Source organism: Caretta caretta, chromosome 5, assembly GCF_965140235.1.
Source record: "Caretta caretta isolate rCarCar2 chromosome 5, rCarCar1.hap1, whole genome shotgun sequence".
Lineage (NCBI taxonomy): Eukaryota > Metazoa > Chordata > Testudines > Cheloniidae > Caretta > Caretta caretta.
Window position 1 is genome coordinate 93,313,450 of NC_134210.1, and position 288,358 is coordinate 93,601,807.

Here is a 288,358-nt window from a genome sequence, read left to right on the forward strand (position 1 = left end):
TATAAATAAGTGTGTCAGGAAAGAAGAGCTGAATCTGACTCAGAATTTGAACTGAAGGACAGTTTCCAGTTCTCACTTGGACTGGGGTCACAGTTCTAGCAGCTAAAATAATTAGCTCAACAGGTATATAAGCAGAAGCCAAAATGGTAAATACTTTTTATTAAATAGTTACCGTTTGAACTCTGACCTTTTCTCTTGGTCAGTCTGAAGAACTTTGTCCTCATCTCTTGCACTAACGCTATGAAAGAAATTACACATAAAATTTGTTCATAAAGCAAGCAAACAGTGAAAGACTGCCCTCTAGTGACACCTGACAGTAATCTTTCAGAGGTTGGTCTACTCCTTCACAAGGACCAAGTTATTTCAAATCTGCCAGGGTTGGATTTTTTTTTTTTTTTTTGGATTAAGACATTTTGAAAATCTTCCTCAAAAGTAACAAAAGACTTGGGAACATGGTTGAATCAGAAATGTATAGGTTTACTCATAATTCTTTGAAATTCCCTGGAATCAAATTAGATTTTGTCTTCTGTGGTTCCAGGTAAACAAGCAAGCCATAAACTGAGGGCAGCCAATAATACTTATGAGTCTTCTCCATGGTAAGAATTCCTGATGGTTGTTTTTCTGTTGTTTCTTGGGAGAAGGGGCTTAGAATTGCTTTTCTTCTGGGTTCCCCTCGAAACCTGTTACACCTGTATAATATTTGTTCATTGGCCTTTTACTGCTACAGACCCAACACAATGCCACTTTTTAGGGTGAGTATATTTCTGCCCACAAGTCACAAAGCTTAGCTGGTAGATATCTCATCTTCTAATGATATGTTCCACAGTTTATTAGCAGGGCCATCCGAAAAAGCTAATTTACAAAGCCTACAGCAGCTGGCAAAAAGCATTCATCAACAAACTGGGGAGGATTGGCTAGGCTCTCTATTTTCTGGTTGGGGCCTTTCCCCGTGGCTAAGTGGGTTGTTTAGCCTATTATTTAAGTTTTTTTCCCTGTATTAATCATGCTATGTTTACAGTATTATATGTAGTCCTATATAAAAATGCTTATTTTACATAGCTTTAAAAATTTTAATTTTATGCATAGCCCGCTAGTAAGCAAATAAAAATAAAAAAACTCAAGCAACAAAAATAAGTATTCTCAAAAAAAAAAAATTGTTAAAAACCCCAGGGCATAGCCACTAGTTAAGTCAAAAAAATAAAAGGCCATAAAAGTAAAAAAAAAAGTCTCCCTGCTGTAGGCCTAAGAGCTTCTTTTCAACCCCCCTTAATAAAACTCAGGCCTGGCTGGTTTAAGTAAAGCTCTTTTGCTCTTAAAACAATGTTGCAGTTGTAAATAATGCCTCATAATATAAAGTTTGCTAACGCCAAGTTAAAAATAATAAAAAAAACTGCTACAAAGCTAGACAAAATGTGCTAGTTGTTTAAGTTGCTAAAAATGTTTATTAAAAATTGCAAAAAATAAACATTGTTGTAACCCATATAAAAAAAACCAAAGTATTTGTGCAAAGCTTTAATTAACTAATATGTAGTGCAGTAGCACTGAAAAATATAAATGTGTATATAATAACCTGCTCTGGTGTGCAGGATTTGAGATTTCTCTCCCTGTACCTTTCTTTAAAATTCCAAATGAACTTTTATGCTTCTCCATCCCATTGTGTTTAATAAGTAACGCACATCGGGCAACAAACCCCTGCTGTTGTTTTGCCTCTGGGCACTGGGTGCTGGCAACACTATTTTAACTGCTTGGCAGTTCTAAAAACAAGTATAGAAATAAATCAAATTTTAATATTTTGAAGGTTTTATTAATTGATTGTATTTCATCTTTCCTGTTGGAGCACATCTCCCAGTCTCTTACTGTGAAATTAAATAATACATCTGTGAATGGAAGGATCTCTGTCATGTTATTTTACTCTAAGCCAATGACTTAGATTCTTCCCTGCCATGTGGCAACACTGTGATCCTCTGCTGGTGAAAAGCTGTTTTCAAGCTGGCATAGCCAGCCAGTAGATGATTCTCCCTATGTTAGGAAATTCTAACTAGTGTAGAGCCACCTCCGCCTCCTCCTCGCCCTTGGAGTAGTGGCGGGGGTAAAAGTAACTTAAAGGACTTACTGGTACGCCAGAGTCCTGAGTGGGGGTGTGGCCTCAACCGGAAGAGGTGGGGGCTTTAAATCAAGATTTAAAGGCCCCCGGGCTCCAGCTGTGGCTGGGAGCCCCAGGGCCTTTAAATCACCCTGGAGCTAATAGCTGCAGAAGTGGCTGGGAGCTCAGGGCCCTTAAATCACTGCACAAGTCTTGCCATCGCTACCCCGGGGCTCCGCCAGAGCCCTGTGGCTGCTCGGGTTAGCGGTGGCAGGGCTCCGGTAGTGATTTAAAGGGCCCGGGGCTCCCCGCAGTGCCCGGTGCACCAGGACCTTTAAATACCCTCCCAAGCCCGGCTGCTGGAGCTCCGGGGCTCCAGCAGCTGGGCTCTGGCGGTGATTTAAAGGGCCAGGGCTCCCCACAGTGGCGGGAGCCCCGGGCCTTTAAATCACTGCTGGGGAAGCCGGTCCGGTCTGGCATGGTGTACCGGACCGGTTTACTTTCACCTCTGGGTAGTGGACAAGGTTGATGAAAAGGAGGTATGACTGGGATTTTCCTACACATTGGTCATTCTTAGCTGTTAGAACATCTCCTGGGGGCTGTGGATAGACGGCACAATTTAGAATAGCCCTGAGGTTGCTTTAAATTGCTTAAACTGAGTTTGAGCACAAAAAGCACACAGACTCAAGGGTCCTGTCCCATTTCTGTAATCCAGGTAGGTCTTAAATCTATACTACATTAATTATGGACTGAGATGACAGCAAAATCTATAGTACATAATATTTTTCATTTTAAGGCCCGTTCCTAGTTGCTTATAATTATTCCAAACTGTAACAACTTGGGCTGAAATTTTCCATGCTGCTTCCCTGCCACAGCCTGATTTTGCTAAACTTAAAAATAAAAATAAAAAATGGTTCAGTTGTTTCTGAGAATGGGATTGGGGGGAAATGTAGTTTTCCCAATGTTAAACCAAAACCTTTATTTCTGTGTTTTAGCACCTTCAGACTTTGGAACAGGAACTTGGAAATTTGGCAGGGGAACAGTCTTGGGGCAAGAGAGATGTCTTCTGCTGCCCCTGTGAATAATCTACACAGATTTGGCCAAGTCATCAGACACTGAAAATCACCATTTCTACATATTCACTGGAGTTTGTTAGAGGCTTGCTGCTAAAATCTTTAAACATTCCATCTCCATGGAACATGCCCTCAGGCTCCAAGGAGCTTCCTGCATGGTAGGTGTGAAGTTATTGACATGAACTGTGACCGTACAGATTGTTGTTGCAACCAAGGTCCTATAGGTGCACCAAATCTTGTACAAAGGAAGTCAAGGTTGTAGAAAGGTTGTAATTTGCTGGTTATGATTATGCGGTCTGTATGAGTGTATCATTTTTGTATTTGAAGTTATGAATATTGGCTATGTCAGGGGCGGGCAAACTTTTTGGCCTGAAGGCCGCATTGGGTTTCCAAAATTGTATGGAGGGCCGGTTAGGGGAGGCTGTGCCTCCACAAACAGCCAGGTGTGGCATGGCCCCCGCCCCCATCCGACCCCCCTGCTTCTCACCCCCCCCCGGCCCTTCCCCGGGACTCCTGCCCCATCCAAACCCCCTGTTCCCTGATGGCCCCCCGGGACCCCTGCCCCATCCACCCCCCCCCCTGCTCTCTGTCCCCTGACCATCCCTGGACTCTCTGCCCCTAACTGTGCCCCGCCGCCCCATCCAACCCCTCCTCTCATTCCTGACAGCCCCCACCAGGACCCCTACCCCATCCAACCACTCCTTCTCCCTGATCACCTACAGACCCCCCACCCCTAACTGCCCCCCACTGCCCCATCCAACCCCTCTCCTTCCTGACTGCCCCTCCCCCCCAGGACCCCTGCCCCATGCAACCACCTCTTCTCCCTGTCCCCTGACTGCCCCCCGCTGTCCCATCCAACCCCTCCTCTCATTCCTGACTGCCCACCCGGGACCCCTGCCCTCATTCAACCCCCCTGTTCCCCGCCCTCTGACCACCCCGACCGCTATCCACCCCCCAGCCCCTAACCGCCACCCCGAACTCCCCTGCCCTCTATCCAACCCCCCCTGCTCCCTGCCCCCTTACCACGCTGCCTGGAGCACTGACAGCTGCACCAGGACAGGCAACCGCGCAACGCAGCACAGAGCACCAGGACAGGCCGGGCTCTGCAGCTGCGCTGCCCCAGGAGCTCACAGCCTCACCGCCCAGAGCACTGCACCAGCGGCACAGTGAGCTGAGGCTGCAGGGGGGTGGGGGAAACAGCAGGGGGGCTAGCCTTCCAGGTCAAGAGCTCAGGGGCCGGGCAGGAGGGTCCCACAGGCCTGATGTGGCCCGCAGGCTGTAGTTTGCCCACCTCTGGGCTATGTACTTGTATCTCAATGTGTTTGATTCTAAGTAGCCTCAGTGAAGCATTTGGCCAGCTTCTTGAGAAAGGACCATTCTCTGTAAGCACCCAATCAAGAAATATTTAACTGACAATGGACTTTGGGAGATGCCAGTCTATATCTGAGCTTTCCTGGGAATGTTCAAACTAACATGTAAACAATGGCATCGGCCTGCAAAAAGCTGAATCATTCATGGACATGTGACTTGCCCAGGAGGCTACAAATTCCATCTTGTTGCTGAGACTTTGCACAGAAGAACAAAGGGGTTTCCGCCCACAAGAGAGAGAGAATATAAAAGGGCCTGGAAGCCTCTCCATTTTGTCTTCAGCTGGTTCAAGAAGTGGCCTCTCCACCCCAAAGAGATGCCTGAAAGAAACTGAGACAAAGGACTGTAACTATGGGCGTGTGAGTGATTGCTGGACCCAGGCCATAAGCCACAATGTTGGTCTGAAAAGGATTGGTCCCAGACTAGGAAGGAGTCTAGTCTGTGAAAGAAGCTTATTGGAACATCTCAGAGGGTGAGATTTACCTGTATTCAGTTTCCTACTATATTAGGCTTAGATTTGCGTGTTTTATTTTGCTTGGTAACTTACTTTGTTCTGTCTGTTATTACTTGGAACCACTTAAATCCTACTTTTTATACTTAATAATATCACTTTTGTTTATTATTGAACCCAGATAAGTAATTAATACCTGGGGGAGCAAAGAGCTGGGCATATCTCTCTATCAGTGTTATAGAGGGTGCACAATTTATGAGTTTACCCTGTATAAGCTTTATACAGAGTAAAATGAATTTATTTGGGGTTTGGATCCCATTGGGAGCTGGGTGTCTGGGTGCTAGACAGGAGCGCTTCCTAAGCCATTTTCAGTTAAGTCTGCAGCTTTGGGGGCATGGGTCAGACCCTGAGTCTATGTTGCAGCAGATTAGCATATCTGGCTCAACAAGAAAGGGTTCTGGAGGCGAAAAAGGGCTCAGAGGTAGCCTCAGCACATCAGGTGACAGTCCCAAGGGGGGGTCTGTGAACCAACCCGTCACAGTAGGTACAGAGCTAAAGACTTGGTGGGACATAGTAGCACAATCAGCAGCAGAATATTGTATGACTTAGAGGAAGGTGTGCACGATTGGGAACCTGAAAATAACCTTCAAGTTTTAGCTTTTCTACTGACTTGTGTTGTTAATTTGGTGTACTTCAACCCTCCTACCTTGGGAGACAGGCAAGTATCATTCCCTGCATTGCTGGAGGAGCTGAGAGATTGCACATGGTCATTTCTAATGGAGCTAAGAATAGAACTCAGGTCTCTAAAATAGCAGATACAAAACTCATCTATAGCTGTGGTGCTTTTCAGACACAACATGCCAAATCTGTGTGATTGGGTGTGCTGTCTGTGTTAAGTTTTTGCACAGGTCTGGTCTGATCAAATTGAAATCGGTGTGTGAGCTGTTAATTTCCCTTGAAGAAAAGGATATCAAGGGGGAAAAGAATGGGGATAAAAAGGTTCCAGGTAAGTTGACAGCCTTCTCTTCCCTCCCCCAATAAATCTTCACATGAGGCACCATTCTTTTAGCCCCCACCCCCTCAGCAGAAAAGTTTGGTTGTGGGCAGGGGCACGGGCACAGGACAGGGTGAGGTGGGCTCTGGGTGGCGCTCAACTGGGCGGCTCCCCGGAAACAGCAACATCCCCCTTGCTTAGCTGCTAGGCAGAGGCATGGCCGGGCAGCTCCGCATGCTTCCTCCACACAGGCCACCACCCCCGCAGCTCCCATTGGCTGCATAATATAATGTGTCCTACAGAGGCCTGTGGCTCATTGAAGTAAGATGAGAAACCATTTATCCCCCTGATAATTAGGGTGCATATTATTATTGCACTCCAGTACAAGTGGTGATAGTGATTACCATGAATCAGAGTAGAAGCTAAATGGCACTATTATTACATTAAAACTTCAAGTAGTTTGGTGTCACAACACCACCTCTGTGCTGGGTGTGTGTAGTAGTGTTCACTATTTCCCTGCGTTGCAGTTTTAATGTTTGGAGAGAGAGTGAAAATCATCAAAATCTTGTCCTTGTTAGAAATCGCTATAGACAAACCCTTCCTTGGTGAACATATACATCGGACTTCAGGCGCTAGACATGCTTGCCTTACTCTCCTGAACAGATAGGAGAGCAGAAGAACTATCTGTGCAGGAAGAAAAGGAGTACTTGTGGCACCTTAGAGACTAACCAATTTATTTGAGCATGAGCTTTCGTGAGCTACAGCTCACTTCATCAGATGTATACCGTGGAAACTGCAGCAGACTTTATATACACACAGAGAATATGAAACAATACCTCCTCCCACCCCACTGTCCTGCTGGTAATAGCTTATCTAAAGTGATCAACAGGTGGGCCATTTCCAGCACAAATCCAGGTTTTCTCACCCTCCACCCCCCCCACAAATTCACTCTCCTGCTGGTGCTAGCCCATCCAAAGTGACAACTCTTTACATAATCAAGTCGGGCTATTTCCTGCATAGATCAAGGTTTTCTCACATCCCCCCCACCCCCATACACACACAAACTCACTCTCCTGCTGGTAATAGCTCATCTAAACTGACCACTCTCCAAGTTTAAATCCAAGTTAAACCAGAACATCTGGGGGGGGGGGTAGGAAAAAACAAGAGGAAACAGGCTACCTTGCATAATGACTTAGCCACTCCCAGTCTCTATTTAAGCCTAAATTAATAGTATCCAATTTGCAAATGAATTCCAATTCAGCAGTTTCTCGCTGGAGTCTGGATTTGAAGTTTTTTTGTTTTAAGATAGCAACCTTCATGTCTGTGATTGCGTGACCAGAGAGATTGAAGTGTTCTCCGACTGGTTTATGAATGTTATAATTCTTGACATCTGATTTGTGTCCATTTATTCTTTTACGTAGAGACTGTCCAGTTTGACCAATGTACATGGCAGAGGGGCATTGCTGGCACATGATGGCATATATCACATTCGTGGATGTGCAGGTGAACGAGCCTCCGATAGTGTGGCTGATGTTATTAGGCCCTGTGATGGTGTCCCCTGAATAGATATGTGGGCACAATTGGCAACGGGCTTTGTTGCAAGGATAAGTTCCTGGGTTAGTGAAACCTATCTGTGCAGGATTCTCCTAAAAGTAACCCTTAGTATTTTACCTGCTCACAGAAGCAGGCTAGGGTAACTGCGATCTGCACCTTCATCTAAGGAGAAAACTAGGATGTTTTTGTTGGCTATTCCCTCTGCCGGGCTTCTCAGTGCATCCTATTGGCTCTGTCGCTCTTGGTTAGCCGCTCCCCCTGTTCGCTCCACCTAGCTACGCCAATGCAGCTTGTATGTTCTTTGGGACATTGTTGTATTTTCCCCGGCTAAGGAGCTCAGGGCCTTCTCATGTTCAGCTCCTAACGGAATAGCACGGTGGTTGGTTTTTGTAGGACAGCCCGAAATTTGAACGGTACGCTAAGGCCCCTTGGGGTCAACCTGGAAGATACGCGGCCGGGTTTGATCAACTTCATGCCATAGTCCTCATCTGCCCCACGGTGGCAGCAGCACGAAGCCCAGCAAAGTGCTGTCGTCAGCCCAGACCGGGGGCCGGGCGCAGGAGGGGCGGCTGAAGCCGTGGCCAGGCCAGGCCCGCTGCTCTCCGAGCCCGGGGGGGCCAAGGACGGAGCCTGTGCGCGCGGGGGCGCCCGGCCGGGGGCGCAGAGCGGGAATGGCAGTGGAGGCGGAGGGGGCAGCGCTGCGCAGGCCGGGGCCTGGCGGGCTCGGCGCCAGCGGAGGCGGGAAGGCCGGGGACAGGCCGGCCCCTGGCTTTGGAGCTTGTATATGGCTACGAGGCGGGGGGGAGGGAGGAGCCGGGCAGGCCGGGGCGGGGACCGGCCCCTGCCTCAGCTCCGGGGCACGGGCGGCCGCTTGCTCCTCCCCCTGCCCTGGCGACGGTTTCCACGGGGACAGCGGAGTGGAAGTGCCTGGAGCCGCGCCGGGCAGCCGCCAGCCCCAGCCAGGCTCGCCTCGGCCCCGCAGGCGGCGGGTGTTAGCCGTCGCCCCAGACCCACTCCCGGGGCCCTTCCCGGGCTCTCGTCCCGCGCTCTGCTGGGCTGTGGGCAGGGGTGACTCGCCCAGCCCGACCGGACCCTCCGGCTCCGGCATAAATAACCCCCGTGTGGCCCGGCGCAGGGGCCGCGCCGCAGGCAGAACCCGAAGCCCCGGGGAGTCAGCCGGTCGGCGCCGTGGGCACTGCAGGCAAGGTGGGTGGGGAGTCCGGGGCTGGGCTGGGCTGGGCGCAGGGCTGAACGTTTCACCCGCACACACGAACGCCTGGCCAGCTCCCGCCAGGCAGCCGCCCCTCCCGCCAAACAGTCATGGAACTGCCCGCACTCACCCCAGTCCTGCGCGTTTAACTAGGCAGCCAGCCACTTCTCCAGCTCTACAGCTACCCATCCAACCATTCAACTGCCCACGCAATCGCCCATGCGCCTGTCCCACCATGCAACTGCTGCAGGTTCAACTGTGCAGCCAGGCACGTAGCCACCTGGCCATGCACCTGTACAATCACCCAGCCTTCCAACCAGCCAGCCAGGTGCCCAACCATGCAGCTGTCCAGCCTTCCTATCACCTGCATAGTCAGGCAGTCACTCACCCAGCTTCCAATTGCCTAGCCACCCATCCAACCATGCACCCACACAGCCACCTGTTCTGCCTTCCAATTACTCAGCCACCCTCCCAGCCATAGATGCTAACCACCGAGCCTTCCAACCACCCATTTAGCCGTTCACTCACCCAGCCATATGACCGCCCAACCATCTATCTGCCTACTCATCCATACAGCTATCTATTAATCCACATACCCACCCACTAGGTCAGCCACTCATTTTCCCACTCAGCCACCCACCTGCTCACTCAGTCATCTACCTCTCCATGCACCCGTTCAAGGAGGCGTCCAGCTGCCCATACAACTGCTCACTTCCCCACTTAGAGCCCATGAATGCAGGGGGAGAAACAACCTGATGCTGGGTCCCGGGCTTGTATGGAGTTTCCTTCAAGCCACCCTCCTTCCTTCAGGAGGTGCCAGGAACTCGCCAGCTCCTACTCCCTTCCCTGACAATGTCTTTTGTTTGTGAGCTGGGCTCTGCTGGGTCTAGCTACTCCTTGCGAGGGCCAGCAGCACTGCAGTGCCAGTTCTGTGCAGGGGGGGAAAGGACATTCTGACTACTCCAGTGAAAAAACAGCATTGTTTGTTGGTGTGATATAACTTATCTCTAAAGTCCTAAAGATATCTGAGTTACTATGGTAGCTCCCTGGGGTCATTTCTTCTGGAAAGCGGATTTCTAAAAAGGGTAAAGTGGGCTGGAGTTAGGATAAACTATTAAAAAATTAAGTGAGAGGTTGACCTGAGCCAGAGACGTTTGTTTGACCTTCATGTTAAAGAGAGCACTAAAGCAGCAGTATTTGAGATCTACTCCTGTAGAGACCCACCTGCGTACATGAAGATTGAGGAAGCCTGGTTTAAGGGCCAGAGACTAATTACTGGAAGGGCCAGGTTATTGAGTATATAGGGATGTACCAAAAGTTGTTGGAGAGCTAATGTGTTAAAGAATTCTCTTCTGACTTTAGATAGTATTGTGTTCAGTTGAAATGGACTTCTGTGTATCTAGTAAACATTATTTGTCCTTTTATCATTTGGAAATCATTTAGAAATATTATTTGTTTTATGTTGCTTCATTTGTGTTGCTTTCTAGCAAAAGTTGATAAGATCTGGGCTGTATTCCTATCTGTGCGCCTTTGGGCAAGTCAATCACCCTGTTCTTCTTTTTCTTCCTCTGAGGCAACTGGGATAATATTTACCTAGTAATGTTTGTAAAATCTTTTGAGGTTCTTTAAGGGAAAGTACTGTAGCAGTGAAAAGTATTATTTTTAATTATTAATCTGGTCTACATTAAAGAAAGTTGTATAGAAGAGAACTCAGGGGAGAGATCAGAGATAAGTGTTGGTAAAATCAACAAAAGAAAACTCAATCTCTTGAAAACTTGGATGTTTAACCCTTCTTCTGCATCCAGAATTGTCATATTGTTGAACCAAAGGAGGGCTGTTATTGTATAATTTTCTTGTGGGGTGAGACAAAATGGGGGTAAAATAGGCTATCTGTGAATGGGAACTCTAGGCCAGGCTGGACAAATCAGGGTAGGCTTTGCCTACTTTATTAAGTTACATTCAATATGATTGTTACTCATGTTGTAAATTACCAATGAACATTTCTTTTAGTTTTGCCTAACCATATTCAAATATCACCCGTCTCTACTGGGAAACAAGAAAAACCCTTTCTCTGCATTTTCTCTCCTCTCCTCCTTCTGTTGCCAGTCTTACCATCCATCAGCCTCCTCCTAATTTTCAGTCTCCCCTCCCCACCATGTTGTTTACCAAGTTATTTCCCTGCTGAATTGCCCCACTTGACATAGCTTGTATTTGCAGCATTGTCACTGAAATAAACTAATATTCTGTCTCTCACACTGTACTATTAAAACACAAGTATAATTTATTTATACCTCTAGGTGGCAATTGCAGACTGTAATTTGTTTTAGAGAATCATATGATAACACATTGTTTTCTCAAGGGTTTAATCTGGTGGCATCCAGTTTGCTATGGAACAATGATTACTCCTGTTGGAATTCTGTGCTAAAAAATTAAAAATTCTGCAACAAAAAATTCTGCACACAATATTTTAAAATTCTGCATATTTTATTTGTCAAAATAACAATATAATCACACCAGTTTCAATTATTTTAGGTCATTTATTTCAAAATACCTGTCAGCAAGTATATCTGTAACAATACAGACAACAAAAAAGATTCAGGAAAGGTTTTTTGACAACTAGCTTCCTTACTAGGCATATTAATACAGAACTCTGAGTAATAATTCATTTAAACTACAATACAGAACCGTGTTTCCCGCACCCCTCAGAAGCAGAGCAAAGGCTTGGGGGAGTCAGAGGTAAGGGAGGAGTTGAGGGAGAGGGAAGTAAATTGCTGGGAAGGAGCCTGGGTGTGAATTTGGAGGGCTGTTGGGTATGGGTGGGAAAAGTATGGTATGACATTGCATTCCATGTGCTTTATGAAAATATGCTTATGAATGTGAATATGATATAACTGGAATCTGATTTATGCAAAAGGTCTCTTGTAAGGTATCATTACAAAGCTTATAATCTACTGTGTGTGTTCATCCTATTTGTATGTATGTATCATGCTTGTATCTCAAGCTAGAAATATGAAGTATAACTCTGAGGTCCTAATGTAATTATGCAAACTGTGGGCCATTAATAATGGCTTGGAATCTTGATGGCTTCCATTGAATTGGTTGTGAATGGGTTTATTTATCCGTAAGCCTTTCTGTGTACGTGTGGGCCAGCCCATGGGTAATGAAGAATGAGGTCTTACAGTGACATGTCACCTGAGACTGGAATCCATCTTAAATCTGGTACTTTTACATTTAGAAGGAGGGGTGGGGACCCAGAGAGACAAAAGTTTCCTGCCTTGTGCCAAAGCTATAAAAGGGGGTGAAACAGTACAAAGGAGGCTGCCAGTCATGAGAACACCCTGGGTTACCACCTAAGGCTGCCAGTCATGAGAAAACTCCTAGTTTCCACCTAAGATGTCTGCTGGAACTAACAAGGACAGTACCAGGAAAAGGATTGGGCCCAGACTAGGAAGGAGTCTAGTCTGTGAAAGAAGCTTATTGGAACATCTCTGAGGGTGAGATTTTACCTGTAATCAGTTTCTTAATGTATTAGGCTTAGACTTGTGTGTTTTTGCTTCATTTTGCTTGGTGACTGACTTTGTTATGTCTGTTATTACTTAAAACCACTTAAATTCTATTTTTATACTTAATAAAATCACTTTTGTTTATTAATTAACCCAGAGTAAGTGATTAATATATAGGGGAGCAAACAGCTGTGCATATCTCTTTATCAGTGTTATAGAGGGCAGACAATTTATGAGTTTATCCTGTACAAGCTTTATACTGAGTAAAACGGATTTATTTGGGGTTTGGATCCCATTGGGAGCTGGGTGTCTGGGTGCTGGAGGTAAGTAACCTGCTGAGCTGTTTTCACTTAAAGCCTGCAGCTTTGAGGGTGTGGACCAGACCTGGGTCTGTGTTGCAGCAGGCTAGCATGCCTGGCTCAACAAGGCAGGGTTCTGGAAGTCCCAAGCTGGCAGGGAAAACGGGCTCAAAGGTAATTCCAGTACGTAAGGTGACAGTGTCAAGGATGTCTCTGTGACCGAACCCGTCACATATGGAACAGTTTTTTGGGGGGGGGGGGGGGGCGGACAGGGAGGGATTGTTAGGGAGCTTCCCCCATGCAGACCCTGGGTGACCCCTAGCCTCTCCCATTCAGGTAGGCACATCTGCCCATCCCCATGTGTCTCTGTGCCCTCACCAGCCAATCCCCTGTCCCTATGTCGCCCTGTACCCCGTCCTCATGTGTCTCTGTGCCCTCACTCAGCCACTCCCTGTCCCTGTGTAGCTCTGCCCCCCTCCCCCTGTCCCCATGGGTCTCTGCACCTCCCTCCACCCTTGTCCCTGTGCCTCCACTCCCATTCGGCCCCTGCCCCAGTCTGTCCTGCCCCACTAGCCCTTATGAGCCCTGAGATAATGCTTCTGGTAGATTGAGATAGTGTGCATTTCTTGCAGTTCTTGAGCAGTTTCCAGAGCTGGCCTTAAGAACAAACAAAACAACTGACTGCTTTTGGGTGAAATACTGTCCCCATGAAAGTCAATGGGAGTTTTATTATTCACTTGAGTTGTGCCAGGATTTCACTCCCAGGACTTGGGGACTCCACATAGCTTCAGTAACACTCAACCTGATCACTCTCTAGTAGAAGGATCGCTTGTTTTGTTTTGATCTTGGTTAAACCTTCGCTACTGTTTATGTTTTGTGTCATCCAGAAAGTGACTCTACAGAAATAACATTGTGGGATCCATGTTTGTCTTTCAGTTAGTTCATATGAAATTTGATCAATTTTTTTTATCTGTCAAATGCAGAAACCTGGATCTGGATTCTTTCCTTCTTGAGTATAATTACTGTTATTTCAAATGAAACTGAGGTGTATTATAGGTATAATTAAAGTGGAATGATTGTCCATTTCATCACACCTGTACTAGAGATGTCTTACCGGTTAACTGCTTTAACCATTAATGCCTGGGCTGGCTAGCCAGCCGGCTTCTGCGGCCCCATGCCAGCTGGAGTGGGCCCAGCAGTGCCAGCCAGCCGGAGCAGGCCTAGCCACAGCGCCCAGATGGAGCAGCACTGCCTGGATGGAGTGGGCCCAGCTGCAGAGCTCGACCAGAGCAGTGCCGGGCAGCTGGAGCAGGCCAAGCTGCCACCCCGCCACCCCGGCGGGATGGGCCCCAGCCACTTAAACAGTTAACCATTTAAACAATTACAAATATTTAGTTTAAACAGTTAACTTTCTAAACAGTATTTACATCCTTAACCTGTACACTCCTTTTGGTATCAAAATACGATATATTGTAAGTACATTGGAAGCAGGAAGCCTGCTAAACAACCAGTAGGGTCCCTGGCCCAACGAGATGCAAAAGAGCACTCAAGGAAGATAAGGCCATTGCAGAGAAACTAAATGAATTTTTTGCATCGATCTCCATGGCTGAGGATGTGAGGGAGATTCCCTATCCTCTCCAATCCCAAAGCCATTCTCTTTAGATGACAAATCTGAGGAACTGTCCCAGATTGAGGTGTCATAAGAGGAGGTTTTGGAACAAACTGATCAATTAAACAGCAATAAGTCACCAGGACCAGATGGTATTCACCGAAAAGTTCCTCAAATGTGAAATTGCAGAACTAGTAATTGTGATATGTAACCTATCATTGAAATCAGCTTCTGTACCAGGTGACTGGAGGATAGCTAATGTGACGCTAATTTTTAAAAAGGACCCCAGAGGCGATCCTGGCAATTACAGTTCGGTAAGCCTAACTTCAGTACCAGGCAAATTGGTTGAAATTGTAGGAAAGAAAAGAATTATCAGACACATAGATGAACACGATTTGTTGGGGAAGAGTCAAAATGATTTTTGTAAATGGAAATCATACCTCACCAATCTACTTTGAGTATTCTCAAAGTATCCGACAAAGTATCCAAGAAGCATGTGGACAAGGGTGATCCAATGTATATAGTGTATTTAGATGTTCAAAAAGCCTTTGACAAGGTCCCTCAACAAAGGCTCTTAAACAAAGTAAGCTGTCCTGGGATAGGAGGGAAGGTCCTCCCATGGATCAGTAGCTGATTAAAATATAGGAAACAAAGGATAGGTATAAATGGTCAGTTTTTAGAATGTAGGGGGTAAATAATGGTGTCCCCCAGGGCTCTGTACTGGAACCAGTGCTGTTCAACATATTCATAAATAATCTGGAAAAAGAGATAAACAAAGGTGGCAAAATTTGCAGGTGATACAAAATTACTCAAGATAGTTAAGTCCAAAGCAGACTGTGAAGAGTTACAAAGGGAAGTCACAAAACTGGGTAACTGGGCAACAAAATGGCAGATGAAATTCAATGTTGATAAATGCAAAGTAATGCACATTGGAAAACATAATGTCAACTATACATACAAAATGATGGAGTCTAAATTAGCTGTTACCTCCCAAGAAAGAGATCTTGGAGGCATTGTTGGATGGTTTTCTGAAATCATCCATTCAATGTGTAGGGGCTTTCAAAAAAGCGAGCAGAATGTTGGGCATCAAGAGGAAAGGGATAAATAATAAGACAGAAAATATCATATTGCCTCTATATAAATCCATGGTACACCCACATCTGGAATACTGCGTGCAGATCTGGTTGCTTCACCTGAAAAAAGCTATATTAGAATTGGAAAAGGTTCAGAAAAGGGCAACAAAAATGATTAGGGGTATAGAACAGCTTCCATATGAGGAGAGGTTAATAAGACTGGGACTTTTCAGCTTGGAAAAGAGATGACTAAAGGGGGATATGATTGAGGCCTGTAAAATCATGGCTGGTGTGGAGAAAATAAATAAGGAAGTGTTATTTACTCTTTCTCATAACACAAGAAATAGGGGTCCCCAAATGAAATTAATAGGCAGCAGGTTTAAAACAAACAAAACCAAGTATTTCACACAATGCACAGTCAATCAGTGGAACTCTGTCAGAGGATGTGGTGAAGGCCAAGATATAGGTTCAAAAAAGAACTAGACAAGTTCATGGAGGATAGATCCATCCGTAGCTACTAGCCACGATGGTTAGGGATGCGAAACCATGCTTTGAAGTGTCCCCTAGCTTCATAGAATCATAGAATATCAGGGTTGGAAGGGACCCCTGAAGGTCATCTCGTCCAACCCCCTGCTCGAAGCAGGACCAATTCCCAGTTAAATCATCCCAGCCAGGGCTTTGTCAAGCCTGACCTTAAAAACCTCTAAGGAAGGAGATTCTACCACCTCCCTAGGTAACGCATTCCCGTGTTTCACCACCCTCTTAGTGAAAAAGTTTTTCCTAATATCCAATCTAAACCTCCCCCACTGCAACTTGAGACCATTACTCCTCGTTCTGTCATCTGCTACCATTGAGAACAGTCTAGAGCCATCCTCTTTGGAACCCCCTTTCAGGTAGTTGAAAGCAGCTATCAAATCCCCCCTCATTCTTCTCTTCTGCAGGCTAAACAATCCCAGCTCCCTCAGCCTCTCCTCATAAGTCATGTGTTCTAGACCCCTAATCATTTTTGTTGCCCTTCGCTGGACTCTCTCCAATTTATCCACATCCTTCTTGTAGTGTGGGTCCCAAAACTGGACACAGTACTCCAGATGAGGCCTCACCAATGTCGAATAGAGGGGAACGATCACGTCCCTCGATCTGCTCGCTATGCCCCTACTTATACATCCCAAAATGCCATTGGCCTTCTTGGCAACAAGGGCACACTGCTGACTCATATCCAGCTTCTCGTCCACTGTCACCCCTAGGTCCTTTTCCGCAGAACTGCTGCCTAGCCATTCGGTCCCTAGTCTGTAGCGGTGCATTGGATTCTTCCATCCTAAGTGCAGGACCCTGCACTTATCCTTATTGAACCTCATCAGATTTCTTTTGGCCCAATCCTCCAATTTGTTCTGCTGAGTCAGGGCCTCTTCTGTTTGCCAGAAGCTGGGAATGGGTGACGGGATGGATCACTTGATGATTTCCAGTTCTGTTCATTCCCTCTAGGGCACCTGGCATTGCCCACTTGTGGAAGACAGGATGCTGGGCTAGATGGACCATTGGTCTGACCTAGTATGGCCATTCTTATGTACCATTTATTGTCACATATTCCTTCCCCTAAACCAGGGATGGCCAACCTGAGCCTGAAAAGGAGCCAGAATTTACCAATGTACATTGCCAAAGAGCCACAGTAATACGTCAGCAGCCCCCACCATCAGCTCCTCCACCCCGCTCCCAGCACTTCCCACCCACTGGCAGCCCCGCCAATCAGTGCCTCCTCCTCCCTTCCCGCACCTCCCAATCAGCAGTTTCGTGGCATACAGGAGGTTTGAGGGGGAGGGGGAGGAGGAGCGAGGGCACGGTAGGCTCAGGGGAAGGGGGGGGGAGGAGGAGTGAAGTGGGGCCAGGGCTTGTGGCAGAGCTAAGGGTTGAGCAGTGACCACCCCCCGACACATTGGAAAGTTGGTGCCTGTAGCTCTAGCCCCAGAGTTGGTCCTATGCAAGGAGCTGCATTTTAGTTTCTGAAGAGCCTCATGTGGCTCCAGAGCCACAGGTTGGCCACCCCTGCCCTAAACTCTAGCAAGAAGCTTTGTAATGTGATGAGTATTTTGAAGTTGTTGCTTTAGAAGATAATTGTGTGCTTAAAGCAGCTGTTTGGCCTTAAAGCCAATAAGCTCATGCATCTTTAAAAAGTCTGAACTGAGGCCCTGATTCAGCAAGATACTTAAGGTTGTGCCTAATTTTTAAACTCAGGAGCCATTCTATTGAAGTTAATGGATCTACTCACATGTTTAAAGTTAGACATGCCTAAGTACTTCGCTGAGCTGGATGATTTAACTGGGAATTGGTCCTGCTTCGAGCAGGGGGTTGGACTAGATGACCTTCTGGGGTCCCTTCCAACCCTTATATTCTATGATTCTATGATTCTATAGTGGTCCCACAGCTGGAGCTAGTGCTCCTACAGCTGATTCTGGACCCATGTACATTAATGGGAATTTTTCCATTGACGTCATTCGAGGCAGGATCAAGTTTTTAGCCTCAGAATGGAAAAGTAAAATTGCATCTTGTTTTAATTACTTAATCTAAACTAATATGCATTTTTTTACCTTTTTGCCTATAATTAGTTGCTTCAGTTCTGTAATGCTGCATTGAATATGTTCAGGAATGCCTCAGTTTATCTGTAAGAGTTATATCTGTAGTTCTACTCTTGCTGAAAAATGTCATTTTTGTGTCCATATATTTTTTTGCAGATGGAGCATTTATCTGAAAAAGCAGCTGAACAGCTCCGTGCTGAAATCATTAATGAAACAGATACACCTCGCACCCGCGACCTCAAGCTCTTACGGGCCAAGCGTTTAGCTTACTATGGAAGGAGTGGAAGGACAAAGATTTGCTCTTGTGGTACAGATAATAAACTAAGTTCATCAGCTTCCAGAGGAGCAGTTTTACATTCTGCAGTGAGCACTAAAGAAGAAGAAAATCAGACTTCCACATTAAGTGGCTCTCAGCAACCTAATGATGCAACAAATAGAAGAAAAATTTTAATTCAGAGATCATCTGGAGTAAACCATCAAGGAAAAGAACAAGAAACAATTATCAGAAATCCAGAAACGCATAGCAAGTGTATGAGCCAGACCTGTATTTCAGAATTAGATCATAGACTACTTGAGGATCTGACTGTTCCCGAGACACAAAAACTCCAGCATGTTATGAGTTGGGCACAACTGTTCCTTAGTAAATCTCAGCAAGCAGCTCATATGCCGAAATATTCACAGTTATCTCACGGACTTGCTTTGTCTCAAGACAATGAAAGTGAAATAGCACTAAGTAGGGAAACCAGAAGCTCATATCGTTCTTTGTCACAATCAACAGATGGTTTTAACCTCAATGCACAAGCTAATATTTGCAAGAGTTCCAGCTTTTCTTCAATCTCTGAAGTTAACTCAGAGCATACAGAAAGGTGCATTTCTCTTGACCCTTTAAGAGATAAAACATTATCCCCTGAAAACAAATGTTTTTATAACATTCAGGCTAATAATAATAATAAGAGAAAGACAATAATTAGGATCAAGAGAGAAAGAAGGGACCCTGAGATCTCCCTGGGTATTTTGAGCCAACTTGCACTTGCTGATGAAACCTGGAACAGCAAAGAAAAATCAAATTTTCAAAATATAGGTGAAAAAGATATGTGGTCAGAGATACATAGTGTCCAGCCAGAACCTCAAGTTGTGTGTAAAACTGGCAATTATTCAAGTAAAATGGCAGAGGTTCCATGTGAGGATCCTAGTACTTATTTTTGGGCTCCCCTAGTTGATAGTTCAGATGAGGAATTCACAGACAGAATTGTGAAGACAAAAAGATCAAATAGGTCTGGTGCTGAGATTAAGGAGCACAAAAAATCTTCACACAGCATATTTTCATTTAAAGAAAAAAATATAAAATATTTGAGTTCTGGTGTGTTGGGAGGTAGTATTGCCTCCATGAAGAAGACGTACAAAAATGGAAAACGGTCCATGGGAGAAAAGCACATATTAGAGAACAAAGAAAATTATAAACACAAAGATTTCAATTTGGCCTTAAAGGCTCATGGCTGCAGTGAAGGCAAGGTTATTGCAGGTAGAATCAAGGGAGAGGCTGAAAACAGATGTATCCCCTTCGCTGGTGAATCTGAGGTAGAAAATGATGAATTAGAAGATCTGGTGGTAGATTTTACACCTCTGAAGAGAGATACAGATCAGAGAAATGAATCAAGATTCAAGGATATGGAAGACTCAGATTATGCTGTTGAAGTGAGAAAATGGATTGGAGAAAAGCAAACAGACAGTATCTTCAGTAGCACAAGTTTTGACAAGAGTATGGGTAAAGGAAATAACTACAAGAGAGCTCAAAAAGAAATAGAGCTAAAATGCTCTAAGAAAGATCCAGCCATGCAAAGTAGCAATCCTTTGCTGAATTCATTAGTGAACCCTCCGGAACACACTTTTAAAGTTTGCCCCCCTGACTGTGCATGCCTCAGTTATCCAGATATGACTTGGTGCAGTGGATGTGGTTGTGTTTTATTAGGTATATTAACACAGTCTACTAAAGACAATATGGAACATAAATCCAAAGTATTCCTAGGAGATGTGACTGAGAAGCAGAAGAATGTTTTCAGTCAAGTCATCAAATCTTCACATGTTTCAGAAAGCAGCTCAGAGGAATTCCCCAAACTCAGAGAAAGAAGTGATGATTGCCAAAAGATATGCTGGGATGATAAGCCACTGTTATATTCAGACTGTGATATTAGTGTTTTGGATCAGTTAAATAAGGCCAGATGTCTTCATCCCAAAGAGAGAAACCAGCCATATTCTTTCCAAGAATACCTTGGATACTCTAAAGAGGAAAAGATCGCCAAACATCTTGAGGGTATGGTGATTGAGCAAGAGGAGACTGAAGAAACTCACAGTGACTGTGGAGCCACTGAACTAAGCTCTGTTAGTGACATAAATCCTGATGCCATAAAACAAGAGAATAGCCATCTTGAAGAACAGGACACATCTGAAGGAGAATCTACTTTTATGAAACTTTTGGATAATCTTGAGTTGAACAGTAAAACAGAGCAGAAAAAAAGCCACGTTTCAATAGGTAAAGAATTTTTTCACATTTGCTAAGTTGTTCATTTTTAATTATGTAAAATATATAACCATTTCTAACTATTACTTTAAGGAGAAATGTGGTAATCCTCTGTTGTTGAATATATGCATGATCCTGTTGTTTATTCTTCTCTGACTGTCATAATTATTCTTCTCTATCATAATTTATTTTGGGTGTTTATAAGTAAATCTAAAATTTTATGACCTTTGATATAAAAATAATAATAATAATGGCTCAGCACTGATAAAGTAGCATCCATCTCTCCAGTTCCTAATTTATTGTTAACGGAAATTGATTCATGTGCTCTGAGATGCTTAGTTTTTGCATTAAAAAAGAGCTGTCAAGTAATGACACATAACAACTGATTGTGAAATTCATTGCTTTTATTAGCCCCTTTTTATCACTTGCGTGTAAATAAACAGCTCTGATTAGGCTGTTCTTGGGACTCAATGAGTAAAGATGATATATGTTTTCTAGGAAATGTTTCTTGTGGAATACAGTAGAATGTGGAACTACAGTACTATACTTTATTGTCAGAATTTACTCATAATGAAGTAAGATCACTCCGTATGATTTTAAAAAAATCATAAATTCATTATATGTAAATGTTTGGTAACATTTAGTGTTGTTACATATTTTTAGATAGGAAACTCTCAAAAACCAAAAGCATTCGGACAAAACTGACTGGTTCTAAGAGGTATTGGGAGAAATCCAGCATTGCATGGTCATCTTACACACATGGAGAACTGAAGCCAAGGTTTGCTTATCTTTTTTTTTAATTTTTTGAATTTACAATCCACTAAAAATTATCTGTAATAAATGTTCCAGTTAGGGCTTTAATACCGACATCAACATCCTTAATCTTATTAACCTTGCCAATTTTTTTCTAGCTCTGCAGTATGTTGTTCTAAAGTTACAATTTAATTTGAAACATTCTAATTTTAACTCAAATTAGCCAAACTACGTTAGTCAGAATTGAGACACTAGACTGGCAAAGAATTAAAGTCAAGATTTTTATTATACAACTCTAATTGCTTCTGAAACAAATCAAGCAGTGGGGATTCTCAAGGCAGCTGAGTGGAAAAGAACAAGTCTACTCCTCACATGGTTAGTATCCCCTGGAGTCACAATAAGGTCTGTTTGTTTATAGCGCTCCCCTCTTCCTTCAGGTCAGCTATTAGATGGCAAATGGTTAAAGAAAGGGGTTGGAAAATACAAAACTGTTATGGGAAATAATATTTTTATTGTCTCTTAAGCAGAACATTATTTATTATGGTCTGATTATCCCTTATACTTAGGCCCCTTTAAACCAGTTTAGCAGTGTAAAGGGGCTTAAAATCAGTGTAAATGACATTTACACCTGCTTTAAGGTAAGGAGCCTTAGCATAAGTGAGAATCAGACTCTGTGCTGGGGACACACTACAGAATACTTTTGAATAGAAAAGAATAAGTAGAGGCAGTGGGGAAAAGGGGCACATAAAAGATATCTATATAGCAGATAGGCGGAGTCTGGTGGCAGCAGCCTTCAGATGGCATCTGACAAGAACAGAGAATTGAGTAGGGGGAGAGGGTGGGGCACCATCCATATCAAGTGGAATGAGCTTGAGGATCCTCTCTCTGACTGCCCAGCAATTTTAATTTCTAGAAGCCAGGTAGAGAGTGGCAGGAGCAAGGGTCAAGCGCAGGAGGCGATGCTGGTTTGCTGTGGGAGCTGCTTTGATGCAGCTCACTCCAATGACATTGCTTCCTGGATTTGGAGCCCAGTGGAAAAGGGCCAAGTTCATGAGGCTCGATATTTTCCCCATAATTAAGTTGGAGATAATAATATTTCCCTACATCACAAGAGAAACGAGGATTAATTCATTAGAATTAGCAAAGCGCTTTTAAATTGCTGGTTGAAAGGCACTATAGAAATGCAAAACTGTTTCATTATTGTTATTACGCTAAATTCACCCTGGTGTAAATGCATTGACTTCAATAGAATAACACAGGACTGGATTTGCACCATTGTCTGTTATAGAGCTAATAACAAAGAAATCAGAGCAGCAACAAAAAGATGATAAATTTACATATTTCCAATCTAGTCAGTCAAATTCTTAGTTGTACTGTGTATGTCTAAAAGATGATAATTGTCCCAATTTAGGGACCCAAATTTAGGCACCTATGTTTGAAAAAGTTGTCCTACCATTTCTGTGAAATTTCCAGTTTTAACAAATTCTGTTTCTTACCCATTACACCATTAACCTGATTTATTGCTTCCTGCAATGGATAGTACCAGTAGTAACTAGATAAATCGTAGCTTGGGAAAATCTCATTAACATCTCATATTCCCTGACCCTGGACATGGTTTCACATGGGTGAACCTCTGTATTCATGTGGGGTACCTGAAAGGATTGGGCCCATTTTTGGAGTCCAGCTTATAGTAAGCATCATTTATTTTGAAAGTTTATTTTTATTAATTTATTTTTGTATTTATTTTCTTTTTAGAGAAATAAAATAAGATTTATAAAACATCTAGTTTAATTATCTGAAGAAAGCGTTCACCAAGTACTCACAGCTTATCAGAATTGGTGTGAGCATATTATAAAAAGCATACATCTAAACAGTGGAAAAAATCAAAGTGTACTTAGAATTGGGGAGAATTCAGGCCAAACAGTCAAGAGGGCTAAATTCTTATAATTTCATGGCAGAGAGCTGAAAAAGTTTTTGTGTTAATATTCAGATGCTCTGGGTTGGTTTGTGTAGGACGGCATTTTTTATTTGTAAAAATCCAAGTGTGCTTTCTCCATAATTAATAAACTTCTTAGCACTAGGGACCAATAAAGAAGAGAATTGTTTTAATCTAGATTCAGTTACTATTGGGCCTCTTTTCTTGTTTTCAATTGATTTGTTCTTTGGCGGTAAGAATCTGTGCATGTGCTCTTGCCCACGTCCTCTGTCATGTTTTGCCTCATTTCTGTCCTTGTTAAGGCCCTGACCCTGCTTCCTGTGAAGCCATTGGGATGGATTCTGTGGTCTACTAAAGCCACTTTGCACAAAGGAATCTTAAAGTTGCTGGAAATGGACAGTAGAGAACTCCCCTTACACACAGGAACTCTCCACCACCTCCTGTGCCTGCCGCCCCTGTGCCACACAGCTCTAAGGGGAAACAGAGGGTGTATTGGAGAGATTCAGGGAGATTGGTGGGATGGAGATGGGGTATGGTAGAGTGGAGTTCTGCTGTGCCCTATTCTCCATTGGCTTGTGGTCCCTGGTAGACCTTACACCAGTAGTGAAAGGTAGAGGCGCTTACTGTGAAGCTCTAACTTGCGGTGGTGGTGGATGGCTGAGTATCAGGGAGCTGCAACTAATATTCTGCAGTGGCCTCACTCCACTGCATCTGAACAGAGGTGAAGTATGTGCCCCATTGTTTCTTGAGCCACTGATTTCAATGGGAGAAGGACTGGACCCTAACTGACTGTTTAAAACAGGGCCAGTATGATGCATTCTTCTTCAAACCCCCCCCCCCACTTTTGTCAGTGAATCTTTGTTGGCCAATGGAGTTCTAAAACGTTTCTTCAAAGTAGCTCATTCATGAGCGTAACGAGCAGGTGGCAGCTGCTATTGCTGGTGCTGTCCTCGGGTGGTTCATGAACAAGCCATTGTGTATGAGAGAGTATTTAAAGAGAGTTCACCCCAAGCTGTGAATCATAGAAAAGTAGGACTGGAAGGGATCTTGATAGGTCATCTGGTTCAGTCCCCTGCACTGAGGCAGCACTAAGTGTTATCTAGACCATCCCTGAAAGGTGTTTGTCTAACATGTTCTTAAAAACCAGTGATGGAGATTCCACAATCTCCCTAGGTAATTTGTTCCAGTGCTTGGAACAGCACTTACTGTTAGAAAGTTTGTCCTAATGTCTATCTTAAATCTCCCTTGCTACAATTTAAGCCCATTACTTCTTGTCCTGTCCTCAATGATTAAGGAAAAAAACTGATCACTCTCCTTGTTGTAACATCCTTTTATGTATTCAGTGATTGTTATCAATCATGTTTCCTCCCCTCCCCCCACGTCTTCTCCTTCCCAGACTAACCAAAGCTATTTTTTTCAGTCTTTCCTGGTATGTCCTGTTTTCTAGACCTTTAATCATTTTTGTTTCTCTCATCTGGACGTTCTCCAATTTGTCCACATCTTTCCCAAAGTATGGTGCCCAGAAGTGGACACAGTACTCCAGTTGAAGTCTTATCAGTGCTGAGTAGAGTGAAAGAATTACTTCTTGTGTCTTGCTTACAATACTCCTTTTAATACAACCCAGAATGATGTTCGCTGTTTTAGCAACACTTTTACATTGTTGACTCATATTTAATCTGTGATCCACAGTAGCCCCCAGATCTTTTTCAGCAGTACTCTGTCCTAAGCAGTCATTTTCCATTTTGCATGTGTGCAGTTTAGTATTCCTTCCCAAGTGTAGTACTTTGCATTTGTTCTTATTGAATTTCATCCTGTTTACTTCAGACCATTTCTGCAGTTTGTCAAGCTCATAATGAATCCTGTCCTCCAAAGTGCTTGCAACCCCACTAAGCTTGGCGTCATCCACCAACTTTATGAGTGTTCTCTCTATGCCATTATCCAAATCATTTATGAAAATATTGAATATAACCAGACCCAGGATAGATCCTGGCAGGACCCCACTCAATATGCCCTTCCAGCTTGACTGTGAACCATTGAGAACTACTCCCTGAGTGCGGTTTTCCAATCTGTTGTACACCCATCTTAAGTAGGTTTGTCTCTAGGCTATATTTCCCTAGTTTGCTTATGAGAAGGTCATGTCAGACAGTACCAAAATCCTTACTAAAGTTGAGATATATATCATCTACTGATTCCCCATTACCCGCAAGGCTTGTTATCCTGTCAAAGAAGGATATTAGGTTGGTTTGAAATGATTGGGTCTTTACAAATCCATGTTGACTGTTACTTATCACTCTTATCTTCTAGGTGCTTACAAATTGATTGACTATTTGCTGCATTATGCTTCCAGATAGCGAGGTTAAGTTGACTAGTCTGTAATTCCCTGGGTTGTCTTTATTCTCCTTTTTATAGATAGGTGCTATATTTTACCCCTTTCCAGTCCTCTGGGATCTCCCCTGTCCTCCACAAATTCTCAAAATAATCACTAATGGCTCAGGTATCTCTTCAGCCAGTTCCTTAAGTATTCTAGGATATATTTAATCAGGCCCTGCCTAGTAAGACATCTAACTTGTGTGAGTAATTCTTAACTTGTTCGTTCCTGTTTGAGCCTCAAATCCTACCCCATTTATACTGATGTTCACTATGTTAGTTGTCTAATCACTGCAACGCGGCTCCCAACGGTGGTGCACTGTCTACACTGGTGCTTTACAGTGCTGAAACTTGCTGCGCTCAGGGGGGTGTTCTTTCATGCCCCTAAGCAAGAACGTTGCAGCACTGCAACTTTCGCCAGTGTAGACAAGCCCTCAGACTTGCTTCCCATGGGATCATAGAATCATAGAATATCAGGGTTGGAAGGGACCTCAGGAGATCATCTTGTCCAACCCCCTGCTCAAAGCAGGACCAATCCGCAATCTTTGCCCCAGATCCCTAAATGGCCCCCTCAAGGATTGAACTCACAACCCTGGGTTTAGCAGGCCAATGCTCAAACCACTGAGCTATCCCTCCCCCCCAAATCTTAGCTACAATTCTCTGATTTTGCTAAAGTCTGTCTTCTCGAAGTCCATTGTCTTTATTCTGTTGTTTTCCCTACTACCGTTCCACAGAATCATGCGCTGTGATCATGAAATGATAAAGTTCATAATTCTTTTCACCCAAAGTGCCTACATGTTCCTGTAGAAATTCAAATTCCTTGAATGAAAGAATTTTACTAATTTCAGTTTACTCCCTTTTCTGGATCATTAGAGAGTATTTTAAATATGACAGGACAAAATACTGGATCCCTGTTGTATCCCACTTGATGCCTCCCTCCATTCAGTAATTTGCTGTTTATCTTTACCCTTTGTTTTTGTTCCTTCAGTCAGTTTTCATTCCATGTGACTTTCCTCTAAACCCAAACAAATTTGAATGGACTTTATGTATAATCTGTCATGAGAGAGTACATCAAATGCTTTATTAAAATCTGCATTTTAATATGTATGTGTGTGTTTCCTAATTGACTTCTAAATGAACATTAATGTTTTAAAACAACTCTATTTATACACTGTGGCTCTTGTATTTTTCCCAGTTATTTAACAAGGGCAAGCAGCAACAATTTATACTAACACTGAAGGAATAATGAGTCAATAAGCACGTGTAGTATAATTCCATATATATGAGTAATTTGCTCTACAGTAACTTAATGAGGAAAAATTAAACAAAGTCTCCTCTTGAAATAAAGTTAATGTTATCAGAGTTCATGTGAACACACATGAGAGGTGTGAACATCTGACTCAAGCTCACTGCCTTCATTTGCCAGATTAGCCAAAGGAAAGCTGTTGTTATTAGAAGTGATCTGATTAATAATTTGTGATGGAAGTGTCTGATAATGAAAGGGATGAATTCACACATGACAAGATTCAGATATTCTCCTAATAATACTTTAGTGGGAGGAATCAGCATACAGTTCTTTTTAAGAGCCACTAAAAAATTTCTAAACCCAGACAAGTTAACTGAGAGAATTTTTTTAGAACCTTCCTTGGATATATGTAATAGGTTCTGCAAACTATTTAATTGGTTCATAGCATTTATCATATGGCTGTCACCATGGTTCCATGTTCTTTGATTCAGCTCTGCATCTTATCAAATGTTTATTCTCTCCACATATGTTTTACATTATATATTTAAATAAATGTCTGGTAAGTTTAATAAAATAGCAATGGTATGATTTCAGTTACATGTTTGTCTTCCATTTACCGGGTGCTATAGTGCCAAAGCTATGCACTATGTTTGTCAATCCATAGTATTAAATATATTATTAGCCTCTGATGATGGGCAAGTGGAAATAAATAAATATACTATTCCAACAATTTTTTGTTTGCCTGATCTAGATCACAGTGTGTACAGAGACCAGTCTCAGCTGATGTGGGCAAGAAGATGGTCTATATATCTCAAAATATTCAGCCTTCAGGTATGTGAATCAATAACCAGTAAACATGACCAGATCTATGATATGCCAAAGAAAATTAATATTTTAAATATCATGAAAATATGTATCTGGTTTGATGCATGTATAGCATGTAACTTTTGATAGTGGAGAGGGAGGGGGAGTTTGGCTAGACTCCAGAATCTGAACTTTCTTCTGAAATAGCACATGTAACTGTATTCTAAGGGATCAAATCTATTTCTAATTTTTAATATTTTAATTAAAAGCACAGATGAAAAAAGGGAGAAATGATCTGCTGCTATGGGGATTTAAAGAGCCCCTCTGCCATATCTTTTATCTTTCCTCTTCTCTTCCTTGTGAGAAAAGTGATGTGTTAAATGGATAATAGTCACTAGGGCTGAAATTTGGGTAGCCACCACACCTCTCACCAAAGCCCAAGTAAACAGGCTTTGCACAGGGAGGACGAATATGGAGACTGAGAAAGATGGAATCTTCCCTTCTCCTAGCCACGAGGCTAGACTTGGAGCATTTGCTCAGCCAGCCTGTGTCCATTAGTGTATTTTGTGGTCTAATAGCAGACATAGCTTGCTACAACCTTACTGTGCAGGATCTGTGCACGTTGGATCTGCACAGTTAATGGGTCCATTGACCACTACCACTTACCCAACCACCTACTAAACTTTACCCTCTGCACTTCTATAGGGAGAGCCCCATGAATCTTGACTCCAGCGTGTGCAGAGGCAGCAGCAGACTTTGTGATATTTTTGGTAGTTTTGAAATATCCATGACCATATCTAGAGCCTCCTTGCTTATTCTTTCTTTTGGAATCACACACACAGGGCTTTTCATGGCCCCGTATTAGGTATTGTGAGTTTCACCTGAGAAGAATAATTTAGAAGGCAAATAAAAATGTGGATATCTTACTGTAATACCTTGCATGTCATCTATCCAGTGATTCTCTGCCCTCCCCCACATTGTCCATCTTCTTGGAGACACCTTCATTGGTATAAGCATTTGCTCTTGCTGAAGGCCCTATCCACATTGAGCTGATTTATTTGTGCTTTTCAGTTTGTAGATTTCACATTAAAAACAAATTGTTGTTATCCCATTTATTGGCGAGATCACTCAACGTAAGGATCCTGTACATCACTGAGATGAGCACAAATGAACAAAGAATACGAAGTAGAGCCTTGTCTACTGCTGCAAGAAGGACAGGAGGCAATGGATATAGTTTAATTAGGCTGCAAGTTTATTCTCTTAAAATATCTGGCAATACCTGGCAATGAATTTTACAGTGCAGGACATCATCATTCCTTAATCATTTCTACATGATCTGCAACCTGGTCCCAGCCATCCCAGTGCTGATACCCCACTGCTCACCCATTGTCTGAGCTAAAAGGGGGCTCTAAAAGGAGGGAGTTGGCTCCCTGCCGTACCAAATGTAGAAGTCCCAACCTCCTGTTCCTCAGCTCCTTAAGGGATGCTTTCTTTCAAATCCTTTTCCAGTCCATTTTCTCTGATAACCCTTTATACCTTCCTAAGGAGTACCTGCATTGGACATTTGCCATGGGTTTTATGTACTAAGTTACAATGTTAGAACCTAACCCCCGAGTCCCAGACTTACTGTGAGGAAGCCGACTCCCTTGCAATCCCTAAGGAAAAAAGGGCGACTAGCATAAAGCCCAGAGTGGGTCATGAGGAAAACTGGTCCTTTTGCAAATTTCACAGGTGGGTGTATGGGTGCGTGGTGCCAGCCCAATCTCTGGGCCTGATTGGTGAGTTATAAATATATATAAATATATATATATAAATATATAAGTTCTGGTGAGCAAGAAGGGCAGTGTTCCTCTTCCGCTGACCTCATCCAGCTGCTTCTTGCTCTTTCTTAGGTTCATAGATTCCAAGGTCATAAGAGGGACCATTGTGATCATCTAGTCTGACCTGCCATATAACATAAGCCATAGAAGTTCTCCAAAATAATTCCTAGAGCAGATCTTTTAGAAAAATATCAGATCTGTATCTAAAAATGGTCAGTGATGGAGAATCCTCCACACCTTTGGTAAATTGTTCCAATAGTTAATTACTCTGTTTTATAAATTTATGCCTTGTTTCCAGTCGAAATTTGTCTAGCTCCGGTGGGCAGCCAGTTGATTGTGTTACAGCTTTCTTTGCTAGATTGAAGAGCCCGTTATTAAATGTTTGTTCCCTATGTAGGTATTTATAAACTGTAATCAAGTTACCCCCTTAACCATCTCTTTGTTAAGATAAATAGATTGAGCTCCTTGAGTCTGTCACTATAAGGCATGTGTTCTAATCATTTAATCCTTCTTGTGGCTCTTCTCTGAATCCTTTCCTATATATCAAGAGCCTTCTTGAACTGTGGACACCAGAACTAGACATAGTATTCCATCAGTGGTTGCACCAGTGCCAAGTACAGAGGTAAAATAACCTTTTTACTCCATCTTCTTTATGAAACTGCTATTATTGAATCATTGTATGATGAGCTAAGAAAGGCAAGCTGGCAACTGATTGCACTTCTTGAGCATTCATCCCTTCATGACTCTGAAACATTTCCAGTACAAATAATGAGGAGTCCTTGTGGCACCTTAGAGCAGGGGTCGGCAACCTATGGCACACATGCCAAAGATGGCATGCAAGCTGATTTTTAATGGCACACTGCTGCCTGCCGAGTCCCAGCCACCAGCCCCGCTCAGCCCGCTGCTGAACACAGGCAGCAGCAGTGTGTCATTAAAAATCCTGTCATTAAAAATCCTGAGGGGGCAGGATGAAGAAGCTCGGTTCTGCCGGCTACTGCTGCAGAGCAAGCAAGCTCTCCCCCTCCCCCGCCTCTTCTCCCAGCATGCTGGGTTTCTGCCTCTCCTCCTCTCCCTCCCCGCCGCCAATCAGCTGATGGCCCTTGCGAGGGAGAGGGAGAAGTGGAGCCGCAGCGCACTCGCTGCTCCGGGGAGGAGGTGGAGAAGAGGTGGGGATGGGGCCTGGGGAAGGGGGGCATATCCCCTCCAGCCCCCTGTCTTGAGCCACTCTGGGCGGGGGCTGGGAACACCCCCAAGACCCTAGCTCACACGCCCAGCCCTCTGCCCTTACCCTTACCCCCCCCACACACCTCAGCCCCCTGCCCTGAGCCCTGCATCCCTCACACACACCCCAGCCCCCTGCCCTGAGCCCTGCACCCCCCTCACACTCCCCCAGCCTCCTGCCCTGACCCCTGCACCCCCCACGACCCCAACCCTGACTCCAGTACCCCCCACACATACCCAGCCCCCCATACCCTGACTCCTACACCCCCCTCACATGCCCCCTGCCCTGACTTCTGCACCTCCCACACGTACCCAGCCCCCTCATACCCCATGTCCTGACTCTTGCATCCCCCACATTCCCACCCCCACCCTGAGCACCAAACAGGAGCTCCTGCATCCCCTCTCACCCCCCACATTCCCACCTGCACCCCTTGCACCAAATGGGAGCTGCCCAGGTAAGCACTCCACACCCCACACCCAAACCCCAACTCTGAGCCCCCTCCCTCATTCTAGCTCCTGGCCAGACCCTACACCCCAACCTCAAGCCCGCTCCTTCACCCCCAGCCCTGTGCTCAGTGCACTCCCACCCTCTGTCAGTGCAGAGAGAGAGGAAGACAATGGGCTAGAACCAGGGAGAAGGTACCCACTCTATGTGGGCAGGGCCGGGATCCCAGACTAGCGGCGGGCTGAGTGGGGCTGGCAGCTGGAACCCTGGCTGGCAGGAGCCGGCGGACTGAACCCCAGACCGGCAGCAGGCTAAGTGGCAGCGGGCTGAGACGCTCAGCCCACTGCCAGTCTGGGGTTCTGGCTGCCAGCTCGCCCCTTGCCAGCCAGGGTCCCGGCACAGGCCCTGCTCAGCCTGCTGCCAGCCTAGGTGAATGGAACCCCAGGCTGGCAGCGGGCTAATCGGGCCGGCGGTGTAAGATCAGCATTTTAATTTAATTTTAAATGAAGCTTCTTAAACATTTTGAAAACCTTGTTTACTTTACATACGACAATAGTTTAGCTATATAATATATAGACTTATAGAGAGAGACCTTCTAAAAAACGTTAAAATGTATTATTGGCACGCAAAACCTTAAATTAAAGTGAATAAATGAAGACTCGGCACACCACTTCTGAAAGGTTGCCGACCCCTGTTTTAAGTGAATCAGTCTGATCAATGCAGGGACTAATCTAATCTACACTCTCAAATTTTCATAAAATGCTTTCACCACAGTGAGTGGGTCCAGAAGAAAAAGGGGTTATTGCCCCTTTAAGGGCCCACCCAACAAAGGAGACAGAGGGTAGGAGAGGGAAAGTTTACAGGGATGTAACTGGGAAGAAGTGTTCCATAAATATTTCTGTTCTGTATTTGGGAGGAAAAAATGATGCAGTAATATCATGTGATAACACTTTTTTAATACCACTTGTATCTCAGGAGAATGTTAAACATCAGCTACTAAAGTTAGACATTTTAAAATCAGGAGGTCTGGATAACTTTCACCCAAGAGTTTTAAAAGAGCTGGCTGGGGAGCTCACTGGACCATTACTGCTGATTTTCATTAAGTCTTACAACATGGGGAAGTTCCAGAAGACTGGAAGAAAGCTAAAGTGCCAATATTTAAAAAGGGCAAATGGGCTGACATGGGCAGTTATAGGCCTGTCAGTCTGACATCAATCCAAGCAAGATAATGGAATGGCTGATACAGGACTGTGATGGGGTGTATCAGCCATGCACTGGTACAGCAGGGGTTAACCCTTCTCTCTTAGTCGAGGAGGCCCCACCTCTGTAGAGGCAGTGCACTCTGAAAATAAGAGTTTTTGTCATTAAACAATCTCTTTTTACATTATTTGATTTTCTGTTGTAGGTGATCACAAGCCTTCTGCAGAATGATAGTCTTGCATCATTTCTTGTTATCTCAATAGCTCAGTGAAAGACTCACTGAGAAAATAATACACAGATTTATATGTTGTTAAACTTCTTTCTTGTTGTTCTGCTTGCTTGACTTTTGGTCTGCAGGAAAACTGATTTATGAGACATGATCCTATCAGTAGATATCTGCATAAAATTTGCTTTGGTACATAAGAGTACATAGCCTCATGATAAGCGCACAAATTAGACTTTCAATTTAGATCTGTTACATAAGCTGGTATGGTGCTAGAAATCCATCCCATATTAACTGGAAATGTTTCAGGGTCAAGAGGGGATGAATGCTCAAGAAGTGCAATCAGTTGCCAGCGTGCCTTTCTTAGCTCATCATACAGTGATTCAGTAATAGCAGTTTCATAAAGAAGTACAGTAGTATTTCTCCTAGTCCCTCTGTTGTTTTTTGGCTGTAGTATCTGGTTTCATATGGTGCTTCTCTTCATCTATATTTCTCGTGACTGATATTTAAATTTGGCTTCTTCCTTTCCTAGCAAATCATAACCTAACGTACAAGATACTAATACCTATCTGATTTAGTTAAGGTGATAGAGGAATAAGCTGTCGGGTTTGGGATCAAAAGGTCTATGTTCCCTCATTCTTGTTTGCCATTCTCCCACATTCTATTTTGAGTAGCTATCTAGCTATATATTTCTACTTTGCCTATCAACTAGATATTTTTAATCTGCAGAAGTATCTGGGCAAAGACTAGAGATAGTTACTCCCTAGCCATGCACTCAGATGCTATGAAGATGGGTGCAACTGAGAATCTAGATGGAGAGATAAAGAGTAGCTGATTATTTGTCCTTTTTCCTTCCATTAGTTTGCATCTTTTTGAATGCTTTAGGGAAGACATCTTTGGGCAAAGAAAGCCAGTGAAGCCAAGAAAGCCAGATAGGCCATGTTGAGGCTATTTTATAGGGGGATGGCCTGTGCAAAGAGGTGTGCTTTGCATTGTCATGTAAGGTCCTGAGGCAGCATGGGTCAATTCAGTAGGACTACTTGTTTCCTTAAAATTAGGCATGTGTTCAAGTACTTTGCTTAATCAAGGTCTAATGTATTTGAGGCAAGGACTCATCCCACTCTAGATTTCCAGCTCCTCAGATGTCACTTCTCTTGGGCAGAGACCCACATCTCTCTCCCTTCTAACCAGGGTTTTCCAGGCACAGATCTCTGCCTACACTTTGATATTCTTAGTGAGTCTGACTGCCTAAACAGGCAAGTTCTGCACTTTGCTTTCTCTTCAAAAGGCTATGAGCAATGTAATTGCCAATAGTTATGAGTTACCACACAGCTTGTTTTAAGCAAGCACATTTATTCTTCAGGTGAAAGCATTACAGAGAAAACATATTGAAACAATAAAGAATCTACAGTTTACCAGAGATCACAAAGGCTCTGGTAGGAGTCAGTCATTCAAACTCCATATAGGGTTTTTTTTGTGGTTACCAATTCATAACAGCCTTAGCTCAGAACAAGCACCTGCAGGAATAGATCAGTCTCCTTTATACAGCTTGGGGCCTTGATCTTGACCTCATGTGACAGGTAATCAGCAGACAAAAGCCCACTCCTCAGAGCATAGCTTAGAAAGGCTGGGTGTTTGCATAACCTGGGGTGGAGAATTTGCATGCATCACCTCTTAAATATTTTCCAGGAAATCGACTTCATCTGTATTGTCCCACATCTTGTCTGCCACATTGTTCAGTATAGTCCTTTGATCATCTAGGTCCACAATAATATATAACCTTTGCATTTAATACAATGGATGCCAAAGATACTTAAACTTAATTAAATAAGGTTTTCAAGGATATTGCAGGAAATTGCCATATCTGTCACAGGGAGTTACACCAGAGAATTTTGCCCTGTAGCTGTAGCATCCCTGTGGCATGTAGAGCACTAGGATTGGGGATTTCATAATCTAATAATTAATTTCTACCTCTTACTTCTATAGTATTATCAAAACTTTCCTCCTTTCTGTAGGTTGTGTCAGTTCCAGACAGATGAAGGCATATCCTCTCCCAAAACCTACCACATCTACAAAAGCTCAGCAGAAACCACCTAATTATCAAACCACATCAGTAGCTTTTGTGAAGACTGCTAATGCTTGTAAGTAAAAATGTATGCACATATTTGTTAAGCATGTTAACAGGCCATAAAGCTTTTATTAGGATATGCACAGGAATGATGTGTAAATTGTTTCATGTAATTTTTGTGTTCATGTGTATTCACTATGTTCCTTTTAATCACTTTTGACCTTCGTTCCCATTTACCTACCTTCCTTTTGCATTCTCCAGGTGCTTACTCTATCCAAGGAACTAAAGCTGAGTGATAATCAACAGATGCTGACCTGAAAATTAAAAAGAAACTGTAGCTCGAAGTGTCAATAAACTGTAACAATGCAGATTAGAGAATTTGAAAATAATTTAAATTAGGGATAATTTAAACAGTAGGGAAGAACAGCAAGATAAAAACAAATATTTTAAAAAAATTAACTCCCCAACTGTAATTTGTAAGATCATTACTTCCCCAGTTTCTTTTGTCTTATGTAATATGTGTATGTTCTCTGATCAGATCTAGTGTGAGGACTGATTCTGGAAGGTAACAAACACCTTTTGGAGAGGTACTGAGAGCCCTTGACTCTCATTGCAGTCCCTCTCTTGTGAAAATGCTGAGATCTTTAATAACCAGAAATAGTCAGGACCGTGGGTTTGTATCTCATCTGCAAGACATCAGTGCTATCATCACAATGCTTCTTTACAGTGTGTTTGGACATTGGGACAGTCCTGATTTAGAAGGGAAATGGCTTCTTGTAAATTGCCAGTACCACTTCCTGCAGCACCTTTGGCTTTCCTTGGAGACCTCCAGTAAATATCGTCAGGCCTGACTCTGCCATGGAAATTCTAACAACATCACAGCCTGATATAACATGGTTACATTACATCCTAAATTAACAAAATGATTTCGGAAATTCAAGGTAGAAATCAATGTCTTCCAGAGGATAAACAGATCACCTTCCTTTAAAAATAAGTGGTCACTCTTCAGAGACCCATTCCATGACAATGGCTTTAATAAACACCCTTTAAAATGTTAAAAATAAACAAGAGAATGAATTTACTGGCTGCATAAAGAGCATTTCTTTGGAGTATTAAAAGGCTTTTCTGAGCCTAACTTCTTGGACCTCAATTAAAGGCAAGTGAAATGTAAATAGGCCAGTCAAGAGATCCATAAAACTGAACAAGGGTATGTTACATGCAAGCAGAACAGAAATATCCTGGGGATATTTATGGCTCCACAGATTTATAACTGCAAAACTGAGAGTAAGGGAGTTTCCTGTGCTCATCCAAAGTAGCAGAGAAAATTGCATGTTTTGGTGAATGTTCTTTCTAGTGTGAACATTATTTAACAAACACAGCACTAATCTGTGCAGATGATTACAGTATAAGGAGTGCTTTTTGTGAAGTATTTTTATTTGATTTTTAGCCAGTTGAGGACATCTGAATAAATCAAATCTGTTTTGTCTACTCATAATGCGCTGGGGGTTGCTTCTTCCAGTTCCTGACCAGCCAAAGAAGAGTCTGCCTTCAAAAAATCTATCCGAAGTGGTACATTGAATGATGGAACAAGAGTTTGGGAATTTATTCAATGCTATGTGAATGCTCATTTAGTGTAGATGTGATCCATAAAGCTTTGTCTTGTAACTCACTGTTGAGCATCAGTGCCTAGTATTAAGGTGCTCCCTAGTAATCAGGATAGGCAGCTATTTATGTGTTGGTTGATTGCATAACTATTTACATAACTTGTGTCTAAAATAGAAATATAGCAGACATTTGCACTCTTAATAGTCTCTTGAAATGAATACTTGCAGCTATGGTTCATTTGAATCTCTATCTGATGATATGGTGTTCCACGTACAAAGACAATCAGTGTGTCAGCAGTGGCATTACAGTTTTGGCATTCAACCATTTTTGCTTTTCTAAAAGATGCTAATAATGTATTTAGAATAGTGTATGACATTGCATAGATTAAAAGGCTTTCTAGTGAGTGGCCTTTGTACTGACAAATGTTTGATTATTTTTTTAATGTATAGTGAGTATAAGGCAACTGGTCTGTTAGCAGCTGTAGTGACAGAAAAAATTAATATAATTCAATTAATAATTGTACCACTCACCAAGACAGAAAAAAGTTTGATTTGAATATTTGCCAAAAACACATTATTCCGTTGGAATGCCTGATATATTAGAGATGGAAAAGAGCTGTTAAAGCCACGAAATCTATCCTCCTACTATATGGGAATATCGTTATCTAGTTCTGTGTTTAGGTTAGTTTTAGAGATTAAGTACCAGCATTTGCTTCCTGCCTTCATCAGCCTCTTTTTTTTCACCTGTAAAATTGTCAGCATAGTTACGTTAAGGTTACATGGATGTCTAATGATCGAATTGCTCCTCAGACGTACATATGACAATGTTTGTGCCCAAATAATTACACACACACATAATTATGGCACAAAATTATGCGTGCAACTACTTGCCCCCATAATTTGCAGTCATAAAAAGGGAGGCCAGCTTTTGAAAATCTGGTGCTACTGGCAAGATACTGATACGTAGAACCACCAAATATATTTTTCTATATGTGGCTGCTGCGTTTGTTTGTTTGTTTTACATTAAAGGCAGGTGGGAAGAATCCTGCCCTAACAGGAGGTAAACTAAATACCTTACCAGGTCTTTTTCATCTCTAATTTCTGTCATTCTGATTATTTATAGTATGGCCAAATGGAAATATTGCTTCATCTTTTCCTCATATGTTGCTCTCTATTACCAAACAAACAGACTTTCATGTAGCTCTGGGATTCCAGAATAATTTCTCTTTCACCCAGGCACTGACTCCAAGCAACCTTGCAAAAGTACATTTCAAGGTTTTGAGGAAACAGTAAATTGGGTAAGTGTCTGCATCAGCTCCTTAGCTGTATATGAAACATGCTGGTGTTTCAGAATTTTGAAATCTATTTTTTATACTAACCACAAATCCGGTCTTTACAAATAAAGGATCTTGTCTGCCCAAAATATTCCACCTTCTGGATCAGGCCTTAATAACCCAGAGCCAAATTCATCAAAGCAGTAACTTCTTTATGTATTTATTTACCTTTTTTAGAAAAGTTTGTAGTACTTTATTTAATCTGGTCATTTGAATCTGTTTTCTAATGTGAACAAATTTCTATTAATGATGTATCTGCTGTAAGAACAGCAAAATGGTAATTTTATAACTATATTTTGAAAAAGAGAGAACTGGAGAGCTTTTATGAGACTTGTCTTAAAATTGAGTTGTTAGGTAATAAAAAGACACTCTATTCTGCAGACAAAAAGTCTTATTGGCATTCAGATGGAGAATTTTGTAGAAGAGATGGGGATTGAAGCCCATCTACGGCTACCTTGAATGACAACTCTGGTGAAGTTTTATAAAATAAAAGTAACATGGTGAAGTTTAGTACATTCCTAAGGGAAAAAATTGTTCTTCAGAAGCTCTGTCATCATGGAGGGTGTGGTACCAGAAAGCACTGTTGTTCAGGGGATTTGTGGGCGTATGGAGTCAAATCTCTGCCCACACAGGTCAATGCTGTGTAAATGTTATAAGATTTTTATACATTGAGTTTTCCTGTCTCCTGTACTTTTCCTGTGTAGAGGCCAATCTGGCCCTATGTCTGCAAACCATAGGAAGCACTTAAAAAAATGAGAGGTGGTTGGTCATTTTCTTCATGTGTCCTCAAAGTGGCGTAAGTGTGTTCCAGGCTGTGTTTCCAACTTGGTAGAGCTAAGCAGAACCAACAGATTCCAGATCTGGAATTATTGTTATCATTATTATTATTCAGAGGGTTGTATTGATAAACTGAGCCGGCTAATAAGGGTGTGGCTGATCAGAATGCTAGATCCCCATTCCTTCTGACCAGCAGGCTAAGCCCCAGATTTTGTGGCCAGCTAACCCAAAATCCAGGTGGGTAAAATTAAAAAATACATGGTTCTGATGCCTCAGATTGGAAATGGAAGAGGAGAAATAGACTGTCACCTTGCATTAAAGTCTCCTCTCACTTTGCTTGCCAGTGAAACAGAAGAAAATGTTCTTCTCTTTGGTACCTGAATCTGATTTGTTTATTTTACTGTTTGGCATGGACGGGAGTTAGCTGTCAGCAAGAAAATGCATTGTATTTGTTCGCTGTTCCTTGTAATAGCATGTTACTTTGATTTGTTTTTAGGATAGTAAACGTGAGAGTGACCTCTCACTGTGGCTGCTTCTTCCTGATGAACTGTGGCTATGCATCTTCTCATTGTTTTCCCATAAAGAGCTTTCTCAGGTTGCCCAAGTCTGCCACCATTTCCACCAGCTTGTGAGGGATGAGTCCTTTTGTAAGTACTTTAAAATACCTAGCTAGTAATGGTCAGTAAGCAGAAAGAAAGGAAGGTCCTCCAAGGTAACTAAGAATGCCAGTATAAAGGAAATCTCTAGTGTTATATCAAAAATATCCTAGGGTCCAGGATATAGGCAATAGCAGCAGGAACAGAGATTTCTGTGTTGAACTACACAGAGGAGTAAATCACTAAAATTGTTTATAAAAATGTTTAAAATAAAATAAAAATGATAATTACCAATCAGTTTGGAAGATGTCTGTTTCCTACAAAGTTGAATTGAAAGAATTGCCTTCAGCATTTGAAAATGTTAGCTGATGGTCATCATTTGGTATACATCATCATTTGGTATCAATGGTATACATTTACAAGTATAAAGAAAACTGTGAAGGCACTGGAAATTATGAAGCTTTGGAATTATAAATTAAGATCTATGATTGAAAAGAAAATAGTTGATTTAACAATGATTAAATCAAATGCTAAATTAAACAAATTGTTTAAAAAACTTGATAATTTAGAATAGAGTCAAATTGCTTTCTAATGGGGCTGCTGTCTCTCAAACCTACTGTACTTTGAATTACACTGAATCCTTGCTTTGAAGTGTCATCAAAAAGTGTCATCTCTTCCTGAAAGAGAACAGACTAATTCACTGAATATGTATACTGAAATTAGAGATGGATACTGACCCAAAACCCTGAATTGGAAGAACCCAAACAAGTTCTGAGCCGGATCTAAACTTTGTGGCCCAAACCCATTGCTAAAGAGAAACAGGTATAAGTGTTCCTAAGAACTGTGGTGCATATACTTTTTTTAAAAACGAAAGGAAGTAAGTGTCAAAGTTTAGGTTGCAAACTGTTTCCTTGCTAGCTCAGCATTTTCAAAGGCCATAACTAATTAAAATATTCACCTTAGGGACATACATTTTCCATGTTTTGATCTTTGTACAGAGGTGAATATTTTGGCAAGTTTGAGCAAAAAGACGTTTGACCTTTCAGTTATGAAAAGGAGAAAAGAAAATACGTTTCCTCTATGTGTTTGAAATAACTTGTATGTGTGTGAAATAACTCAAAACAGCTGAATCTTACACATTGAGTTTGGCATGTAACTAGCCCTTAATGTTTAGTATCTGTTCTGGTATATTAAAAAAAACTAGTACTAAAGTGACAAAATGGTGAACATTTGCATATTCTCCCTCATACAAATACCACAGAAATACCATTAAGTTTTAAGGTACAAAATGTTAATTCCTGGAAGCATTTCACATTCTTGTAGCATGATTTAAAGGTAAGATCCAACTCTCATTGTCTTTCCATAGACTTCAAGGAGAGCTGCATCAGCCCCTATCATGATGAGATGTTTAGTCCAATGATCTGCTACAAACCAGCCAGGACCTTACTAGTTGGTAGTGAGGTTGGAGGGGAAAAGAAGCAGGCTTAGTTTTCTGGATGGACATATTCAATCTTCTAGATGGAATAAGTTGTGCAGGGTTTGTGCTGAAGGAGCCTGGCGGAGGTAATATATCTATTTTTGCCAAGACTTTCCCTTTCTCTCTCTGCTGCTCAGCAATGGTAAGGAACAGATGCAGATGGGTTTCAGCTGTTTTCCAAACTAATGTAAATAGGAACTCTGGCCCTTGTTTGTAGAGATGTACTACTTTTCAAGCAATTTTCTTCTCTTTACTGATGTCTGCATGTATGGAGGCCAAAACAAAAATTATCCCATAATGTACATTGGGGAGAGGAGAAGGGAAAAGACCCCTTTTTCCAAGGCAAATATAGTACACATCTTTAAAAAAAGAAGGAGAATCCGGGGAACTACAGACAGGTCAGTTTCACCTCAGTCCCTTGAAAAATCATGGAGCAGGTCCTCAAGGAATCCATTCTGAAGCACTTGGAGGAGAGGAAGGTGATCAGGAACAGTTAACATGGATTCACCAAGGGCAAGTCATGCCTGACCAACCTGATTGACTTCTATGATGAGATACTGGCTCTGTGGATATGGGGAAAGTGGTGGATGTGGTATATCTTGACTTTAGCAAAGCTTTTGGTACGGTCTCCCACAGAATTCTTGCCAGCAAGTTAAAGAAGTATGGATTGGATGAATGGACTATAAGGTGGATAGAAAGCTGGCTAGATTGTCGGGCTCAACGGGTAGTGATCAACGGCTTGATATCTAGTTGGCAGTCGGTATCAAGTGGAGTGTCCCAAGGGTCCGTCCTGGTGCCGGTTTTCTTCAACATCTTCATTAATGATCTGGATGATGGGATGGATTGTACCCTGTGCAAGTTTGCGGATGACACTAAGCTGGGGGGAGAGGTAGATACACTGGAGGGTAGGGATAGGGTCCAGAGTGACCTAGATAAATTGGAGGATTTGGCCAAAAGAAATCTGATGAGGTTCAACAAGGACAAGTGCAGAGTCCTGCACTTAGGACGAAAGAATCCCATGCACTGCTACAGGCTGGGGACCGACGGGCTAAGTGGCAGTTCTTCAGAAAAGGACCTGGGGATTACAGTGGACGAGAAGCTGGATATGAGTTAACAGTGTGCCCTTGTTGCCAAGAAGGCCAACGGCATATTGGGCTGTATTAGTAGGAGCACTGCCAGCAGATCGAGGGAAGTGATTATTCCCCTTTATTCGATGCTGGTGAGGCCATATCTGGAGTATTGCGTCCAGTTTTGGGGCCCCCACTACAGAAATGATGTGGACAAATTGGAGAGAGTCCAGCAGAGGGCAGTGGAAATGATTAGGGGGCTGGGGCACATGACTTACGAGGAGAGGCTGAGGGAACTGGGCTTAATTATTCTGCAGAAGAGAAGAGTGAGGGGGGATTTGATAGCAGCCTTCAACTACCTGAAGGGGGGTTCCAAAGAGGATGGAGCTAGGCTGTTCTCAGTGGTCGTAGATGACAGAACAAGGAGCAATGGTGTCAAGTTGCAGAGGGGGAGGTCTAGATTGGATATTAGGAAAAACTATTTCACTAGGAGGGTGGTAAAGCACTGGAATGGGTTACCTAGGGAGGTGATAGAATCTCCATCCATAGCGGGTTTTAAGGTCTAGCTTGACAAAACTGTGGCTGGGATGATTTTGTTGGGGTTGGTCCTGCTTTGAGCAGAGGGTTCGACTAGATGACTTCCTGAGGTCTCTTCCAACCCTTATCTTCTATGATTCTATACCCTTACTTGCAATTTGTAGTAAAAGTGTAATGATTTCATTTGTGATGTGTAATTGTGGCCCTACCTGTTTGCACCAGTTATCCCTTTTATTTCAGTAGTTTGTGTGCAGAGTAAACCATATATCACACACAAAAGAGACTTTTGACATGCTCTGCTTTGATTTTGGACATTTAAATTCAGCCTTGGCCTGTCAGATGTTCTTAACCACTGTGAAAAAGACAATATCATTCCATAATTCCATTTGGAATTTCTCCAAGCAGAGGGGTAACTATAATGTTACAAGACAAGCTGCTCAATAAAAACACTGGGGGAAATTTTTCAGTTTCACAAAATATTGTAGGTCAAGTCAATGATAACTTGTGATGGAAACTTTGTATGATACTTTTTGTCGCTGTTTTAAAATATATTACTGTTGTATTTTAAAAAACGTTTTTAAAATGTTTTGAAAAGTTATAACAAAAAAGAAAAAAAAAGGCAAAGATTTTCCAAAACCATATTATTATGCCTGATGTCAGCATCTTTGTAATTTATTTTAATTCTCTGACTTAAAAATGACATGTTTTTAATTTTGGGATTATAATTGCCTTTTATTTGTGCTTTGTCCATGTCTGGGTTATAAATTACCCTGCTTGGAATTTTTCAATAGGGTAAGTGCTCAAGAAGTGTTTCTGTAAAGGAAAATTCTGTCATGCTTATCTTTGATAACTTAGTTCCTGCAAGGTGCCCTCTCTATTTCTAAGTTCACCTTGATATGCTGTCCATGTACTTGCTCCAGATACCATCATTATTCCTACATTCAGTGATCCAAGCAAATTGTGGTTGAGTTTATGCTCACACAACAGTGTGAACAAAAATTGATAAAATTGCATCTATTGTTTCAAAAGAACAGACAGCCTGAGCAAAATGTCATTAATAACGGATATTTGTATCCAAGTGGCCTTACTGATTCTGATTACCTGATCACACTGAAAACAAGAAGATACTGGTAGTTAAGTACCAATATATTTTGTAAGATTATACTGTCTCTGGGCTAATTGCTACGGCCCTTACTCCATAAATGGTATGGCCGAATGAGTGCAGTACCTTTAAAGCCTGTTGAGCTGCACCCGTTTCCTCAGTGTAGAATTTGACCCTGTATGATTGCAGAGTGAAATGAGCTTTTTGTGACTTTAGGGAAGTTCCTTTGGTTGGGATCTATGAAGGTCCCAGTTTTAACTCCATTGTGAGCCACAAAACTCTCACTGAACCCTGTAGGAGCCTAAATGCACTTGGCACCTAAGTTTTTAGAATTCAGTTTTCCCTAGGAGCGTAAGTTCCTGCCTCTAGGGATTCGCAGTGCTGCCTCCCTCTATGCAGCTGGATTACTATCTGCTGCCTAAGTGCCATAAACCAGGGAAAGACAGGTAGTTGGCCACCAAAGTCACATGCCCTGGGGGCTTGATCTGGTAGGCTGCCTCTGAGCATGCCTACTGGATTGGGTCTCATTTCAAACTCTAGGAGGAGTAGCAGTATTATGTCCCTTTCAAAATCGAGAAGGTGATAGTGGTATGCACCTTAAAACGTTTAGCTCTGTGGTTAGTGCGCTCACCTTCAATGTGGGAGACCCAGGTTCAGTTTCGCTCTCTGCCAGAGGGGGAGAAATGATTTGACCTGGGGTCTCCTATCTCTCAAGAGAGTGCTTTAACTACTGGGCTATGGCATGTTCTGATATGGGGCTCCCTCAGTCTTTCCTGCTGAAGCTGTTGACCTGTGGATAAATAATGAATGAGTGGTTAAAACAGGGGGTCTGGACAGGGTCTTTAACCTCCCAGGTGAGGTATAACCACTGGGCTAAAAGTAATCAGGTGGGTAGCACCACCACCTTCTCCAACCATTTTGTGTGGTGGAGTGCCTAATTCAGTCCCAAAAAAACACCTTAAGCACTTGAGCGGCCTGACTCCAAATGGGTTCCCATTTGTGGATCATTAAGAAGAGCTAGGTGCCTCCCTGCAGCCCAGACTTAGGGGCCTATCTCTGAAAGAGAGGCAGGGCTTAGTGCGCACACCCATCTCCTCAGCACCTCCCTTTGGGTACAGGCTCCCCGCCTAATGCACTGGCTTTTGTGGATTGCATTCTTAGATGCCTATATCTCCCTGTTCATTGTACAGGGAGCCTAGGCACCTAACTTGGCTTTGTGGATCACAGTGTTGTTCTTGTGATTTTTTTGGTTGCCTAAAAGTTAAGCACCATGAAGCTCAGCATTGCAATGCCTAAATCCTTTTGTGGATCCCATCCATCATGTTTTTGTTTTTCCATCTGAGTAAAGGGGATAATATGTAGGTGTCACTTCCAAAGGTGTTTTGTGTATTAATTAGTTAATCTTTGTAAAGAAGTGCTCCACAGAAATATGATTACTTTTCATTCACTGCTGACTAGGGCCTAATTTGAACCAGTGACCTGGATAGCCATGGAAAATTCTGTATCCTGTTATCAGTAGTAGTAGTTCATATCTGGATTTTTATATCCTTTAAACAAAGGAATCCCAGTCACACTCAGAATTTCCTTCAGGTAAAATAACTGATCCAGCATACTTTTATCCAAAAGCTAACCATAAAGATAGATACATAGTTAAAACAACAACAACAAAAAGCACTGAATGAACTAAATGCCAGACATTTAACAAAGAAAGAGACTTCTAAAAAAAGAACAAACTCAAGGCTGTGACTGGGGAGGCAAACAAAGCTGTAGGTCACCTGCTGTAGACGCCTGTTTCTCGGCTTATGTCACATTCCCACGGTGAACTCCAAGGCAAATACTTACACCTTGAACAAACAAAGGTGGGCCATTAGACGTAGTTGAGTGTTGCGTTTCAGTGATGCTGAACAAATGTTCTAGGAACTAAGTGTATTGTTCTTTTAAAGAAGCAACAGCTGTCATGAATGGTCTTTGCAACTTGATGGAGAAGCTGTGATGTTTATAACTGTTGTGTAGCCATAGGGGCTTGCATTTCCAGATGAAGCCATCAGTACTATCTGTAAAATCTTTGAATTGTATTGTAGGATTTCATGTATGAGGTAACTAAACTAACCAACTAGCCATGAATCAGCTTAGTTTCTACTCAGGGTTTTTCTTCGTGTGTTTGTTTTATCTTATCTCTGCTGTGCATATGGTGTATAGCATCAGGAACTAAACTCTAGAAAGGAAAGTTGGAAAACCTATTAGGAAGATTTTTCAACTCCACATGGCAAACACAAGTTCAGCTCTCATCCCCTAATGCCCCTACTCTACTTACACTACATTGATGACATCTTCATCATCTGGACCCATGGAAAAGAAGCCCTTGAGGAATTCCACCATGATTTCAACAATTTGCATCCCACCATCAACCTCAGCCTGGACCAGTCCATACAAGAGATCCACTTCCTGGACACTACGGTGCTAATGAGCGATGGTCACATAAACACCACCCTATACCGGAAACCTACTGTTCTGGGCCAAGGTGTTCGGAGCACCGCAGGCCGGCAGAGGTACTCTGAGAAAACGAGACCCACACGCAGCTAAGCAGCGAGTTATTGGCTTTATTGAAGGTTAGTGACACACCCGCAACGGGGACTCCAAGCGTTGCTGTCACGGAGGCGGAGAACACAGCACACCGGATCTTTGCCTGGGACGGAGTCCAACGAAGGGGTAAACAGCAAGCCCTAATAAGCAGTACACAGAAACAGCTCATGAATATATAATTAGGTACTTCCCTAAAGGGGCTTTCTGCTACCTGGCAACGGACCATGCAAGGCAGACAAAGTCGTCCTAAAACCAGTTTAAGTTGGTTCTCCATGTTCTACAGTAACCGGGCGGCCTCAAGAAAGCGGAAGTTCCCTAGCTAGGCCGTAACAAAGTCTTCCGCAGTCCCTTACACCTACTGACCTCTATTCCTACCTACATGCCTCCAGCTTTCATCCAGACCACACCACACGATCCACTGTCTACAGCCAAGCTCTACGATACAACCGCATTTGCTTCAACCCCTCAGACAGAGACAAACACCTACAAGATCTATATCAAGCGTTCTTACAACTACAATACCCACCTGGTGAAGTGAAGAAACAGATTGACAGAGCCAGAAGAGTACCCAGAAGTCACCTACTACAGGACAGGCCCAACAAAGAAAATAACAGAACGCCACTAGCCGTCACCTTCAGCCCCCAACTAAAACCTCTCCAACGCATCATCAAGGATCTACAACCTATCCTGAAGGACGACCCATCACTCTCACAGATTTTGGGAGACAGGCGAGTCCTTGCTTACAGACAGCCCCCCAACCTGAAGCAAATACTCACCAGCAACCACACACCACACAACAGAACCACTAACCCAGGAACCTATCCTTGCAAAAAAGCCCATTGCCAACTGTGTCCACATATCTATTCAGGGGACATCATCAAAGGGCCTAATCACATCAGCCACACTATCAGAGGCTCATTCACCTGCACATCTACCAATGTGATATATGCCATCATGTGCCAGCAATGCCCCTCTGCCATGTACATTGGTCAAACTGGACAGTCTGTACGTAAAAGAATAAATGGACACAAATCAGACGTCAAGAATTATAACATTCAAAAACCAGTTGGAGAACACTTCAATCTCTTTGGTCACTCCATTACAGACCTAAAAGTTGCAATTCTTCAACAAAAAAACTTCAGAAACAGACTCCAGCGAGAGACTGCTGAATTGGAATTAATTTGCAAACTGGATACAATTAATTTAGGCTTGAACAGAGACTGGGAGTGGATGGGTCATTACACAAAGTAAAACTATTTCCCCATGTTTATTCCCCCCCTCCACCCTACACTGTTCCTCAGAAGTTCTTGTCAACTGCTGGAAATGGCCCACCTTGATTATCACTACAAAAGGTTCCCACCCCACACACTCTCCTGCTGGTAATAGCTCACTTTAAGTGATCACTCTCTTGTTATAGAGTGTATGGTAACACCCATTGTTTCATGTTCTCTATGTATATAAATCTCCCCACTGTATTTTCCACTGAATGCATCCGATGAAGTGAGCTGTAACTCATGAAAGCTTTTGCTCAAATAAATTGGTTAGTCTCTAAGGTGCCACAAGTACTCCTTTTCTTTTTACAAGTGAGAAAGTGTTTTAGAGGATGTATAGTATATTTCCATACGCCCATGTATTTCAGCTATACTCTAGCATATGGTTTTACAAATATTAAAGCAGTGTAGGCCTTTATCAGTCTGTTTTGGGGACTTTAGCAAGAGGAATTAGGTTGTTTTTCCGAGGCAGAAGCATTTTCTTTTTGAGGCCTAGTCTACACTAGTCTTAACTATATGGGTTTAGAAAATGATATCATATCATGGTAGAACCCCCTACTGTAGATGCAATTATACCTGCATAAAGATGCTTATTTCCATACATTTACAGAAATAAACTGTATGGCTATAAACACCTTTACACTGGTGTAACTGCATTCACACAAGGGGATTGTACCACTTTATCGGTTTCTAAACCAACACAGTTATAGCAGAACAAAAACTGTACATAGACCAGCCCTAAGAGAATTGTTTGTAAGTGTTCACAAGTGCCAAGTTGATATTGATAGAACAGTTTTACAGTAACATGGGAGGTGGCCTTCTTCAGTCCCCCATCCCAATCGGGGGTGGAGGGAAGGGCATACTGTGGATCAGAGGAGTAGTACCCTTATAGCACAGTGCTATGGAGATTCTGAGCTGCTCCACAGCCTATAGGTAAGGCTGCTATACGTTAGTGCGGCCAAAGGGATTGCTTGCTTTTACTAACAAACGTCTTGTATTTAAGGACTTATTCAGTATAGAAATAAGAAAAGCCTAATATAAGGAGTTTTTCATCCAATATCCTAAAAAGAATAGTTATACCTTCTAATCAGGCTCATCAGAAGTAATGAAGTCATTTAGTGCTAAGCGCAAACAACTATGTGTAGCTTTCTATGGACTTCACAATTCATGGGCTGACTCAGTCTCCCTTTGGCAGCAAGAGTGGGAAGCATCCCTCCAGCCAATTTTTCTTCCCAACCCTACAGCTTAGGTCCCTGCAAGTTGTAAATTCTGCCCTGCTCTTAGCTTCAGTTCTCAGTGCCATCTTCATATTTTTATCTGTAATAGTCGTCTTGGATATCACTCTGTGGAGTATTTGTTCTGCCAATATGGTGTGTAGTTTGGATTATGTTTGTGTGTACACAGGTCAGTTTTGGTGTATTTAAGCAACTTTACTGAGGGATAGGATGCTGCTTGGAGTGCCTGAATTTGATAAATTGTTGACTGAATATTTAAAATAGCAGATTCATTTAGTGTGCTTGTATCTTTTCCCTTGGATTCTTTTTAGAACTAGTTGAAAAATGACTGGATACAAAGCTTTGAAAACTTTGTTTATTTTTTTTATAAAGAGCTTCACATGAGCTCTTAGGGTATTTCTACCCTGCAGTTAAAAACCTGCGGCTGGCCCTGCGGCCCTGTGAGTTTGGAGGGTCCAAGAGTTTGGGCTGCAGCTTGAGCCTGAAAGTCTACCTCACAATTAAACAGCCTCTTAGCCTGAGCCCCACGAGCCAGCTAGCACAGGCTAACCGCAGGTGTCTAATTGCAATGTGCACATACTGAGGCTGGATGGGTCACTACAAAAAGTAATCTTCCCTCTGTTGATACTCACCCCTTCTTGTCAACTGTTGAGAATAGGCCACTTCCACCTTAATTGAATTGGCCTCATTAGCACTGACCCCCCCACTTGGTAAGGCAACTCCCATCTTTTCATGTGCTGTAATATATATACTGCTTACTGTATTTTTCCATGCGTCTGATGAAGTGGATTTTAGCCCATGAAAGCTTATGCCCAAATAAATTTGTTAGTCTCTAGGGTGCCACAAGGACTCCTCGTTGTTTATACTGAGGGTAACATTTCATGAGGAATAAATCTTTATCTGTGAGTTAGAAATGTCTGAAAATAAAGAGTTAAGTAATAATAATACTTACACATCCTCTGATTACATTAAAACAGTTGCATATTTCCTTGACGTAGCGGACTGGTAAGTGAATCTTTCAGTTAGCATTGATGTATCATGATTTGCATTTGCTCAGGATTAATATTATCTTTCACGATGAACATTTCATTTGTATAATATTTGTATCCCCTTTACTTGTGTTGGAGCGCTCAGGGCCAAATGTGCTGAGCTCCACCAGCTTCCAAGGAAAGCAATTGGTGCTGAGAGAGATCAGACCCTATATTCACAAGTATGACTCAGATAGAGAGGCTAGAGAAGCTACTGTATATGTCAAAGGGCATTTATATTAGTGCAGTTTTGAATGAGGTACATCATGTATCGCAAGGCATGAAAGGGAGTAAATCAATCTAACGATCCTATGAAGGCTCTTCTGATACTTAACATAGGATCCCATTTGGACTTTCCTTTCTTGTTTTAACAACCACTGTTTAATTTTAAGAAGGTGAAAGATTTTGGTTCAGTGTTGTGTTGCTGTCATCTCAGTCAGACTCTATAGATTAGGGGAGTTTGATAGTTAAATGATGGCTTTTGGCACACAGAGAAAGATTCTGAGCTATTTCACTGAAAGCAACTTGGCATTCCTAGTCTGAAATGGAAGGTTCTTGACCCTTTGTGAACTAACTCTTGAAGTGTATGTTCTAAATTGTTTGTTGGGGTTGTGATTGTTATTTCTACAGCACCAGAGATGGGCATCATACTTTATAGACAAGTGGGGGGTAATGGGGAAGACCCTGCTAGGATATCTTTTCAGTCTAATTGGAATCATATATTAAGCAAAGGGTTTTCAGGGAATGAATGTGGACAGCTGAATTTATGCACATCAGTAGTTCAGTTAGAATTATCATAAGTTACTTCAACATTCAAGCATACATTAAAATATATTATGTCAAATCTGGAGGTCTCTGCATTTGATCTGTTTAGGCAATTGAGTTATGTCAGAGTTTGGGTTGAGTACAAACTAAATAAGGACTCCAGGATTTGGCCCTAAATATATTCCTATCAAGCTTAGAAACTTTCTGTATTCTTGCACTGCTGTTGCTGTGGTCACAAAATTGTTTAAGTGCATAGTAGAAGCTCTACATTTTGTAAACAGTCAGTTCCTCCTACCTGCATCATTAACTAATGACACAGTTGAGGATTTGTGACATCGCAAGTGTTTCTAATGTGATGTCACAAACACTGAGTTATAACTACTAAAAGAAAAAGGCTAACTGTTAAGGACAGCTATTTACATCTCTATTTCTGTGTAATCAATAACGATGGAAAAAGTACAATAGATGCCCATTTTTGGCTCGCTCCCATGAAATACTGGGCACCCTCAGCTCCTGTTGACTTCAGAATCTAATGAGGTTTTGTGAAATTATTAATAAACCTGAGCTGTGGTTATTTAAGTGCACAACAACTAGAAAAAGCATTGGAAACTATATCAATGAATCTTAATGCCAAAGGGTTAAATCAGTAAGACTTTGCTTGGCATATATCAGATGACTGTTTAAAAAAAAAAAAAGTCCAGACTGCCAGCATTTCTGTCATAAAACCCCGCCTACTACTAAAGAAAAGAAAAAGAAAGGGACTTACCTGCTGCCCCAAGACAGCTCAAAAGAAATCTTGTTAGTAATACAGGTAGGATTTAAGAATGCTTTTGCATAAAAATCATAAGGAAAAATAGACCTGTGTTCATGAACCCTAAAGGATTATGTAGGGACAAAGAGATGAAGAAAACACCTGATTCAGTAATGTAATCCAACTGTTATCCTGTATCCCATTTCTTTGGATTCTGTAGCAGAATGTCATTCAGCTTTGACAAGTGAGCCAGTCTTACCAGCTAAAGCCACTGTCTGCAAAAGATTTAAATAACTATGTTATTTACTTAAAGTTGTATCTTCTCTTATCCCTCATACAAAAAGAAAAAAAAGGCTTTATCTTGATCCTTTGTGTCCAGTTTCCTCTGGATTCTTTGGTGCACTTTGAGTCAAGTCATATGTAATCAGTCAGACTATAATGTATTGATCATCTCAGCATACAGAACATGTCAAAGGGGTCATGGGTTTGAGTTCTCTTTTATTTTAGAAGTGCTAAACAGTGCTTATATATCTATGGACAGTTGAGGTTAAAGTAGCCAATTAGATTAGGATTTGAAATGTCTGTTTACAGCAGAGAACTTCTCACTGTTGAGGTGACACCCAAAATAACAGTTTTTTAAAGTCGGTGAAAAGGGAAAGGAATTGCAGTGACCTATATTGTTCTCTTGCCACACTCACTGCTGTGTGGCTAGGGCTATATAAAAGTTTACTCAGCAGCTCAGTTCCATTGTTGCGTTGCTATGGGCATTGCTATGTAATGGTGTATCAAACACAAATAAGGGCTAAACCTTGAGGCCCATTCTTGGAAATAAGTCTCAGTTATTTAAAGAGTCCTGAACCTCTGTAAGTCTAATTTTTCTGACAGTGGAAGTCAAATTACTCTTCATTGTAATAAAGCAATTTCATTTTAAAATGCCTTACCGGTGGTGGTGGTGATTTTATTTCTTGTTTAGAATGCTAAAATCAGCTCAGGTTCTCTAAGGTTTGCTTTCTATTCAGATGTTCCCTTGGCCAAGTCACATGCACAGGTCACAGATCAATCACTCAAATCCTACATATCCTGATGGAATCAGTTTAAGCAGCATCCTGAAACACAAAGAAGAGATCAAGGAAAAAGAAAGGGTCTCAGCTGGAAGGAAAGAAATAAAGTGAAACCATGGGAAACAGGAGTTTTTTAAGACAAGTATTAAAAGCTTCTTAGCAAGGAAAGGCCCTGCTCAGATAAAATTCTTTGATTCTATCAAGGCCGTGTTCAGGAGAGAAGTTGGAATCTATTTGAACAAGGTTACAGGTATAATCTGAGAAAAAATACATTTAAAATCATGAGTTTATTATTGGGATTTTAATACACTCTTTTGTATTAGTCCAGATAAACTGTGTCTTGTTGAACAGGCTCAAGCAGTACAGTACTAATTAGCTGACATCAAAGACATTGCTTTGGTAGTGGATAAAGATGACATGAGCTACCTGAACATTATGATCTAATTCTGGGAACTAAACAGAGCATGACTGAGGGTGAACTGTTCTTTACGCAAAGCCTGACATATCCGAGAGGAAATTGCTAATTTACCTTAAGCTTTAGCTGGACTTACTTTTATCATAGTGTTCTTAGAAACTTTACAACAATAACAATAGCAAATATAGCTATGTTTTTTATGCATAGAGTTTTATCTACAAAGAAGTTTGTCCTCCTGTCAACCAAAAGGGTCTAATTCTTCTCTTACTTACACTGTTGCAAATCAGGAGTAACTCTACTGAATAAAAGGAGTTCTAATGATGTAAAATGGGGGTGAGGTCAGATTAAGCCACAAATTGTTAAATCATTGACATTCCCACTAGTTTTACATTAAATGCTTACATTATGCAAGATACTAAATGCTCTCAACACCTATTGATTTCCCTGGCAGGACAATCTCAAAGTGAGTCCCTGGGTGATTATGTGCACCATTTCTGTGAATAAGTACAATTTAGATGTCCCCCCTTCCTACAAAATAGAGATGGTATAATATATATGTACCCAACACAAGAGAAAAAGTGCTGATACTCCGGCAAAGTGACAAAAAGCAGCCACGATTCTGTATATTATATTATATGCAGTGTTGTTGTAGCCATGTTGGTCCCAGGGTATTATAGAGACCAGGTGGGCGATATTAAAAGAAGTTGGTCCAATAAAATATATTACTTCTCCTACCTTCTCTCTCTACATCAGAAGTTCTCAAACTGTAGTCCGTGGTCCGCGAGCTCCATTCAGGTGGTCTGCAGATACTTCCCTCTAAGGTGTGTGCCTGGGCAGCCGCACACGAGAGAACGAAGGGCCACCCACCTAATTAGTAGAGCTGCGCAGGCGTGACTCCACTAATTAAGTGCCTGGACCCTGGAAAAGACGCATGTAAGGTGAAGTGGTGGCCTTGCGGGGGGAATAGGAGGTAGGTGGGAGGGGGCAGTGGGGTGAAAAGAGGGGGCGGGGGGAATTTGGGATGTGCAGGGCTGCGGCGGCCAGAGAAAGAGGTGACTTTCCCCAGCTCCAGGGCTGTGGCTGCCAGGGAGAGACCCCCCTCCTTCCTACCCCAGCTTGGGGGCTGCCGCAGCAGGGGAGAGACCCCCCCACTCCTTCCCAACCCCAGCTCGGGCGCTACCGTAGCGGGGGAGAGAGGGCACATCCATCGAATTAGAAAGATAAAACTACTGATATTAAAATATGAGTTGTGTGCTTTTATTTGTAGATCAAAAAATGTTAATTATTAAGGTTTTTTTATATAGTGCTTTTATCCAAAGCACTTTACAATTGTTAGCTAATGGTACAAACAACATCTGGAAAGATCATTAAGTGGTCCGCTGAGACCCTCAGCAATTTTCAGGTGGTCGGCGAAAAAAAAGTTTGAGAACCACTGCTCTATACTGTGTTATATGCAGTGTAGTTGTAGCCATGTCAGCCCCAGGATATTAGAGAGACAGGGTGGGTGAGGTAATATCTTTTATAGTACCTACTTTTGTAAGTGAGAAAGACATGCTTTTGAGTCACACAGAGCTCTTTGGGTCTGGGAAAGATATTCCAAAAAAATCTCAGCTCAATACAATATGGAACAGATTGTTTAGCATAAGTAGCTAGCACATATTTTTAAAATCTGGTTGGCATGTTGGAAAGTTTTGCCCATTCTCCACCCCCATCTACCTGGACAAGGGAGGGGGCAGGAAGTATTGAAAGCACAATCCCTGTTCTCCCTATTAGTCTGCAGCAGGGGAGCAAGGAAAGGTTTCTTAATCCTTCTTACACTGCAGTGTAGCAACACAGGATAGCTCACCACTCTGTGTCATCCACAAATGTTATCCGCAGTTATTCTATATTTATTTCCAGATCATTGATGAAAGTGTTGAATAGCATCAGGCCTATTACTGACCCCTTCAGAACGCACTAGAAACCTCCCCATTGGATGATGAGTCCCCACTGACAACTAGTTTTTGCGATCTGTCACTTAGCCAATTCTTTATCCAGTGAATGTGTGCTCTATTGACACTGTATAGTACTGTTTTTTAAATCAGAATGCCATGTGGTACTAACTGAAAAGTCTTACAAAAATCTACTACATCTATGCATTTACCTTTATCAACCAAACTTATACTCTCATCGAAGAAGGAAGTCAAGACCTGTTTTCCATATTGACTGGTATTAATTATATTCCTTTCCCTTAATTCTTTCATTATTCTGCATGGGATTGATGTCATCGTAACCAGCCTTACTTGCTTGGGCATCCCACTTGCCCTTTTTGAAAATTAACACTTTTCTAGTCTTCTGGACTTTCCCTGGTATTCCAAGATGTTTTTTAAAATTTAAATCAGTGGGCCAGAGATCTCCTTAGCCAGCTGTTATAGGACTGTTGGATACAAGTTATTCAGTCCTGCTGATTTAAAAATGTTTATTTCCAGTAGCTATTGTCTAACATACTTCTCCATTACAAATGGTCTGGAAAGTATTTTGTAATCCTCATATGATATTGGTAAATTAACCTTTTATTTTTCCAAATACAAAACAGAAATATTTATTGAACACATCTCTTTTCTGCATCATCATAATAGTTTTACCATCTCCATCTAGAAATGGGCCTATCCCATTGCTAGAATTTCTCATGACACAGGGGCTCATTCATAGTAGACTACATTATGTCAGCAACTCCTATCTCCTGTCTGACCTGTCAAACTCACTACACTTAACGTGTTGCTGTCATAGTATTTTTTTTATGAAGAGTTTCTTGTAAAGTATCAAATGGAAGCTGGGAAAACTTGGGTCATTAGTATCATTGTGAAACCTATATATTAACACTACCTGAGGAATTATGGATACTTACCGGTGTTATATTTTAAAATCTGTAGCCAAACAAAGAGAGAAACAGGTTTTCAAGACAGGAAGGAAGGTAGTTATCTCCCTGCTTCTCATGTAAATTAAGTATTGGGAAACCAACACAAAGGAAGATGCATTGGCATGCAAGTCAACAGGAAAAGCCAGGTTGACTGAAGAAGGTGAAATCAGCATGGAAAGACAGAGATTAAAGCTACAGGGGGTTGGCTTGTCTGTGGGGGGACAAAACAATGAGTTTTGGGGAAATATAAGGTGAAGCAAAAAGACGTTTTGTTATCCATCACTGAGGGAACAAAGAGGTCAGTGCCTTTTTGTATCCATGAATGGTGGATCTCCAGCCATGTGGGTTGGTAATGTTGAGAGGTGGCTTTAGGTGAGAAAATGCCTTAGGCAAGGATTGCAGCCTATTAAGTTTTAGTCACTAGAAAGCATATTATACTTCTGTTTTATTTGTAACTATTTTCTGTTTCTGTTGTCTTTACTTAGTATCACTTAAATCTGTTCACTTGTAATAAACTTATTCTTGGTTTTACTATAACTTCATCTCATTGCTGTTATATTACAATGGGACTCCTTGCCTGCGCTAACAGGCTAGTGTGTATACTCTCTCTTTGGAGATAGTGGACTTGGTAATTTCTGTGAGTGTCCAGTGACACTGGATACTGCAGAACACTCTTCTGGGTGGTTTGGGAACTGGTTTGCACCAAGAAAAGCAGAGTAAGGGCTGGCAGAGTCTAAGGAGTTTGTTTGGCTGACTAATAAACTGGCGTGGCAGGGAGTTGTCACTCAGTTTGGCACCAGCAAATCTCGCTTTTGCTAAGGCAGAGGGTAACAAGGTGACTTGCAGTTCTCGATGCCCTGAGAAAGCATCACATGTCCCTAATGTTTAACTTGGGTGCACCCAAGTTAAACTTCTTAATGTCCTTAGTGCTGCTAGCCATAGGTTTTTCTCTGTTGTCTTTGGCTTCCCTTGGCAACTTTCTGCACCTCATAACTTCCAATGTATATCAGTTGCTATTTATATCTTCCTTTTTCCATTTGTTATATATTACTTTTTTATTTCTAATTGCTGCCTTTGCTACTGAATCAGGATGGGCTTTTAGTCAAAGTGGCCTCTTTCTTGACTGAGGGATTGTGGCTTTCTGGCCATCTGATAAACTCTTCTTAAATAACTCTAAATTTTTATTCACATTGCTCTGTCTGTCTAAATCTTTCCTCCCAATCAATTTTGCTCATAATTTTTCTCAGTTTTGGGAAATTAGTCCTTTTGAAGCATAAAGTATATATGAATGACTGGTTGGGCATGTCTTCTGTTTGCACAGGTCATGATTACTTGTCCCAAGGCAACAACCAATGTCTAGTCCAGTCATTAATTCATGTTTATCTGTCATAATGAGGTCCAAGATAGTTACCTCATGTCAAGTGCACTCCTTCTGCGTTAGAAAATTATCTATAAATTTTAGAACATCTAATGAGTATTTACTGGTAGCTGCATGAGTCCTCCATCATACATCTCCCAAATTGAAGTCTCCGATAACAACACACTTTTTTCCCACACATTTACAGATAAGTGCTTAAAGGGTAACTCATCCTTTGGCTTGATGTGATGGTCTGTAACATGACAGTTTTCCCTCTTAGGCTATGAGGCCTATTGAAAAGCCTGCTGTGTCCACACTGTGGTGTATAGCTCTATGGCAGTGGCGAGAAAGCACGGAAAAGCTTCAACGGCTCCTTGCTGCTGGAGCTTTTCCCTGGCTTGAGGAAAGGCTCGGGCGGAGGGCGGGGGGTGGTGTGGAGGGGAAAAGCTCCAGTAGTTGGGAGCTGGTGGAGCTTGTCCTGGCTGCCTCCCCAGCTGCCAGAACCTCTCCCTGCAGTAGGGCAGGGGTCCATCAGTGAGCAGCTGGCAGAGCCTTTCTCTGCTGCCTCCCACCGACTGGACCATTCCCTTGCTGGGGAAGTCTTTTCCTGCAGAGGATACTACACTGCTAAGCACTGTAGACTGGAGGCATAGTTTGAGTGAGTGTCGAGAGCGAAGGGTATATTCTTGCATACATACCCACACCCTGCAGGGCATGATTCACCGGCAACCCAGCTATTTATATCTGTGCTGTGGGTGCCACTGGGATATGTACTCTGCACGCGACCATTAGTCGATTACATCAGATCCTCTAAGAGAGGATGATGAGAATTCTTTATATCTAGCACAGATTTTAAGAAGTTCTGGTTAAGTTTTGCAGTATCTGCTGCTGTCACTAGCACTGGGTGCTTAGAAATCTTTAGATTTTAACTAGAGTTGGGGAAAAAAGCCTGGAAAACTGGAATAGATTAAAGCAATATAGGTATGTTAATTCAAATAAGAAAATGGATAGCCCTGGCAGAGTAACTGAAAGTTACAGCTCATGCAGTTGTGGTCTAATAATCACATAGCTCATAGCTAGTGAGCTGCACTAATTACTGGATATATCTTGCAAGGTGCTGAGTGCCCTTAGCACCCCAGACAAGATGCTCAGTACCTTGCAGAATCAGCCCTTCTATACCAAATCCAGGAAGATTTAGGGTGGAAACCTGGTACGACCAGGATTTCGTATTTAGGAGCAGATCCTCAGTTGCTGTAGAACCTGCCCTACGTCTATTGAGTATAATGAAGCCAGTGACATCAACAAAACTATGCCAGTTTACATCAGCTGAGAATCTGTGCCTCAGTCTTTACTCAGGCAAAACTATCAGTGACTTCAGAATTTGGGCCTATTTCTCTGCATTTTAAAAGCCAATTATGCCATTTTAAAAACAAAATTTTTTAATTTTAAAATTTTAAAAACGAAAGGCTCCAGGCTAGCAATGATTATTCTTTGACTACAAAGCTACCTGAAAGTGTGGGCTATGTCAATATCACGGTTATGACTAGTATTTACTAATGCTCCCACATCTCATGCTGACAAAATAAATCTCTGAAAGTTATAGTAACATTTAAATGCTTTTATAGAAAATACACACAAGGGAAAAACATATTGACACCTCCACAGTAAGCTTTTCTAGGAATATTTCAAAACAATCCATGTTAAGTGTCAGTGCAATGTTTTCAGATTTTTTTTCTTCACTAGAAAATATTCAGGAAGCATATATGATAGAATCTCCTTTATTTGGAAGAGCACTGGCTTTGTAATCACTTGATATAAAAATACATTTTGCATTTTCAGTTCATATCATGGCTTTTTGAAAGCTGCACTTTCACGATGGATACATTAGTGAAAACATTATGCAAACATACCCTGAAATTGAATTATCCAAATGAGATCAATCAATAATTTATATTCTACCATGTTAATCAAAACAATAGACAATGAATATGGGCTTGTATTTTGTGTTTGATCATTTCGGTAATCTGGCTCTCTTTTTCCAGGGAGGGAGATTCAGATTGTAGACTGCCATTGCTTGAACGATGAGTGGCTGATCCAGCTGGGACTACATCATCCCCAGTGTTTCACTCTTTACCATTGCCGTGATGAAACACAGAGCATTACTCATAAGGGGTTAATGAAGTTCTTTCAGCACTGCAGAGACTCTCTTAAGGTAATGTCATCCTTACAGCTTTACTTTCTGAGACATGTAGTATGAAGCAATACTAATATATTTCAGATTTCTAAACGTGTCCACAGATTTCTAAACATGTGCTCTGTCATATGCACAAAAACTATAAAAGTAGCATCCCAGTAAAGAAGTATTTCATTCAACTGTCTGCTTTTCTTACCAACTTTTCATAGTATTTTTAAAATGTCATGCTTATCATGATGACCAGTAGCGTGTCCTTGATTCCCTGTGCTTCCCCCATCTGTCTGTTGTACCATTCATTTCTCATCTTATTCTTCATTTGTAAGGTCTCTCACCAAAGGCTCTTCAGCAAAGAAAGCAGTCATGGGATAAGAGGGAAGGTCCTCTCATGGATAAGTAACTGGTTAAAAGTCAGGAAACAAAGGGTAGGAATAAAAGGTCAGTTTTCACAGTGGACAAGGATCTGTACCGGAACCAGTTCTGTTCAACATATTCATTAAATGCTCTGGAAAAAGGGATAAACAGTGAGGTGGCTAAATTTGCAGCTGACACAAAATTATTCAGGTTTGTAACTCTTTGCAGTCAATTTTGGACTTAATTAAGGGATCTCACAAAACTGGGAGACTGGGTTACAAAATGGCAGATGAAAGTAGTGCACATTGGAAACCATAATCCCAACTATACATGCAAAATGATCGGGTCTAAATTAGATGTTACTACTCAAGAAAGAGATTGGAGTCATCATGGACAGTTCTCTGAAAACGTCCACTCGGTGTGCTGCAGCAGTTAAATAAGCTAACAATGTTAAAAATCATTAGTAAAGTGTTAGATAATAAGTATGGATACAGTTTTGTCATGGTAAAATTAGGCAAAATTTATGGAACAGTCATGGTAAAAATGTATAAAATGGTCACGACAACAAAAATATGTAACAATTTAATAATAAAATATTACAGTGTAACATTTACACAAAAACAAACAACATTAATGCAATATTTTTCATTTCCTTGTCAAAGTAAACTGTTTCAAAATTATATATGCATATTGTGCAATAATTTTTCAAACAAAAATAATGAAAAACTACAAAAGTAACTGATTCTTTTTAGTAAAGTCCCTTTTGCTAAAATGGTAGAGTGACTAGAGTGAAATCCCTGCAAGCTGCATGGACACTTCTAAAAGACACCATAATAGAGGCCCAACTTAAATTAAATTAAAAAACACAGTAAAAGAACTAAAAAAGAGCCACCGTGGCTTAACAACCATGTAAAAAAGCAGTGAGAGATAAAAAGGCATCTTTTAAAAAGTGGAAGTCAAATCCTAGCGAGGTAAATAGAAAGGAGCATAAACGCTGCCAAATTAAGTATAAAACTGTAATAAGAAAAGCCAAAAAGGAGTTTGAAGAACAGCTAGCCAAAAACTCAAAAGGTAATGATAAAATGTTTTTTAAGTACATAAGAAGCCTGAATCCTGCTAAACAACCAGTGGGGCCCCTGGACGATCAAGATACAAAAGGAGCACTTAAAGACGATAAAGTCATTGCGGAGAAACTAAATGAATTCTTTGCTTCAGTCTTCACGGCTGAGGATGTTAGGGAGATTCCCAAACCTGAGCCATCTTTTGTAGATGACAAATCTGAGGAATTGTCACAGATTGAAGCAAAGAATTCTAGAGGAGGTTTTGGAATTAATTGAGAAACTTAACAGTAACAAGTCACCGGGACCAGATGGCATTCACCCAAGAGTTCTGAAAGAACTCAAATGTGAAATTGCAGAACTATTAACTATGGTTTGTAACCTGTCCACATAAATCAGCTTCTGTACCCAATGACTGGATGATAGCTAATGTCACGCCAATATTTAAGAAGGGCTCTAGTGGTGATCCTGGCAATTACAGACCGGTAAGTCTAACGTCAGTACCGGGCAAATTAGTTGAAACAATAGTAAAGAATAAAATTGTCAGACACATAGAAGAACATAAATTGTTGGGCAAAAGTCAACATGGTTTCTATAAAGGGAAATCATGTCTTACTAATGTATTAGAGTTCTTTTAAGGGGCCAACAAACATGTGGACAAGGGGAATCCAGTGGACATAGTGTACTTAGATTTCCAGAAAGTCTTTGACAAGGTCCCTCACCAAAGGCTCTTATGTAAATTAAGTTGTCATGGGATAAGAGGGAAGATCCTTTCATGGATTGAGAACTGGTTAAAAGACAGGGAACAAAGGGTAGGAATAAATGTCAAATTTTCAGAATGGAGAGGGGTAACTATTGGTGTGCCGCAAGGATCAGTCCTAGGATCAATCCTATTCAACTTATTCATGATCTGGAGAAAGGGGTAAACAGTGAGGTGGCAAAGTTTGCAGATTATACAAAACTGCTCAAGTTAGTTAAGACCAAAGCAGACTGTGAAGACCTTCAAAAGATCTCACAAAACTGAGTGATTGAGCAACAAAATGGCAAATGAAATGTAATGTGGATAAATGTAAAGTAATGCACATTGGAAAAAATAACCCCAATTATACATACAATACGATGGGGGGCTAATTTAGCTACAACTAATCAGGAAAGAGATGTTGAAGTCATCATGGATCGTTCTCTGAAGTCGTTCATGCAGTGTGCAGCGGCAGTCAAAAAAGCAAACAGGATGTTAGGAATCATTAAAAAAGGGATAGAGAATAAGATGGAGAATATCTTATTGCCCTTATATAAATCCATGGTACGCCCACATCTTGATTACTGCGTACAGATGTGGCCTCCTTATCTCAAAAAAGATACACTGGCATTAGAAAAGGATCAGAGAAGGGCAACTAAAATTATTAGGAGTTTGGAACGGGTCCCATATGTGGAGAGATTAAAGAGGCTAGGACTTTTAAGCTTGGAAAAGAGGAGACTAAGGGGGGATATGTTCACGATTCAGGGTGCAAACTCTTTTAGAGCCTGGAGTTCAATAGCTGCTTCATATTGGCAAAGATCAACTATCTCTTGAACACTTGAACTACTGCTATGACCATTCTCTTTTGTAAAAAATGAAACGTAATCCTCAGCTTGTTCAGTGTGATAAAGAGCTGCATTGAACTAGGTGTTCCATCTGGTTATTATGGGAACTGTTGTTGGGATCGAAGGACTGTTCCCTCTTTCTGTTAGAAAAATACAGGGCAGGCAGCAAAATCATGCTTTACAGCCACAACGAATTAATTTACTTTCAAAAGTATCTTCCTCTACAGACTGCCCTCAAAGTTAAGCAAATGTGCCATGCATGTAAGGTGTGCAGCATTTAAAAACAAAGTTTTCAAACCTCGATCCCAAGCTTTCCTCATGTACATGGCATTATTGGTCACAAATGCGGTGTTACGGTCAAATGGTAGGGCAGATTTTTCAACTGTTTCCCATATAGCTTTGTGGACAGTTTTAAAATTGAGAGCTTCCAAAACTTCACAGTGTAACAAAAAAAAACAACCCAGCTTGTGTTTCACTTGCATCAGAAGTGCCTGCATTGTCACTGCTTGTTGGGGTGGGGCGGCGGTGGCAAGAATGTTAAGCACATACCTTGTCTTCAGCATCGGTAGTTTCATCTGCCACAATGCTAATTCCTTCACAGGACTGCAACTTTTCCTTTAATTCTTCAATATAACAGTCAAACACTTTGGAAGGTAACATTTTCTAAGTGATCTGCACTCGGTATAACACCTACCTTGGTCTCTAAAAACCATCTCAGTTTTGGATTGTCAAGGGTATGCAGGGGTATATTTACAGCAGAGTGTTAATTTGAACACTTTATTTCTCCTGTAAAGCTGCTCCTCTGTGTTGGTATTAAACCACTCTGTAACTGTTTTCTGCTTTTTAAAATTTCTATCTGCATTCATTTTTAATGCCTTTCATTTGTGCTTATGAGTTGCACTTTCAAGATGCTTATCACAGCTAGTGTTACTTATAAAATCAACATGTACATTGCATGATGTAGAAAACAACTTTTCTTCACTTTCATAGAATGTTTTAGGATACTGCTCTGCTTGCTGCCTAGTACTTAATTTTGTCATTTCGCTCAATTTTTTTGTTTGCTGTTTTTCTCTGTCTTCTTTCAAATTAATTCCTGTAATCCCTTCTTTTAATGTTTGTTTCCATTCACCACTGTAAACAAAGTGAGAAGTGGTGAATGGAAACAAACATTAGCAAGTTTATTTCATTTCTTCTTTTTTTACTGTGACAAAGTTCCTCCGCTACCTTGGTGGGTCCTGTGCTTATTGGCGGATTTTGTTTGCCTCAGAGATTCACAGTAGCCCTCAGTTTCGCCACTTTTGTGGCTCAAATCTGCCGTTCACTCAGATAACCTCATCACTGGCCAGCATGGGGAAAAGGAAGGAGAACAATCCCCACAGTCTCTGTTGGCCCACCTAGTGGGTCGGGGGACAGGCCAGGGACCTTCCCCTCTGGTGGGACCCACAGTCCAAGTCAACTCCTTCGGTATCCGGAGTTGTGGGGATGGGGGGAACCTGGAACCTCTACTCTGGGTTCCAGCCCAGGGCCCTGTGGATCACAGCTGTCTATAGTATTCTGTGTAACACCTGTGTGACAGCTACAACTCCCTGGGCTACTTCCCCATGGCCTCCTCCCAACACCTTCTGTATCCTCACCACAGGACCTTCCTCATGATGCCAGATAGCATTTGTACTCCTCAGTCCTCCAGCAGCACGCCCTCTCACTCTCAGCTCCTTGCACGCACCTCACTAACTGGAGTTTCAGAGTAGCAGCCATGTTAGTCTGTATTCATAAAAAGAAAAGGAGTACTTGTGGCACCTGAGAGACTAACAAATTTATTTGAGCATAAGCTTTCGTGAGCTACAGCTCACTTCATCGGCTGCATTCAGTGGAAAATACAGTGGGGAGATTTATATACACAGAGAACATGAAACAATGGGTGTTATCATACGCACTGTAACAAGAGAGTGATCAGGTAAGGTGAGCTATTACCAGCAGGAGAGTGTGTGGGATGGGAACCTTTTGTAGTGATAATCAAGGTGGGCCATTTCCAGCAGTTGACAAGAACTTCTGAGGAACAGTGTAGGGTGGAGGTGGGGAATAAACATGGGGAAATAGTTTTACTTTGTGTAATGACCCATCCACTCCCAGTCTCTGTTCAAGCCTAAATTAATTGTATCCAGTTTGCAAATTAATTCCAATTCAGCAGTCTCTCATTGGAATCTGTTTTTGAAGTTTTTTTGTTGAAGAATTGCAACTTTTAGGTCTGTAATGGAGTGACCAAAGAGATTGAAGTGTTCTCCAACTGGTTTTTGAATGTTATAATTCTTGACGTCTGATTTGTGTCCATTTATTCTTTTACATACAGACTGTCCAGTTTGACCAATGTACATGGCAGAGGGGCATTGCTGGCACATGATGGCTTATATCACATTGGTAGATGTGCAGGTGAACGAGCCTCTGATAGTGTGGCTGATGTGATTAGGCGCTATGATGGTGTCCCCTGAATAGATATGTGGACACAGTTGGCAACAGGCTTTGTTGCAAGGATAGGTTCCTGGGTTAGTGGTTCTGTTGTGTGGTGTGTGGTTGCTGGTGAGTATTTGCTTCAGGTTGGGGGGCTGTCTGTAAGCAAGGACTCGCCTGTCTCCCAAGATCTATGAGAGTGATGGGTCGTCCTTCAGGGTAGGTTGTAGATCCTTGATGATGCGTTGGAGAGGTTTTAGTTGGGGGCTGAAGGTGACGGCTAGTGGCATTCTGTTATTTTCTTTGTTGGCCTTTCCTGTAGTAGGTGACTTCTGGGTACTCTTCTGGCTCTGTCAATCTGTTTCTTCACTTCATCAGGTGGGTATTGTAGTTGTAAGATCGCGTGATATAGATCTTGTAGGTGTTTGTCTCTGTCTGAGGAGTTGGAGCAAATGCGGTTGTATCGTAGAGCTTGGCTGTAGACAGTGGATCTTGTGGTGTGGGTCTGGATGAAAGCTGGAGGCATGTAGGTAGGAATAGTGGTCAGTAAGTTTCCGGTATAGGGTGGTGTTTATGTGACCATCGCTTATTAGCACTGTAGTGTCCAGGAAGTGGATGTCTTGTGTGGACTGGACCAGGCTGAGGTTGATGGTGGGATGGAAATTGTTGAAATCATGGTGGAATTCCTCAAGGGCTTCTTTTCCATGGGTCCAGATGATGAAGATGTCATCAATGTAGCGCAAGTAGAGTAGGGGCATTAGGGGACGAGAGCTGAGGAAGCATTGTACTAAGTCAGCCATAAAAATGGCCTGTATTTTCCACTCCATGCATCTGATGAAGTGGGTTCTAGCCCACGAAAGCTTATGCCCAAATAAATGTGTTAGTCTCTACGGTGCCACAAGGACTCCTCGTTGTTTTCTCTCATTCTAGCTATCATTAGTGATCTAATTGTTCAGTGTGTATTGGTATACAGATTCAGTTAAATAGTGGATTTCAAATTTTGTCAGAAATGTATTTGAGAGCTTTCATTTTAAAAATAGAATACTAGGCCTGTGGAAATAAAAAAAAAACAAAAACAAATGTTATCATCAAGGTATTAAAAAGCCCCAGGTGCAGTGCTTTCACATCCTGTTGATCCTTATTGTAGTTCATAAACATCTGTACTGTTCTCCTAAGCATAATGAATCAAATTCTGCTTTCAGTTACACCAGTCTAAATCCCTAGGCGCTCTACTGATGGCTTTGCACCAGTGTAACTGTGTAGAATTTGACCCAATATTTTACGGGTTTTTGGCTGGACAACAGAATATTTGTCTGGTACATGACAGAGGGGGAAGTGTAGTACGCTGGGGGTGAGGGGGAAACAGCTTTTATTCATGTGACCAATATCAAATCCAGAATAACCAAAGCATTACATTGATTTTTTCCCACTTATGTAAACACAATCAATCAGTGCCTTCAGTACAAATGAGTTTTCCTAGGCCAAGTAATCTCTTCCCATAGCAGTATTCACTGGACAGGGGGAGGAAACCTCTGCAAAGATGCATTCTTGGTGATCCAGTTCTGTGCAGTGTGGATGGGAAGCGTTGTGCCCCCCCATGGAATAAGCTGCATGGATAAATTTATGTATTCTCAGGAATATCTGTGGAATATGGAGTAAATACAGTGCATATCCCTACAGATTACCTGGTAATTGTATTTAATTGCCATTTAATGTGTGCCCTTGTTTAAAGATGAACTCTGTAGGAAAGTTGTTGGGTTTTTTCCTGCTTGTTTTTTATATTAGAAATATCATGTGTTGGAGTCACTTGTTTTGCTAAAGGACCTTCTGGAAGACTAGGGAATTAAGTGGGATAGTGATATCACCAGATGTGTTGAAACTTTCCCAACCCTCAGTTTAGGGGAGATTGGGGTTCTCACAGAGACAGCTTGTATCCCAGCTGTTTAATGTTAGGAGCTAGAATTAAAGAAGTTTTAATTAAAACAAAACTTTAAGAGAAGTCTGACTCAATGTCCCCTCCTTCCCTCATCTAAGTCATGGGAAAGCTGTAGCTCAGGTTTTAACCTAATGTGATGTCACTGTTCTTTTCCAGTTCTTCAGGAACAAAGGGTCCTTCAGAAAAACAGGAAAATCAAGGTCTGATGTTTCTGTTTATACAAACAAGCTGTAACAAATCCCTGAACAAAATCCTTTTGTTTGGAAAAACACTAACGGCTTGTCTACATGAACAGTTAGTTCATGACAAGTTGAGATGTGAATATACCCTCACTAGCCTGAGGAGGACTAACTCTCCATATGGATCCCTCTGACATGCATTAACGCTCTTTGATCTAGTTGAAAGCTCTTTGATCTAGTCCTCTTTGAAACAGGCTAGATCACTGCACATTAACGAATTGTTAATGCATATCGGCATGATTTACATGACAGCTAGTCTGCAGCAGGCTAGTGTGGGGTGGATTTACACTCTTGCTTGCAGCAGACTAAATGTGTGTGTAGACAAGCCCTGAGACTTGAATTTTCAAAGGAGTTTAAGGGTATTTGGTGCTGAAATCCCACTAGAATTCAATGGCAGTTTGGCAGCTAACTTTCTTAGGTTCCTTTGAAAATTCCAGCCTAAGATTGACATTATGCATTATAAAGGAGAAGTAGAGAGTACAAACTGTTTGTTTGTTTGTTTGTTTTATTTTGTAGTTCACCTTTGAACCACAAAATAAAATGTATTTACAATGTAATTAACAGTACTTAACCTGTAAACATCAAGTATGTATGTATCCAACCTGTAAACAAGAATTTGACTCAAATGGTCAACAGTTGCCATACTGATAGTTTTACATTACTTTTGTGCCCTGTAAATTAAACCATAATTGCATAGTCTAGAACATACTGGTTCTGATACTCATCAATGACAATAAGATCAGTGTTAGTAAGAAAATGTTTATTAGATTTTGATTTTTGCCAATAAATAGTTAAATTCTAATTCATAATGGTTTATGGCAAAGATTACAGCAGCTTTATGTAAGGGGACTGTTGTCCCCTTACTAAAACTCAGTGAGGGGGGTTTGGTTGCTAGCTCCCAGTACCAAAAGAAAGGGGAAGGGTCGATGGGAAATCAGGAACCTCAGACTGACTGTCCCCAGGAACAATGGGGAGAGGCCAATGCTCCAGGTCAGCCTGATTGACAGGGCGGGCAGGCTAATCAGAAGGCCAGCATGGGTCCTGTCCTCCGTGTAAGCTGGAATTGCCTGAGTCAGACAGAGTGGGGCTGAGCTAAGGAGAAAGAAGGGGCCCAAGCTGAGCTGAGGAGCAGATCCTGTGCTGGGAGCAGAGCTGCAGCCACAGAGCCAGAGACATAGCCCAGGGAGAGCAGATCCTGCGCTGGGAGGAGGGCTGGAGCCGCAGAGCCAGAGGGGTCAAAGAAGCAGCCCAGGGGGCTGGAGGCAGAGCAGCAGCATCACTGCTGAGGCAGAGTGGAGCCGAAGCTAGAACAGTGGAGCTGGAGCTGGAGCTGGAGCAGTCTGGAGTCGGGTGCGGTGAGCAACTGGGGCCAGCCAAGGGGAGACCCTGGGCAAAGGGCCCAGCGCAGAAAGACACCCCCAGCCAAGGGTCCTTGTAGGGCAGACCGGGAGGGGGTTCTTAACCCGACAGGGGTCTGATGCTGGGAAGAAGGGTCCCACCACCCAAAGCCTGGAGGTGTGTGGTCACCACCAGAGCAAGTGTCCAACCCACAGCATCCCTGCAGCACAGCCAGGGCCTGAGAAGGAGGCCTGGGACCTACAAGGAACAAACTGTGAACTGCCCTGTCGTTCCAGAGACACTGTTTGTAATGTTCCCTGCCACAGAGCGGGGTGATGTGTTTTCCTTTCCCATTTTTCCTTATTCTTTTTTAAATTAATTGCTGATTAAATAAATTGTATTTGCTTTAAATTGTACGAAATGATCAGTGGGTCAGGGAAGTGTCCAGTGCAGAGAGAGTACCCCAGAGTGGGGACACCCTAGCCCCTGTCCTAGGTGACCACAGCAAGGTTGGGGGTTGAGCCCCCCAGGAATCCTGGGCCCAGCCTTGTTGGCGTTACGAGGACTCTGCCAGACAGGAGAGTGGAAGGGGAGTCCTCGAGGGCAGGCAGGCCTCTGGGTAAAGAAGTGGGAGCGAGGACTCGGATCCTTCTGCTAGCCCATTTCACCGGGGTAGTGCAGAAGCCAGGAAAGTTCCCCACAATAGCAGGACCATTCCCTCGCTTACATTTACCACAACCATGTGTGGTAGTACAAAAGGAGCCACATAGGCTTTTAAAAGGGGACGACTACTTCAAATACTAGGAAGCTGTAATAGGCTTATAGTATTTGTATTCATTCTGTAAAGTAAGAATCTGAAATCTACTTTCCTCAGGTGGGAATGTTTGACGTCCTAGTTGGTTAGATTTCTGTTCTGTTGGTTTAGTAATACTCCATCTTTACCACATTGGAATAATGATCGTTTTTAGTATTTGTATAGTGCTTTACATTGTAAAAGCAGTCTACAAACATCAATTAATCTACACAATGTCCTTGTAAAGTATTATCTCAGTTTTATAGTGGAGACATAGAGGTAAAATGACTTGTATGAGGCCAAACAGTGGTCCTGATTCATCTCACAATTGTAATTCTACTGACTTTAGTGTGGAGTGTAACTCTACCAACTTCAGTGGAGTTACTCCTAATTTACACCACTGTAAGTGGTAGGAGGATCAAGCTCAAAGAATGAGTGGCAGAGCCAGGATTAGGCTCTCCCCATTGTTCCTGGGGACAGTCAGTCTGCGGTTCCCGATTTCCCATCGATCCTTCCCCTTTCTTTTGGTATTGGGAGCTAGCAACCAAACCCCCCTCACTGAGTTCACTGGTTCACTTGGCTCTTAGTCTGAAGACCCATCGAAGTCCCAAATGCTTGGAAGTGGGACTAATAAAAATGGGTATCTACAGGAATTAATGTTTAAATGCCATAATTTGCACTGAAGATTAATAAAACTTTGGGTCCAAAGTTTAAAAACCCATCTCCCATGTTGCAAGTGCAATCAGTTGATAATGCAAATAATTGAGAGTGCAAATTATGGCTTTTAGGCATCTAATTGCATGATTTGCTGGTGCAGTCAGATAACTTCACATTTGAATGCCATAATTAGTACTTGCAATTGATTACTCTCACAAAATTAGTGTCAGGATTGAAGCCCCTTTTAAACTTTGGTCCATCAATTTACAAATTTTTCAATATGTTGGTATTAAGGTACTGCCTAGGTCACTTTGCAGTTGTTATCAAAGAATACAAAATACATACCTCTATTGAAGTTTCCGTACAGTGATATGTTTAACAACGCAATTCGAAAAAAACCCACATTCTGGAACTATGCTTGGCAAGGTGTCACCATGCCTCTGTGGGTCAAAACTGAGAATACCAAATTCATGACAAACTGCTGAGAAATAGGGCAGACACACCCAAAACTGATGGTTATTCTTTCATGAGATAAACCACACCAGCAACAGAAGTAAACTTCTGTCTCATCACACTGGCTAACAAGAAGTCAGACATGCAGCCTCCTTCAAGATTCCAGTCCTGGATTCAGTACCCAGACACTAGACTTAATGATGAGTGGTTATTTCAAACGAGTTTCATCAAACAAAAGGTTCTTCTGATCCTAAAGAACCAGCTACATACCGGGGTCAATATATAACTCATATCTTACCCAGTAATCATGCTGTTGCCAATCCTTTAATATCTAATATCTAAAGGTTTAGTTCTAAAAAGAAAGAAAGAAAGGTGAGAGTTAAAATTGGTTAAAGGAATCAAATACATACAACAATTGCAAAGTTCTTGGTTCAGGCTTGTAGCAGTGATGGAATAAACTGCTGGTTTATGTCAAGTCTCTGGTTGCTTCCAAATCATTGGAAGGTCCTCAGTCCCTTGGTTAGAATGCTTCCATTAGTATAAGTCCATAGTCCAGGAAAGAGGCAAAATGGAGAGCCTTCCAGGGCCTTTTATAGCTTCTGCCAATCTTTCCTCATAGGTCATGTTTTCTAGACCTTTAATCATTTTTGTTGCTCTTCTCTGGATTTTTTCCAGTTTGTCCACATCTTTCCTGAAATGTGGCACCTAGAGCTGGCCACAATACTCCAGTTGAGGCCTAATCAGCACGGAGTAGAGTGGAAGAACTACTTCTTGTGTCTTGCTTACAATGCTCCTGCTTATGATCCACTATGACCCCCAGATCCCTTTCTGCAGTACTTCTTCCTATGCAGTGCAACTGATTGTTCCTTCTTAAGTGGAGTACTTTGCATTTGTCCTTATTGAATTTCATCCTGTTTACTTTAGACCAGTTTGTCCAGATCATTTTGAATTTTACTCCTATCTTCCAAAGCACTTGCAACCCCTTCCAGCTTGGTATCATCTGCAAATGTTATAAGTGTACTCTCTGTGCCATTATATAAATCATTGATGAAGATATTGAACAGAACCAGACCCAGACCTGATCCCTGTGGGACCCCACTCGTTATGCCTTTCTAGCTTGACTGTGAACCACTGATACTTCTCTCCGGAATGGTTTTCCAACCAGTTATGTACCCACCTATAGTAGCTCCATCTAGGTTGTATTTCCCTAGTTTGTTTATGAGAAGGTTATGCGAGACAGTATAAAAAGCTAATGTCAAGATATATCACATCTACCGCGTCCCCCCTATCCACAAGGCTTGTTACCCTGTCAAAGAAGGCTATTAGGTTTGTTTGGCATGATTTGTTCTTGACAAATCCATGCTGACTGTTACTTATCACCTTATTATCTTCTAGGTGTTTGCAAATTGATTGCTTAGTTATTTGCTCCATTATCTTTCTGGGTCCTGAAGTTAAGCTGACTGATCTATAATTCCCCAGGTTGTCCTTATTTCCCTTTTGTGTAGATGGACACTATATTTGCCATTTTCTAGTTCTCTGGAATCTCTCCCGTCTTCCATGACTTTTAAAAGATAATCGCTAATGGCTCAGATATCTCCTCAGTCAGCTCTTTGAGTATTCTGGGATGCATTTCATCAGGCCCTGGTGACTTGAAGCCATCTAACGTGTCTAAGTAATTTTAACTGGTTCTTTCCCTATTTAAGCTTCTGCTCCTACCTCATTTTCACTGGCATTCACTATGTTAGGTGTCCAATCACTACTAACCTTTTTGGTGAAAACTGAAACAAAAACATCATTTAGCACTTGTTTGATTTCCACATTTTCTGTTATTGTTTCCCCACCACCACCGCCATTACTGAGTAATAGGCCTGCCCTGTCTTTGGTCTTCCTGTTGCTTCTAATGTGTTTGTAGAGCGTTTTCTTGTTACCCTTTATGTCTCTGGCTAGTTTAAACTCATTTTGTGGCTTGGTCTTTCTAATTTTGTCCCTACATACTTGTGTTATTTGTTCATAGTCATCCTTTGTAATTTGACCAATTTCCACTTTTTGTAGGACTTTTTTTTTGAGTTTCAGATCATTGAAGATCTCCTGCTTAAGCCAGGATGGTCTCTTGCCATGTTTCTTATCTTTCTTATGCAGTGGGATAGTTTGCTCTTGTGGCCTTAATAATGTCTCTTTGAAAAACCGCCAACTCTCTTGAACTGTTTTTGCCCCTTAGACTTGCTTCCCATTGGATCTGGCCTATCGACTCACTGAGTTTGCTAAAGTCTGCCTTCTTGAAATCCATTATCTTTATTTTCCTCTTTTACCTCCTATCATTCCTTAGAATTATGAACTCTACCATTTCCTAATCACTTTCACCCAAGCTGCCTTCTATTTTCAAATTCTCAACTAGTTCCTCCCTATTTGTCAAAATCAAATCTAGAACAGGCTTTTCCCTAGTAGCTTTCTCCACCTTCTGAAATGAAAAAAATGGTCTCCAATACCATCCAATAACTTGTTGGATAATCTGTGCCCTGCTGTGTTATTTTCCCAAGAGATGTCTGGATAGTTGTCCCCCATCACCACTAAGTCCTGTACTTTGGATGATTGTTAGTTGTTTTAAAAAAAAAAGCCTCATCCACCTCTTCTCCCTGGTTAGGTGGTCTGTAGTAGACCCCTATTATGACATTACCCTTGTTTTTTTACCTCTTTTATCCTTAACTCGAGACTTTCAACAAGTCTGTCTCCTATTTCCATCTCAATCTCAATGGTCTCTGCATTGTCTTTCTATTGACTTGGCTTGTTCCTGTACTTTGAACACCCAGCTTCGACCACTGGTTTGCATGTGGACTCTGGCTATGATACTGATTCTGGTTTGACGACGGACTCTGATCTCAGTTTTGACCCTGGCCTGTCCCTGGCTCTCACTTCCATTGTCATTGTTGGCCTAGTCCTGACCCTACACCCAGCTTCAACAGCCACACCAACCACTAGGCCTGATTACTGGGAGGCAGCACCTGACATCACTTCTCACCTCATAGGGATGTTGTGAAAATAAATAAATTAATGTTTGTGAAGCACTCATATTATAGTGATGAGAACCAAAGAGAAGTTCATAAGGAAATGAATTCTGTCTTCAGAACAGGGTTTGGATAGTGTGCAGTGAATAAGGCTTGGGAGTCACACATTGAACAAGGACAAAACAAAATATTGACTATGCATCTTGTGCATTGAATGAAGCAGGAAAAATAGTATCAAACAGCTTTTTTTGGAGCTGCCTTATACTTACAGATTTAATATACCCTATTGACTTTAGTTTAAATGAGTCAAGTTTTTCTAACATGTCTGATTATATATAAAAATCATATAGTACAACTTTATATAGATGGGCTGTTTTTGCACCTGTTAATTATTAATGCTCTGATGATGATTTTTTAAAAATAAAAGATAAAGGAAAAATAGATCTGAATAATATATTTTATAATAAAAAACACTATCTTGCTAGGATTTGATTCTATAATTGTCTTTACCAAGGGAGTCCACTTATTCCTAAAGGATGCTCAGTATTTTTGTGAGGGAAAATGAAAAATGCAAGTGAAAAATAACCACCAGAGGGAGCCCATATTACCCCATAAATATGACATAATATTTTTTATACAAGCATAGCAGAGGATATTCCATCTTTATTTCAAGATGCAAACGTATGTGGTCTTCTTGAAAATTATTCCTAATAATTCCATGTATTTTAATTTTCTTCAAAGAGCTAGTGAAAACTTTTAATCAGATGCAGTATATTTTTGAATGCTCATAGCAAAGAGAAGACACTTATTGAATAAAAATGCAACCCTAGTAGGTTTGGGACAGTGTAAAATCCTATCTCCAATGAAGTCTGTGGAAATTTTGCCATCAGCTTCAGAGGAACCAGGATTTTACTCTCAGTGTCTTAAATTCAAGGAAATCATTTTATCCACCAGGCTACAAAATGTATAATTTTTGCCTTGAATATTTTTTAAAAGTTTTCAGGAGTTAACAAAGAAGGTGACGATGTGAACTTTTTGTGGTTTTCAGGAATCTGCAAGGGTCACACAAAGAGTGGAGACCTATATGGTACCTACAAGAAAGAAGTGTAACAACTAGTATTTCCAGAAGGAAAGGTGCAGGCTAGAGATGAGGGGCAAGCTGCTTCTTTGAGGGAGTTGTTAGATTTGAACTTTCTATCATATGGTGATGTGGAAGCAGATAGTTAAATGAGTTTAAGTCAAAGATAAATATATTTTTGGAAACCAAAAATCTAGTTAGGTCTGCTGTCTGAGTAGCAAGATATTGCATAAGGTAGAGAATGGAGTTATATATTTGTTTTTTTTAAATATCTCATGGGATTACTCTTGCTTTGCACAAATGTAAATGGGAGGATAATCAGGGCCAATGTGTCTAATCCCAATACTTTGGCCATCCTAAATTACTGATAAAACTGATGGTTTAGACAATCATCATCCTTAGGGCTCTTATAGAAGGACAATTTCCAGTTAAAGTCTCAGGGTAGTCATGGTAACCAGAGGAAAAAATGCAAGTGTGGATTAAAAAAAATGAGGACTTGATTCTCATTCATTACTTCGCAGTGTAAAGGGGACCAGAGCAATGTAAAGGGGCCTTAGTGTGAATGAGTATCACACCTCAGTGTCATGGAAGTGGTTTGCATTGTGTATGCAAGTGTTGTATGTTCTTGTTATGCTTTTTAACATAGAGGCTATGTTTGATAACAGAGAAACATTTTGAATATAATAGTTACTATGCCACTGTCATGGGGTTCACTCACCAATGCGGCACCTCCTGCTGGCCATCACAGGGCTTCGCTCTGCTAGCTGGTGTGCCTTCCAGGTAAGGTTGGCAAGTTGGGTTGGATGTATTTCTGAAGGTTTCATCACATGACATAGTCTTTAATTAAAGATTCATCTTTAATTCGTGGAGATTCCAGGACAATCCTGAAGGGTTGCCAACCCTACCTCCTGGTGGTGCCTAACCTGTCATCGTCGCCTGCAAACCTGACTCAGTCTCAGTATTGCAGCATCTTCGCCTTCACTCAGCCCTCTGGCCATGTCACTGTCCATATTTTCCTTCTTCCAGGGGGAGGGAGGGGTGGTGGGAAGATCTTAGTTCTAGAGTCTAGCCACTTCCCCAAAGGTGAGTGGGGCGGGGGAGCAGGCCCACCCATTACTCCAGGTCCTGGCCCAGGGATCCTGAAGCTAGCAGCATCCCGCTGCCTCTCCTTAACTTCTCACTTATGTTGCTTCAAATTCCCTGGGCCACAAGAAGATCTCAAAACCCACGACTCTGTGTGACCAGCATGGCTAAAAGGTAGAATTTGTCACACCCGATGATCGTCAAAACTGTGTGCTGCACTACACCAATGCTGCCATTGACACAACTGAAAGATTTCAGTGCTCATCTCCACATAGGAAACTTATCCATTTCTTGAAGAATATACCGCTATCCTAGCTGCTACGGATTCATCAGACTAGTAAGAAAGGAGACTGACTGCCATGTAGTCTTTGCTGTTCTGTTGAACTTAATGAACGGTGAGCTTGAAGTTAAGCGTGCGCCTAACTGTTGAACAGGGGCCTTAATTTTTGTGGTGATCTGTTTTACTATGGCACAAAAAGCTCATTCCTTAAAAAAAAAAAAAGGGCAGGGGGGAACAGAGAACCATGTTTTGGGACACCTAACGCATTACTGGGCAGTGTTTTGCACAGGTTGTGTCTTATTTTTGTAGTAACAATGTATTCACATCCACATAGCAATCCATATAATTATTTTAATACATTCACCAATGTGTGATCTGGTAGATATTAGGCACGTTGGTTCTGATGCATCAAAAGTCTTAATATGGGGATGGTTGTTCCCCCCCGCCATGCATTGTAATGTACTGTGGCTCATAGTTGTTAATACATCATGATTTATTTTAGTGTTTATACGTGTGATGTGTTGAGGACTATGTTGGAATTGCAAGCTATTGCTTTAAGAGCAGGGGGGAAGGGAAATGTTCCCTGGACCTGCTTGCAGACGAAAGGGTTCTTAGAGCAAACCGTACAAGCAGAGGAAGTTTGCAGACAGCCAGCTTAAAGCTGGGTGGCATGAGCTGCACCTCTCTGCCTTAGGGTGCAGCCTGTTTTTCTCTGTTTTTGGGTTTGTGTGTTATTGTTCTGAATTCTCAGAAGTAAAGTAGTGTTATGTTGTAACCTTCCAGCAAGAGAATTTGTTTTTTATTTTACTACTCTGTTTGTATGCCATGAAACATAACAATATGTAAATATTTTGTACCATAAACAGCAATTTTTTGTGTAGGGAGACCTGAGGAAAGTCCTTCACTTGGTTACAAATGGTCTGTTCTGTGGTTCTAAAGAAACAAAAAACATTCTAACCATGGTATTGTATTGGTCCCTTACAAGATGAAAATGGTAAAATTGTCAGTAATAATAGGGAAGAGGCAGAAGTGTTCAATAAACAATGCTATTCTGTATTTGGGAAGAAGACAGAAAATATATTCATATCATAAGATGATAATGAAACATTCCTTTCCAACTCAGGAAGATGTTAAACAGCATCTACTAAAATTAGACATTTTTAAACTAGCAGCTCTGAATAATTTGCATCTGAGAGTTTTAAAAGCACTGGCTGAGGAGCTATCTGGACTGTTAATGTTGATTTTTCAATAAGTCTTGGAACTTGACACACATTAGATTAAAAAGATTGGATTAAAAACTGGCTAACTGACAGGTCTCAAAATGTAATTCTAAATGGAGAATCATCAAATGGTGTGGTTTTAATGGGGTCCTGTAGGGATTGATTCTTGGCCCTACTCTAGTTAACATATTTGTCAATGACCTGGAAGAAACCCTGAAATTGTTACTGATAATTTTACAGATAAGCTTACAAAGAGAAGGTTAAAGGATTACTTGATCACAGTCTATGTGGATACCTACACAACATTTTGAAGCCCATGGGAGCGAACCTTCCAGCCCAGGTTGACAAACTCGAGTTAGTGGGGCTCACACTGGTGCTCTAAAAATAGCTGTGTAGACAGCACTTGGAAGTTGTGGTTTGGGCTGGAGTTGGGCTCTGAAGTCCACCCCACTCCTTCGGCTTTAGAGCCTGAGCTCTAGCCTGAGCCACAACTTTCAAGTGCTGTCTGGTACAGCTGTTTTTAGAGTGTTAGTGCGAGCCCCCCGAGCTCAAATCTGTTGATCCAGGCTGGGAGGCTCACTCCCGTCGGCTGCAAAATGCTGAGTAGACATATCCTATAAGGGTCTACCTGGGGAATAAAACTTTGCTAATGGGCTCTTCAATTTAGCAGACACAGATATAACAAGATCCAATGGCTGAAAGGTGAAGCTAGACAAATTCAGACTGGAAATAAGATGCATATTTTTAACAGTGAGGGTTTTAGCCACTGGAACAATTTACCCAGGATGGTGGTGGATTCTCCATCACTGGACATTTTCAGATAAGGCTGGATGCTTTTCTAAAAGAGACTACTCCGTCAAACAGAAGTTGATTCAGAGAAGTCCTATGGCCTCTGTTATGCAGGAAGTCAGACTAGACGATCACAATTGTCCCTTCTGGCATTTTCTATGGATCTGTGAATGAATAACTGTCACTTGCCTGTGCACAGAATGTATTTTTGCTTTTTGTATGGATTGCTGTCTCACATGCCAGACTTTCTAATATAAGCTCTGATTTAACCTGCAAAAGTGTACACTTTCCTTGTACCATATTTTCTTGTACAGATAGGGCATTTGCACTTGGAAAGGGCGTGAAATCCTGGCCCTGATGCCAATGGGAATACAGAATATCTACATGGGCAAGTGTTTATATACTCACATGAAAAACTTGAATATATGTTTGTGTCAAGCTTCTGAGTTTTGAAATTTTGGCCCTTAAGGATATGGTTTCAGAGTGATCTATACAACTTATTCTTCCCACTTCAGTTTATCAGTAATACTATATATTCTGAAGGAACACATTTCCTCAATCATTTCAATTATATATATATATAAAATCAGGAAAATTTGGATCCATAAAATAGATACACTGTACCATGCATCATCTCAATAATATAAATAAATTCTTCAGAAACAAACATATAAACAAATAAAACTATTCTCCCAAAATAGCGACTAGTAAATAAAAGGTCAGCTGATATGAAATGAATAGTCTTCTTCAGAGACAGAAGTATTGCCGGACTGCTGCCATGTATTCCATAATGAAAACATTGTGTTCTGATATTTTATGCCATTTGATGAGACTGCTGGAAATAATTCAGTTAATTTCTGTAGTAATTCACCTTTTGTGTAATAGTTATTTAATTACATACCCTTTCCCACGAGTTTAAGATTAATTAATAGAACCAAGTCTACTCTTCTAAAGCAAGTCACTGAACATATTTATTTGCATTCAGAAGGTTTTGATTTATTTTAAAGTACAAGAAAATGGCAATAATAAGTAATATTGCCATTTTGTTGAGAAATCTATATTTTGTGAAATTAGGCTATGATTTTTTTTTAGTTTTCTGAAACTTCTGCTTATTGTCAATTTAATGTAATTGCATTTAGGACCCAATCCAGCTCCTACAGAAGTGAATGGAAAGGCTCCTATTGACTTCAGGGGGAGATGGATTGTCCCTTAGGCCTGGAGTACACTACAGATAGGTGAACATAGGTTGCCTTGCATCGACCTACTTGTGTGTTTGTCTATGCTCAAATTTATCACCAGCTAACATAATGGCTTTGTTTCAGCAAAGTAGTAAAACCACCTCCTGGAATGGCGTGAAGCCATGGCTGATCTCCTGAGGTCAATAAGGTGCAAGTGTAGACACTGCATGACCTATGTTGACTCTAACGGTCCTTCAGCAGTTGTCCCACAATGCCCCATTCCCTGCAACAGTGACTGCTTGGGTCACAGTTGGAAACTAAACTGCCCTGGGGTCATGGAGACTGGAAGTCTCTCCCCATGTTAAAACTTCCTGTGTATTTTTGAAATTCCTTTTGCTGATTGCCCACTTGCACATCTAGCAATTCTCCCTTGCTATGTGCAACTGCCCAACCAACCATGCCAGCTCCATGCACTAGACATGCTCCGGCCTGGAGTAGACATGAATTATGGGCTCTCCAGGGACTGTGAGGAGAAGAGGTTGTGCAAGCACAGCTACAGACTAGCCGGAGAAACATGGACATCTATGAAAACATTGAATGGGAAATGCAGGCAAAGGGGTATGATAAAGATCAGCAGCAGACATGCCAAACCTGTGGAAAAAATGCAGAAATTGGGCTTGTTTTTGGCTTAATTGGCTTGTGAGTTGCTCATTGGCTAGTTTTTGGCATGTAGCTTGTTGCTTGTTTGGCTTGTTGCTTGTTGTAGCTTGTTGCTGCTTTTTTTTTGATTGGCTCCCGGCAAATGAGGGCAAGCAGGGGCAACGGGGCGGAAAGAGTCAGGGGTGCACAGTGGCCCACCACAGTCCCAGACAGCACGCCGGCGGGATCTAGTCACATACAGTGATGGGGTCCTAAGGGATTGGCTTGTTTTGGCCTTGTTTTGAAATGAGATTAGCTTGATTTTTGGCATATTGTGAAAGTCTGGGTGCCTATTTACCACATGAAAGTTGGCAACTGTGATCAGTAGTAGTGCCACTCAGACTAAGGATGTGCTAGGCATAAGACGAGGTCAGGAAGGCCAAAAAACTATCTGGTGTTGAGCCGCAGACCTGCTGCTTTTACTACTGCTTGCCATACTTGATGGAGACCCCCACCAACACCCTGCAGATCACCGTGGATACCTTGGAGGAGCTCGAGACAGAGACTCCTGCAGTGAACAGGGAGAAGATTGGGAGGGTGGGGGGCACTAGCCATGTCAGAAGCCAGGACCTGTTTGAGACTCCACCACAGTGCAGCCAGTTCCAGCAGCCAAGCATGGACCAGCCCAATAACAGGAAAGGAAACTCGGGTAAGTGTGTGCATGCAATTTTTCCTTACAATGTTCAAATTTAAAGATGCCTCCAGCCCATCCCCAAGTTAACAAGACACAGGTATTAACTTGTCATTATTTTACTCAACTTTTGTGAAGATACTCTGCAGTTTTCTTCCAACAGTTTCTGGGGTTGGCTGCCTTATGTTTTCCTCCATGTGGGACACTTTCCTGTGCCACTCCATGAGTTCAGCAGGTACCATTGCAGTAAACAGGCTAGCAGCATATGGGCCTGGGCAGCTTCAGGATGTCAGTAGCAGCTGTCTGTGCTTTTGTTACCCTCAGGAGTGAGTTATCTGCCAAAAGCACCACTGCCTGTGGAAAACAGTGCCAATATTCATTGCCCTCTACTGGTATTTGTGGACCAGGGACCAAAATTGTATTGCTTCATGAAATTGAAATTCCTTCCACCCCTTGCCCGTGGTGGGCCATATTCACTGTGGCTGGGCTGGAGGGCGGTGTTGTGCTGAGGTGTTGCAAAGATGAAATGCCAATAAACATGTGTTATTAAATATTTTTATGGAACAAAGGGAAGGGAGTTTTGAAACTTGTCTTTCCCTTTCCTCTGTGACTGGGAACGATAAAATGATACATCTATCTGTTTTTATCAGCTGCTGCTGTTGTGGCCTTAAGGGGTGCTCCTTCCATGACCTCTCTATTCCTACCATTCCATGTTTGTCTATGTGTGAAAAATACTAACTGGGGTGAAAACACAAAAACTGAGAGAGATAGCCAAAATGCAAGAAAGCCAAGCAGCTGTCTGTGAGCACGGTGTATGACCCTGGAAAACACTAGAGAGAGAGTGTGTATTTGGGGTCTGGGGTTGACTAAAGAGAGTTGGAGCTATAAGCTAAAATAATATTCTTTTGTTTCTGGTTCCTCCTATGTTCAGAGAAGCAAAGACTGGCACATTCCTTGTAAATAAACAAAATTGCATCAAAGAAAATACCAGACTTGATCATCAGTTTCTACCCCCTACTGGAAGACAAAGCTCCCAAAATTTGACAAGCCACTTGGGTCGAAAAAGGGGCAACTAAATGACAATCAGGGGTCCCATGACAAGAAGTTGATTTTCCTTTTCACTTCAGAAGGTTCTACAGGAATTACTTGTGGCACTCAGTCAATGGATCCACTGTCATGAAGCTCTTGGCATTTACAATTATTTTTCAGTTATTACTGTGACTGTACTTCAAAGTTGACTGCCTAAAAATAAATTATGAAGGGAACAGAATGTGAAGGGGAGAACAACTGCAATGGGAAATCTAAATAATATTTGTTAGTTGATGGAAAAAATTTATGTTGTATAAAACAGAGGCAAAACCATGCTATTTTCCAGGACAACTACACATATTACAGCTCAAAAGATAATTGCAGGAACTTTAGTAACTTCATGTAGTTCATATCTCTTGGTAAGGATTACAGAGATGTAATGGCAGTAAAGAAAGATTTAACACCTGATTTTGCACTCCCATTGAAGTCAATGGGAGATCAATGAATGTAAGCCTTGCAGAATCCAGGCCCCAGTGCAGCAGAGCACTTAAGCACATACTTAATTTTAAGCATGTGTTGAAATTATTTGTTTAATCTGGAGCAGTACTTAAACTCAGAAAAAGAAATGTTAGGTTAGAATATGTTACAATTGTTACAATCCTAATAGAGCTCTCCCTTGTGGATGCTCACCACTATACCACTATATTAGACCCAAACCTTGGATTTCGCCTGAGTTTAGGCTGGCTAGTTTGGGACAGAGTCCAGTCACTGTCATAAACTCTGTAGTTCTAGACACATTTGTGGGATGCAGATCCTCTGTCTAACACTCCTTCCTGGGACTCTGCAGGCCAACAGCACAGGTCCTAAAATTAATATTGCCCTCCCAAGCCTTCTCATTAGCAATTGCACGCTTCTCAGAGTTCCACTGAAACTGTGGACTCTCTGGATTACTGTTTCATCCTTCAGAGAGTATGGGACAGTTAAACTAAGGGAGAGACAGCTATCACAAAACAATTCCTAAACACTTTACTCATAGACAGTGCTTACTCATAGAGAGTGCTGAAGGAACTGGCGGCTGTGATTGCAGAGCCATTGGCCATTATCTTTGAAAACTCGTGGCGAACCGGGGAAGTCCTGGATGACTGGAAAAAGGCTAATGTAGTGCCAATCTTTAAAAAAGGGAAGAAGGAGGATCCTGGGAACTACAGGCAGTCAGCCTCACTTCAGTCCCTGGAAAAATCATGGAGCAGGTCCTCAAAGAATCAATCCTGAAGCACTTGCATGAGAGGAAAGTGATCAGGAACAGCCAGCATGGATTCACCAAGGGAAGGTCATGCCTGACTAATCTAATCGCCTTTTATGATGAGATTACTGGTTCTGTGGATGAAGGGAAAGCAGTGGATGTATTGTTTCTTGACTTTAGCAAAGCTTTTGACACGGTCTCCCACAGTCTTCTTGTCAGCAAGTTAAGGAAGTATGGGCTGGATGAATGCACTACAAGGTGGGTAGAAAGCTGGCTAGATTGTCGGGCTCAACGGGTAGTGATCAATGGCTCCATATCTAGTTGGCAGCCGCTATCAAGTGGAGTACCCCAAGGGTCAGTCCTGGGGCCGGTTTTGTTCAATATCTTCATAAATGATCTGGAGGATGGTGTGGATTGCACTCTCAGCAAATTTGCGGATGATACTAAACTGGGAGGAGTGGTAGATACGCTGGAGGGGAGGGATAGGATACAGAAAGACCTAGACAAATTGGAGGATTGGGCCAAAAGAAATCTGATGAGGTTCAATAAGGATAAGTGCAGGGTCCTGCACTTAGGACGGAAGAACCCAATGCACAGCTACAGACTAGGGACCGAATGGCTAGGCAGCAGTTCTGCGGAAAAGGACCTAGGGGTGACAGTGGACGAGAAGCTGGATATGAGTCAGCAGTGTGCCCTTGTTGCCAAGAAGGCCAATGGCATTTTGGGATGTATAAGTAGGGGCATAGCGAGCAGATCGAGGGACGTGATCGTTCCCCTATATTCGACATTGGTGAGGCCTCATCTGGAGTACTGTGTCCAGTTTTGGGCCCCACACTTCAAGAAGGATGTGGATAAATTGGAGAGAGTCCAGCGAAGGGCAACAAAAATGATTAGGGGACTGGAACACATGAGTTATGAGGAGAGGCTGAGGGAGCTGGGATTGTTTAGCCTGCAGAAGAGAAGAATGAGGGGGGATTTGATAGCTGCTTTCAACTACCTAAAAGGGGGTTCCAAAGAAGATGGCTCTAGACTGTTCTCAATTGTAGCAGATGACAGAACGAGGAGTAATGGTCTCAAGTTGCAGTGGGGGAGGTTTAGATTGGATATTAGGAAAAACTTTTTCACTAAGAGGGTGGTGAAACACTGGAATGCGTTACCTAGGGAGGTGGTAGAATCTCCTTCCTTAGAGGTTTTTAAGGTCAGGCTTGACAAAGCCCTGGCTGGGATGATTTAACTGGGAATTGGTCCTGCTTTGATCAGGGGGTTGGACTAGATGACCTTCTGGGGTCCCTTCCAACCCTGATATTCTATGATTCTATGATTCTAGACAAAGCAAAAGAGATATACAGATCTATGGAAAAATAACAAACACCTGCATGGAAATTCCTGCTTCCAGTGTCTTCACAACTCCAGGACCCTTTGTGTTTTGGTCCTTTTTTTCAGGGTCCCAGGATCCTCCTCTCTTCCTTCTCTTACCCAGTATTGTCTTCTTGTTTGAGACAGTGAGAGAGTGCCCCTGCTAAAACCAAAACTTGTCCTTCTATAAAATTCTATGCCCCTCTGTGAGGTGACTTTCCAGAGCAGCTTCAAGTCTCTTGTCAGTTGATATGTTGCTTGTTGACAGCCCACCTGAAGTCCAGATTGGAAAAACTTGTCTAAGGTGCTTCCCTTTGAATGGAAGATCATCCAGATTAATAAATCTTGATGCTCGCCGTTGTTAACCTACAGCTAGTGGCACACAGAGACTCTGCTAAAAACTCCTGGTTATCCCAGTCCATTATGGAGATTAAGAGGCAAAAGTGAAGGCACAGTGCAATATACAATCAAAATGGAGTTGCCAACCAATATAGACATGTGCAGACATACAATAATCTGTCACTACAATGTTGCCAATTTTTGTAATTTTCATTTCCAATCTTGCATTTTTTGGTGTTTTTCTTAAAACCGCCTCTTGGGGTCCATTGATTATGTGAGATGTCAGCTCTAATGTAAAAAAGAAAGTAAGTTTATCTTCGTTGCTGAGAAAATCTTGAAAATGGGAACACTAAAGGCTCAGAAACCAGAAAGCAAATATAAAGAATCCCAACTTTATTATTTTTAAAATTTCATTATTTTAAAGCCAGTCATGTTATTTTGGGACCTGATTCTTGATTTTTGAATACTTGAGGTTGACAGTACTCAAGGTATGTAGCAAAATCCATAAACCTATGCCTTGTGAGGCTGCAACATTATCGTTTTTCTTAAATAATGATGACTTAAAGAAAAAATGGATCTTTTCTGCATGTAATTTAAAAGGAATAGTTTTTCTTTAAGACACTGTTTAAAAAAAATCAGGCCAATCAAAAATGAGTGGTATGGACCTCGGCCACTAAGAGACCAACCCTGCAAAGTGTCTGCTATAACATGCTAAATATCTTCAACTCACAATGAAGTTAGTAAAGTGAAAGCAAGCCACTGTCAGTTAAAATTTTGGGTGCTCCACACCTTATGGAGTTGAACCCTGAGTAGCCAAGGTGGACCCTAAAGACTTACCAACAGTATGTTAGGGGCATCCATTCCCCTACAGTTATGTTTGCAAATGCATGCTCCTTGTATATTGCAGGGGCTCTGTTAGAGGCCCATTAAAAACCTGGCCCTCAATATAATAGTCTGTGTGTGTGTGTATGTGTAAGAATATATGAAAATGAGAAGGTATATGGAAAAATAACAATGAAAGAAGACAGAGACTGTACCCAGTTCGTCGTTCGGAAGGCAAACTTCTACAAGCTGTAGTCATTATTTAAAGTTGTTCTGCACTGCAGTTATTTTATTCTTTGTTCACCCAGGAATTGAACATAACAAGCTGCAGTGGTCCTAGATTGCGAGGGGACACAATTCTTCTCCATGCAAGCACCTTTTGCAGCCAGCTGATATCCGTGGATATAAGCTGGACAGGGGCTACTGATTTAGGGGTCATTGCTCTAGCAGAAGCTTCTTTAAGGTAAAACACTTAACACCTCCCCACTTTTCCACCTGCTTGCTTTACAGCAATAGGTATACATTCCTCCTGTGGATCTGCTTATCTGTGCAAAGTAATGAAAAAGATCAATTGTATTCATTGGGCATGATTCACTTCTGTGCCAAAGCTCTGCTCAGTGGGGAGGAATTGAAGGGGGCCAGGAGTGGGTTCCAGCTCTGGTTCCCAGGTCAAGCCACAACCTTGGTAGAGTTAGAGATTCTTCCTAGCAGCTCTAACGTGTGCCACTGATGCAGGCACTATAGGTGTAACAGAACAGAGCTCTGCCATGGACCCCTCCCTGCCTGGCTCCAAAAAGTGCCTGACTGCTCCCTGCATTGGGGGCGAAGAAGGAGACAGTAGGCACAGGGACTGGAGCCAACACACTTGTATAATTTGGGAGTTCCTCTGAGATGGAATTTTTCTGCTGGACAGATGCAGCCAGTTTCCAGCCCCTTTATGTCTCCTAAGTGTCAGAAGGGCAACAGGACAAATACAAGTGTGGTGTAACTTCTTTGAAGCTGATGGATTTAAACTAGGGATGATTTTTTTAAATATAGAGAAATAACTGTCATTTTACATTTCAGCCTCCAGAGCCTTTCTGCTAATGGATGCCAGCTGACAGATGATGCTATAAATGCCGTGGTTGAAAAGCATGGGAAAAGGTAATTTATATTCACACAATGATCCTGCTTTGAGATATTAGCATTTTGTGGTAGTTATGCTATTATTCTTTGGTTTGTTAAAGGCTAACAGTTGTTTCTCTTCTGGCAACATAGTTTTAATAAAGATGCAACACACAGGAGTGCTAGTAAAGAGACTGGTCCTAGTCACCTGACATGGGTCAGAGTTAAGAATGGTTATTTCCCTTGTATCCATTCACTACAGTGGCTCACCTACCCTCCTTGCACTTCCTGCTATGCTCATCCTGAAAAATCAAAATGCAACCTTAACTCTGACCATATTTATATGGTATATGTTCAAACCACCTGAAAACAATGCACCAACACAATACCAGTTACAACATATGTAAAAATACCTGAACATATAACCAATAATCATACTCTTAGATTTAAGACATAGGTCTGCTTGGGGTTTTTGTTCAGGATGAGGGTGGAAATTTATGGGCTGTAAGGAATGTAAGGGAAATAACAGGGTTGAGAAGGGGAGCTGATGAATGGAGCATGGAAGAGAGACTGAATGACGGAATTGCTTCTTTGTGTGCTTTACAGAATTTGTGTTGGTTTATACACAGTCTAACAACCTTAACTCAAAGCTAACAAAGTTTTGTTGTGTGAGAATATGTATTGGGCATCATGCTCAAGCCCTTTGATGGCAGTAGATTGAAAGGAAATAAGAGGAGATTTCATAGTAAGCTTTAAGTAAGCATCGGAGTGAACATGAAGTATGTAGGAGGTAGCACATCATTTTGTGAAGGAGTGAGAGGTAATGGGATAATTCTGTAAATAACTTTCTGAATACAGACTCTTTGCTAAAAATTTGTAATTAAAAATAAAGGTTAGGAATAGATAATAAATCTGTTGGGAACCCATTGCAGCTAATGAAAAATAATTTTTTTACATTACCTATTTCAGCAATAAGGTATAATAAGACATGTGCCACCGAGCGATAAAAGCATATCTTGGCTGTGCAAGAAATAAATAAAAAAGATCCGGGGCATGAATTGTGATAGTTTTTTCCCTACCCAGACAAAGAGGTACTCTGAGACGGTCTTGCTCGCTTGTTATTGGATGTCCTTCTAATACATGGAATCATAAAACATGAAAATCTAGTTTTATTGTGTTTCTGACATTCCATTTGTTATTGCTAATAAGCATGACTCAGAGGATGAATAAACCCAGCCAGCTGATACCTATGGTTTTATTTGCAATCTGTGGGTAGTTCTAATTCCTCCAATGTTTTGCTCAGGGAAGAAATGAAAACAACATGGTGAATGAAGTCAACCGAGATGTTTATGTAGGTTTCTGCTGAATTGTGTTGGAACTGATTTTTAGGTAGAAACTTGGTTTGACTAATCAGGAGGCAGACAACATAATAACCCAGGCAGCCACTCAGATTTTTTTGGGTGAAGTCTAAGGGCTCAGTCCTGAACTGTGAAAAGTGAGTTTACAGTATGTGCAGTTTGATGAAGGAAAGAGTGGAAAGGTAGCCCCATGGTCACTTTCTTCTCACCGATCCTGGGCACTCAAATGGCCCTGGCATAACTTAGAGCAGTCTCAGTGCTGCCTTAAGCTATGCCACCTGTAACCATCAACTGCAGTGGCTGAAAATCTGATGGATTGACTTTTTGCAAAGCCGCTGGATCTGGGGCCTGAGACTGAGTCCTAGTTCTTTAGAGTATGAATTTGCATAAAGAAATTAAATGAAAAGTCAAGTGGATATTGTTTTCCACCTAAGAGCTATGCTGAACCTCAGTCCTAAATTTGGGGCATTGCATAGCAGCACCGTGTCCAGGAGAAACGCCATGAAGATATTAAGTATCAGAGGGGTAGCCGTGTTAGTCTGGATCTGTAAAAGCGGCAAAGAGTCCCGTGGCAACTTATAGACTAACAGACGTATTGCATCCTATGAAGTGGGTATTCGCCCATGAAAGCTTATGCTCCAATACGTCTGTTAGTCTATAAGGTGCCACAGGACGCTTTGCCGTTTTCCTGAAGAAATTGTGATTCAGTGGCTCCCTAGACTCCTCTCTTGCACCTGCAGGCAGGGAGTAATTTACTTCACTCCTTTCTGAGGTGCAACATACTCGCTCCCTCATGCAACAATGACTAGAATTTGGGCACAGAGTCATGGCTCCTCTGTGAATTTGGGTTCACAGCCTCTACTATCCCCTCACACTTGAAAGGGCAACCTGGGAGAGTACTATGCAGGCATGAAGGGGGAGCCTTACTCCACTGTTTAGCTGCATAGGAAAAAGGCACAATCAAGCTTTTCTCAGTTATAGAATTGAAGCATGTCGGACAAGCAGGAGAGAAGCTGTGGAAATAAAGGCCAAACTTTTCAAATGTAGCTGCCTAAATCTGGGCATGTTGAGGCACCGGAATTTATTGTCCTGAGTTCCAGAAATACTGAGTGCAGAGTCTCATTAAAATTAGTGGGAATTGTGGGTACTCATTGCCCCTGAAAGTCAGGTCACTTACAGTATTTAGGACTCTAAATGTGATTTTAGAAGTCGAGTTCTAAGCACCTATGTTTTAATTTTTGACCCAAAGAATTCAGATGGAGTTGAAAATCTTTAGGGAGAGGGTTTGTCATGGACATCTCCCAGAGACATACCCTGTTTACCAGAGAGGAAATAGTCAATGAGCTCTGGAAGTGGCAATGTGTCCTTTGGGAACTGGGGAGAAGATCAGCCTTATTACAGTATAATAAGTCAAAACGGATCCTTCCTCCAAGCATCCCATAATATCCCATCTTTTCTGTGTTTGTCTTTCAGATAGTCAGTTCTTATTGACAAGGACTGTTTTCATTTTGTGTGCTGAGCACACTTCTAGCAGTATTATTACTGTGGAACAGTATAAGGGGGGGTAACTATAAGGTGGCCTATACATCAAGCCTTTGGCATGTTCATTCGTCAAAAGAAATCAGAATACAGGAAGGTTTCAGAGTAGCAGCCGTGTTAGTCTGTATTCGCAAAAAGAGAAGGAGTACTTGTGGCACCTTAGAGACTAACAAATTTATTTGAGCATAAGCTTTCATCGGATGCATGAAGTGAGCTGTAGCTCACGAAAGCTTATGCTCAAATAAATTTGTTAGTTTCTAAGGTGCCACAAGTACTCCTTTTCTTTTTGCGAATACATGAAGAGAGTATTCGAAGTTAATTAAGCAAATGCCTAACTTTCAGAATGTATATAGTCCCACTAAAGTCAAGTTTAGCTCTAAAACTACTGTACAGTTTGGCCACAATGAGTGCAGCCCTGCAATTCTTTACCACTGAGCTTGCTTGCAAAAGAAACCGCATAATGAAATCAATGTTAGTTTAGATAGCTTCAAGTATGCAAAAACCAGTTGACACAGATCTGCTGGTACTGGGTTTTTTGGTTTTTTTTTGTGTGGATCCTCGTAAATCTCATTAAATTTAAGGAAATGATATAAAATCATACCCAGAAAAGAGATATCTAAAGCACTGTGCAGACACAAAATTTGTATCTGCATCCAATCAATGATCCGCAAACATGGTCCACGGATATCTGTGGGTATAAAGCAGATACCTGCAGATTTGCAGGGCTGTAAAAGTATCTTCTATTGCACAAGATCCTTAGCTCACAAAAGATGATTTCTTAAAAGTTTATGGCAATTTGCACTCAGAGTAGAGACTTTTTCTAAGAATTGCCAGCAATGGTCACATTGCGTCAGTTTTCAGCAATTTGAAGCCCAGTGTTAACTGGGCATGTGAGAATACAGCATATGGGTTATTTATTAGTAAGGATGACCTAAATGACACTCTGAAGAAATAGCATTGGATGAGACATAATGCCAGTGCTGCTTCTATTTTCAATGAATACTGATTTTTTTTCATTATTCACGAATTGTGCTCCATGTTGCATGTCTTCAGAGAGATGACTTCAAAAAGTGCTTTCTTTGAGAGCAAAAGATGGTGGTGATTGTCTGCCACATTGGCCACAGAGGAGATCTTCAACATGCTCTGCAAAGTATATGAGCATGAATTAGAATTATGGAAACACAAAAAACCTTGCCCATCTATTTGATTTCCTTCAATGAATAAATCATGCAGTCTCAAAGCTAGCAGGAAGCCTAAATGTTGTCTGTTATTTTAGTCTGTCTGACTGCATTCATACTTAGAATGACATATAAAATGCCTTTAAACAATAAATTGTTAAGCCTTCATGTACCCTTTCTTTCTTGGTATCTCACAGTCCTGTCAATTAGACTAAAACAGCACATATTAAAACACAGGACATAAGTGCAGTCAATCAGAGTTGTGCATAATGGACCATATCCTTAGCTTGTGTGGATTGAAATCAGTGGAACTATCCTGATTTACAATGATGAGGCTCTGGCTCTACAGACTATTTCTGAGGGAAGAACTGAGCTCATGGTATATAGAATTTTGGGGTTTTTAAAGAAATAGGTGTAATTCAGCTGCTAAGAGACATTTTTTGATGTAGTTTCAAAAGCCTCTAGCCCAACTGTTGGTGGAGATGCTAAAGGCAAATATTTGTAATAAGAGTAAACATACAATCCCAATAATAGTCTCTTTCAGACTTGCAGAGTGACAGCAGTATCTTTAATAATAGTTTTAAGAGGATCCTTGTCCAAAATGTTTGAATTTGGGTGCCTAAAGTTTTGCACCTAAAATCCACATTGAAAACCAAACCCCTTTTTGTAAGTGCCTAGAGTTCTGCAGGTCCCATTGATTTCACAGAACAAACTAGTTTTCACAGTCATAGCAGGAGTTGTCTCACTGAGTATTTGTCTACAGCATTCTAGGTGCAGTGCCTGTACATCTAAGGCTGGATGTCTTAGACACTGAGAACAGGTGGTTGCCTAGGGCAACAAAATGTTTAGTTATAAGCCAGCCAGGATCTATATCCTGTAATTAAAGTTTCTTTGCAATCCCTCCTACTCACACCCTCTGCTGCTTCACCACTTTCCAAAGAACACGCAATAAACCCTCCTCTCAGTGTTAACCCCATCTCATCCAAACCACACACATTTGTATTTTAATACTGATCGGAGACATGTCAGTCTCTTTGGACATTTAGAACTGATGGAACATGTTGTATAACATACAGAGAGAGGAGGGGGAATTTTGATGAATGTATTTTGATGAACTCTATGGATGAACCTATAGGGTCAGGATCAGAGGCAGAGAAAGAATAAGATACCGCTCTCCCCAAAAAATATCATGACAAGAAAAAACAGAAATGAGGATTAATGTAGTACAAAAGGAAGCTCAAAAATACATTTCAAAAGTACCAGAGAGAAGGAAAGATGCTGAATGAAACTGAAAGTAGGAACAAAAAATAAAGTGAAAAAAAGAATACTACGGGAAAAAGAATAGGGCCTGATCAAGTGAGGAGCTAAATTCCCAAATGACTTGAGCAGCTGAACATCTCACAAGGTGCTTAGCGTTTTACAGTATCCCAGACCCATACTGAGAGAATCCAGCTATTACTTTATTGTGTGAATGTACCTATACAGTATGAAATGCCTGATCCAGTCTACATGGCCCCTGTGGATTTTATGAAGAATGACTGCATGCTGCAGTTTCTTTAGGAATGAAATAGGCCCCATGCTGTGGCCAAAAATCTCATCAGCAGGTTTCAAACAGTCATATTTTTGGAGCCTGCTTTTTAGGGAGGCTGTGCACCCACAGCCCCCATTAATTAAGACCACATATAATTGTTTCCATAAGACCCAAGCCCCATTCAGTACACAGAGACTGAAGCAGGTCGTCTAGTGAATGAGGTGGTTTTCTGTAGGATCTCTGTGCAGTTGCAGAAGTTGGAAGGTGTGCATCTACTGTGGTTGCGGGGAGATGGCAGGCCTAGGCCTGCCTAAAGCTAAAGGCCCACCCATTCAAATGAGGGAGAGAAAGCCTCGGTCACAAGTAAATACTAAAGAAAATAAATGAAAAAGCAGGGGTGTGAGTTGATGGTTAAAGGTTAAAAATCAGGAATCCAGAGTGGGACACTGAGCAGAGACCTCCCACCCCAACAGCACCCACGACTCAAAGGTGTACAAGCAGTCAGTGTACAACACCCAGAGGAACTCTGTCCAGAGACGTGAGTGGACAAGAGGCTGGAAATAGGCCTCACAGTTGCAGAGCACCCCCACTGTGCAGCCTCCTCCTTCTGGTGTGATGGATGGCCATGTTGGCCAGCACCAGGAGGAGGTTAAGCAGGAGCTGTGCCAACTCTGTGGGGCAGTGGATAGGCTGTGCTAGGATAAACAAGTGAGGGGGCAAGTTCAGGTGGAATTTCAGGATGAGGTTCTGGAAGAGTCGAAGAAGGGCTGCAACCTGATGCACTCTACACAGATGTGTGGCAGGGTCTCCTCATACCACAAAAAGAAGAGGTGTCGGGGGAATTTGTGAACCACACCAAGTACACGCCCATGCTTACAGATCCATGGAGGAGCCACCAGCTAACATTCCTGGTGAGCTGTGGAACCAGAGTGGAATACAGACTGGCCCACAAGGGTTCCACACCCTCCTCATAGAATAATAGAAATATAGGACTGAAAGGGACCTCAGTAGGTCATCTAGTCCAGTCCCTTGCACTCAGACAGGGCTAAGAGTTATCTAGACAATCCCTGGCAACTGTTTGTCTAACCTGTTCTTAAAAACTTCCAATGATGGAGATTCCACAACCTCCTTAGGTAATTTGTTCCAGTGCTTAACTCCCTTTACAGTTAGGAAGGTTTTCCTAATGTCTAACCTTAATCTCCCTTGCTGCAATTTAAGCCCATTACTACTTTCTTTTTTAAAAATCTAGGGAATGCATTTCAGCTTGTCAAGGTGAAAGAAATTTGGAGTAGAGTGAAAGGTATTTTTTTCCACCTTTGGAGTAATAAAACCTCTCTGCATAATGTCTGTTTTCTCCAGTTGTTCGGAATGATCTCATACCACGTATATTTGTGTTCTTAGCAAGTCAACTCATCTCTGTTCCGTTAAGAGGAACATTGATTATCCGTTGCATTGTAGCTACCATAGACAAAGCATTTAGATGAAAGTGGCTCTTCTGTTGTTTATTTCTTTTTATTAGGTAGGACTGAATGTTCAGTGCACTTCATTTTAGGAGCTTCACATATGAATGGAGCTAGTACTCTGGGAATTGCTGTAGCACTCCTTGTCTAATTTGTATTGATTAACTCAGTGCTGTCATCCAAATGGGACTTCAGCATTTTGCTTCGTAGTACTTGAATAATATGTGCTGGGGTGGAAAAATAGTTTTTTTCTTTAAATGAAAGGCCCTTCCTAATGCAGTTTTCAATATACTAATTTCTTACATTTAATACTTAAAAAAGAAGACTTTGTTTCCTTAAGTTAATTAAAATGGTTCCTCCTCGTCCTTTTTTAAAAAATGTATGCCTTGAATGTTGGTACTTATCTTTCCTGATACAGTGTTTATTGCAGTTAATGGATGAAAAATAACCCTAGTTTATTCAGTTAACTTCAGTTGAGTTGTACCCTTGATCCAAATTTGCAGTGGATTCAGGAAGTCTAATTCTGATCTCACCTACACTGACATACTGGAGTAACTCTGTAAACCTTCAGAGATTTTTACTTCTGATGTATACTGATTTAAGTGAGAGCAGAAGAGACCCCAGGCTTCTTTCCCTTTTCATGGATTTGAATCTGTCAGTAGCATTTGTTACATTGATACTTATCTTCAGGTGCCTAATCAATCTGTAATTAGGTGTTGTTCAGAAGGTTTTTGTAATAATTATAATTTCTTGATAACATTTTTCTCATTTATACATTATCAGAGTACAGATGAGCACCATGTCCCTCTGGTGCTTGTGTTTGCACATGGTATGATTTGTAGGCTACTTATTCTCTTTTATAACCTTTAACCATATGTAATAAAATAACATAAAAGAGTGAATTTATATACCAGCATACAGAATAATGATGATTGCAAAATAACCTGCAAAATAATCTGTTTATAATACATAAACATACAGTAACATTTATAAACCTGGTAGGAACAATATGTAATATTGATAATAGCAAAACCAGAATGTGAACCTTCTGAAATTTACTACAGCAGAAAATAAATTATTTTTCTACTACTTTCAAAGAGTGAAATGCGTCTCAAGCAATTTGGTCTTTTCCAGTAATTAGCCTCTTCTAAGACATTCCCTCTTGAATTTCTCATTTTATGCTTTGGCGCTGCAGGATTTTTGTGTTCTTAAATCTTCACTCCTCCTCCTCTTATCTAGTGCCCTCACTGAGCTGCAGACCTCAGCTGTTCCCTACCTCTACTCTGACAGTTTCTGCCTAGTTCTTAGTGGAGAATCAAATACAAAATGGAGGTGGACTGAGGAAATGATGTTCTGGATTAGATTTAGGTTAGGATTTTCAGTTGAAATTTGCATCCACCAAAATCTTGCGATCTTTATTTCTGAGATTATGGCTGAGAATGATGAAAATCTGATGAGATAGTTGTTCTCATGACATTTTCATCACTGGGGGCTGAACAAAAGAGAAGTAGGTTCAGATCAAGGGATTCACATTCAATTCCTTATCTAGGTTTAGATTTGAGGTTCCTGTTTTGCTTGTCTCTACCCAAATTATACCAGAACTGTATTATGGGGAGTCAACAGTCCCTCTATGTTATTGGTTGAAATGTCTGAAGATTGGAGTTTCCTGGTTTTTAGGGCACGTCATCATCAACAATAAGAAAATGAAAGGCTCTTGTGTTTAATGGTGCTTGACAAAGTAGGGATCTCTCTTAATTAGCTTTTGCTAATTAGCAGGCTCCTATCCTTGCTGGGATCAGCCACAAGAGGGAGACATGATCACCTGTGTTATTCCTGTGTATTACACTACTTTGTTGAATGGATGCTATGTGCTCAGCTGGAGTTAGAAAAGTCAGAGTGAATGCTATAGGTTTAAATGTTGAAAGTGGGTTACTTTTAGGGTAATATATGATTATCTGAATTATTTTCAATCTGTTGCTCAATTTTGTAGGGAAAATGAACATTGTTATTAGGTTTTTTTAAGCATTTTATCAGTGATTTTATTTATCAATTTATGTGATAGCCATTCCTAGTTGCTTCTTAAAGTTTTCAAATATAACAGGACTTGATTCAGATCTCACTTTTACACAAGTCTAATTCCAATTACTTCAATAGAGTTATCCAATATTTACACAGGAATGAGATCAGAATCAGGCCCACTATCTTTAGGAGAAGGAAAACTGAAACATCTTATAAGCAAGTTTATGCAAAGCTGTGGTTTTTGTATGTGTTGCACTGTTGATATTGGACTAACTTTTTCATTAATCTCATCTGTCTTCCCCCAGTCTCAGTAAACTAGAAATATTTGGCTGCCATGCTCTTACCACCAAGTGCCTGAGTTCCATGGCTAGAGAGTGTCCAAATCTGCAGACACTGAACATTGGCAGAGTCCCCAAGGTTACTGATGTCTGCTTGGCAAAGATAGTGAATTGTCTGAAAAAGCTAACTATACTCAATATATCTGGGCTCAATGTGGTAAGAACACTTTGATTTCTCACTGTTTTCTCATTGGTTTTAAATCGACTAGAAGCAGATTGATTGATGTCTATGGTATTTGTATCAATAAATGCAACTGGTATGTGTGAGATTCTCTGTTCTTTTCTAGACAAAGTGAAGTAATTGAAGGAAAACAGCATTTTTATATACATGTTATGGTCATTTCACCTAGTTGTGAGACATGCAAATAGCCAATTATTTTGGTTAAAAAATCATAGAATCATAGAATATCAGAGTTGGAAGGGACCTCAGGAGGTCATCTAGTCCAACCCCCTGCTCAAAGCAGGACCAGTCCCCAATGTTTGCCCCAGATCCCTAAATGGCCCCCTCCAGGATTGAACTCACAACCCTGGGTTTAGCAGGCCAGTGCTCAAATCACTGAACTATCCCTCCCCCCATTATCAAATATAATACAAATTCAAAATGAGTTAAACAGTAAGAGAGACAGTAGCTTCTCACACTTGTCCCCTGTACAAAGCCTGAGTAGCTGGGCTTTGCACAGGTAACTTAACTGGAGTTTAGAAGGGACAGATCCTCCCTCTAGTAGTGTCCCAGGGGTCTCTCTACGTCCTGGCCTGGAATAAAAAATCATAGAAGGGAACACTGCACTTGCTAAAACTCATGTCTGTTTTCAAAATACCCACAGCAACTACCATAGCCTTTGGGCTACAGCAGGGTCTGCACTTACAATGACCCTCCTTTCCCATGTTTAGGCTCTGTGTAACTGATGGGTAGCTGACATTGTTCTGTGTAGCTGATGTTGTTCGCTGTCCCCAATTTCCTCTCTGTGGCACATGGTGGGTGCCTGCTGCTGTTTGGCTTTACATGACTACACAAAACTGAGCAGGATTTGACTCAGTTTTTTTCTTAATAACAGAGCTAACCTTAAAAGTATTGGGAAAGTGTCCAACATCTTCTACATTCCTATGCTAAGAACCATAACACTTAATTTGTCACAAGGCGTGTCAGCAGGATCACATTGGTGCTGAGGAGAGGCACTAAAATGGGCAACTCTTATTGAGAGTCCACAGAACCATTCCAGATCAATACATATAGAGATTTTTAAACAATGACCAAGATGGTGAGAAGATGGAGGAAGGACAGAGTTCAGTGAGCAGCTGTTAAATTCAAGTGCAGTAAACTGAAGAAAACCAAAATTAGAAAAAATCATAAAGTAAATAACCCAAGCTGAAATTAGAGTTGGAAAAACTTTCATTAAGAAATATGGTGTCTGGCCATGTAGAACACCCATTTCCTTTATTTGCTACTTGGATCCCCAAATAAATAAAGTATTTAACAACATCCTGCATAAGTGGGCCAAAGCTGCTGTAGTGCTGAGATCCAAGACTTTCTGTATCTTCTCATTCAGCATTGGAGGATTTAGGTCATTCACATTGATAGAGCCCTTCAATCCCACTTGGAACCTTTCGGCTTGGAAAGAAATGCTCTTGAGCAGGGACTGTAATTTGCTCTATGTATATACAGTGCCTAGCTGCCCTAAGGGAAGCCGGTCAGACTGAGGCCACTAGGTGCTACCACAACACAAATGACAAATAAATTACTACTACTACTAAATGAACCTCCCCCAATCTTGTAAAGTTATCATACCATGGGTTTCATAGATGTCCGTGGTTAAATGGATCCAGCTGTGTGATGGAGAACCCATGAATCTGTACAAATTTTCATTATTATTATTATTATTATTATTATTATTTCTGTTGTTTTTCTATTAATTTCCTTTGTTCTATCAGGGCCATGCCCCACAGGAGTTTACAGTCTCCTTCCTCCACATGGGTGAGAGAGAGCACTAAGAGCCAGCCCAGATTCCAGGGACAGGAGTTGGCTATTGGGGCCTCTAGGCCTAGGATCCCACTCACCCTTGAAACTTAGACTAAAGTGGGCATCTTCTGATTGGCTGTTGTTTATTTGTCTCTCTCGCTTGGCCATGTCTCTGTTCTAGGATGGGTTTGGTGGAAGGGGAGGGCAGCTTACTGTATTTACTAGGGGCAATGGAGGAGCAAGGGAGAGAGTGGGCCAGGTTAGGGTACAAAGATAAATGGGAAGAGTGAAGGAAGCCGTTGAGGGTTATGTCAATATATAGAACCACCAGACAGCTACAACAGACAAAGGTTGTGAGAAGGAGATACATTATACAGGCACATCATCTCTATAAACTCAAACTATATATATAATGGAACTAACAAGACATGTGCTTAACGTCAGACTCAAACACTGTGCCTGTATTATTGTATCCTCTTTTGACATGCAAGTTCTCCAAGGAGCAGAGACTATGTCTTCCTAAGTGTCTGCAGTGCCTAGCACATTTTGGAGAATAATGTAAATAATATCACCAATTCTGTTAGCTTACAGCTAATGTTTGATAACATGACTGAAAGAATTAATTTTATTTTTTTAGCTACCACCGAATATCTCTGTGGGCTTTTGACAGACAGTTGCTCATATCTGAAAGAAATTTTTGCATTTCTTTTCCCTTTGTGTGATGCGTCCTAGGTAAGAGACCGTGTTGTCCACTTTATTGTGACCCAGTGTCCTAAACTGGAGAGTCTGGTTCTCAGCTCCTGCTCACAAGTGACTGATATAAGCCTAGTGGAAATTAGCACCTACCTACAAACAATCAGGTACAAGTTTGAAAACTAAAAGGAAACTTTTTGCAAATGAATTAGCATTTGAAAGTTAAAGCATTTCTATCATTTAGAAAGGATGATTTTGGGTTCATTGATATTCCAGCTAACAGAAGCTTTGGTTTGCTCACAGAAAGTATTGCAATGGTGCTGTGTAAGCCACACTGTAATTGCCCTGGATCCAAAGTGCAGCTCCCATTGGATGTTACAGGTGTGGATCAAAGCAAATATGTGGCCTTTTGAGAGTAGATTGCTTAATAAAAACCTATTACTTCTACATACACATGTTACGTGATTTTGATTTACAGAAGGATGTTGTCACTTGCTTTTCAAATGTATAAAACTCATGAGTCAGAATAAGAATAACCTCTTATACTAAAAAGAGAGTACACTTTTCTGCGGTAACCAATCATAGTGCTGTAGTACCCCTATGGCAAGATATGCAGCATTTGAACCAATACTGTAGAATTCTGGAATACTCTACAATAAGAGAAAAAATGTATGTGAATGTGGAATTGCTAGAAAGTTATTCAGTTAATTTGAAATTTATCTTAATTATATATTGTATATCTCCGAATACTCATCTTGTTCTCCAAAAAAAGAACAGGAGTACTTGCGGCACCTTAGAGACTAACATTTATTTGAGCATAAGCTTTTGTGGGCTAAAACCCACTTCATTGGATGCATGCAGTGGAAAATACAGTAGGAAGATATATATATACACAGAGAACATGAAACAATGGGTGTTATCATACACACTATAATGAGAGTGATCAGTTAAGGTGAGCTATTACCAGCAGGAGAGGGGGAAAAAAACAAAAAACCTTTTGTAGTGATAATCAAGATGGGCCATTTCCAGCAGTTGACAAGAACATGTGAGGAACGGTAGGGGGAAAAATAAACCTGGGGAAATAGTTTTACTTTTTGTAATGACACATCCACTCCCACTCTTTATTCAAGCCTAATTTAATGGTGTCCAGTTTGCAAATTAATTCCAATTCAGCAGTTTCTTGTTGGAGCCTGTTTTTGAAGTTTTTTTGTTATAATATTGCGACTTTTAGGTCTGTAATCGAGTGACCAGGGAGATTGAAGTGTTCTTCGACTGGTTTTTGAATGTTATAATTCTTGACGTCTGATTTGTGTCCATTTATTCTTGTTCTAACACTTCAGAAAAGAACTTAAATAAATGAATACAAGTGCAAACCTCGATAAGGATTTTATAGAATTTATTTAGGGCCTGATTGAGTGAATGTAATACCAGAAAATGAATTATTGTGGATTGCAGAATTAGATCTTCCATCCCTGGCATGAAATCCTCACTTCAGTCAGGCCAGGATTTCACCTCTGGTCTCTTTAATCTTCTGAGTGGCTCAGGTATAGGCTAGGTCCATGAAAGAGATGAAACAATGGAAGTGGCTTCTATCCATCTATCTTGGGTATCTCTATTCTGCTCACTGATGAAGTATCTAAGCACTGCTTCTGCAGACCTGTTGACCGTGCTGTTCAATGGGTTGGCTGAACACACAAATCACTGATAAATGTGGACATCAAAGATGAAAGGAAACGTTACTTTTATATTAATCTCTTATAACACTAACATATTCCAGGCTGTTGGCCAAATGAAATCGTAGGACATGTAGATACTACATATGTCTGTAGTCTCCAAATGGTTAATGACAGTTGATTGAACTACAAGGATAATATATTCCTACAATCTTTTTACAAACAACAAGATTTCATGGTACTATTTGATATAGTGATTTGGTATTAAATTAATTCTGACATAGCATATATATTCTAATACAAGACATGCCTTGGTAATTATTCCACAGTTTTACCTCCTAATTGGTCAATTAGTAGCCTAAAATCCCATTCAGCTGAGACATAGTTGAAAGCTCCCCCAGTTTTATTATGTATCCTTGGTGAGATTTCATAAATGAATACGCACCATCAGGTTTTGGTCTTATGGTATAAGATTGACATTCATGGGCCATCTAGGCGTGAAGCTCACAAGCAAGCTGAGTGGTTCTTGCACTTAGAATGCAAATGAGGCAACATGCTTATAGCTTGTTAGATATAACTCTCAATGACACCTAAGTCATTTCATATTCTAGAAATCATTACATTTGTGTTTCTAAAAGTGTTTATATATTAAAAAAAAGGTTGAGGGTAGGGAGAGGAGATTACATTAATACGTGATACTTTTTTGAATCCAGAGGAAAACTGCCATGGTGGAATAAAGAAAACCTTTTAGGTAACAACACTTTTCTTTTAATTTGAGCTTCCTGGGAGTAAAAGGAATGAAATATTAGTGAATTTAGAAAGGGCAGTTTTTTGAATAATCAAGCTGTTTTTTTGTTATGCTTTCTGGAGTTACCTGTATATTTGTTAAAAATAGTATAAATGGGTAAAGCTCTATAAATCATCCCTGAAAATGAAACTTGTTCACCACTTTACACTACTGTGCCAATGTTAGATATTCCTTGGTAGTAATCTGTTCTGAAACCTACAGGTATCTTGATGTCAGTGGCTGTAAAAGGGTGACTGACACAGGAATTCAAGCTTTGGCAGGGAGCTGCCGCCAACTTTATTACCTCGATCTGAGCTCTACAAGAACAAGCAAGAGAGGGTAAGTGTTAGAGAGCTTATTCCTTCACTCTCCCACTTCCCTGGTCCTTCTCGCATGAACAGAGAGCAACAATACCCGAAGTCCGAAGGTGCAAACAATTCGATGTTTATTGGGGTGAACTTCCAGCAAGCTTAAATACAAGTTCCTTTTTCCTTATTTTCGAATCCCAACTTACTTCCTGTTTGCCCCTAATTTATATAGTATTATTCTTAGCTATACCTTAACCAATCATTCTACTGAAATTAAACTAACCAATCCTAACATATTGTAACATGATTAGCTAACCAATTATATCCCACCACCTTAATTAGTTTACACCCGGCAAAATTAATTATACAGCAGACAGAAACAATCACAGAACCAGACAGAGATTATACAGACAAAAAATAGCAAAGTGGGAACTATAATGACAAAACAATACAGAAGTGAGGATTTCACATCCCAGCTATTGATAAGTGAGTTCTTGCCAGACAGGATGCTATCAAACTAAGTTTCCCTTTACATTTTCTAGGCACTTCCCTTTCTCTGGAGGTGATAGGAATACAATCCTGTCCTGATAGTGCCTGACAGCCCAATAGCACCTTATTTCAATGTGACTAGTTTGGAACGTGAGGATGTGACTGTTTGCTTCCTAGCTTATGGCTGCCTCTGCTGCTTAGCCAAAGGCCTTAGCCTAAGAACAGGGCCTCAAACTGACACAGTAAGAGAAGGCCCTTACACCAGCAGACAGTGATTTTGATTCTTTCTTTTATACCTCTAGAACTAGCCAAGTGATAAGAATACCCCTAAATTCTTAAAGTACAGGCCTTTGCAGACAGGCCTGAATATCTATATCCTAACAGTAAGATATAACTTCAGCAGATATCACTTAATACTTGGTATTCTCTCTCTTTTCCCCCCCCTGTCTTCTGTGTAACAACCTCGTTTTGCTTCTTTTGTAGGATTTGCAATATTCAGTATGATCATTCATTAATCATCAAAACAAACATGCTAGTTACCTGTATAGTCCCTTCTGTGTAAAGAATATATAACTGGGCATCACTAAAATAGTGACATATGCTAATCACACTTTGCAATTATCACAGTGTTTGTTATATTCTTCACTGTAATTGCAGGGAATACCACAAATCCACGTGTGAGATAAATACTATATCATGGTGCTGCAAACATTAAGATTGTAATGGCATTTGCAGTGCAGAGATGTACAGGCATTCAGCTATTTTATGCCCATCATTACTTATGTTGGTAACAAAGTATTAAGTACTACAGATGCATAGGGAACATTTTAAAATTTATTGTTTAAAGTGATTGCCTTCATTAAATTGATAGCCACATTTTTTGTTTCAAAATTGGAATTAAAACCCCAGCTGCTTCATAACATCTTGCTGAAATTCTTCATGTATCAAATGGTTTTAAGATTAATCAAAATATTTTTATATTCATTTATGTGTATATATGTATATATGTTTTATATTCTTTTTATAGGGCAGATAAAGATCTGTATATACAAATTGCCCACATACAAACCCACATTGGAGATTCCTTTCTAGACACATAAATTTGGCAGTCACTCTTAGAAATATGTTTTCTCTGTTTGTACATACGTGTCAGATATATAGGAGGAAGGGTGACATGCTTGTGTGTATGTTTGCATGTGCTGGTATGTTGTTCCAGTATCTTCTATTTGCAAAGACTTCCGTCAATGTGAGAGATTTCCTCATAGAGTGTGTGGCAGTCTGTGAAAGGGTGAAAATATGCCACTCCAGCAGAGAGGAAAGGGTTAATAAGTTTCCTTGAGAAGGAGAAGTATCTGCCACACTTCAGACAAACTGTTACTTTTGGCAAGAGTGGCTGGCAGTGATGTCTTTTTAAGGATCTAGGCTGTTTAAAAGAAAAAGTTTGGGCCCTGGCAGGAGCACTTGCTCCTGGGAAAGAACACACTGTGCCTGGACCCTGTCCTGTAGGACTCGCGTGAAGGGCAAGAGACTCTGAACATAGGGTTGGTAGATTTGGTTTTGGTATAAATTCTGCAGCAGACTTTTCACACAGTGCAGTGACACCACTGTAAAAGTCTTGTGGTAGTCAGACACATTGAAGTATAGCCTCTTGAAATACAGATGGCATAAGTCCCATATTTATTTTCTTATTGCTGGGATCTATCTGGATATTGATAGCAGAATAAACCCCTTAGTGCAGGGGTTCTCAAACGAGGTCAGGACTGCTCCTGGGGTCGCGAGGTTATTACATGGGGGTGTCGCGAGCTGTCAGCCTCCACCCCAAACCCCGCTTTGCCTCCAGCATTTATAATAGTGTTAAATATATTTAAAAGTGTTTTTAATTTTATAAGGGGGGTTACTCAGAGGATTGCTATGTGAAAGGGGTCACCAGTACAAAAGTTTGAGAACCACTGCCTTAATGTTTACCAGCAGCATCATTATGTTCCTGGAAAACTATTAATAACATTGTCTCAACCATCTATCTTTTTTATTTTTAAAAAAATGTGTATTGTATGGTTAACTCTGAATCTGTTCTTGGATGAGGTTTTAAAGCACATCCTCACAGCACAGAGACGCTGTGACAACTTAAAGCTTTTGCATATGGGAAGTGTTGGAATTATTAAGTCTCCCTACAACTCTTTTCATTAACAAAATGCCAAATTTTAGTGACTTATTGAAAAACAGAGGGGCAAACCATGAATTCCACAAAAGCAATATGTTTTCATCCTTCAGTTGTTGCCTTGCAGTATATAGGCATGTGCATGTGTTGGCTTTGCAGTACACACATGGGACTCAGGAGATCAGGGGTCTGTGGTTTCTATAAATTGGGGGGTGGGGGACTAAAAAGAAATGAGTGTGGTTTGAAAAGTGGTATATTTTTGTATAATATATTTTTCTCTGTTGTCTAAGTACTATTATAATAAGTACTATGTAAATATGTATAGATTAGATAGAAGTATGACGAATTGCACATAATTACCATATATGTGAGTATGTATTAGTATCCTGTTGAGGAGAGAAAATCAGAACAGAGCTAAATGATACTGCATTATACAGTTATCTGAGGGTGACCAGATGTCCCAATTTTATAGGGACAGTCCCTAGTTTGGGTCTTTCTTACATAGGCTCCTATTACCCCCCACCCCTTGTCCCGATTTTTCACATTTGCTGTCCGGTCACCCTAAGTTGCCTTGCGCATAGAACCCTGACTTAGGCATAACCAACAGTTAATTACAGATGGCTAGAACAAGCTAGATATTAATTGTAACCTGTGACCCACTTAGATTTGTATTTGTTTCTTCTAATTGAAATTTAACCTCTTCTTTGCTGCCTTATCTATCTAGTACATCAGTCAAAAAAAATCTCCAGCGTTACTGCTTGTGTTGCGTATATCATCTTTTGAAGTACTGATATTCCAGTGGAACAAGAGCACTTCAACATAAGTCTGCTCCAGTTTTGCTGCTGTTGATTAAACACCTAAGCAAAACGAGACATTTGATAATTATTGCAGCCATTCATTACAAGTACCCTCCCATTTTAATTTCCTGTGAAGGTTTGAAATTCTTTGCTGCTCCCTTCTCTGGTTTTCAATGTCATCACTTTAGGGACAGGTAAATATTGTTTCAGGGAGTAGTGTGTGAGGAGAACGAGAGATACGATTACATACAGAGGACATTTTTTTTTATAAAGGAGCAAACATGTTCTTGCTTCAACACAGTGGTTGAACTGTACTCTTTAAACATTTGTCCCAGAGTGTCAAGGATTTCATTATTGTGTTAGAGTAGGCGATTTCATTTTCCTAAGCTGTCAATAGCTGAAGAATTTCTCTCTACTATAAATTGCTAATGTTAATCTATTTTGATGTTGTTAAAAGGCAGAGTGTGGAACAGATTTTAATAGAGAGTGTGCCATTCCCAACTGTGCAGAATCCTCCTCCCTCCTTGTCACAATCACAACTTCCTTGTGGCAATTACAGCAACTGCTTATATGGAAAACATTAGGATATTGATTATGTATGTTTAGTTTCTTTTAATGTAATGTTCCAGCCAGAAACAAGGAGGGAAGAAAGAATCATATGACCAATCCCTTCTTCACAGACTAGTCTGTAGCGGAGTGGCTACCCCGCTCCGGCCCTGAAGGGGTTAAAAGCAGCCCTGAAGAGGGCTGTGTCTGGGAACAGCTAAGCTGCTTGGGGGAAGCTGCCACAGCTGGGGCCATGCCCCAATCAGGCCACAGCTGGCCCTTATAAGAGGGCTGTGGGCCAGAAGATGGAGGAGTTTTACTCTAGCCCTAGAGGGAGAAGGGCCGGCTTCCTGGGAGCTGAAGGTGCCTGAGCAGAGCAGAGCAGGGCGGGGCGGGGGAAGGGCAAGGGCAAGGGGAGCTCCCGCCTGGTAAAACCCCAGGCTGGAGGCCTTGGTGAAGGCCTACACAGGTACTGGGGTTGCAGAGGGGCAGCCCAGAGATAGGCAAAGGCAGCAGGTCCTAACCCCTTGCCTGTGATGAGTGGCCATTACAGACTTCAGTCTGCCCCAGTAAGCAGTGGCTAGATGATGACTGGCAGTAGCCACTGAGGCAAGGTGGTTTTAGAGGGTTGGGGGTTCCCCTGGGACGGGAGACCCAGAGTGTGAGGACCCTGCCAGGGGGCAGCACCCCAGGGTGAGGAGGCACCAGGGTCTGGGAGGGACATGGGGCCAGCGGCTGGTGAGACACCGGCCTGCAGAGGGCGCTCCAGAGGCTGGAAAGAGCTAATTCCTGAGACGACCAGCAGGAGGTGCTGCACCGGTGAGTCATCGCCTCGCTACATAGTCTGTGAGCCATTGTTTGGGAATCCCCGGGTAGAGGACCTGGATGCCATAGGGAAGTGGCAATGGGATACAGAGCCTTCCAACTCTAGGCTCTTTGGGCTCTTCATGAAATGAATTTGGCCACTGGCTGTATGGCTATCTTACTTCATGTAACTTACAGTCTAAGAAATTTCCTGATTTGAATCCACCACCTTTGGGTTTTTTCTTTCTTTTGTTCTTTCTTTTAAACTACATTGTTTTAAATTCAGTGAGAAGTTCAGTATATGGGGAAATGTGCAAAAACTGAATAACCTATGACCTCTAAGATCCATTTAAAAAAGAGAATGTTAAAAATTCAAGTTATACTTTAAGCCCAAATGGCTTAATCTTTATTCTTTGTGCGATTTAATCCAGCTATCTCTGAGGGTACCTCTAGACTTTGAGCTGGAGGTGTAAATTCCAGCTCAAGGAGACATACCCATGCAAGCTCCAAACGTGTTAGTGGTAAAAATAGAGAGTAGCCATGGCCACATGAGTGGCTAACGGTCCCAGGTATGTGCCTTGCATCTCCGATGGATACGTACTTGGGACATCTAGCTCCGCCTGTTGCTTAGGCCATGGGGGCTATGAGAGCTAGTGTAGGTGTGTCCTCTCAAATTGGAAGTTACACCTCCAATTCGAAGTCTAGACATATCCTGAGAAAAGAGGGGCATAGAAAAAAAGTCACTGAAAAAGTATGAAGCCCCCTAATTCTGGTAGAAAGGAGATGCCCCCAACAGGACGAACAAGTATGTTAAAAAATATTTATATACATAGTCTTTAGGTTTGTCAGGAATTGGATCTCTGAGCCATTCCCTCATACACAGTTGCAGAGGGAATTTTTTCTAATGCTTATTAAATCTACTGCACAGCCAATACACAGGATTTTGAAAATGCCAGAGAATTGGGTGTTGTAGGATATGGACTTTTCAGCTCCCCTCTTCAACTTTCTCTGTCTTTGTACTGCCTAAAACAAAAGGGCTTTTTTGGCTTTTGTTATTAATGGGTTCTGCTATTGTCAAGTTTGATTCCCCACTCTGGCACTTTGAGCCCAGAAGATGGCGGCTTGCAAGGATTCTAAAAAAATTAATACTGGCCTGGCCACTCCAGGCTGGTATTAAACTCCCAAGGTCACAGCTTCTCTCTGACCTTGGATGTAGATGCTGCCACCACCCAAGTGCAAAAAAACCACTGCCCTTTTGAGAACCCAGGAAGGAACACTTGGGAATTCCTTCCTGTGGAGTACCTTCAAGCCCTTTCACCCCACTTCCTAGGAAGAGCTGAGGGGAAAAAAAAAAAAAGGAAATCAGCTGTTGCCACCAAGTAATTAAACATATGCACAAACCTCTTAAGGACACAAAATCCAATCCTGTTCTTAAAAAAGGTAAATGAATCCTTATGGACGATGAATTTTCATACCTGGTCCAAACTTTACGCGGCATTCCAGCTGCCTCCGTCTCTTCAGCCCAGAGAGAACAACAGAGACAAAGGGAAAGCTTTTCTCCCATTTTAAAAAGTTCTAGCCTTCCCATTGGCTCTTTTGGTCAGGTGCCCACTCCCTTTTCTTTACTTGGGGGACTTTTTAACCCTTTACAGGTAAAGCAAGCAGCCACCAAGAGGGACTTTATAGCTGGCTGGCTGTCTTCATTGATCACAGCTATATACAAACCCTTTCGGCTAACTAGTTGACCCTGGCAAGGCAGCCCATGTTGTAAGATTTTCCACAGTTTGTGTTATGGGGTGGGAAGTCATGGCAAATTGATTCCCTTGATTCTAGACCTGAGGGTGCAAATAATCAAATCTATGTTAAATAATAAGGGAGGAGATTGGGCCCCAGACCCATTGACAGAATTTCCCCTTCCAGAGCATAACTGGGTTAGCAGAGACCAAGGGCAGAGACCAGGTTGTTGGGAGCCGTAAATCCACAAAAGCACAGAGCCTCAACAGGGGTGATCCACAGGGTTAACTGTGTGGGTCATATGTCTCCTTACACAAGGAGGAAGAGGAGGAATAAACCCAGCTTCCCTGATAGTATGATATGGGGGAATCTTCGTGAGGGGATTCCTGTGGATTTTTTCTTCCCTCAGCCCATTCCCTTATGCTTTACCATAGGAAAAGGATCTGGTCCAATCATACATAAGCGTACATAACAGTACAATTTACTTACATAGCACACTTTAAACAAGGCATCTTTTTGTTGTTACATTTATTTTCTCCGGCTGGCTTTCCATGTTTCCATTACACATCTTTGTGTTATTCTGTGGCTAGAAAACCCAGGAACAATAATTTAAATGAAGTGTGTCTCTGTGTGATGGGGTGGGGGGTTACATTTTGTAACAACTGAGAATATGTAACTCATACATGAATACTAGGTTTGTATGATTCAATTATAAAAATTTCTGTTTTTTTTAATACATTTATAGTGAAACAAGGAGCGGCATCTGACTCATTATGGTCATATTTCCTGTATTATAGACATAGACTTTCATATGATTGTAACAAATCAGGTCTGTTTTTTAATTAGAAAAATATCTACATTTAAAAAGAAGATGGCCTCGCTGATGGAGTTGATGTGCGTCAGAGACTACAAAGCTCCATGATAACAGATATTTTGCCAGCAGGTGTAATGTGGGTGCTCTCTTTTCATCACATCTCCATGTTTTCAGAGGTTAAAAGCCTGCTAATTAAAACAGAGAGGAGAATAGGCTAAAGAACTGAAGAGCGTTTTAAGTACATTTTCAATTTCCAGTCCTGAATCATAGATTCAATGCATTAAGATTCTGCATTGTGTTTTCTAGCAATGTCTCCATTTTGTTGGCTTTTATGTTTCTTTAATATAGTTCAGTTCTACAGGAATATCTAGTTTGTTTCTGTCCATTTATATACGACTCTGATATTTTAAATAAAATGTCCAGTTGATTCAGATTTTTAGTATTCTTTCTTCTGTGATCCAAGAGGATTACAGTGCCTTTGTCCTTGTTGCTGGCCTTTTAGTAATTATATGTAGCTTGCTACTGTTGTATAAATTATAGCAGTAATTTTGATGCAACTTCATAGCACTGGGTTCCCTCCACTGTCTGTTGTCGTCCTCCTGCTGTCCATTGACTCTGAGGAAGAGCTCAACACCTAGTAGCGTCAGACCCAAAGAGTACATGTTAGTTAGCTATGCCTCATCAATCAATTATATGGACGGAACATTCCCAACCCTTTAATTACTAACAGAGTTTGTTTTATCATATTAGGCTGTGCTATTTTAATATTGAATGAGGATGAAAGAAAACATTAGTTATTTATAAATAGGTTTAAGTTGCCGTTCCAATATTTTATCCTACAGTGAAACCTGTTTTAAGTAACCATTCGAGACTTACAAAAAAACACATTTGCTTGATAGTAGTCTCCTAATATAGGTGACATGGAATTGTACTGTCTGTGGACTAGCTTTTGACACAATCTGCCCTGACTGAGTTAGAGGGGGCATGTAGTCTAGCAGTGGACCAGTGACAATCTTCCCAAGACTTTCGAAGTCACAGTTCATTCCCTGGTTTCCACCTTGTTCCAGAGGGAAGTATTCCATGCTGTCTGTTTACCAGGCATTGTCCTCCAAACGAGCTTAGCTGTACTTGCTGGTGCATAAGGGAAGAGACTGAGTCACCACTCCACTTTTTCCCTATTTGTGCCAGCCCACTCATTTAGTGTGAGTAGTGGGCCTGCAGAGGTTGATCTCTTCCTTTGCTGTGACCAGCTCCTTTACTCTTCTGCACAAATGCAAAGAACAGATGATGATCTTGCCTTCGTTTAGTGATATTTAGAGTGATCTCTTATGACAAGAAGTTGCCTATGAAGAGTGAGATCTTGCATAGAACAAATTGTCATCACAAGTCAAAATATACAAAGTAAATATCCTTAAATCAAACTCTTAAGTTTAATAAAGCAGTATTTTTTTTACATTGTCTATCTTTTGATAATTTTGGTTATTGATGGAAATATTTTTCGTTGGTTTGTTAGTATAAGGTGAAATCTTACCAACATTTACCGATTAAAAAAAAAAAACAAAAAAACCCCAACCTATTCCTTTCAAACCTAAATGTATAGTATGCAAGATTTTAATCTTCTCATGCTTACATTTGGAAAATAATGAACAAGTAGATGTCATAAATTAACAAGTTGCTCAAAACTGCAGCAGAAATGCCTCTTTTTAGATCAATTAGTGGAATCTAATGGACGATTTTTTGTCTCCTAAGAGGAAAATATCCTTTTACTCAAGATTGTGAAGTTTAGTCTCTGGGGTGGAATCCTGGCTCCATTGAATTCAATGGCAAAACTGCCATTGATTTCTGTGGGCTAGGATTTTACCCCTTGCTTCCACTAGTCATACACACGGGCACAATCTCAGTTACTAAATGCTACTGAGAGTAGAGATGCTAAGAGCACCCAAAACTTTTATTCTCCTGAGGTTTCAATCTATTTTTAGGGGGAGTTTTGGAAGGAAGAGTGAGTTCTTGATCTTCACCCAGGGATTAGTATATTTATACATCTCTAGAATGCATAACAGCTCTTCACCAGGAATGTGCCATTTAACAATCCTTTTTCAGCATTTTGTGCATATATAGATCAAATGGCACCCATCTGTATCAGAAAGGATACCTGCAGCCCAATGTGGAGGAGGGCAGTGTTTGTGCAGCCAGCCTTCTCCAAGGGCTCGTCCAACGGAGGGCAGCTTTAATTTGCAATTGGAATCTGATGATGGATGCTGCTAAGGGATTTATTATTTTTATAGCTGTAGCGCCTAGAGGCCACAGTTAGGACTTGGGGACCAGATATATGCTATGCAGTGTACAAACACATGCAATGAAAAATGGCATGTGCCCTGAAGATCTTGCAGTGTAAGACCCCATCCTGCACTGAAAACCATGTGGGTGCAGGGAGGTTTTGGGCCCAAATATTAGAGGAGACACAGCAGGCATATAGAGCAAACTGACTGGGGGAGCACAAGATAAAAGTGAGACAATTATGACTAGTGTAATACAGAGCAGGCTCCGTCTGTGTGTATCCCAAGTACCCTAGTACTCTCCCCCCCCCCCCCCCCCCCGGCCCTTCCTTGGTCATTGCAGCCTACTTTTCAGGTTACAGTGGCCAGCTGCAGGTCCCCTGGCAGAGCAGGGTTCAGGGCATCTTTCAGAAAATGAGTGAATCATGAGTAAAATTTTAAACTCATAAATGACAGCACTTTACAATTTGAAATGTTCATGCTGGTGGATGCTCTCAGAAGTCTCTCTATGCTTTTTTTTTTATTATTATTTTTTTAAAGACCTACAACTAAGTTGTTTAAACTGGGAGTATGGAGTAGTATCCTTTGCTAATACTGAGAGCTATAATCAGAAGTTTGGCTTCAAGGAGGTTAGAACTCTGTCAACTTCCCTGACAGAGCTTTTAAGCTCCATCAGCTTTATCGGTATGGATGTTTCTTCCTTTTATTTTTCTAAACCAGGGAAAATAAAATATACATCTGAATGTATGTTTTTATATTTCTTTATGCAATATATACTTATATTTTTCTAGCAGTGAGACCACATTTTTCTGAGAATTTATTTATAGGTCTCTGTGTGGAGAACAAAGAGGTGTTTTTCAAGAGCCTGCGCAGAACTTGAAGTTAATCTCTTTTTTTATTCTTGGGTTTAAGGGTCTGCTTGTTGGCCAGCTTCTGCCATATCAGCTTGGAATGTGTGAAGCTCAGTTTCTGCAAGGATGTTACTCTGGAGGCAGTTAAAAAACTCTGCAAAAACTGTAAAAGGTAAGAGTTTTGGCTTTACACAGCTGAGGGGTTATTTATTTATTTCTTTATCCTGTCAGTGCTTGGCTGAAATACTAAGCTATTCTATCAGACATAGACTTTGATCCTGATAAATTAATGGGCAATCTACAGCCAACAGTAAGTTTTTTTTTTATATATGTTTTCCATTCATAATAGGTGCTGTTAAGATATCTGTATTCAAATGTTTTACATGTCCTTTTAAATAGCTTTTAAAAACTGCAGAGGCTGATGCAACTCTCAGTGACTTTTCATACAGTACTTCAGGTGTCTATTTCCATTTACCGTGTTTTTAACACTAATAAGAGAAATGTAATCTGCAGAACATAAGCCTGTATTGTATTTTTTTAAATCAACATTGTTACATCTGAAAACACTCGGGCCTTGTCTACATTATGAAATTACTCCAATTTTACAGAAGTTGATTTTTGGGAACAGATTGTACAAAGTCGAGTGCGTGCGTCCACACTAAGCACGTTAATTTGGCGGTGTGCGTCCACAGTACTGTGGCAAGCGTCAACATTCTGAGTGGTGCACTGTGGGTCACTATCCTGCAGTCCCCGCTGCCCACTGGAATTCTGGGCTGAGCTCCCAATGCCTGATGGGGCCAAAAATTTGTTGTGGGTGGTTATGGGTAAATGTCATCAGTCAACCTTCCCTCTGTGAAAGCAACGGCAGACAATCATTTTGCACCCTTTTCCCTGGATTGCCTGAGCAGACGCCATAGCACGGCAAGCATGGAGCCTGTTCAGCTCACCGCAGCAGTTATGACCATTGTAAACACCTTGCGCATTATCATGCAGTTTATGCAGAACCAGAACCTGAAAAACCAGGCGAGGAGACGACAGCAGCACTGTGACGAGAGTGATGAGGACATGGACACAGATTTCTCTAAAACTGTGGTCCCTGGCAATTTGGAGATCATGGTGTTAATGGGGCAGGCTCATGCCGTGGAGTGCCGATTCTGGGCCCGGGAAACAAGCACAGACTGGTGGGACCGCATAGTGTTGCAGGTTTGGGATGACTCCCAGTGGCTCCAAAACTTTCGCTTGCGTAAGGGCACTTCCATGGAACTTTGTGATGCTTTCTCCTGCCCTGAAGCACGAGAATACCAAGATAAGAGCAGCAATTGGCAATAGCCCTGTGGAAGCTTGCAATGCCAGACCACTACCGGTCAGTCGGTAATCAATTTGGAGTGGGCAAATCTACTGTGGGGGTTGCTGTGATGCAAGTAGCCAACGCAATCATTGAGCTGCTGCTATCAAAGGTAGTGATGCTGGGAAATGTGCAAGTCATAGTAGATGGCTTTGCTGCAGTGGGATTCCCTAACTGTGGTGGGGCTATGGACAGAACACATATCCCCATCTTGGGACCGGACCACCAGGGCAGCCAGTACATAAACCGTAAGGGGTATTTTTCAGTGGTGCTACAAGCACTGGTGGATCACAAGGGACGTTTCACCAACATCAACGTGGGATGGCCGGGAAAGGTTCATGACGCTTGCGCCTTCAGGAACTCTGGTCTGTTTAAACGGCTGCAGGAGGGGATTTACTTTCCAGACCAGAAAATAACTGCTGGGGATGTTGAAATGCCTATAGTTATCCTTGGGGACCCAGCCTACCCCTTAATGCCCTGGCTCATGAAGCCGTACACAGGCACCCTGGACAGTAGTAAGGAGCTGTTCAACTATAGGCTGAGCAAGTGCAGAATGGTGGTAGAGTGTGCATTTGGACATTTAAAGGGTCGCTGGCGCAGTTTACTGACTCGCTCAGACCTCAGCGAAACCAATATTCCCATTATTATTGCTACTTGCTGTGTGCTCCACAATCGCTGTGAGAGTAAGGGGAGGTGTTTATGGCAGGGTGGGAGGTTGAGGCAAATCGCCTGCCACTGAATACGCGCAGCCAGACACTAGGGCAAATAGAAGAGCACAGCAGGAAGCGCTGCGCATCAGAGAAGCTTTGAAAACCAGTTTCATGACTGGCCAGGGTACCGTGTGACACTTCTGTTTGTTTCTCCTTGATGAAAACCCACCCCCTTGGTTGCCTCTAAATTCCCTGTAAGCCACCCGCCCTCCCCTCTTCAATCACAGCTTGCTTGCAAAGGAAATAAAGTCACTATCATTTAAAAACCATGTATTCTTTATTAATTGATTATAAAAATAGGGAGATAACTCACAAGGTAGCTTGGGTGGGGTATGGGAGGAGGTAGGAGGGAAGGAAAAGGCCACTTCAAAACTTGTTGAATGACAGGCTTCTGTTGCTTAGGCTGTCCACTGGGGTGGAGTGGTTGGATTCCCGGAGCCTCCCCCCACTGCGTTCTTGGGTGTCTGGGTGAGGAGGCGGCAGTCTGTGATCCTGCTGCCATTCCTGAACTTCCACCAGACGCTGGAGCATGTCCGTTTGATCCTGCAGTAGCCCTAACATTGCATCCTGCCTCCTCTGATCTTCCTGCCGCCACCTCTCATCTTGATTGTCCCTCCTGTCCTCATGTTCGTTGTCCGCTTTCCTGTACTGTGCTACTGTGTTCCTCCACACATTCTGCTGAGCTCTGTCAGTGCTGGACGACTGCATGAGCTCAGAGAACATTTCACCGCGCATGCGTTTTTTTTTTTTTGCCACCTTATCTGAGATAGCCTTTGGGACGGAGGAGGGAGGCTTGAAACATTTGCAGCTGCAGGAGGAGAAAAAAGTGAGTGAAGTATTTAAAAAGATACATTTTACAGAACAATGGCTATACTCTTTCACGGTGAACAACACTATTCACGTTACATAGCACATGTGATTTCGGTACAAGGTCGCATTTTGCATCTTATATTGAGTGCCTGCAGCTTTGGTGTTAGAGATCACACACGCAGTGCCGGGCAACAGAATTCAGCTTGCAGGCAGCCATGGTAAGCCATAGTCTTTCGGCTTCTGCGACCTTCATAACAGCAGTGCCCTCCTTTCCCATACCAAGCAAAGCCCGTTGAGTTGGTTTTCGTGTTAACGTGCAGCAGCAGAAACCAAATTAACCCCCCCATCCAATTCTCTGGGATGATCGCTTTACCCCTTCCCCCACCGCGTTGCTGGTATCAGGGAAGATCACTGCTAGCCAAACGCAAACAGCTCAGCGCCAATGCCCCCCCCCCACTGCTTGGTTAACTGTGGGGAGGATTTATTTTCAGCCACAGGCAAACAGCCCAGTAGGAACGGCCACCTCTGAATGTCCCCTTAATTAAATTCCCGTATTTCAACCAGGTTACCATGAACGATATCACTCTCCTGAGGATAACACAGAGAGATAAAGAACGGATGTTGCTTGAATGCCAGAAAATACCAGGACCATACGCTGCCAGGCTTTGTCATGCAATGATACCAGATTACTTGCTACTAGCATGGTGTGGTAAAGTGTTCTACCATGGAGGACGGAATAAGGCTGCTCTCCCCAGAAACCTTCTACAAAGGCTTTTAGAGTACCTCCAGGAGAGCTTCATGGAGATGTTCCTGGAGGATTTCTGCTCCATCCCCAGACACGTTAACAGACTTTTCCAGTAGCTGTACTGGCCACGAATGCATCCCAAATCCTCAGGGCAAATTAATCATTAAAAAAGGCTTGCTTTTAAAACATGTATTATATTTTAAAACACGTATTATATTTTAAAAGGTACACTCACCAGAGGTCCCTTCTCCGGCTTGGTTGGGTTGGGAGGGTATTCCAGTCAGGGTGATAAAAAGATCCTGGTTGTCAGAAAGAAGTGTGTGCTGTGTTCTCCTCAAGCTCGTCCTCCTCCTCCTCATCTTCCCCATCCGCAAAATCCTCAGGAATGGCGGAGAGTACCCCATCATCGGAGTCCACAGACAGGGGTGGGGTAGTGGTGGCGCCCCCCCCCCCAGAATTGCATGCAGCTCAGCGTAGAAGCGGCATGTCTGGGGCTCTGTCCTGGAGCGTCCGTTTGATTCTTTGGTTTTCTGGTACGCTTGTCTAAGCTCCTTATGTTTCATGCGGCACTGTGTTGCGTCCCTGCTGTAGCTTCTGTCTATCATGGCCTTGGAAATTTTTTGAAATGTTTTGGCATATCGTCTTTTGGAATGTAGTTCTGATAGCACGGATTCGTCTCCCCATATAGCGATCAGATCCAGTACCTCCCTTTCGGTCCATGCTGCAGCTCTTTTTCGATTCTGGGACTGCATGGTCACATGTGCTGATGAGCTCGCCTGGCCAAACAGGAAATGAGATTCAGAAGTTCCCGGGACTTTTCCTGTACACCTGGCCAGTGCATCCAAGTTCAGAGTGCTGTCCAGAGCGGTCACAATGGTGCACTTTTACCTTTTAAATAGCTCCCGGAGGCCAATACTGTTGAATTGTATCCACACTAACCCTAATTCAAAACGGTGATGTCGATTTCAGTGCTAATCCCCTCGTCGGGGAGGAGTACAGAAATCGATTTTAAGAGCCCTTTATGTTGGAAAAAATGGCTTCGTTGTGTGGACGGGTGCAGGGTTAATTTGATTTAACGCTGCTAAATTCAATATAAACTCATAGTGTAGACCAGGCCTCAGAATAGGTGCAAGTGACCCAGCTTTCTCACTATAGATATGAGCTGATATAATTAACCATGGAAATACAGAACAAAGTGATACTAATCTTTACATCGCTGGTGAAAGAAAGAAAGCAAGCTCTGATGTTGTGTTTATAGTGTATAATGAAAGTGTCACACCTGGAGAGGTGAAACTGAGGTGATAGTCACTTCAGAATTTCAGTATATCTTTAAAGTGGGGCTGCAGTTGTAAGTGACTTCTGTCTTAAAAACCTGTACCTTTCCTGAGTTACTAACCATGATCAAAACATGATCCTGATCCTGCAGTGAGTTATACGCAGGTAGGCACTTGTGCCTGCAAGGATCTCAGGCGCCACATGGCCCCTGAACTGTGCCAAATCCTGGGAGTGAAGAATGCTGGCCAAACAGCACCCCTCTCTCCCAGCTGGCCAATGGGTGCCAGAAAGTCCCAGGGAGAGGAGTTACCTATTGTCCCTTGGCAAATGCCTCCCTCCCTTGCTATTAGGACTGTCCCCTTTTCAGCGCCTGCCCCATCAATGTCCCCCACCTGTTGATGTGGGTGGGTGACACTTTGATTGCAAAATCTTTGATGTAAGAGGTAGGAAAAGGGACAGGTTGATCTTTAGATGCTGTGGTGAGTTTTCGGAGCTGGCATTTACAAAACCTGGACTTGAAAACTCCGTTGCTTTGCTGTGGAAGCCATAGAGAACAGAATAAATGTGTCTCCAAGTCTCATTTACCGTCACTTTTCTTATTATAGCCAAAGTTTAAAAGAAAAGGTTTATTAAAAACAAAAACCAAACTCAGCTCTGTGATTGCTTCATAGTGTATTGTTTAATTAACAAATGTAGCTGCTTTTGTTTTTGGATTGTCTGCAAAGAACTTTCATTGTTCTTAAATTTATTATTATTCAGAATTATTTGCTATGTTGTCATTGCAAATAATAATTGGTTTGTAGTGTGTATATAAACGAGACCATTGTGAGTTTTTGAAATTTGAGCTGTCTTAGTTTTGATTGGACATATATAATCATATAACCTGTTATGATTCAGTTCTGTGACTGAGTAATTATGATGGCCAGTCTATACTACAAAAATAACTGGACAAGCAGAGCTGGCTATAACTTGTTAAATATCATGTAGTTAGAATACAACAGAGGTTACAATATGGACATGTCCAAAAGCCTTAGCACAGTTTCACAACCCCGTTAAAACACTGGGTTAGGCTCTGCTCCTGTCTGTGTTAAAATTCTAACCGTATAGTAACCAAGTCAGTGGAGAACTGTTATATATGGGTCTTGAAACTCAGTTGTTTTTGTAGAATAGGATCATATTTCCATTCCAACTACTCCTGTGTACAGAGTCTAAATTTGCTTTCTGTGTAAATTCTTCAGTATTCACTTAAAATTCACTGTTTAAGCAAACATGAGTATCAGTATCATCTTTGCCAGAATATTTGTGGTAACAGGGTGTGTGCAAAGTCTAAGCAAATATATGTAAATATTTGAACTAATATTTGTTGAAAATAGTTAAGTGTTCTCTAGTTCTAGAACATTATGCTCAACACCTATATCTGCCAGGTTAATGTACAAACTTTAGAGGGAATATTCACTTCATTCATGGAATGGCGGGGGTCACAAGAACACCAGCTTTATTTCATAGTTATTATTGGCGGGGAGTACAGGAAGAACCTAGTAGTAAGAAATTCACTGCATTTTGAGATAAAACCTGTCTGTTAAAAAGAAATGGCACCCCCAACAGAGTTCACATTTTTATTTTTTCTGTCCAATCCTTTATCAATGACATGCATTCTTTATTCTACCATTTATAAAACATTTATAGTGTAAAAATATAAAAGGCCTTTATGGGCCTTGATGGGAAAGGAGGATCTCTTAAAATGGTAGAAATACTGAAAGATTTTTCCAGCTCATTTGTTAAAGAACTATGTGAGCATCTCACGCCTTAATTTACATGCCATGAGTATGTGGTTCTGTATTACAATCCAGAAGAATTCGTGTAGTTTTACAGCTTTGGAAATCTTATTTGGTTTGTCTTACTTTGCTGTTCTGAGTCTTGTAACCTTTTAATCTTCTTTGGTGTAAAAGAACAGATGAACCTCCTTTAACACTTCCTCATTGAGAAGATTCTTGAGAGATACCATAATCACATTCCTGTTCTTTCCTTTTCTGCCCATATTGTACCAACACTGTTTCCTTGTAAACACAAGGAAATAATTATTTGCTGTTTTGAAGGGAACTTTTTCTGTCCTGAATTGGGAGTGCCAAAGAATTGTTTAGGCCTAGAGTACTCAAGTTGCAGGTATTCTACATTTTGCAGCATTTAGATGTAACCAGGCATATGGACACTGTAGAAATTGTTAGGGTACATTTTAATATAGAACAAAAGTACGGCCCTGTTGAGAAGGAACTGTCCTTTTTTCAGTATAGTATATGATCAGTGTAAAAATCTCAGCAAGAATTTGACTTAGATCCTCATTCTGCTCTTATTTTAAGGTACAGTAAGTTTCAAATGCTGTATACGGAAGCAGTTTCAAATGCAGTTCTTAATCATTCTGATTAAATTACATAGGTATGTTAGTCCAGTACAACACAGTACAGCTGGTTTTCGTTCCAGTGTGGTTTTGAGGTCATGAGGAAGAAGTGTTTGCTAGTAACAGAGAAGGAAGTGCACTAAAGGACAAACTTAAGTTATTTTCCCTGGTATTTTATGCAGTCATTCTGTTTGTAGTTCTTTTGCTGAGTTTGGTAGCAGTTTGGTTTGGTAGCAGAAAGAATGTGTGTACAACATGGAGGAGATTCATGCTTCAGATTGGAGAGGAGAATTTTGGTTTAATTTAGGTTTCATTTTTGCCTGTGGAGGAGGAAATAGTAGGTGGTAAGTCAATAGGCAATGTCCTCCTATTTTCAGTTTTCTCTCCACAGATCAGAACTCTCTTGAGAGGCACTCCAATGACCTCCACAGTATGGTCCATAAGAGGTCTTGGCAGGATGAATCCTAGATATGTGTTTTCCAGAAGCTAGCCAGGCCAGATGACAGTGGAAAGACAAAGGATCTCTTCGCAAAAGCATATATTTCCTGCAGATCTTTCTGAATTCTGCAAGTTTGAGGGTGAAAGCTACAGATATACCCAAATAAAAAAAAAAACACAGTAAGAGGGCCAAAAAAGTGCCAGCATGGCTAAACAACAAGATAAAAAGTAGTTAGAGGCAGAAACTTTAAAAAGTGGAAGTTAAATCATATTGAGGAAAATAGAAAGGAGCGTAAACTCTGGCAAGTGAAGTCTAAAAATATATTTAGAAAGGCCAGAAAAGAATTTGAAGAACTGCTAGCCAAAGACTCAAAAATTAACAGCATTTTTTTTTAAGTACATCAGAAGCAGGAAGCCTACTAAACAACCAGTGGGGCCACTGGATGATCAAGATGCTAAGGGAGCACTCAAGGAAGATAAGGCCATTGCGGAGAAACTAAATGAATTATTTGAATCAGTCTTCATGGCTGAGGATGTGAGGGGGATTCTCAAACCTGAGCCATTCTTTTTAGGTGACAAATCTGAGGATCTGTCCCAGATTGAGGTGTCATTAGAGGAGGTTTTGGAACAAAATGATAAATTAAACAGCAATAAGTCACCAGGACCAGATGGTATTCACCCAAGAGTTCTGCAATTTCACATTTGAATTCCTTCAGAACTTCTAACTCTGGAATGTAACCTATCATTTAAATCTGCTTCTGTACCAGATGATGACTGGGGGATAGCTAAGGTGACACCAGTTGTTAAAAAAGCTCCAGAGGTGATCCCAGCAATTACAGGTCAGTAAGCCTGACTTCAGTACCGGGCAAATTGGTTTAAACTAAAGAACAGAATTATCAGATCTATAGATGAACACGATTTGTTGGGGAAGAGTCAATGGTTTTTGTAAAGGGAAATCATGCCTTACCAATCTACTAGAATTCCTTGAGGGGGTCAACAAACATATGGACAAGGGTGATCCAGTGGATATAGCGTACTTAGATTTTCAGAAAGGCTTTTATCCTTTATGGGATAATAGGGAAGGTCCTCTCATGGATCGATAACTGGTAGGAAACAAAGTAGGTAAAAAATTCAGTTTTCAGAATGGAGAGAGGTAAACAGTGGTGTCGCCCAGGGGTCTGAACTGGGACCAGTGCTGTTCAATGTATACATAAATGATCTGGAAAAAGAGGTAAAGAGTGAGGTGGTAAAATTTGCAGATGATACAAAATTACTCAAGATAGTTAAGTCCAAAGCAGACTGTGAAGAGTTACAAAGGGATCTCACTAAACTGGGTGCCTGGTTAACAAAAGGGCAGATTAAATTCAATGTTGATAAATACAAAGTAATGCACATGGGAAAACATAATCCCAACTATACATATAAAATGATGGTCTAAATTAGCTGTTACAACTCAAGAAAGACATCTTGGCGTCATTATCCTTGTCAATATGCAGCGGCAGTCAAAAAAGCTAACAATGTTGGGAATCAATAGGAAAGGGAATGATGATAAGACAGAAAATATCATATTGCCTCTATATAAATCCATGGTACACCCACATATTGAATACTGCTTGCAGGTCTGGTTACTTCATCTCAAAAAGATATATTGGCACTGGAAAAGGTACAGAAAAGGGGCAACAAAAATGATTAAGGGCATGGAACAGCTTCCATATAAGGAGAGATTAATAAGACTAAGACTTTTCAGCTTGGAAAAGAGACGACTAAGGTGGGATATGCTAGCAGTCTATAAAAACATGACTGGTATGGAGAAAGTAAATAAGGAAGTGTTATTTACTCCTCATAATACAAGAACTAGGGGTCACCAAATGAAATTAATAGGCTGCAGGTTTAAACAAAATGAACATAGTTAAAATAAATACTTCCCACAATGCACAGTCAACCTGTGGAACTCTTTGCCAGAGGATGTTGTGAAGACCAAGATTATAACAGTGTTCAAAAAGAGCAAGATAAGTTCATGGAGGATAGGTCCATCAATAGCTATTAGCTATTAGCCAGCATAAGCAGGAATGCAAAACCATTCTCTGAAGTGTCCCTAGCCTCTGTTTGGCAGAAGCTGGGAGGGGTGACAGGGGATGGATCACTTGATGATTACCTCTTCTGTTCATTCCTTCTGAAGCATCCAGCATTGGCCACTGTCGGAAGACAGGATACTGAGCTAGATGGACCATTTGTCTGACCCAGTATGGCCATTCTTATGTTCTTCAATGGGGTAAAAGGGCACACACTCATTACTGATGGAAAAATTCAAAGGAAATGCCCCATGTGGAAGCTTGGAATTTCCAAGCCCCTTCACAGGGTATTCCTTTTAATTGAGAATTGTTGTCATTCTGGGACAAATTCTTCTCTCAGACCATTGTAAATTCAGAAAAGTGAGAATATAATTTGTATCCTTTATATCTAAAAAGCATTTAATAAAATATCTCTCAGTACTTTCCTGTTCTTTTTTTTTTTAATTCTCTCTAAATTTTGGAGCCAAGTATCAGAGGGGTAGCCGTATTAGTCTGTATCCACAAAAACAACAAGGAGGCCGGTGGCACCTTAAAGGGTATGTCTTCACTACCCACCGGATCAGCGGGCAGCGATCAGTCCAGCGGGGATCGATTTATCGCGTCTAGTCTTGACCATGGAAGTCTTTAAGCCATGATTTGAGGACTTCAATAGCTCAGACATAGGTGAGAGGTTTATTGCAGGAGTGGATGGCCTGCATTGTGCAGGAGGTCAGACTAGATGATCATAATGGTCCCTTCTGACCTTAATATTTATGAATCTATGAACCTTTTTACTCTTGTTTAATGGAGCCCTGTGATATATATGGTACCCACTATTGTATGTTAATACACAAAACATTTGCTTTTTTCATATTCATAATTATAAAGCCGGACGGGATTGCTGTGATCATCTAGTCAGACCTCCTGTATAATACAGGCCATAGGACAGCCTGGAATTAATTCCTGTGGGAACTAGAGCATGTCTTTTAGAAAACACCCAATCTTGACTTTTGCCACTAACTCCTTACATTATTAAAAATGAAAAGAATTAAATCTAATTTACTTTTATCATTATAGGTCCCACTCTGCCCTCAGTTACCTAGGGAGATGCACTTGTGTAACTGAGAGCAGAATTGAGGCCTTGATGTTTACTTTTTGTATTTTATATAGCTTGACTGGTAATTTTATAAACCCAGGCTGGTCAATTTCATTTTCTGATTCTCGTACACTGCAAATTGTGTTTGTTTAGGTTTCTAATACTGCACGGGAGAGGGAGAATTATTCTTTTTAAAACGTTTGGGGGGGAGGGATAGTTCAGTGGTTTGAGCATTGGCCTGCTAAACCCAGGGTTGTGAGTTCAATCCTTGAGGGGGCCATTTGGGATCTGGGGCAAAAATTGGGGATTGGTCCTGCTTTGGGCAGGGGGTTGGACTAGATGACCTCCTGAGGCCCCTTCCAACTCTGATATTCTATGATTCTATGATTCTATTGTTTAAAATATAAAAATGTTATGTTAAAATAAAATTCTGAAAATTTTATTGGGAGCCTTTTAATATCAGGGCTTGCAAACCTGCCCTCCCACCCAGTTTTTACATTAACAAAACGTAATGTAAATGTTGGGAATAAACTACTTGAGAGCATCTCCTTAATATATCCTTCTCCTGTCACCTCCTGGCATTCGAATATTTTTGGTTGAGTGGCGTGAGGAAGACTAGAAGGGCTCCCTAGTTAGGACCATGAACTTTTATCGGTCATTCCAGAGGCTCACAAACTCCTGATTGATCAGATAGTCGAGCGGCTTTAAAAGAGATCAGTACAGTGTCAGGGACTCATTCTGCTTTTGCTGCCAAGTATTCTTTTTCCATCTGTGTTTAATTCTGTTCCTAACGGTTTGCTTTCTCTCTTTCAGGTTGAAGTTGCTTCATCTCTATGGCTGCCGCTTCACTCCTGATCTGGAGTCCATTAAAGAAATCAATAAAACAGTGCAAGTGTATCACAACCTCTGTCCCCCACCTGCTAACATTTAGTTGAATGAGGAACTCTGCCTATTGCTATGGACACCTTGGCTTGTAAATATGACAGTGCTTCAGCAAAGAGATGCTATGTCAGTTAATCTTGTACATATTTTTACCTGTAATCTCAGCACAGGACTGGGAACCATGAACTCCTGAACTGTAAGCCTGACACTGACTCAGTTTCTAGTTTTGCACAAGTCACTTACCTTCCCCACAGGGGTGTTGTGAAGATAATGCATGTGATACGTTTTTAAGATGAGAAATACAATCCACATGCTAAATATTGCTAAATGTATTATCCTTGCTATTTGATTGGAAAGAATAAAAACGTGAGTCAAAATCAACAATGAAAAAAGGAGTACAGGGTGTGTACTGCTGCTCAACTTTTAACTTCTTTGTTTTTGTGGAGTTGTGATGGCTATGTTATGTGTGCACAAACATTTTAATCGTTTCACAACAAGATTTTTTGTGTATGTGTTACTGTTTCCTCTTGTACCTGCAATCTGCTTGGTGCTTTGCAAACAAATGGCACAGCTCTGGCCTAAAGAGCTTAAACTGTCAAAAGACAAAACAAATAGGGAACAACAAACAGGTAATGTGGCCATGTAGTGACTGGTCACATGCTGATCATACAAAGTTTTAACGGCAGAATATATATTTACACACAAAACTACACTAAAAGAACATGATTAAGATTGCAAAGCTAAGGACTCAAAAGTTAGGAAATGCCAGAATTAAGGTTGCCTGTGCAATTAATAATTATCACTGTTCCTGCTCTGGGCTATGCTGAGTCCAGTACCTGGCAAGATCAGGGAGATTCTCTCTTCTGTGCTGTAAATGACCGTGCTGCTGCGGCCAGGCAGTGGGGAGGAGAAAGCTGCCTGATTTGAAGGTAGAGTAGAGACCACAAAAGTTGGATCAGTGGTGGGGGAGAGGAACAAGGGGCCGGGAACAGAGGCTGGCAGTGGGGTGGAAAGGGAAACTGGGACGGGATGCTGGGGTAGTAGGGGAGGCTAAGACTTGGATCTGGGAGACTGGCTAGTTAAAGAGACTGGGTCTGGAAGCTGGGGCAAGACTGGGACTGGTAACCTTAATTAGGATGCCCTTGTGCATGCCACTGAGAAGAGAATTTAGCCCCAAGAACTCTGTTTAAATACATCTCTTCTCCTCTTTCTCATTCCTGTTAGACAATGTAATATGACACCAGATATCATCATAACTGTAGCCAAAATTAGTAGGATCCTTGTTTCTCCCCATAATATAACTGATTAACTTATTTGATATGTAGTGGCAAAATGCACAATTTAACATTTCAGAGTGATATTGTTTTATACTGAGTTTAGACTGTGACTAACATAGCACCAGTGAAACTGATTTTATGTCATATGTACACTTCAAGTTCTGTTCAAACAGAATATTTTAGGTTGTGATATTATGTTAGGTATTCTGTATTCACACACAGGCTCATGATTTCATACCATGCTAGTGTCTTATTCAACCATACGTTATCTGGTGCTGAAACTGGTTTTGAAGTGTGGTTGGAGTTATATTTTGTAGTCAGGGGTGAAAGTAAGCCAGGAGGGGCTGGTACGGCATACCAGTAAAAAGTGGCCGCCAGTACCGGCCCGTATGCAGCCGACGTTAAAATGCTGCCGTGGTAACGCTTTAAGCAGGGTCTTTTGCTGTGGCAGCACTTTAATGTTGCTGCCCCTTTTGCCCCCCATGCGCCGCCGACCTGGGGCTGGCGATTTAAAAGGGCCTGGGGCTCCAGCTGCTGTGACTGCAGCAGTGGCTGGAGCCCTGGGCCCTTTAAATCACTGCTGGAGCCCCAGGCGGTGCAGGCCAGGCAGTGCAGATGGGCTGGCTGGGGGATGCTATCCCCAGCCCCGCTGCTTCTGCCTGAGGCCCCACCCCTTCTGAGGGGCAGAGCTGGGCCCCGTACCAGCAAGTGTTGAATGCTATTTTCACCCCTGTTTATAGTGAGACAAAAAGGGACTGAAAATTATCTCTCTGGTATTTCTAAGATGGTTGTAACCTTGGTATCTACCTATTGAATTCATATGACTGCTTCTTTCTGTCTCCGGGGTAAAAGCTACACTTACAGGGCTGTAGAAGTGATATTTTGTTTTTGAATATTAAATTAGGTTAGCGCTGGACTCAAGCAGCACATCTGTCTAACAATAGGGGCATAATTTCAGAACAAAGCCTTGTTTTGCCATTTCCTGCTGGGAATCCTGCCCTCAATATCCACAGTTAGGACTCATAAAATGAATCATCTTTTGTTTTGTTGTATCTGTGTCAGTTTGTTTGAATGGAATGTTTGAACTCTCTGATTAGAAACATGGATGCCAAGCAGGATAGGTTGAAATTGGCTGATTGTATAATACTGTAGGTACCATCTGTTTTGGAGGATATACCTCTTCCATGACAGTGCTAAATGACTGCATACTTCATCTTGTTGCTTGAGTTTAATCTGCCAAATTAAAACTTCTGTAGCAATGGAGGAAAGAAAGGCACAAACACCATATTCTGCACTCAGTTATAACCGCTGACTACAGAGGGGGTTGCAGTCATATAACTAAAGGCAGAATTTGGAGAAAATGTAACAGTTACATATGGCTCTTGCAAATATTGCTTTTACAGGGCCTGCTCCAAAGCCTCCTGAAGTCAGTAGAAAGACTTCCATTGACTTCACAGGGCTTTGGATCAGACACATTGCGGAGTGAGGTGGGAATGTCTTGTATTGCTATTTATTACTTATATCATCTTAGATGTTCAGGGTGCTTTACAAAACAAAGAAAGTAGGAAGCCCTAGTCTAAAAAGTTTAAAACCTAAGGAAGATGAGAATAGGAAAAGGCAACACATGGAAGGATTGAGAACAAGGTGTAAAATCAGGACTAATAAAGGACCAAAGTAATGTCCAGCTATACTCTATGTGATAGCATATCCACGGTAGACCATGCCTCTGGAGACATGTAATAATGAAAGAGTGAATCTGACTATGCCCAAGATACAAGATTACCAAGAAGTATAATCTAGTGAACAGCATATGGCAACAAAGACAAACAAGATAGGGTGTACATGTTGATTATGAGTTTGAGATATCACGGTCTGGTGAGGCAAACTCAACCCACAAATAAAAGTACTTCAGCTCAACAGGTTGTCAACATCAAAAGCCAGTGCCTAAAAATTCCTGTTATCAGAGGGCTGGCAGGCATAAGCAAGATAAATTTGTTTCATTTTGATGAGGGAACAACTGCAGTCTGCTTTAAAGCTCTCCTATGTTAGTCATCATGGGTGTTTTTTATTTATATGGTCTGTTTACTCATCAGGTCAATACTTAGTGGGCCACCTTTCATATAAGAGCATGGAGGAAGCAGGATTTCTTTTGTTCTAGTTAGGAAGATTTTGCTGGAGTACAAAAGGTTAATTCTTAGCTATGTCTACATTATGTGGACTACAGCAGCATAGCTATGCTGGCTTGACCCTGTGTAGAGACAGAGAAAAAACAACAACACACAACTTGTTCCTCCAACCTACTTCTGAGGTCATGTCAGTTTCTTCTGAAGAGACTGAAATTGGTACCCTGAATCCTTTTACAGAGCATAATACTACAATAAATCAGTCAACCTATTATAGTGTTTTGGATCACTCTAGAGTGGCTTCCCAAATGAGATTTATGATAAAGCACAAATTCTGACAGATCCCATAGTTATAGATCATTCCAAGAACATAGCACTTCCTGTGCTGCAGAGTTAAAGTTTTAGTTCAGAACTGTAGCAACACCACCTCCCCAAGGGATGGCAGCTAGGTTGATAGAAGCATTCATCTGTTGACCTAACTGCATCTACACTAGGGGTTAGGATTTTTCACACCACTGAGCACTATGTCCATCTATGTTTTAAGGGTAACTTACCCTCAGTGAAGTTAATAGAGTTTACACTTCAGTGAGATTGGCCATTTCTGGTCTACATTAAACAAGATGATTGGGGGTGGGGGGTGGGGAAATATGGTTCCTGGATCTGTTAGTCTCTTCAGAAGTCAGGCTGTGGAACAACAATATCTTATATTACAACAGGGTCCCCATAAACTTCCACTGATGTCATTTTCTGTTGATTTGACATTTTAATAGGATCCTCTTACATTCCTGTCATTGTATCTGGATCACAATACGCTGGACTATGACATTCTTAATTAACATATTCTAAAGACAACTATTTATTAATACAGGAAGCACTTTTAATAAGAAACATACTTCCACGGACTTCGGACCAGTTCCTTAATGCCCCTTTTCCTTCTTCAAATACTGAGCCATAAAAATGGATGGGGAAATTTCAGTTACCTGGAAAGTTTCCGCTGCAGCAGAGAAGAGGACTGTGGTATGGGGACTAAGCAGAGAATGAATAAACAACTTCTATGGTGTCAGCTTACTAACAGCCTCAAGAGAATCCCAGATTCAATTGGACCACTGGACATAAAATAAGGTGTGTAGGCAGGGTTCCCGTGGCCTGAACACTTGGCAAGGAAACATTTCTAACAGACCGTTTAACGGTTTTTTCCAAAGAAAATATAATGCAAACATATGCAAAAAGGGTCCACTCTTAAAAGCTTCCTGGATAGCTTCCATAACTGAGTGAGTAACTTTACCCCACTATTTGCATTACTTCCTGCGGGGATTTCCTCCAGCAAATAGAAGGGAGCGCCGCAGGTAAGCGCATCACCTGTCTAAGGTGAACCCGGCAAGTTTGTCGGAGCGGCTTGCACCCACGGGCGCGCCCAACGCTGCACCTCCCGCAGCAGCACGTTCCTGCGCCGGGCCCCCGCCTCGCTCGGGCTCCTCCGCCCAGTGAGCGGCTGGGGCGGCGGGGCGCGTCTCGGGGCGGAGGGAGGGGCGGCGCCGCCGGCGGCGGCAGGGAAAGTTGTGCGGCCGGCCGGTTCGCTGCGCTGGCAGCAGGCGGAACGGGAGCGGAGCCCGCGCCCCGGCCCGGAGTGGCCGGCAGGAGGGCGCTTTCCGGGCCGCTGGCGATGGAGCTCGAGGAGGGGGACGAGCTGGCCCGGCTCCGCTCCCTCTTCGTGGCCTGCGACGTGAGGGGCTCCGGGCGCATCGAGCGGGCGGAGTTCGGCTCGCTGTGCGCCGAGCTGCGGGTGCGGCCGGCCGAGGCCGAGGCGATCTTCCGGCGGCTCGACACGGACCGCGACGGGGCCATCACCTTCCAGGAGTTCGCCCGGGGCTTCCGCGGGGCCAGCCAGCGGCCGCTGGGGCAGGACGAGGAGGAGGCGTGGGGCGCGGCGGGGCCGACCCAGCCCTGGCGGGATTTCGAGCTGCGGCTCGGGGGCGAGGCCAGATACATCCCCAGGTAAGAGCCGCGCTGGCGGCGAGGCTGCGCCCCCGCCCGGCCGCCGCTGGCACTGCGGAGAGAGCGGGCCGGGTGTGTGGCCGCAGCAGTTAACCCACCCCTGTCTCCGCGCCTGCCCGCCCCGCACGGGGTTGCTGCCTGCTCTAGGGGGGCCCTCCGTGCGCACAAGGCAGCCTTGGCGCTGTTTGCATCGCTGTCGGGTCAGCTGTGCCAGGCGCTGCGCCAAGTGATGGCCCAAGGACCGCACGACAAGAGGCAGGGACCAGAGGAGGGGGGTGTCACAAGGGAACAGTAGGGCTCAAGATGAAAAGCCACAGTCACAACACGCCTGGGAAGCACAGCAGTGCGTGCTGGAGAGCATGGTCCCGGCTGTAAAATCAGGATAATAGTCGTTTGTGTGAAATAGGGGAAGGTCACTTTTCCTTTCCTTCTCAATCTGCCCCCCTGCCCCCTTTTCATAGAATATCAGGGTTGGAAGGGACTTCAGGAGGTCATCTAGTCCGATCCCCTGCTCAAAGCAGGACCAATCCCCAATTAAATCATCCCAGCCAGGGCTTTGTCAAGCCTGACCTTAAAAATTTCTAAGGAAGGAGATTCTACCACCTCCCTAGGTAACGCATTCCAGTGTTTCACCACCCTCCTAGTGAAAAAGTTTTTCCTAATATCCAACCTAAATCTCCCCCACTGCAACTTGAGACCATTACTCCTCGTTCTGTCATCTGCTACTGCTGAGAACAGTCTAGATCCATCCTCTTTGGAACCCCCTTTCAGGTAGCTGAAAGCAGCTATCAAATCCCCCCTCATTCTTCTCTTCCGCAGACTAAACAATCCCAGTTCCCTCAGCCTCTCCTCATAAGTCATGTATTCCAGTCCCCTAATCATTTTTGTTGCTCTCCGCTGGACGTTTTTCCAATTTTTCCACATCCTTCTTGTAGTGTGGGGCCCAAAACTGGACACAGTAGTCCAGATGAGGCCTCACTAGTGTCAAATAGAGGGGAACGATCATGTCCCTGGATCTGCTGGCAATGCCCCTACTTATACATCCCAAAATGCCATTGGCCTTCTTGGCAACAAGGACACACTGTTGCCTTTTATGCTGGTCTTATATGAGAATTAGTTTTTTGGGTTTTCCATGCTGGTGAAACCATCCCAAGGTGCATCCTGATTAGCCAGAGTAGGCACCTGTGCATGTTGTGAGCTCAGGAGACACCACCTGATTAATTCTCAGGGACCCATCAATGGAAGCACAGCTTAAAGAGTTTCAATGTTTGCTGGAAAGGGTGAGGAGTTCTGCATTGTTTCGGTGGGGCAGGACATGATCTTGCACCCACTCTTCTGTACGTAAGTTAAAATGTACCTGTGGAGTAGAGGACTGCAAGGACTTCTAACCACTTAGGCTATCCAGTGGGCACAGTACCTGCTTGGACTCAGAGGGAGATGAGCCTCCCATGGGCCACACAGAGGGTGGGATCCCAGTTTGCTAGGAAGAGGCTGTGCATAGTGTGTTCTGGACAGGGGCCAGTAACGTAGGTGCGTTGACTCAAAACCTATGTGTGTGAGAGAGGCTTGGAATGCCAGCACCCCCTTTTCCAGCCTATGGGCCTGCTCCAAAGCTCATTGACATCAATGGCAGCTTTAGATCAGGCCCTATATTCTGGAGTTGCAGATGCTTATGGACTGTATTTCATCTCTCCAGTCCTGCATCATTCCCCTTACAAAGGCAGTTGTGAATATCCTGTCCCTCAGCTGCTGAGTACCCACACTTCATTTGAACAAGAGACAAATGATTCAGTACCAAACAAAGCAACAGATGTAAAAGAAAATCACATTAATGGGACACTGCCAACTTGAAATCTTGACACTTATGAGTTAAAAGTAGGTTTAGGTGCTACTTTGCCCCTGAGTCTCCCTGCCAGTTTTTGTGGTCCTTAAAATCACATTTTTTGACTTTTTAAAATGCTTTCCCTCTCCTCCGCGACTGCAAAAGACCCAAACAGGGAAATGACTGACTGTGCAAGTGAAACAGACTATATGCAAAGTATTGTCAAATGCACAATTTAACAAATGAGGGGGGGGAAAGTCCACTCTAATCTCTTTCAGGTATAGTAATCTGTTGTTACCTGTCATTAGAATAGAAGATACACTTTCAGACAGAAGAGATTTTTAAGTTGACTGAATCCCCTTAAATAAGCCAGGAGGCTGTAATTAACTCATTCTGGAAAATACTTCCTGCGCTGTGATCTCAACTGAGACTTCACTACATTGCAAGAATTCTCCCACTTCTCTCTTCATGCTCTGAGCCTTCTGTGTGGGCCCCAATCCTGCTCCCACTGAAGTCAATGAGAATATATTCAGTCCCATAATGGGGAAAATTGACTGGCAGCAGCCTGCTTCACAATGAAAACTGTTTTAAAAAAAAAAACCCTTTTATAATTGTAAAGTTGTTTCCATTTTGAAGGGTTCAAAATGGATCCATTGTCTATTTTTTGACTTTTTATCATTTTTAGCAGAAAATTTCATTAAAACTGATACATTCTATAAAATCAGAAAATTTTGACGTTGACAGTTTTTTTGTGAAGAGTTTTTAAAAGACCATTTTTTGGTGAAATACTTTTTATGCAAAAAATTTTGCCCAGCCATCCTGAGTAAAGCTTCATGTTAGACAGCAAAGGTAACAACCTGGCTTGCTTGTTAAGGTCCCGATCCTGCAAACACATATGCACAGGCAATCACAAGCAATCTAATTAAAACAGACAACTTTTATGTAAAAAGTGAAGCACGGCATAAGCATTCCTAGACTAAAACTGTAGTTGGAAACGTTGAGAAAGAAACAAGGAAGAGATTTTGCAGAAGAACAAATAGGCAAAACCTCTGGTGCAAGTGAACCTGTTAAAGATAGTTGAAAATGTCAGCATGTTTCCAGACCATCAAGTTTTTCATTTTGTTAAACGTTTAGTCTAGATCATACTTTGATCTATTTTATTGAAACAATTGTAAATGGCTCAGGACTTAATATTAAAGAAATGAAAAAAAAAAAATCAAGTCAGATATGATGAATCTCAACTCATTGGGTTATAATTTTAAATCAAGATGTCCAACTATTTAACTTGATTTAAAGGTCTGTATATTAATAAAATAGAATAATCTGTAGTGTTTTAATAAACATCTAAATGTTATACCTTAGTTTAAGTTTAACAACTTCTATTTAAGGCCCTGATTCTGCAAAAACCTGTGCACGTGCTTTGAAATATTTGAAATATGTGAATCATTCCATGTAATTCAGTGGGATTACTTGTGTATAAAATTAAATATGTATGTAAGTCTTTGTAGGAATGAGGCCAGAAAGTTACTTTAAATTAAAGGCTTTTTTTAAATCTACATAATATCCCCCCAAAAAGCATTCAAGAGATGTAGTCTTAATATTTTGGATTATTAAGAATAAAAGCTGTTTTTTACCTGCCAAAACCTTTGTTCAGAGTCTTTGTCTTGTAGCCACACTTTCAGAAGTGTACATTTAGGCTTTAGTGTTGCATGTTAGCTTGCCTAGATTGACCCTTGTGCTCATGCAGAGACCCTGACTTCAGTAGGGCTTTGTGCGTTCACAAGGGTCCATCCATGTAGCTTATCTTCTAGGCTTGGAGACTAATTTTGTGTGAGAGAGTTTTGGGCACCCTGCTTAAGAAAACTTGTGCATATTGTGGACAAAGAGGATGACAACATCACTGCTAGCTCAGTGGAATTTTTCATAGAAGCAATGGACAACATTGCAGCAGAAGATGAATGGGCTGACTGCCAGAAAGCAAATTGGTAATTTATTAATTTTCATTTGGACACTGATGCACAAGCCAGTGAGCTGCCAGAAACAGTGTCGTTAGCACTAAAAGAAAAGCCGTGGGTGGTGAAGGTAAATGGTAGAACCCAGGGCTTACAGTAGTGAGTTTATCCCACTAAAGGAGAATATTAACTAGATATGTGGGTAAATAACAAATTGGAAAGATAAAATTTGTAGTAGTGCCAGGGAAAAGAACACCTGCCGTTGGGTTAAAAGTGTCAAACTCTTGGTCTCATCAAGAGGTACACTCTTTGATGGGGCAGAGAACCAGAACAAATGATTCTCTGCTCCTTGAAGTCTTTAAACCATGATTTGAGGACTTCAATAGCTCAGACATAGGTGAGAGGTTTTTCGCAGGGGTGGGTGGGTGAGATTCTGTGGCCTGCGTTGTGCAAGAGGTCGGACTAGATGATCATAATGGTCCCTCTGACCTTAGTATCTATGAATCTATGATGAGAGTTTGAGGACATCTTCCAGGGGATAGGGAGGCTCTCAAATGAGTACAGAGTATAGCTGAAAGAGCCTAATTGCCCCACTGTTCACACACCTAGGAAAGTTCCTTTGGCCTAAAGCAGAGAGGCACAGGCTTATTGCTGTGGTTATCAGAATGACAAGATAAACCAAAAGAGTGAGTACACTTGTTGATTACTGAAGGGGAAAAAAGATGGACTCCTTCACTTATGTATAGACCTAAAATATATATATATATATAAATGCATAAATAGAGAATATTTTCCACTACTTGCCAGGGGAGAAATTTTGAGGGATATGGCTGATGCCAAATATTTTTCCATGCTGGATGTGTCATAGTCTGGTACCTATCTCTAGAAAACATTGTACATATCTGCAGTGGTGAGCAGGAGCTGGTTGGCACCGGTTCGCTAGAACCGGTTGTTAAATTTAGAAGCCCTTTTAGAACCGATTGTTCCTGGAGGGACAACCGATTCTGAAAGGACTTCTAAATTTAACCGGCCAAAAGCGGTGCCTTAGGTGCCGACTCCGCGGGTGCTCCAGCCCTGGAGCACCCAAGGGGAAAATTTGGTGGGTGCAGAGTACCCACCGGCAGCTCCCTGGCCCCAGCTCACCTCACCTCCACTCCGCCTCCTCCCCTGAACACACCGCCCCGCTCTGCTTCTCCACCCCCTCCCCCCATCAGGCTTCCCGTGAATCAGCTGTTTGCGCGGGAAGCTGGGGCAGGCTGAGAAGCAAGCGGCGGCTTCCGGCTCAGGCCCAGGGCGGCAGAGGTGAGCTGGGGGAGGGCCACCCGCGCCGTAGCAGGTAACCCTGGGAGAGGGGGGGTGCAGGGGAACCGCTCCCCGCCCCAGCTCACCTCTGCCACCCTCAGCCTGAGCAGGAAGCCGCCGCCCTCCCCGGCTTCCCACTGAACAGCTGATTTGTGGGAAGCCGGTGGGGGAGGGCGCGGAGAAGCAGAGCGGAGCGGCTTGTTCAGGGGAGGAGGTGGAGCGGAGATGAACTGGGGCCGGGCACGAGGTGGGGAGCTGCTGGTGATTTGGTAGTTGCAGACACGCTTTCTAGAATATTTGTCTGGGGGAGCAAATTCCAGAGCTAGATTTTTGTGCAGGTCAGTTTGGTAAAATAACCTTTCTGGTCTTAGACAAAATATGGACTGTGATTGCCAGAGCAACAGATCAGGATGAGAAGCTGCAGAAAGTGAATAAGGCTATTTCCATAGGGTAGTCAGAACAGCATGTTCCCAGCTTCTGTGACCAATTAAGAGGGGAGCTCTGAGTTCTAGGTGGCATTTTGTTTGAAGATATCAGAATGAAGATCCCTAAATTGTAATAGAAAAATATGTTAAAAGGGATAAATGATGCTCATGTGGGGATTGAAAAATCTAAGTGGAGAGCTAGAGACATTTTATATTGGCCTCAAAAGAACAGCGACATTAAGGAAGCTGCCAAGGCTTGTTTCATATGCCAGAAGTACTAGCTAAGTCAAGCAAAAGAGCCCATGTTGGTGGCACAGGAAAGACTTTCTGCTTGGAGCAGCGTAGGCATAGATTTGTTTATGATGACAGGGGGGTGGGGGGAACTATGCATTTGTTAAAGACTGTTATTCTCACATCCCTGAGATAGCTTTACTAGAAGATACTACAACTAAACAGGTGATTGTGCTTATCAAGTCTGTTTTTGCTAGCCATGGTATACCTGATGTGAGTATTCCTAATGTGGTTACATCTGACACTGGGCCGCAGTTCAGTGGATATGAGTTTAAGAAGTTTGCAGTGAAGTTTGGGTTTAGGAATGTAATCTCTAGACCCCATTACCCCAATTCAATGGGTTGGTGGAAAATGATGTTAAAATAAGAAAGTGCCTATTGAAAAATGCTGCGGCATCATTGGTGGTGGTCTGTAATTTAACAATACCTTAGTACAGACCTTTACCTTTACATTACAGAATGGCACCAATGAAACATGGTTGGTTACCTGTAGGCATTTTATTTAATAGAAAACTGAGAACTAGAATGCCTGTCATGAAAATGCTGATGTCAGAGGAACTGGAGATTTGCAGAAATTTAAAGAAGCAGATAAAGCTATATAAAAAACTGGATATGTTTTGGGGTTCTGGGAACTATCACTACTTTATGAATATGGCACAGTGAATGTCTCTGATGGAAACCAACGGTTGTAAACAGCAATGTTGTCTTAGGAGGGTGTCACTCGAAATGGACATATACTGAGGAGGAAACAATGGCACTTTCTCCAGCTTTGAGAAAGGAAAGGGGTAAGGGGCACTGAGTTTGCTGTCTTGCCTGAGAAGGTCTCAGTTTGGTAACAGCCACAACAGATCCAGACAACCAGCCCCAGGATATACTACTTCCAGAAAAAATAGACTCACTGCCTCCTGACAACAGCATTACTCATGTTCAAGGGAAACCTGCAAGTCCAAGTGACAGTTGAAGGCTCCTCAGAGATTGATAGAACACTGTTAGTAAATTTAATCAGGTTGGCTATAAGTGTTTGGAATTTTGAGTTATGTAAACATTTAAGAGATGTTATTTTTAAGTTTTGGCTGGCAGAGGAAGGAAGGCTGGTATTGGTATTGTACCTTTAAGTGGTTTCGCTTCCCAGACAGGAAGTCTGAGGAGAGGGAACTGCAGAAGCCCACCTTATGTAATGCAGAGGCAGCTGGGAACTGGCATCACTCAATAAAAAGGATCTCTTTCATGCACTTTGGGCCTACCATGATTACTGATGTAGGAGTCATTCGGAAGGAGATCAAAAAATATTACTTGTGCGCCATGGTGCTTTGTGAAAGCATCCATCTCCTTTCACTAACAAACGTATCCCAGTGTCTTCGTTACTGTGTTTGCAGTAGCAATTTGAATGCTGTCCCATTGCTTGTCTAAGAGGGTAGTAGGAGGGAATGGGGATAGCTTTGTTTGGTATAAATGATGTGGTCTGATTATATTGAGTTGCAATTCTCATACATCAAATTACCAACTGAAAGACATTCAAAATGAAATGGTGGTGATTGAAGTGCATGTGTACTCATATCAAATGAATAATTCTGTACTGTTTCTTCATGCAAACCAGTCCTCTTCCTTTTTAGGTTTCTAAATAACTTTGAAGCTCTCTAATGTATAATCCTTCGCTTCATTTGTTAGGCATGTATCAATTCAAGTTCAGGGCATCCTTTGTTTTCTTTCATTTTTCCTTTCTGTTTACAGTTTTCAAGCACTGGAGGCCGAGATATGCTATAGTTCAATTTCTCCATGCTGGTCCCAGATCTGGCAAATGTTTTAGCAGGTGTTTATCTTTGCTCCTCTGGGTAGTCCTATTGAAATCAATAGGATTACTTATATGAGCAAAGTTATGCAGATACTTAAGTGTTTGAAGGATATGGGCCTTGGACAAAAAAAATGTAAAGTTTGAGATGACTTTATAATATTACATTGTTTTACATTTAACTTTTTTATAAATCCACATTTGCTAAACTTTTCGTAAAGGAAAAGTTAAGCAGGACTGCTGAAATATTTCTGAAATCAAAACTGGAAAAAAAATCTTAAAATGGCAAACTTCTCACCATAATAATTACAGAACTGTTTTTAAGGTATGCAGTTCACTAGCACCTGAAATTTGACATAATAGTTTGTAACTGTTGTTCTCAAAATGGCATTTTGTGTCCCCGCACATGCATTGTTCTTTATTTCTCTGATACAGTATTTCCTGATATATATTTGCACTGAGACCCACAAGCAAAATAATTTAAAACAAGCAAACAAACAAACCCTGGCCATCTCAGATGTGTAATTAGTTAAAATATGAACCATCAATAGAGACGCTAATTTGACTCTGCCTGGATTCTGACCTCAGTTATACAGGTAAACTGGAATAATTCAGCATTCGGTCCTGGAAGGTGTTGAGTACTTGGTAATTTGCCCCAATCCAGCATAGCATTTGAGCATGTGCTTATTAAGTGCCTTGCTGGATTGCTCATAAAAATGCATAGCAGCTTGGAGGAGTGAGCCCTAGAAGATCAGAGTAACAAGACAGAAATGGGACCTGTTTCCCTGTAAGATAGAAAGGACAACTTTTCTCTATTTGTATTGCCATTGGGATTTGCACTTGCATCAAAGGGAACAATTTGCCTTTTATTCTACAAATAAGAAATGATAGAAAATTTCACCATATGATACAAATAGAATGAAACCATTAAAAAATCTGAATCTTGGATTAGAAATTTCTCTTGTGTTTTAATAATGATGAATGCCTGGGTCTTATGTAGTGCTTTTCATCCACAGATCTCAAAGTATTTTTGTATCTCAAAGGAGATCAATATCATTATCCCCATTTTACAGATGAGAAAACTTAGGCACAGAAAGGGACATGACTTGCCCAAGAACACCCAGCAATGTAATGGCAGAGCCAGGGATTGAGCCCAGTTCTCCTGTCCCAGTCCAGCATCCTATCCACTAAGCCCTGCTGCTTAGCTATTAACATTTAAATTATATAAGGTTTGTAATGCATCGGTGTGGCTAAGGCCCTTCATTTTCAGTTTTTATTTTGTTTAAAATATTCCAGGAATTTATCACAACAAGGAGTCCGGTGGCACCCCAAAGACTAATGTTTATTTGGGCATATTCACTTTTTTAAATCAAAACTTGTGTTTTTAACAGAATTCCAGTCATGTTGTCTTTATGTAGGGGTAATGCAAAAGATGCTAAAATCAGTTACTCTTTTAGAAAGCTATAATGCAGGAGCAAAAGTATTATATAGGTTTTAAAAATAATTTTCAAGAGTTAAATACTGACTTTAGTAGAGACAATACACAATTCCTGTGGTATCAGAAATTCCAGCTAGTTAACATTTTTCTGTGTACTTAATTTTGACTTTCTAAAATTGCCTTATGGGTTTTGTCTTGATTAAAATAAAAGGTGTGTTGCTAGAAGGTTAGCTAGCATACTCTTACTAGCACATTCTAACACTCTAGCATAGACAAGCCCATGTAGACTATTAACACATGCCCGCTGGCCAAGATGAAGCCTACTTACAACATCTGTCTAATGATACACCTTTAAATCTTAGTCATGACAAATCCTATCACACCAGCTGAAGGAGAAATCCTTGCTGAACAGCTGTGGTCTCCAATAAGTTATATTGTTTACTGCTGCCTTATCAAACTGTTGATAAGGTGTAAGGAAAGTTTTTGATATCTCCAATATTATATAGGAGTTCAGCAGGGCTGATCACATGTAAAGTTACATGTGTAGGTAATTGCAGGATTGGGGTTTAAGACATGCCTCCTGCTTCAAACAGTTTAAGGTTAATTACCAGGTGGTATTAATATTTTCTAGACTGTGTCATAATTTGCTGTGTTCTCAGGGTGATTATGGCTCATATTCAGTGCCCAAAAATCAGAGAGATTTCAATAAGCAAGGCTCAGGAATTATTTCAGTAAATGTAACTCTAAAAGGCACAAAATAAGCCTTAATTGTTTTCGCTGTTAATGATTCATCTCCCAATCAAATCTGCATTCAGTATAGTGGTAGATGTTAGATATACAGTATCTGTGAGCAGTACTCTGTTTCTGTGTGCTGTATAATGCATATTTTGAAACTAGCTTAATTTTTTAGATAAATGTTATGGGATGTGTCTTGCCTGTCTGCAGTTTGATTTATTGATTGTCCAATTCATTTAATTTAGCTTGCTGTCAGGGTGCCTTCAAAGCATGTGTTATAGCTGCCTCTGTTATCTTTTGAAATTAGATGGGAGAACTAAATTTATCTTTTTTCCTCCAAAGAAAGATTTTCTTCTCACAAATTTCCAGGGATTAGTTTAGTCAGGTTCTTATGTGTGGCATTCACTGTGAGCCAAAGTGTTGTTTGCCAGTTAGTCTTTATACTCAGTGAGCAATTGTGCCAGTAGCACAAAAAGTGGAAAGTGTTTCCAGACTAGTAACCTAGTATAATGCAAGACATCTGATTTTAACTGAATCTTTTTTTTGCTTTCTTTTCATTCAAGAAATAACCATTCTTCCTTTATTATATTAAATCAAATGCAATGAGTAATTAAGCACAAAAAGACAGTAATTTCATTTTATATGCAGTGAACTACCTATTGGAGCATAGTTGCATGAGCCTTAGGAGTTCTCCTTTATTGAGAACTGAGGCACACATCAGATTATACAACTAAAATCTATTTGACTTTATCTGAGTATTCAGTTACCCTCACACCTATTGAAATTTCAATTGCCAACATTAAAAGAAAGCAGCAGAGTATTTTTTAAGTCTGTATAAAAAGGACAGCAGCTTTTTCCTCCCTGAAATTAGAATAAAGTATGATCCAACGCCCACTGACACCTCGAGAAAACTAGTGCTTGCAAATCATGGAACCATTAAATGTGCCAGCAGTTATTGATGTCTGCAAATGGTGGACACCAAACCTGAACTGTGGATAGTGGCTTCTTTTGGATTTTGTCTCCCCCAGACAGGGATTTCATGCCCCTAACAAGAAGTTGGTGGGGTGGGGGAAGGAGGGGATAGGGGTAGGGAAGAGAGAGCTTTTCAGGGCCAGCTCCTGAATCCCACTACCTGGAAAAATTTGATTTCTTTCCCCACCTATCTTACAGGACTCTGAGGTTCAGTCTGAAATATACCCAAGTAAATACAAACTTTTAAAAATGGAAGGAAGTGGTTGCTACGTAAGTAGAAAGGTCATTAAATGTCAGGTTATAAATATTCTCTCTCTGAAAATCCCACCATTTTTTCCTTGCTTTTCGCCACAAAGCTCCACTTCTGTTATCTGTTCCTTTCTTTGTGCCCTACTTCATTCTGCTGCCTGTGTTTACCTGATTGTAGGCTATCATCTCTTCAGGACAAGAGTTTAATTTTATTTCATCTCTATAAAGTTGGAGCTAATAATTTTGTTCATAATAATTCTTATATAGAACTATACAAGTAACTCCTTTTCCATAAAATATCAGTAGATCTTTAAAATGTAATAAACTCAGCATAACATTGGAGTGCACAAAGCTACCAAACCAGCAAAATCTACAAAATAATCAAGACTGAAAAATGTGTATCGGTGTCTACTGCATAAAAAGCTGCATTTCAGGATAACACTCAAGAAAGCAGTGATAGCTAAAAGAGGGCAAAACCTTCCACTGTGCACTCATTCAAAGCACTTGAGACAGATAAACAGGTACTGTCTCGACCTTCCAATTTGTTCCCAGACCTTCAATCACTAGTGCTATTATGAGACAACTGTGTGCCTGAAAAACATGCTGGGCCTGATTCTGATTGCACTAATACCAATGTAAATCAGGAGTAACTCCACAGTTACACAGATGTAAAACTGAAAGATAAAGTTAGAAGGAAGCATGAGATCAGAATCAGGCCTGTCGCATAGTAATATGAAAATGAGTACTCCAAGCATCCTAACTGGCTTCAGAATTCCCATGTCCGTAAGGATTAAAAATTTCTAGGCCCTATTTATACAGGTTTTACAAATGAACTTGACAATTGTACATAAGCACAATTTAAACTTGTTTGTGGTTGAACTGGGTTCCAAGGTGCCTTGATTTGTCAGTGTGCATGGAGTCACACCGCAGAGTCATTTTTAAAAAACAAAACAAAAACAAGAACTCTACCTTAGGTCATCTGTACCTGGCCTCGCTCTAATGCGCTTTAGCTCCATCGATGGTGGCTAGCCAAACTGTGGTAGAGCATGCTTTCCCTACAACTGCATAAAATGGAGATGGGTTTGAGCTGATACGAATCTGAAATTTGGAGTGTTTGGATTTGGGGTTTTGATTTAGGCCAATCTCTATCTTAAACACTGTTGTAAATACCTGTCCAGGCATGACCTTAAGATGAAGCAAGGTGTATTCAGGGCAGGTATACATCAATACCCAGAATGCTTTTCTATTCTACATTTATTGCAAAGCTCTACTTTGGGAGCATACCTTTTGGGAACAACAGCTGGCAGATTGCACAACAGGGATTCAGTCCCTAGTGACAATGAATAGCAATAATTTCTTTCACATTATTTTTAAAACATCCATCCCATGCATTAATATTTATGTGCATCTCTGGGTGTACACATTTTTAAGAGTTAAAAACTTTGCACTTGGAAGTGAAGGAGGCCAAAAAAACCATTCAACAGTCTTAAAGAATTCAAACTGGGCTAATTTTTAAATTGAAAGTTCTGAATTTTCTGAAATTTCTGACATTGAAATACAAACTTGTTAGTCTCCCTCTGTGTCCCATCAAAACAATCTGAGTTTCAAATATTAGATATTCACAATGCACTGCTCTGGAATAAGCTGCAGACCACAAGCTATTTTCAAAGTTTATTCAGCAAATAATTTTGAATAACTAGCACATTTTTGAAAAGTGATCTCTTCATAGAGAGTTGGAAAAAATAGACCGCATTAATCAGTTAGATTATTCAGTACTGTACAATGACTCTGTCTTGCTGTAATTATGCCAGTTAAGTGTCCCAAACTATGTGAAAGCAGAACAGTGGTTGAAAAATATGCAAATGAGCAGTTCAGAAAAATTATTTTCATAACAGTCAAACACTCACTCCACAAGGCCACATCCTTCTAAAATTCTGTGAATTTATAAAGTATTACAGTGAGCTTGCAATTTACAAAATATAGTTTTCAGATACTTGAGGTGATTAAGTCAATGGCTCTACTGATAATTGATGAAAATGTTTTACTTCTTGCTCAAGATGCCAGTGGTCACGTGGAATTATAGCAAATTTGTTACAAATTTTTAATATCTTCTGTGTTTTTCTGTTGCTTCTGTGGGCTATGTTTTTAATTAAGATTTTATGCTAAGCTGTCTCTAACATGCTCAGATAAGTGCCATCAACATCCCCAACTGTCAGTTTCATTTTTTAAAAAAACCTCCCAGTGGCTATTGCAGCTTCCGTTGGGTGTTGCACTACTGTGGTTGTGTGGATTTCGTTTTACCTCTTAGACCTAACTGGCTCTGCATAAAAGTATGTCACTAGGATGTTCTGAATCTAGCTCTGACTGCTGTAACTGAGCCAATGAGGAACAATGAGCAGAGAGAGGTTTTCTGGCGTAAAGTACCATAACAGCTGCCTTATGTTTCTGACATCAACCTCTTAATGCAAAGCTTACCCACATCAGTGCGCAGACAGACACAGTGGTAGTGAAGCACTGCTTTCAACCTTCATTCTTTGTGTGTGTTCATTTGTTTAATCTTTGATGTCAAAATAGAAAACTGAGAGAGGAGTGTTCTTGGAACAGGAACAAAAATGCAAAATGGTAAAAATACAGAACAAAGCTCCACCACAGCCTCCTGAAGCTATTGGCGCAAGGAGCTTGTTGTAGGGAGAGACCAACGTACTTGGTTAATTTTCAGTTGGTCAGCATGAGGCATTGTAGCTGCGTATGCTGTACCGTAAGGAAGAACCCACTGGACAGTGAACTAGAGATGCTTTAGTTGTAATATTTTTTTAGAGTTTTATTGTCAGGAATGTTCATGGAAGCAGCAAATTTAGAACAGATATAAAATATTTGCAAAATGCAAACTTTGAACTCAGCTGTAGGTGCACACCAAAATCCTGATTCTAAAGAGTTGTGCTCATCCATCTCAGGAGGCAGAAACATGCCATGTGACCTGTGTATCCTGTCAAAACTAACCAATGCAATTAGAGTTTTGAATATCAAATGCTCTCAATAAACTGATCACAAACCATCTATGGACCAAGAATTTTTCATTTTTCTGGGGGTGAATAATACCTACTAATGAATAAGAATGGCCCTACTGGGTCAGACCAAACGTCCATCTAGCCCAGTATCCTGTCTTCCGATAGTGGCCGATGCCAGGTGCCCCAGAGGGAATGAACAGAACAGGTAATTATCAAGTAATCCATCCCCTGTCGCCCATTCCCACGTGTCTTATTGATATGTCTTATTGACAATTAACAAAAAGAAAAACAGAAAACTCATTGAATAATGTAGTCACTACAAATTGTTTGCTCAGCTTTAGATTTTACGTTCACATCCCAAAGACCCAAAAGTGCTGATCCGTATCATGTTGAATGTATCTACCTTAGAGGGATGAAGGATTCATTTGACTATGATGGATTTTGATATACAAAGAACACATTTTCTTTTATTTAGGGCCCAATCCTGACTTAAATAAGTAGTCCTTACTCATCTGCGTAGTATTGTTGAGTTAAAAGTGACAGCTAATAATAATACTACATTAATTAATTGATACCTACTTGTGTAAACGTTGGCAGGATCCGGCCCTCAATTTGTTTTTGCAGGGCAAAATCTAAACCATTCCAAACTCTCCTTGTTTTGCCTAAGGAATACTATACGATATGAACCATATCATCTCAACTTTGCCTAGCCCTTGTAATACCGAGACAGAATAATAAGAGGATGGAATTTCAGCCTTTGAATTTCCCTCATTTAAAAATTAATTAAGCATGGTGATAGTTTGTATTTAATGTCAGTGGTTTTAACTTATTGTTAAATGAAAATGCCCTTATCTGTATTTTAAATGTGGGTTATTGACCGAACGGTGTTGTGGGAGTTTTTTAATTGCTGGTTATTCATGCATAGTCATGAGTGGATAAACCTGGTTGGTACCATGTTTGCCTATGCATCATGATATTACTTTAAAACTGTGTTCTGAAACATGCAACTGTGCATATATGAGAGAGAATCTTCAAAGACTAATATAAGTGTTAAAAGAAAAGGAGTACTTCTGGCACCTTAGAGACTAACAAATTTATTTGAGCATAAGCTTTCGATGAAGTGAGCTGTAGCTCACAAAAGCTTATGCTCAAATAAATTTGTTAGTCTCTAAGGTGCCACAAGTACTCCTTTTCTTTTTGCGAATACAGACTAACACGACTGCTACTCTGAAATCTAATATAAGTGTTGAAATTTTAACTTATAGAAATACCTAATATACCTAAAGTACTAGCCTGTATAAAAGACATGATTTCTGAGAAAGATACTTTTGGTGCACAAAAATGCCATGAGCATCAGTAAATCTGTATTTCTTTGTGCCCTTGGTACATTGCCATATATTCAACTTGTACATCGGCGTTTCAGCCTATAAATTTTTATAGTCTCCTGGAAGTTCTGCAGTTGTTTAAAATGGTATGTGAGCTATAGCAACAGTTATGGTACAGCTGTAATAGAATAATGCATACTGCTGGTGGGAAATCATATGGAGACCGTGAGAAGGTATGTTGATAACCTACACAATGGATATACAGTATGAGGTGCTTAAAGTAGATGAAGTGTTAGGTACAGAGAACACGAATCCTCATTCTATAAACAAGTGTCCAAGGAGATGCCAAACCTTTTAAGTTATATTTTAAATAATGTTGTATTTGTAAAAGATTCTTCCTGACTAGAGAACTGCAAGTATAATTTCATTATTGGAAAAGGGTCAAGTATATAATCTTGGGGAAAATCTTAGAAACTTTTCATTTAAAAAACTTCAAACTTTTTTGTAAGAAGGAAAAGAGAAAATGTATACATGGTATATTAGATATGGCACTGGTGTAGGACTCAGAAGACTTTGGTTTCATTCTATTTTCTGCCACTGATCCACTGGATGACCTTGGGCAAAACACATCACCTTCCCATGCCTCAGTTTCCCTTTCCATTTTCTCTGTCTATTTAGGTTGTAACTCTTCAGGGCAGTTTACACACACCCATCTTTGTGTGTACAGTGCCTCACATAATCTGGCTCTGATCTTAGTTGGGGCCTCTAGATCCTACCGTAATAGTATTTCCAGTAATCAGATTTATAATCCAAGTAACAGAAGGATCTAGCATGAAACAAAATACGTTACACAGCTATACTTCCTGATAAGGTCAGAAAATTCAATGAAGAATTCTTCAGTAGTAACCTCTGTAATATTGTCCTCCTTCCTTAAGATGTTGCATGTTTTGTTGCTGTTTTTGTGTTTGCTCTTTTCAAAATTGTTTGATTAGGCAGTCAGGAATTTTTGTATTCTAGTTTATTAAGGTAGTCTGCATTTAAAAAAAAATCAGCATGTTGTTTTTCTGCACTATACCAGAGTTTTTATAAGTGGTTTTTTTTTCTTGTAAAAGTTTTCAGCCACTGTGCGCGCGCGCACACACACGATTTTTTGCTTTCTTTAAGCATCCACTGTTTTTCACGTGAGAATGGTATGTAGGAATGGCATCTTAGAAAGATTCTTTTTATTTTTTGTCAAATAGAGCAGACAAAGTTCCAAGAGTAAAATTATTGTTTTATGCCAGTGATTTTTTACTCAGTGTTCCTTGACAATTTACTTCCTGGTTAAATAAAAAAATCTATAAAGCTGTAAATGGTATGGGCCCCAGATATCTCAGAATTCACCTTATGTATCACTATGACAAATGAAATTCCTGATTCTGGTTTACTAATGTGTTATTCATTGAGTCATCTCTGTCCTCTTTGTCCAAGAAAATATACCCAACTCCTTAACCTTTCATTATAACTTACGTGCTTGAGCCCCCCAACCTGAAGCAAATACTTACCAACAACCACACACCACACAACAGAACCACTAACCCAGGAATCTATCTTTGCAACAAAGCCCATTGCCAACTGTGCCCACATATCTATTCAGGGGACACCATCATAGGGCCTAATCACATCAGCCACACTATCAGAGGCTCGTTCACCTGCACATCTACCAATGTGATACATGCCATCATGTGCCAGCAGTGCCCCTCTGCCATGTACATTGGTCAAACTGGACAGTCTCTACGTAAAAGAATAAATGGACACAAATCAGATGTCAAGAATTATAACATTCATAAACCAGTCGGAGAACACTTCAATCTCTCTGGTCACTCGATTTCTGAAATCAAAGTGTCTATCCTTCAACAAAAAAACTTCAAAAAAAGACTCCAAGGAGAGACTGCTGAATTGGAATTAATTTGCAAATTGGATACAATTAACTTAGGCTTGAATAGAGACTGGGAGTGGTTGAGTCATTATACTAAGTAAAACTATTTCCCCTTGTTTATTCCTCCCCCCGCCCCCACTGTTCCTCAGACGTTCTTGTTAACTCCTGGAAATGGCCCACCTTGATTATCACTTCAAAAGGTTTTCTCTCCCCCCACCCCACTCTCCTGCTGGTAATAGCTCATCTTAAGTGATCACTCTCCTTACAATGTGTATTTTTTCATGGGCTGTGTGTGTATATAAATCTCCTCACTGTATTTTCCACTTTATGCATCCGATGAAGTGAGCTGTAGCTCATGAAAGCTTATGCTCAAATAAATCGGTTAGTTTCTAAGGTGCCACAAGTACTCCTTTTTTTTGTGCTTGAGGTGGTGTCTTCTTTTACTCTATGCAGCAGCCTCCAACAGTGATCATCTCCTTATATAGTATGATTAGCAGTAGAGCACTCAGTGCGACCGATTTACCATTGTGATACTCCAGTTTTACCTTGCACTTTACACAACTAACATAAGTAATATGAAATGATTCAAGTAATACTTCTAGAAGGTTTTTTCTGGGAGAAGAATAGTGCAGTAAAGAGACCGGAAGGATTTAGGTACTTGAGAAAAGGGCAAATGCTGTGCTGCATGTTTCAAATATATATTTGCCTTGTTAAATTTTAAAATCTGAGACACAGGTTGTTTACATTTTGAATAAATTTTGGAAGCCAAATGTAGTGTTTTTGTGTAAGGAAATATGCTTCATTGTGTTTTTGGTTTTGTTTTTTTCCAGACAAGAGCAGGCCAGTGTTCTGTATGCGAACATCAGCTTAGTGGAACCAAGATTAATTCAGCCTTATGAACATGTTATTAAGAACTTCATCCAAGAGATCAAACTTCAAAGCACAGAGATGGAAAACTTGGCCATAGCTGTAAAAAGGTACAGTGGATAGTTCTGAATGTCACACGTGTGCAGTTATAAACTTCACCACTTACGCCTGTAGTACAGTGTGTTGGTTAAAGTTACCTGGTACTATTGGCAAAACATGCTGAACAGAATATTTTCATTTTTAGATATTAAACTGACAAGTTGAAAGAATCCAAGCGTTTTTTTTATACAAACCAGACAATTTGCAAATGACTCTGTATGTAATTACTTACACTTTGGATAAATTCTGGGGCCAGTCTTGGATCCAAAGGCAGGCTAAGATCCCAGATTTTAACGATCTTTCTTTTTTTGGTTGTAACTATGACTTTGAATACACATGACTGTCATTTGCTTTTACAAATATTATTTTTGTATCTCCAGCTTTAAAGAGAGTATTTAGGTAGCATATTTGGGTTTTGTACAGGCAGTCTTCTACTTTACGACGTTCGACTTATGATGAACGACACTCACAATGTTTCTGAATTGACACCCTAATTCGACTTACAACACTTGGTTTCAACTTTACGACACTCTGTCCCGCAATGGAGTGGATTGCAGTTCCGAGTTATGACGTTTTGACTTACGATACAATTTTCAGGAACCAATTGTGTCATAAGTCCGAGGACTGCCTGTTTTGTAACTATATCATATTGGCATATTTTTATACTACATATTAAAATTCCCATATGTAGAGGAAAATAAAAATGATTCCGTTCTAAAAGGTGACTGTGCAAATGTCATCATGATGTTCCCAGTTCATTGTGTCTCAATCTATCCAGTCTAAATTTGCTCAGTTTACAAGTCAGAAACTTTTAATTGCCAGTCTTGCAAACTCAGCCTTGGCTTTGAGAGTCAAGCTGATTTCTTTCCTTCTTGTACATCATCTCCAGTAATATCATAGAAACTTAGGACTGGAAGGGACCTTGAGAGGTCATCTAGTCCAGTCCCCTGCACTCATGGCAGGGCTAAATATTATCTAGACCATACCGGACAGGTGTTTTTCTAACCTGCCCTTAAAAATCTCCAGTGATGGAGATTCGACAACCTCCCTGGGCAATTTATTCCAGTCAGAGCTGTCTCTTGGGTAGCGCGAATAGGGCAACTGCTCTGGGCCCTGCATTTTGGGGGCCGCTGCAGGCCAGTGCAATTGGCTGGCACTGTCGGTCCCAGAAGATATAGGCGCAGGAACTAGTAGTGCGGGGGGGTGCTGAAGCACCCCTGGCCTCCACCCCATGCCCAGGGTCCTGACTGCCCAGCCGCTAATGCAGAGCTAGGCCCCCAAGCCGACGGGGGCTGATTTGTTCCGGGCCCCACACCCCCGTAGGCATGGCCCTGATTCCAGTGTTTATGTAACACCGACAGACCCCCGGTCGTCGGCAGGCAGGATCGAACTTGGGACCTCCGGAAGTTTAATGCATGAGCCTCTACTGCATGAGCTAAAAGCCACATGACTGTTAGAGATTAATGATTTGCTACAGCCTTAGCTAAGTGGTCTCAGTGCCCCACTACATGGGATAGAACACCGCACCCAGGAGGTGTGTGTTACATTTATCCACGCTGACAGGAATTTTTTCCTAATGTCCAACTTAAACCACCCTTGCTGCAATTTAAGCCCCTTGCTTCTTGTCCTAGCTTCAGAGGTTAAGGAGAACAATTTTTCTCCCTCCTCAATGTAACAATCTTTTATGTACTTGAAAACTGTGATCGTGTCCCTTCTCAGTCTTCTCTTCTCCAGATGAAACAAACCCAGTTTATTCAATCTTCCCTCATAGGTTATGTTTCCTAGACCTTTAATAATTTTTGTTGCTCTTCTCTGGACTTTCTCCAGTAAAGGCTCCAATAAAGGTGTTACAAGTCAAGTCTACATATCAGTCCAAATGTATGTATGAATGGTCATCTTCAAATGACTTCTTTGGCTATGTAATCTCAGGCCTTGCCTATACTAAAGGGAAAAGTCGATCTAAGCTACGCAATTTGAGTTACGTGAATAGCGTAACTCAAATCAACGTAGCTTAGATCTACTTACTGCAGGGTCCACACTACGTGACATCGATGGGAGACGCTCTCCCGTTGACTCCCCTTACTCTTCTCGATCTGGTGGAGTACAGGAGTTGACGGGAGAGCTATCGGCGGTCGATCGCCGCAGCATCGATCCTCCGGCAAGTGTAGACAAGCCCTCAGATTGTCAATGGGATGGCACAGCAGTAAATGAAGGCAGAATTTTGTCCCACCACTGAACCTTAAACTTTAAATTAAATTAACGTATTGATATGTGAGAAGGAATTGAATAAGCCTTATCAGTACTGGCGTGATAATATTCGTTAAGTAAGTCAATATGACTAAATGTATATAGGGCTTAGATCTGTTGAGAAGATGGTGTATTTCTTACATATCATTTTTCAGAGGAGAATTTCACTTTAAAGATTTATTTTAAAGGGAAAAATATGAAACCAACTTTCTTCTAAACAGAGCATAAACATCATAGCCTTCTGTCAGTACTGCCGTATCTGTCTTTCAGCCACTAATGAAACTGTCACATAATTGCTTCTCATGTTTGGCCCAGGTTTCAACATTTGCATGTGTATGTTTGAACTAGATAGGTCATGTATTTTTTCTCAAATTTTCTTTGAAGTCAATGGAGGACTCATTAGAGTGTATTCATGTTTAAATCTTAGAGCTCAGGATAAAGCAGCAATACAGCTCAGTGAAATGGAGGACGAGATGGATCAGCGGATACAGGCTGCAGAACACCAGGTCAAGAAGGAAGTGAGTACTAGATATTACCAGCATTTCATAATTATCAGGTTACTCCTGCCCCTATTGAAGTCAATATTGAAGGTGCAGGCTTCAAGCCCCAAGTACAGAATGTTTCTCACCTTGATTTACAAATGTCTAAAAGTTTATGACAGGTTTCAGAGGAACAGCCGTGTTAGTCTGTATTCGCAAAAAGAAAAGGAGTACTTGTGGCACTCATGCTCAAATAAATTGGTTAGTCTCTAAGGTGCCACAAGTACTCCTTTTCTTTTTGTAAAAGTTTATGGTATCACATTTTCCAAATCATCTTATAGGGAAGTATTATTGTTTGGTTTTGATGGGTGGGTCAAGGTCTACAGGCTGTAACTGAGCAATATTTCCATTGAAGGCATTTGCTTGAGTGTGGGCTGTAGAATTTAGGACTGACTTAAGGTTACCAAATGCCTGAATATCATAGAAATGTAGTACTGCCGGGGACCCCAAAAGGTCATCTAGTCCAGCCCCTGTACTGAATTAAATTATCCTTCCTTATCCTTTTCTTTTAAAAGCATACATTTGATGCTAATGAGGAATATAATTCTTAAGGAATGATTTGCACCATGAATGTTCTAAAAGCCATCCATTTCCTCTGTAGAAGTAGGGGGTTTGCATCTCCATTTACATTTGCTGGGCCTAACAAAAATACTTGGATAAAACTCCCATTGAGTTTAAGGAAGGATTGAGGGCTAAATGATTCTCTGGACTTGCATAGGCCTGATGCAAAGCACACTGAAGTCAATGGAAAGACTCTCATTGACTTTAGTGGGCTTTGAATTGGGCCCAGGAAGAGGATAAAACTTCCCAAAGGACATTCTTTCATTTTCCTCACAAAGCAGATTGGCTGCTTATGTGGAAGTAGCAAATTGCAAGATACTGTGCTTCTGTGTTGTTGGGTGGGGAGTGGAAGGGATTGGCCACTGAAGGTGACACAGAATGGAAGAATGACATCCCCCGGGGAAAGGGTCTAATCAGTAGTACCGGTGCCCTAAATTTTTCTATCTTTACAGAGTTATGTACTGATTACTATTTGGGCTTTTTAATCTGCTTAGACTTTCCTTCCCCTGTTCATGCATACTGGTCCCACAATTAATTTGTAGAGATTTCCAGAAGAGGGAGAGAAATCCTGTCCTTATTGTAGTTAATGGGAATTTTGCCATTGTCTTCAGAGATGTCAGGTTTCACCCATTATCTTAATCCAGTTGCAGCCTTGATTGACTGTTGGAACAATCCTTTTCTCTTCATTATTTATGTGAATATATATTAAATTCTAAATGAACTATGTAATAAAAGGTAGAAAATACAATAAACTACATATTCATCTTTGTCTATATAACATAATAAGAAAAGGAGTACTTGTGGCACCTTAGAGACTAACCAATTTATTTGAGCATGAGCTTTCGTGAGCCACAGCTCACTTCATGAGCTGTGGCTCACGAAAGCTCATGCTCAAATAAATTGGTTAGTCTCTAAGGTGCCACAAGTACTCCTTTTCTTTTTGCGAATACAGACTAACACGGCTGTTCCTCTGAAACCTGTCATTATATAACATAATGTTATGTTAAATCACTATTAAATTCAAATGCAAACCTATTTCAGTGTATAATATAATATAAGAACAAAAATAAAGTTAAGATGGTCTAACACATGCCCAATAAATACATCAAATAGTTTTATTTATTTATTTATTTATTTAATTTGTGTAGCCTACACAATATACTAGGACCAGTCTGCATACTGGAAGACACGGCCCCTTTCACCTAAGAGTACATTATTATAATAAACTGCCAAACACGCATTACCACTTACATCATTAATGGTTATTTGATTGGTTAGTAGGTGAGATGGTAAATGGTATTCAGGTAAATATGCGTATGTCATTGTCCTGTAATATGTTTACAGTAAATACTCATTTTGTAATATAATAATCAGTGATTTATGTATCAGTTTCCTAGAGTAGATAGAACACACATGATGACATAAAGGTCTCAGGTGTGAATTCAGTAAAATGGTGTGTCATAATATGTTTGGCAAATGACAGTGTAAATCACAGGAAAATAAGTGGAAGATGGGCACAACTATATTTCCTGCTGGGAAATTATGGAATATTTATACGTAGGAAACAAATACATTACTTATGGAAGAATTTCCTCTTTGCACACAGCAATAAATCGCAGTAATAAAATGTAACACTCAACAACCATTATGTGATCAACAGATGAACAGGAAACATGTATCTGTGTTATCAAAGGCCAGGCACAACAAGCCATTGCAGTTGTGCACTTGTTCTGTCTGCTACATATTTCCAAATGTAGATTGCAATCTTTATCCTAATACAAATCAGTCTGTACCACAGGCTAAAGAGTTCTAACAAATATGAATGGATGGACTAAAAATCGGAGAAATGACAGTCTTTTGGGACCACTAGGGTGAAATCCTGGCAACATCAAACTTAATGGCAAAGCTCCCACTGAGGTCAATGGGAATGTCTACACTTCAATTAAAAACTTGCGGCTGGCCTGTGTCAGCTGGCTTTGGCTCAAGGTAAGGGGCTGTTTAACAGTGGTGCAGACATTTGTGCTCAGGGATCCTGCAAGGGGGCAGGGTCCAAGAGCTTGGGCTCCTGCCTGAGCCCAAATGTCCACACTGCAATTAAAGAACCCCCTAACTTGAGTCCCACAAACCTGAGTCAGGTGACACAGGCCAGTTGCGGGTGTAGGCATACACAATGGAGCCAGAATTTTACCCTTGATACCTATGTACCAATATCAAGGATGGGCTGTAACTTATTTCTCCTATCATTCTTTAAATTAAGTTTCTTTTACATGTTTCTTTCAGTTCATAGCTCCACATATTTTCAAAAAGTAAAACGCCCTGAGAGCAAATGTAACCTGCCGAGATATTTATTTTATGGGATTGTTCTAAGCCATAAAATCTTAATGGCTGCAGTGAGCACACTATTGTTTCAGACAGTGTGCTGACTCACACCAGTGTGACACCTTCCTCCATGTGATATCTGTATTTTTAGTGTTCCCTGCCTTCATGTTTCCACCAGGCAAGCAAGCAATTACTGTACAAGTCATACTTTAGGAATCTGTACAGGTGTCAACAGTAGGAAAATCCTGAACTAGCTGGACAGGTGGTTACCTATGTTGCTATAATTAAAACACACGCATACCAAAGGCTCTTTTATGAAAAGAATTGCACTTGAGTAAAGTTTCAGTCTTTGTTTCTTTCCACAAATCTGGCAGCTCTCTCAAAATCTTCATTTGCTAATGCTGATTTTTGTGACACCTTCTGGTTTGTAGTGCTCAAGTCAGAGAGGAGGCCTTAACACTCCCATCTACAGCTCTGGGAGCCTGTGTAAACCTTATTGATTTAAACAAACAACCCTCCCTCCCCCCCCCGCCCGTAATCCACTTGGACCAATGTTCAATACCTTCCTGAGTCCCCTACAAATTAAGATACTGTCATCATCCTTTCTTATACTCATACCTCCACTTTCCTCCCCTCCAAAATGGGATAATAATAGTATTGTTTTACTTGTATCTAGAGACACTTGGGATAGATGCATTTTTATAACTATATAAATATATAGTTATATCCAGTTATTATACAACAATGCTATACTACTACATTATGTACTGAAGTGTGCATTTGTAGTAGAAGGCTGATTTGAAAAGCATAATCTCTTCCCAGAATATGTGATATTAAAAAAAAAACCAAAACAAAACAGGTGAGCTCTCCTTTTCAGTTTCATTGTGGACACTGGCAACATTGAAACAAGGAAGTATGAAGTGTGATGTTTTCTGAAGGGAGAAGGGGGGGAGAAAGATTATTTACTCTGGGACCGTGTGTGTCTTCTGTGAAATCTAGCTGAGTCCACACGATTGGGTTACGTTTGAATTAAGTAACATTGGAGTAAAACTTCAGGTCAGTTCACCAATCTGTTAAACCCCTCTCTTCTACAAATACTTCATAAATGGGGCTGTAATGGCTTCAATGCCCATTTTAGTCAATTGAAAGGCACCTATTGACTTTGAGTGTTGGGTAAAACCTTAATGGAGAGCTAAAGATACATACTTCAGGTTTAAAGGAAATTGTTTGGCTTTACAATAATGAAATGTTTAATACCTTGGTGACCAAGGTTTTAAAGAAAATGTTTAAATCTGTGTTTTGACTGTTGTTAAAATTCCAAATGTTATAGGAGAAGCGGAAAGCTGAAGAAGCACTAAATGATCTCAAGTGTCAGTATGAGAATGAAGTTGGTGAACTTCAGGTGACCATAAAAAAACTTAAAAAGGTGGGTAGTTTGGACTTGTTGAATTGGACAGAATTCTGTGGATGATATAAGAGGGCCTGACCTGGGGAGATGCTGAGTGCTTCTTCTGAGGTAGCTAATGGGAGGTAAGGGTGCTCTGGCTTTTGCTGTGAAAATTTTCCAGATAATGTGCATCACTAAATGGCAACTTAAAAATAGTTTTTAAAATTGTGTTGACTAAAATACCCATTGTCGTTGTCCTTGAATCCATTTAGTATAGTTTACCAAAATACTTTGCCAAGGGACCTAAATGCTAGCCAAATAATATTACCAAATGATTGCTTATGATTATCAAGAAGCTGGCATTTTGATTACCCAGTAGCAGTCTGGAATTTTATACATTGGAAAGAATCCAATTTATCATTTATAAGTATTTGTAATTAAAAGAATCATAGGAAGGTGAAAAGGACCTAGTATCATAAGTTGTCATATCTGTCCTCTTGGCACTGCAGGAACTGTTCTCTGCAGTATTCGGTTTATCTCTACTATTAATATTTCTATCTCTACGATTAACATTCCTAATACTGCAGAGAACCCCAAATCTGAACTCCCCGTGCATGGACCAGAATCTGAATTTTGCAGTTGATACGTATTTCTGTGATGGGGTAAACCAGAACCCCAGAACTGAATGCTCACTTTGAGTGTTTGAAATTCAGATTTAGGCTTTTGTTGCTGGCCTTTTCTATAGCTGTTAGTAACATTATATGTGTCTTTAAGCAATATGAATCCTGGCTGTGAATTGCACTCCATTTTCCTCTTTATTATCATTAAATCACAGTTACAATTCCACTGATATTAGTGGAAGTTTCTCATGAAAAATAAGAGAACTACTGCGTTTTTGCTCTATGGAGAATTGGGGCTAGATGAGCTGGGTAGATATGCACAGCTCCACTGAAATCAGGGACGCTACCTCTCTTGTTACCAGCAGAGGATCTGACCTTTGGTTGGTTTCTTGTGTTGCAAAATGACTGTTAACATTTCTAGCAATACGAAATTCTGTAGAACACACTTCGAGAAACTTTCAAAATATTTTTTCTAAAAATGAAATGAAATAAATGGGATCATTTGGAAGAGGTGGTTTCTTATGCCTACACCCGGTGAACTCATATATAGTTAGATCTTTCGTTGCTGGAAAATGCACCTAGGTGTCTTTCAGTATAGCCCTTGATCCAAATGACTTTCATTGACTTAAGTGGGCTTTGGATCAGTCAAGAATGTATTTTTAAAATTTGCACATTTTATTTGCTCTTTCAGCTGGAAGAACAATCAAAGAACATAAATCACAGAGAAGATTTGGCTGCATTAAAAAAAAGGATACATGAATTGTCGTTGGTAAGAGCTGATTATAATTTACATACAGAAGATATAGATTCAACCTGCACTTTGTACTTTCTTCAATAGCGATTTGTTTTCCCACTTCAGAACTGGTATTAGAATTATGAGGCTAAGAGATGGTGGGTTTTGTTTTGTTTTTGTAAAAATATTTAAGGTGGTGCGATTGCTTATTCTTGTATAAAGAAGAAATAATTCTGTTTAGATATGAATTCTAGATCTACCATTTATTAATCATTTGAAATAGAACAGTGTCATTTTTGTGTATGACAAACTGAAAAATCTGAAATTAAATTGAGTTTTTGAGTGTTAGAACTATGACTCCAATATGGCTCATGGTATGGAGACCATCTGCACTCAGATATCTATGGAATGTGCTAAACTTTAAACATGTGAGCAGTCCCATTGGGTTAGCTAATCAACATTTCTAAAGTTAAGTGCGTAGTTAAGTGCTTTTGCCTACATCAGAGATTTTGAGTGTCAGTCTTAAAGGTTTACCTTTGTAAATTAGCTTTTCATAACTGGCACTTTTAACAGTTATATTCTTAACTCTATTGAGATTTTATATTGTTACTGTTTTTGATTTGATTTTGATGTTCTTTTATATTTTAGTACTACAGCACTTCATAATTTGTAAAGGCAACTCTGTTGCATAAACTTCATTTTCTGTTTTTCTTTAGGAAAATCAGAAACTTAAAAAAGATCTTTTAGAAGCACAGACAAGTATAGCTTTTCTTCAGAGTGAATTAGATTCTTTGAAAAGTGATTATGCAGATCAAAGTTTGAGCTCAGAAAGGTAAGATACTTCACATTATAAAATTTTTATTTGGGGGGAAAATAAGTTGTTTTGTATATATTGTAGAACTAGTCAGTAACAATTATTTGTAATAGATCATAATTGGCAAGTACATAGGTTAAAACTGATCTATTGCCACATATCTAGTGTTTACTTAGTTGGCTAGAATGGCTCTGATAGAGCGAATTTTGGGCCTGATTTGGAATCCCTTATTCATGCAAGTAGGTTCACTGACTTCACTGGGACCTCAGTAGTGAGTAAGAACTACAGGGTTGGGCCCTTTCTTTATAACTTATTTCAGTGAAAAACCCTTGTCTGTCATGGTAAATAAGGCCATGGAAGCCTTCCAAATCAAGGGTGAACCTGTGAAAACAAAAGCTAGTCTGGCTATTTTGAGACCTTTCACAAGAAATAAAAGTTAGAGCTATTATGCCTCTCATGAGGCTGAGCAACACTGGAGATGGAAGGAGTCATATTGCTCCCGTGATGGTGCTAGAGGCGTTATGCATTTGAAAGGCACAATGGCTAGTGGGTGGTGAGCATGTCTTGCTACACCTATCCAGCAGGGTTAGCCAGTACGGAAGAGGAAGATCCATAAACCCATTTGCATGTCACTCAGAGATGTACCCATTGGACTATCAACACCACTTCCTGTTTTCCTAAGCACCTGCAGCTAAATTATGGCTGGCTGCTGGTGGGAGAATAGGGACTCCCTTCTGTCCTTCACCAGACACAGCATGTTTAAAATAGAGGAGTAGCAATTTAAGCCCAAATCCTTCAAATGGCTCTGCCGTGGCACACTCCTATGTATGGTCAAAGCCCCATCAAAGGCAGTGGGGCTCTTCCTGGGAGCAGGAATATACCCATATGCTATCAATTGTAGGATTGGTCCTTTAACCTTTACAGAACATCGGAGTCAAATTGGCATTAATTTCTTGTGCTAAATCCCCCTGTAAAATACTTGTTGAATTCAAAGTATTTTGTACACATAGCAGGGATATCGACGATTTTTAATCTTTGGGGAAGCTAGAGTTACAAAATTATAAAATAATAGCTGTTGGCTATTGCTTAAATGCGTAGTTTGGTGTCATGACTAAATTTGTCCACTTTTAATAAAGTGAGATAAATGAGCTTCTGTTCCAAATGCAGTGTTTCCATTATTAATGAAACCCCTGGGTTGTAAGAGGATCAGGAGGGAACTGGCAAAAGCCACCCAAGTCCCTGGTTGTCTATGTCCATGCACACTAGCCAGTTTTGAAACTTCCGTACCTTTTGGAATTTCCTTGTGGGTGGAACCCTGGCTGTTCACAAGGTGCTGGCTTCTTGTTTCCAGCTGCTGAATTACATTTAGAACAAGTTAATGATGCATTAAAATCTTTACTAATACTGTTTTTTTTCATATCAGTAATTATCACAGCTGTCAAAGTTGACCACGATTGGGAGAGGAAGTGGTCCATGTGATTGTGAATTGGATGGGAAGCATTTGCAAAACAATCTCTTTTGAGACATGATGAATGTTTGAGAACTCCTGGTCTGTTATCAAACTGCAAAAATATTTTAGCACAAATTTCTTTTTTAATATAAACAAACAAAACAATCAAAACCTGGTGTAACTTAAACACTCAAACCAATTGCTTCCCCCCCCATAAATTTGCACCCCTCTAAATTATTTCTTAGGTTTCTAATTAACTTATTCAAAATCTGTTACAGTTGAATTTTGTTTTCTGCAAGAGTTAATACTCTAGACAATGGAGCAGGGTATGTAGAGAAGTATAACTTCATATTTTGCAGAGACCTGGAAATGGTCCGAGAATACACTGAAGACAGAGAGAGCCTGGAAAGACAAATTGAAATACTTCAGTAAGTTTTTAATAGTTCACTGTTCTATATTTACAAACTTTATTCTGAAGTGTGCACAGCTAAACACATTTCTCTAGTTGTAGGGATATCTTGATGGAATTGGAGAAGAAAATATTATCAAGGGAAAATGTTTTTTTTAGCTGCAATTTAAACTGTTTCTGTTGTAGTAGACTTCACTCTACTACCTGGACTATTTAAGCATAGTTTTAGTATCACATGCAGCAACCTGGGAACACAGTGTAAAAATACTATCTGAATTTTGTATCCCTCCATGTGATCCCTATATAATCTTGTCCTTTCACAAAAGATGAAAGCATATTCTGTCTCAACTCCTCAAAAATTAAGTTGTAATGGCTCAGATATGTTTGGACTGGTACTGGTTGACTACGTCATTTTTATTTTACCACAGAATAACTGCAAACATTATTACCTTTATATATAGCACTAGAATGGTTTGTGAGAGCCTATCCCTGATGTCTCTATTTATGCATCCTACAGTTCTGTCTGCATTTTTTTCTGTAATGCTGTTGAGCAGAGGGATACTGGACCATATCATGCCACTGATTTATAAGCAGAGCTCCCTACTTACTTAAAGGGGCCAAAAATATTAAAGATTTAACCACCACAACTGCCAGCTTCTTCAGTTCAATATTTGGTAGTGTGTGAAACTGCTGAGTCTCTAATACTTTGTGGGATTTTTGTTCTTAGCCTCACTGTCTTTCATTTCTCTATAATAAGCTGAATAAGATCCTTGTCTATCCATGTTATTCTAAATATTATCACTTGGCTCCGTTTTTATTGACTTTACCTCTGCAGTAACTCCCTCTTTTATCATTATCTTTAAAGCACCAACAATGTGTCCAGTGCTGTATGACGTACAAACACCGCTGCCTTCAAGAATCACCCAATGTAAATAAAAAGAAAAGGAGTACTTGTGGCACCTTAGAGACTAACAAATTCATTTGAGCATAAGCTTTCGTGAGCTACAGCTCACTTCATCGGATGCTGTAGCTCACGAAAGCTTGTGCTCAAATAAATTGGTTAGTCTCTAAGGTGCCACAAGTACTCCTTTTCTTTTTGCGGCTACAGACTAACACGGCTGCTACTCTGAAACCAATCTAAATAGTTTTATATCCTCAGCAAGTTTCCTCATTATACTCATGGTTTTTCTTCCAAGTAATTGAACCAAATCTCTCCTTAAAATTATCCCAGTGGCACTCAGAGGCACTCATTTTTTAAAAAAGTATAGTATTTATGATCTTCCTTTTGTGAATTCAAGATAACGTTCTTTATATGTAACTTTCTAACTTTGCAGGTATGCCCCTATTTAATGGTCTTGACTTTACATCCTTAGGCCCTGATTTTGGAAACATACATGTGGTCAACTTTACTACCACGAGTAGTCATATTATTTCAGTGTAGGTTTTTTTAGAATGTAATATATACAATATATAATATTTTAATGATTTCACAGTGGACCAAGTTATTGGGCTTTTCCTCCTGAATTCCTCCCACCATAAAACTTTGTACATCAAAGGCTAGCTATATGTTTGCATATAAAGATAAACAAAATAGTCAAAAGAGAAGAAATACAATGAAGTATGCCGTAAAGATTGCAAAGCAGTCAAATTCCCAGCAGGGGGATTAAAATAACCTATTCTGTTTTTTACATTGTCCAGCCACGTTTGAAGAAAGTTGCGAGGCAATGGATATGGTTTAATTCGGCCACACATTTATTCATCTAAAATAACTGGGAGTTTCTAACATTAAATTCCACAGTTCAGGTCATAATTCTTCCCTTAATCATTTCCACATAATCCCCCAACCTAGTCCCAGCCATCCTTTTGCTGAGACCCTGCCACTCTACCCTTGTATGAGGGCTAAGGGGGCTAGGAAAAGGAGACGGTTGGTTCCCCTCTGTACCAGATATAGGAGCCCCAAGCCTTCCTTTCCCAGCTCCTTTAAGGGATGCTTCCTTCTAAATCCCCTTAAATCACCCTGCAACAGTTCATTTGATGTGATAACTCTATCCCTTTCATAATGAGTACCTACAGTGGACATCTGCCACATGGAGGTGCCAGCAATTAGCTTGGCTGCCTCTCTCTACCTCTGGGTTCTCGGATATTTACCAATTCCTTCCTTAATATTGGACAAAAATATATCCACTCCCCAGTTGGATGTGTGAACCCCTAACTCCCTTCCCTCTAAAGAAAGAGAGGCACCTACACTAAAAAAATCTGTACTGCTTTGTTTGGGCAAATTCCGTTCTCGTCACACTCTTGTAGAAGTATGACTCTCCTTGCTGTTTCTTAATTGGTTTGTTGACACATTAGTCAGGGTGTCAAGTCCTTCCTTCCCCCCCATTGCAGATCAGTTGGAAGGGCAGTGCCCCTCCTGACCTGGTCCAGTGACCACCTGCTCTTTCATGCTCTGTCCAGGTAAACTTTCCCTTCTTCAGCAGAGAGAGCCCTTAAAGCAGTAATAACTCCTTGTCTTCTGGCCAGTCAACTAAGGACCCCCTGTCTACAGTTGCAGTGATGAGCCCAGTCTTAGCTCACAGTTTCCTTGAGAGTAAACCTCCGCAGTTGACAGTTGTTCATCAGAAAATGCTCACATTATTCTTTGAGTACAATAGTGGCTCTGGACCCACACTTTTCAGTAGAGTGCAAGAAAACTTTAATTTTGTTACCTGTTTCATCTTAGATCAGCTAACAGAAAACTACATGACAGCAATGATGGTTTAAGGAGTGCACTAGAAAACAGTTTAAGCAAATGCAACAGATCACTGGTATGTAATATAAAATTATAAGTTATACTAATATGTTTTATATAATGGGCCATATTCTGCTCTCTCTTACATCAGGGTAAGCGGAGAAAACTCCATTGACTTCAGTAGGGTCATTCTGGGTTTACATTCATGTAACTGAGAGCAGATTTTGGTGCAGTGTTACTACATTTTGAAGTTGTCTACTGTCTCTGTGTGTGTAGGTAATTCCTATTAAATATTGGGGTTATACACACATATATCATATACCACTTCCCCACCTCTATGAGGCCACTCATAGTTCCTGTGCTCTGGATTCTCCCTGTTTGCTGTAATTTGAAGGAAGGTATGTCTACACTTTGAGCTGCAAGGTGTAAATTCCAGCTTAAGGAGAAATAGTCGTGTGAGCTCTGAGTGAACCAGTGTGTTAGAAATAGAGTGTAGCTGTAGCAGTGTGAGGAGTTAGCTGCCTCAAGTATGTACCTGTCCAAGATGCTTCGGATGTGCTTGAGGTGGCTAGCCTCTCACGCTGCTTGTGCCGCTGCAGCTACTCTAGTTTTAACATGCTAGCTCTGATCAAGCTACTGTGGGCATGTCTCCTCAAGCTGGGAATTGCACCTCCAGCTCAAAGTGTAAACAACCCCTGAGAGGAGTCAGGTTTGATGAGGACAGGGAAACAGCAAGACACAGTATGGTTAAATGTAGTGGACACAATGTTATTCATTTAAAACTCTTACCTAGCTGGAGTAGCTCCCCCAAACCACCCTGCAGGGTTTTTCTTATGGGAATGTCAACTGGCCCCAATAGTCCCAATGGACTATAAATTTGAGGATGGTTGTGAAGGCCAGGCCCCCTCTATACCGTCTGGCCTGCCGAGGGATCTTGATCGGAAGCTAGAGTCCCAAACAGCTCCCCTCCTCAACGTTGGAGGTAGGTGAGATAAGATGAGAGGAGCTACATGCTGAGATATAGAGGCAACTCCCTCACTGTGTGCTGAGGAGATATGCGCCTAAGCAGTTCACTGAGCTACAGGGACCTGCACTGGACTCCTTCTAACCCATCAACTGCACTGGTACCATCCAACATTGCAATAGTTGTAACATAACCCTCCGCCTCCCCTCAATCAAACATTCTGATTCTAGGTGAAAAAAACACCCAGCAGTTTGCCAGTTTTGCCATATAGGAAAAGACCCTAAAACTTCCAGACCCTAAAACTGGTTGTCAGCCAAGCCCCTGGCTTCACCAGAGATCCAGCAACTAGATGGGTTAGGAAGGGTGAGGCTGAAACAGGAAGCCCACAATGGTTCCCCTGCCTAGATAGCAAACTGTATTAACCCTCCTCCCTTCTCCCCTACCAAATGGGAGCCAATCACCTGGATCCAGCATCATTCCCACCACCCGTGACAGCAGTGGTGGGTGGGCCAGGCCCCCTGAATCCAGGCTCAAATGTATCATGTGACTCCCTCCCTCTCCCCCATACACCCTGCGACACAAGGAAGAGAAAAGCAGCCCTTACATGCTGAAAGCAAAGGGGGAAGGGTAAGAGAGGAAAGGAGAGGGGGTATGTGAAATACTGTCTCAGCTGCTTCTAGCCGGGAACTCCATTCTCTCCCTCCAGCCCACTGCTTCTAGCCCCATCACAGCTGGACCCTGGCTGGAAAGGTGAGCATGTTTTGGTAAAATAGATATTGAGCCTTTAAAATTTGGTATGATGTCTTCCAGGGGCCTGAATGTCTATGACCTGAGGGTATTTGAATCACACTGGAGATTTCACTCTCTCCATCTTGACCACCTACATATTCTAACTGGTGGCTCTTCCAAAATGAGAGAGAAATCGTAGGTCATTCCCCAGAATACTGCTTTTCTAGAAGACTGTATTATAGTTCATGGAATTAGGTCACTTGCTCAAATGACACTGTTATACATACCAGCCACTTCGCTCTCTCAGAAATCCCATTGCTGCTTGATAGTTGAGTAGGCGGCAATAACTCCAGAAGTAGGATGACATTATGGACCCCAAACATTACATATTTGAATGTAATATGTTGGACATATATACATGTTGACATCCAGTCCTGTTCTAAAGGATAAGGAAAAGAAAAGGTTGGATTTACATCATAACATACAGCAGGGTTAGTTGTGATGGCTGTAGTCCCACATGTACAAAAAGACAAACACACATGTACAACAAGATATTTATAGACCTTTCTGCTCCTCTATTACAGCGTCTAACAAACATCTCTCCGGGGAATACAATTACTAGAAACAGCCCCAAATGTAATGGTGGCCAGTCTCCTCAAAATCCACGATATGACAGGTAGGCCTGGTACATTTTTACTTAAATTATAGCATAAGGATGGACAATTATACATGTCTTCAGACAGCCAAATACTTAATACAAAATGACAGAGTTAAACAGCCTGTTCTGTCTTTTCTCAGTTCCAACTCAGGAAACTCAGCAAGACCAAGCCTTACAAAACATGATTCTAATATGGACCATTCTTAACTGGTCCCTTCAGTACTTAAAAGAGACAGCACTGTTTTTTCCAAATCTTTAACCTGTATAGCTGGTGTCCCCTGTGTAATAACTTCTATCAGTGTATGAGGGCCTAGTTCTTAAAGGGGTTAAAAATCCTCATCTCTCAATGAAATCCCAGTTAAGTGAGTGTGCTCAGCACTTTTGCTCAGCACTTTGCAGAATGGGATGTCTAGAGAGGATAAGACCATTTAATTAATTTTCAGCTTCAAAAATTCTTGGGCTAACCTATTAAATGGTCAAAGCAACTAACTGTCTACTTTGTTTTATTGGCTGTAAGTTCTAGATCCAAAACCCACTGAAATCAATGGAAAGACTCCCATTGACCTCACTGGGCTTTGGATCAGGCTGTAGGTCATACCATTTTACTGGCCTGACGCATTCTCTTTGGAGTTAGCCAGAACTGCAGTGAAAAATGTGTTTTCTTTCTTAAATGACAGATTTTTTGCTTTTCTCCCTCCCCGCCCCCCTTTGGTACTCAAACTGCATATAGATCTATATTAGGGCCTTTATATGGTTAAATATATATTTTGGCAGTGAGTTGATAATCCTTTGTAAACATTAAATTGGCTTTCATTTTACACTAATGATATCCAAATATATCATTAATTCAATACTGTTATTGAATCTGCTGTCTTCATGTTGGAGACTTGTTTGCAGGCTATAAAATTCTGATTGCAACAAACTATCCTTCTGCTAAACGCAGAAAAAATAGGTTCCCTCTTGTTGGATCCTCTGTATATTTGAAAGGAGATGTCCCTTACTAAGTTGCACATTAAATGGAGTAATTTTCTGAGGTGAAGGAAGGAAGGAAGAAGTCTATTTAGCAGGCCTGAGAGATGTCCTTCTCTGAGAGCATTAAACAAACCTGCTATTCTGTGCAATCTAGTGTATTCCAATCTAAAGTGGAAAAATTGACTTCTTCAGAAGTACATGTGCCAGGGGTAAAACTCATTCCTGGCAGGTATGGTTTAGCAGTATTTAGAGAGAGATGAACTTCTGTTCCCAAAATGCTTGTCCATTTTCAACACTTCATATCATACAAGAAACATTAGATCAGTGTTAAGAAATCTGGGTGCTCGTTTGGATTCTAACGTTGCTTTTAAGACATTTGCAATAGTAAATATATTTTTCTTTTCTCTGGTCATATAACGTCTCTCAAATTAAGTTGCCTTAAGCATGTATGGATTCCCAACACTGAATACGTGATTTACTGATTTTGAAAATTTGACTAATGTAGTCCTCTGCCTGAGGTTATTTATGCTTAATGCTCTTAACTTTGCTACAGTTTGCACCCTTTGTTCATACAGGTATATCAGTGATTTTCTATAGGCTATGTGCATAAATACAAATAGTACTACTGTACAACTGTGGTATTCCAAAACCAAGATCATGAGTATTTGAATGAAAACTCATTACCCTGGGAGCATGGAAATAGACAGTTCTGAAGTTGTTGCAACAGAAAATAGTCCCTGTAATGGCCCTTGCTGGCCAGTAGTGGATAGGAATTATATGGGAGTCGGTAACCCTGTGAATCCCAATGAATAGAAACTCCAGCCCCACAGAAGGCTGCATCTCCATGCTGCACACTAGTGCTCAGATCACCTGGCAACAAAACTCTACAAGGAACAATGCTGCCATTGGCTATATTAGCTGCAACTGAGATGTCCTGCATCTCCACTCCTATAAGATAGAACACTACTTTCAGGCATTTTCTACCCCACTTTACTTTTATTTGCTCCTGTCCCTGCTTGATGCAGATAGGGGCTGGAGACCGTAATACCTTTTTTGAAGGTTGTCCTCCCTCCCTCCATTTCTCTCTCTAGTTTCCTTTCCCCTTTTTGTACAAATTAACTTAAAAAGCAAAGACAGTGAGTCACTTTTACTTCAAGCACTATTGCCATTTGAGTATCCTATTGTCTGTCATGGCACCCAAAGCAAAACAAAGATGGCCTTGGAAAAGGAAAGAGAATCAAAGGGGAACATTGGCTTGGAAAGGAGGGGAGGGTCAAGCCCATACTTAGGAGAAACCAGTTGTTTCTGCTGTTATGCTAAAGATTATGTGTAGGACAACCAAAACTGGAACTGAACACATTTCTGCACTGCTTCTTCTACTGTTGCTGAGCTTGTGATTTCTGCTGCCTCCTTTTTCATATTCACAGATATTTGCAGGCCAATAAATTATGAGCTAAAACCTGGATACATCCATTTACATTCAGGTTCAGTATATCGAGACCATCTTCCAGGTCCTGGGATGCACTAACATCTCTACTGCCCTGTTTTTAATATGTTCCTGGTACAATGTTCAATTTTTTAAACAACCATTTCCTTTTGCATTTAAGAATAACTCATTATGCCAGGCTTTGAATAACTACAACATCCTCACCATGGCATGTTAGATGAACTGTTTGGGTGCTCACTTCTAAGGGCCTAAATTAAGGAACTCATTTATTGGAGATTAAAAAAATAGAGATCCTTCTTTCAGTAAAGGGCAATAAAATGTGTAGCTGAAATGTCTTCTTTTGTTGGGTCCTGTAAAAAGCATATTTCCCCCCACTTTTGTCACCAGATCATCTCGTTCTTCCTATGTGGATGAAGATGAGTGTTTAGCCCTTTGTGACCCTCTGCAAAGGATAAACTGTGATGCTGATAGCTTGTCTGAAAGCTGCTTTGACAGTGGTTTGTCTACCTTGAGAGACTCAAATGAATATGATTCAGAAATGGAATGGCGACATCAAAGAAGTTTTCAAAGGCCACACTGTATGCAGGACAGTTCTGTTGGTGATGCTTCTGATACAGATGTAAGCTCCAGTCTTACTGCATTTCTAAGAGATACCTTTTGTTTGGAGGCAAAATTAGCCCCCTGTTTGTAAAGTGAAATTGATCTTTTCATATGAGTCAGGGAACCTAAATTGTCTTTACCTGGGCTATAAGCATTAAAACAGAATTAATAGGATATTTTTGTGGGATGCTTAAGGGAACACTCTGTGATTTAAAAACAGTCCTATTTTAACTGATTGTATAGGCTCATTAATGACCCTATATCTTTTTGTAAGTTTGTAAAAGTGAATTTAATATTTGTGAAAGTTGATAAATTGTTAGCCCTGAAGATTAAAGTCCTCCTCTTATCAACAAAACAGATACAATAGAGGGAATACATCCTGCCAATGTGCCTTGGCAGTGATGTGGAAAGAGGAGAATAATAATAATAATAGATTAAAGCTTACAACATTTTACATGCAGAGATCTCAAAAAACTTTACAACGTAGGAAAGCATTGTTGTCTTAATTTAACTAAAGAGGAAACTGAAATGGAGATAGATGTCGTGACTTACTGTGAGGCAGTGACAGAGCTGGGTATAGAATACTGGCCTCCTGACTCCCAAGTAGCTCAGTCTCCCTGACTCTTCAGTCCCTGGTCTTGGTGTTGAGAATGCTACTAAGGGTACCAATTAAAGTCAACTGCTGTGACTTTGTTTAATTGAGGAGTTGGTGGCTCAAACTAGTTGAAGTATTTCATAACTTTTGAAGTAATTTTTTTGCACTGTTTCTTGTAATCCCTTTGAATCTGAATATTTTCTTACTGAAATCTTTTACTCCTATTACATCTGGAAACCAGATTGATGTTGTAGGGTTGTTTATGAGTACTGGGCATTTGGCAATGATTGTTCTTGAGAACACTAGAGTAGAGAAAGATATTTGTTTTGGGGAAAAAAATCCAAGATACCTAACACTTCAAAGCACTATTCTTTTTCTGAATTGAGATATTACAAAAATAGTAACATAACATTTGCTGGTACTTGCAGGTTCCAGAGATCAGGGATGAAGAGGCTCATAGTCCTGACAACAGCAGTACAGCAGAAGATTGGAAACCCTCACAACCAGTCAGTCGAAGCAGCTCTAGTGCTTCAACAAGGAGGTGTCTCCCTGCCCTCTCTCCACAGGTAACCAGTCCAGAGCAATTTTATATTTTAGTTTGATATACATAACGATACTGCAATTTGTTTTCATTTTTAATATGGATTTGGTGGGCTCTTTTTGCTTTTAGACAGACACAATAGACCGTAACCTGAAATACCCTAATTCAGAGAAGGCTTACAAGATAGTTCTTGCTGGGGATGCAGCAGTAGGGAAATCCAGTTTCCTTATGAGACTTTGCAAGAATGAATTTCGAGGAAACACCAGTGCAACTCTGGGTAAGGATTTGAGATCTAAAGCATATGGGTGCCTAAATATGTATTAGGTTGGGGGAAACAGGACCATTTAGTTATCTCTATAAAACATGTCCTGAACACACTCTGCACAAAGACCTCCCCTGTTAAAATCGGTGTGGAGGCGCTGCAGTATCAGGATCCTGGAACTGACTTTACAAAAAAATTCTCTTTCAATTTTCCATTATCTTTTCTCTTTCCTGCTATGATTGCTACCCCCCATGTGGCTCCTCATGGCCCTGCAGTTGCAGTGCACTCAGGGCCCCTGCGATTCTTTCAGTCAATTAGGTTGGTTCAAAACCACGTTCCCTCGTCCTGGAGTCTGATTTTTATTAAGACTTTTTCTACAAAGTTTAACTCCCTTTGTTAGTTGCTCCAGTTTATGCCCACTCTGAATCTATATAAGAGTCTCTTGCTCCTCTTCAGGAGCTCTCCCAGCCCCCTTTCTGGAACTGGACTTTAAATTGTCACTTTCTGTCCCTCCTCAAATCAGGAGTCTTCAGCTTCCCGCCTTAGAGCAGGGTTATAATTTAGGCAATTACAGGTCTCTCTGCTTAAGAGTGGAACCCCCAGCTCTCCTCCTGGAGCGGGGTGTACTTCAAGAAGTCACTCTGTCTCTCCTTAAAGTAGGATCCCCAGCCTTCTCCCTAGAGCTGGATAATTCAGAAGTTATTGATTATCTCCTTAAGCCAGGAGTCCCTCATCTGGAGTACATCCTCATTTAGGTCACCAGTGGAGCCTCAGCCGGATTCTCCTCCAACTGACTCTCTTCCCCTAATTAGTCCTTTGATCCTCATGCTAGGAGGGTTCAGCAGGCAAACTTTCTCCTTCTGGTGTCATCCTTCAGGGGAGGCAACACATATGCTAGTCCCCTTCTCCCAGCTCATCTCCAATTAGTCAGGTGAGAGGGGAGCCTTGCCACACCCACTCTTACTTACTTTCTCCAAACAGTAACTTATTTTCTCCAAAGAATACTTATACTCGGAACTGCTTCCTCTCTACCAATACCTCTTATTATCTAGGTCTTTGCATGTATCAAACCCTCCCAGAATCCGAAACAGCCTTATGAGTAGACAGGCAGAAGGGGGACACTTAAGGATCCTAACCCTCGTGTCTATCCTTTTTCATATCATTTTGTCTTCATCCCTTCGTCTTCAAAGTGTTCTTGAAGCCTGGAATAGCTCTAATTCAAATGCAGTTGGAGGGATTTTAACAAGCTTGGAGGTCTCAACAGTCCAATCTATATCATCGCATCCATGAACTACTGCAGTTCTATTAAGTTCAAAGCTTGACTTTTTTGTCTGCCCATCAAATCACTTGTATGTTTGTGTGTTCTGATTTTTTGTTTTGTTTTTGTTTGCTCCTTGTCTGGAATAAGGTCTACTATACAAAATATTTTCTGTCCTTCTGTAAAAGGCTTTTATAGTGTAACGTATGTGGAGCTTTTTGTTTATGATGTGAAATTTGCATCAATACTCCTGAGTAAATTCATGAGAGCATATTTTAATTCCCCCTCCCCTCCCGGCGAAAAGAACCAATTGATTATGCACCGTAATACATGGGGGGGGAGGAGTTACAGCATTTTTTTGGGGTGCCTGAACTTTTTGAGCTCTCTTACAATGTACTAAATGGCATCTAATTTGAAATGGCTGTTACAGCCTATTATTTGAAATATTTTACACTACTATTCATTTGTAATTATGTTGGTAATAGTATGAATGTAGTTCTTAAATCAAAGCCAATATTATGTCCACTGACTAGTTTTGTACACTTTTTTTTTCTTTTTAAAGGAGTTGATTTTCAAATGAAAAGGCTGGTTGTTGATGGAGAACCTACAGTGCTCCAGCTATGGGACACAGCAGGACAGGAGAGGTTAGTAATGCTCAACAGATTATTAGGATGTCGATGTGAATTGACTTGTTTCTTAGTGAAGAATTTGTATTAGCATCTGGCTTTTTTCCTAGTTGTAAGAAAAATTGTAACAGTTTCTTGTCCACATTATTTCTCCTATTTTTACTTTCAGTCCCTTCCTTACTTTTGCTATTTGTAAGGGCTCAGTCTTATGAGGTGTTCAATGACCTAAATTCCTATTAGGGTCCTTGACCTTGATTCCCATTGAGCACAGTCAGTTGTCTCTTCTGTAGTATCCAAAGTCTTTTTAAGAGAAGCATGATAAACTTGCACAAATTGCTGAACTCACATAAATGAATTTTTAAACTATCTGTGTAGTTTTATAAACCCTATAAAATCTCATGAGATCCTGGACTGCAAAGAGCCAATACATTTTAGCTGACACAGTTGTGCGTATATTAAGGTGCCTGGTCTAATTCCACTGAAGTCAGTTATAATCTTTCCATTCACTTCAGTAGAATTTGTATTGAGCATGCTATCTGTTTCTGCATTGAGTAAAGTTAGTGTATTTTGTGGAATAGGAAGTTAAAAGATATATTTGGCCCACTCATTCTTCATCATTATGTGAAGAATCTCAAATGTGCAATGTAAAGCCTTGTCAGTAATCTTAGTTTTGGAGCAGGCCGCTGTACGTTTACAGAAAAGAGGGAAGAGGGAGTCTATAATTGAGGGAGTCATCCCTGTTGTAAATCCATTGGTTTCATATTCCACACCCATTTTATTGACTTCAGAGATGTTATACGAGAAATGAATTTGGCCCACTGTGTTTATGAACTTTGCCTCTCGTGCAGGAATATAAACATGCTACCATATCATTGAAACTCCAGTGTAAAGAAGGTGTCCTTCATGTACATAGCTGTTTACTGTGAAGTGTTGTCTGATTGCAGTATAGGATACTGCAAGTTTTAATGGAGTGTTTATAGAAGTGCATAAATAATTTGGAGAAACCTTTATATGAATTCAGTAATGCATGCAAGTTTGTCACATTTTTCTTAAGAAGGCTGTGAGGGAGACATGTAATTATCAGACTAAGCTAATACAATAATGATTCATTATTATAGTAATACTAAAACTGTGTTTAAAATGTTTCAAACATCATTTTTTCTAAAAGATTTCGAAGTATTGCCAAGTCATACTTCAGAAGAGCAGATGGCGTGTTACTGTTGTATGATGTGACATGTGAAAAGAGTTTTCTTAATGTACGAGAATGGGTGGATATGATTGAGGTAAGAACTTAACTGTATGAAATTTGCAAAGTACACTTACTATGTAGTCATTTTTAATACTTTTTTAATTAGGAAATGGGCATTTCCATTGGGAGAACTCTGGTATGGGTCAGAACCATGGAATCCTTTTAGGGATACTTGTTTTATTTGTTTTTAAATCTACATTAAGGTGGTTGTGTTGCAGAATTGGCCAACATGCAGTTTCCACTAGTAATGCAAGTTAAATGCACAGCTCTCAGGACAAAAGAGAGTAAACTAAATCCTGACACAAGCTTCTGGGCTCCCATTAAATGTGATGAAATGTGGTGTTTGGTATCACAAAATACCATGTAATCAACCATTTCATATTGTTCCCCTCATCTTATCTCCCCCATCTTGTCTGACTATCTCAATTCCCTTTGATCTGAAAATGCAATACTCACCCATTTCAAATACTTTACAGGAGCAAGCTCAATTTTCCTTGTGGTCACTGCCACAGTACAGTGTGTTTCTTCCTGTACAACCAACATCTTTCCAATAATCCACAGCAGTGTTTTCCCCTCTAGCTTTATCTTATTATTACCCTTTTGTGTTACCTGAATACTAATTTGCATTTAATAAAAAGGGCTTCGCCCAAAGGTGTTTAATAGAAAGGAAGGTGATTAGAATTAAATTTCATTTCCCTCTTAGAAAGAATGCTTTTTTTTTTTTATCATGGAAATTGAATTAGCCCCTGTTTCTAGGGGTAATTGTGTCATATAAAATTACATAAGAATGGTCATACTGGTTCAGACCAGTTACCTATCTAGCCCAGTGTCCTGTCTTCTGACAATTGCCAGTGCCTGATGCTTCAGAGGTAATGAACAGAACAGGGCAATTTCTAGTGATCCGTCCCGTTGTGCAGTCCCAGCTTCTGGAAGTTGGAGATTTAGGGACCCTTGGAGCCTGGGGTTACAGTCCTGACCATCTTGGCTAACAGCCATTGATGGACCTGTCCTCTATGTACTTATCTATTTTTTAAACCCAGTTAAACTTTTGGCCTTCACAACATCCCATAGCAATGAGTTCCACAGGCAGACTCTGCGCTATGTGAAGAAATATTTCCTTATGTTTGTTTTAAGTCCACTGCCAATTAATTTTATCAGTTGACTCCTAGTTCTGATGTTATGCAAAAGGGTAAATAACACTTCCTTATTTATTTTTTCCATACCATTCATGATTTTATAGACCTCTATCATATCCCCCACTTATCTTCTCTTTTCTAAATTGAACAGTCCCCGTCTTTTTAATCTCTCCTCCGATCGAAGCAGTTCTGTATTCCTAATCATTTTTGTTGCCCTTATCTATACCTTTTTCAAGTCTAATGTGTCTTTTTTGAGCCATAATGGGCATAGTGTTAATTTCCATAAGACAGGTTTCAGAGGAACAGCCGTGTTAGTCTGTATTCGCAAAAAGAAAAGGAGTACTTGTGGCACCTTAGAGACTAACCAATTTATTTGAGCATGAGCAAATAAATTGGTTAGTCTCTAAGGTGCCACAAGTACTCAATTTCCATAAGAGTTATCTAGCAAATACAATTCTTGTTGGAAATGCATTCACTCCTTGATAGACTCACTATTAAGATGGCTATTTTAAGACATAGTGTAGGTTGTTTTATCTGCAAAGTGTTCAGCATGACTGGTGTTCAGCATATTTTAACTATCTACCATTTCTTGTGTTAGCATTACATTATTTTTAGGTGTTTTGGTGGTGAAGTAATTAATATGATGTGTGCTCCAATAACCTGCTGATATATTTGACCTTTTTTTGTATTCAGAATTTTTCAAAGGTAAATAAGCTATATATTTATTACAGGATGCAACTCACGAGAATATTCCAATCATGATGGTGGGTAACAAGGCAGATCTTCGCCAAACAGTTTCAGAACAAGGACAAAAATGTGTACCAATCAACTATGGAGAAAAATTGGCCATGGTAAGACGTATATCTAATTGTTTCAAATTTAACTGCCCTTAAAAACTTTAAGATGAGGTCTGGATAATTCACAAAAATAATTGTGAGGCAAAGTCTTTCATTTTATGGTCACCAAGATGGAATTTGGCCTTGAATGGTTAGTGCATACTTCCTGAGGTTGAAAAATGTCACCAGATAATGGCTATTTGCTAGTCTTTGTGAAATGAGTTAGCTGTCTCAGTCCAGTGTCGTCATCACAAACTGGCACATGGTTGACATTCTGAGAAAATTGGTCAAGAAATTCATGAGTCTGAGTAGGGTGACCAGATAGCAAGTATGAAAAATCAGGACGGGATGGGGGGCAATAGGTACCTACATAAAACCAAAGTCCCGAATATCGAGACTGTCCCTGTAAAATCAAGACATCTGGTTACCCTAAGTATGAGACTGATCTTGCCCACTCAGCATGAGTTCATCTTTGTACTCTACTACAAGTGTGAGGCACATTAGTGAGAGGATGTGAGGAAACTAGCTTCTGCTTCTCTTGTACACAGATGTTCTGAAGTTGAAGTATTTTGGTTTCCAAAGCCTAGATTATCTAAGGTTTTAGCTGCCTACCTCCCTTTGAAATCAGTAGAATGTGGACATCTAAATACCTTTGAGGATCTGGGCCTAAGAGTAATTCTGCACCACTCTCTAGCCATGACTGCAGCAGTTTTGGCATTATTTGTTGCATAGAAAAACAAAAGAAAGATTCTGGGCACTTGTACAGGGGATCTGAACATGCTGGTTGCTGTGGAGCTGTGCTTTATGGGATTCCCCACACCACCGCGGGCAGGGTTTTATGACTAGCCAGCAGTGGAGCAAGAGTTTGCTCAGTTGTTAGATCTGTGACAGTGCAGAATCCTTGGCCATTCTCTGTGCAAAGGTGTGTGGGCCTAGAGCTGTGGATGATGATGTAGCTAGTACTAGTTAAATACCAAGCTTTTAGGGGTTCTGGAAATATGATAGGTAGAATGTAAGCTCCAGTAACAGCTTCGAAGCTTCTGTTGCTGGTTTGTAGCCTCGCAGACAAGATTATTCAGGCTGGACCTTGGGACCAGGATTTGTTCCTGAATCAGTTACATATCTTAAAAGTTCTTAAGTTTAAAAAGCTATAAAACCAAAAATAAATGTTGTTACTGTAGTATTAAAACTAACATCTACAAAGTATAAAAAGGACCAAGAAATCCTGTTCACTTTAATTTGTTAAATCTGCTCTTCAGTAGTTCTTAAATTTTCCAAGGAAATAATTTGCAGTAAACATTTAGACCTAATTGTACAATAGACAATGTATCTGATCCTTTTATTTTCTTCTGGCAGACTTACAATGCACTATTTTGTGAAACAAGTGCTAAAGATGGATCTAATATTGTAGAAGCAGTTCTTCATCTTGCTCGGTATGTAGTCACGTTTCTAATATCAAATATTAGCTTTGTTGGTTAATATGTATTACAGTAACTTTATAAATAAATGTAAAACAAGATTCATTCTTAAGGTTTTACATGGCATGTACTTTATTTTATTTATAGAGTCCATTTTGATCTTAGTTGATTCCAGTAGAACAATTTTCAGTGTTAAATATTTATATTCTAAACACTTAAATTATGTGTGTATCTGTATATAAATATATCTCTATAGAATATAGATATTTGACATTGAAAATTGTTGTACTGGAATCAACTAAGATCAAAACGAGACTTTAAATAAAATGTGTGCCTTGTAAAACCTTTAAAAATAAATGTAAAACAGGATTCATACTTGAATAAGTTTCAGAGTAGCAGCCATGTTAGTCTATATCTGCAAAAAAACCAGGAGTACTTGTGGCACCTTAGAGTCTAACAAATTTATTAGAGCATAAGCTTTTGTGGGCTACAGCCCACTTCATCGGATGCATTGAATGGAACATATAGTAAGAAAATATATAAATATACACACATACAGAGAAGGTGGAATTTGCTGTACAGACTGTAAGAGGCTAATTAATTAAGATGAGCTATTATCAGCAGGAGGAAAAAAAAACTTTTGTAGTGATAATCAAGATGGCCCATTTAGATAGTTGACAAGAAGGTGTGAGGATACTTAACATGGGGATGTGAGAAAACCTGGATCTATGCAGGAAATAGCCTGACTTGATTATGTAAAGAGTTGTCACTTTGGATGGGCTAGCACCAGCAGGAGAGTGAATTTGTGTGGGGGGGTGGAGGGTGAGAAAACCTGGATTTGTGCTGGAAATGGCCCACCTGTTGATCACTTTAGATAAGCTATTACCAGCAGGACAGTGGGGTGGGAGGAGGTATTGTTTCATATTCTCTGTGTGTATATAAAGTCTGCTGCAGTTTCCACGGTATACATCTGATGAAGTGAGCTGTAGCTCACGAAAGCTCATGCTCAAATAAATTGGTTAGTCTCTAAGGTGCCACAAGTACTCCTTTTCTTCATGGGGAAATAGATTCAATATGTGTAATGACTCAGCTACTCCCAGTCTCTATTCAAACCCAGGTTAATGGTATCTCGTTTGCATATTAATTCAAGCTCAGCAGTTTCTCATTGGAGTCCGTTTTTGAAGCTTTCTGTTGCAGAATTGCCTCTCTTAAGTCTTCTACTGAGTGGCCAGAAAGACTTTAAAGAATCTGCACCACAAACACGAAAACAATATTAACATATTTACAGACAAAATTATGTTAAAGTGGAGCTCAAATATGGATCCCATTCTTTTAAAAATGTCTCTGGTTGATAAATGATACTTTCTAATGAGATACATGCATTTATTCTTTTAATCTTTCCATACGCTGAAGACACGTTTGGTTTTGTATCATTATACATGATTTTGCTACAGACAATTTTAATCACGTACATTTTCCTTGATGTCTACTGAATGTAAATTTTTTCCGAAGATACTTAAATTGCAAAAATCTGGATTAAATAAAACAATCCCATCTAGCAAAGCTTGCACATACTTGATAAATTCTAACTAAAACATTGCAATTTTCCTACAGTTTCCAAACTAGTATTAATTATGATTATATATAATTTTTAAAGGATCAGCAATATGTATTACATTTAATACATGGAGCTCCAGACTGGAGTCAATTGCTCACCATATTTATTTGTTTTTATTCTGTAGCTTGATAGGAGAATCAAATCTTTTGACTTGAAAGGTCAATATTTGTCTATTCCATGCTACAGTATTTTTAATGGTAATAGCTTGAATAAAAAATTGGATTGTTGGAAAGAAGTAATGCTGTCTGTTCAGTCAGAAAATGGAAAAATACCTATACGTCCAGTGAGAACAGGTGTAGCAGAGGTATAGTCATTCATTTATATTCAAATGTCAATACAAAGTTAATTGTTAACTTGTATGACTCGTTTCCAGGAACCTGGCTATGAATGCAACAGTGCATTGTGCTGTTAGAAATTTCTAGTGAAGCCATACAGCACAGTTACATAATGTTAAATCACAGGTGAAAAAACACGTTTCAGGCAACATTTGATTACAATAGTTCAATTTTGTGAGGGGACAAACTGCTCTTCCCATCTTGCCTATCTGCTTTCCAGTACCTTGAATATATGATTTTAACCAGTCTGTTCACTGGCTTAGTGAAAGTTCATTTCTGAGGGATCTGTTAATATTTGCTGTAATTGAAAGCAATGGCAGATGCACCAGATGCTGTCTAACAGTTTGGTCTGAGAAGGATGGTTCTACTCAGGGATTAATATTTCTCATTTTCTGGAAGTAATCATCTCTAACTTAACATTTCAATGGGAAAGTTAGACTTCTAGACCCATGTTACCTGTACTTAGGGTTTGATTTGCCACAGTTACTCATTTTAAGTAGTACCATATTGATGTCAGTAACTGATTTCAGTGGAACTACTTGGTCTGAGTAGTGAGTGGCAGAATTGAGGCTTTACAAGACACAATAATACTGGTACAAAATTGAAAATCATATGTACAGATAAACCAATTACAAGCATCTTTGTAATAAAGTGGCTAACGATATGCTGTATTTCTCAGAATAGATTTATATTTGTATAATAGTTTCTTACTTTTAATATATGAATATCTAGGGCGTAATGCTTTCCTCTGCTGTGAAATGAGGAGGGGTACAAATAAAAGAAAAAATGGGCTAAAAAGGAATGGAAAACATAACTAATTGTTTAGACCTCAAATTGGAGTTATATAATTAATAGTTTTCACATAACTATACTTATTTCCTTGTGCTAATTTTGCACTTTGTATGGAATTATTGCTGCCATTCCAAAGCAGAAACTGTAGAGAATTTCACTCAGTCCCAATACTTTCATTGATTTCATAAACTAAAAACAATTATCCTATTAGACAGTTTGTGAATTTACGTTACAAAGCAGTGGCTGACAGTGGGCAGTGCATTCCTTTTTAGTGCTCTGTGTAACATATTTTGAGTAGAAATACATTCCCCAAGCTGTATCTTGGTAATTTATTTCATTGCTGTCTTACAGTGAAGTGCGAAAAAGAAGTGACAATGAAGACACGGGGTCCGTAACCAACCTGGCTGAGCCAACTGTCAAAAAATCGATGCTAATGAAGAACTGCTGTAATATATAAATATCAAACTCCCTTTCTGCCCTAAATAATTTTACTTTTGTATTTTTATGACTTTTTAAAATGAAAAATGAAGGATTTACATAATGTGTTCTCCTTAATATGGATTTATATGTATATAGTAGTTGCAAAACTTGAGAAATTCAGTTCCTACTTTCTGCTGCTCTGCACTGGTGCACTTGCCTAGCCTCGCAGGCTGTGGTTTGATCTCACTTATATCAGTGTATGTCAGTAAAATCAAAGAAGTTACATTGGTTTAAAGATGGTCTGAGATCAGAATCAAGGCTTTTACTTTTGCCAGGAATTGATGATAGTCAGTACATACGGTACTGTATTTTCATTTCATTCATCTAGATATTTCCTTATAAAGTGAAAGAGGCTTCACAAACGGAAGACACTGTAATAATTTTATGTTAAACCCAGGATATTCAGAGCCCAGGGGGAAATTCCATCATTACTTCATCTAATTTTGCCTAGGACAGGAAATGCAGGTCCAATTATGTCTGTATGAAATATTCACAACAAACCACCCTGCCACTTGAAACTTACCTAGTTTCATTACAAACCTGCAAGGTTTGTCAAAAAGGCTTGTCAAATTTTTGAACTTTTTCAAGTGAATTAGTTGAGTTTTGAGCAAACCTCGGCAAATATATGGTGGTCCATCTGAAAAGCAAAACTCAAGTCTGATCCCACATGGAGGAAATACTTGCATGAATCCTGCAAAGCAAAAAGACAAATTATATACTGCTCCAACCTCAAGAGAGGTCACAGTATCTGCAGGATTTAGGAACACTGGGATGAATTAATGATGCAATTCCTGCTCGTTTATAAACGAGACAGTTACTGTTACTTTAATATAGGGGAATGTGAATTGTCCCTTCCCTCTTGTTTCTTCAAATGTTTGCCATTGATACATATGACAATTCAGACAGCTAAAGTGATGGACTCTAATAGTACAGAAGAGTCTGTCGTCGTCTGTTTTCTTAGTGAATCTTTAGGCCTTAAGCCATTTGTTAGCTGCTCTACATGCACAGGACTCCATATTAAATTTTTATTAAAGGAATCAGTTGGCTTGACCATGAGCCACTTTCCAAAAATCAGGCAATACTGTTCTCATTAAGGTAAGGCTGAGGACTCCTAACTCCCCTTGAAGTCAGTGGGAGCTGCGGATGCTCAATCTCTCTCTGAAATTCAAGACATTGGTTTTATTGAGTTTTCTAAAAATCTCATAGTTTAGTACATATTTTAAACGCAAAGCCTAAAATCATTAATGTAAAAATGACACTATTATAGTATAATTATTAAAATAGGAGTACAAAAAAAGCATCACACCCTAGTGACTTTGTTTAGTCTTTTGTTCCCTTACTTAAGGCCAGTCCTGCAAATATTTAGGCATGTGAGTGACACTTTTCCTGCAGGTAGTCCCATTAAAACCAGTTCATGTTTATAGATATTTGCAGGATCAGAACCTTGGGGCCCAGTCCTCCTCCTGTTAAAGTAAATGGCACAGCTCCCACTGACTTCAATGGGAGTACTATTAGGACCCTTAGTGGCTGAGCAAACTATTTCAGCCTTTTTTTTGTGTATATTAAAAAAGGTTTCAAGCTGCAACCAGTCTGCCTAGTGTCAGACTTAAGTGAAGTTTTATGGTCTTACCTCAAACCCGTGAAAAAGTGGATACTAGCTGTAGCAACATTAGATATTTTCTGAGCCACTACATTTCAACAGAGTATAGCCAGTGACTGATATTAATTTTATAAAATATGGACTTCCCTAGAGTAGGGTAGTTTATCACCTGGGTTTTTTAAAAAAATGCCTTTTCAGGTAAAAAGATCTGTGTTTTTAGGTATTCTTTTAAAGCTATGTTTTCTCAGAGATTTTGTCCTCAAGTGACTAATCCTGAGCTATTCCAGCAAGGCAAAGAGACTATAATTCCAAATAAAATGGACACATCCATTATTTCCATATATTTTGGCCTCATAAAAGAAAATGTACTTGTGACCAGATCATGCCCCACAGTATCCATGAGCTGAGGGGAACCTTTGGACACAGATCTACCTTATCACACATGGAAGAGGTAAGGAGTAACCTACTTCTGCAGCACCACCCTACCCCACCTGGCAGAAATCTCTCTGTGGGTCTTGAGTCTGTTGTGGGGGAGATGACAGAGGCTGGGAGAAGAGTGGGCGAGCTAGGCATATGGCCATGGAATATAAGCAGAAAAGATAATGCAGCCATTTTTCTACAGAGGCAGCCATGGCCAGCGGGAGCTTGGCTTTGCTGTCAAGGGGAAGAGCTCCATGCGGATCATTGGGAATCCAGGGTTTCTTCAATGAGTGGGAAGGGAGGGAGGGCTTAATTCTGCCTCCCCCCTCCAAAGGAGTGAGTTGAGTGGAGCTCTGCAAGGGTTTCATGGAGATTTCCTCCTCCAAAGCCCGCTCCTTTGATCAAGAGGGAACATAATCCAGCTTTTGGCTTCTAAAAGCCTATGCTGACAATATATAGGCTTTCAAATCATTAATCTGTTTGAAATTGACCTTCCCAGTAAGAAAGCTAGAAACATATTAACTCTTTATTTCAATTCAAGTTATTGCTCATTCAGTGTTGATAACTTCTGCTCACTCTTACTGCCACTCCAGAATTTTTCCCAATAATAGCTGTCTTTCCTGTTTAAAAAATAGGCGAGAGAAAAGTCAGAACAATCACAGGTTATCTTTGATTTCATTGACAATGAAGGAGAAATAGAAGCTATCCTTGAAAATTCTGCAGGAACTTTTTAAAGTAATGAAACTGTGTCATGTTAGTATTCAAAAGAGAAATCCCATCAGCGGTGAAGCTGTCTTGAAGACAGTGTCTTCATCTATATTAAATAGTTACAATTTAATATTAAGGGCCCAGTCCTGTAGAGCCTTTTCCACACATCTTCTGTGGGAAATAATATGGATCCACAGGACTGTAACTCAACCTGAGCTGAGGCTCCTTTCGTATGTTGGGCCTGATTTTGGAAGATGCTGAGCTTGAAAGCTGAAGGTGTTCAGCACAACCCTGAACGGGACACTTTGTGTGCACCCAAGAATGCTATTGACCTCAGTGAGAGATTTAGGTGTACAGAAATATAAGACAGGGCCCCAGAGCTAGGAATCTAAGGTTGGCATATGGCTAATATTTTCTCCCCAAAGATAGGAAAGGACCAAGTCGCATCGAACTTTTGAATTTATTAGCTTTTCTTATTAGCATGACTCACCATCTTAATATTATTTAAATGTAGTTTGTATATTTCATTGATTATTGAGACATCTAAAATTCCAGTGTGTTACTGATTTAATAACCTGGGGTTGTACAATTAAGTACAAAATGTTCAGTATTTTGGCAGTTTTAAAATAGGACATTACGTACTCCATAGAAATTTTCTTCTTGGCATTGTAGATCTGGGTCCTGTAAACAGGCATTTGTGGGATGTACTTTTTTAAAAAAGTAGATTCGAAATCCATATGGAAAGTAGTTTGTGTGCATGTGCAGTAAATGCTTTTCCAAATGTATTTAATGTGATATGCCCGAATCCTGGAAAGAAAACCATGCGAATGGAGTCCTGTGCCTGTACAGAGTACAGCTGAAGTCAGTAATGTCAGTTGCCTGATCACCCAGTTCTCTCTGTGGGACTGGTGTCTTGGGGCAGTTCTTGTTGATTTTAATGACCGGACGTGTGTGTCTAGGTATTTTGCCAAAATTTATAAATTGAATCTATTTTTTTTAACAATGTGACTTTTTTATTTTGCATTTGTGTGAGCTATAGCTAAGCAAACACACCTTGAAACAATTGTTTTAAAAATTTTAAAAAAGTGTGATGGTCAAAATAGTGTCAGCCAGATTTCATCCTGGAATGTGTTTTATGGTCAACTTTTATAAATCCTTAGAAAAAGGGCTTTGAAATGAAAATCTGGTGTCACTGAGCCAAATTCTGTACTCGTTCTAGGCAATGGAGTTGCAGAGAGTGCAGCTCTGGACAGAATTTTGCTCACTGGCCATAGCAGTGTGAAGAGCTCTTGTCATAGTTACATTTTATAACACCCTTTTGCAATTAGATTCACTAGAGCAGTTTTTTAAAGCCCTGATGGGATCATTCTGACTCAGTGGTTGTCCACACAGGCATAAGGGTCTGTGCTACTGTAATCAATTGTAGGATTTGGGCCTAAATATTAGAGAGAGTGTGTGTATGCATGCACAATTTATTAGAAACACATCGGTTCAGGCCCTGCTCCTGCAATATGATGCATATTCAGAGATTGCTTCTATACAGAGCTCCATTGACTTCAGTGGGGGCTGTGCGCAGGCGTAAAAGTCTTCTCCCATGAATCACTTTGCAGGATCAAGGCCTTATTTAGAAATCCTGCAATGATGGCCCCCGTTAAGTCTGACAATTGGCATAATATGAGATGGCATTCATGGTAAAATAAGAGGGCTTGGAATGAAATTATTAATTTTAGAAGCTAAAATATCTGCCTTTAAAAAAAAAATCAAAGCTAATATTTATATAAGGTCCTTCTTTTGTTTTGCTTTGAAAAGTTGTCTTGCCTACTGCCTAAAACATATGGCAGCAAACAGCAGATTTATGTTCTGGCATGTCTGTACTATTGTGTTTGTTTGTGTTTCTCTATGATTTTGTTCAGTACTTAAAGCTGTTCATTTATTGCACAAAGTCGTTTTGTTAGTCAGTGGCTATGTTATCTTAATGCCTATATTTATTTTTAAAGGAACGTCTTTTCACGTTTTTTTTCCAACAGAATCTGTAAATAAGATTTTTTTTATGCACTTGACACACAAGTATTATTTTCGTCCTTCATTGTCTTTCCCTTTTTTAATGGTCACATGTTAAACGTATTTTGAGGCAGCAGTTTTTGTGGGATGCTGTTAAATATCCAGGTGATCAAATGATTTTTTTTCTCGGGATCTCTCATGTATTTAGCACTATTTAGTTGCTTGCTTATTAAAATTTGCTGTATTATTTCCCTTACTCAAGAGTGTAGTTATGATCTAACTGCTTGAAACCATATTTAAAACATATCTTCTCTCATATTCATTGAACAATTCCTTCTTATTTTAGCAAATACTGTTGTGATCATAGAGCACGCTTTATCCAAAAAGATCCCAAAGCACATTACAAAACTAATTGGGCAATCCTGCAAGGAACATCATGTGGACAGACCCCTGCACCCATGTGGAGAACTCCATCAGTGGGCTTCTGTGCCAGCATAGAGGTCTGTTCACAAGAAGATCCTTGTACAAAGCTTTTTGACAGGCTGGGGCTTTGCAGCCTATATATTCTGAAGTGTAGCCACCTCTGGGGTTAAACATGGTTCCTGTTTAACACTCACAGCAATACTAAACATTGTAGTACAGGAAGTGAAGAATATCAACTCTGACAGATAGCAGATGGATGTTGAGGTAGGTACAATGTATTTATCCACATTGGAATTTGATGAGGACAACAGGGTTAATATCTCTTATTCTGTCCCACAAAAAACATGATACTTATGATCATCACTAGTGATTAAGACCTCATTTTACATTTCTCCTGCAATTTCAGTGTCCCCTACCACCATGTCCCAAGGTGTTGAGACAGTAGGTGATAGTTTCCTCTAACTACTAATCTATCAACATCACTTCCTGCAGCACTCGGTATTTGAGTAAAGATGTCCCATCCATGCATGGACAGGCATAATGCTGCTTAGCTTAGATCTGACATCATAGCCTGAAGGTTTTTGTTTTTGTTTAACTATTACCTGGCATTTCATTTTTTTTAAACCCAAACCACTTGTTTTTTAGGTTCAATTTGTGCCACAGAAGGTTGTAAAGAGTGCGCTGTCACTCACATTTTCAGCCCTTAGAGATACAGATTATAATTAACTTCCCACTAGCTGCATATATGTGAAGTTAGTAGTTAAATGATTGGCTAACAAATAACATTTGCATAAACCATGCTGTGCAGACTTCTAAGTGAATATGAAGTAAAGTATTTAAAATAGAGATTTATTTTCATACTTGTATAGCGAGCAGATTCAGTGAACTTTAGTTTTATGTGCCAGTTTAATTACGGACTATGTGTTAAAAAAGTGTGCAATAAAATAAACAGGCCCTATAGTGTGAAACAATTGTTTTGAAACTTTGATTTATTCTGTTTACAAATATGACTGCAAGAACTGTGGTGTTTGTGCTTGTTGTTTCTCCTCAAAACTACAGATCATTCCAACCACTGTGTGATTTTCTACATATGTTTAAAAAGAACCACGTGTTGTCTATTACATATTGCTGTACAATAAAGTGTGCATTAGTGGCTATTCAATAGGGTTTATTTTTTTCCAGTTTGCCACTAAGCTGCACCCATAAATATGTTGTTTAATGAAATACAGTACAAGTGAGTAACTTTATTTCCCCAAAGCAACTGAATGGCAGACTCTGGACAGCAGTGCACTAACAATTAGTATACCAACTAGAGTGGGTGACATTTTTCAGGTTAATATTTTCACCTAAAAATGCAATTTGGTTGACCCAAAACTATTCCTGAATTTGTGTTGGATTTGCTGAATACTTTCAGCCACAAATTTCTTCCAGGCTAGATCCACAAGGGGACTTAAGCACCATTCACAAAATAGAAGAGCTCCTGTCACCTCCCTTATGTCCAATAGCATTTAAGGCACTTACCTAGGATGTGGGAGAAACAGATTTAAATCCCTGCTCTTCAGGAGAAACTTGAACTTGGATCTTCCACAACCAAGGAGAGTGCCCTAACCACCAGGCAATAGGGTACTCTGAGGTGGGCTCTCAATCTCTCCTGTTGAAGCTGTTCCACTTTTTATGACCTACTTAAATATTCACTGGGCCAGAGAGTGAGACTGTTGGGGTTAGGGCACGGAACGAGGTTCTAGATTCTGCTCAAATAAATATTTTATACAGAGTGGAACAGCTTCAACAGGAGAGACAGAGGGACTAGTGCACCAGCATTTTGAATAGCCCAGTAGATAGGGTACATACCGAAACTGTAGAAGACAGCAGTTCAACTCCCTGTTCTGAATCAGGCAGAGTTCCTTCTCTACCACAGACTTCCTGTGTCACCTTGGGCTGACCAGTCTCTCTCCTTCGGTTCCCATCTGTGACATGGGCTTAACAATGCTTCCCTCCTAATGGGGTGATGTGATAATGGGGGGCGGGGCATGTAAGTACATCACAGGGATAGAATAGTCTGCTAATTTTGCCTTTAGAAGTTGTCACTGGAGCTTGTAGGAAATTTTCATAACAATGATCTTCTGATGGAAAATTCATTTTCTACAAAATCAGTTTTCTGTGGAAAAATTTCAATTGCCCATCAGGAAACTGCTCACAGCTCACAGCATCCCTGTTGCTTGGCAGACTGCCTGGCAGGCCTGTGGGGGATATATTTACACTGCAAGTAAACACTCCCCGCCTGGCCCATGCAGTTGACCTGGGCTGGTGGGGCACAGGCTAAGGGGCTGTTGAACTGCACTGTAGGGTTTCAGGCTTAGCTCTAGCTCCCTGTGAGGTGGGAGGGTCCCAGCGCTTGGTCTGCAGCCTGAACCCGGACAGTTACACCATAATTAAACAGCCCCTTAGCCCAAGCTCCATAAGCCTAAATTAGCTGCATAGGCCAGTCATGGGAGTCTAATTGCAGTGTAGACATATCTTAGGAGCCCAAACTTCCAGGCCTTGTGGCTTCTTAGCAGCCTGGAAGCTCTGGGAGCCCCAACTCCCAGGCTGTCCAAGCTGGCTGGCTCATGGCCTCGTGGTCTCCCAGGTTTCTGGGTCACTCTGGGACCTTAAAACCTTAAAAGTTTAAATGAAATATTTGAAATTCCAATTCAGTTGCGAATGTTTAAATTTAAAATTTAGTTGCAGAACACTTTTAAAAAAAGTCGGACTTTCCCACAAAATGGTAATGCCAGTTTCTGTCCTGCTCGAGTGGGCACAAAAGATCTTTACTGATTGGCTTCCTGCTATAGTTTTAAAGAAAAAAATACACATCCTCATGGTGTGACTCTGCCACTTGCCTCAGATAACTTGACCTCAGTATTTGCAGTAATGTAGGTATTGCACATCGTAAACCTAGGTAATTATTTATAGCTCCATACATGCACACTTTTCAGAACAAAGGCTGATAGAGTACTACCTAGGCTAGTTGACACTCTAAAGCCTTGATGGTAGGATGACAAATGGGAATGAGGAAATGAAGGTAGATATTACCACATCCGAGGTAGAAGCCAAACTCGAACAGCTTAATGGGACTAAATCGGGGGGCCCAAATATTCTTCATCCAGGAATATTAAAGGAACTGGCACATGAAATTGCAAGTCCATTAGCAAGAATTTTTAATAAATCTGTAAACTTAGGGGTTGTACCATATGACTGGAGAATTGCTAACATAGTTCCTATATTTAAGAAAGGGAAAAAATGTGATCCGGGTAACTGTTAGTTTGACATCTGTAGTATGCAAGGTCTTGGAAAAATTTTTGAAGGAGAAAGTAGTTAAGGACATTGGGGTCAATGGTAATTGGGACAAAATACAAAATGGTTTTACAAAAGCTAGATCATGCCAAACCAACCTGATCTCCTTTGAGAAGGTAACAGATTTTTTAGACAAAGGAAACGCAGTGGATCTAATTTACCTCGACTTCAATAAGGCATTTGATACGGTAATTATTAGCTAAATTGGAAAAGATGGGGATCAATATGAAAATTGAAAGGTGGATAAGCAGCTGGTTAAAGGGGAGACTACAACGGGTCACACTGAAAGGTGAACTGTCAGGCTGGAAGGAGGTTACTACTGGAATTCCTCAGGGATCGGTTTGGGGACCAATCTTATTTAATTTTTTTATTACTGACCTTGGCACAAAAAGTGGGAATGTACTAATAAAGTTTGCGGATTACACAAAGCTGGAAGGTATTGCCAATACAGAGAAGGACCAGGATATCATACAGGAGGATCTCGATGATCTTGTAAACTGGAGTAATAGTAATAGGATGAAATTTAATAGTGAAAAGTGCAAGGTCATGCTTTTAGGGATTAATAACAAGAATTTTTGTTATAAACTGGGGACACATTATTTGGAACTAACAGAAGAGGAGAAGGACCTCGGAATATTGGTTGATCACAGGATGACTATGAGCTACCAATGTGATATGGCGGTGAAAAAAACTAATGCGGTCTTGGGATGCATCAAGCGAGGTATTTCTAGTAGAGATAAGGAGGCATTAGTACTGTTATACAAGGCACTGGTGAGACCTCATCTGGAATATTGTGTGCAGTTTTGGTCTCCCATGTTTAAGAAGGATGAATTCAAACTTGAACAGATACAGAGAAGGGCTACTAGGATGATCCGAGGAATGGAATACCTGTCTTATGAAAGGAGACTCAAGGAGCTTGGCTTGTTTAGCCTAACCAAAAGAAGGCTGAGGGGAGATATGATTGCTCTCTATAAATATATCAGAGGGATAAATACCAGGGAGGGAGAGGAATTATTTAAACTCAGTATCAATGTGGACACAAGAACAAATGGATATAAACTGGCCATGGGGAAGTTTAGACTTGAAATTAGACAAAGGTTTCTAACCATCAGAGGAGTGATGTTCTGGAACAGACTTCCTCGGGGAGCAGTGGGGGCAAAAGACATATCTGGCTTGAAGACTAAGCTTGATAAGTTTATGGAGGGGATGTTATGATGGGATAGCCTAATTTTGGCAATCAATTGATCTTCAACAATTAGCGGTAGATATGCCCAATGGCCTGTGATGGGATGTTAGATTGGGTGGGATCTGAGTTACTACAGAGAATTATTTCCTGGGTGTCTGGCTGGTGAGTCTTGCCCACATGCTCAGGGTTTAGCTGATCGCCATATTTGGGGAAGGAATTTTCCTCCAGGGCAGATTGGCAGAGGCCCTGTTTTTTTTTTTTTTGCCTTCCTCTGCAGCATGGGGCACGGGTTACTTGCTGGAGGATTCTCTGCACCTTGAAAACTTTAAACCACAATCTGAGGACTTCAATAGCTCAGACACCAGTTAGGGGTTTGTTACAGGAATGGGTGGGTGAGATTCTGTGGCCTGCATTCTGCAGGAGGTCAGACTAGACTATCATAATGGTCCCTTCTGACCTCAAAGTCTATGATTCTATCCTGCAGATGTGTATCAGGAGCATTACACCTGTGTTTAGTCCTGCTGAGTTCAATGAAGTGCACACGTACCTAAAGTAAAGTTACTCACATGCTTAAATGTTTGCAAGATTGGGGTCTAAATTAAGAGAACTATAAGATTAGGCAATGCCATAGGGAGGTGGCAGGAAATAGCGTAAGAGGAGGACAATGATTGTGTGTGACCAGGTACTATTTAAGGTGAAATTGGCAACTTTTTAATGTTGTTCATTGTATAACAACCTGGAATATTAACACAGATTGATTATTCACTCGGTGCTAAGTGTTGAACTTTCGAGACATATTCTATGGCAGCCTACTGCAAACTTATGGCAGCCTACTGCAAATCTTTTAGGTTTTTAAATTTGCACCCACTTTCACTTGGTGAACTACCATCAGCTTGCTCTGAATTGTGTTTATATGCCCGAGAACAGCCACAGCTATGCTGAGCACTACCTACGCCTACCCATTGTAGGCGGGTGTTACAAACGGTCTTCAGATTTGCTCTGCTATTCTCTGAGTCAGTTGGGATAGGCTAGAGAGTGGAGTAACATTGACTGGCAATACAGTAGACTTCTTTTCCGAGGCTTAGAGCCAAATTCTGCCCCAGAATACATTGTATAATGCAATGACTGGGAATTTAAGCAAGAGATGCTTAAATTGGTTCTCTCACTTACACTAACATTCAGCCACATTCTGTTCCCATGTAAACAATGGGAACAATATGCTTAGGGTTATAACTAGAGGAGGCAATTGGGTGACAGGGAGCGGGGTAGAGGAATAACTATTTTAATCAAGGAATAAATTAATCTTATTCACCCTACTTCCAGGACCCAAGGTGAAAAGTTAAAACAGGAGATTTAATATTTCCTTTAACATCCATCTTTACTTTTAGACCGCTTTCTCCCCCGTTCCTACAATCCATTCTGCCTGTGGCTTTAAAACTGTAAGAACTATAGAATGGAAAATTGTTTTGTCCCCCTTTGCAACATAAATGTTTAGTTTCTGTTCCTCTTAGGATAATTTAAATGGTCTTAAACACCATTTTGGGGATGATACTTTTTAACCACAGTTAATATTTAATAACCAATACATTCATCATGCAGTAGGAGCAAGTGTTATTGTCCTAAATAAGGGACAATATCATGTTATTGATTTTATGGGGTATGCTGGTTCATAATCTATTAGTTATATGAAAAACAAACCCTGAGAGAGTACAGGATGTAATTATCCTTATCCCACAAAGTGCTAAATTGTGCTGAAAGCATGAGATGCAAGGCTCAAAAACAAACAACAAAAACCCCAAAATGAAATAGCGCTACAGTCTATAGACCCTTTGGACATTTGCATAAATACAGACCCCAGCTCCATTCACCTGAAAGGCTCTCAATGTAGCATTGTTGTGTATTTTATATTGGTCTAATGGCCCCTTATGATAATCCTGCAGGTCTCCTGAAGGGTCCCTTTTTAGCTGGCTTGCATTTCAAACAAAGGCAGAAGTCACTATTGTAAAGAAAAAAGAAGCAAGCAGATCTATTCCTAACACTGTCACTGGATGAACTTGGGCAAATCAATAAAACCTTTGAGCCTCACTTTTCCATTCTGTAAAATAGAGATAGCAATAGCTATTGCCTTTAGGAAAGTTCTTGGAGATCCTTCTATAGGTGGAAAGTTTTACTTTTACTATATATCTGCCTATCGCCCTTTAGAAACAATGGCAGACCCAACTGGGCACGTGCAGCAGGAAATGTTAACTTGCCCTTTAAAAATAGGTCTCTCTCCTTTTACACTTGGCTGCCTCTGGGTGCAGTTCCCACCAGCTTTGCTATTTTTTTCCCTAAAAAGATAATCGCTTCCTTGTAAATGAGGGTCTCTCTCTTAAAAATAATAATAAAAAACAAAAATATTATTTTGGTGAAGGGGAGCAAGGTGGACTGTTTGCTCCTCCCTGAGCTCCTCCTCCCCATAACATATTCTGGTAAGGAAGAGCAGCAAGAATGTTTCAGTTAAAAGAAAAATCAAAGCTGCTAAATTGTATGGTTGTAACAATGACTATGACATCCCCTCTGCTGCTAGCAGCCCCGCTCCCAGTTGACTTCCCAACAGACCAACATCCACTACTTTTTGGTAAGTAGATTCTATTTCCTTGTGTAGCCTTTGTGGGACTATTTGATTCTGTCACACAGGTGTATCTCCTTAGGGATCCTTATTGGAATTGCCAGATAGACAGTTAAGACCTGTTTTGGAGGAACTGGTGGGAAGAGGCCATCTAATCTAAAACTCTTTAAATTGAGTAGCTGGTAGAGGCTGGGGTTGGGTTTGACTTTTATTTTAATTAAAGAAGTTCACTCAGTTTCAATATACTGTCCAGTCCAATCTAAAACAAAGTACAATATATTGATAAATGAAACAAATTAAAATGCCAGATTTTGAACATGGTCCCCATCAATATCGGATTTCAAAAAATGTATTTGTTAATTTTTCTTTCTTAAAAATAGAATTACAATATGCAGTACAATATAAAAATGTGTACTTAGCTTTCTGCCCACCACTATCTAGATTTCTGATACCACTCACATACATGTATGTTCTTTACCAAACAGACTCTGTCCATATTATAGAGCTGTAGCTCACAATTTTATCATTATTTTTGTGATCAAGATGTTCTTGCAAGGCACTATCATCCATCTCCACAAATAAATTTTTTATGAATCTCAGAGACTTCCCTCTTCTCAGAATTAGGCTTTTGATCTAAGCAAGGGCAATAGCGATCCCATGTTTTAAAACATACCTGCGTGGCTTTCACATTCTGTGATGGCGCATTAACATGACATACAAATGTCTCTCATTTTTACAAGAAATGTTTTATCACTGTTTATAAATTAACAAACATCCACATTATACAGGCTCACAGCTGGGTGGGAGACATACTTTCATGAAGAATCTCTGGACTCGTGATGCCAAGGCTGCCTACAGCAGATCAGGCCTGCCATGGAAAGGATGGTTACAAATCACTTTGTACTGTATGGTGCCTTCTCAAAGCCAAATCTCTCAGAGCAGAGGGTGCTGTGTTTACAACTGCTTGCATAGGAGATGCATAATAAATAAATCAAATAATGGAGAACTTGAAACATTTGTAGTTGAAGTAGTACGTGTTTTTCCTCCCTTGGTATTCTACTGATAAGTAAATTGTCTCATTAGACTGACCCCCCACCTGGTAAGGTAACTCCCATCTTTTCATGTACTATGTATAAATATACCTGCTACTATATTTTCCACTCCATGCATCTGATGAAGTGGGTTTTAGCCCATGAAAGCTTATGCTCAAATAAAATTTTCGTCTCTAAGGTGCCACAAGGACTCCTTGGTTTTTTTTTTTCAGAAATGTTACCGCTCGTGCTTATTTTCAATTTTAGCCAAAAAACAATGCCTTATTATTCTGACCTTAATAAGAGCATTAATGGTAAAGTCATCCCTAGTCAGAGTCCTATCCTGGAGAGAGCCTAAATTTAAATTAACTGAAGCCTAAATGTGATCCTTGACAGAGGTGTAACCCTTTTCACCCTAATCCATTGTGGAACCAAAAAGAGTACGGAGAAATCTGTGCAAGACCGCTCTTGTTAAGCAACCTCTAGTTCTGAGAGGCGGCCGCAAATATACTCAGTAGGCTGTTGCTCCTCTCTGTTAAGCAACCATTGTCAAGTCTCTTGAGTGCTTGTTTAAGAGATGTCAGTTTAATGGAGGGGAGTGTGTTCCTCCCAGCACCAGGAAACCATTCAGAGACATCCTGAGACCAAAGGACTAGATCGGGGGGGTAAATAATAAACTCTAGTTGATTTCTTTAAAAAAAAAAAATGCAGGGAGATAGTAACTTTTCCCCAGCAGTTTTCAAAAAGGTGAGGAGTATTCTTGTCAACTTTTTCTCTCAGTAATAGCCAGTTCTGAGTCCAAAGCTGTAGGAAAGATCTTGCTGAACACATAATGGCTACCACATTTGCCCACAGAGCATTAGTAGTATTTTACTGTAAAATTCTTTGGGCTACCTTGAATGTAAAAGCCGCTATAAAAAAATTCACATTCTATTCCATAATTACTTGGGAATGTGAGTCACCATTTGAGTACAGAAACGCCTCGAGATGATCCTCTTCTGAGGTTGGCATGGCTGATTTAAGCTGCAAGGTGGTCCTAAGGAATAAATAGTGTCTTCCTAAAGATTTCATGGATCATTTGAGCACTACAGTTCTTTCAGAATAAATGTGCTCCTTAAAGAGGAACATGAATAATTTGAACAGTGAAGTGCTTTGATGGGCATGAAATCTGTTCCCATTGAAAAGGGAATGCACGTGGATCATTTGGTGTGTGTGTGTAACTGTGAGTGTGACATTTTTCTGCCTCTTAAAAATGATACAAGTCTTTCTTTAGTGTATTTACAAGTGACTATTGGGGTGGACTGTTGGGGTTTCTGCGGCATGTCTATACAGGCTCCCCAGAGAGCATGATGGCAAATAAAGCTTTGAAATAGTTCTGTATGGAGTATTACATTTTCAGTGTATAGATGGTGTTGAGTGTAAAATATTTTTGGAGATTCGCTTTGGAGAGTATTTTGCTGAAAGTAATGTGGTTCAATTCTTTTATTTTTCCAAACCATAGATCTTAAGGTGGGGATGCTCTAAGATCCCAATCCAGCAAAGCTGTTAAGCATGTGTGTAATTCTAAGACTGTATTTCCACTGAATTCAGTGGAACTATTCATATGCACAGTTATACATAGGTTTAAGCACTTTGCTATCCTGGGACCTTTTCTTAAAGGACAACTTCAGTAATTATTCTGCTAAGGTATAACAATTTTATTAAATAAGAAACTGCTCTTTCTCAGTATTAAAAAAAACAATAAAACCCCAAAAGTGAGGTCCAGGATTGTCTTAAAAATTAATACATATATATTATTTTAAATTTGCCTTCTGTTTGCTTTTTTTTGAGCCTGTAAGGGGAAACTGCCTGTCTGCAAACAGTGAGAATTTCAGGATCAAAATTCAATCTAAAATTCACATACAAAAACGCAGGCCTCACTGCTGGCTGCGTAAAGGGGAACTTCCCTAACCTAATCTTAACCTCCCCTTCCCCTGTTACCATGTAATTGAGGGGTATGCTACCCCAGAATTTGATCAAGCTAATTGCAGCCATATTGTGTGCAGTCAGCCACCATGAATTAATAAAATAGAACACCACGTAGTTAAGGGTTAATTTGGACAAGCAGGGCTTTTGGAAGCAAAGTCAAATACTTGCTGCAGGCTTGCAGTTTCTGCTAATCAGAATGAGAGGAGGGGAGAAAAGTGTCAACAAATTTTGAGACTGCTTGAAAATAAGTGGATGGAGACCTTGAGTTTGGGCACCTTTGAGATAGAAGCCTATTATGGCCAAGATTGTTAGGATTGTTTTGTTGATAAGTAGTTGATTGAAGTTGGAAGTGATGACCTAGTAGGGGTCACCATGAGCTATGTGTTTTGTAAAAATGAGTTATAAAAAGACTAGCTAATAGAGTGTACTTTTGGAGCGGTTCTCTGAAGCTATCCTGAGAGATTTTTTTCCTGATCCCCAGTGGCGAAGCAACCGGCCATCGCTGACCTGCTGCTAATTACTCAATACTATCTCAGATTTTAGGTAATTATTTGGGATGTTCTAAACCTATTCCTTATGTTCGTGTGTGCTTAAATGTAATTAATAGTAGTTTTAGATAAGAGCATACTTCCTTAAATCACTCTTTCATTAGCTGGACATGCTGTGTTCCCATTGATTTATTTCTGACACAGCCTGCAGTGATTGTTGTTAGCCTGTCTCCTCTACTGCCCATCTCTCTCCCAGTACAACCTCTCTCCTCCTTCACTCGCATTTTCCCATAGTCTCCTGTCCCCAGCCCACCTGCCTTCACATTGTTCCTGTTTTCCCCTTCACAGTAATGTTCCCTTTGCTGTCACCTATTCCCTTGCACCTCTCAATTTTCTCTCATTCCTCTTCAGTGTCCTCCCTGCACCTCCCTCAGCCATATCTCCTTCTCTTCTTCAAGGGGAAACCACTTCCCACATACTTCTGTCTCCTCATGGTTTTTTGTCCAGCCCATTAAACATAGCATCTAGGAGGTGGCCATTTTGCCTGCCTGAGTTGGCAGTTTGGCTTCAGTCTAATTGAAAATAGTGGGAGGTGGTAGCCATTATTACTACTCTTTCCCTTTAGATAGGAGTGAGCAGAAAAAGAGAAATACAGGAAGTGATAGGGGTGTGTGTGCGTGTGCGCTTCAGGGCTGAAGCATGTTGATAGTATTTGAGTGATTCCAGTAGAGCCTAGTGTCCCTGATCAAGGCTCCATTATGCCAAATGCAGCACAGACATGAAAAGTCACTAAAGGCTGAGGAAGAAAGAAGCTCTTTACCTTCACTTGTAAAAACATTGACACAAAGTGTCCTTGCACATCCCTGGCTCTTTGATTTTAGCTACGCCCCTGGCTGCACCATACTGCTGCACCTGGGTCTAGCTATTGCTGGAGACACAAGATATGAAAGGTTGCTTATGGGAAGAAGATTGTTTTTCCTTTGGACAGGTCTCGGCACTGAGCTCGTGTATAAAAGGTGTACAGTGTTTGGTTTTTTTTTGAGAGAGAGTGGTTGTACCTGAAAAGCTTATCCCATCAGAGAACACTATGGAAACTTGGTACTTTGCTTAAATAATAATTATTTGGAGACCTCTCCAGTTCAGTGAAATAAAGATTGAAGAATTAGCAGTAATTTAAAGGGGAAAACCTTCTAACCCTTAAAAGAATATTTGTTAAACACCTTAAGAAAACTAGAAAGCTAGTATCTGTCTACATTAGCAATGCTTGTACTACTGTAGTCATGGTCTTGCAAATTCCTAATATAGATGCCCCATACTGGTGTAAAGCAGGGCTCACACTGGTGTGGTTTCCTATGGTGATTAACCAGTGTAAATTACAATCTAAATGAGATTTGAGCAGCAATGTGTCTGAATTAGGGTTTTTCATCAAAGTAAGTACATTAATGTAGTAAATTTGTAAACCTTGCCCACTATTGACAGATTCTAAGTAAAAGGTTAAATTTAAGTAAATAAATGAAACCTAAAAATACCCCCCCCCACCTGCCCTTTTCCCTCAGAAACAGAGGAAAGTATGGAAATGCAGAGGTAAGATCACTCAAACAGCTTTTCTATTGCAAAATATAGACTCTGGAAATTTTTTAAATATGTGTGTGTGTGTATATATATATATATATATATATATATTTAAAGAAACCCTGCGGCTGGATCATGGTTTTTCATTAAAAATTCTGCATATTTTTAAAAAAAAATCTTCTAGTCTCGGTATCAGATACATCATTAGGTATCAAATGTCACTACATGTTCATCACTTATTTATCTTTTATCATACAAAATATCAGGCCCAATTGGACTCCCATTGAAACCAGTTGGAATGCTACACATGGAGAATCTTCAGAGTTAAGGCAATAGTCTTTCATTTAACAAATATATATAAACCTTTTATTAACATATCTGATACTGAGGGCCTTACCAATGCCTCCCATGCTGCAAACACACACACATAACTGGATTTGCATGATCAGAGTTTAATCATTATTTCCTCTTCTTGGTAAATTATGGCCATTAATTGTACTATCATTTCCATTAATACAAATACAGTAGTTACCAATTTATCCTGTCATTTTTTGCCCTTTGTAAAATTCTAGAAATTACACATTTTCATGAGATTTGATTTTTTTTTCTCACTTGAGTTTCACAAATCTGTACATATCTAACCAGTACTACAGCAGTTGTGAAATTTTTTTTTCATTTTTACAATAAAATCAAACCTCAGACCATATGGAGTTGTTCAGCCTTTTGTAGCAATCAATTCCAAATGATTTTCTATCTCTGAAATTCAGGCTGAAAATCAAATTTAACCTTGCAGCCTTTGTAATGGAAATAACTCTGCAGAGAGAATGATAGTTAGCTATCTCTGAGGAGCTGCTGGTATTTTGTTGTTGTTGTTGTTGGTTTTTTTAATCTATAGACTATATTACAGGTTTGCTGAAATAGTGGTTTGAGCATTGGCCTGCTAAACCTAGGGTTGTGAGTTCAATCCTTGAGGGGGCCATTTAGGGATCTGGGGGCAAAAATTGGGGATTGGTCCTGCTTTGAGCAGGGGTTTGGACTAGATGACCTCCTGAGGTCCCTTCCAACCCTGATAATCTATGATTCCATAATCATACAACAGAAAGTAGTGATAATTTCTGTTAAGTTTGCATACTGAAGCATTCCTCCTTTGTTTATTCAAACCCCTCATTTAAGAAACTTCATTCAGATATTAGGCTTAGCAATTTTTGCAGTACACAATTGGTCACTGCAACCTGGGTGAAAAACCTTTAAGAGCAAATATAGTACATAATTACTAGTTATTTGTAGCCACTAGAGGACAGCAACGTCCTAGATAACAAATGTTTTCTAACTATTTTAGTACCTCAGGTTAGATTGGCATGCAGAAAAAAATCATCATTAAAAATATATGCAATCAAAAAAAGTAGGTTATTATAGCGGCACGTTCAGGCTGCGCTAGTTAAAAGTCTGTCAGCATTTCCCCTGTAAGCCCCCTTTTTCGAAGGGTTTATCACTCAGCTGTGAAAATTTGCTCTAGGCAAAGCCTGACATACCAATGTCTCAACCCTGGAGCAGATTTCTTTTTGCCGTATTTTATTTCAGTTGGCTTGGCTCCTTTTAAGTTACAGTGTGGGAAGTAGTAGATATTTTTTGTGGTTGCAGAGACTTAGCTGTTGTCCTAAAATGCAAAAAATGTTTGGGTTGGGGTTTTTATGATTGTGAAAATGAATTACTACAGGTCAGTTGCCCCTAATGAGAAGAAAGTTCAATGTGGTATTTGGAGGAAAGGTTAGAAAAATGGACTCTAACTCTTCTTTGTCTGAATTACACTATCCAAATATATTGTATAGTATTGGGATTGGACACCACATTTTTGTATTTTGGAGTGTCTTATGGGTCGGAGAGATTACTCTGTTAAAGAGTCCTTTTTCATGCAGATACTGATAGGCTGAATTTGTTAAGGTTGAGTGAATACAAAAAGTCTGGAAGAAACAAAATGTCCTTAAACAATACTGGGTCTTGTCTAAATTAGTTTTTGGTTGTGTTATGACTTGACTGACAGTTAATTTAAGTGAATTAACACGATTGTAAATGCCAGTCTGATCACTCCCCAGATGTTTGTTGGTACTTTTGCCCATTTGATCAATGCTGCAAATGTTTGTTCTTTATCTCAGTGATCAGTGGAAAAAAACAAAAACCACTTGTAGCTGGGTGTTCCACAATAGCTTTTACAAACAGGTTAAGTGTCTCTAGTTAACTGCCAATCCATTAACTTTAGGTAAAAAATGTCTAAGATAGATATAGCATGGGGCTTGTTAACTTGGCTCTTACTCAGGTGTTGCCCCTATAGGCTAAAGCCTGAGTAAGACTTTCACTTGGGCTGGTAACACCATCCCCCTGCCCCCCATGCATTGTGGATATAGGTTAAGCCACCTGAGTGCTGATAGTCCTCCAGTGCCTTCCCACAATTCCCCCATTGTGCCCAGGAGGGACAAGTTTTACCACAATTGATTGGGAAAGAATCATACAGCAGCTCAGCTTTAGTGCAGTGCTATGACTCATGGGATATGATCCCAGAAGTCCTAGTGACATGGACAGGTGAGTGTAACACCACTGTGGGCCTGAGCACGGGCACGGACATGCCCAGCTTTTAAAGTTTTGTGGGTATTTCTGTGCTCAGCACTGCAAGGTCCAGGTGACTTGGATGACAAAGTCCCATTTTCTAAAGTAACTTATGGTTGGGTGGTTCACCTGAGAGGTGGCCATTTCCTGTTCAAATCCCTTCTCACCTTCAGGAGGAGGGATAACTTGAACTACGGTTTGCCCACTAAGTCAAAGGTTATAAGGGAAGTCCTTCTCCTCAGTGTCCCCCCTCCCCGGCCCTTTAGTTTCAGGCCCTACATGCTACTTAGGTGTTTAACCACCTTTCTATTTTCCCCCCAGTTTGTGGATTGTAAGCAGAGTAAGGCACCTCCCTGCAGCCTGGACTTATGTGCCTGTTTCCATGAGAGGGACACGGTTTACAACATGCCTTCTGGTTGGTAGTTCCCCATCTAGTGTGTTGGCTTTGTGGATTGCAGCGTAAGGTGCCTATCTCTCCAGGTGCCTAATTCAGAATTTGTGAATTGCAGGGTTGCTTCCTGTGATTTTTCTAGACACCTAAAAATTAGGTGCTGTGACTCTGAGTCATACTATCTAAGCTTATTGGAGGATCTGAACCTACTTGTCTAAGTTACTTTGAAAAATGGGATTTAGGTGTTTAAGTCCTTTAGGCCTTGCAATGCTGAGTGAAATAATGCCTAAAAACCTGGGCTCCAGTAACTCAAGTGTGGCTTTGCAACATAGCTGCTCAGATCTGGGTGCTGATCACCTGGGTTAACTCTTCAGGTGAGCTGGGCAGTGAAGAGCAGTTATATGTTGCAGAGGATTTTGAGATTTTAAAATTTGGTTTAGTTCCAATTTGGAACAAAACTGAAACGTCTCAAAATTTTTTCCACAACGTTGAATTACTGTTCTGTCTAGCCTGACTGGGAGCCCTGGCTCTGGGACAGTCACCTGGCAAGATGCTGAGGAACTATGAGCCTAGGGTTATGTCCACACTGAAGCTGAAAGCAAGCCTCCCAGGTGGGGTAGACAGACTTGTTTTAGTGGGACTCATGCTGGCATGCTAAAATTAACTGTGTGGATGTTGTGGCACTGGAGAGGATCGGGCTAGCCACCTGAGCTGGACCCAGCGGGTAGGGTGGGCTGGGGTGGCAAGCTCAAACCGCTGTTGGTACTGTAGTGTATGCACTACTATTTGAATGTGCTAGCATGAGTCTCTCTACCTGGGCTTGATGGTTCACTCATAGCTGCAGTGTAGATGTACTCTGGGAAGCCTGGCTGCCAAGGAGATGTGAAGCCAGGGCTACCAAAGGTTTGTGAAGTGGTTAGACCAACAGTTACTGGCATATTAGCTAATTTGAGTTAATTCGCAATCAACTGTGTTGTAACTTGAGTCAGTCAAAAACTCCAGTTTAGGCAGACCAACATCCTGTAACTGTCTGACAGATTGATAGTCCATGTAAAATATTGACAGGTTTCAGAGTAACAGCCGTGTTAGTCTGTATTCGCAAAAAGAAAAGGAGTACTTGTGGCACCTTAGAGACTAACCAATTTATTTGAGCATAAGCTTTCGTGAGCTACAGCTCACTTCATCGGATGCATGCAGTTTCCACAGTATGCATCCGATGAAGTGAGCTGTAGCTCACGAAAGCTTATGCTCAAATAAATTGGTTAGTCTCTAAGGTGCCACAAGTCCTCCTTTTCTTTTCATGTAAAATATATATACCAGTGACATACGGTACCAGGCTATGCGGTGCATACTAATACCCTGAAATTAAAAAAGCAACTGTTAATTGCTTTGGATAAAATGCAGGTGCTGGAAAGTCCAGTTTATTGGCTAGCGAAGCTGAACAGAAAATACTTGGTTATATAATGTCCAGTAATTATTCATTTCCCAGATTGCTTTGTAGGCTATTGGATATTTAACTCACCTTCAGGTAACAGTTGTTTTGTTGGTAGAATGAGTCAGGAACTATTATTTCCCTTTTGTTTGACCATATAAAAATAATTGTTTTCTACAAGCATTCAGGTGCACCTACACAATAGTTAACTATCTTTAACTCTTGGGTTGCTTGTGATTGTCTCAGATATCAGAATAGCAGAACTGGTTTTAATAGCCAATAAACTGGAATTTCCAACACCTGCATTTTATCCAAAGCAATTAATCATTGCTTTTAATATTTCAGGGCATTAGTATGCACTGCATAGCCTGGTATATATTAAGAGCTGTTTTCTGCAAATGGCTTCTTCCTATGTATATTTTTTCACCAAAATGAGTTGCTTAGGAGGCTTCAGAAAGCCATGTTCCTGTGATTGTTTTTGTGTTGCTTCAGTAACTCTAGAGCATTTATCCATGTAATAGCATGGTCTTCTGCTTCACTGCTTATATAGTGCTCATGCTTCAATAACTTTGTGTGATAAGATTCAGATGAAATGCTGCTTAGTATATTTTATGTATTTAAATTAATATTTATAGCAAACAAGGAAAGCAAACATTTTTAAAAAACAATCCGTTTGACTTAAAAGGTTAATTAGGCTTTAACATATTAAATTATATGACTGTGAACAACTTGTTTATAATACATGTAAATGCTGTAATTTATTGCCCTGTATTTGAAATGTGAATTATTGGCAAAATTGGTACAAATGCAGAGATTTTTATCTCCTAGTGTGCCTAAAAACATCCTAAGTAGGACAGTTCCAGGACCTGATCCTGCAAGCCAAGCCAGGCAGGCAGATCTCTGGGTTACTGCAACAGAGCTTCCTCATGTGGGGACCATGGGGGCAAGGATTAGAGGATGCTGGAGGTTACAACTGGATGATGCTGGAGGATCAGGACCATAGAATCCTCTAATTGCCCCCACCAAAATTATTCAGGCTCAGCTGAATTGGCTTATAGAAAAGGCTCTTCTGGCAAGTGATTAAGATACCATTAGGTAAAAGTTAATCCACTAGCTGAATATAATTTAAGACTGTGTTTCTCAGTTAACCCAATACTTACGCAACACTGAATGAATTCAAATTACGTTAGTGACTGCCTTACTTTTACTTCCCATTTGCTTACAGCAAATCAGACCAATAAATTAGGGCCATTTTGGACCAAGGAGGGAGCAAATTTCAAGGCTGAGAGGTATCCCAGAGAAAGTTGTCTCCACAGTCATCTCTGTATTCTGCCACCTGGTTGAATGCCTCAAAAAATTGTAGCATAAACATTAAGCCATTTGGATGACGAGGATAATGACCTTGGTATTGTTCCTAGTAGAATGGCTTAGCTAATTGTCAGACTATCTGATGTATGCTTTCTCTTCTTTACTACTCTCACCCTGAGAGGCCAGGAAGATTAAAAAGGGACTAAATCAATGTATTCCTCATGGGCCGTTGCTGACATCACAAATCCTGGCTTCTAGTCGTGACTTTGGGAGAGCAGTGTGGTCTTGTGGTTACAGAAAGAATAGCTAAGCACATAGAGTTGGCACATTTTTTCTGAAAGGCAACATGGTTAAGTGTATAAGATTTGGGTCTACCATATTAGAGACCTGTGTTCTATTCCTGCTGTACCAGCGCTGACATTGTGTGGTGTATAGAATTCTCACTAGTCAACAGAGGAAGACAAGTCTCCAGTCTCCAACCCAGTGTATCTTCCACTAGGCCGAAGGGTATTTTGGCAAGCGAGGTGGCTGGCTAGTTGAGACCGCTCAGTGAGGTTTGGGAACATTCTAAGGCTGGATTATTCAGAGAATTAAGGGACCAGTCTTGAATTTGTGGAAATGATGATTTTCAGAAGCTGAGCCAAAACCTACCTGACTGACCTCTAGACTATTTGGCAGCCAAATTCCAGATCATGTAGGTGGTAGAACTCGTTAAAAGTATTCTAATTTTAAAATATATATATTCTCTTGACCTCTCTGGGAGCAGGCTGAACTGTTTGTGCTGAAACATTTAAAATTGAATAGGCAGAGATCAAGCATGAAACTTTCAGTCTTAACTGTTAAAATTTGCCAAAGTTATAAGCATCAGAAAGCAGGATTATAATGGGAAGTAGTTAGATAATCTTAATTATCAGTGAAGCACATACTGAAGCAACCTTAAATAAGGTTCTGTGTGGGTATGTTGTTGGGTTTGTGCCTGTGTGCGTGCGTATAATACACATGAACTAAAATATATTTTTATTTAAAAAATCCATACCTTGTACACATTTAAAAAATTAGTTATGTAATCATTTATGTTTACAATCCTACTGTATGTCAATATTCAATAGAAACTCTATAAAATATAAATCTGAGGGAAGCATTTGATAGTGTTGCATGAAATTTTATACAGTACTCAATTAATTCAAATTTATCTTGGATGCAGGGACTATTAATGGGACTGATTGATTAGTTAAAGGGAGGTTATGATGATCAGCAATGTATTGAATTGGGGGAGAGGTCTAGTCAATGCAACAGGAACTGGTGTAAAGTCTCAGTGTATCATTAATGACCTGGTTGGAATACATCATCCCTACTAAAATAGGGAGAGTTGTGAATATCTGGGACAATTGAGAAATACTATACAGATCTGGGGAAGTGAGAAGTATGGATAGGAAAAAAAAAAGATTCAAAGTCCAAAATGTGACACACAAAAAGTCCAAGGTAGAGGAAAAATATGGGTATTCAATGGGAGGGATGTACATAGTAGTAAGCACTAATACTGAAAGAGACCTAGAGTAAATAGTGGAGGACAAATTAAGCAACAGCTAACAAGTTTGGACTGACTACCCAGATGTATCATCAGAGCATGGAGCTAGAAGGTAATGGTCCCTCTCTGTACTCCCCTGTACTGACTTATGTGAGGAAAGATTCAAACTACTAATATATATAGCTTGCTTGGACATTGATGAAAAGTATAGTTATGGGTGGAGATACCCTTCAAATATTCATAAAATAGCGTAAGAACATCAGTAAAAGGAGGAATTATTTAGGTTTGTAAAGGGGCATAACTAAGAATGTTGGGATGGAATATAAAAGGAAATTCAAAATTAATTTTAGGAAAAAATTCCTGTCAGTGGGATCTATTTGATCATGGAATAATCTCCCAATAAAAATGTGGAAGGCCAGTCCAGTCCTTTCCCACAGTCAGAGCTAGGCTAGATAGAGCACTAGTAAATATACAGCAGGTATAACTCTGTACTGAGGAGGAGATGGAATAAAAGAGCGAACAGGGCGAACAAGGTGCAGTATTTCAGTTGCTACTTCCATAAAAGGTTTGCATTCTTTCCCACCCCCACATCCACAACCAAGCATATACAGAAGATCCTTTAGGCTAGAATGATCAGACCATGAAACAAAATATTTGTCTTTTGCTGAAAAAGTATGGTTACATGAGTTAATCTGAATGGCTCTTTCATAGCATCACCTTACACAATACTTAAAAATATATACATTTAGGTAAATATGTAACTCCTTTGGTGGACCCACCATCAAATCTTGTTTGGTCATCAAGATACCAGTGTTCAAAAACACAGTGCAGTTTTTTTGTGAAATGTGTAGACCATCTCACTTGTTTTCTGACTGACCGATCTCTCAAATTGCAAAGCCTAATGTGCATCTGTTTGTTTGTTTTTTCCACCATGGGGTGGAAGACTTTTGTGTCTGAGCTGGCTCTTATTTCAGCCAATATTAGGAAAGGAGGAAACTGAAGGTGTCTTTAGGTTGCCACATCCCTTTTGGAGAGCTGTTTGCCTTGGCACATCTCTGTTGGGGCAGCTGGAAGAACAATGATGTATTGCAGCTGAGATAATCCTTCATTTCTACTGTTTATCTCAGATCTGGTGGCTGAGCTCAGAGCATTTAGCAGTCTGGCTCCAACTTAAGCATTATTCTTTCTGAACATTAAGGTATGATAACTTTGATCAGAAGTATCAAACCTTTAACTTATAGGAACGTCATTTTCAACATTCGGCAGTTCTGGGTCTGTCTTAAATGACAAAAAGCAAAAATTAAAGAAAAAAACATTTAGATTTGCTGAAGAAAAGGATTTATTTCATTCTCTTCATGCTCTAGCAACATTCAATGGTTTTACAAACATCAACAGAATCCATGCTGAGGCAGCTCATTGGAGCAGAAACTCCACGCTCATGGAGAACCTACTTCAAACCTGAAAGAGAGGAGAATAAAAAGAAAAGATGCCCCCAAGTTGCTAGTTTGACTGTTTTTGGCAGATTGCCATATTACATATCAAGTATGGATTAACTGCAGCCATATCCTATATCTTTATCATTAAAAATGATACCCAGATCTCAACATGATAAAAACAAGAACAGTATTTAGCCACCATTGCTCAAATGTATGTATTAACAGAGTTATGGTCCTGTGGATCAACTCACCACTCAAACAAGATTCCATTTCCAATTGTGCAAAATCCCCCTTCCAGCTGCAGCAATTAGTTATGCACTGATTATCTGGTTCCTTCTTATTCCAGCTGCTTCTCTGAGAGTCTAGACTCCTTTTTTTTGTCACGAGGAATTTAGACACTTGTGAAAGCAGCTGACAACAAGGAGCAGGAATGAGCAATACGTAACTTGCCAGCTACTTGCAGCCTTCCAGCAAATGCTCTGCTAATTGGTCAATAGCCCACAATTTAGGAAATGCTGGTTGTTGTTCTCATGTGTAAAACTACAACACTGAGAACCAATAACCCCCAAATCTTAAAAGATGTATATGAAAACCACTTACGCAATTAAAACCTGGGCAATTACTCTATGACAAAAATGTTTGACTCTGTAGTAACTAGAGTTGTGTAACGCAACAGCACAGATGTGAATAACAGCTGTCTTTTCTGACTGATCTGGCTTCTTTGTTTCTTGCAAATTGCTGTTGTACCTATCTGCATAGGGACATCTCTACCCAGAAGGTTACTTTGCAAAGATTTTGAAATAACCTCTAGCTCTCTGCGGACTGTCCTACCTTTCTTAATTGCTCAGTTGCTAGCATTATTGTCTGAATTCTTTTATCTTCAAAGAATCTTTGCAGTACCTTCGGTTCTCTAGTGATTGTCTACATTTTGACTTCGTCTTGCATAGCAATCAAGAAGCTGATGACATGTTCAACTTTGAATGGTCTTAAAGGCATGGCTGCTCATATGGGTGTGGGGGAAACTGCTCATTGCAGTGAGTTATAAGAAAAATAGATTACCAACTTGAAATTGATTAATAATAGTAGTTAGCACTTATAAAGCACTTTTCATGTTTCAAAGCACTTTACAATCGTTAACTAATTAATCCTCAAGACACCCTGCTTTCCTCCCCCAGTCTCATTATCTGCATCCACCTTTCCACCCATTATCATCAGCTCCTACCATCCTCTAATTTTCCACTGACAATCTATCCTCACTGCTCATTCCATAAGCTTCATTTAGTGATTATTTATGATCAGCATGTGACCCTCTCTCCCCCCAAAATATAACCGTTTTAAACACACACTTATCACAGAGTGAGTCATAAACCTTTATAACATGTAATTTACTGCATTTGACTATGCATCGGATTCAAGCAAATTGACCATAAATTTATATGAAACATTTTATATGGGTACTGGGGTTAGCACTACTGATCTACTGAGAGTTTACCAGACATAAATATTCTTATTAAATAAACAAAGTACATAAATAGATAATACTAACTTCAGCCCTGTAATAAAAAAAAAAAAGAAATTAAAAGAACCTCAGAAATTTACAACTAGTCAGTGTGAAGTCAAGTATTAATAAGCCATTGTCAAGTTTACCATTTGCACTGTAAATGTAACTTTTAATTATTTGGGACATTACAGAGGAGTAGAATTAACTCAGTTTAAGATGCAATAAAACATGAGTTTCATATGAACATCAGAGGCCCAAATAGTGGGTCATGGGGTTGTGTTATCTTATGTGAAGATGTCCACAGGGACTTTGTGGTAGCTGTGTCCAGGGGAGTCCCTGGCAGCATAGCTCAAATAGACCTGAGGTACAGGATAGCCCTGTAGACCTCTAGGTTTGGAGGCAGGATCCATGTCTTTTTCTGCGCAGATCATATTCCATGTCCGAACAGAGATCTCTATCAAACGATCCTTGCAAAGATTCCATTTCTTTGCAAGGGTTTGCCTGATTAGGTACCAAAGTTATTGGACTCCATATCAGCTTCAGGTTTTTTTATTTTTTCTGTTGATGTGATGAAAATAAGAAAGTCATCTGAATACAGCACAATTTTATATACCTTTCTGATTCTTATTCATTTGGTTGGCTAATCTTAGGGCTGTCATGATCATTTGTAATTGATTGAATGCTTTTAAGCACCCATCAGTATTGTTGGTTGGTGTTGATATTCTGAATAACTGACTAAGAATGGTCTTAATTTTTCCAGTGGCTTGACTTGCTATGGATTTGGTGTACTTCCATGTGTGGAAATATTCTGACCAAATCTGTTTGCCATAGTCTTTGCAATTATCTTGACACCTGTATTAAACAGTGAAATGAGTCTATAGGAAGTGTGTAATAGACGCCCTTTTCAAGGTGTCATGCTGTCTGGAGTGGCTCACAACTGTGAGTGCCTACCTCAGGGCAGACTGTCAGAAACAGACTGGCAGACACCCCAAGCAGGTGGTGTGTTCTATAATTAGATTTCATCAAGCCAGTAACAACTATGGACTCCGGGATCACTATACCAGTCTTTCCATGGAGTCACAGACAGTCCCCTTAGACTCTTCAGCCTATCTTGCCACCCAGACAGACTGGACTTTGTGATAAAAGGTCACTTAAACCAAAAATCACATCACATTTAGGTTGCTTCCAGTCCCAAAAAACCAGTCACTTACCCCAGATCAATTGGTACTCTAGAGCTTACACCAAAGACAATACTGGCAGCCAATTCTATATTAAACTAACTAATGGTTTATTAGCTAAGAAAAGGAAATAAGAGTTATTGAGAGGTTAAAGCAGGTAAAATATATGCATACGTGAGTCATAGTTTGTGACAGTGATGTAATAAACTTCCAGTTTCCCAAAAGTCTTTTCAGGGTCACACCAGGTTTAGGTATTGTTTCCCAGGTGCTACAAAAACATGTTTGCATGTAAATAAACAGATAAGGTGCCAAAAGATGGCTCTTAAGAATATCCTGTGGTGTTCTGAGTGCTGCTAGAGAATGAAGAAAAAATAAACTTTTCACTGTGCACTGTAAATGGCTTCTTATGTGTACCTCCCATACATGCAGCTCTTAATTGGTATAACTGCAATGCGGCATTCAGAGCTGCGTTCCATCACTTAGACTCATTTTAAGGATTTCCCATGTGTGAATATTAAGTCTTTTGAACATTTTATAATAATCTGTTGTAAGACCGATAGTAGATTCTGGGGATTTTCCTCCATTTAAAGTTCATAGAGAACTTTAAATTTGTCTGTATTCTTTCTCTGTTTAGGGTTTCTATTTGGTAGTCATCCAAATATAGGAGTTTTAGTTTCTACAGATATTTTGAAATGTTCTCAATTAGTTTTACCTGGTCTCCTCCTGAGTGTGAAGAATTACCTAATTTGGTGTAGCAATTCTGAAACCTTTGCAGAAAATCTTTTGGTTTCAATTAAAAATTCTCTGGAACTGTTTTGAAGACTACATATTTATAATTATTAGAATGGCTCTTTTAAAACAGATTTGCTGGAAGAAGTCTAGATTTACTGGTACGTCCTAAATATTTGTTTTATAAAGTGGTAATTTTATTTAAGTTTTTTGAAATGCTAGAGAATCTAAAGATACTGTAAAAGTTTAACTTTAAGCTTACATCTGGATTCGTAAGTATTCTCTTTCATGTGTACAAAACTTACACTTTTAAAATAAAGTATTCATGGGATTCTGTCTTTATTATGTATTTAAAATGGGCCTCTTCCTAAAATAAACTATTAATTCTGTGGAGTTTCATATGGAAGTATTTCCTGGTTTTAGCTTACGTTAGCTATATGAGCACATGTTCTGCTGATGCCACAGTGCCAATGTTAGTATGTGAGGTTTTATTCTTCAGGGTATTAGAAAATTTTAAAACATTGATACTATGATCAATCCCTGAGATATTTAAATGATAGTCTTTTCCTAAAGGATTATTCCATCTCAAATAATATACCAATAAAATTTGGTAGATATTTCTCTTTTATAAGCTCTTCCCCTTTTTTCATTATAAATTTAAAGGCTTTCTTTCTTTTTGTTTTGTTTTTGTTTCTTTGGTTATATGATCCTGGGTTCTATGCAAGGCTCTTCAACATAAACTATATGGATGGATGACATTCTAGCCTGATTTGAATCATTGGTAGTTTCGCCATTGACTTTAGAGGGGCCAGGATTTCATCCCGTGTCTTTAGCAACTATGTGCCTAAGATTTCCAGTACAGTTTTGTTTGACCTCTAGTTAAAGATGCCCCTCTACTGGGTAATTGACCTTGTCAGTGTCTTGGTTGTTTAACAATTTCTCTGTTTTTTGGACACACAAGAGGATTCTTTGTTGAAGGGCCAGATCCTGTTTTCCGTTACTTTTTTGGAAGCCTGGTGTGATTGTGGATTTACACTTGTGTACAAATTGCCCCATAAATTGTACTGTTCTCTTATAAACTCTTAAATACAAAGAATTTTTCAAATGCATTTCGTTATATGTGCACAGAAGGCAAGAGGCTTTCTTTTTAAAATGAACTGCTAAAATTCTGAAACATAAGATAGCCGCTTGGGAGAAATGGTGGTAGGCTGTACTGTTGAAAACCCACATCCCTTTTTAATCTGTGCCCTGGTCGTAATGGATAGTGAGAGCACAATGCTTCATTCCAAACATTACCTTTTGAGACTGAAAATCTCACTCGCTTTACTTTTGTATAGGCAGTGCCAACAGAAAGATGGAAAATCATATTTTTAAAAAGTGTACATGTCCAAAGTATGCTTTTGAAAACCATAAGGCTGCCAAATCAAAATGAACATTCACCAGGCCACCCAAAGACACTTTTGACCTAGGCACTAGCTCTGTGCCAAATTTCAAATTTGTGCCAAATCTAAAATTTCGACAGTTTCCCACTGAGGCACTGGAACTGTTCAGGAAACAAGGTGCTTCATTTGTTTGGTTTTTTAAAAATCTAACGGAAAAAGTGTACTACCTTCCCTAGTGTCTTGATAATCAAAAATGGCTACATTGGTTTTGCTCAAACTTAAAAAGAAAAGAAAAAAAAGTCACTCTCAGGCAGAGACTGAATCTGGAAAAATTCAGCCTGAAATGTCAAATTTTGACAAAGTTATAAGCAATAGAAAATGCCCTTCAAAATGGAAATGCTCAGACAACCTTACTATGAATGTTGATATGTGTGCCAGCTATAATAAAATCTGGCCAAAGTACTCAAATTAACAAGCCTTGACTAAATGATTGACTGAAATTCTGTGTCAAAAACAATAAACATTACTGAGAATGATTCCTGAATTTATCCTGAGAATTTGCAGAACATTACATTTGGACAATGAAGGACAAAGTCAGCAAAGGTGTGGGCAAGTCCAACTTCATTAACTTTAAGGGAGTTCTATCTGCTTATGCTAAAGTTGAATTTAGCATTGATTTCTCAGTGATTAGAGACAATTACTTAACTGATCTTTAAGGTCAAATATTTTGTTATTCCAGATGAGCTGTATTTACATAAATCTAGATTAAGATAGCTCTATTATCTTTCCTTTACCTTATTAAGTGTTAGTGTCTGAATATTGTTTGTGTTGCCGGCACCCAATGCCGAGAGGCAAAACAACCGCAGGGGTTCGTTACCCGGTGTGTTTCACTCAATAATCACAACGGGGTGGAGAAACAGGAAAGTTTATTTGCAGCTGCAAACAAGGTACAGGGAGAATAGAATCTCAAATCCTGCACACCAGAGCAGGTCATTACACAGACTTTTATATTCCTTAATGCTACTGCACTATACATCAGCCAATTAAAACTTTGCGCAAATACTCTGCCTTCCTTATATGGGTTACAACAATGTTTATTTCCTGCAACCTCTAACAAGCATTCCTAGCAACTTAAACAACCAGCACATTCTGTCTGGCCTTGTAACTATCTCCTATTATCTTTAACTTGGCGACAGCAAACCTTACACTATAAGGCATTATCTGCGGCTGCAACATTATTTTAAGAGCAAAAGAGTTTACTCAAACCAGCCAGGCCTGAATTCTATTAAGGGGGGTTAAGAAGAAGCCCTTAGGTCTTCAGCAGGGAGACCTCCTCGACCCTTATGGCCTTCCATCCCCTCGACTTAACTAGTGGCCATGCCCTGGGGTCTCCAACATTTGTGTTAGTGATGAGAAATAACTGACCGGCTTTGCAAATACAGTATATACCGAGTTAATTTTTCTGGTTTTCTTTAATTTATTCTGTAGCCTTTGACTCTTTAACAAACTTCTGGTACAGTAGTTTATTGGAATAAGTATCCAAACATTTTTTCTTTGTAACAAATACAGGGCTGTTGAGCTTTCCCCTGTAGCAAAAACAGTTTTCATGAAACACCGTACTGTTGAAATTGGCCTTCTGGCCTTACTCCTCTGCCAGTGCACTATAGACTTGGCCTGTGACACGACAGTTATTCCTGACTTGAACCTCTTGTCAGCAGGGACTGTTCATTGATCAGGACATGCAGGTGAATGAAGACAGACACAGGGATGGATTTAAGCAGCAGGCCACAATTTTATTAAACTTAGCCCCCCTCCCTAGTGTTATCTGCTCCATCTCCCTTTACCAGGCATTTAAGTGGGTTCAATGCAGGATTTACAAGGTTCCTATCATATAGCCAATAGCCCTCCTCTGCCTGCTCTCCTCTGCCCACTCTGCTGAATCCTCTCACCCTTCTCCAGTGAAGAGGACCGAAGGTACCAAAGCGGGACCTTGATCCATGAAGATTTCAGTTCTCCACTTTTCCCATATCCTGAGGTCCACTAACAAAAGCCCAGGTCTCTCTTATTTCTGGGCACTGGCCCTTCTGACCTTTTATCTGCACTGGACACAAGTTGTGATAAACTAAACATTCATACACATTCCTGGTATTAAATTTCTAAATCCTATTCCTAGTTAACCTAACCGTGTTTTTGAGAAGGTGAAAAAACCTACCAGGCCTCAGCCAATTTGGCCCTAAAGGGAAACATTCCTTCCTGACCCTAAAATAGGTTACACCCACCGAATCCTAAAAACACTGTCCCAGTAGTTAGTATAGGAACTGAGGGTGTTTTCAGATAAAATGGGGCAAGAGGCTTGAGCAACATAGGACAATTATTTATGATAGTGGGGAACAAAGAGCCAATCAACTTCCCTCTCCCTCTGTACAAAATATGCCTTGTACAGTATCATTTTGAAAACAAATAACTCGCTGGTCAATAATATCATGGTGGAATGTATGTAGCAATATCATATGATGCTGGTGGCACATGTTCAAACCCACGTAGCCTCGATTAGGCAAAACTGGGCAAGTAGGTCTTAAACAAAGGAATGTGTGTTTAATTGTAAACAGAGTCCTGAGACACTGAGGGGGAAGGCAGGAGACCAGGAAAATCTGCATTTCAGCAAACAGAGGTAAAAATAAACAGAATGTAACTTCTTTCACCATCCAACATCATGTCACCTTCTTTACAGTTTCAATAAACTTTGCTTTGAGGGATAACCTTTTGGAAAATGCATCTCCAAGGGGGAATGGACTATAAAAGTGAAGGGCAAAATAACCCAGTTTCTCTCTCCCAATCCATCTCTCTTGAACCTAAGAAGACAAACAAAAGAATCTAGAAAGAAAAGGAGTACTTGTGGCACCTTAGAGACTAACCAATTTATTTGAGCATGAGCTTTCGTGAGCTACAGCTCACTTCATCGGATGCATCGGATGTAGAGCAAAATGGCGTCGTCCATGCATTGTGACCTTGCACGCACTGTACATGCGAGGTCACACTGTGCAGATCAAAATGGCATCTTCCGCACACTAGGGATCACCATGACCCCATCTGTTGATAGTATGATCCCATATGGGGTCATGACCCATGGTTTGGGAACCGCTGATATAGGAAAAGATTGAACTATTTTAGACACTGGAATTGAGGATTATAGAGGAGTCATTTTCCCTGGTGTAAAATACAAATAAGAGTGTGCTTTGTATAAAGTACAGTTGGACTGGGGAAAATGTCTGTACTGAAAGGAACTGGTGGATGCAAATATAATACAAAATATATAAAGTGATACAGAAATTGAGTTGAGAAATTGTCAAGAATTCTGAATATATATTATAATAGATGATTACCCCTGGATTGTTGCACCAACAGCCAATGGTCGGGATGCTCTGTAAATCTTACACCACAAATCCTTGCCAGAAAAAAATACTAAAAGGCTCCAACTAGATTCTGTTTGGATACAGCATTTGGTATCTCTAGAGTCTGCATGTGCGTATAACTCCAAACAGATTTAAAAAATAATATGTCAACCTTTGATCAAGACAGCTTTACTCTGTGACTTCACTCGTCTCAGCTATCTTTATTTTTAATACACAGAAAGACAAATAATTTGTCTATATTGGCAAGTAGGGATGGGCTAGAAGAGCTCTTACAAGCAACAAAAAATTCTAGTTAGGGCTAGAAATGGAAAACTGGTTGTGGGTAACCCATGTTCTTAAATGGACTTTTTTATGTGTATCCTGAGAATAGGGAAAGCTATATATTTAGATGTTATAAATAGTACTTGCTTACCATGAGATGATTTAGCTAAATAACCAAACATATCAATTGGGAAATGCTGGTTAGGTGTCCCATGGGAGTTGTAGTTGAGATGCTTCATGACCTCATTCTCCTCTATGGACTGGGCTCCCTGACTAAACTATGGCTCCCTCTCACTGAGGCATCATGGGAAATGTAGTCCAGCTGGGAATGGAAGCATGAGGCACCATGGTGGTATATCCAAATTGAAACTTTTCAGTTTTTGGGTGAAAAGTTGAAATGCTCTGTGGAAAACAGGCACTTTTTTCAAAAATACTGTTTTTATTACAAAACTTTTTTCCCTATTGAAAAGCAATCAGTCCAACAACGGAGATCCACTGGCTATGTAGGCCCTCTGGGAGTGAAATTCCGTTCACGATCCCAGTTTCTATGGAAGTTCCCTGCGTTTTCCCATGGTGTGGGAAGGAATTTTGGACTTTTGTAGAAAGTCTGAGTAAATGAAGTTTGTTTATGGAACCTGAATGAAGACTGGGGAGAGGGAGAGCTGTGAGGCACCTTACCGCTACCTGCCCTTAACATGAACTAGTCTTGTCTGTGCCTGCTGTGGATTATCTCCCTGAAATCACCCTCCTCTGGCAGTACTACCTTCCAGACCTCAGCAGATCTTACTGTCTCTGTACAGATAGTGATATGCCCACACCAACCCCCAAGTTCTTGGAGCATTCCCTTCCGTGTTCAGCACCTTATCCACTGAACTACCCGACTTACCAGGTTTGCTGCTCCCAAAGGAACAGTATACACCAGATTGTAAGATTCAATTCAGGACCAGCACTTTGCTTAACACCACAGCACTTAGATATGTCTATAGTGAAAACAGGAATAAGTTTATTATTGAAAAACAGATATTCAAGTGACAGTGACTAAGAATATTGGAAACAAAATAATATGCTTTTTTGAGCCTATACTTAACTAACAAGTTATCCTCTTGTTTAAAGAAGCTTATCTTACCTAAAGTTCTTGCCAGAGTTTCAAGCCTGGTTGAGATCCCACTTTTGTGAAGTAAATTCACTGTCCACTTAACTCCTAGGTGAGGGATGACAGGGCATCGTCTTTGTCCCCCATATATTGTAGAAAAAAACCTTGGCATCCTTCTCCCCCTCCCCGCCCCCCGCATTTTCTTCTTTTTGCTTCTTTTGTCTCTCTACGTTTTTTCACAATCCTTCATTTGCATTCGGTTCAGACTGGTAGAAGGAGACTCAGTGTGAAACATGCAGTTCTTAAGATACGTATAAATAGGCAGCTAGATAAATATTTCTTGTTGGACAGCAAACCCGTTTTTCACCTTTGCTTGTGACCAGTCTCTTACACAACACCGGTACATACATTTCACAATGATATAGACGACCAGTGTGACACAAGCTTTCATTTGAGACCTCGCATGATATTTTTTGGTGAACTAGAACGTACACACCAGACTCAGGAGATTTCTGTAACCCCTCTGCACTTCCTTGTCAATTGGCATTAAGAGGTTTTTTGGATCACCTATCCCACCCAGGTGTTTGGCCGCATAGCTGCAGCCTCACTATAGCCATACGTCCTTCCTTTTCTTAGCCTTGTCTTTCCCAGGGAGAACCACATCATAACACTATCGTCTCCCCCCCACCCCCAATGCAGCTGCTGAATTTTATTACTGAAGCTAATATATGTGGAAATATTTTAGTATTTGCTCACCTTAATTTTTTTTTGCCACCGGTAATATAAAGACCTAGGGTGAAATTCTGACCTCATTAAAATCAATGGCAAAACTGCTATTGAGTTCAGTGTGCCAGGACTTCACTCCTAGTATTTGGATCTGAGGAGATGGGTCAGATTTTTAAAGATATTTGGGCTCCGAAAGATGCAGATAGATGCTTTTTGAAAATCCCACAAGGTACATAAGCACCTAACTCTCATTGTATCTTTACAAGTCTGAATACCTGTACAAATCTGGCCTTAGTAACATTCAGCAGAAAGTTGGATACATTTCTAGAAATATATATTACGCTGCAGGGTTTGTGGGTAATAATCTCTAATACTCTTCAACAAAAGGTAGTTTCCTGAATTAATGTAGCACATCTGGGCATTGTTCCAATGAAAATGTTGGCTAGATGCTGCCCTGGCTCAAAATATTGAGAATTAAATAGCTTCAGCAGGCAATGCCAGCTAAAGAGAACCCCTTCCCTGCCCGAGTTGCTGTACTGCATGTTTGAATAGTAAAGAGTGTAAACAACAATTGGTCATGGATTTTTTAAAAGGAAAATGTTAAACAAAAGTAGAGGTAAACAATTTTGATGCAAGTAGTCACTAATGAAACAGTAATTCTAGATAGTTTCTGGAAAGCAAATTCTAATATTGGGGTTGTGCTGGATATTTGTGTGTGTGTGTGTTAAAAGAATTGTAAAAGAGCCCTTGTGGGGGCAGGTGGTCAAATGGATAATGCACTCAGTATTGCCTCTCAGCAGGAAGGCTTTTCCATCCAGTTTCTCACCTGAGGATAGGTTTTGCTTCTCCCGGATTGCAATGTCCTTGCCCTCTTCTTATCAGAGGTGGGGGAAGTAACATTGGAATGTGGCTTATGGCTAGCAGGGACAGTGTGTAGGGGAGCCAGAGTTCTCCCACTCCACTGGGCTCCAACTGATGGCCCTGTGAGATTCAACGAAGTCCGGCACCCTGGAATTCCCTCAGAGGTACCCTCCCTGGGTCACTTCCTACCATCTGTCCCTCCCCTATGGCTACAAGTCCAGTATAAGGTAACAAAAGAAAAAGAAAAGACAACTAAACCTTCAGCCACAACTGGGCTCAGTGTGCAGCCCTACTCCCCGCAGGGAGGCTTCTTTGGTACCCTTGTTCAAGAGCCCTTAGGGTGGGTCTGTCTTCCTCCACAGCCTCCCTCTGACTGAGCTGGGTTGCTCCCTTTCAAGCTTTCTCTCCAGTAGGAGCATGCTTTGCAGGTCTGGAGGGGTGGGGCTACCTGAGCCCAATATTGTCCTTTAACCCTTTGGGGCCAGTGTGGGGTTTGTACACCCCAAGAATATTGTGCACAAAAATAGCTGTTTCCATCCTAGCTTGAGGTGGAAAATGTACTTGTTGAAGAGACTAGGACGACATGACTGAACACCTGGTTGAATAGAAAGCCTTTATTATAGATTAAGGGCCCAAACTAATAGTTTCTATTTGTATGATGAGTACTTCTTGCTCATGTAAGGAGTCTCACAGATGTCAGTGAGGATCTTCCATAAATAAGCAGTGTTCAAGGGAACAAGAGTTGCACCATAACCAGATTAAGTAACTTGCCCTATTTCACACAGAGAGTCTGTGGAAGATCTGAACATGGGTCTTTCAAGTCCTAGGCTAGTGCCCTAACCACTGGAGCATCCTTCTTCTCCATTAAGCAACCACTGATGACACATGCATGGGTTATTTTTCCAAAAACACACCTTTAGGATTACTTAATTACCTTGCAAAAACATATGCAAGCATTTTATATTCAGCATACTTAAGACAGGAACTATTTGTTTTTAAGAAATGAAGATACTGGATATAAAATAATCAATGCCTGTACAGCAAGTAGAATTCAACTCCAGCAGGACGGACACCACTGTCATGCGAATTTATGTTTTTAGAATCCGTTAAGGATACACCAGGAGGCACTTGCTAAGTGTGGTGTTTTTGTTCCTCTCTGTCACTTGGTAGTGAATAGGTTAAGAACACTCCACTCTGCATAGGCCATCCCATTAGCAAATAAGGGAAAGAAATGGATAGGTAATGAAAAATGCTTGGTTGGAAATGTTAAGAAATGAAGTCCAGTAACACGTGTAACAGCAGTAGGCAGCCACAGGTTTATGGGGTGTATTGATTAGCTAATAGCAATAAAAGGAAAAGATTAGGATGTTGTCGACAAAGACTGTGATACTGAGCCAAAGAATTTGCAATCAATCACTAATTTTCAAGATCCTGAGGAGGATACAGGGCTGACTGATAAATCTATAGGGAAGCAAAAAGCTCTCCTCTGCTGGCACTTGTTTTACCCCCTTTCCCTCACACACTGCTCCCACCCCCCTCTCGCCCCACCTGGTAATGAATACCAGAAAAAAGCAAGTGCCCCTGAACGAGGCTGCTGCCTGGGACCATGGGAGCAGATGAGTTTGAGAAATGATTCTGTATGGCAAAGCTGAAAAATATAGTCCTCTTTCCTTTACATTGCTGGGAATGAAAAGTAGTGACTGTTCTGAGATAGCATGGAAAGAGTTAAATCTGGTTTCTATCTGACAGATAACAACAGTGTTAATGTCACAGGAAGCTCCTGATTTCCTGGACAAGTTGGCTAATTATGATTGCAAGCTTATGCTCAGAGCACACGACTTGTTCTATGAGACGTATTAGACCTAGTGTATGCCATATGCTGTGGGGCCTTTACATAGAGCACAGGCCTTCAGGGAGAAGTCCTCTTAAAACCGAATAAGAGATCAACCAAAGAACGATAGCACTGTGAGAGTGGGCACTAGCTGCAATGACACTTACTGATTGTTGTTTTTCCTTATGCGTAAAAACTTTCCAGAACTATAGGGATTAATGCAAATGACGCTGGCACTTAGTGGAAAGAAGGATATAAGGAATTCAGAACAGTAACATGACAGCTAAGGGAGATGAACTGGAATGCATCCCCATGCTGAGGTCAGGACTCCTTTATCCCATTGCCTGTGTACAATAAGGGTTAAAAATGTCTACTGTGTACTAAATTATACAGGGACAGGCAAATATGATTCCCCTTAAAAAGCTTGTTTTAGCTAGGATCCTCCTTTTAATTACAGAAAAAGATTCTGGCATTACCGTCCCCTTCCTGTAGCATATCCTTTTGAAACAGCAACCTAAATAGAAGAAAATTGGCCTTATTTAGGTAACCTGCACATGATGGCTGCATAACTTGCTGTGACTCATCTTACAAATCTTCTGGAACTATTTCTTTTAGGTTTAAAAAATCTAATTTAAATCTAGCCTGTGTACAGAATCTTCAATCCCTCTTAATATGTCAGTGGCACTATCTGGAAACTAGACCACACATGTTTGTATATTCTAGGGAAAAAACCAATCCTGTCTTCATTATTCAAACCATCAGCCCATAGACAAAGGGGAAAAACAAGAAACAAATCACTACAGCGACACCCAGATCTTTCCTATTTTATCTTGACAGGGTTTCATTTATACGATGGTGCTTCTTCCTTTGCAGCTATTGCCTCCTGTTACTCTTTATGGTAATTGAAGCTGGGCCCAAAAGACCTTAGAGGCTTGTATCTTCTCTTCACATGAGTGACGCTTCAGTGATAAACTTGAACTTAAAGTTACTGAGGCGTAACTGAGGGTTCATTTGATAGCTAGTGGTTTTCAGCAGCACTGCAGGGCTTCAGGGGCTCAGCGTGAGCGAGATTGTTAATGTCCTGTGAGGGGAAAACAATAACACATTTCATTAATGCATTCATGTGTGAAGCATCCATTAGTGAACTGGAGGTATTAATGACGTTATGCTTTAAACTGACATGTGGGGCATGACAGGAATTGCAAGGTCTGATGGCAACAGATGACAAGATAAGCAAATATTTGAATGGCTTCATTTGCCTGCAGGTCAAAGGATGGGTGTATGGGAAGTGAGAAAATGAAAACCTGGGAGAGATTGGTGGTGTTCTAGCATGGATTGAACTGTGGCAAGACTAAAGGAAAACTGAGCTTACAAGATAAATATAGTCTTTACTAAGGGTGGTAACATTGTAAAAGGGAAAGGTCTAATTGTTCTAGAGATTCAAACTGTGACATTAGAAGAAATGTTAAGAATGCCACAGCAAAGTTTGAGGTATAAATATGTGCACACCACCTTTATTTGACATTCTAGCTTGTTTCCCCTTTCTTGTCTGCTGGCAGCAGGGTTTAAAATCTAGGGAGATATTCATTGCTGGCTAAATCATCAAGATTGTGGCTGCTTATGCCAGCACTGAACCTGACCCTTGGATTTTAATGGAATAGTTCATCTACCGGTCAACAGAAGGTATTAAACAGTTGATAATTGGAGGATGGGATTAATTTTCCTTCTCAAACCTCTGATTGTTATGTGTTTTGTTCAGTGTGTCAGGATTTAGCTATTCAGTTTTAGTGGGTAAATAGGCTGATAAAGGCCTGTTCACCTGCTTGGACCATGATTGGATTCTTACACAAGATTCTGAGTAAAAAGGACTTGACAGCTGCAGCTCAGCCTTTAGATGACAGTAGTGCACATCTCAAAGCTATCAAGCATAATTTAACATGAATAATCTGACATGCTTGGCAGCTTCTCTGAGAAAGTGGGGAGGGGGAAGAGGCCACTGTTTTGCTAGCTCTGAGTCAGAATGAAGTTCCACAACCGGAGAGTTTTCCCATTTAGCAGCAGATTGACGCTCACTAGTTGGCTAATGTAGTAAGATTTACGTTGTGAACACGATGCTGCTGCTGACTTGCTCAAAAAAAAAAAAAAAGACTTCAAGATTCTTGTGCAAAAAAAACCAAACATGTCTCTCTTCAAAGATCCATAGTCCCCATCATCCAAGAGCAAAGTCTGGCTATGTGCTTATGTACCCCTAATTTTCTCTCTCACGCCTGTGTGTAAAATTTCATTATAATGAGTCTGTTACCTACCCAAGTCTTGTTCTACACACTTTTTAAATCAAACCTGTAACAGGTAGTATAATCTTAGTGACTACCCTCTCACCCCATGCCCTTTAAACACTGGAAAGGTTGCCAAACAGTTTCTGTTTACAACCACAATCCGAAACATTCCTCAATTACACTGAAATTTTCCACGCAGAGAGAATTGCACTGAGAATTTCCCTGAAGGTAGGTTTTTTGGGGGGAGATGTTTGAGCCAAATCCCTTCAGACATTTGGAGTTATGAGAGGGTGGAAAAAAATAAATTTTCCACTACATAGTTGCCAACGAGTAAAAAATGTTGCCAGGGACAATTCTTTTAATAAGATGCAGGGTTGTGTGTAAATTCTGGCGAGTTTTAGATTAATTTCTTCATAAGAGGGTGAGAGAGAAAATGTTCAGCAGAATGCATGTAAAATGCTCTGCTAGCACTTAGCCTGCATCCGACTAACTTAAAAAAAATATTCCTTAAAGTTTCCTCCCCCCCTCCTATTTTTGTCAGCCTCCCCATATTTTTGCCAGAACTAATCTGTATTCTGACCGCTCCATAACCTCCCCAGAGTAGGTGGAGCGAGGAGATGGCTGCCTGGTGATTGAGGTAGTGGGAGGAGAAGCAGCCACAACAATCTAGGGATTTAGTTGGGGATTGGTCCTGCTTTGAGCAGGGGGTTGGGATTTAGTTGGGGATTGGTCCTGCTTTGAGCAGGGGGTTGGACTAGATGACCTCCTGAGGCCCTTTCCATCCCTGATATTCTATGATTCTAATCCAGTGTCCAATGGATCTTTTCCTGCAATAGAAAAATTCAAAGGGAACTCCATGGGGATGATTTTGCAGAGTCATTTTTTTGCAAGATTTGAGCTGAAGATGATCAAAATTCAGTGGTGTTTCGATCCAAGCTTTTAGTTTTGTCCTGACCTTTCTCCTGCTGTTCTCTAAAAAGTAAACTGGTCGAAGATGCTGCTATGACTACCAGGGACACTGAGTGGAAATGGATAAAATAACAGCTTGCCCCATCTTTGCCAGAAAAAAAAATTGCTCTGCATCTTCTTGGGCTATTGAAAATAATTTGGTTAATTTATTTCTCCTTTTCATGGTTCTCTACCTGTCTTGGCCAAATTCAGCCAGAAGTGAAGATACTTAAAATACAATGGAAGAGTCTATTCTTACATGATTCAGAGCCTGATTTCTAAATAAAAATGACTTTGTTAAACAGCTGAACTTTTGGATGCTTATTTGAATTGTACTGCCAAACCTTCTGTGACTTGCCCATTGCTAATGCTGATGTAGCTCCTATGACATTGACAGTGATGAAGGGTGGTATATGATGATAAATGCTGAAGATAAGAAACCAGATAAAAGGAAGCCCCTGAGCATGAATCATCCCATGGCAATTAAGTGGAACTATAGAAGTTTTGACCTTTCTGACTAGAAGATGTCTAGAGGTAAATGGCAGTATGGCAAAGGGCAGGCATGTCATTCATGTAAAAATAACTTAGTAATCTTTCTTCACATTACCTTCCTTTAGGTAAGAATAGGCATTCTCGTTCCAGTCCAAGATTTCCCTCTATCCACATAGGATTGCTATTTGTCTTCCTTCTGGATTATACCTCAGGAACCTAGTTTGGAACATAGGCTGCCATGGTAGTGGCCATGTTGGTAGAGTTAAAGTCCTGAACCTTGAAATTATACCTTCATGAAAGGATGCACTCTTTGTCCCAGATCCCTGACCGATGCCTTCTTACCCTGACTGGCAGCAGAATCTTCGGGGAAGCTATTGCTGTATATCCAGACTGTCATCTCTTCCTCTCCATAACCTTTACTTCTACAGATTAGATAGAGGTCCAGATTGAATCTGTGTTCTATCCTTTTGAATTTTTGCATGATCTGGGATGCAGTGGTTTCTTGGATCCCAATCTCTCAGCACAGGAGAATTGAAAGTGGAATTGCTAAAGACTAGAATGCACTTTAAGCCCAATAATTGTACTGTAAAGGTTAGGAGGAGGACCTAGGGCCAGAAGTATGCTTAGGGGCAGCTCCATAGTAACTGTAAGAAAACATTTTCCATTACAAGACTAATGCTGATAACCTCACATTGAACACAAACTTTGCTCCTAATTTGTGGTCCCTGCCCAGAGCAGATGTTTTTTAAAGTTAAAGAGGTTAATTACAAAAGTCATCTTTGAGCTGTGTCATTTTGAAAGAGCGCTATGTGTGTTCATTTTTAAAAAAAATTTCTTGTTCACTCTCAACTCACTGTAAAAACTTCAATCTGCTTTTATTCGCTAATTCTCAATGAGAACAAGTGCATTAGGATATAAATTTTAACCACACATGAGTGCAGAGATTTTGTTTTATGTCTGCATGATTTGTAACTTCCACAAGAGGCTTGGCAAATGTTGTTGTAATCTCTGATTATGCACTTCTTTTAAAAAACAAACAAAAAATTATTGTAAAATTAAAGTAAACAAGCTTAACCCACTCCTCCTTGGTAGACCTTCTTATCATAAAGAGAGTCTTCAAAATGTAAACCAGTTATTAGGCTTATGAAGTTATAAGTCTGTCATGTGACTTTTTCCCTTAAAAACATCAATTATTCAAGATTATTTAACCCCTCCCCCCAAAAAACAAAACATCACCAACACCACCCCTTGTAAATGTAAGTTTAAGTGTAACTCACAATCACGAGCCATCATCAGAGCCCTTTCTTAAATGCTTGCTTCAAATCACCCCCATTTCCCTACATAGTCCACAGGAAATGGTGGGACAGGGACACATCTCCACGCAATGTGAACTCCCTTCAGATCCTTATTCTTGCTGTTAGCAGCTCCCTCAGAAATGCCACTGTATCAGACAAGCACTTTGCTGCACTAGTCCATGAACCATGTCTACTTCCCACCTTTCCAGCTCAACAGATGGGGTCAGTGTGAAGGGAGTCTTGCAGGGAGATAGTCTCCTGAAGGAACTCCTGTATACTGAGAAGACAGGGACACCAGGCAGATAGGATCTCCACGTTGGTAGTAGGGAAATAACTATACCCTTGTCTCTGCTTCTAAGATGCAAGACACACTCGTAAACTGTCTCCTAATCCCTTTCTACCCCTCTGAACAGTATGGGCCCCTTACGCTTGTGCTTCAGTGCTAAAAATAGCAGTGTAGATGTTCCTGCTTGGCCTCTGAGACCCATCCCCCTCACCAGGTTTCAGAGCCTGAGCTCCAGCCCGAGTGGGAAAGTCTATGCAGCTCTTTTTTGTGTCATGGGGTGAGCCCAGATCTGTTTATCTGAGAGCTAAGACTTGCTGTTGCAGGTGGGTGTTTTTTTTTTTTTTGGGGGGGCAGGGTAGATGTACCCTTTGAGACATGCTGCAAGCCTAATCAATTTTCTTAAGCTCATTCTGCCGTGGAAGTTTATGCTTTGGATCTGGAGTGCGTGATTTTCTTTTGAGAGACATAGGTTGCTTTTCAAATATATAAAACTGATACTTCGTGTGTTTAAAATTTGCATGGGTGTATTGCATGCCGTGTTTAAATCTAAACACAAATAAACTTTTCGCTAGATTGAACGGTATGTGTGCGCACACAAAATTACCTTTTCTTTCATTGCTCATGTTTAATGAGTGTCAAATTTATTAGAACAGGCAAACTGTGCTTTCTTCTCTGCCTGATAGAATACATAAAATGCTACATATATTTCTTCAAAGTACTGTACTGCTTGGAAATCTGCAAAGGCAACACCAGAGGGCTTGTCTACACAAAGCAGCAATGTGCTCTATGGGGGTGTGATTTCTAAAGCACACTAATGTGTTCCTCACTAACTGGTCTGTATAGACCCTGCTGGCACAAGTTAAAAGTTCGCTTGTGCACTTTAAGATAGTGCTGACTATGTTAAAATGCACCAGGGAATTCTTAGTTCATGCCAGCAGGGTCCACATGAATGGTGTGCTTTACAAATCACAAACCTGTAGTGTGACTTGCAGCTCTTGTAGACAAGCCTAGAAAGAATCAAACTGAGTGGAAGATAATTTGCGGTAAACTAGTTCTCTTCTGTAAGTTAAATTTCCTGGAGTCCCATTTTTTAAAGGCTTTGTACATATACTTTAGATTCAAATTGAGATAGTTTGTAATTAATCATAAAAGAAAGTTACAGAACTTGAGATAATTCACATTTCATCAGTTCACAAGCAAATATGAAAGTCTCTCTGCTTCTGAAAGATTTAATAGCAGAATGGTGTGTGATATCTACTATTGCTAAAACTTCATATCTGTTTATTTATAAATATACTTTGAAATATTACAGTAAGTTGAAGCTAACTGAGTTAAGTACTTTTTTGATTCATTATCCATGGTTTATAGTGTTTTGACTTCATATACATCATACATAATAATTATTTGTTAAGAGTGAACTCTGTTTGGGACTGTACAAGACCCAAATATACAGTCTGTCCGAAAGAGAATACAATCTGAGAGAAATCCATAGAAGAAAGAATTCACTGAGAAACCCAGTGTGAAGTAATCTGTAGTGTTGTTTTTTTTTTAAATTGTCTGATTAACTTAGTTCTTTTGGGTATTATGGAATTGAATTTTTGTGAGGCTTTGAATGAGAAGGGTGAAGCATTGGTAAATTGGGATCACAAGGGACAGCATCTATCAAGGTACTTCTGTACCTTGAAGTAATGTTTCATAAGTTTACTTATACATCATTAAGTAATGTTTTACACACACTTTGCACAGGTGTAAATGACGACATAAAGTGCAGGGCAATGGAGAATCTGGCCCAGGAGATGTAGGTTCGGTGCCTGGCTCTGCTACAGGCTTCTTGTTCTAGGGCTTCCTCGTGGAAAAGGCACGGAGCAGGAGCAGGAGTAGGAGAAGACAACAAATGGGGGTAGTGAGGCTGGTCTTACTGATGGAATGTTTGCCTGGGGAAATATGGTAAGAAAAACACTCTGGGATGGGATAACGTAGACCCTTAAAAACAAGGAGTTTAAACTGGACGAATTGTGTAAGGGGGAGCCAGTGAAAAGGGTTTCAAGAGGAGAGTCACAGGGCCAGATGAACAGGAAAGCAAAATAATTACTTGCTAATTGACAATATTCAGTAATTTGCAATAGATCTTCCAGCACTGATACAAATTAGCCAGGTTCTACTATTTTATTCTGTTTCATGTCTTCCACACAACTGATCTTGTAATAAAATATTAGCCTCCTTGAATATTTTTCCTGGATGCCTTTTAGAAAGATGGGCAAATCTGAAATACCTCTGCAATAATACCAGTTCTGGAGTCATGTCTGCTGTGCCATGGTATATTTGTACTGACAAACATAATAATAAATCAATAATTCATGGCATATTTCATTTAGACCCTAATTGCAGTTCTAGCTCATTATTGATATTAATGACCCAACAATCCTGACTGTTAAGTGATGAACTGAGCAGAGATCATGGTCCATAAGCTTGCTACTTTTTTAATAGATTCAAATGAGAATTAGAATATGCATGCAAATTGGGGTCTAAAAGAAATGGGAGCCTTTCAGCACGATTGAATTAGCTCATTTTATTGGAAATCAAAGTAATATTAACAAGGAAGCGTGTCTTGACTTGCAATAGTGTTATACCCCCATCACTTGCACTAGGTGTCACTGTATGAGCTGGTATTATGCTCCATAGTGTAATGCGGGAAGGAGAAAAGAGACACCTTTCAAATCTTCTATGTTTTTGTACTTCACAGCATCCCGGTATTTCTTGAGTGTCAGCAAACCGCACTGTTTTTGAATATATACATATGTTAAATGCAAAATGAATAACATGCCTGCAGATATACTGACGCCTTTCCCAAATGCTTTCTCTGATTTGTTAGAATTGCTGTGAAAAGAAAATCTTCCCAAATGACAATGTTTAAGTGCCAGCCAATATGAATTAGGCCTTGGAGTAAATCTTCCAAAGTTCGTAAGTCACATTTTCAAAAGTAACTTAGCTGCTTTATAAAATGGGACTTAAGCCCCAACATCAATTAGATGCTATTGAAAATATTACCCCTTGTCTACATAAATAATCTTGGAGGACAAAAAATGTGATGCACCTCAGCTAACATGCACCTTGCCTGCTTACATGATGGTGCTTCAATTGATTATTAGGTGTGCTAAATAATGTTCTGGACAGTCCTTGATTTTTGCATAGCTACGTAATAATTAAAAATCAGTTGTTTCAGGTTCAGTCATTAGTTTTTCAGCATGGATGGTGATGTCATGCCACAAAATTTGTCTCTGGATTCAGATTTGTAATTGCCCTAAATTTGGAGGAAATTAGATCAGAGGATTTGAACCTAGCTCATCTCTGCTTTTCAATAAAAAAGGCACTTTTTATCAGGCATAGTAATGATTACGCCCGTCTTCTGACTGATGTGTATTTATGAACATTCTTCACTTTGCTGTGCTCTGTGGGTGTGGTTGTAAATCAGACTACTACTAAAATGTGAATTATTCACTGGAAAAATTTATACATGACTGAATTCTATATGATGGTGAAAAAGAGACTACAGAGAGGCTGCCATACTCTATTACATTCTCTAGCCTGTTGTAATTTGAATGGAGTCTTCATTTGTTTTGTTCCTGTTAAATTCAATAGGATTTTATCCATCAGGGTGAAGTCAAATATTAAAACTTGGGCACAACAGGGAAGCCTGCAAAAATCTTCATGCAGCCATTGCACCTACAATAATCTTGTTTGTGTGCTCATTTCAGGTAACTGCATATGCAAAAGCCAGGATTTGCATCTGCGAGTGCTTTTGATCTGATTCAAGCACCTGACTGAAAATTTGGACCTTGAATCTACTTTAAAATTGTTAGCAAAACAGGGACTAAATGTGAAGCTGTTGCAGTTGTTGGCGATTCCTCAAGGTCAAGGATGATCTCTTTCACAGATTTTATTTTTCATGGGTCCTTTGGTGACTGAGGAGCCCAATCCTCAGGTGGTGGTTGAAGACAGGGTTGGGCCACACCTGCTGTGTGACAGTTGTCTTTTCTTTCTTTTCTGGCATTTTTCTGAGACCAGGGCAAGGTGATTTTCCTCAAAAGACTCAGACAAGTCTTTGCCAGTTATCCCTATCCTGGGCTGCTGCCTCCCAGTGTGTGGTGTCGATGCCACATCTCTTGATGTTTATCTTGAGGGTGTCTTTAAAGTGTTTCTTCTGGCCTCCTCGTTTTCTTTCTCCTTTGGTGAGTTGGGCGTACAGCAGTTGTTTGAGTAAGCGTACATCAGGCATGTGCACACAGTGCCCGCTCCACCTCAGCTGGTGCTGGATAATCAGGGCCTCAACACTGAATATGTTGGCCTCTGTGAGGACACTGACATTAGTGCGATGATCCTCCCACTTTATGTTGAGGATCTTCTGAAGAAAGTGCTGGTGCTGGCGTTCCAGGTTTTTCAGGTGTTTTCTGTAGGTCACCCAAGTCTCACAGCCATAGAGGAGAACTGGGATTACCACCGCTTTATAAACTAACAGTCGAGTATGTGTTCTGATGTTGTGATTGTTGAACACCCGGTGAAACAGTCTGCCAAAGTCAAGGCTGGCACAGTGAATTCTGTGCTGAATCTCAACGTCTATGTCTGCTCTCTGTCAGAGATGGCTGCCAAGATAGGCAAAGTATTTTATATTTTCCAGTTCTTCTTTGTGGATGTAGATCTTCCTTGCTGGGTCTGGTGATTGATTGGGAACTGGCTGGTGGAGAACTTTTGTTTTGCTGATGTTCAGAGTTAGTCATAGGCTTTTGTAAGCTTCAGAGAAGCAATTAAGGGCTGTTTGTAGATCCTCCTTTGAGTGTGCAACTACAGCACAATCATCTGCACACTGGAGTTCAGTTATTGTTGCCGATATTACTGTAGTTCTGGCATGGAGACGAGGAAGGTTGAAGAGGTTGCTGTCAATCCGATGTTGGATGCCTATGCCCGATGGTAAACGGTCTTGGGTTAATGTTTTAATAGCTGCTAAGAAAATGGAGAAAAGGGTGGGTGTCAGTACACCACCTTGTTTTACGCCAGTTCGTATGACAAAGGGCTCAGAGGTGGAGCCACTGCACAGGATGGAGGCAGTCATCTGATCGTGGAGGAGTCTTACAATGGTGATAAATTTGCTTGGGCAGCCAAACTTTGACATGATTTTCCACAGAGCCTCATGGTTGACAGAGTTGAAGGCTTTGGTCAGATGTTGAAAGGCCATATACAGCTCCTGGTGTTCCTGACATTTTTCCTGGATCTGCCTGGCTGCAAAAATCATGTTGGTTGTGCCTTGTGATGGTCTGAAGCTACATTGGGACTCTGGAAGTACTTCCTCTGCAACAGGGAGCAGGTGATTCAGAAAAATTCTAGCAAGGATCTTCCCAGCGATGAAGAGGAGGGCAATGCCTCGATAGTTGCCACAGTCGGCCCTGTGTTCCATTTTGAAAATGGTGACGATGTTAGCAGGGATTTCTTCGGTGCATCAGATTTTGAGCAGCAGCAAGTGAAGCTTGTTAGTCAGTGTTTTGCCCCCTACTTTCAGTACTTCAGCTGGTATGCCATCAGGACCTGGTATTTTATTTTTCTTCATTTGTTTAATTGCTTTGCAGACCTCCTCAGGTGTTGGTGGGTTGGCAAGAGTTTCCCAGATTGGGTGCTGAGAATGGAATTGATGGTGTCATCAGTCAGTCGATTCTCGATTTAGAAGCTTTTGGTAGTATTCCTTCCAGTGCTCTTTGATGGATTAATTATCTTTAAGAAGGGTACTACCATCTTCAGATCTCAGAGATGTGATGCCACATGACCTTGGTCTGTATAGGGAGCCAGTGTGGTTTCCCTCTAAACTAGAGGGTGAGGAGCCATGCCCTCAGCCTGAGTGGGCAGAACCAGGCCAAGCTTACTCCAGGAGGTGGTCAATCCAGCAATCATAGGCTCCTCTAACGACACAAGTGACTTGCACGGCTCTTAGATCCTGTGTTCTTATAATGATATAGTTTAGGAGGTCCCACTGTTTTGAGCGGGGGTGTTGCCAAGTTGTTCTATACTTGTTGCTTTGACTGAAGAATGTGTTTTTGATCACTCAGTCATGCTCTACACATTTGCTGAGTAGAAGGATGCCATTGGAATTGATCTTGCCCACTCCTCCCTTCCAACTCTTGTGTTTAAGCCCCTTAAAAGGATTATCTTATCTGTTTTTGGAATGGATGACAACATTTTATCAAGGTCAGTGTAGGAGGATTCTTTCTGTTCTTCAGCGTCAAGATTGGTGCATATGCATTGATGATAGTGGCAAATGACTTATTGACCAATTGGATGTGGAGGGTCATAAAGCGCTCATTGATGCCGATGGGGAGCTCAGTCAGGCAGTTGACTAGAAGGTTTTTGATTGCAAAGCCAACACTGTGTATTCACCTGTTGCTTGCTGGTTTTCCTTTCCAGAAGAAAGTGTAAGCACCGCCCTCTTCCCTCAAGTGGCCTTCAGCTGCATGTCTTGTTTTGCTGAGAGCAGTGATGTCAATGTTGTACCTCAAGAGTTTTCAGGCAACAATTGCTGCTCTGTGTTTGGGTCTTTCTCTTTTGATTCGTCCAGTAGGGTACAGACATTCCAAGTTGCAAGAAACATTTTTGTTTTTGGACCGCATTGGGAGTTATCCCTCTGGACATGGTTATCCAGTCAGGCATGGTGGAATCAGGAGTGCAAGTATGGCAGTATCCACCGGTACCCAGTACCTGCAATACATTTCTAGCCAGTACGGGGTTCTGGAAAGACGTGGGGCCACTGGACGGCCCCACACTGGCTGCTCCGCCCCCACAGAACTGCATAGCCCTGCCGGAGGACAAGGCTGGGGGAGTGGGGCTGCAATCTGTTCCTTTCCCTGCTGCTGCAGTGGGGAAAGGAGCAGAACATGGCTAAGGCATTTGAGTCTTGGCTTCCCTTGGGAAGATGGGATGTAGTTATGAGCAAAGCCTTAGAAATGAGCGTGAACAGCTTCCACTCTGTGGGAAGAGAAAGGGAGCCAGTGAAGGGACTTAGATAGGCTGGAAAGCAGATCAAGTTTGCTGCTGAACATTCAGTCGATTGAAGGGGGAGAGGTGGAAAGCTGGGGGTTTAGAAAGAAGGCAGTTCTGTTGGTGCAGGTTAAAGAGAACCATGGTTCTTACAGAGGGACTGGAGAGGAAGGGGCAGGTTTTAGAAGTGATATCAGGCAGAATTTGGCAAGATCCTGGATCGGGAGAAAGAAAGGGAGGAGTCAAAGCTAAGCCTGAGTCTGAGTGATGGGGAAGGGACTGGAGTTGTCCTTGGTGAAAGGCGAGAGTGTAGAAGAGGAAAAATTAGACAATCTGCTTAATCCAGGGCCCATTTAAGGCTGTGGTGTGGCATTCACAAGTAGGTACATTGAAGAGACAGGAAGAGCCCTTGCTTGAGTGGTTTTGTTCTTTCTTCTCCAAATGTGAAAGTCTGTTCCTATTGAATTCAATAGCAAAACTCCTTTTGATCTCCATGGGAACAAGATTTGGCCCCAAGAGATCAGAGAATGTGATTTTGATCAATTGCTTATCTGTCCAGAGACAGTTCTCATGCACGTTCTGCCAGGCTGATTTTGATTGCCCCTCCTGTATATCATGCTGAGGGGAAACAACAAAACAGTTTGGGCTGTAGTTCTATCAAGACCTACATGGCACACACAGTTCTATGCCTCTTTCCCATCAAACCCATATGGCGCAGCATCTTTGCTTTCCTAGTGCCTGGCGGAGAGCAATACTTAGATACAGGCAAGCTGGCAGAAGCTTAGTTTGGACATAAGGGAGGCACTGATAGTGTATTAAGGGAAAGTGGAGTGATTGTCCTTCCTATCCTTCTTTCATTTAAGAAGTTTTCAATTTGGGGTGTTGCTGGATCCTCAGTGACACCTGGAAATACAGGTGGCACCAGGGGCCCAAAGCATCATTTTACAACTCCATCTGTTAAACATCTGCATCTGTTGTAAAATTTTAGACAGGTAAGGAGGGTGTCTGAGGCGATGAGGAGAGTGTGGCAGCACCGAGCTGGGGGGTGGGGCGGGGAGGAGTCACATGGAGGGTCACATCCCCCCCCCTTGTGTCCCTCCCATGAGTGAAGTACCGGCAAGACCTAATTTCTACTTGCACCACTGGGTGGGATAGCTTATGTTTGGGGCACCTTTTCTAGCCCCTTCCCCATATGGGGTGAGCAGAGGGGTTCCTAAAAAGGCCTGCTCAGTCATGACGCGGTTGCCAAAAATGCCCCCTATCCCAGTCCAGGGGCATGTGACGACCATCTTGCAGTCACCACCTGCATGTGCGTCTGTGATTAGGGACTCCTGGTGATCACTTCGCATATCCCCATCGCCATTCGCCCATTGCCACAGGGTTTTTATGGGTAAGGGTGGGGAAAAAGTTCTTCCTGTGAAAGGAGCCTGCACATGAGTAGTTTAATGTGCTAGAGCTGTTGCACACCAGCAGCCATGCAAATCTTGGCAGAAGACGCAGCTGTGTCCAGTGGCAAGGAGGTCCAAGGCAACTGGGGCAGCCATTGAGAGGTGATCCTGCTTCATCTGCCTGTTCTGCCACTGAGGTCCTATTTAGCAAACCAGGGACTAAATCTGAAGCTGTTGCAGTCCTGTAAGTGGAATAAGCAACCAAGTTGATATAGATCCTTTTTAAAGCACTTCAGCATCTAAACCTGTAACTAACATGCATTGTGTGCATAGTGCTGCTGACCTAGTCGCTTAGTTTGGAATGGAAGAAAAGAACCAGCTGATCAATGTGATTGGTCCATAATTCTTCGCTGTGAGATTGGGTTAGGGCATGGGTTGGTTGAAGGGGGAAGGCTGGTCCAGAGACAGAACATGTAATATCATTACTGAGGGAAGTAATCTTAATTCTTCCTTCAACTAGTTCCTCATGGTTTGTCTTTTTTGATAGTTTGAGACAAAGCAGAGCTCTGTGCTCTTTCCACAGTGACTAATGGGGCTTGCCATGATATTAGTGCTGTCTTAAACATTTCACTTTTTAATTTATGGAACTAGATACTGAGAAGTTTAAGAAATGTTAAAACATTCTCATACCTACCTATTACTCCAATCTCCTTGGATATAAAATAAAATACAAAATACCCCCCCGCCCCCAAGTGCTTATTGTGGTCTTTTTCATGTCTTCTTTCCCAGTCTGGTTTCATATTCTTTGATATTAATTTGGAACAGTAGGAAAAGTTCAGCTAGATTTTGGTTTGTTTGCAACAAAACCATGTTAGCTGCTTGTGAGAATGTTCAGACCAAGGTTTTATAATATGTATGGCTAAAGTTGGACTCTTAAACTATTATTTAGGATCCTAAAAAGGTGGCCTGATTTTTTAAAAAAGTGTGACATGTATTCAATGTCTTCCTTTGGACTTAAACTTTGAACTTCTGCATCCTCAACACTTTTTGAAACCAGACCACTTAGGATATGTCTACACTACAGCTGTGAGCGTGCTTCCTAGCCCTGGTAGACATACTTGCACTAGCTCGGCTTGAGCTAACATGCTAGGAATAGAAGTGTGGATGTCGCAGCATTAGTGAAGGCTCAGGCTAGCCCCCAAAACTCAGACCAAAGTGGTTGTGGTGCCACTTAAGCTGCCACATCCACTGCTGTTTTTAGTTTGCTAGCTCAAGCCAAAGTAGAGTGACTCTGTCAGCCAGATTGTCTACATTGCTCCCAGCTTGTCAGGTGCTTAAATAAGAATTTAGAAACCTAAATCTATTAATCACCAACTTTGGAAAACCTTGGCCTCCTAATTCATATTAGTAGGACTTTTTAATAACAATTATTTTGTTTTTAATACCTTGTCCTAAATTCCCTGTCTTATTTATGTACATAACACAATGTGTACTGTTGTTAAAGTTATTATTTAACTTTAACCATACTATCTAATAATATATAACAATAAAGCGTATAAAGTATAATATGGTGGTATAAATGTGCATGGTTTCCAGTTCCTAATGAAGGCCTACACACAATAAGTGTCTTGCTGTTTCTGGAACAATTGCAAATGTACTGTATATCTTATACAGTGACTCAGATCAGCCAGAATATACAGAAGAAATTCCTACTCAAAATAACTTGTTGATACAATAGTTAGTGTATGAGAAACTAAGCAAGAGTGGGTCACCAAGACAGATAAAAAATCAGCCAAATATTTTCAAATAAACAATATAGATTATTCCATAGCTCCTACAGCCCCAATCCCCAAAGTCCCTGAATATCCAGACATGACCTTACAGATCTTGTTGGTTCATCTGTGCTTAGAGAACAGTCCTAAGAGCTCCATTTTTCTCTGGATCCATTGTTCACACTTTGCATAGCAGGCTGTTCAAACAAAGTAATACTCTTAAACAAATAATAGAAGACATTCATTTGACGGGATAAAAGGTTAGGTTCTCAAAGCTTATTCAGATGCACAGAGCTTTTGCAACAGGTCAGTGTAAGTCACAAGCTCTTCTGCTGAGGTTGCAGGTTCCTGTGATGAGGCTCTTTAAAACCTGATTAAATTTAAATATCGTTGTAACCCATATCAAAGTTAGCAAGCCGGATTATGTATGTGGTAAATTTAGACCTAGATCTAACCGTAACCTCTTTCATTTGTTTAATTTTTTCATGCAGATATTTACCCACAAAATCTATCCAGGCAAATTTCCAAAGCCGGCCTCTAAAATTTCACCTTCAGTTTTGCTCATGAACACAAACTCCACACAAATTGTTCATGAACACAAACTCTACATTTGTATGCAGGACTTGAATAGTTACCTACCAACTAGATCTTGTGTGTGTGATCTATATGTCTGTCTATATCTATCTAATGCGTGTGTAGATATATATAAATGGGCTGTACTTACACAAAACGTACACACAAACTTTTGGATGCTGGTTTGGTATGAGATGGCTATTTGGCCCATTAGTATAATCATTTGTAATCTGAGCCTTGAAAGTTGCTATGAAATTCAGGGAGCATCTTGAAAAGTGGTTCAAGCTGGCTCCTACCTCTTGGAGATAGACTATATGTGGGGGTTCATACAAATCACCACACTGTAACCCACTGAAACTGGTTCCGTTTTAAGTCATACCAAGTATTGACTCTAGAAATTTTCTACATCAGCTTTTCCAGAACAAAAGCAGCAACCTTAGATACAGGTTTCTTCATTCTGCTGAGCGCTTACCAGAGTGGTTCAGCAGTGTGTCTCAGAGAGAACCTTGCAATGAATTTTGCAGCCTAGGAAGATATAACTCCTTTAAACTGTACAAGCTTGGGACTTTCCCCTCCCATCTCCTTCCTGATGACTATGTACAGTGTGTTAATGAAGTCAGAGAATGAGTGGTAGCTCTCCCCCTGGAAAAGGGAAGGCTGATCTAGTGATTAGGCCACTAGCCTTGGCCTTGTGAGACCCAAGTTCAATTCCCTGTTCCTCCTCAAACTTCCTGTGTGACCTTGGGTAAGTCACTTAACTTTGCTATGCCTCAATTCCCCATTTCATAGCTGGGAATAATAATACTTCCTTACCGCCCAGGGGTGTGGTGAGGATAAATACATCAAAGACTCCAGGGCACATAGAAAGTCACACCTTAATGTTAGGTTCCTAGAAGCTGAATTAAAAGATACAATGAAAAATGGAATGACATGCATTTGAAATATGCTGGTGCCAAACCCTGTTTAACCTAGATTTAAGATGAAAGGATGCTCTTTAATCTGTGTCCCTAGGAAGAATTATTTCCACTAAACTTATCTTACAATGTATTCAGCAAGATAACTTTCCAGGTGCCAAGATAACTACCATGTGCTACAGTCCTTGTCTTCTCCTAAAAAAACCCTCAGCAGACAAGCACAGTACACCGTCAGCATGCACTCAGTTAGGTTCTGTTTCATTATTACTACTTATATCTGATATTTAAAAAAATACTTAAAAAAATCCCCAAAAACTCATTCCATCTTTTTCATTGAAAAACTGAACTTTGGAAAATTTTGACTGGCTTTTAGCATATTTCTGGCTCTTCAAAAAATGATTAAGTGCCTCACATGGTGCTTAGCCTGGAGAGCATACAACAAATAAAGAGTCATAGTCTTGTGCTGTGTGAACCAGGAAGAATAAAACTCATTCACTGAGGAGAAAGCAGGAAACTATCTCTTAAAAACGACTTCCTGAACTGTCAGACCTGGAGAGAAGAGTCAACAGCAGCAGCTTGTCAGGTTGCTGGGAGAAGGAGCTGATAGCTGTGCCTCCTAAGTGGAGGAAGCCATGAACAGAAGCAGTGGCTTCCACAGGGCTACAGAGAGAGAAGTGTGAGGAGCTGCTTTCTGGTCTCTTCCTAATCCAAGTGACTGCTCATCTACATGCAGGCCAGGGAAAAGGATGAAATGGGGAATTAACGGCTTGCCTAATAATCAGGGAGAGTACATGACTAACCAGAGACTGTCACCATAGTAGGAACTGTTTCGTTTGTTTTTCTCCTTGGGTGGATCCTTGTCTGAAGGAAGAGCAGCCCTGTGTGGTTTGGGAGAACTGAGACTAGGCAAAAGAAGCTGCTCTGTGTTTGCTCTGTAGTTGTGGTCAAAGGAAGCCACTCTGTGATGATATTATTTCCTCCTGGTTCAGAAGGAGGAAGTTTTTTTTGTTTTCCTTTTTAAGAGTCTGGCTTAAAGGGGCTGTAACTCCAAACCCTAGGGATAGCTGGTGGGCCTGCCATAGTCATAAACAAACAAGGAAGGGAAAGACAAGGGAGACAATGATATGATTTGGCAATCACCTTTGTTCTGTTCCTTCCTGCTCTCGCCTCATAGATGAGATGACAGAAGGATGTCTTTAGGGAGGATTTGAATATAGCGAGTGAGATGACTGGAATGAACTGGGGTGAGGAGAGTGGTCTGAGCACTAGGGGAGCATGGAAAAGAGCACAGAGACTCCTTTAGGAGGAAACGATGAAGGGATCTATAAACTGGCAGAGGGGGAAGAGGGGAAATACAAAAAGAACATCAGCTCAGAAAAGTAGGTAAGGGCAGCATTATGTGGGGCCTTAAAGATAAGGACAAGACATTTTAATTTGATGTGTAGCACAGTAGGGATCCAGGAGGATATTGTCAAAGTAACAGGGAAGAAACATGACTTCTGAGAACACTTGGATCGACTGGAGGAGTCCAGGTGAATATTAAAAAAGACCTGAGAGGTTTCAGTACTCAGGGAGAGAAAAAGAGAGGTTTAGGGAATAGCTGAGCCATTTGGCTTTTGGAACAAAAAGGGAGAATGGATTTGAAAAATGTCATAGAAGAAATGTGACAAGGTTTGGAAGACAACAGAGGAGTCCAAGGAAGCCATCAGATTATGGGCCTGGGTGATTGCAAGTATGATGGTATTGTCAATTGTACTTAAGATGGTATGATTTTAAAAAAAAATTAAATAACTACTATTGTTTAAGTGGCCCTTGACCTAGCCATTAGTAATGAGTTAACTTCTTGTCCTCCCTGCTCCACCAATGATGCTAGCATCATCCCACACCTGTATTTGCACTCTCTCCTGTTGCACCTTCACTGAATTAGCCTATAAGGCCATTATGCTCTTTCTTCATATCTACTACTACTACTTCTACAGTGACACCTTCAACAAACTATCTTACTGAATATGTTTTGGTTGAAAACTGGTTGCGACTAATAGATATTTATTTTGTTGGTTGAAAACAACCTATGAAACAAACAAGTCCCTTTGATTCTATGTTTTAACCCTCCTTAGATTGTGAGCTCTTTGTGGTGTTTTAGATGTTTGGTAAGTGAGCAGCATATTGTGGGCAGGCACCACAATAATGTAGTTAACAATGAGCATAGTGAGTTTGGTGACCTATATGAGACAGTGAGCCAACCAAGATCAAATATTTGTGGTACAGTGATATATGCAAGGGTGAACTAGAGAAGATAGATCCAGATCCAGCTATTAAGCCCACCGAGCAGACTTGGTCACTCAAAGATAGCATATAGAGAGAGGCGAGGAAGGGAACAAAAGTAGAAGACACACAAAGATTATCTGCATGGGAAAACCTGTTGAACCAATTGAAACCAATGGGGTTCTGTAGAAATTCTCTAAAACCTATAGAATTTGATAGGGAATTATATTTCTGCTATAGAATTCTGTAGGTTTGGGAGGTTATTTCTATGTATGAAATCCTATAGAACTTTTCAGTAGCATGATTTTAAATGTTGTGGAGAGGAGGAAGAATTTTCAGTATTGGATAGGAGCCTTTTAGTGTGTTACAAATACAGTCTGAAAGATGAGGATGGTTTGTACAACTTAGCCAGATAAAGCTTGAATATCTAAATATACCTCTTAGTGCAGTTCTGTAAGAATAAATGTTCCAGTCTCTCATAGTGTGCAGCAAACTGTCACAGAGAGAGCAAAAATTGGGACAATAAATAGGAACTTGTTCACCTTTTGGGTATTCTTAAATAGTCTCTGTCTCAAAATAGAAATTCTGCACAGGGTTAGCAGGACTTTCCCCTCAAATTCTAATTCTTCCTCATACCTATTCATCCTATAATATTCTTAGACATGACACAATTGTATTTTAATGAGACACATGCAGAGATTTTTCCTGTTTAAAAATGTTAAAGTAATTTAGTTCTGTGATATTGTATAACAATGATATTGTATAACGATGAGAGCCTTGAAGACCAATCCCTTTACCTATCCGCACAAAGGTGCAGTGGAGGTACAAACTTGCTATCACTTTCCTTACAGCATAACTCAAAGGTGGCCCATGGACAGTAATTTAATTTACAATTCCCATTCAATCCAGGTGTCTCTGCAGAGAGACAGTGCCATTTGTGGTCGCTCTTTTGTGCTGTGAATAAAGGAATTGAACCAAGGCAACCAAATCACTTCATGTGAATCATCGAATAGCTATGAGGTAGTGATTTGGACTTAATTTGAAACAGTGACACATAATCCTATAGAGTTGCTGTCATAAATATAAAGGGAAGGATAACCAACTTTCTGTATACAGTACTATAATATCCCTCCTGGCTAGAGGCAAAACCTTTTCACCTGTAAAGGGTTAAGAAGCTAAGATAACCTCGCTGGCACCTGACCCAAAATGACTAATGAGGGGACAAGATACTTTCAAATCTGGAGGGGGAGGGGAGAACAAAGGGTTTGTCTGTCTGTGTGATGCTTTTGCCGGGAACTGATTAGGAATGCAGCCTTACAATTCCTGTTAAGTTAGTAAGTAATCTAGCTAAAAATGCATTAGATTTCCTTTTGTTTAATGGCTGGTAAAATAAGATATGCTGAATGGAATGTGTATTCCTGTTTTTGTGTCTTTTGTAACTTGAGGTTTTGCCTAGAGGGATTCTCTATGTTTTGAATCTGATTACCCTGTAAGGTATTTACCATCCTGATTTTACAGAGGTGATTCTTTTACTTTTTCTTTAATTAAAATTCTTCTTTTAAGAACCTGATGGATTTTTCATTGTTCTTAAGATCCAGGGGTTTGGGTCTGTGTTCACCTGTACCAATTGGTGAGGATTCTTATGAAGCCTTCCCCAGGAAAGGAGGTGTAGGGCTTGGGGGGATATTTTGGGGGGAAGATGTCTTCAAGTGGTCTCTTTCCCTGTTCTTTGTTTAAAACGCTTGGTGGTGGCAGCATACAATTCAAGGACAAGGCAAAGTTTGTACCTTGGGGAAGTTTTTAACCTAAGCAGGTAAGAATAAGCTTAGGGGGTCTTTCATGCAGGTCCCCACATCTGTACCCTAGAGTTCAGAGTGGGGAAGGAACCTTGACAGTTGCCACCTACGAGATGCAGAAAACTCAGCAACTGGCCACCCTCCCAACCAATAAAAAGTGTCCTAGTGAAGACTGTAGCAATTATTAGGGTTATGTTTTAGACAATCATTTTATACACACAAACCCCTCACAGTATGTGCACTTTTTGTTTTATTATTTTTCTTACCTATCCTAACATGACGATGCAATCTGGATTATTGGGGAGTGTGAATTTCAGAGCACTCTAACATGTGCCAAATGAATACAAAAAACCAGACAACCCAGCACATTGAACCTTTTAGCCAGCAAGGCCGTATGAAAACCAGCCAGGTGGCACCTAAGCCATGCAGTCTTCCTTCAGCTTTAATAAAACAAGGTAGTTACGTTCTCTTTGTTTGAATAGTCATGGAAAAGAGGAAATATGTTAGAAAATATGTAATAGCCATTTAGATAGGAGAAAATTGTGAAAAACAAATTAAGATAAAAGGCCTAGACCTGTCCCTGTCTGCTGCCGTGGCAACGGAGACCTCAAAAGTTCTAGAGCCTCCTTGATCTCTGCAGAGCAGACAAGCTCAGTTTTAAGCCCCTATCTAGCTGATGGATCCATCAGGCTAAATAACCGCCCCCCAACTAAACAACCACCTTACCCTATAAAGAATTGAAAATTGGGTGGGGGCAGGGGGTTGAAGGAAGCAGCCATCCATCTAGCCACCTTCTACCTGGCAATGTACACTCTTTTGTTGTAGAAAATACCTGCAGGTCAGGACATAGTATTGACCCTCTCTCTGCACCCTGCAGGAGCTGCATAAGGGTTATTACAGCTGTAGGGCTGCAGTGAACTCAGCAGTCTCAAGAGGGCAGAGTGTTTGGATCAGTGTATAGCTGTTTGGGAGGTGAAAGAGGCATGGAAATCATTTATGAGAAAAGAAAAGGAGGACTTGTGGCACCTTAGAGACTAACAAACAGACTAACACGGCTGCTCCTCTGAAACCTGTCATTTATGTGAGTTGTTCATTCCAACTATATCAGTGTTCCAAGTGTGTAGTAGTTGTGGGTCTGCACGCTTCTACACGTGTTGAATTCCTGTAGACTGACCTGAGGGCAGCAAGTGCTCAGCAAACTATGTAGGTTTTGGTGTCTTGTGCATCCTTTAAGGCCATGTAACTCATGTTCCAGGTTTGCCCCAATGTTATGTCTAAGTAAAAGCTTTCTTAAGTTTCACTGAGATTTAATGCTCAGTGGAACAGTGTGAATGCTGCTAAGACTTCATAAATGTTTTGAAAAAAGTTCCATCACATATATTCTGTATAACACAGAATTTCTGAAATCAGGTGGCATTTATACACGTTTCCTGATGAAGGTCTATTCCATTTCCTTACTATTTATAATGGATCGTCCTATGGCAGAATGCACAGTGACCAATCATCAGAAATGCCGGTCCTGTCAATAATACCTGAACAAGGTCTGCTGACAAGGATCTGTTAGTAATTTCTAAAATCTAGGACCCTCCCCCTGCTGTGGAAACTGAGGATAGAAGGGAGAGAACTTTAAGACTTTCATTTATCTTGTTCTTCTGTTTAAGTTAGAGTTCTTGAAGAGTTCAGGTGTAATCACAGCCTTCTGTTGCAACAGGAAGCACCATCTGCTGAGGCATTCTGTAAGCAATATAACGTCTCTCCAGAGATAGTTTAGCATTCAATTCACAAAGAAGGATGGCAGGGACTTGTAAACAAAAGGAGACAACTGAAGCAGTGAAGAATGGGTTGTGCTCTAAAGATTCAATATGTTTCTTCATAGCTGGAAAATCCTGTAATGCTATAAAAGCCTGGCAGAGATTTCTGATGTATTAATTGTTTTTTTTTCTTTCAACCTTGCTATTTGAAAGCCAAAAAGTAAGCCCAAAATGTAACACTTTGTTCTTTTCACTGAAACTTTTAAGTTCTTATGAATCTGGTATTTTTATACAGCAACTGCAGTTGTTAAAGGAAAAAATATCAAGATTTTAATTACAGTGTGATCCTAATTATAGTGTGTGTGCTTAGTAAAGAGCTGATATGACTGGATTTGTCGATTGCATATCTAGTTGTACAGCAGCTTGAAATGAACAAGTCTCACTATGTAATAAAATTACTAGTTTTATCTCCTCTCATTTAAAAGCAGTCTAATAATATATTTTAAAGAAAACAGACATGGGGTTTGTGGGGGGTTGTGGTTGGGATTGGGGGTTGGGAACACTGTAACAGTGTTGTAACTAAGTCAAAGGATCCCAGTTGTATAGGCTAGACCCCTAGTATATTCGTTCCTTTAACTAACATTTGAATAAGTAGACCAAAAATAAAATCGGGAGAACTGGCTCTTCATATCAGCAGAGGTTGTGGGTTCTTGGGGTCAGCCCCAAGAGGTTAAGATTAATTTAAATTCTTGGGATAAAATCCTGCCCCACTGAAGTTGATGGGAAAACTCCTATTGACATCAATTAACCTTAATTCTTTTTTTTTAAAAAGATACTTTCACAGTATCGTTCTACACAGTGAGTGAGCAAGTACAGTTAAAAAGATGTTGTTGATCTTTTCCCCCTTCCCTTCACACCTTCCATGACATGTCAGGTCCCCTTAGTTTTATAAGAAAAGTTTAGTTTAATGTGACTTATATTGGACTATATATAGTGATAGTTTCTTGTGTGTGCTTTTTACGTATCCTTGAGCTGTGATATACATTTTGCGTCATGAATTAAGCTTTCAGAAAATGTTAGATTTAGGGAGGGGGAGAGGGAAAGAAAATGGAGGGAGGGAAATCTTTCCCTTCCCTCCCGGAGTCCGGTATGAGCTATTATTTGAACTATGTAAGGTGAGGTTCAATGTACTGTTTCTTTAAGGCTGGACTGTGGGGATGGTAAGCAATTGTTTGTACTTAGTGAATATAGTAGCTCCTACCCCTTTTATTTAGTTTGTTGAATAAATGTATAAAGTTGATAATGGAGTTTATTTGTATTTCGTCCTGAATGTGAATCACATCCAGATGCAAGTTTTCTATATAATGTAGGAGGCTTCAAACTAGATATAAATGCCTTTGTTTAATTTTAATGGAAGATGTTTGGATAAATCCCTTGTACTGTTTAAAAATCTCAGCCTTTATTTTTTCAACCATTGTAACTTATTTATGGCGAGGGCTATACTGACTTAAGTGGGACTTGCGCTGGGCTTCTGCACAAGCATGTGTGCTTCCACACTTCTCTTCTGAGACGATTCCATAGTTGCAGGCCCTTCAGCCAGCTTCAGATTCCTGCTCTTTTCTAAATCCATTTAAATTAATTTTTCTAGTGATGATTCCTCAGCCACTATCTCCAATGCTTTGCTAAGGTCTAGATGTGTTCTACCTGTCCAAGGTGACCAGAAGTTCTGGTTCATTGGAACTCTGTTCTGAGGTCCTGGATGAATATATTGAAAGGAAGGATCTCAGTTTCAGTATAATCCAGGGTGGTTTATAATCCACGTGCTCGCCTATGTTCCATAGTGCTGCTGGACTTCAGAGGAGCCTCTCCTGGCTGTCAAGGCATCAGTTCCTGCTCCTAAAAGGCTATTCAGCAAAGGTCAGAAGTAAAATTGACTCCTACCGAGAAGTGCTGAGATGTACAATGTGTGAAGAATTGGTGTCTGTGGATCTCCTTTATTGGCTTTCACTTGGCTTCTCACAAGAATGTCTCTGGTGCTGCTTCTGCATAGAATGACCTCTCCTTCAAATCTCCTTTGAGTTTTTCTTTGGTCTTGAGGTAAGAAGGGAACGTTCGCATTTACTTCCCCCAATGTGTAGAGTATTGCAAGTAGATACACTTGGTTTTATTCCTCTTCATCCACCCTTTGTATGTCACTTGTATTCCTAGACTGTAAGCTTTTTTGGACAAGGACAGTGTCGTCTTATGTTTTTCTATAGTACCTGAGATGATGGGTCTCTGATCCTGATTCATGTTTCAGGGGCGTACTTTAATATAAATGTTCAATAATGACACAAATATTTGTGGAAGTGGGATAGAAAATACAGTAAAGAAAAAATGAGAGGTGGGAAAGATATAAGTGCAACTTCCTTTACTAACAAAACCAAAAGGAGTACTTTATAATACAGAATGAACACATGATGACATATATGAGGGAAAGGAGAAGACCCTTCCTCACCCAGGGGTGAAAACATGGCAAGAAGGCCCCCTTTGTTCTCTTTAAAAGGGCAATCAATTGCAGTGCTGCTGTTCCCATTTCTGGACTTGTCCTAGGCATTCCACCTGCATAGGAAGATGCTAGGGAGGGAGCTGGGGTTTGTGTTGCAGTTGTGATTGTTGGGAGGTGGATAACTTTTTATAGTGGTGGTGATTTAGTATTTAGTTAGTTCTAACGCTTTCCTTTCCTAGAGCCACTTTTTTCCATCTCCAATAAAGTCATTATTTTTGGGTGTGGCATTTCATTTGTTGGGGGTTGTATTACTGTATTTTGTTGTTTGGATACTACGTTGTACTCCTTGTTAAGAGTAGTAGTATTAGTCATTTACCAAGGGTCAGCACCCACTATGTCCTAGGCACAAGGAAGCGTCAACTTGGATGGAGGCAGCAGGCATCACAACAGAGAACCAAAGCCAACCCATACAAGGAGAGGGGAGTAGCACTTTGATTTGCATGCAAGAGGGAAGAGGCTTGAGCTGTGCCTTGGGGGGAGAACTACATTAGTGCTATACAATTTTATCTTTTAGAAGAGATAGAAAAGCAAAGCAGTTAAACCACTGTTTTTCTCTCTTTCTTAAATAAAGCATGTCTTGTTTAGTTGCAGTAGCCATTTGTATCTGGCTATTAATGAGGTAAGTGTGGACAAAACTTCACCTCTCCCCTGCCCCAAAAAAGATTCTCTACCATCCAGGGAAGAACAGAAAACAGGTGGGTCCCATGGAGGCCAGGGGACTCCAAGTTAAAAGGAGAGTCAGGTGGGCCCAAAGAGTACCACTGAGAGAAGTGAGGGGGTCCATGAGATCAGGAAGTGGGATCTCCAACATTAGAGGACCTATACTATGGTGAACATCACTGGTGTAGTAATAGTCTCAAGAAAACCTTAAGAATTTCTTATAGTCTCGAGGCATGGAAATGGTGAACAGTGCTTTTGTTTAGATCCACTTTTTGGCAGATAATGTGATTTTGTAAATTGATCCTATTTGTAAGCCTGTGAAGCTATTCTTGAAAAAGTACCGAGAAACAGGGTTTTATATTTATAAAAGGGCAGTATCCTTTAGTGGACTACATGACAGCACATACTGAGTATCTCTTCCCTCTGAGAGTGTGATTGGCACTGCCTCTAAAATCTGCTCTGACTTCTTTCAACCCTCTAAAGCCATGGGATATTTGTCTGGATTTGTTTGTGAAGGGGGCAGATAGTCGCTTGTCCTAGATTAAAGCTGAAGTGTAATTTTCCTGGCTGGAATGCATTATAGGACTGATTATGGGAATTGTAACCATTTTAAACTCAAAGCTTTAGCCTTCCTACAGTCACTAGAGTCTGGCTGACAGTGGGGAAGAGAACATCTCTTTGGGTGATTGCGCAAAGGCATACTTCGTAAGTTTGACTCTATTAGCCTGTGAGGGCTGGATCCTGTGTGGGGCTGAGTCACCTGAACTCCAATTTAAGTCACTGGGAGCTTAGAGAGTACAGAATCTTTCAGAATCAGCCTTCTATGATGGTAAGTAAACTCTGTGAATCTCTTCTAGCATCCTGTAGTCTTGGTTTTAGATACAGCAAGTCAGTTAGGGCTGAAGGGCTTCTTAGGATCTACATGTTGCATCCTTTTAATCTCCTTCTTGGTTGGCTTTGGGGTGACTCACTTAGGGACTTGCTATTATCTTGTTCTGTTCTTAGAACTTGTCCTAGGAGATCTGAGTACCTCAGGTGAGTGAACTTTGGTGGTTTAGGCTGAACTCTGTTAATTCCTGAAATTTGTAATACCCACAGGGCTGGATTAAAGAATTTTGGAACCCTGTGCACTATGCAAATTGGGGGATCCCATTTTTTTGGGAGGAGGGGTGGCAAATCTCCTGGTGGTTCAGTGGTTATGCTAGAAGTGGGGAGTTAAGAATCAAGTCGCAGAGTCACTCACCTGGATTTGGCCTGGCTGCCCCTTCGTCATGACACATGTGATATGTGTGAGGGGGACGACCAGGCCAAATTTGAATGAATGGTGCTGTGACCTGGCATGCAGGGTTGCAGCACCACTCAGTTTTGTTTTCCTCCTGGTGGTTGAGATGGGTGCCCAGGGAAAGTGTACCATGTGCACAGTGGTTAATCTGGACCTGATACTCACTCTACCCTGTTATCATTAATCGAGCAGTTGAGCTGTCCTGCTATCTGGACTGACCTTTTGGCACATTTGCCCTTCATCTGAGTTTCACAGTGTCTTCACTTACTGATTTTTTTTTTTTTTTTTGGCTGCAGCGCTGTGCAATCAAGCATTTGAAATCTTCTACTTAGAAGCATCACACAGGGTCTTGTTCTGCCAACTTTGAGTCTGTTTCCTGTTGGGAATGACTTTGACATGAAAGGGGCACTTTCAACTTAAAGTCAAGCCAGACTTCTGTCTGAAAGTCTCTTACCCATTATTGTTCCAGGTAACACCTCATATTGATACAGCTTAAAGCGAATACAGACAAATATATTGCTTTTTCTCATCTTGTTCACTGTGTGTAATCTGCCTTAGCAAAACCACATCCAGCATGAAGTTATATCAGCAAATGGGGTTTTCTGTTGAATCCTTCTTTTTTACATCCTCCTTTTGGTGGAAATAGATGGGATTCATTTTTGTCACAGTTACTATCAACTGAGTATAACAGTTCTGGAATAAAAAATGAGGAGGCAGAGAAATGCAATGGCAACAACATACAAATGTTCTGACATAGAGGTGTTGGTTAGAAGAACTTCCTGTAAAGTGAGATTGTTGCAGAAGAGTTTTATTTAATGATTCTTTTGGAGGAAATCACTCGGTGCTGAAAGTGCAAGTATAGTATTGTGTATATAAATAGTAGTAATTTTAAACAATGTTAGAATGCATTGTATTAATTTGGGAATCAATGGTAGATGTAGTCACTTTTGGCTTGCAGTGTATCAGTGACCATTAATAAGGAAGCAAAAATGTTGAGTGCTGTTGATAGACACCTCTTTGGCTCTGATAGCAAAAGTATTTTCCACTCTGCAATGATCCTCATCAAAATCCAAGAAGGAAGTGGGCAGGTATTTGATTGATTAACTGTCAAGTATTCTACGCTGGCTTGTTTGGAAATCTTTACCTTAAAAAAACAAAACAAAAACACTCTTCGTACTGCCAAGTCCTTGCTTTGTTACATCCCACGTGCCATTTCTAATTTAGCTGTCTAAGTTAACCCTGTTTCAATGGCTCACCTTCATTCCTCCAGTTTTCAGAGAATACCCAAAAGTGTCATATGTCCCTTAGATCACTTTCCATCTGTTGAATGTCCCTTACTCTCTCTGCAACTCATGCACTATTGAATGCATATGCTCAAGATAATGATTGATTGTAAATTTCATAAAACATCCTAAGGCTGTACAGACTTATACTGGCCTACAGAAAAACTTCCCATGAATTCTCTACAAGCAGTGGCAGATCCTTTTGATCTCTGGAATCAGGTGCTGGCAAGCAGGGGGCCACAGCACCCAATATAATTTATATAGAGGTCCATGCGGGAGGCCTCACGACTGGAGAAGAAGGGGTCCAGGAGGTGAGGATCCCAGGAGAATAGGGGCTACCCTCTGCCTTTTGCTTTTAACATATTACTGGGTTTATTCCTTAGGAAAACCCCCATAATGCTGTGCTAATGGCAGGAGGGAAGCACATGAGGTAGGCCAAGCACTGAAGCATCTGGGCCATCGGATAATCGCAGCATGAAGTGGTAGCAGCAACACTTCCAGTCCCCTTATCTGAGGGGACCTTTCCTCTCCTCTTGGGCAATATTGATTGTGAAGAGTCTATGTGAGCTACCGCTTCCCAAATCCATCCTGAGGCCACTTTTGGCTCCTTCCCCTGGAGGTTCTTGCCTCCTTAGTCTGATGCTGAAATTGCATCACATCAGACCCAGGTCCCTTTTATCAGGCTTATTTATTTAGCTTTGCTGCTGAAAAATTGCAACATTCATTGTGGATTTTAACTGTTTCACAGCCAGCAGACCAAAAGATGACATTGGTGATAGTGAACAGGAATCTCTGGAGCACCGAAAATTGAAAGGACATGTTAGATTCTCTATTACTTGATCAATGCTGTCACTAATGCAAATCTATTCCCACAATGCACAGAGTGACATTAATTTTATGTTGTTTACGTACTCTTGCCATAAGGTTAAGCAATTCCTACTATTAAGCTAGATGAAATTGCATTACCTTAATGAAATGCACTTTACTGATAAAGAAGAATGTCACTTTCACAAGTGGAAGAACTGTTAGCAAATTTTTACGAGAGAATTCCCAAAATCATATCTTAATTGCTTGGACAGCTGTGTAGTTTACATAACGAGCAAACAATGCCAAGGTTTTTTATTTCCTTTGTCAGCTGTACTGGATGTTAGTATGCATGGTGGACCTTTTTTAGGCCTTTTATTACTTGATTGCAAATCATTCTTCATTGCTGCCCAAATTTATGGAAGGACATTGCTCCCCGAGGTGCCGTATCCTTTCAGGTCTGTAACTGAACATGACTGATGGCTCTAGTGTAACAGTTGCTTATTACGGCGCTCACTGAGCTATGATTGCTTCAATACTTTATGTTGGCAGATGTGTTTCCCTTGGAACAGCATCTCTGAGACAGAGGTCATTGATCAAACCCCCCTCTGGCTGTTCCATTATGTGCAAATTATTGCTAAAAGCAGAGAGACTGAGAGGGTGTGTGTGTGTGTGTGTGTGTGTGTGTTCATTGCAGAACTGATGGGGAGGGAAAAAGCTAATGTAATGAAGCAGAAAAAAATTCTGACTAAACCGGAGTAGTGTTTTTATAATGTGCATCAATAAGGGGAAGAAAAGAATGACATGAAGATTATTTAGATAGAGTACAATTACAGAAAATGGTAGTGTTTTCTCTTATTGTTTTAACTGGGCAACGTACCATATTATTGCTCTGTGACTAGCAGAGTATTGTTAGTACTGGAGTTAAACCAAAAGAGGGCCAATCGATACCCAACACACTCCTAACAACAACAGCTAGACACGTGAGAGAACCTTATGTGTTGGAAATAGCCTTGCTAATATGGCCAGTGATCGAGCAGAGTTCCAGTTCTCAAGAATCACAGCAGAGATGGAAGAGGTCCTGAATAAGTAAAGAAGAGAGGCAACTTGAAGTACCTGCAGAAATGACTTTTACTGCCCTTCTTTCTCCAGCTGTACATTAAAGCTAGAATAGAGGCTTTCAGCGACATATACCTGCTGAATCAAAGATCCTTTCAATGAGTCCTGTGTTCAGGTGGTGGGTGGGAAAAGATTGTTCACAAATATAGGAGCAGGAAATGTGGTTGATCAAACAATGCTCCATGAAATGTTTGGAAACTTGGATGAGCTTCAGATAAGTATCTGATTTTGGGGATATTTGTTCAAATGCAACTTCTAAACACCACAAACTCCTATCTTTAGTGGTGCTAAAAAAACCCATGATGATCCACTGTCAGCTGGGGATGTTTTTTGTTTGTTTGTTTTTTGTAAACTTCTGCACATCTTTTGAATTTGTTGGGGAGTCTGATTTTCTGTATTTGTTCAGTAGGGACTTCAGAATCAAGAGAAAAATGACTCTCTTTTTTGGAAATGGGTGGCTGAGATTTCTTTTCTTTTTTCCAGGATGTGAAAAAAATCAGTGGGAAATAATCTATCCCTAATTTAAAAACTTGGAGCAAGTGAAAAATTAAACAGAACACTGGGCTGTTTACCAGATTGAAAATAGAATTTATTCAGAGTTAGAATCTAGTTCCAATCTTCTTGTCTGGGTTTCCCAAACTTCTCAGATTTCTTGTAATGTCAAATATTTGATGGTTGACTTCAAATGGACGGATGGACTTAGACAAACACACATGTGGATTCCCAGGGAAATTAAAAAAGACCACTTTTTAGCTCTTGGCAAAAGCAGAAGTCACTGCTTTTATTTGTACCAGTCTTTTCCCAGCATTGTCTCTTCCCTGACTATTTTATGACTGAGATCAGCAGGAAGGGGCAGAAGAGATGCCTGTTAGAAGAAAAATAGTTTCACATGCCTGACCAACAGTCTCCATGGCTGCTGACTCTATCATACTCATAATGTTCTGGCAACGGATGTTCAAGTGAAAGGGGATTACTCATCAGAGGATGGTAACAGATACTTTGTTTCCCATATGGGCTTTTGAGACCTGCCATATTTTTGATGATAAATCCATTGTTATCTTCCATAACAACTTGAGATTCTCTCCGATAAGAGAAAATTTTAGCTGAAATGTCTGAATAGTCACCAAAAGAAACTTCAGATTTGAAAATGTGCAGTACATGTTATGTTGGTTAGTTACATAAATATTCCATACGGGGAACAGAAACATGATGACATGACTTACAGAACTAACTAACACAGAGAGATTTCAAATTGCAAATAATTGTAATTTATGAATGATCTGCAGGGTAATAAATATTTGAAGAAATTAATAAATTTTGAATAGTGAATATTCACTTTTGAACTGTAAAAAATTAATGGTCTGTTTAAAGACAATTCAAACCAGGGGGCAAAAGCAAAATTAATCAGTTTATTCATTATAAATTACACATTTGCCTCTAATTTTCTTTGGGATTTCATATGTCTGGTGAGTATAATACTGTCAATGAATTTTAATTTCCACATACAAGTTGCCCAAATGTATGACACTAAGTGTTTGGAGAATAAGTGAAGAGAAGATTGTGCAATGGGTGGACACAGGAATGGAGTCAGAATTTCTAGGTTCATTTCTTGTATCTGACTGGTGACTGTAGGCAAGCAACTTAATCTCTATGCCTCATTTTCCATACTAGTAAAATAGAAATAATAAACCCCTGGACTTACGAAACTGACCCAACGCCTACTAGTCCAATAAGAAAGCCAACTGTTCTCAGGGCCTATCAATAATGTAGACGGTTCTATTGCTTGTTTCTCTTGAGAGAGAGAGATATGGTTCAAATGCATGTCATTCAGCTGGGAGTATATTGGTGTAGCTCCACTTGAATGGAGTTTGCATGGTTATACACCAGCTAAAGCTCTGGCCCACTGTAGCTAGGTTAGTTCAAATCAGGAGAGCCCATTAACTTCTTCAGATAAGCTGCTTTAGTTTTTACCAACAAATACAATGAGGTTCCCATAAAACTGTTCAAGAATAGAATTCTCCCTAGGGAGTACTATTTTTCTTTATAAATAGTTTGATCGTGATCATGCTGGATACCAAGCAATTACCTTGTATAGCACTGTCAATTATTTTAACTATATGCTATATATTATACCCATATTTTTTTCCTTTTTAATAGAAAGACTTTTTCCCTTTCAGTGAAGAAAGTAATCAAAACCAGCTCTTCTGGAGAAAATAAAAGGGCCGGTGATTAATAGATAATTCCAGTTCTGTTTTCTTCCTCTTACATTTATTTTTGATAAGGGACTCCATTTTTAATTTAAAAGAAAATTAAAATGAAGTTAGTGGCCATGCAGGTTAAAAATGGATAGTCCTAGCATTTAAAAAAAATACTTACTATGGTAAATGTGGCTCCTCAGGACTCTTGCCTCTGCATATTCACACATGTGAGGTATTACCCCCCCTCCCCAAGTGCTGGGAACTTTCTGGAATGCACTACCCATCGGAACCACTTGACAACATCTTCAGGCACTAAGCATTCGAAGCTAAGGTTAGAGAAAGGCATTGTGGGCCCAACCACTTCAATCCTGTTTCTTAAACCTAAGAGTTATATGAGAGTAGATCCTTAAAAAATAAGGGAAGGCAGGTGGAGAGCATGCATACATGGAGGCAACGTTCTCAAAGAACCACAGTTACTATGTTAAGTAACCTTTATCTTCTTCAAGGTTACCTCTGCATATTCTTGTTTGTGGTTGTCTAGTGAGCAGTAAAACATCCAGGAAAGTGGGCTGAGGAGCTCATATTAAAAGTCATTTCAGCCCTGGATTGTTCTAGGGGAACAAAATTCTTTGGTGCTGAAGGAGTCCCCAGAGCTTACTGAGCACCTGATCAAGCATTCTCAAATATTACTGTCAAGCATTCTCAACCAGAACTGCACTCAGTGGCTGCCCCTTATTTCTTTAGCTGGTCAAACTAAAACCTGGATCCTAATACCCTTGAGAACTGGGGAAGTTTGTGTCTGAAGTTTGCAGCTTGGGCTGATCTCTAATTCTCTCTAAATCACTTTAAATTCACCAAGCTAATGAAAATGCAAGAAAGGAATTTTGGATATAAAACCAGTCATGGGTCTTGTTCTTGCAATGCTGTCCACTACTGTGGAGCCTTTGTCCCTGCTAATGGTGAGCTGGGGTCTGTATGGGTGAAGGGATCTGCGTAGCAGATTGCATTGTGGGATAAGGGCCTTGAGCAGTACTGTAATATTAAATCAGGAAAAACTGTGGCAATTTTTTTCCTGGTTTGGAATTACAGTGTTGTTCAAGGCCCTGATCTCACAATGCAATTTGCTAGCCCAGACCCGTTCACCCATACGGATGCCAGCTCAGCATTAGCACTGACAAAAGATCCATAATGGGATTGTGTTGCTGGAACAGGACCCCTGACTCTTTCTTGGAGAGTACTTTTCTAATTCCCCTTATATCCCATTGGAAAGCAAAGCCTTGTGGGTAATATCTAAATCGCTCAGTAAAACAGAATAAATGTTAGCAAATCAAAGCTGCTAAAAGACTTTTACAATCATTCTACCAAGGCTGAAGTAGCAATCTTTCCAGGTCAGTGAGTATCTAGTCTAAGTCCCACTGAGTCTTCCTAGATTAGTAAAAGTATGTCCATACTCTTTCCAGGTCAATAAAAGTATTTCAAGTCTCTTAGAGTCTCCCCAGGATGTTGGAAAGACAGTTTAAGCCAAATTCAGTCGGGTTCTGTTTCTTCTAGTTGAACTATTCCAGTATGCATAGGCTTTTATTAAGTCCTTATAGGTGTAAATTGGAACTACTAAAAGGTAAAATGACATCTCTTCTGGGAAGAAAAATACTCTCTATGCCCTGGAAGAGTATAAATAGGAAAACAGGTTTGCAAAGTCTAACAAGCAAAGTGATAGCTTTGTAAAGACCAATTATTCTGAATAAAAGATGAACAAGATACAGGGTTATGAGAAACTTTGTTTGAATCAAATATTCATTTCTCTTTTGATGTGCAATACCCCGGAACTAATATGCTACCTGTGCATTAAAATGGTTGTTATTTAACAGCTAGTATTTTTTGAGGGCTCTCTAATTTGTGAAAATGAGGGACCATTTTCAAAGTAATATTCCTGAAGATTGCAATCAACTACAATAGTGTGTGGGCGTAATACATGGTCATCTTGAACAGTCCTTCCCCTCCATCCCATCCCACAGCACTTCTTCTCTAATTAGGGGTTCATTATTATTAAAATTGCATTTTACGTGTTCTGATGCATTTAAAATAACTGGTCTTTCATTCAGTCAGTAGTATAAGTGGCATCTCACCATATCAGAATTCACTGCAAAGAAGACTTCACTCTGCGCATGTAATATATATAAAATATGCAACCTTATAAATACAGCTTTCTATAGGTGTGAGACTACATGGAGTTAATAATTGTCTTGAACACCATTACAAATTTATCCTCTTGCTGTTCACACAAATACTAGATTGCTTTGATAGTGCTTCTGATATTGTGGAAACCATTTGATACAGAGCAGTGGTATTGAGAAATATGGTATTACTGAAAATTAAGACTCAAATGAAGATGGAAGACAAACACAGCTAATACCTCTATAGGAAGAAGAGCTTATAGATATGCAACTTTGTTCAGATTGTGGATTATATTAAGAAAGCCAGATACCAAAGAACTAGTGGGTGCAGCATGAGGCCATTGGGGTTCAGCCACAGACTTCCTATATTATCTTGAGCAGCTCACTTAATCTCTCTGTGTCTCAGTTCCTGATCTGTAAAATGGGCATAATACTTTATCCTGACAGTACTCATATGATTGTGAGGCATTCTGTTACCTCAGATGATGAGGGCCATGTAAGTAGCTAGGCAGGTAGATAGCTATGGAAGTACTATGAGGTACATGAAAGGAAATTGGAAAACTGAAGATTGTAGTTCTAGAAGGGGAAAGGGTTATCATGAAATATCGTACATAGCTACTAGCATTTAGCCACCCATTAGAGTCCAAACTACTGCACTTGAACATATACTATCATTCCTGTGTCAACACAACATATGACCCCATGACTAATATAGTAATGAACACTTCAAAGTGACTGAAGAGTATAAATGGCAAGAATTAACACAGAAGTGGGTACTATGATATTAGAAGCTGGTAGATGCAGGGTTGCAGCGAAGGGAGAGATGGAAACAGACACAAACACAAGATCTCTAAAAATGTAAGCACTTAATTCTTACGTTTTTTTGCCCACATAAGCAATGCGAGTTGTGCTCTTAGATCTAGGTATGTTCTAGCCCATTGCTTTTTGACTTTGAGTGCTTAATTTGAGTGATTGACTTAGCCAACTTTAATAACAGTGGAGTCACATGTTGGGGTGGCACTGCCCTCTTTCCTTGGTTCAGTGACAAGTGGGGAGACAATGAGGATGCCAACAGCTTCCCAAACCATGCCTTGGGGTAGAATTAGCTTCCTTGCTCCTGGTAAGGGGGAGAAGGAGGGATCAGAATCTGCAATGGCTCAGGTGGGATAGAGAATAAAAACTTTGCAGCCCTTTCTGGGCTTTGTTGGATCCCTACCATGGGGTTGCTTAGCAGTGACTCTGAAATTTCTGTCACCCCAACTTAATTGTCCTCCGCTCATGCCAGGGCAGTAAAGCAACGTTGTCCTTGTGAAACTTCTGTTTGAGTGATTTGCTTCTGGAATTTCCTGACTTAAGGCTTGTTCGAAAGCCTATTGAAACCAAAGGGGATATATCCATTGACTTCTGTGGACTTTGAGTCAGGCTTTTTGAGTGCTTGATTTCTTGTTATATTCATGCTACTTTTTTGCATAGATCTGACTGCTCTTTGAAATCACACTCATCTAAGCATCTGCATACAAATGGAAATTGATAGAAGTGGGACTCTTCCATTTGCCCGGTAGCATAACACTTTGCCACAATAGTGTACTCCATGACACATACCACTATAACCCTTGAATTCTATTCTAGGTGAGTGAAGATGTGGATCCTGAATCTCAAAATTTATCAGTGGAAGAAACTCAGGAATATCTTGCTGTGAACCAACTCTGACTAGGATTCTACTACTATATTGTTCAGAAAAAAAAACAGCTTAATATCCTTTTTCTGCATTCAAGCAGAACTGTCAGTGCACACCAAGCAGAATAAAATGCACAAAAGATAACATTCAGAAAGAACATCGATAATATTAGAGAAAAATGTGCCCTCTGCCAGAATGTACACATCTGATGGTGGGCACACAAGTGAAATCCACAGAATTGCTTGGTAATCCCATTTTCTCTTACAATGATTATTCAAAAAAAGAAAAGGAGTACTTGTGGCACCTTAGAGACTAACAAATTTATTTGAGCATAAGCTTTCGTGAGCTACAGCTCACTTCATCACAGCTGCTACTCTGAAACCAATGATTATTCAGATGCATTTCGTTTCCAAGTCGCATGAAACTATTCCCAAGGAGTTATATCAGTACAGGAATGGCTGAGTGAGTTTCACTAAAACACAAATCTGCTTGTTTATGGCCATGACTACTGAGTAGCAAGAACACAAGTGGTGATTGTTACTCCATGAGATGTCCACTGGAATATATAAAATAATTGGGCCACCCAGCAACTGCCATAAAACTGGTGGACCTGGCCTCCTACCGCTGACAAATCTTTGGGTGGTGTGAAGCTGTGGTATTGGCTTCTCTGGCAGCCTCTTTATTGGCCCATGGTGCAGACTGTGTGGCTAGAGAGAGGGGCATGGCTGAGGTATTCCTTCAAGCTTGTAATACTTTGCTGCCTTATCGGTCCCAAGGGTAGCTGGCCCAAATTAGAGCAAACTGAAGGATACTCTGTCTTGCACCATGAATTTATGTATTCCTGGACATCCATTTTCTGAATAATTGTAAAGGTACAAGCTGTGTACACTTCTATCACTTCAATGCGATGCCACCAAGTGTCCTTAGGCATTCATGCTCTTCCATTTCCCTTTTTAAAATACTACGAATCGCTGAAAATATTAGTTATAACTAGGAGTTTCTGTCCATTGTAATTAATGGAAAACACATTAATGGGGGATCAATTGCGGTCTACTACAGACCACTAAATCACACTAGCTAATAGGATTACCGGTTCCTTAAGCAACTGTCCATAACGTGTAAAGAAAAAAAAAGCTGCATTATCATGGGGGACTTCAAGCTGAGTGACATATGCTGGAGGTCTCATGTGGCCAGTACTGCTATTGGAAAACTCTGTCCAGTTCTGGTGCTGAAAAATTGGAGAGAGCTCAGAGAAGAGCCCAGAGAGTGATTAAAGGATTGGAAATCATAGTGATAGACTCAAGGAGCTCAATCTATTTAGTTTATCAAAAAGATTAAAGTGTGAGTCTTTATATGCCTTTAAGTGGAACAGAAATTTGATCAGAGGGCTTTTCAATCTAGCAGACAAAGGTATAACAAGATCCAATGGATGGAAGCTGAAGCTAGGCAAATGCAGACTCAAGATGCAGATTTGTAACAGAGAGGGTAATTAACTATTGGAACAATTTACCAAGAATTGTGATGGATTCTACATCGCAGGCAATTTTAAAATCAAGGTTGGATATTCTTCTAAAAGATATGCTGTAGATCAAACAGGAATTAATTAATGGAAGTCCTCTGGCCTGTGTTATGTGGGAGGTCAGACTAGATCACAATGGTCCCTTCTGGTCTTATATCTGTGATGAGGTATCAGCCCCACACAGGATTGGAAGGGGCTAAGGTGGCAAGATAGGCCTATTAACTCCACAGGCTTCACCTGGAGGAAGAACCAGGGTGCAGGGAATTGACTGCAAGCAGGTGCAGCTGTGCAGGAACTGATGGGGGCCTATAAAATCAGAAAGCTGGAAAAGGGCAGTCACTCCCTGGAAAGGGAGAGTAGTGCTTAGAGGCTACAGAGATGTGTAGGCTTTAGGCAGTTGCTGGAAGGAGGGTTTAGATCTGGTACATCCAGAGCAAGGAGGGGAACCAGGAAGCAGTCCAGGGAAGTAGTAGAGAGGGCTAGGAGAGTAAAGCCCAGAACTGCTAGGTTGAGGGTCCCTAGACCAGAACCCAGAATAGAGGGTTTGCTGGTGTGCTTGCACTCCCCTACCAGTCACTGAAGGGGTGGCACCTGAGGTGGTGAATGGAAAGACTGCATAGGACTGTTGAAGGAAAAACTTTGATGTACTCCAGTAGGGAAGAATGCTGAGTGACCTGGCCAGAGGACTGAGTCATGTAGAGAATGTTGCAGTCCCTGAGTGAGAAAGGGGCTGCAAACCAGAAAGCATGATAGAGTGATAGTGTGCAACTGTGGGAATGGGTGTTGTCCTGATTAGCTAATCCCTAGAGTGGCCTGGAGGAGGCACCAAACTAGCGGTGAGTGGTGCACCCTGTCACATACACTATAAATAATTTTCTTAAAAGCTGCTAGACATGTGTTTAGGTACCTGCCTGATCCTTTCAAAACTCCTGGGCACCCTACAAGTCCTACCGATCTCTGTGAGTTCACATAAAATTGAAAATGGGAAGTTTCTATCAGGTGCTCTTTTCTGCTTCAGAGGTTTGTTGATCTGTAGAAATGACATACAGTAAGCAGTGCAGTCCATTAAGTACATAAAAGTAAACTGAAGAAAGTATAGGAATATTTGGAGAGCCCTACCTCTGACACCCAACTTCCACTTTAGAAAATGTTTTACCATCTGTAGTGAATGCAACCACAGTGTTGACACCAGATAGATGGTATTTCACATATTTGTCTCTGTCTTGTTTTAAAAGCAAAGTTCAAAATGGCAAAACTACATTGCTGAATTTTAATAGCAGTGCTATGTTGGTACTGCATGCACAAATGTTACTATTGAATAATACAGGGCTGTATGTTTCCCTTTACTCTGGTATTGTGGGGAGTAACATGGATCAGGATGAGGTAGAAAAGCCCACACAAGATAAGAAGGGGGAGTAGTAACTCCACAACATTCATAGAAGCTCTTTGCCTTAATATGTGCCATGCAGATGGGGCTCTTTGGTGAGTGAAGTGCAAGGCTAGAGACTATTCAGTCTTGGTAGCATCTCCACTGGAGAAGCATGCGTTTGTGTTTGTTTGTTTTTTTAAAAAATTTTCCATGTATTCTACTTTTAGGATCAGCATTAGTTTTCATTCTGCTCTGTATGTTTCCTACAGAAAGGATTGAGAGCAAACAAAATTTCATCATGAATTTCTCTTTGTTGTTTGGATTACAGTAGTGCCATGGGCTTCAAGGATGACAGCCCCCTAGAGATTACATGACGAGTAATAAATATAGTTCTAGGTTCATGGCAAGGTGTTAACAGGGTGTCATAATAACGTTAAAATGAGCACATAATGAGCAGTGTTGTTGTAGCTGTGTTGGTCCTAGGATATTGTAGAGACAAGGTGGGTGAAGTAATATCTTTTGGTCCCATAAAAATATTACCTCACCTACCTTGTCTCATACAATAAGCAGTAGTCTCAGGCCATCATGCCATATGAGACGGTTAAGTCTAGACAGCAACATAGAGGGTCAGGCCCTCAGTCCGTGGCTAGTCTGGGACCTGTGGGTTCTGAGCTTCTTTTTCTTTGCTTTTTTTATGCTGTGCAGTTTTTAGAGTCCTTAGTTTTGCCACTGCCATGATGCCACATAATCCTTTCCCTTTATGAGAGAATTTACTGGAAATGTTGCAAGGTGAACCTTGTGGGGCTTCCTGAGCCTTCTTACCTGCTCTTTCAGACATTGTGGGACATATAGGATACCCACTCAATCTGCACATAGAGTACCTCCCATACAATGCCTTTTAAAAATGGTCTACCAATTGGAAATTGACTTTTTTGTACAGAGTTTGCATACAGAGTTTTGTCTGAAAAGAAGAACAAATGGGCTGATTGGCTAGTTTGCCTGCTACCACTACTAATCTCAGTGAATTGTAATTAGTATTAAAGAGGATACTTGTAGAAAATGAACTTTAGGTTTTTCCTTTGTGATACTGCTGGTGCTGATAAAATTTCCATAAATTTATAGGAGAGTATTGTACTTAAAATTAATCTTAAATCTCTGTAGTAGGCTATTGTTCATTTATTATTAATGCAACATGTTAAAACATACTGTAAAATTCAAGTTGTAGGAACTTCAATAGTTTTGAAAAACAAAGTACCTATGATTGTTGAATAATAAAGTTCTTGTTGTTGTAGACTCAGAACGTATTGTTGGGTGCGGAGTAAGGCCAATCTAGTCATTTAGGGTGAAATTACTTTCAGTTGCATAAAGCAGGAGTAGTCTGACTTTATGTATGGGAAGTGTGGCAGGGTTGGGGAGGTGGAATCCAGCTTCCAACTTAGTGTTAGGGCACAGGGCAACAGTACAGCTATCCTGTACTCCACATATACAGAGGCTCAGTGCCATGGGACATGTACCCTGTGGTCCTTCCCCCTGCCATGTCCTATGAGTCAACATACATATGATTTACTTGAGGTAGCCCACTTATAGGTTTAAGTGACTATTGTGTGGGCCAATCCACATCGGAATGAGTTTTCCCGGAAGACTACTGCATGTGGGGGAGGAGGGGATAACCATGGCCTTAAGCTATTTTTGGACGTGTGTCCATTTCAGTTCAGATACTGAGAATTGGTTTTAGTTTAATTTTTGTACATTTACTTGGGGCTTATTAGATAAGCCTCTGTCAAGGTTCCTTCCCCACTCTGAACGCTAGGGTACAGATGTGGGGACCTGCATGAAAAACCTCCTAAGCTTATCTTTACCAGCTTAGGTCAAAACTTCCCCAAGGTACAAAATATTCCACCCTTTGTCCTTGGATTGGCCGCTACCACCACCAAACAAATACTGGTTACTGGGGAAGATCTGTTTGGAAACATCTTTCCCCCCAAAATACTTCCCAAAACCTTGCACCCCACTTCCTGGACAAGGTTTGGTAAAAAGCCTCACCAATTTGCCTATGTGACTACAGACCCAGACCCTTGGATCCTAAGAACAATGAACAATCCTCCCAACACTTGCACCCTCCCTTTCCTGGGAAATGTTGGATAAAAAGCCTCACCAATTTGCATAGGTGACCACAGACCCAAACCCTTGGATCTGAGAACAATGAAAAAGCATTCAGTTTTCTTACAAGAAGACTTTTAATAGAAATAGAAGTAAAGAAATCACCTCTGTAAAATCAGGATGGTAGATACCTTACAGGGTAATTAGATTCAAAATATAGAGAATCCCTCTAGGCAAAAACTTAAGTTACAAAAAAGATACACAGACAGAAATAGTTATTCTATTCAGCAGAATTCTTTTCTCAGCCATTTAAAGAAATCATCATCTAACACGTACCTAGATAGATTACTTACTAAAAGTTCTAATACTCCATTCCTGGTCTATCCCCAGCAGAAACAGCACATAGACAGACTGAGACCCTTTGTTTCTCTCCCTCCTCCCAGCTTTTGAAAGTATCTTGTCTCCTCATTGGTCATTTTGGTCAGGTGCCAGCGAGGTTACCTTTAGCTTCTTAACCCTTTACAGGTGAAAGGAGCTTTCCTCTGGCCAGGAGGGATTTCAAAGGGGTTTACCCTTCCCTTTATATTTATGACAGCACCCCTTACTGATCTTAAAGTAAAAATGGACTGGCCCTCTTCATTGTTCACTTGTAGCAAAATTACATGGGGTAGTGCAAGGTGTCCCTACTGACCAGCTTCACTGTGTGCAGGAGCAGAGAGAAACAATCTGAAAGTACTTGGTGTTGTTCAAATACCATTTGTCATTGTTTCTGGAAATAAGTACAAACGGTTCTTACCATACGTTGCTCCAATACACCTTCAATGGCAGAAAAAGACAAAGCAGCTTTAGTTCATACTGTAAAGAACAGAGAGTATCTGCAAAGAGGATTCTGATCAGTGGTTTCATAGGCAAGAGGATTTTTTTTTAAAGAAGTGAATAGGTTTTTCCCGCCAAAAACAAAGCACGTGGCATAAGTAAGAACAAAATGAGCAAAAATAAGGAGTGGGGATTATTTAAATTTCCTTTAAGATTTCTAGACTATAAAGAGAAAATAGGATATATAGCTAAAATAATAGGATACAAGAAGTATGGCTTGATTTGGAGAGCTGCAGTTGCTCAGTACCTTTTTGAAATTAAGGCCATTACATGTTAAAATATCCTTTTTTAATATGGAAGTGCCAGAATTACAGATAATATTGTGAGAAATTAAATTTTCTGAACCAAAAACCAACTAAATGCTGAACCAAACAGGTGATGTTATATAAAGTAGGAAAGACGGTAACACTGCTGACCTCAAGATCAAGAAGTTGGTGCTGCTATTGAGAGAGAGAATCCTAATAATACCATAGATATAAACATACACAAGAGTGGATTTAGTTGAAGCATAAAAATATTAAAGCTGTAGATAAAATCAATAAATGTACTTTCAACAAAACCTAGATGGGGGAGGACCAAGAGGCAAAAAAATGGAAGTTAAGCAGGGAAGAAAAATTAATCACATCTGTTCTAAGAAAGCGCTTATTCACTCAGAGAATGATGAATGTTTGGGATGGCCTACAGGTCAAAGTTGCTGATGCAAGGACACAGGGGTCATTTTAGAAGCAATTAGATGTAGCTCTCCTGGGAGACTGTGAGGAAACTAACTAAATGGTCTCTCTCTCATTCCAAGTACTTACTGAATCAGGTAGGCTTGCAGCACTGAGTGTGCTGAAGTGCTGCTGTACTGAGAGTTATATAATGCTGCTGCATATCCTCTCTATAGGATGCCAAAGTATCCCCTGTCCAAGAAATAATATAGAGACCCTAAATTACATGGGTTAAGAATTACGAAGTTGCGGTGGACAGAGGCTCCTGGAGCAAGAGAACGATGCATTTCCTGCCACTAAAATTCAAACATATCTATAGGCACAGCAATAAAGGCAATATGAGTGACTGAAAGCTTAATCAGGCTTCCATGATCAAGGGTATAAAATTCCACTCCGGATCTCAGTATAATAGGCACCCTAAGCAAAGCTATTGGTTAGTAGACAGTTCCCAAATAAAACCTGGAGTGTTTGGGGGTGGGGGAAATAATTTTCAGTCACCATGAAACCTAAACATTTTGGAATTTTCAGCAAATTGAGAAGTTGGGAGACCTCCAGCTTCATTTGATCCAAAATGAAACACTTTAAAAAAATCAGACATCTTTAACCTTTTATTTTAAAAGTAAAGGAAATTTGGAAACTCAGGGTTTGATTCTTAAGGCAATTTTGGCATCGGTGATTAAAAATGTGGTGGTGCTCCTGTCCCCTTATGTTCAATAGCCTGATGGTTAGGACGCTCCTCTGGGATGTGGGACACCCAGGTTGGAATCCCTGCTCTGGAGTAGGACTTGAGCCCAGGTCTTCCACAGTGTAATGTGATTGCTCTAACACAGGGGCTCTCAACCTTTCCAGACTACTGTACCCCTTTCAAGAGTCTGATTTGTCTTGTGTACACCCAAGTTTCACCTCATTTTAAAACTTACAAAATCAGACATAATACAAGTGTCACAGCACACTATCAAAGTAAGTAAAAGTAAAAATTGTTTACTTTCTCATTTTTACTATATAATATCAACGGAATATAAATATTGTACTTGTATTTCAGTGTATATTGTACAGAGCAGCATAAACTAATTGTCTGAAATGTTAGTTTGTATTGACTTGGCTAGTGCTTTTTATGTAGCCTGTTTTAAAACTAGGCAAATATCTAGATGAGTTGATGTACCCCCCGGAAGACCTCTGAGTACCCCCCAGGGGTACACATACCCCTGGTTGAGAACCACTGCTGTAACCACTGGACTACCAAATATGGGGGCACAGTAGTTCCTCTTTCTGTTTTGTGAATGATTCTTAACTCCCCTTGTGAATCTAGCTTGAAAAATTGAAATGTTTCATTTTGAAAATGGGTAAAATGGTTTATTTAGACATTTCCATTGGTTTTTTTTCCTCCCTTCTCCCTCCTCCCCCTGAGTGAAATAATTAGGCAAAATCAACAAATTCATGAAACATTTTGTTCAATATGAATCTGCATTTTTTTTTTTTGGGTGGTGGTGCTGGTGGTGAGTTTGAGCTGAAAATATTTTCCCAGCTGTAATCCTGAATCAATGCTTAACAAAAGATGAGTGATGGTTCTTCATGGAACTATGTCCAGGCTACTGTGGTTTGGCCTTATACAGGGAATTCTTGAAAGCACAGTCCTATAATAAGCATGTAACGAACATGCAATGACACTTTATAACTGCTTCCTGTCTTCGACTATACTTATATATGATGGTCAAATATTCACCATCCTGCTGAGGCCTAAGAAGGACCCCTGGAAAGACAATTGTTTTACCTTTGGGGCCATCTAACAAATTTTACCAGTGACCCATCAACTGGTAAATTGAAATAGCTACAGCTAAGCTGTCTTGAATTAAGAGGGTATTTGCGATATCAAGATGAAGACCAAACAGTTCAGGTTTAGTCTGGCTAATTAAGAATCCAAAAGTCTGAATAATTATGTAAAATTCTCTGAATTATCTGAAGTTTGCAGTCTAGCATCACAAGTATGGTCCTCTTCCCCAGAACTGGCTTTTGTTCCTCCCACCTAAACAATCTTCTCTTTCTTATGCCCCTCTGCAAATAGACTTTCCCTCACATTACTTTGCCTTGCCTTATGGAGTACGGAGAAGTCTGATGGCCTTCTGCTTCCCTGCTGCATCTTCATGATGTGGCTAGTTGACCACCTCTCCACCTTATAAGGGGTGATTGGTAGATTCTTTGTTTCTCAATTTAGGATGCCCTCAATTGCAGGGGGAATACTGATCTGCTGGCTTGTCTTCTAGCACATGAAACTCTGGAAAGGTTATTGCAGTCCTTTCTGTTGCTGCAGATGCCAGCCCTTCAGCACTATCAGGGGTGAATTCAAAATTGTCTTGGTTCCAGAGTGTATTTAACAAGTTGTAGAAAGAGCAGGAAGGGATGGAGCCCATTCTGGCCCAGACAGCTACAGGATTGGGGGGAGGGGGCAGGTAACAAGCCTCCCCCCAGAAGGTGAGGATACAGGGTTTTGGGGAACGTATCTCCTATCAAGTCCTGTAAGAGAACAAGAAGTGGAGAAGATCGGGGTTCTCCATTCCACTGGGGATGAGGCCAGAAATCCCCTTGGAGATGTTAGGTACACACAACCCCACTAGAAGACTATTTAAAGAAAGGTGGAAAGGGAGGCTAAGAATATAGGAGAAAAAGTTTGAAAAATATTTGGGCAACTCCATCATTTTGGTAGCTTGATATCTCAAAGGGCTCTTATTTGTCACACTCTTTTCATGTTAATATAAAAAAACTTTCACAGTCAAAATTATGTTCACTTTGAATAAACATATCAATAAAAGTTCCTTGGATGGGAGCAGGGAGCCTTATTTTTCAAAATGGATAATAGTTCATCTCTAATTTGTACAATAAAATGTAAAGGTTTGCTATATCCAACCCCTGGGTGCCAGTCAGTCTGGATCTTTCACTGTTGTCATGAATATTCCTGTATGTGTTACAGTAACTTATCAGGAACTGCTGTATAAAAAGGTTCATTAGAGCTGTAGTGAATAATGGATACTTACTGATCTGTGAGCAGCCTAAGTGCTGTTTCTTGACTGTTCTTTGCTTAGAAATATTTCTTTAAAACATACCCATTGCGTTGCACCAAGTTACTGCAGGTCGCATTTCATTGATAACCATGTGTATGCAGGCATAAAACTGTGCACTCTCTAAAGAACTGGTAGTCATTGTCTCTTTCACATAAAGAGACCAGGCAATAAAGTAATTAATTGCAAATAACAATTTTCTAGCTACCTAGAAAATGTTGGTATTCTTTACTCATATCTTTTAAAAATATTCTTGTCTATAAAAATAGACAAAAATTGGATCAATGTGTATATCAGACATAGTGCTGAATTGAAACAGAACAGTAATCATTTTAGCCTTTGAGTGAGACTATAAAAAGCTGTTGAACATTTCTACAGACTGAACAAAGGGTTCATTTTTCTTTGATTATAGGGAAAAATGATGATGATTAGCAGCTCAGGACAACTTTATATTTAGCTTTGATTTGGTTTTTGGTGCCTCTTGAAAATCTCTGAAGGAGGGTCTGGAATTTTCTGGGAATAAAATGTTTGTTGTAGCTGACTTTTAAGGGAAGACCTCTTGACTGCCAACAGATTTAGCATTGTAGTATTTGCAACATACTTACTTTCCATATTGATAAAGATTTTTAAAAAGTGGTCTCCCATTTTGCACTTGCAAATAACTGAGGGTGCAAATTTTGTAAGCACAATTGATTGTGAACTAAAATTCCAGGCCTGATCTTAATTCCACTCATAAGTCAGACATTAAATGACACAATTAGCACCTGCATTCAGTTGTGTGGAAATACTGCACACAATTATTTGTAGGTGCAAAATGGCAGCATAGGAGAGGTTTCTTTAATTAAAAAAACAAAAAACAAAACTTAAAACAACCCTTTGATATTTATAGATCTTCAGAGTGGGGAGATTTTTAAAACTTGGCTTGGTAACTTTGAACACATAGCACTCCTTCTGGAGTAAGGTTAAACATTAAAAATAAGGTAGTTGTCCACTTTAAAATGCTTCAACTTCTCTCATTGGTCTTGGAACCTGCTGAATTATCTCATGTCCAGACATGGGTCCTGTCCCTACAGGTTGATGTATTTCTATTGGTCCCTATCCCTGTAGTATCTGTGTGCTATGCTGTGCAATCTGGTAGAAAACTTGCTGATTCCCAAATTTAATGGTTCTGACCACCTACACAAGATACGCTTGGAGGTCATTTGATCACTGCAACGTTATTGATCTGATAAAGCTTCCTTAATTAATCAGACCTCCAAATATGTTTAACAGACATTTTTGTTTCCAACATAATGTGAAGTTAATAAACTAAGGCTATGTCTACATGATGAGCTAGGGGTGTGATTCCCCTGCTCATGTACACATACATACACTAGTTCTCCTTCAGTACATATCCACGACCTGAACCAGTGCGTATATACTCATCATGGGTTAGCTGTACCTCTGCTTCTGCTACACATGCTACTGTGACTACACTCCTATTTATATTTGCATTAGCTTGATGAGAGCTAGCCCATGTATGTGAACATGAGCAGGGGAATCACACCTCTAACTTGCAGTGTAAATGTCAAGCTAAACCTGGGTAAGATTAAAGTGATAGTCAGGAGAGGGAACAACTTGAATTAGCTGTAACACTGATCTCCCTTCCCATCAAAAGCATCTGCCCTCTTTATACCAACCACACGCCAAAGTGCTGTGAAGCCACAAGGTTCTGCTGGACTCATCAATAACTATATATAACCACTAGGGACAATGGCAAGAATGCCTGAACACCTTCAGCAAGCTGGGAGACTTCACCATCTGAGAAAGAGAAGTGGCCCTACTGATCCAGTCTAGACTGTAACTCAGTGTTGGGGGATTAAGATGGGAGTAGGGCTGGTCAATAATTTTCTGTTCAACTTTTATGTTGGCATTTTCGTCCCCAGAAATAATTTGCTTTCCTTGAAAGGTTCTGATTTTTTAGTATCTGAACCAAAAACCTGAACACTATGCATTTTTTTAATAAAAGAATCAGTTTGGGAACTTTGACTTTTTTTTGATGAAAAGTCATAATTTTCCACTGCAAGTTTCAATGACAGTTGGGTGGGGGTTTCTGTTGAAATTTTGCACAAAAAAAATCGAGTTTTCTTACCAACTCTATGCTGAAGCAATGCTGAGACAGAAGCTTATTCTGAAGCATCTGGAACTGTCCACTGTCAGACAGGATTCTGGGTCAGATGGACCAGTGCCTCTGACTCAGTGTGGCCATTCTTGTATCTGCCTTCTCTTCAGGATGGACAGTTGCTGTGAGGCTATCATTCCATGCTCAGAACCTTTTGTTGCAACAAAAGTGGACTGAGAGCTATAGGAAGGTTCTGAGCATGGAATGATAGCCTCACAGCAACTGTCCATCCTGAAGAGAAGGCAGATACAAGAATGGCCACACTGAGTCAGAGGCACTGGTCCATCTGACCCAGAATCCTGTCTGACAGTGGACAGTTCCAGATGCTTCAGAATCAGGCATATAAAGACTTAATCATATGTATGAAGTAGCTACTTTCTACGTTTAAATAAGTGCAGCCAGAGAGAAAATCAAGAAATCATCTGAAATGGGCAATTGTTGTTTTTGTTGGTCAATGGGTCAAGCACAATCTTTCATACCCCACAGTGGGACTGTAGAATAGGGGCAACAAATTCTGCAGCAAACCCCACTAAACTCTGCAGAAATATTAATGTAGTGTATCTCTACAATGTACCCTTCATTCCCATCCCTAAACATACACATGACTTTGGCTCATAGTTGAAAATACTCACTGCTATACAATTAATCCATTACTATTTTCAGTAATGATTATTTTTGATTTCTCCCCTGCTGCCCACACCACTTGCATTCTCCAGATAGCGCAGCTCCATGGGCCTCAGTAGTTACAATGGTGTCTGAATAGGTGTTAGAATTAGAGTTGCCAAGCCTCCAGGATTGTCCTGGAGTCTCCAGGAATTAAAGATTAGTCTTTTTACTTCAAGATTGTCATGTGATGAAACCTCCAGGAATATGTCCAATCAAAATTGGCAACCCTAGTTAGAATAGAGTTTTCCTGTCACATTCATGCCACGAAAGGAGGAAACTTGTGGTCAGCTCAGAGGTTCATCATCTCAGTTCCACAGGCCTAGGCTGCTATTCTGTCCTCTAGGCACCCTAGCTGCACAACATGCACTTCTCCCTCCCTCCGCTCTGTGGCTGTGACCTGGACTCTAGCTCCCTAACTCCCCTCCTGCCTAGTTCTCTAGAACAGTGAAAGGATCATGCCATTTAATTCCGCTTGTGGGCAAAAATGCAGAGCCAGAGGCAGGCCCCAGTGGGCAGGAAGATGAAAAGCAAAATGCCAGATGCCTGGTTGCAGCAAAATATGGAATTCTGTAGCAAAAATGCTACACTCTGAAAATCTTGGAACTATATCAGATTCCACTGACACACAATGTTGTAGTCCTGAGTGAGATGATGGAGGCAGTTTGCAGGCTCTTACAGACTCAGATGTACACAGGTTTACACTCAGTTCATATTTGCTTGGGCTAGAAACTTAATTCTGTTTTTAATAAAAGCTGAGATCCTGGAATAAAATTCTGCTTCAGACTCCATGGTCGTGGAATATGTGGGTAACACACAGTCACCTTGTCTTGCGTGTGTGCCTTTGAGCTTTTTATTTTTAGTTTGAACAAGGGGTGAGGGGGGGAACCCTTAGCTATCTGTCTCTTTCCACAAGCCTTTCCAAGGTTACACTTCACTGGTATTCTATGTGAAGATAGCAATAGGGGAGGGTCAAATTTAGTAAGAGGCATGGATGAAGAGCCTAAATCAGACACAGCTCAGATCCACTACTGCAAATTAAAAATCCACTCTAGTGTAGGAGAGCAGAGAAAAGTCTGAGCTCTGTCGGCATCCAGCCAAGGAAGTAAATATTAATGCTTTTTAATGCGCTAAAATGTTTAATGTCTAGAGGGGTAATCCCATAGACACCAAGCTAATCCGGATCTTTGAGTCTGTGGATAGATTGCATGAACTCAACAATGGTGTATGAATGTATTTTAAGATTAGGAACTGCATCCTTGCTTCCTGGGAATATCTAGTAGACCCAAAAGCTTTTCAGATCTCAGAGCAATTAACTGAGCAGCAGTATGATTGTTTAATTCAAACAAAAACAGTTTGAGCTATTAGTAAAAGATTATAGGTTATGAATAGAAAGATTTGGAAGCAAAAAAAAAAATCAACTAAAAGGAGTCCAAATGGAAAAGATGAAAGGTTACAGTAGGAATTTTTGGAATGTTCCACTTCGTGTGGAAATAAAATGACCTATTTATTATTGCTGTTGTAAAGGTAACAATATCAATTGGCTGTTTCAACCTGAGCGTGGTGACTTGCTCCATGTTTATTAGATCAGGGATTTCCTATGTAACCTGAAGATTGTTGTTTTCAACTTGCTACTGACCTGTGTAGAAATACAACCAGATGATGACACACGAATGCTGTAAATAGGGATTTGTTTGGACATTTGATTGTATTTTTGAACCAATCCTGCTGAGTAAATTGAGGCGCACTATCAGTGGTCACCAGAACTCCGGATTGGTCTGTTTAGGAATTCTCCCAATAGTGTCCTTTCCCTGTGTTGAATATTCCCCTATAAAGGCCATACCTAATGACTATCAAATAATGATGACATTCATCCAAATCCAGTAGAGAATATAGCAAGGATTGTCAAACAGTGCTAAAAAAAACAAAACAAAAAAAAAACAGGAGGAAGATTTGAACAGTTTAATGGGACTTTAGATTCTGTATGTAACAAAACTAAAGAGGCTTGATGGGGACTGATGGGCAAAAGAGTTGCTAGAACTAGGCCTAATAAAAAATGAAGAGATCTCAGTTGCTTTTGTACTCCAGCATGACGAAGTTTTGGGAATACTAATTGCTCTCTGAATGCAAATGTTTGCTATCTAACCTATAAGGTGATGTATCTTTAAGCAGGTTTTTGGTTGTGTATCGTATGTAAAGACATGTAAAATATTTCTAAGCCTCCGAAATGGTTCTAGTCATACATGATGATATAGAGACACAAATAGTACAGTGGTGACTTGTTACTCTCCCAAGCAAACAGTGCCATTAATTGCACTGAATAGCAAAGGCCTGCTTTTTTCCAATGGATATTGACCATTGGCTCCTGATACTTTAAGTCTCTTAATGAACTTCTGGAAGGTGCTCAGTACCTTAGTGATAGGTACGGTATAAGAACTGGAATAGAAATCCTGTGACCCTTTGTCATGAGTGACATTTGGGTGCATTGTTCAACTAATACACACAATCCTGTAATCTCATATATAGAATAAATGAAAATCTGTCCAAAATTATGTGGGGTGTTCTTTACTTGATTTTTTTTTTTATTCTTGAAAAAGGGAGTCATAGGGTGTGTTTAACCCTACAAATTGATTATTAAAGTACTTGTTGGGTAAAAGTGTATAATGTGGTCTGAGAAGATTCTTAACTTGGATATTGAACAATGAATAATACAAGTAAAGTTAGGCCAATTTCGTTACTGGCTAAAATACCCATATTAGATTTTTAACCTCAATTTTATCCTGTGAGTGGAATCTGTATTTTTTTCATACTCTACTAAAATACTTTTACAGTTCAAAGTTAGCCTTTTTAACACAGTATATTTGAGTTAGTAAAATGTTGCGCAGATCAAATCACTTATTTTGTTGCCATTTTTGTATTTCATCATTTCACTAAGAAGTCTATAACATCTATTTCTAATTAGAATAAAGTTGTGGTTTTTTTAATACCTAGGACAGTCTGCTCTACTTTTTTACCAAAAGTTGCAACATAAACACAAAGTTTTGTTCTCTGTTAAATGATCGCAGTTTATACTTGCACAGTGTTAATGGCTGTTACTTGCACACATCAATGAAAGAAACGAGTTTATGCACTTGATTTGTTTTTTGTGCAGCAGAACAAGGTCATGACTAGATAAGGAAAAATCAGATCCTGAAAAGACTAATGCATCTAAATAATTTTATACCATATTTCTGAGCAGCTTCCCCCCCCCACATGGGAATTTTATTTAAATAGGAACATGGGAATGCACTGTTAGCAGTAGCATCAAATTTCAAACTATAGTTTGCACAAGTGTAGTGCTAATTTAGAAATGTGTTTAAAGGGAAAGATATCTGCAGTTTGTTTAAACCAGTAGCACAGGATCATTTTAACCCAGCTTTCAGAGATCTTTCTCAAACATGAGTTGTCAGGTATGATTTATTTAAGGCAATGAAGTTAGATTATTGAGTTGAACAATAACTGTTTTGGATTCTAGCCAAGCATTCAGAGAAAGTGACTGTATCTAATGAGGCTGGATAACTCACAGGGATGAATAATCCAAAAGCCTTGAGATGAAATTAAAATAGTTTAAAAAAACCACACAAACCTCCTTTCCTACTTTATTTTGTGAGTTATGAGCAATGAACCTTATAAAGTCCCTAAAAGCTTTCTCTGAAATAATCACCAAGAAGATGTGAATCTGTGTTACTGGCTGGAGCTTGTACAAAATATTGAAATGTGATCAGTAATTGATTTTATCAACTTCTAGATGTTCTGAATTCTAGTTTCCTAGTCTCCTCAAATTGTTACTTGTGTTTGAGTGCCAGTCACACCATTTACAGGGTTGTTGAAGTGACTCTGAAGAAGTATTTTATTACAACTGAATGACTATTCAATCTGAAGAATATTTATATATTACTGATCCTATTTTTTTTCATTTTGCATACTGTGTGGCTGGGGTTGTATTGATATTTTTGCGTTCAGGACAGAAATGAACAGAATATTAATGGAAACTCCATCCTCTGTTTAGAAAAGTAATAAACATACTTCTCAGGATTTTATTTAAAGTTTAGTAAAAAAAATAAATTGGCTATTCCATAGTATGAAGCTTCAACAATTGTGGGCCTGAAACTACAAATGCTTATGCACCTGACTAATTCTACTGATGGATGGCACTGCTGCTCCATTGATTTCAGTGGGGCTCCTCTCATGGGTTAAGTTACTTATGTGGATAAGTGCAGTGCCTGGCTCTATGATTGTTCTTGTTCATCAGTTTGAAATGCTGCATATTTGGGTACTTTATACATTTACCAGAGTTGTTCCCAAACTGTTAAATGTATAAAAATAAGAGCTGCTGATTTCATCAGGTTTCAGAGTAACAGCTGTGTTAGTCTGTATTCGCAAAAAGAAAAGGAGTACTTGTGGCACCTTAGAGACTCACCAGTTTATTTGAGCATAAGCTTTCGTGAGCTACAGCTCACTTCATCGGAAGTCATTATGCAAGGTAACCTATTTCCCCTTGTTTTTTCCTACCCCCCCCCCAAGACGTTCTTGTTAAACCCTGGATTTGTGCTGGAAATGGCCCACCTTGATTATCATACACATTGTAAGGAGACTGATCACTTTAGATAAGCTATTACCAGCAGGAGAGTGGGGTGGAGGGAGGTATTTTTTCATGCTTCATGCTTCTACACTTTCCACAGTATGCATCCGCTGTAGCTCACGAAAGCTTATGCTCAGATAAATTGGTTAGTCTCTAAGGTGCCACAAGTACTCCTTTTCTATCAGGGGTTAATAGATCCAGGTTTTCTCCTCACCCCCCTCCCCAACCTGGATTTGTGCTGGAAATGGCCCACCTTGATTATCATACACATTGTAAGGAGAGTGATCACTTTAGATAAGCTATTACCAGCAGGAGACTGGGGTGGGGGGAGAGAAAACCTTTTGTAGTGATAAACACCCATTTTTTCATGGTCTGTGTGTATAAAAACATCTTCTGTGTTTTCCACAGTATGCATCCGATGAAGTGAGCTGTAGCTCACGAAAGCTTATGCTCAAATAAATTGGTTAGTCTCTAAGGTGCCACAAGTACTCCTTTTGATTTCATCAGTTATTTCTAGATGAATATTTGCAGGGACAGTGTTTTGAAGTAGGAACAATCCTTTAAAGGAGAGCGCTATTCAAAAAATTGAGCTACAGTGGGTGAAAGTAAAACTTTAAAGTTTGTTCACTTTAAAACGAATGGTTGAGGGCGTTTTACAAATATATGTTCCAGTATGTGTGGTGGTGTTGTATGAAATGTGGGTAAACCCTGTAGTTAACTTTAAGTGCCTATCACATCTGATTCCAGGTTTTTTTACTGTCATTGGCTCAAATGTTGAATAGTGGTCACTAGTTTTGGGTGCTTACCTTGAGGCTTGGTGTTTCATCCATTGACTTCCACTGGAGTTGGGAGAATCCAGTATCACTAAAAATCAAACCCTAAGTATACAAAGTCTGGTATCCAAAATTGATGGTTTATTGGGTATTTGAGGACCTTCCCCCCTGACTTTAACTCATAGGTTTTTTTTAATTTTATTTGTAATCTAATTTCTGGTGTTCATACCAGTAGTACTTTCTCCTGACAGAGATTTGAGTGTTGCTCTCTGATACGTTATGATGTCTAACATATTGTATCAGTGCAACTTCTTAGCTTATCACTATTGTATCTTGTGAGGCAGTCATCATCCCACAAGTTCAGCATCTTGGAGTCACTATTACAGGTATTTTAAAATTTGCTTTATGATTCATAACATTATAAATGTATTCAGTTTATGTAAGGATATTAGCAATTGCTTTATCAGGTAAGTGTTGTAATAACAGAAGATCTAGAACTTAGTGCCAAGTAGCTTCTATTAATATTCCAGTAACTTATTTTGTGTTAAGAAAAGGAGTACTTGTGGCACCTTAGAGACTAACAAATTTATTTGAGCATGAGCTTTCGTGAGCTATAGCTCACTTACTTACAAATTTATTTGAGCATAAGCTTTCGTGAGCTATAGCTCACTTCATCCGCTGAAGTGAGCTACAGCTCACGAAAGCTTATGCTCAAATAAATTTGTTAGTCTCTAAGGTGCCACAAGTACTCCTTTTCTTTTTGCGAATACAGACTAACACGGCTGCTACTCTGAAACCTGTCATTATTTTGTGTTGCAGAACTTTTTGAAAAGTTTTACATTATGGAAGTAATACTTACCTCGAACATAGTGCTTTACAAAGGAGGTAGGCCTCATTGGACTCATTTTACAAATGGGGAAACTGATGCACATAGAGAAGTGATTTGCCCTCAGCCAGTGGCCAAAGCAGGAGCAAAACCCAGGTTTCCTGAGTCCCAGTCTGTAGCTCTATTTACAGGGTCACAGTGGTTGTCTTGGTGTTCATGTTAGGATTTACTAAAAATAGAATGAGCCACAAATGTTTTCACTTCATCACCTTTTATATGAATTATAATTGGGGTTGGTAGCACTGTCAGTTATTAAGGTGAGTTTCTCTCCACTTCCTGGGCCCAACGGGGGGAGGACACAGAGTACGGGAGAGACATGCTCTCAGGGCAGGTGCTTTGACGTGAACACAGTATGACAAGTGATGAGCTGCTAAAATATTAACAACTGGGTCCCTATAAAAAGTTCTGATTTAAGGGATGTGCCCCAGTATGTATTTTTTGTACCAACAGGGTTACCATATGTCCATATTTTCCATAAATATTTTCCATATTTTACCATACGTCCATACATTTTAAAAATTCCTCCCAGACGGCGATTTAAGAACCAAAAAGCCTGACCTGTCCGGGAAAATCAGATGTATGTTAACCCTGCCTAAAGTTCTTTTTTAAAAAGATGGGCCTGAACTAGAAATGAGCTTCGTTTCACATGCGTGGGTCCCCGCTACTCCCTGGGGGTGTGCTAGGGTGACCAGATGTCCCGATTTTATAGGGACGGTCCCGATTTTGGGGTCTTTTTCTTATATAGGCTCCTATTACCCCCCACCCCCTGTCCTGATTTTTCACACTTGCTGTCTGGTCACCCTAGGGTGTGCATATGTGTGGGTCTCAGCTGCTCCCTGCCCCCCTCATTGAAGCAGGTGTGCAGGGTTACTGCCCTGGGAACTGAAGGGCACCAGTGGACGTGGAGCCAGCTGCAGACGGGGTATGAGGCAGGGCTAGCTGGAGGCAAGGGGTGCAGGGCTGGCTGCGGGCAGGGAAGGGGGTGCGGAGCTGGCTGGAGACAGGAGGGTGCGGGGTTGGCTGGAGGCAAGGGGGTATGAGGCTGGCTGGAGACAGGGCAGGGGCTGACTGGAGGTAGGGGCTGGCTGCAGGCAGGGCAGGGGGTGCGGCAGGGGCTGGTGCAAGAAGGGCAGGGGGTGCGGGGGTGGCTGGAGATAGGGGCTGGCTGTGGGTAGGGCAGGGGGTGCGGCAGGGGCTGGCTGCGGGCAGGGGATGCGGGGGTGGCTGGAGGCAGGGCAGGGGGTGGCTGGAGATGGGGGCTGGCTGCAGGCAGGGGGTGCGTGGGTGCCTGGAGACGGGGGCTGGCTGCGGGCAGGGTGGTGGGTACTCATGGGGAGAGCAGCAGGACGCAGCCCAGGCCCAGCAGAGCAGACGGGGACCCACCAGGCAGCAGCGGGAGCCCCAGGTCCAGGGGTCGGGGGAGCAGCAGCAGTAACAGGGCTTGTGCCCAGAGCCAGGCGGCAGCCCACGTGGCTCCCACAGTGCAGCGCCCCCGGCGGCCGGAGGAGGAATTGCATCACTTCCCGGCCGGAGCCCATCAAAGCCTCGGCGCTCCCCGCAGGGAAGCGGGTTAACAACGGGTTCTAAAACTGCTTCAAAATTTAACAACCGGTTTGCGCGAACCGGTGCGAACCGGCTTCAGCTCAACACTGAGTATGACCCACAGAAGCCCAGACCTGCACAGCCCCGGGCTGCATCATGCTCAGTGCCGATGGAATATTTAGGGAATTTAGATGCTAAAATCTAAGAAGTCTCTACTGAGCATGTGTGAACTTCAGGTTTTCAGAGTCTTATAACCTGGCCAAATGTGCATGGGTTTTCACAGGGATCGCAAAAGGCACACCCCCAGCACAAAGGCTACTCTGCCAAATTTTAAGATGCTGCTCCAAAGCTTGGGGACACGAGAGCAGTTCAAAGAAAAGTTTGCCATTGTCCTTTAACAAGGGACATACACTGTATTTTTCTCTAGCCTCATTCTCAGAAATGGCTGAACTGACTTGGCTGAAATTTACTTATATGATCAGGCAGACAGCCCAATGGTCAAAGTTTGGCAAAGTTATAAGCAACAGAAAACAGAGCCTTATAAAACGAAGTGCTAACAGCCCTGCATACATAATAAAATAATTAATACTCTCACAAGAGACAGAGTATGAGGGAGGGTAAAAACTGCTGAGTGGGGCACATTTACTCTTTTGCTTCAGTTTCCATGGAAAGGCCATGGGTAGTTCTAACTGCTTCCCCAGACTGACAGGTTGTGGCAGGGGAAGGGACCATAAAGCCTCATGGTATTGACAGTGGCAAGTGACTGGGGAGTGGGGGCTACAGCTGTGAGACACACACAATGCACATCTAGGGCTTAGTCTCAGTCTAAGGACTTGTCCGCACTGTGCCACAGTGCAGACTATAAGAAAAGGAGTACTTGTGGCACCTTAGAGACTAACCAATTTATTTGAGCATGAGCTTTCGTGAGTTACAGCTCACTTCATCGGATGCATACCGTGGAAACTGCAGCAGACTTTATATATACACAGAGAATATGAAACAATACCTCCTCCCACCCCACTGTCCTGCTGGTAATAGCTTATCTAAAGTGATCATCAGGTTGGGCCATTTCCAGCACAAATCCAGGTTTTCTCACCCTCCACCCCCCCCCCCCCCCCACAAATTCACTCTCCTGCTGGTGATAGCCCATCCAAAGTGACAACTTTTTACACAATGTGCATGATAATCAAGTTGGGCCATTTCCTGCACAAATCCAGGTTCTCTCACCCCCTCACCCCCCTCCCAAAAACCACACACACAAACTCACTATCCTGCTGGTAATAGCTCATCCAAAGTGACCATTCTCCCTACAATGTGCATGATAATTAAGGTGGGCCATTTCCAGCACAAATCCAGGTTTTCTCACATCCCCCCCCCACCCCCATACGGATATGTGGATTGCAGAGCGCACCAAAGTGTTGTGCTCTAATACCCTCTGTGGATGCTGCTGGCATGACCTAAAAGGTACCAGTTTGTGTTAGCATAGTTCTCTTTCAAACAGGATTGTGTTAATGTAAACTAGGTACCTTTTGGTTCATGCCAGTGCAGTTAGAAAGCAGTGTTTTAGTACATTCTGTAATTCACCCCCCATAGTCTGCACTGTGAAGACATAGCCTAAATATGTTAAAATGAGAGACGGTACTTATAGCTTACATGTCTCAGCTCAGAGTGTTGATCAATCAAAGTATTCTTCATAGGTACAAAGTTGTTAGCTGAAGGCATACCAAGATCTCAAATACCTATCAGTGACGTACTAAATTAAATGTTTCAAATGGGACTTGTTAGAATTATCTTCCGTTTTCTTTGTTTGATATGTGAGAGCAGGAATTTCCCGAGACTCTATCATACAAACTTTTTTTGGATTCTGAGTCTTGACCTTACCAGAAGGATATTAGAGTGTATCAGTCAACACACCAGGTCTTCAGATCTTGCGTTTTAATATAACTGTTGGCATTATTCTGAAACTGCATTTCTGTGGTGGTCTTTTTGGGGTGTGGGGAGGGGGAGACAACCAAACAACAACCACCCACAAAAAACCAACCCCAATCTTATTGCCTTTTAATTGACAGCTGGGAAAGTTTATTAAGCTTTCATGGTATGTGGATCTTTGTATGATTTTACTCTGAGAGGATAATAAAACAGAGGTTGAAGCAAACCCAATGTAATATTTGTTTCCTCCTTCATGAGCTAACAATGAACTACAATTTCTTGCAGGTGTGCGGTTATAAGACTATTCATGGGAGTTTTAGGAAACTGCTTTATTTTTAAAAAGTGAAATGCAAAAATAATCCCATGTTTTGGAAAAAGGCAGCTTGTTGGCAGAATGAGCTCACAGCTCTGCTAGGGGGTCCTATAAAGGGTTATTTCAGATCACCATGTGACATTGCACTCCATATGTTTATGGAAATATGCTTATGAGTGTAAATATAATGTAACTAGAATATGCTTTATGCAAAAGGTCTCTTGTAAGGTATCATTACAAAGCTTATGATTTACTGAGTGTGTTCATCCTGTTTGTATGTGTGTATCATTCTTGTATCTGAAACTAGAAATATGAAGTTAACTTTGAGGTCCTATTGTAATTATGCAAAGTGTGGGCCATTAATAATGGCTTGGAATCTTGATGGCTTCCATTAACCAGAACAATTGGTTGTAAATGGCTCTGTTTACTCGCAAACCTTCCTAGATATGTGCAGGCCAACCCTAAAAGAATGGAGAATGAAGTCTTACAGTGACATGTGATCATGTCATCTGGTATTGGAATCCATCTTAAACCTGGCGCTTTCCCATTTAGAAGGAAGGTTGGGAACCCAGAGAGAGAGACAAAGGATTCCCACCTTATGTCAAAGCTATAAAGTGGGGAGGAACAGAACAAAGGGGGCTGCAGTCATAAGAAATCCCCTAGTTACCACCTGAGCTGGAACAAGGACTGTACTGGGGAAAGGATTGGGCCCAGACTAAGGAGTAGTCTAGTCTGTGAAAGAAGCTTATTGGAACATCTCTGAGGGTGAGATTTTACCTGTAATCAGTTCCTTAATGTATTAGGCTTTGACTTGCGTGTTTTTGCTTTATTTTGCTTGGTGACTTATTTTGTTCTGTCTGTTATTACTTAAAACCATTTACATTCTATTTTTATACTTAATAAAATCACTTTTGTTTATTAATTAACCCAGAGTATGTGAGTAATACTTGAGGGAGCAAACAGCTGTGCATATCTCTCTATCAGTGTTATAGAGGGCAGACAATTTGAGTTTATCCTGTATAAGCTTTATACTGAGTGTAATGGATTTATTTGGGGTTTGGATCCCATTGGGAGCTGGGTGTCCAGCTGCTGGAGATTGGTAGCCTGCTGAATGATTTTCAGTTAAAGCAGCCTGCAGCTTTGAGGACATGGTTCAGACCCTGGGTCTGTGTTGCAGCAGGCTTGCATGTCTGGCTCAATAAGACAGGGTTCTGGATTTCCAAGCTGACAGGGAAAATGGGCTCAGAGGTAGTTTCAGCACGTCAGGTGACAGTCCCAAGGGGTGTCTCTGTGACTGAACCCATCACACACAACACTTCTGTTTTGGTGGTATTCAGACCAAAACTGATTCATTTTTTGTTCTATTGGATGCTGAATTCTGTGTAAGCAATGGAGTAAATTTTCAGCACAGGGAATTAGGCATGTAGCTACTAGCTTCTATTAATAACAAAAGGGGCTGTGTGCCTAATTCTCATGCACCATATTGAAATGTATTCTTCTGTCACTAATTCCTTAGGAAATTGAGAAGCCATTTCAGTGCTGGGTTACTATGCATTCTAAGGGTAAAATACACTGGCTCGTTGATCTTTCTTCATCTCTCCCAAGTGGCAAGAATATTTGTCAGCATTTAATTTTAAATGAGGAAGCTTGTGTTCCTAATGAAGCAATGTATATTAGAGAATAGCCACCACGTATCTAAATCTATTGCTCTGATACTGTTCCTACCTGACTGAGTCAATCCTAGTTTATTGAAGACTGTTATAATAATCTTTATTGAGCATGGATTAATATTCTGGGAGTGTCAGAACTATTTGGATTGGAATCAACATCTAGTTCAGGGCTTCTAGTCTAACATCATCTTGCATTTGATCAAGCTTGATTTAATTATTTATACACCATCCCTGTCTATTTCCATTGGTGACAATTTCACAGCCTCTCTTAGGAGCTGGTTCCAGTACCTAATTATTTCCATGTAGTGATAGTGTTGCACTTTTTATACAGTATTTAACCTGGTGTTCTGTCGGCATTGACTAATGAGAATAAATGATCCTGCTCCTTTTTAGAACATCCCTTTCTGTAGTTGTAGATATCACATCTTCCATACGTTTTCTTCTGTGGATGTAAGGAGCTCATTCCTCATAGATCTTATTTTCTAAATCTCTTATTGTATTTGTTGCTTTCCTCTGAAGTCTCCAATTTTTCCCTCTGCATTTTTGTTTAAAAGGATGAACTGCCCAACATTGAATGCAGTGCTCCATCTGAGGTCTAACCAGCCCAGAGTTCAATAATTTGCTCATTTGTTTTACACATGATCTTCCTAGAGCTTTATCCCATTTACCATTTTTGCAAAAACATTGCATTGTTTGCACTCATTTAATATTTAGTCCATTATAACACCTTCTCTGAGAGACTATTGCCTAGCCTGCATTTCCATTTTATGTCTGTGCCTTCGATTATTCCTACCTACATGGATCATTTTACATTTGTCTGTATCAAATCTTATTTTATTGATCTTACTACATTCTCCATTGTATTACATTTTAATTTAATACTCGCCTCGAAAGTATTTGCTGTCCCTCCCAGCTTCAGACTATATCATCCACAGATGTGATTAGTAGCTGCTCACACAACCTACCCCATTATTAATTAAAATATTGAGTTGTGAATCCTGTGTAACTCCCCTCAACACTACCTTCTAATATAACCCTTTTTGGTTTTTGTAGTTAATTATTTATATGGCAGCCAAAAGTGAACAGAACTTTAGACATATGAAAAGGCAAGTCCCTGCCCGAAAAGTGCTTACTATCTGGTTGGCTCTATTAATATAATTTTGTTGTTTCCTTATGAGAATGTCCTTGTGGAGCTGTATCAAATACCAAATCTTCTTTCTGGGTCTAGAGTGGAAACAAGCTGAACACAATGCAGAAGCAGTGCTGTAGCAGGCAGAGTGGACAGGGCTCCAGAAATACGGATTACTTTCACAGCTGCCCACATACTTCATTGGTTTCCTTTCTAGTTTGCTGTGTTTGGCGGTGGTGGTCTTGTGCTAATCACGGATTCTACTTTCTCTGTCATGAAGGACCTAATTGTCTCCTTTCACATTAAAAACCGTGGGAAGAAATCTCTCGGGATTGTCTTTGTGGTCCCTGGCCAGTCATCTTGCTAGGGGAACAGGCTCACCCCAATGCCTGGCGGAACCAGAGGGATGTAAGGAAGGTAAATTCACACACACAGATCCTGGGTGAAGTCCTGGCCTTATTGACTTCAGTGGGACTTGTGTCTCTGCCAGGGGAGATTTTCAAAAGCACCAAGGAGAGTGATGTGCCTAAACCCCATTCCCAAGGTAAGGGGAACTGGGTGTCTAACTCACCTTTGTGCCTTTGAAAACCGCCTGCCCAGCCCCCTCAGTGCACTCGGCTTCCCTCCTCATTTTGGCTCGCTGGCAGTGTAGTTTCTTTGGCGCCCATGCTAACAAGGATTCCACTGGCTATGGTGGTCACCAGGATCCCAGCTGGGGAGAGCAGGGGTGGGAAGTGAGGCACTCGAAAAAGTTGTTTTATGTTTTCCAGGTGAATTGTGTAGAGCTGGAGAGCTATGTTTTCTCTTCCCCTACTATCACACCTACACGCCTCTCCTAGCCAGCACCTACCTTTGAATGGCAAGGACTGTCCAGGCAAAGGGTGGATGGAGACATGGAGGTGACTGAACTCCCCTTCCTCGGGGATGGTAGGTGTGTGTGTGAGAGAAAGATCCTGCCACTGGTAGATCTGGGAGAGAACAATCTAGCATCATAATATTTTGAGATGGTTTGACGTTTGGGGGGCAAAATCATGCCCATGTGGAGGGGAAAACCTGTGAAAAGTTGTGGGCTATTCAGAGTTTCTGGTACCCTTCAATGCTATTTTCATAGTCCATGTTCAAAATAGCAGCACTGTTCAGGAGTCATGGTTTTTTTGCCTCTGTCCTCCGCACCGTTCTTACCTGTCAAGCGTAGCAGAGGTCCATGGAGCACAGCTCTGTAGGAGTTAAATTATGATAGGGTCTGCATTAACTCTCACAGGAATTGTGCTGTGGGATATTGTCCTGCAGAGTTGCTTTCCCCCAGTGCAGCCATATAAACATGCACACAGGGGTATTTGCACAAGTTTACGCTATTCACAATGGAAGACTTTGCCACCTATTTTACAAAGATTTTTTTTTAGTCATCTAATTGTGCAGCAGAAACAATAACATGACTTATGTGATTGATCATGCAAATAATGAATAGTAAATAAGAAAAATACAGTAATTAAAGTGAATAGTTTGCAATCAGCCCCTAGGCTGACATAAGGTACTCATGATGAAACAATGAATAAACTCATACAGTAGCCTGTTCACAGATAATTTAACAGAAAAGGACTAAATTCTGCAAGTAAACTGTTCACTACAAATGTTTTGCCCAGCTCCAGTAAAAAGTAAGCGTATGAAGCTCTCTAGCATTTTTTGGTAGGAGCATGCTGATTATATTATGTGTATGAATTTGGTTGGTTTATTTATTCATATTATTTTTCCTTCATTTAAATTTAGAGCCAAACCCTTAAAGAAATAGAAACCACACATTTACTTTTACATATTAATATAATCAGATTTACCTAGACAAAATAAAATCTTGAACTTAGTCTGTGATCTCTACATCTCTCCTTCCTTATATCTGAAGGTATCAGACAGAGTTCACTTAAGTAGTAAATTTTGGGCAGAGACTATCTTTTTGTTCTGGGTTTGCACAGCACCTAGCACAATGGGGTTGTGCCATATAAATAATAGTATGCTCCCCAAATCCAGACACTGCAGGAACAGTGATTTTGTTCTGAATGGTTTCAATAGGTCTGTTCATAGAATTTAACATGACTTGATTTGGTTACATTTGTATGGTTTACACACTTTCCATTCAGTTCTTTTGTGGGTTCTAGTAAGAGCAATCCACAAGGGGAAGTGGCAGTACGTTTACAAACTTAAAAAAAAAAGTTTTTTCATCCACAAAAGATAGTCACACATTTAAGTCAAAAACTTGTCTATGTGGTGAAATTAGTAATGTACTATGATAAAAAATGTGTTTGTCTCTCTTAATTTAACAAAACAAAGAGTGTAATGAGTCCCTTAGAATATAATCCTTACTGCCAAAAAGGGACCATATTTATAATAGCTAATGGCTCAGGTAAACCGTATTGGGTTTACCACCCTTTCACCATTGGAGGTAGTTTCTCCATCTTCTAAGTTAAAGTTCAGCTCTTGTTTAAGACCTTTTTAACCAATATCTAGTAAAGAAATCATAGAAAGCAGATAAGCTCTTTCCTTAGTCTAGCATATTTTACTGTTTATGCAACCTGAAAATCATTATGCTTTCTTAAAGTTATTTTGTGTGTGTGTATGTGTGTTTGTATGTATAAAATATTGTTAGTACGTTTTTTGTGTGTACTGGAGGCCTACTCCTCCTCCAATTGACTTGGAGACAAACCTCCCATTTATTTCAATATGACCTAGATTTTGTTCATTGATTTCAAAAACAAACCATGCAACCTATTTGGCAGGTGCTAAAATATTGTTTTCCCACATGAGGGCATCAGAGTTGTTCTAACAAGCTGTTAGAGTCACCAGGTTGAGCTATTTAACTTCATACTTATAGAAACAATGGGAGGTATAAACACATGGATAGACGACCTTACATTTTGAATTTTCAGTTGGAGAGGTGGTTATTTATTTTCCATTTTAATATAAAGATTTTTATGAAGGTTGGTTGTTATTGTTTTTGAGTGTTTTTTTTTTAAATTGAAATGGTCTTGAATGTGAAGGGCAGCACCACCACCAAAACAAAAACAAAAAAAACCCCCACAATAGGACAATTCCAGCTAATCTTACTCACATGAATGGATTTTGTGAGTAAGGTAATGAGGTTCTGAGCAAGAGTTTTGAATTTTAAAAAAACAACTTGGACATTTTACCAAAGTTCTCACCTGGTTACAAACTTCTATGATCCTATAACTTCCTGATTAATTTTCCCTAGTAATGGGCTGAGCCTAAATTCCAGATAAAAATCCTTCTACTCCCTTGCTTCTGCCCCCCATGAACCTATGGTAAGTTTATATAGGTGCTTTGCAGCTTGGAGGCATTTCTATTTTAAATATTTTAGAGATGCTGTTGCTCACAGGGAAAACTTACACCTATTTTTAGCCATGGGAATTACTAAATCTTACAACGCTTAATGAATCATCCAAAGTTGTGATACAAATAAAATTAACCTAAATCTCCAAAGGCAGCTCACTTTGTTAAAAAGCCTGGCATTTACTAGGAGATTTAATTTTTAGAGTTGTTCAGAGGACATAAATTTGGTGTCATGAAAAATTTTGAGATTTGGAAATCTTGTATTGGTTCAAATAGGACATAAACGCATTCATTTTGAAATTATTCATAAAAGATTTTTTAAAAATAGAGTGAAGTGTTTCAGTCTGAAAATGTCAAAATGGGACATTTCAATACTGTGAGAACCTTTTCCCTAGATTTTTCTCCTAAATGAAATATCAAAATCAACATAATTTCATGAAACATTTTTGATAGAACTGCGTAATTCAATGGAAAATGGTTCCAGCTAGTTTTTTCTCACCAGCTCTATTCATTTTGAATTTTGGTTGGGAGGGAGGATGGGGGAAGACAGAGAAGGCATTTTATCAAATTTCTCCTTCTATATAGTTTCAAATGAGTTACATACCTCAGTCTTTATATGTAAGTAAAGTCCATTGATTCATGTCTGAATTCCGGTGACATCACTTCTAAAAATTCTGCTTTGTTCTTGATTCATTGCCAGCTTCAAGCACTCAGCAGCTGACCTCCCACTATCTATCGATCTCCTCACTGAACATTCCCTACTATGATGACCTGCCACCATGCCTTCCATGAAAATTTTCTTGATGTTATTTCCATCTCTCCGCCTGATGTGACGAAAGCACTAAGCTTGTCTGTTAATTTCCAACAAGAGTTTGATTCTCTCCAATAATAGAACTAACAAAAGTGTTCATAGTCTTTTCCATATAGGATATATGCAAGAATCTTTGCCAGCAGCTCATCTCAAAGTCTTCAATATCTGGGAGATGGTCTGATAGTTACTCCATCCTGTTATATTCCCTTTCTTTGGTAAGGGCAGAAAGAGTCCTTTCATCCAATCGTTCGGTCAATTGCTAGTTGTCCATTCATCACTGCCAATTTTCCACAAGATTAATTCTGTGGTCACCAATTGCTTTAAGCAATTCTACTGGTGTATTATCTACCCAGATGCTTTCCTAGCCTTCATAATAGTACGCACCACTTCCTCTTATAGGACTGAGTGCTCTGGCTCCATGCTCCCCTTTTTGTCTTCCTGAGTTGTAAGTGGCTCTGATGAGGCATTCAGACTGGCACTGTAGTCTCTCTACCTGTGTTTGATATCATCACCTTCAGTTAAGACTTTACTATCATGATCTTTTATTTCGCTGGGTCCATGGGAAACTTTTTAGTAAGAAGTTTGACCACTGTGAACATGCCTTTTGTATTATTATTCTCTTTATAATTCTCAAGTTCCTCACATTTTGTATTGATGTATTTTCTCTTGTCGTGTCTCATCTGCCTTTGAATCTGCCTGCTCAGTTCCTTGTATTCTTTTCTATGTTCTTCAACCTCCAAGTCGCTCTTTCACTCTGTGTTGATTTTTTGCTAACTGAAACACCTTGGATTGATTGGATTATACTGAAGCACACACTTTGTCTCCTTGGATCAGATAAATGAAACCCAATTTTCTGTCACTTTTCCAGACCCTGGGTAGTATGCCTCATACCCATGCATCATCATGAAATGTCCCCTACCATTCCATCGCATCTTTCCAATTCTATGGTCACAATGGGTAGCTTCCCTTAGTAATACTCCTGACTTTACACATTGCTACTGTGATGACTCATTTATGAAGGTTCAGGTCATTTTTTTCCTTGGTGTAAACATCAGGCACTATGCTTACTGAAGGATTTGGTACACTAACATCATAACCTTAATGATGCACAGTACTCTTAATGGCTGGAACTCTCTCCCCAGTACAATGTATTGTGCCTTCTCGACTGGGAATCTAATCATCTCGTGCCACATGTAGATCACGTTGCCTTTGTTCTGTCATCATAGTTCTCATGGGAGAAAATAGAGAGGGTGGTTTCCTGCTGCTTTCCCTCTGGTTTGGGTCAGCTATTGGTTAAATCATGGTTTAACTCTTCTGCCTTTCAATGGCATTTCCTCCTTCAAGAGTCCAACTACTCTTCTTGGATGTTCATCCACTGAAACCTGTTGGCACACCCTGAGGATTCAGCCTGTCACAGCTGGTACCGTCTATTGACATTACAGTAGCAGGCTACAATACAGGCTCTCTAGCTGAAGGCTTATTGCTAACTTTTTTAAAGGTTACCAAAAAGTTGAATTATAAGAAAAAAATCAAATGATGGGGATATGGAGCTTGAGCAATAGCAGGGACATCTGTATGTAGAAGCTGGGCATAGATGTGGTTTGTGGGTACTCTTATTACTATTACATGTCTCTATACCTTGGTGAGATTTTAGTGTGGTAATGGATAGCTCCAGTGCACATGCATTCATTGGTACCACATTTTTAAGGCTTTGTGCTCTACCACTGGTTTAAAAGGAAGAAAATAGGTTGGTGGTATCAACACAACTTCTCCCTCACAGATCCTATAGTGTCTGGGAAGAACATTTGTAGTGAATTAGGGTTTTAGATAGTTTTGAGACAGAACACAAGGACAACAGCTAGCATAAAATTGCCATCCAGAGAGCACGCTTAAAAACTGTCTGTGTGCCAATATAGTCATGTACATAAGAACAAAGAATGGCCCTACTGAGTCTGACCAAAGGTCTGTCTAGCCCAGTATCCTGTCTTCCAACAGTGGCCAGTGCCAGGTGCCTCAGAGGGAATGAACAGAATAGGTAATCATCAGGTGATCAATCCCCTGTTGCTCATTTCCAGCTTCTGGCAAACAGAGGCTAGGGACACCATGCCTGCCCATCCTGGCTAATAGCCATTGATGGACCAATTCTCTATTAATTTATCTAGTTTTTATGTAAAAGTCATTTATGATAGCCAACTTCCCCTTTTCCCCAATTGTGTGAGCTGTGGGAAATTATAGTAAGAGGACAATTTCAGCACAACTATTCCAGAATGCAAGATAATCCCTGTCACCTCTACTGGTTTCATGTCCCTTCCACAAGCCAAGTTGTCATGGCCTTCTTGGTTTTTAATATTCTCCATGGACCTATTTCATTCAGTCTCTCTGACTTCCCTTATAGTCCAGCTAGCCTTTTCCCTGCTCAATCTGTTCCTTCATTCTAGGCTTCCATTCTCTGTTGCTGACACTCTTTCTACAGTCCCATTGATATAAAAAGTAATTGGATAAAAAGGTCCTTCGAGCAGGCACCTCCATGTTCAATGAGAGTAGAGCTATAAATGTGCCTTTTTTGGGAACACTCTCTAATTCCAATGTATCTGTGGATTGTCAAGTACCCTGAACAATACCCTGCTTGTGACAGCTTTTCATTTTTAATGAAGAATAAAAATAAAACTATTATTGTGCCAATATTTTAAAGGGGTAAATGGGATGACCTGGGTAATTATAGGCCTGTCAGCCTGATATCGATCCCAAACAAAATAATGAAGCAGCTAATATAGAACTCAATTGATGAAGAAAGAATTAAAGGAGGGTAATATAATTACTGTAAATCAACATGGGGTTCCAGAAAATAGACTAACTTGATACCTTTTTTTGATGTGATTACAAATTTGGTTGATAAAGGTGAAAGTGCTGAGGTAATATATTTAGACTTCTAAAAGGCACTTGACTTGGTACCACATATCACATGGTATCACAAAACTAAAATGATATAAACTCAGGATGGGACACATTTAAAAGGAATAAAACCTGGCTGACAAGTCTCAAAATATAATTGTAAATGGAGAATCATCATCAAGCAGGTGTGTTTTTAGTAGTGTCCCACAGGGATTGGTTCTTGGCTTTATGCTATTTAATATTTTTATCACTGACCTGGAAGAAAATATGAAATCATTACTCATCAAATCTGTGGATGATATAAAGCTTGGAGTGGTAGGTAGTGGAGAGGATAGGGATCATTGATACCCAGCAATCCAGTGGGCTCAGGCAGGCAATATGTGTTTCCATATGGCCAAATGCAGTGTTTTACATCTAAGAACCAAGAATTCTAGCCATGCTTACAAGCTGGGGAACTCTCTCTTGTGGAAAATAGTGACTCTGAAGAAGCCTTTGAGGGTCATGGAGGATAATCAGCTGAACATGGTGACCTTGTGCATCACTGTGGCAAACAGGGCTAACATGATCCTTGGATGTATAAACAGGAATTTCGAGTAGGAGTAGAGGTTGCATTATCTTTTGTATTTGGCATTTGATGATTTCTCTTCAATCTGGCAGACAAAAATATAACAAGATCCAATGGCTGGACGTTGAAGCTAGACAAATTTAGACTAGAAATAAGACACACATTTTGAAGAGCAAAGGTAGTTGACAACTGGAAGAATTTATCAAGTTCTGTGATGGATTCTCCAGAGCTGGAAGTCTTTAAATCAAGATTAGATGCTTTTCTAAATGACATGCCCTAGTTCAAACAAATTAATTTAGGGAAGTTCCATGGCCTATGTTATGCAGGAGGTCAGATTTATAATAATGGTGGTTCCTTCTGGTTTTATAATCTCTGAATCTGTTAATTAAAGGGCAATGTTTGCTCAGCCTGCCTCCAATACACAAACTATTTCCCCCAGACTCTGCTGCGGGAATTGTGATGTCCTGTCCCTTTAAAGATTTCAGCACTTCCTCTTCCTCGCAAAGCCTTACTTTCATGTTGGTTTCAGTTTTGCAGCATGAACAATAAAGCTACCACCACAGCAAAGAGCTGAGTTTCTATTAGCTCCCTCTGTGTGTGTCTGTCTCCTTCTCTGCAGGGTCCAGATACAGCAGGAATCCTCTTATGAAAATAGACAAGCTGCCAAATGTTACTGTCCCACAGCTTGTCTTTCTTTTCCCCTTAAAATGTTATGATTCACTTGGCTTGTCTGTGGAGGTCTTCAGTCCAAGTACTTTTACAAGCTCACACCCCAAAGTGGAATGATTATAAAATGCATTCGTAGCTAAAATGAATTGAAAAGTGCCCTGTGCTACACGTAAGGTCATACCACTTGGCTATATAGTCATAACCCTCCCGCCACCCGCACAAAAAAAAAACAAAACAACACCTTCACCTTGCAGCTGAACAAGAACCCAGATGACTATTCTAGGTTAAATTTCTACTACATTAATTATAGGTAGTCCCAAGTCACAATGCTTGGAAAGTAAGTAACAGGAATAGCATGAAGGCCCAGATGGAATTCAGAACTGGATTCATGCACTTCTGAGGCTTTCAGAACTTACAGATGGGGCCAAACCCCAGTCCAGTATAAACTGGTATGAAATGTATAAAATTGCGTTTGAAAGTAGGCAAATAGTGCTAGCCTGTCATTCATTCATAGTATTTTCCTATAGAAGCAAATAACCGAGCTTTTATTTGAAACAAAACAATGTTGGTTCTTTAGTACAGTAAATCAAAGAAACTGAAATAAATGATTTTGTTTATTTCCTCTGCTGGCTCCAGGCTACTGGTTTATAGGAAAGTATTGTTTCATTGAGAAAATTTATACCTACAGAAAGGCGGTATTTTCATCTTGAGGATCTCTGTGTACAGCAAATGATACCCTGCATGTCAAATAACTAATATTTCCCTACCCCAAACTATAAGAGAAAGCAAGAAAATTAAGGAAATATGCATTCAAGAGCGCATCATAGCATATACCCTCCAACACTTAATAGAGTATTTATAGGGCAGTTAGTCGTGTGCATAAAGCGTTAAAGAAACTATAGAGTTCATTGTACCCTTCCCTATCATTTTTGTATACCAATTTCCAAACTTTCAATAATATTTAGCATGTATGTAGCACTTGAATAATATTTAGCACTTTCAGACTGCTGTACAAACGTTAACTAATATACATGGGATTATTTTTTAAATATCTCTGAATTCCAGTCCATTTATTGAGTAGAAATGATTGCTTTTTATTTCTAATGTCCCCCTCCTTTTGCTGAAGGTAGATGTAGACTTTGTCCTATTCCATTTTGTAATAATTATTTCTACAGAATCAACAGATAGTGTGCCAAATTCTTCCTTACTTAATTTGAGAGAATGTGAAAACGCCTGAGATACTACTCCAGGCAACTCCAGCTGACACACTTACAACTCCCTTCTAGTCCGCACTGAGGCAGGCACCTATTGATTTCTCTGTTTTCTAACTTCAGAAGTCATAGATTTCCCTGTCTGTCTTTAAGGAAAGAATATAGTCAAACTAATTATATACTTAATTTGAAAAAAGGAAAGGGCAACAAATAGTAAAAAATGTTTGCAGTGTGTTACCTTAAAACAAATTTGCTTCCATAGTTTCAATTTTTTGTTCAATGTATCAAATATTATGACAAGGGTTGAATGAATTCTCTCCCCCAACTTCTTGGCCAAGTTAAATTATAAGACTCTGAGCACACAAAATTTGCACTTTTATTTTGCAAGGTGCAATTGGATATCAGTGTTTCCAGTCTTCATTTAATTTTCAGGAGGAAGCCAGGGATTCGGTGCTAATGAAAAGCTTAGAACAGAGGATGAGGAGAGTCTTATTTCCAGGCCTGCTAGAATCCATAGGCTTGATAAAACTGCCTGCTCTCTGAGGTTTCTAGGCACCAGGAAAAAAAATCAATCTGCAAATGTGAATTAGAGCTAACCCTGGGCTGCTATCCATTTTAACTCTGGAAAAGATATCTTTCAAAACTCTAATGGTTGGAAGGGGGTATTTTTTTTTAAAGTGGCTCATTCTAATACACCTGTGAAAATAAGAGGGATTGGTGAGAACAGATGGGAGAGGAAGAGAAATGGTGGATGAAAGAAGTGAATATTGCAGTAAAGTGAGATGTAGTTACAGTGAGTGAATCTTTTATCTGGGTTCATAAACTCTCACTCCAGAAATTGGTAGATGGAGTAAATAAATAGTTAAATTTCATGAGGTTTTAATATAACACATTGGTACCTTAAAAATAAATAATTTTGTAACAAACCTTGTTATAGGCTTTTGCTTTTGTTATAGTTTTTGTCTATTTTCATGCAATCTGATAAAAAGAGCAGCATCAATATCTCCTAAGCCTAGGAATGCAGCTTTGTAGGGGAGGGAGTAGAATAAGTGTCATGAATGGATGGGACATGGCAGGTTTGCATCTTTGGCCTCAGTATTTAGTACTCTTCTGAGGATGCCAAAAAAGGAGCCACCCGAAAGTCTCTCTTGGGTTGTAAACGCTCATTCATTTTCACTGACACTATCCACTCATTTCATATTATGTCACTGAAAAGCCATCAGATAGTTCAACTTTTGGCCATTACTGGTCTGTGTCACCCTTGAATTGCTGACCTAGCTATGAGAGAGACTAAACTAGTGACTCCTGGGAATATCATGTTTGGATATATGTATGTGTTAGATGTGCTTGTACATCCATAATGCCTTCCGTAGGCCCTCTGTAGGACCCTAATACAACATGGTGACCATTCGTGGGAATGTGGTATATGTGTAGGTTGACTTATAATTTTTGATCTATTTACAATTCTGCCTCACATGGACAATACAGTCTGCACAAATTCATATTCCATTATTTTAAAATAAGTCATCCAGATCTGTGATCCCTAAATTTTATAAGTATATTTGCTTATTAAGTCAATGGAAGCTCTGGATTCAGATCAATGGTTGGGTATAATCCATTTATGAATGTGCATTACCTGTATGGAAAAATGGCCAGATTTCCTTAAATTACTCTAGAAGCATTCTAGTTGTCTTCTGAGCAAAGACATAAAATTTATTTCTCATTTATAATCTCTATATAAGCTTCACTGAGATCACCAGCATTATTTCTCTGAAGAGCATTATAGTTGTTTAATCAGCTCAAAGCTGGCTTCAAAGAGAAGTGACCAGAACATGAAAGGCTGGTGGATGATCAGCTGCTCAGTCAATCAAATTTCTTGTTTTCTGAGAAGAACCATTCTCCTCAT

General features: G+C 40.6%; 2 protein-coding genes across 3 annotated transcripts; both read left to right on the forward strand.

Moving 5' to 3' along the window:
• Positions 1–8,640: 8,640 nt before the first annotated feature.
• Positions 8,641–123,002, forward strand: LOC125636586 (uncharacterized). The gene is made up of 15 exons (XM_048849946.2): positions 8,641–8,729; positions 17,944–20,317; positions 20,969–21,083; positions 27,359–27,438; positions 34,336–34,461; positions 37,229–37,290; positions 38,600–38,750; positions 58,290–58,459; positions 84,353–84,507; positions 85,110–85,187; positions 94,539–94,728; positions 97,261–97,388; positions 99,904–100,020; positions 110,520–110,630; positions 122,137–123,002. The coding sequence occupies exons 2-15, from the start codon at positions 17,944–17,946 to the stop codon at positions 122,252–122,254; spliced, it is 3,975 nt and encodes a 1,324-aa protein (XP_048705903.2). The 5' UTR covers positions 8,641–8,729; the 3' UTR covers positions 122,255–123,002.
• Positions 123,003–127,145: 4,143 nt separating this feature from the next.
• RASEF (RAS and EF-hand domain containing) lies at positions 127,146–182,240 on the forward strand. Of its 2 annotated transcripts, XM_048851135.2 has the most exons (17): positions 127,146–127,600; positions 145,656–145,802; positions 148,466–148,556; positions 152,788–152,883; positions 154,156–154,233; positions 154,914–155,029; positions 156,821–156,889; positions 159,593–159,677; positions 161,879–161,970; positions 164,759–164,990; positions 165,995–166,132; positions 166,237–166,384; positions 168,190–168,271; positions 169,422–169,536; positions 171,370–171,489; positions 172,831–172,907; positions 175,989–182,240. In XM_048851135.2, the coding sequence occupies exons 1-17, from the start codon at positions 127,269–127,271 to the stop codon at positions 176,092–176,094; spliced, it is 2,124 nt and encodes a 707-aa protein (XP_048707092.1). In that variant the 5' UTR covers positions 127,146–127,268; the 3' UTR covers positions 176,095–182,240. The 2 variants fall into 2 exon arrangements, with proteins under 2 accessions (XP_048707092.1, XP_048707093.1); XM_048851136.2 differs by lacking the exons at positions 159,593–159,677; positions 161,879–161,970.
• The last annotated feature ends 106,118 nt before the right edge of the window (positions 182,241–288,358 follow it).

Bases quoted from the DNA above. Each gene is read 5' to 3' on its own strand.
- LOC125636586 (XM_048849946.2), top strand. From the start codon at position 17,944: ATGGAGCATTTATCTGAAAAAGCAGCTGAACAGCTCCGTGCTGAAATC. The intron at 21,084-27,358 runs GTTTGCTTATCT...TGCCTGATCTAG, and splicing joins CATGGAGAACTGAAGCCAAG to ATCACAGTGTGTACAGAGAC. The intron at 27,439-34,335 runs GTATGTGAATCA...TCCTTTCTGTAG, and splicing joins TCAAAATATTCAGCCTTCAG to GTTGTGTCAGTTCCAGACAG.
- RASEF (XM_048851135.2), top strand. From the start codon at position 127,269: ATGGAGCTCGAGGAGGGGGACGAGCTGGCCCGGCTCCGCTCCCTCTTC. The intron at 145,803-148,465 runs GTACAGTGGATA...TTTAAATCTTAG, and splicing joins TTGGCCATAGCTGTAAAAAG to AGCTCAGGATAAAGCAGCAA. The intron at 169,537-171,369 runs GTAAGAACTTAA...TATTTATTACAG, and splicing joins AATGGGTGGATATGATTGAG to GATGCAACTCACGAGAATAT.